The sequence below is a fragment of the Macaca fascicularis genome, chromosome 9 (genome assembly GCF_037993035.2).
Source record: "Macaca fascicularis isolate 582-1 chromosome 9, T2T-MFA8v1.1".
In the NCBI taxonomy this organism is placed as follows: domain Eukaryota; kingdom Metazoa; phylum Chordata; class Mammalia; order Primates; family Cercopithecidae; genus Macaca; species Macaca fascicularis.
Window position 1 is genome coordinate 118,995,809 of NC_088383.1, and position 281,192 is coordinate 119,277,000.

The 281,192-nt window shown below is 41.7% G+C and overlaps 2 protein-coding genes and 1 non-coding gene across 27 annotated transcripts; 2 read left to right on the forward strand and 1 right to left on the reverse strand.

Annotated features, from left to right (window-relative positions):
- Positions 1–5,405: 5,405 nt before the first annotated feature.
- On the forward strand, positions 5,406–5,522 carry LOC123567001 (small nucleolar RNA SNORA18). The gene has a single exon (XR_006689712.2). It is a non-coding gene; the product is annotated as a small nucleolar RNA SNORA18 (small nucleolar RNA).
- A 73,090-nt stretch (positions 5,523–78,612) lies between these two features.
- On the forward strand, positions 78,613–207,788 carry ADD3 (adducin 3). Of its 25 annotated transcripts, none has more exons than XM_045361502.2 (16): positions 78,613–78,833; positions 160,056–160,155; positions 173,297–173,520; positions 185,472–185,610; positions 188,958–189,109; positions 190,046–190,126; positions 191,253–191,402; positions 191,901–192,044; positions 192,156–192,254; positions 194,270–194,452; positions 196,360–196,617; positions 198,842–198,961; positions 199,432–199,518; positions 202,971–203,094; positions 204,846–204,941; positions 205,549–207,788. In XM_045361502.2, the coding sequence occupies exons 3-16, from the start codon at positions 173,326–173,328 to the stop codon at positions 205,839–205,841; spliced, it is 2,121 nt and encodes a 706-aa protein (XP_045217437.2). In that variant the 5' UTR covers positions 78,613–78,833; positions 160,056–160,155; positions 173,297–173,325; the 3' UTR covers positions 205,842–207,788. The 25 variants fall into 25 exon arrangements, with proteins under 25 accessions (XP_045217437.2, XP_073858784.1, XP_073858778.1 ...); XM_045361500.3 differs by lacking the exons at positions 78,613–78,833; positions 160,056–160,155 and adding exons at positions 80,920–80,988; positions 89,553–89,649; XM_045361503.3 differs by lacking the exon at positions 78,613–78,833 and adding an exon at positions 80,920–80,988.
- Positions 207,789–220,674: 12,886 nt separating this feature from the next.
- LOC123566860 (uncharacterized) lies at positions 220,675–226,222 on the reverse strand. The gene is made up of 4 exons (XM_045361508.2): positions 225,889–226,222; positions 223,393–223,535; positions 222,461–222,580; positions 220,675–220,936 (listed from the first exon to the last, which is right to left on the reverse strand). Exons 2-4 carry the CDS (start codon positions 223,434–223,436, stop codon positions 220,780–220,782), a joined length of 321 nt encoding a protein of 106 aa, XP_045217443.2. The 5' UTR covers positions 223,437–223,535; positions 225,889–226,222; the 3' UTR covers positions 220,675–220,779.
- Between the last annotated feature and the right edge of the window lie 54,970 nt (positions 226,223–281,192).

Genomic DNA, 281,192 nt, shown 5'->3' on the forward strand with positions numbered 1-281,192 from the left:
GGGGAGGGGATGGTGTGAAGTCTCTTCATTTTTATGAGTTAGCAACTATTTTCTAAAAAATCTTAATCTTCCTGCCCCCTGCCATAACCACCATTTAATTCTGTTTCTATGTATTTGACTTTTTCTTTTTTTTTTTTTTTTTTTTTTTTTTTTTTTTTTTTTTTTTTTTGAGGCGGAGTCTCGCTCTGTCGCCCAGGCTGGAGTGCAGTGGCGCGATCTCGGCTCACTGCAAGCTCCGCCTCCCGGGTTCCCGCCATTCTCCTGCCTCAGCCTCCCCAGTAGCTGGGACTACAGGCGCCGCCACCACGCCCGGCTAATTTTTTTGTATTTTTAGTGGAGACGGGGTTTCATTGTGTTAGCCAGGATGGTCTCGATCTCCTGACCTCGTGATCCGCCCGTCTCGGCCTCCCAAAGTGCTGGGATTACAGGCTTGAGCCACCGCGCCCGGCCGACTTTTTCTTTTTTTCTAGGTTCCACAAATAAAATGAGGGGCAATGCAGTATTTTTCTTTCTGCGTCTGGCTTATTTTACTTAGCACAATGTTCTGCAGGTTCATCCATGTTGACACAAATAGCAGGACCTCCTTCTTTTTTTTAAGGCTGAATAATATCCCCTTATGCAATTTCCCAAAATTGAACTGACTGAGAAAAGCAGAGAATGAAGTATGTGAGAAAGACTGGATTGGGCAATATTTATCAAGCACCTATTATGTTCCAGGCACTAGCTCAGTGGCACCACAAGGGAGTCAACGATGACCGAGCCCTGCCTCTACCTGGCAGCAGAACACTCAGTGGATGTCAGACTTGCGGGCTGTTTTGTTCCAGCTTCAGCCAAAGTTGACCTACTGTTCAGCTGAAGTGTCCTCTTCCATGCAACTCACATGCCAGACCTTGTGTTGCAATAAAAAAGGAGAAATGTCCCCCCTCGTCAAATAAAAATCACTTACCAGCAAATCTTTTATGTGGCAAATGTCTAGGTAATGTCATGTAGCCTTAGAAAGAGGGTAAAATCGGCCGGGCGCGGTGGCTCAAGCCTGTAATCCCAGCACTTTGGGAGGCCGAGACGGGCGGATCACGAGGTCAGGAGATCGAGACCATCCTGGCTAACATGGTGAAACCCCGTCTCTACTAAAAAATACAAAAAAACTAGCCGGGCGAGGTGGCGGGCGCCTGTAGTCCCAGCTACTCGGGAGGCTGAGGCAGGAGAATGGCCTGAACCCGGGAGGCGGAGCTTGCAGTGAGCTGAGATCCGGCCACTGCACTCCAGCAAGGGGGACAGAGTGAGACTCCGTCTCAAAAAAAAAAAAAAAAAAAAAAAAGAAAGAGGGTAAAATCAATGCTTTAGAGTTTGAAGACCTAAAAAGGATGGTAAGCAGGACCGAGACACCCATTCTAGATAACTTCTGAATTTATTCACGTATTTAGCAAATTTTTTTTAGTCCTCCGATATGCCAGGCACCAGTCTAAGTGGCAGCAATAGAGTAAAAAACAAAATCAACCAAAATCTTGGCCTATATGGAATTTACATTCTAGTTGGAAAAGACAAGCAATAAAATAAAAATAGAGTATGTAAGGCAGTGATAAGTGGTGTTTTTTTTTTTTTTTTTTTTTTTGAGATGGAGTCTCGCTCTGTGGCCCAGGCTGGAGTGCAGTGGCCAGATCTCAGCTCACTGCAAGCTCCGCCTCCCGGGTCTATGCCATTCTCCTGCCTCAGCCTCCCGAGTAGCTGGGACTACAGGCACCCGCCACCTTGCCCGGCTAGTTTTTTGTATTTTTTAGTAGAGACAGGGTTTCACTGGGTTAGCCAGGATAGTCTCGATCTCCTGACCTTGTGATCCGCCCGTCTCGGCCTCCCAAAGTGCTGGGATTACAGGTTTGAGCCACCGCGCCCGGCCGGTAAGTGTTAAAGAGAAATAAAAGGGAAGGGAAGGGAAATTGGGTTGCTGGAAGTGGAGTGGTGTGTAATCTATCTAGGAGTGTCAGGAAAGGCCTCTTTGAAAGCCTGACATTTAAAGGAGGTAAAGGAGTGGGCCCTCACAGTAATGTCTTGATGGTTCAGCAGCACCAAAGTTGACAAAGTCACTGAACAGAAGAAAGAGCTGCCCTGGGTGGAATATGCCAGTGCCCCGTAGCAGTGCCTGGCCGAGGGGACGCAGCCCGGCCTAGGCAGGTCGCTTCTACAGCTAGGTTTGCAGCATCTCGTCTCTTTCCATGCTGCCTCCCACACCCTAGGATTATAGCAATACAGTTGGACATTACAAATCCAAGGAGGTCCAGGATAGCCAATGGAAGGAGCCATGGTTGGTGGGTCATACATGCATTATCACCAGCTGTCAGAGAAGACCATGGAGGACAATAGCTACAGCAGACTTGGAACAAAGAGGCATGGAGGTATTCTGGGCTTTTAGGGAATGTTTGACCAAAAAGGAGGGAAAATTGAAGCTGAGTTGAGAAAGCAGTATTAAGCTGGGTGTGACGGCTCACACCTGTACTCCCAGTGCTTTGGGAAGCCCACGTGAAAGAATTGCTTGAGGCCAGGAGTTCAAGACCAACCTGGGCAACATAGCGAAACCACATATCTTTTTTTTTTTTTAATTAGCCAGGTATGGCGGCACATGTCTGTAGTCTCAACTACTCAGGAGGCTGAAGTGGGAGGACCACTTGAGCCCAGGAGTTTGAGGCTGCAGTGAGCTGTGATTGTGCCACTGCACTCCAGCTGGGGCAGCAGAGTGAGGCCATGTCTCTAAAAAAGGAAAAGAAAAAGGAAAGCAGTATTGTAAATGCCCTACGGGGCTGCAGTTTCCTTAATTGGAGCTCCTAGTTTGAGGAGTTGGAGGAGGTGAGCAGGGGTGTAGAAAAGCAGGACAAATTAGGGTTCTGGCTCTTAGGATACCCAGTTCTGCCACATGTGAGCTGCAGGACCTCAGCAGATCACTGTCCGCACTGGGCCGTATTCCCCTTCTCTGCAACAGGGCAGACTGGATGTACCCCAAGCCTTCTTCCTGCTGTAACATTTGGAGACTATGATAACAACTGAGGAATGATCCTCTCCTGGGCCTGCACACCCAACAGAAATATGTACGTATGTTCACCAAAAGGCACATACAATTGCAGCACTGTGCATTGTAGTCAAAAATTGGAAATTACTCAAACGTCTAAAAACAGTGAAATGGATAAATAAATTGTGGTCTATCCACACAGTTGAAAAGTGTAAAGCCATAAGAATGAAAAAGCTATGGCTGTATGCACAGTGTGAATGAATCGCACAAATAGGACCCAGACACCTAAGAGTATATGCTGCATCTGTAGGCCTTTATAAAGTTCAAAACAGGAAAAACTAAAGTGTCACATTAGAAGTCAGATTAATACTTACCCTGGCTAGGGGGCTTGTGACTAAAGGAGGCCCAAGTGAGGCTCCCTGGCTTCTGATGATGCTCTTTCTTAATCTGGATCTGCTTACATAGATGTGTGGACTTTATGAAAATTCCTGGAACTATACTTTTATCATCCATGCACCTTTTAAGTATATTATTCTATAATTAAAAATATACTTAAAAACACTTTTAGAAGAAAATATGCCGGGCGCGGTGGCTCAAGCCTGTAATCCTAGCACTTTGGGAGGCCGAGACGGGCGGATCACGAGGTCAGGAGATCGAGACCATCCTGGCTAACACGGTGAAACCCCGTCTCTACTAAAAATACAAGAAAATTAGCCGGGCGAGGTGGCAGGCGCCTGTAGTCCCAGCTACTCGGGAGGCTGAGGCAGGAGAATGGCGTGAACCCGGGGGGGCGGAGCTTGCAGTGAGCCGAGATCGCGCCACTGCACTCCAGCCTGGGGCACAGAGCAAGACTCCGTCTCAAAAAAAAAAAAAAAAAAAAAAAAAGAAAATATATGTAACAATCTTTAAGATCTTGAGGTAGGAAACATTTTTTATATAAGACACAAAGAACACAAATCATTAGAGAAAAAAATTGATGGATTCAATCATATTTTTTAAAATTTTAATTCTGAAGGAAGCAGATACAATAACAGCAGTGAACCTGCAAACAGCTTCAGTGTGGTAGCGGAATAACATAATGAATAGATTATTCATTTCATTTGGCTGTGAACTAGGCCAAGCCCCTTGCAACTGTTATCCCATTGAACCATCGTAACTATCCTATGAGGCCAGTGCTATTTTGTAGATGGGTAAACTGAGGTTTGGAGGAGTTAAATTATTTGCCTACAAGCACTTGGTTGGTGAGTAGAAGTGCCAGTAATTGAATTCAAGTGGGGCTGACTTCCGGGCTTTTCATCATTTCTCAGTGACAAAGCAGGTTCAAAGGTCAGCTTAAGTGGGGAGGAAGGTCACAGGTTGCAAGTTCGGGTCCCCAACACAGTCCATTCCCAGCAGTGTTTTCAAATAGAGCAGATAACTAGTTATGACTCCAAGCTGCCACCCTCCAAGATCAGAAGCCCAAGGTTGAGTCAGAACCCTCTCCTCTTGTGGGGTGGAGTAAATGTGAAGGGTGGGATTATAGGAATCCCATCAATCTCAATTTCAATTGAGAATTGAGAGGAGGAGGTTGGGCTTCTCCGTTGCATTCTCTGTGCCTGTTACCATCAGTGATGATGCCTTTCCCAGTTCCTCAAAAGGAATGTTCTACTCCAGCTGGTCCTCTTCTGCTGAGTGTTGGCCCAGTATGCCAGGTTCATTCCAATCTCTTAACACCATTTGTCCCACCCGGAAGACCCTTTCCCTCGTCTTCTAATTCTGCTATACTTCCAGGCCCAGGTGGAGCCACACCTACACTGTGAAATTGGCCTCTATTACTGCAGGCCAACACTGTCCAATAGGACTTTCTCTAGTGAGAAGGTTAATGTTGCATTCTCCCATATAATGGCCACTAGGTACATGTGGCTCTTGAGCCCCTACTATGCCTAGTATGACTGAGAAACTACATTTTTAATTCATTTAATTTTCTTTAATTTACATTTAAATAGCTTGTGGCTAGTGGCTACCATATTGAACACACAACTTTACCTTATACTGATTCCCTGTATTGCCTTGATTATATTCCTTCAGGAACTGAATATGAAGTTAATAGGTCTTCTGCGGCTGGGCGCGGTGGCTCACGTCTATAATCCCAGCACTTTGGGAGGCCGAGATAGACGGATCACGAGGTCAGGAGATCGAGACCATCGTGGTTAACACGGTGAAACCCCGTCTCGACTAAAAATACGAAAAAAAAAAAAAATAGCCAGGCGTGGTGGCGGGCGTCTGTAGTCCCAGCTACGAGGAAGGCTGCGAAAGGAGAATGGCATGAACCCGGCAGGCGGAGCTTGCAGCGGGCGGAGATCGCACCACGGCACTCTGGCCTGGGGGACAGGGCAAGACTCCGTCTCAAAAAAAAAAAAAAAAACCCGATGGGGCTTTTCCTGTAGCTTGCACGTCGTTGGAAACGCCTCATAGAGTAACTCTGTCGTTTTACTTTACTCACAGGACTATTGTTAGATCTGTGGGAAGGAACTACAAGACAGTTGCTAAAAGTTTGAAAAAGACAGTTACTAAATGTTATGAAAAACCAGATAATCTACTTTTTTACCTTAGGTATTGGCATATTCCACACATCTGTACCATTTTTGAGTGATCGCTTAGGAATGAATGAGACTTGAACTCATTCATATTGAGAGGGTGTCAAATTGAGAACCAGGCAGATCCCCACCACCGGCAGTCAAAAGGACCCTAAAGTAAATTGGTTGAAGAAATTAGATCCCAAAGATTCTTGGTGTATTTTGAAGTCTTCATCAGTATACCCATATTAAAAGGAGATGACAGAAGCCAAAGTAATTTTGGGCTGACAGGACAGCTGGATCAGTTTCATTAAAAAGGATAAACTTGAAGATCTTTTGACTCCAGCTTTTTAGGGGATCTAAAGTGACCTTGATGGACAGTGGAAGAAATCACAACATGGAATTCCTTGAATAAAAATGTATTGACTTTAAAAAAAAAAAAAAAAGGTCTTCTGCTTCTTTTTTTTTCTTTTTTTTTGAGACGGAGTCTCACGCTGTTGCCCAGGCTGGAGTGCAGTGGCGCGATCTCGGCTCACTGCAAGCTCCGCCTCCTGGGTTCACGCCATTCTCCTGCCTCAGCCTCCTGAGTAGCTAGGACTACAGGCGCCCGCCACCGCGCCCGGCTAATTTTTTTTTGTATTTTTAGTAGAGACGGGGTTTCACTGTGGTCTCGATCTCCTGACCTTGTGATCCGCCCGCCTCGGCCTCCCAAAGTGCTGGGATTACAGGCTTGAGCCACCGCGCCCGGCCGGTCTTCTGCTTCTTTTACTTACTTAAGTCTTATCTTTAGAGCTGAACCATTAGCATAAGAAAAGAGAGACAGGAAAAATCTACTTGTGTGGCCATACTATTGGCACACGGTGCTGAGCACAGAGGACGTCAGTCTCAGTGAATTCCTGCTGAAATCAGTTGCTGGTTCAAAATAGGCAGAGGTGGAATACAAGGCCTGGAGCACTTGGAGGCCTAAGTGGATGGTGCTCTGCTTTTGGGTGTGGGGTAGAAGGTGGATTCCCAGGAAGAAGCTGACAGCTCCCCTGTTACAGAAGTCAGCACCTAGAGCCTAGATGAAGACAGACTTTAGTCCTGGCCAAGTACATACTGAAACTCCTCTGAGGCCTTCCTGCCCTTTCCTGGAATCCTCCTGCACCTCCCAGATGGCTCACAGTTCCAGAGCGCATGTCTGAGGCAGAGTGGAGAGAGATGATTACAAAGCAGCAGCGCAGTGCAGCGAAAGCGCCTGGGGTGTTAATTAGAGGCATTAACTGTAGCATTCCTGAGAACCCACGAACTCTCTCCTCCCTTCGCCAAGCCACAGAAACACCCTCTTTGGGATTTTCTCTCTGAAGTAGTAAGGAACAGCAGAGTGGGAGAGAGAAGCAGCTGAGCAGCAAATTTTTGACATGCCCTGACCCTGCAGCTTGTCCTTAGGCCCTGCCCTCCAGTCTCGGGTGTTTCCCACTGGGACAGGCAGTGAGGGACAGGGTCAGCAGGGACACTCAATGAAATGAAAGGGGCAGGCCTTTAATTACCCCTGTAATCCCAGCATTTGGGGAGGCTGAGGCAGGCAGATCATCTGAGGTCAGGAGATCAAGACCAGCCTGGCCAACATGGTGAAACCCCGTCTCTACAAAAGACACAAAAATTAGCCGGGCATGGCGGCGGGCACCTGTAGTCCCAGCTACTCGGGAAGCTGAGGCAGGAGAATTGCTTGAACCCAGGAGGCGGAGGCTGCAGTAAGCTGAGATCGCACCACTGCACTCCAGCCTGGGCAACAGAGCAAGATACCATCAAGAAAAAGAAAGAAGGAAAGAAAGAAAGAGGGAAAGAGGGAAAGAGAGTGTCATGCGAGTATTTGGGTAGGTAAAAGGAAAATTACAGTCAAAGGGGGGTTGTTCTCTGGCGGGCAGGAGTGGGGGTCACAAGGTGCTCAGTGGGGGAGCTTTTTGAGCCAGGATGAGCCAGGAAAAGGAATTTCACAAGATAATGTCATTGCTTAAGGCAAGGACTGGCCATTTTCACTTCTTTTGTGGTGGAATGTCATCAGTTAAGGCGGGGCAGGGTATTTGCAGTTCTTTTGTGACTCTTCAGTTACTTCAGGCCATCTGGGCATATACGTGCAAGTCACAGGGGATGTGATGGCTTGGCTTGGGCTCAGACGCCTGACGAAGAGAAAAGAAAAGAAAAGAGAGGAGAAGAGAAAAGAAAGAAGGAAAGAAAGAAAGAAAGAAAGAAAGAAAGAAAGAAAGAAAGAAAGAAAGAAAGAAAGAAAGAAAGAAAGAAAGAAAGAAAGAAAGAAGGAAAGAAGGGGGAGGGAGGGAGGGAGGGACAGAGGGAGGGAGGGAAGGAAGGAAGGAAGGGGCAATAGGGCCATTGAGGCAAGAAGACAGAAGAAGACATAAAGGGGCTAAGGCCTATTAAAGAATGTTTGTGGCAGGGGTGAGTGAGAAAATAAAAAGAATGTTCATCAGATCCTTCCAAGGCCCATGCCCACCCAGGTCAATTAGGGATTTCAAAACTGGTGAAGGTCAAGTTGCAAGAGAAAGATAGAGGTGAAGATTGAGGGGCTGGGGAGGCTGGACATTGTACCAGGCAATCTGCACAGTGGGCACTCTGGAAGGTCTTTGTATGGAGTTTGAAGGGGCCCTTGTACCTTCCTTCAGGGTTAGGTGGCAGATAGAGTGCAATGGAGATACCTGCTACCACCCAGGATGCCCAAGCAGCCACTGGAAGATGTCCTTGGGTTGGCTCTGGGTCAATGAGAACAGTGGGAAGGTACATAGATACCTGAGTGCATTACAGATGGGCACCCCAAGGTGACATAGTCCTTATCCAGTCTAGGAGGGGTGTGTTAGGCCATTATTGCATTGCTATGAAGAAATACTTCAGACTGGGTAATTTATCAGAAAAGAGGTTTAATTGGCTCATGGTTCTGCATGCTGTGCAGGAAATAGTGCTGGCATGTGCTCCTTGGGAGGCCTGGGGAAACTTCCAATCATGGTGGAAGGTAAAGCAGGAATGAACACTTCACATGGCAAAAGCAAAAGAGAGAGAGAGAGAGCGCTGGGTGTGGGGTAGGGAGATGCCACACGCTTTTAAATGACCAGATCTCACGTGAAGTCAGAGCCAGAGCTCACTTATCACCAAGGGGTTGGCCCAAGCCACTCATGAGGGATCGGCCCCCATGATCCAAACACCTCCCACCAGTCCTCACCTCCAACATTGGGGATTACACTTCAACATGAGATTTGGGCAGGGGAAAATATCCTAACTGTATCAGAAAGGAAGTATTTGGGGTCTGTATACTGTAGTCCACCACCTGTAGCAGATCTCAGTCCCCACCTTCTCTGTCCACATCTGCTCCCCTGTCCAGGGAGAGGAGCATCATCAGTTTAGGTGGCCTGGCACAAAAAGTACTCAACCTCTTCAAAGCCCTTTCAGGAAAAAAAAAAAAAAAAAAAAGTGTCTTCCCTCTTCTCTGAGTTTTGCCCTCTCTTCCTCTCCCCTGGGCCTTCAGAGACAGGCTCTGCAGGGTGAGATCCTCAGCCTCATCACTTCCCATCCTCCCCTCACTGACTCCTCCTCCACCACTCCACATCCCTCCACAGAGACCACCAGGGACCTAACTGTGGCCAAACTGAACAGAAACAGCTAAGGCCTCATCTTACCTCTAAGACAATGCCTCCCCACTTCATGAACTGCTTTTCTCCGTACGTCTTCTTTTGCGTGTGTATGTGTGTGAGACGAAGTCTTGCTCTATTGCCCAGGCTGGAGCGCAGTGGCACGATATTGGCTCGCTGCAACCTCCACCTCCCGGGTTCAAGTGATTCTCCTGCCTCAGCCTCCCGAGCAGCTGGGACTACAGGTGCCCGCCACCACACCCAGCTAATTTTTTGTATTTTTAACAGAGACAGAGTTTCACTGTGTTAGCCAGGATGGTCTTGATCTCCTGACCTCATGATCCGCCTGCCTCGGCTTCCCAAAGTGCTGGGATTACAGGCCACCGCGCCCGGCCTCTCCCTACGCCTTCTTAATACAGTGTTCTCCTCACTTTTCCAATCCCGTGGGGCCCCGTTCCTTTTCCCTCATAAGCCCAGATCATGCGGTGTCAGGGCTCCACCCACTCTCCCTGCGCCACCCAGGGGGGCTTGCCCTGCACCTGCTGGCCTCTCCTGTCATGGCTTTAACCACTCTATCAACAGCACCAGCGCAAAGCTGAGTCCTGGGTCCTTATTTCCAACTTACTCCTCAACAGCATTGTCCACATATTCTGCAGATACTTCAAACTCGACATGTCTAAAATTAAAATTATTCTCCCTTTCTGCCCTTGAAACTTGATTTTCTTTGTTCTATTTACAAATACTCATTACTGTTGTACTCTTTGACAAAGAGATTCGGCTCCTAATGAGGGGTGGTTTTGCATTTATTTCCCTTCCTCCTGTTAACAGTACCCAGGTTTTCATTCAGGCAAGACCCGTCTCCCCACAGCCCATATGCCGCTACAGAAGGTGGTGCCAGGCATGATCCTTGCTTTTCAGCACATCCCCTCCTCCTAGCCACCAAGTTTGGTTTAGGAATAGGCAGCACGTGGCCCAGTTTGAACTAGAGAGATGTGAGCAGATACTGCCTGGGAAGGAACTGTCTCACACTTACAAACTCCTTGGACAGCTGCTTTCTCATCCCGGGTATAAATGAGGAAGCACGTAATTCTCAGAACATTCTGGCAGCCACCCTGTGATCATCAGGCAGCCAGTCTTAGGATGAGGCAGATACCTGGGAGCCTGAGAAGAAAAGGAGAAAAAACTAGGTCTTTGGTATTATGATATTGTTGAACTTCTGGATCAAGCCTCACCTGAAGGTCACCTTATCACTGGGTTGTCAATAAATTCCTTTTATATGTTAAGTCTGTTGAAATGGGGTTTGCTATTGCAGGCATACCTCGTTTCATTGCACTTTGCAGATATTGAATTTTTCACAAATTGAAGGTTTGTGACAACTCTGTGTCCAGCAAGTCTATCGGCACCATTTTTCCAACAGCATGTACTCACTTTGTGTCTCTGTGTCAGCATTTTTTAGCAATAAAATATTTTTAAATTAAGATATGTACATTTTTATACATCATACTATTGTACATTTAACAGACTACAGTATAGTGTAAACATAACTTTTATATGCACTGGGAAAACAAAAAATTCATGTGACTAGCTTTATTGTAACATTCACTTTATTGTGGTGATCTGGAGCTGAACCTGCAATATATTCAGGATACGCCTGTGCTTGTAACCAAAACATCCTCAGTGATAGAACTAGTAGTAGATCCTCAATAACTATTTGTTGAATTGAACCAACTTGCAAAAACACATTAATTGTACATTGTCCTTCAAGTGATCCAATGCCTTGGTCCCATTAAACTACACACATCTCATTAAGAAGCACTTCAGTGGCAGAGACTTATTTATTTATTTATTTTATTTTATTTTATTTATTTATTTATTTATTTTTTGAGACGAAGTCTCGCTCTACCGCCCAGGCTGGAGTGCAGTGGACGGATCTCAGCTCACTGCAAGCTCCGCCTTCTGGGTTCACGCCATTCTCCTGCCTCAGCCTCCCGAGTAGCTAGGACCACAGGCGCCCGCCACCTCGCCTGGCTAGCTTTTTGTATTTTTTTTTTAGTAGAGACGGAGTTTCACCGTGTTAGCCAGGATGGACTTGATCTCCTGACCTCGTGATCCGCCCATCTCGGCCTCCCAAAGTGCTGGAATTACAGGCTTGAGCCACTGCACCCGGCCATTTATTTATTATTTTAGAGGTTTACAGTAATAATAGGCCTCACGGGGTGTCTCAGATCACACTATGGAGGCAGCTAGACATGCTGCCTGCACGTGAGCCCAATTCTCTCTCCATTTCAATTTCCTTGTCTCTAAATCCAGGTGATAAAACTTGCATTTCCTTCTACCACCCCAGGGTCAAGAAAAAGTTAGGAAACCAAACGTATTACATTTTATAAGGTTTGTTTTCGAATGCAAGAAATGTGGATGCTATCTATATAAAGTGGGACTCCTCACATTTGGAGGGGCAATTTCTCTCCCGGGAAACTTGTGAGAAGAGCTCCTAGGTTGGCTTCTTACACTGATGAAACCTCTAATGAGGTGTCAAAACCACAAACAAAACTGTAACTCATTATGGCCAAAACAAACTTATTAAATGCTGATAAAATCGTTCAGATGAGCAGGTTGAATTGGATCAGAGGTTTTTGACCATATTGTGCTAACACACTGGTGAGTCACAGCCCCGTGCGCCACATGTGTTACAAGTACTTGCTCACTAATAATTTGCCAAGTTTTTTATCTGCTGTAGTGAACATCTGTTGGTTTTGCCCACTCTGCTTCCATTCTCCCATTTTTTTTTTTTTTTTTTTTTTTTTTTTTTGAGACGGAGTCTCACTCTGTGGCCCAGGCTGGAGTGCAGTGGCCGGATCTCAGCTCACTGCAAGCTCCGCCTCCCGGGTTCACGCCATTCTCCTGCCTCAGCCTCCCGAGTAGCTGGGACTACAGGCGCCCGCCACCTCGCCCGGCTAGTTTTTTGTACTTTTTAGTAGAGACGGGGTTTCACCGTGTTAGCCAGGATGGTCTCGATCTCCCGACCTCGTGATCCACCCGTCTCGGCCTCCCAAAGTGCTGGGATTACAGGCTTGAGCCACCGCGCCCGGCCCATTCTCCCATTTTCTAGTAATGCCCCTCAGTCTTCCTTTGGGGAATACCCCCACAGCCCCTCTTAGTTCATGTGGGTTCAAATGAGGCTGATGCCACCTCCATCCCCACTTCCATCCTGGAGAGAAAGGAAGAGAGAGAGGATGTAGTCCTAGGCAGTCTGCGTATCCCACTGCCCTAGAAACAGTGGCTGATTGAAGGACAGGGACAGTGACTCCAAGTCAGTCCAATGAGTCTTAATCCTAGAACTTAACACTGAAACTACTGGGAGAAGAAAGCTCTCTTTTCACAGGGGTGCTAAGCTTTGAGGATACAAACGGAAGCCTGCCAACAGCCATTTATCACTCATGAAAAGACTCTGTCTGACAGTGTCGATACAAAGAAAAGCAGAACCTAGAGATGAATAAATAGTCTAAGTTCTGACAAAACCATTTGATCCCCTGGATCTAGCCAGGACTAAAGCATCTACTGCTGGATATTCTTTTATTTCACAAGTCAATAAATATCAACTCTTGCTTAAGTCGGCTTGGGTCAGGGTTTTGTTCCATGTAAGAATCCTGAGTTTGCATTTTTGAAAAATAAATTAGAGGGAAATCAAGGTTGCTCTTATAATAACCTCTTTCACTAGCATTCTGGTATGCTTTCTTGAGTGAGTGAGAGAGTGGGGTGGAGAAGGGGCCAATGCCAGCAATGGCATTTTGCTTACAGTTTAGGTGCCTCTTAAAGTGAGAGACCAAAAATCTGAGCCACCAAAGTAATGTGTCCTGCTCCTGCCCACGCTTCATCTGTGCATCTTCACAAGATAGAATACTGAAACCTCTTTACTATTATTTCTGAAGTTCCTTCCAGCTCTACCACTTCCAGAGTGTCTAAATGACTTTTATCATCACAGTGCGTTTCTGTCTATGGCTTTTTGTATTTCTTTAGGCATTCGCCGCCCAACCCACAGCAGCATTTGCACTTACACAACCCTAAGCAGTCAACAGCCCTTATGATACCACTTCACAGATGGAGAAACTGAACCTGAGAATGGTGAAGTGACTTGCTCAGCCACAGAGCAGGGGAAACTCAAGTTTGCTTCCTAACCAGCTCTCTTTCTTCCTCCTGCAAGGGCAAAATGAGATCATAAATAGGAAAGCACTTTGAAAAGAAAGAATCTCTATTGATGCCAGATGTATTATTATAAAGCCAAACCGAAGTATAGGGTGACCTTGTTATCACCCCCAGAGGTGGAGACGCTTACAGATCTGGCCGGCTGAATCTCCGGGTACCCTGGGGAGAGTATCTAGGGCTTTCTCCAGCAGGGTTAAATTTTGCATGTTCCTGACATCACTTTCTCCAGAGGGGACCCATCAGAAAGAAAAGAGTGACATCCCCTAATTCCTTAAAGACATCATCCCCTCAGTTTTGCACAACTCAGGCCAATCCGCACGTCAAAGGGTAATAGTGTTGATGTCAGGATTCAAAATTTATAGACAGTGTGGACATATGTGATGGTTTGTTTGGGGAAATGGATTTGTCATGTGCAGGATATATGGCACCAGATAAAACATCCTGACAATATTACACGATTGGGGAGGAGGGGGTGCGCAAGGATACTATTTTGAAAGTACACTGTTATGACATTTAAAACATTCCAGAGTGAATGCTGAGAAGATCCAGAGGTTAATGTGATGCTGGGACATGCAGCTGTGCAGGACCATAAAGAATCATCCATTTTGTATCACAAAGTACAGTTTTCATCTTCTTCTCCCTCAAATCATGGAATTGGGGGCAGCGGCATTTTAAGCAAATTTGATTTAAATACATTTAAAAGAGACTAATACACAAGTAATAATAAAGGTTCATCGTTTTGAAATTTTGAAAATAATCCAAACCAGGCGTGGTGGCTCACGCCTGTAATCCCAGCACTTTGGGAGGCCGAGGCGGGCGGATCACGAGGTCAGGAGATCGAGACCATCCTGGCTAACAAGGGTGAAACCCCCCTCTACTAAAAATACAAAAAAAAAAAATTAAACGGGCGAGGTGGTGGGCGCCTGTAGTTCTAGCTACTGGGAGGCTGAGGCAGGAGAATGGAGTGAACCTGGGAGGCGGAGCTTGCAATGAGCCAAGATAGTGCCACTGCACTCTAGCCTGGGCGACAGAGAGAGACTCTGTCTCAAAAAAGAAAAAACAAAAGAAAAGAAAAGAATCCAATCCAAATAATCTAAAAATGAAAATTTGTCCCAAATTGCAAGATTTTCGACCTGCAATCCCAGTGAACTATAAACGCTGTTTCTTCTCTTGCCAGCTAGCCAACATAAATGGTTGCCATCCTTTGCCAAGAGGAATCTTATATCATGAGATTTGTGTGTTTGTTTGTTTGTTTGTTTTTCTACTCATCTGAAGCCTCATAAAGTGCAACCCTAATAAAATGCAGCTTCCTTATACTTCGATGCAGTAAAGTTTTTCCCAGGGCTTATTATATATAGGCTTTCACACATCTGCTATTTTAAACCTCACAATAGCGTAGATAACACCATCCTCATTTCACAGAGGAGAAAATGGAGGCTTAAAGGATTTGAGTAGCTTGCCCGTGGTTATGTAGCGAGGAAGTTGCAGAGCCAGAACTCACATTCAGAACTTCTGTCTCCTCTCCACCACAACCACTCAAGCCAAAAGAGATGAATTTGACTGCATTTGTGCATGTAGTCCTTGTTCTCCAGGCATGTGTCAGACACTGTGCTAGGCACTAGGTCAGTGAGGACAGGAAGATTCCAGAACCAAGATTTCATAGGGGCAGGCAGTGCTACAAGGCCTAGGGTCGGAAGTTCCAGCTCAGTTCCAGCAGGTATCAGTATCTGGAGATTTGCATGGCAGTGAGAGATGGACAGAGGTGGGGTAGGTCCCCTTCACCTGGATGGTGTGTTGAACAGCACAAACAGAGCAAAGAGTGCTTCCCTTCTAGGTCAGGTTAACTCCACACCAGAAATTATGGAGATTCATTTTAAGGATAGAAATAGAAATGAGAAAGGTCAGTCAAGTTGGTAGGACTCTTGTGTGAACCAAGCTAAATCACCGGACTGCACAGAAAGAAAAAGAACCATGGCCCAGCCTAGGGAGTTTGGGAGTCTTAGGGAGTTTTGTTCTTGGTTTGGAGTCTGGAAGTTGGGAGTCTAATCAGCAGGTTATCTCATGGACTTTCAGATCTGGTGCTCACTGGTCCCTGGCATCCTACCATTACCATGATTCGGCTGTTTCCTTTCTCTCTCCTACTTCAGCTGCTCCTGTTGCAACTGACCAAGTCCTTTCCACCCTTCTTCCCTCCCCATAGAGCTGCTTGTTCAGCACTTCTACGATTTCATGAATTCTATTTACTGCTTTTTTCTCTCTATGTGTCTTTTGGCTTTTGTTCTTCCTACCAACTGATTCTCTCACTCTCTCTTACTAATTATTCTCTTACTCTCTTACTCCTGAGGGAGAACAGTTCACTTAAACACTATTTCCCTTTGGTGCAAAGGTCTTGCACCAGGCTACTTTTTAGACTGTGGGCCAACCTATGCACTAGCTGACCTTGGGTCAAGTACTCACTCCTGATCCAATTAGCTATGATGTTGGGGATGGGGTAGGGGTGGGGTCCTATGGGACACAGCATGACCGCCTACCTGTGCATAAAGAGCTTAAGGCCATTTCCTCAGCGAGGAACTGTAGGTGTAGGGTTGCCAGATAAATGCCATCTATGGGATGTACTTCTATTAGGAAATTATTCACTGTTTATCTGAAATTCAGATTTAATTGTGTATCCTGTTTTTTATCTGGCAACCAGGATACACAATTAAATCTGAATTTCAGATAAACAGTGAATAATTTCCTAAGAGAAGTATGTCCCATAGATGGCATAGGACATGCAAATATTATTTGTTGCTAAGCTGAAATGTAAATTTGTTGCTAAGCTGAAATGTAAATTTAACAAGGTGTCCTGTATTCTTATTTGTTAAATCCAGCACCCCTATATAAGGGGAATTATTAGAAGAACTTGTAACTGTCCCTCGAAGGCTTGGCCAGTTCAAAAGAGAAAGGAGGTAGGAAAGCTAAGGCCGTGGATGCAGAGAAGGACATCCAAACTAGTCGCCAAAATCAAGGGACAGGAAGCAGGTATAGGAAGCCACAGACGATAAACCCAGAGATCCGGAGAAGGAATCCATGGGTGGGAGAAGTAGGCAGAAGGTGGTCCTATGTACATGCCTGATGCAGAAAACTGTTGTTCCCAGCTAGCTTGTAGGTGATCTCCATGGGCAACATGCGGGAGGGAGTCCTGGAAGACAGGCAGGCAGCAGGATTCTACTCATGGGTTCATCCAGACAAGGGATATAACCTGTGCCTATCAACTGGAAGAGGGAGATGTTAACGACATTGTCCAGTCTCCAGGACAACTTGGCTTACAAAACCATAGCACAGAGAATACAGAGCAGAAAATTTAAGCAAAACTCAATTGTTTCAATTAGGCAAAGGTAGCCATAGGCTGTAGTTCAGGAAGCAAGCAAGTCTCTGGGACATACCCCATGCCACTGGGATACTGGGCTCAAATGAGCACAACTAAATTGAGGTCCTACTTCTGCAGGCTGGAGACTCCAACCAACCATCTGCCAAGATAAGGGTGGGCTCAGGAACCAAAGAAGGGTTTGATTTCCTAGCAAGGAAATAAGGCAAGATCACAGGAGTAGTGAGGGAGACAAGGCCTAGAAAGATCCTCTCAGATAAATGTCCCTAGGGTGCCTGCATCAAACCTATGGGCAGGCAGAGAGGAGTGAAATGGTTTGGGCTTTGGTTTGGTTTTTGATCATGTTGCACCACAATCCACACTTTATATACTAGTTTAACTTTACTAGGTGGGTTGCATGCTAATTATTTCCTAATCTCTAATCTCTTTTATTTCATTTCTATGTTGTTTAGAAATATGACTCACTACATTGATTTCATAACCCATTAATGGGTCATACCTCATAGTTTGAAAAACATCAGCTTAGATTATATTCGACATACCTTTGGACTATTCATTTTTCTTATCACTGGCCCTTGGTAATGCCATGTTTTGAGATGTCTGTACTTCTCATACAACCCCTCCTCTGAGAACAGTTTCCCACTTCCCCCAGATGGGCTCCCCAAAGGCAGTGAGGCTCTGCACCTATGTGCCTACAACATGATGTTTCCAATCTGAGCATATCTGATTGGAGAAGAGTGGACAGCTGGCCCAAAATGGACCACCAAATGTTTTCTTCCAGAAATTTGGAATTCGGCCATTGAGTTTAATAGTTAGTTGGATGGTGGGTGGTCCTTGAGACAGGACTATACAAGATACGGTTGTACAGGTTGTGGACCACACAACTCTAGAAATTACCAGTGATATAGACTATAGGTAAAAGGTGCTCCCTAGGGAGGCTTAGTGTACAACCTATACAACTGTACATGACAACCCTGCTGGAGTTGAAAGTTAATTTAGTTCCAGGGCTAAAATGACTGAATTCTATCAAGTACATATGAAACAAGGTTTTAAAAAAAAAAAAGCTTTTATGATATTACCAGCTAGAACCTAAATTTATTTTAGGGAAAGAATTATCTTTGTATGGGAAAGTAACATGATAAGCTGCTCAGGAAATCCTTCAATAACAAACATAAGTTGGTACCAAGACATCAGAGAAGGACAAAAAACACTCCACTGGACATAAAGAAGAAATCTTCTTGGTTTTTCTCCTAAAAAGTAGAGAAAGAGTTGAGCAATCCTATATTAGGAGGAAGATGGTAGACCTGCCTGGAATGCCCATCTATCAGCAGCAGTGAAATCTCACTGGGATAATTCAAATGTCACTAAAAATGCAAAGAAAATTGGAAAATTTAGGCTAACAAAACTCAGAAAGAGAAAGGTACATTTTTAATGAACACTTTGATAAGCCATATGGGGTTGGGGTGAGTCCCCAGGGACATGATTGCATAAAAACAGACAGTTGTCTTTTAAAAAAATAATAATAATAATAACACTTCTAAAAAGGATAGGTTGAGCAAAATCTATTTATTCTATTTTATTCTATACATTTCTTCTATTTTAGTAAGTTGTGCATATTGGGGCGAGAGCTGAATTGCTCAGGATGACAGAGTAGAGGCTGAGTGTGGTCCTCCTACTTTGCTTTGTACCCCAGGCACGATTCTGCCTCCCCTCCAAGTAGCGATTTGAAAAATCATCCAATTGTTAGATTTCCCATCTACCAACTTGTTAGTCTTTCCAGAGCATCCAAGGGCTTTTGTCTGGCTCTTGGTACAAGTAAAGGAAAAAAAGACAAATAGAGGGAGAGAGAAGAATGAAAACATAGAGACAAGTTGGGGCCAGGTGAAGTGAAGGGCCAGGGATACTCACCAGTGGTGGGTGACTTAAGGGTGGTGACATGTCTGTTTCATTTGAGGTTTGCACCCCTGTGAGTGTAAGCCCTTCCTCTACTTATTCATCACCAATTTCTCACTACAACCTCTTACACTCACAAATAATTTGTGTGAGTGAGAAGTATATATGTATGTGTGTGTAGCTAAAAAAAAAAAAAAAAAAAAAGTATAAAGGGTGGAACAGAACAGAGACCAGCCAGGTATGGTGACTTACACCTGTAATCCCAGCATTTTGAGAGGCCAAGGCAGGAGGATTACTTGAGCCCAGGAGTTCCAAGCTGCAGTGAGCTGTAATTGTGCCACTGCACTCCAGCCCAGGCAATAAAGAAAGACTCTGTCTCTAAAAAATGAAGGAAAAAAAAAAAAAAGGGAGAGAGTGAGAGAGACCATTTGAGCTAAAGACTTCAAAAGGGAAAGGAATCTTTAAAAACAGAAAACAGAAGCTCCATTGGGAATTCAGGAATATCTTGGCAAAGCTTTAGATACCCATATGATAAGGCGATCTTTCCAATTTCACCTAGACCTCAGGGGAAAGGGAAGCTCCAGCTAACAACTGAGTTACATGCAGAATTGCAACAAAAGCCAGTCTGCAGAGAGAGAATGTGTTAAGCACACACAGAGAAAAAGAGATCATGTTGCTTCTTATATTAATTAAATAAACTAAGCTGTGGTAACGAGCATACAAAATCTTATAATTGCTCAAAAACAATAGGAGTTTATTTTTCACTCACCCAGTATCCAACTGAAGACAGCTCTCCCAGCTGAAGACAGCTCCCCTCCATGTGATGATTCAGAAACCCAGGCTCCTTCCGACTCCCAGCTGCACTGTTCCTTAGGGTCTTGGGCCTCATCACTATCTGTATTCAACCAGCAGGAAGGAAGTGAGAGCAAGGAGAGGACACACCGGCTTCTTGGCCTGGAAACGACCCACACCACTTCCACTCATATTCTGTTGGCTAGAACTCAATCATGTAGCCACACCTAACTGTTTGTACAGCCAGGAACGTGTGGTGTAGCTGTGTTCAGGATGAAAAGGAAATGGATTTTTAGTAAACAGTTATCAGTCTATCACAGTCCACCCTCCTGTAGGCCAACTGTCCATTTGTATCCTTCTTCCCGCATGGAGACTACACCCATGCCCTCCTCAAGAAAGAAAACTCAAAGTCCCATTCAGTCACTACATCCACCTCAAAGTCCAGGATGCTTGAGGACACAATGTCTTCTTAATCAAGTCTGGCCGGGCGCGGTGGCTCAAGCCTGTAATCCCAGCACTTTGGGAGGCTGAGGTGGGTGGATCACGAGGTCAGGAGATCGAGACCATCCTAGCTAACATGGTGAAACCCCGTCTCTACTAAAAATACAAAAAACTAGCCAGGCGTGGTAGCGGGCGCCTGTAGTCCCAGCTACTTGGGAGGCTGAGGCGGGAGAATGGCGTGAACCCGGGAGGCAGAGCTTGCAGTGAGCTGAGATCGCGCCACTGCACTCCAGCCTGGGAGACACAGCGAGACTCCGTCTCAAAAAACAAACAAACAAACAAACAAACAAAAAATCAGGTCTATATGCGGTTCCTCCTGGTCCAGCAATTGATGAACTCAAAGACCAGTTACCTGTCCCTCTAACACATGTCCACTATATTGTGGTGGACCCAAGACCTAATAACTGCAAAAAGACTCCCATTCAGAAAAAAAAAGAAAAATGAGAACACAGCACTTAGTTGATAGCATGATGGAATTCTGCTGGACCACCAGTGTAAAGACCCTCTGCCTGGCAGGGGAGATAAATTTCTTGCTTAGCCCTTAATCTGCTCTCTGGGAAGAATTTTTTGTCTATTTTTGTTTAGGGCCCCTTCCTCTACCTTGGGTATCCTTCCATGTCCATTATTATTTTTAGCCACTTCTGGAGTGCCCTCCTTGAAAACTGTACCTCCTTTATGGAGCTGTCAAAATACAAAATTACCATAAATTTAATCTAAAGGTGTTAATTGGCTTTATTTGCAATTCTAGAATCGAGCAGCACTTGAACCCATAAAACAGAGTGAGTGTTCTGATGAGCCAACAGAGGAGGTTGGTTTTATAGATAGAAAAGGGCCGAGGAAAACAGACACAGGAAACAAAATGTGGATTGGTTGTATCAAACTTACATTTCTGGTAAAGGGTAAAGATTAAAGCAAAGGGGGCTTTGTTTTTCTTTTTCTTCTCTTTTCTTTTCTTTTTTTTTTTTTTTTTTGAGACAGGGTTTTGCTCCATTGCCCAAGCTGGAGTGCTTTGGCACAATCACAGCTCACTGCAACCTCAAACTCCTGGGCACAGGCGATCCACTCACCTCAGCCTCACAAGTAGCTGGGACTACAAATGTGCACCACCATGCCTGGCTAATTTTTTATTTTTTGTAGAGACAGGGTCTCACTTTGTTGCCCAGGCTGGTGCAGAGGGGACTTTCTTACATTGGCTAAAACTGGCCTGCTTGGGGATTTAACTGTTATCCCTTTCTCCCTCCTGATTTTTTGGAAGTTCACATAAACAACTTAATTTCAGTTTGGTGATGTGGAACTTTAGCATGAGTGACTCCATTTAGATTTAATCTGCTGGGCCCAGTGCAGGAGCTCAGTCCAAGCCAACAGCCTCCTGTAAATTTTATTTAACACAGCTCACTTTCTGCTCATACAAATTTAGGATGGAAGGGTAAAGCTTAACCAGTCAAAGATTATTTCATCCAAGCTTGTGATTTTTTTTTTTGGTAATACAATTCCCTCAAAAATAGAAAGTTTCTCATTTATTTGTTTCCAGTAAATTCCAAGTGCCAGTAACCACACCCAAAGTTCTTTCCTAGACCTAGTTCTGAAGCCCAAATTATTTTCTTTCTTGTCTCCATAGATTTCTCTCAATTTAATGGCAGCCACCTTGAGACCATCTGAACAATAGGTTTGGGTGGAAAGGAGCCCTTTGCTCCACGATTGAGTTTTTACATTTAACTGAGATTTCTTAATGGGCTTTTCTCCCCTCAAAGTTTTTTTTTGTTTGTTTGTTTGTTTGTTTGTTTTTTGAGACGGGGTCTCGCTCTGTCACCCAGGCTGGAGTGCAGTGGCCGGATCTCAGCTCACTGCAAGCTCCGCCTCCCGGGTTCACGCCATTCTCCTGCCTCAGCCTCCCTAGTAGCTGGGACTACAGGCGCCCGCCACCTCGCCCGGCTAGTTTTTTGTATTTTTTAGTAGAGACGGGGTTTCACCGGGTTAGCCAGGATGGTCTCGATCTCCTGACCTTGTGATCCACCCGTCTCGGCCTCCCAAAGTGCTGGGATTATAGGCTTGAGCCACCGCGCCCGGCCACTTTTTTTTTTTTTTTTTTTTTTTTTTTTTTAGAGGAGGGCAATTGGGCTTGTGTTTTATTTCCAGTTGGGTGTCCAGAATCAATAGGCTTTTTCAAATTTGGGGACACTTTATTCTCTTTTGTTTCTGCTTATAAACTGGCGAATTATTGCCAGGGAATGTATTTTTCTAGTAATAACGTGTGATACGCAGCAAATAACTCAACTATAACACACACTAATGTTCTATCTCTTTATAATGACTTTCCCTAGAGTTACAGGGACAGCATATGTTTGCTTGGTCTTCCAAATAGTTTTTTGTTTTGTTTTGTTTTGTTTTTTGAGATGGAGTCTCTCTCTGTCGCCCAGGCTGGAGTGCAGTGGCTGGATCTCAGCTCACTGCAAGCTCCGCCTCCCGGGTTTACGCCATTCTCCTGCCTCAGCCTCCCGAGTAGCTGGGACTACATTAGCTGGGACTACAGGCGCCCGCCACCTCGCCCGGCTAGTTTTTTGTATTTTTTAGTAGAGACGGGGTTTCACCGTGCTAGCCAGGATGGTCTTGATCTCCTGACCTCATGATCCGCCCGTCTCGGCCTCCCAAAGTGCTGGGATTACAGGCTTGAGCCACTGCGCCCGGCCGCCAAATAGTTTTAAGAGCTATTTTACCATGGCATGACACAGGTCACCATTTTTGCAGCCTATTCTGTTTTCTTGCTTCCCATAGCACAACTACTGAGTGCCACATATTATGATTATTTCATACATCAGCACTCTTTCTGACACTGACTTCTTTACTACTTAAGGTAAGTAAACTGCTGTTGAAAATAAATCAAAAATGTATAGTGACTCAAACACAATAGAAATTTATTTCCTTCCCATGTAACAGTCTGAGGCAGTTGTTCTTGGTCATTAAATGGATCCACTCCACACAGTGATTCAGGAACCAGACTCCCTTATCTTGTGCCTCTGCCACTCTGAAAATTTCTTCATCATCTGCATTCAGCTGCAGAAGGTAAATAATGCGAACGGGCATACCTGTTTATTACAAGTTTTGACCTAGAAAGGGTCCACATAACTTCCACCTAGGTTCTTTCAGCAAGAACTCAGTCATATGGCCATACCCAATTACAAGAGAAGCCAGAAGGTACATCCCCAGCCGAGCAGCCATTTTCCAACAACAACTCCACATAGTTAACAGGGCTAGGCAAGCTACAGTTGGCAGACTGAATCCTGCCCACTGTCTGTTTTTGTAAATAAAGTTTTATTGAAACACAGCCATGCTCATTCATTTATGTATTATCTATGGCTGTTTTCACACTATAATAGCAGAGCTGAGTAGCTGCAACAGAAACCACATAGTCCACAAAGCCTAAAATCTTTCCTATCTGGCACTTTGATGGAAAAAAATGTGTTGACCCCTGCTTTATACTACGGAGGCTGGAACTGTTGCTGCCATCTTGCCACCACAAGGGGGAGTTTGGAACTACCGGGGCCCACCACGTGGAGGCTTAAAATGAAGCCAATCAAACAGAAGGCAGAGCCTAGAGATGGAGAGAGACCAAGGCCTGATGACCTCATTTGAGCCTTGAAGCCAGCCACTCCTGAAGCCAGCTAGCCTTGGGCTTTTTCGTTGATTGATTCAATACGGTTCATTCTTCACCTAAACCAATTTGAATTGGGTTTCCTGTCCCAACAGAAAGGGCCCTAATTGATAACTTCTCCTACTCTAGCAATAGCAGGCAATGTCAGAGGGAGTGATATTTGTCTTATACTCAAAGCATAGTGATGAAACTTCAGTCTGATTTAGTACACCGATGGGTCGGACACGGACCATGCGCAAGTGCTACTGAGGCGTAAAACCAACATGTGACACTTCCCCAGTTTAGCCCTGCAAGCTCTTGAGACACTGCTCACTGGGAACTTCTAATGAATATTTCATGTTTCTGTCTGAGTCGATCAAATTTCTGAAAGCAGGTGAGGTGAGAGTGAAAGGCAGGGGTTCAATGAGGCAGCTGCTTAATGATTCCCTAAGTCTTGGGAGACCCTGGATAAAATTTGGCCAAGAAACAAAGGCAGAGATTTTTTCAGTCCGGCCTGTCTTGGAAAGGCACTGTGTCATCTCATGCAATGAAACATAATAACTAGTCTCTCTTCCAGGCCGAGCTCTCGGAGCTCTCTGCAGGTGCACTGGCAGAGCCTGGAGAGGTTGGCAAAGGCCAGGTGGCTTTGTTCCCCCTGCTGCCTCCTCCTTAGAAGTTGCTCATTACAGAGTGGGACGGTGGTGTTATATAACACAAGCTCAGCCTGATTCCACTAGAGTACAACGGAGAGGAAAATGTCTAAATGTCTTAAACACACTGCAGACTGAGACCATATATAGGACTCTTTAGACATTGACAGACAGGCAATGCATTGAAGTCATAATACACCCTAGACTTCCTGTACAGTGCCCCTTATAAATGCAAGCACTTGTTTATGATAAGAGTCTTCTAGAGTACAGCCAACAACAGCAAAGTCTGTATTTCTAATAATTCTTGGAGTTGGCCAAGCAACCTCTTTCCGTGGATCTCCAAGAGCTTTGCGAACATTTGCTGTGAAGAAACCACACACACACACACACACCCGTATTTTTAAAAATCACCCTTGTGAATAAGGGTGATTATACACACTCCCGTTTAATTAACAAACATGTCCTCTTGTAACCACATGTCTCCTGTGACATGAATAAGAAATTCAACATCCAGGAGGTAGAAATGAGTCCTGCTGTTTTTTAACCCTTTGTGAAAGTATAGGAATGCTGTATAGAGGAAGTGGTTTCTGAGCAGAGGTATGTAGGACAAGAATGCTGTAAGCCATGGAAGCACCGAAACACAGAAGCCCTGGAGGCTGTGAGCATGTAAACAGTCATGCCCGCACCAAGCTGAGCTCAATCATACTCACTCATACCTATCCAGGTCCCTCTGGGTCGATCTGTGAAGTCTCGGAGTTGGAGGAAGATCAGAGGAAGTTTTATTCAGGGAAATAAATGGTAGCCAAGGCCAAAGAGAAAGTTTAAATAATGGTCATCTAGGTGAAAAGCACAAGGTTGAAGCTAGAAATATAGAGCTGAGGGGTGAGGCAAACACAGAAAAATAAACCAGAACTGAGAAGGTCAGGTAGGGAGGTCAAGTGCAAGGTGAGTGAGGGCAAATGGCTGTAGCAGAGAGAAAAAGAGAGATTTATTTTATTTTATTTTGAGACAGAATCTCGCTCTGTTGCCCAAGCTGGAGTGCAGTGGCCGGATCTCAGCTCACTGCAAGCTCCACCTCCTGGGCTTATGCCATTCTCCTGCCTCAGCCTCCCGAGTAGCTGGGACTACAGGCGCCCGCCACCTCGCCCGGCTAGTTTTTTGTATTTTTTTTTAGTAGAGACGGGGTTTCACCGGGTTAGCCAGCGTGGTCTCGATCTCCTGACCTCGTGATCCGCCCGTCTCGGCCTCCCAAAGTGCTGGGATTACAGGCTTGAGCCACCGCGCCCGGCCGATTTATTTTTTTTTTAAATTGGCTCATGCAATTGTGGAGGCTGGCAAGTCTGAAATTCATAGAGCATGCTAGCAGACTGGAAATTCAAATGAGAGTGGTACTGCAGGCTTCTGCCTAAAATTTTAGAGCAGGCCAACAGAATTTCAACACAGGCAGGATTTCTATGTTGCAGCCTAGAGGCAGAATTTCTTCTTCCCCAGGATCCCTCAGTTGTTACTCTGAAAGCCTTCAACTGGATTGGATGAGGCTCCCCTGCATTATGCAGGGTCATCCACTTTACTTTACTTACAGTCAACTGATTATGAATGTTAACCACATCTACAAAATACCTTCACAGCAACATCTAGAGTAGTGTCTGACCAAACAACTGAGACCATAGCCTAGACAGCTGAAACATAAAATTAACCATCGTGGGGTGTTTAAAGATGCCCAACAGACTGAACTGTTTACAAAATTCCTTACTCATAGAGATGTAGGGCTAGGAGATACTCTATAGGTAAGGAATCTAAGAACTGGTCCTTAGATTCCTTATCTATAGAGTATAGATGAAAAGAGTATGGTGAAAAGTGATACCTGAATCACCCAAAAGATGGCAAGGACTTAGGCCTCCTAAACCCAGTCCTGTGCTTTTTCAAACTCTGGATCTAGATATCCTAAGCCCCAGTGTGCCAACTCCCACGCAGTTTCTTTTTTGATCAAACTTGGTTGGGTGCAAAAACAGCCATGTGTCTTTAAATCTGTGCCAGCTAGATCACATTCGAGTCATCCAAATATCTATTTCTTCAATAACCTTGGGAGGAAGTTAGGGATAGCAGAAGGCTAAGGACAACAACAAAATGCAAAAGTTTCCAAGAGACTGGAAAACATATGTGGAGTTGGAGCCTTGCCCTTGTGGGTTTTATTTCGGAGCCATCTACATCTAGCCAGCAGTTACTTTGGGAATTCTCATTTGCACCTATATTCATCTATTTGCAAAACTGAGTTACATCAAGATGGGCCTGCCTATCAAGAAAGCGTTGTTCACTTTTCCGTTCGTTAGGCCTAAAATGGTGAAATCAGCTTGTTTTTGACTTTTCTGTGAATGAAATAACAGTGTTTGCTGTGTGGAACCATCTGGCCCATGCACAGCATGGATTGTTTGCATCAAACCCCGCCTGGCATCCCCCTCTGAGGTCAGAATCCTCCTATGGCTGGGGTGGCTCCAGGAAGTGCTTAGAGCAACAAAAAACTTGGCAAAAATAATCCACAAGAGCATCATGAATGCAAAACCTCTTCCCATAACAGAACAATCACCAGAGGAGCCAGACGCTTTTCTGTGGGAACCAGGGTGTACTTGAAAAACTCACCCAGAGACCAAGGCAGAGAGGAACGATCTGTTACCATCCTCCCAATTTGGCCTGCTTTTATTTCTCTAAAATCATGGTTTGCAATATGTGGGTGTTACTGTGCTGTTTTTTTCCCCAGTAGAATGACAACCAGGAAAACCTCCACACTTCAACTGAGCAAGTATTTGTCGATTTGAGTGGGATATAGTGAATAATAACAATAGCTAATTAAGCACTTACTATGTTCCAAGGAATGTTCTGAGCATTTTACATGAACCGACTCTTGAATCCTCACAATAACCCTGAGGTAGGTACATTATTGTTCCCTTTTTTGTTTTTTGTTTTTTTTTGAGACCGAGTCTTGCTCTGTGGCCCAGGCTGGAGTGCAGTGGCGCCATCTTGGCTCACTGCAAGCTCCGCCTCCGCGTTCACTCCATTCTCCTGCCTCAGCCTCCTGAGTAGCTGGGACTACAGGCGCCCGCCACCGCGCCCGGCTAATTTTTTGTATTTTTAGTAGAGAGAGGGTTTCACCGTGTTAGCCACGATGGTCTCGATCTCCTGATCTTGTGACCTGCCCACCTCGGCCTCCCAAAGTGCTGGGATTACAGGTGTGAGCCACCGCGTCCTGCGCTTATTATTCCCATGTTTTAAATGAAAAGATGAAATAGAGAGATGTTAAGTTAGGGAAAGATTAAATTTCCTAAACAAATACCATAGTTCATCAATTCTAAAATAATTTTTGTCACATTTTAACATCATTGAAATTAGAATGTGTCCTGCAATTGATGGCATGTTAGCATTGTGTCATAATTTAATTAACCACATTTTTTCTTTTTTGATGATGCTTAAAATAATATTTCATCTTACAGCAACAGTATCTTAAATTGATGAGAAATGGCAGGGAGAGAGAGCCAGGGTAAAACCCAGGCAGTTTGACTGTGGAGTCTGTGTTCTCAGGTCATGGAATGAGAGATTCCCAGCTGCCCAGGGAGAAGGCGAGGGGGAAAAAAAATAGACTTTGATTTCAAGTAGGAGTTCAGAAAATGCTATAAGTAGGATTTCTGAGAAGACCTCGCCATTCACCTAGTTCTTAAATTAGTCATCACAAAACAAAACAAAACAAAACAAAAACTGTACTTGGTTTTGAAATGGATAAAAAGCTAAGGCAGCCTAAGCAGTTTCCCAGTCTTTTAAAAAAGAAATCTTAATTGCTTTTTGATAAACAGAGACCTCATACTGGCCCCCTCCCTATGACACCCCCAGGAATTCTGATATTATATGCTGACCCTACCATCACCCCACTCTGTGAGAATATTTGGCCTAAAAAATACTCAAAACCTGTCTTGTTCTGTGTACAATTCTGCATGGGATTTCATCCACCTTTCTCTTATCTTCTCAAGCATGATAATATTTAGATAGGAATAAACTTAATTTTTTTTTTTAAAGAGTGAAGGTGAGTGAAAGGGTAAAGAGGGAGCGTGTGTGTGTGTGTGTGTGTGTGTGTGTGTGTGTTGGAATTGTTTTGTTTTGTTTTATATTTGGGTTAGTAAGGAAGAAGTCTGTATTTTTTTTTTTTAAACGAAATCTGTAATTTTAACCAATTTATTATTCCCAGTTTTTCTTGCAACACCACATTGATTTTGTTGCCCAGGAAACTGGTGAGAGTTTCTGGAGAATTAATTACCTCATTCCAAACCAGGAGGTCACCAACCACTCTCTTTTCAACTCTGTTTTTATATGAAACAAAGGCCATTCCTTGTAGCTCACCTGAGTCCCTCTAGAGTCTGAAACCTGAGTCTCTACTCATTCCTGGGATTTCACACTTCCTGCTGCAAACCATATGTCAGGTTATGACGGGAAAACCCTATAGTTACATTTGGGGAGGGTGGGGGAGGAAGGATGAGGTCACAAATCCCTGCAGGAGGCAATCACAGCTCCAACTCAAAGCTGCTAGAAAAACATGTTCCAATAAATTAGATAGATTGTTTTCATAGCCCTTTAACAACATTTTGCTTTTTACAGTTTTAAGTGTCTTTCCCTCTACTCTGTGCCATAAGTGGGCTCCTTCTAGACTTTTGCAAAAGCTAGTGGGTAGCCTGCCCTGAGCAGTAATCTGCCTGGATTTTGTTCCCTCCACCTGGAAAGTTATTTTAATTAGATGGTTTTTTTGTTCCTTTCCTTTCTTTGGTGGAGACACCAAACACAGAGGGCCGGCCAGGCGCGGTGGCTCAAGCCTGTAATCCCAGCACTTTGGGAGGCCGAGGCGGGCGGATCACAAGGTCAGGAGATCGAGACCACAGTGAAACCCCGTCTCTACTAAAAAAAATACAAAAAATTAGCCGGGCGAGGTGGCGGGCGCCTGTAGTCCCAGCTACTCAGGAGGCTGAGGCAGGAGAATGGCGGGAACCCGGGAGGCGGAGCTTGCAGTGAGCCGAGATCGCGCCACTGCACTCCAGCCTGGGCAACAGCGTGAGACTCCGTCTCAAAAAAAAAAAAAAAAAAAAAAAAAACCACAGAGGGCCTGGGGGAAAATGGGGCCTCTCGAGTCACAAAGAGACTGCAGTGTCTTAGGGGGCTTTGGTGGTACTGAGGACTCACCTAGCAGTCCAGTAAAAGACGCCTAGGGATCTAGGAGGCATGTCTCAGGGGAGAATTTGCCCTCCTAAGGACAGGAGGATGAAAAAGAAGGCTTGCTGACATGCCCCGCTATTGATAGGAAACCCTGAGTACCCAGGAGTAATCTGGTTACCAATCTGAACCACAAGAAATCTATCACTGGGGATGAGAACATAGTCCTTGTCCCTTAAGCGGAGGACAAGAAGAATGTTTCTTTAAAGGTGACTGGCAGAAAACGGGCTCATGTCAGGGTGGTGAAGGAGTGAAGGAACAGGATCTGAAATCTGGCAGACCTAAATTTGAATCCTGGCTCTGCCACTTGCTAGCTGGGTGACCAACAGTGAATGAACCGCTCTTTGAGCCTCTGTTTCCATTTTTACAAAATAAGGATAACAATATAAAATATGAGTACTATGAGAATTAAATTATATCAAGTATTTACAGTGCCTAACACATAAAGGCATGGGATGGCTGCTCTATCCATGCAATGCATTATGCCGATCTCTCTGACTTCACATCTCCACGTGAGACGATTAGGGCAGCACCTTGACAGCAGATATGTCCCATTTTCTTTTCTCTAACAAAGCTCAGACTTATCCTATTCCTCAGCACACCTCAACTGCTTCTCCCTGGGGCCTGGTGGGCTTCAGAAGTTAAATCTGTGCTTATTCCACTTCTGCTAACAAGAGACCAGGAATGACGAAGCCTCTAGCCTTGTAGCAACTGTGTTGCTTGGGCCAATTTAGGTTAATGTCACGGACAGCTCATTGTCTTATGCACTTTCTTTCTTTTTTTTTTTTTTTTTTTTGAGATGGATTTTCTTTTGAGACAGAGTTTCGCTCTTGTTTCCCAGGCTGGAGTGCAATGGCACGATCTCGGCTCACTGCAATCTGCACCTCCTGGGTTCAAGTGATTCTCCTGCCTCAGCCTCCCGAGTAGCTAGAATTACAAGCAGGCATCACCACGCCAGGCTAATTTTGTATTTTTAGTAGAGACGGGGTTTCCTCATTTTGGTCAGACTGGTCTTGAACTCCCGACCTCAGGTAATCCACTTGTCTTGGCCTCCCAAAGTTCTGAGATTACAGGCGTGTGCCACCGCACCCAGCCAAGATGGATTTTCAATCTTGTTGCCCAGGCTGGAGTGCAATGGCACGATCTCGGCTCACTGCAATCTCTGCCTCCTGGGTTCAAGCAATTCTTCTGCCTCAGCCTCCCAAGTAGCTGAGATTACAGGCATGCACCACCATGCCCAGCTAATTTTTTTTTTCTTTTTCCCGTAGAGATGAGGCTTCACCATGTTGGTCAGGCTGCTCTCGAACTTCTGACCTCAGGTGATCCGCCCTCCTCAAACTCCCAAAGTGCTAGGATTACAGGCCTGGCCTTATGTACTTTCAATACCAACTTACATCAAAGCAAGACCCAGATGTTAAAAAAAAAAAAAAAAAAAACCACGTATAGGGGTATCATCCCTTTCTTTCAGCTTTGTTCCTATGAATTTATTTCCATAATAAGCACATTTTAGAAATCACTTAGTCTATTGCTGTTTCCACTAACCCTTTCTATAGCCCAGAAACCTTTAAAATCCCACTCTACTAGACTGGGAATCCCACCTCCTTTATGAAGCCTTCTCTGGTTGCCCAGTTCGCATTGTGCCCTCCCTTCTCAGAAATCCTGCAACACTGCTAATCAGCACCATATGGCTTAGCAGGGAACGTTGTTCTTGCTCCATAGTGCTGTGCTCATCTCTCTTGATTGCTATTAAGATTCTCGACGATGGTTGCCAGATAAAATACAGGATGCCTAGTTAACACTGAATTTCAGATAAACAACAAAAAAATATTAGTATAAATACATCTCAAGTATTGCATCCTATATTTTTATTTGCCAAATCTGGCAGCAGTAAGGCCAGATTCTTATGCTTCTGCAACTGCAACAGTATTGCGGAGGTGAGACTGTCCTGGGCCACACCACCAATAATTACTGATACCAACAACAACAATAATGGCCAACATTTATCAAGCACCAAGCACTTACTGCCAGACACTAGGCTAAATACCTTATGTCTACCATGTCAAGGAGAGGGTCCAAAAACATGTACATAAATATGTCACTGACGATGCAAGGTCAAATTTTTTTTTAAGGCAATGTAGCTTCAAGATTGAGGGGAGACACTCTAAGCCACATAGCCCAGCACTGTCATTTACCGTCCTTACCCCTTGGGTGTTTACCTAATCTCTCCTTATTCTCCTCACTTATAAAATAATGGTGCTAGTAGCGCTTTCCTCCCGGAACTGTGGTAAGGATTAAAGTAGGTAATACATGGCTGGGTGTGGTGGCTTATGCCTATAAATCCAGCACTTTGGGAGACTGAGGCAGGTGGATCTCTTGAGCTCAGGAGTTCAAAACCAGCCTGGGCAACATGGTGAAACCCCATCTCAACAACAACAACAACAACAACAACAACAAAAATACAAAAATTAGCCAGGCATGGTGGGATGCGCGTGTAGTCCCAGCTACTTGGGAGGTGGATGTGGGAGGATCGCTTGAGCCCAGGAGGTCAAGGCTGCAGTGAGCTGAAATCACACCACTGCATTCCAGCCTGGGCAACAGAGTGAGACCTGTCGCCAAAAATTAAAAAAAATAAAGTAGGTTATACGTTAAGGGAGTGGCAAGGTGCCCAGCACATGGTAAGTTCTCAGGAAATGGTAGACATTGTTGTGGTGGTAGTGGAGGTTGTATCGTTCTGATGGAACTTTGAGGGGGAGCTCTTTGGCCTGAGTGTTCAGTAGGCCTTCAAGGACTGATAAATGTGACCAGTCAGGGAAGATTCCCAGGACAGCAAGAAAGTGGAAGGCCTTTTTGGGATGTGGTAGGTAGACTTACCTAGCTGCTTCAGTTTGCTTGGGATTAATGCAAAATCTTGTTTACAATAAAAATGCTCTGTTAATCGAAATTAACTTGTCGTCCTCATAGCTTAAACATTTGCTCTTGTGGCTAGAGCAACTGACAGGTCTTGGGATACAAGTTGAATATTCGGTGACATGATTCTTTTTTTTAATTTATTTTATTTTTATTTTTTCTGCGTGTGTGACGGAGTCTCGCTCTGTCACCAGGCTGGAGTGCAGTGGCGTGATCTCAGCTCACTGCAACCTCTGCCTCTCGGGTTCAAGTGATTCTCCTGCCTCAGCCTCCGGAGCAGCTGGGACTACAGGCACCCGCCACCACGCTGGCTAATTTTTGTATTTTTAGTAGAGACGGGGTTTCACCATGTTGTCCAGGATGGTCTCGATCTCTTGACCTCATGATCCACCTGCCTCGGCCTCCCAAAGTGCTGGGATTACAGGCATGAGCCACCGCGCCCGGCCCGACATGATTCTTTTTTAAGGGAAACAGCAGGGATAGTTCTGACAATTAATATCCATCATTGCACCTCATTTCTAAGCTTATCACAACGAGATAACATTCACCAAGGCACTAAGATATTTATTGACTATGTATCGATTGGCAATAAAGAGAGTTGTACTCTCTTGGTAATGAACCTTGAGGATCCCCTCCAAAAGTTCCTTTTGCCCCTTCTCTCCTGCGGGAGGACTTGGGCACAGAAGCATGGACCCAGCGCTCAGGACCTTTTGCTGGATCTGTTTCCGCTGAGGCTTCTGCTCGGAGCTGAGGCTGTGGGAATGAAACCAGAGAGGGTGCCAGATGGCAGGGTGTGGGAAGTCTCAGGCTGGAAAGGGATGGCCAAAATAAACAAGCGACTGGAGGTCTGAAAAATGAATGGATAAACATCCAGACCAAAGTCAACAGTGCTGGAGAGTCCAACCCTGTCTCCGCAGCCGGGGAGGTTTCGACACGTGAGTTCAGTCTCAAGTCCTTGAAAGAACTTTTGTGCATCTGATTCTTAAGCATCCCTGCCTTGGAGGGGGTTTTTGGGGAGAGATCACACAGTTCCTGTAGCAATTCAGGAATCCTTGGATTTTCATCAACATGATTTTCTGTAAGGTTTCTGCTTAAAAATCAGTAGATGACTGGATACTTGTTGATATTAAAGAAGTAATGTTACTTTTTTTAGTGTAAGAATAGTATATATATATATATATATTTTTTTTTTTTTTGAGACGGAGTCTCGCTCTGTCACCCGGGCTGGAGTGCAGTGGCCGGATATCAGCTCACTGCAAGCTCCTCCTCCCGGGTTCACGCCATTCTCCTGCCTCAGCCTCCCGAGTAGCTGGGACTACAGGCGCCCGCCACCTCGCCCAGCTAGCTTTTTGTATTTTTTAGTAGAGACGGGGTTTTACCGTGTTAGCCAGGATGGTCTCGATCTCCTGACCTTGTGATCCGCCCGTCTCAGCCTCCCAAAGTGCTGGGATTACAGGCTTGAGCCACCGCGCCCGGCTAAGAATAGTATATATTTTTTAAATAATTTTTCTTTGAGATGGAGTCTTGCTCTGTTGCCCAGGCTAGAGTGCAGTGGCACCATCTCAGCTCACTGCAACCTCCGCCTCCCAGGTTCAAGCGATTCTCTTGCATCAGCCTCCCAGGTGGCTGGGATTACAGGCATGCACCACCACGCCCAGCTAATTTTTTTAATTTTTAGTAGAGGAGAGGTTTCGCCATGTTAGCCAGGCTGGTCTGAAACTCCTGGCCTCAAGTGATCCACCCACCTCAGCCTCCCAAAGTGCTGGGATAACAGGCTTGAGCCACCGCAGCCAGCCGTTAAAAGAATCTTTATCTTTTAGAGCTACATATTGAACATTTGCAGATGAAGTGATACGATGCTGTGCATTTTCTTAAAAATAATCTGGGAATGGAGGCTGGGGATTGGCCAAAAAATTGGCAACTTTGAGCTTGGAGAGCATTATAATATTTCCTGTACTTTCATATATGATGCTTAAAATTTTTCATAGTACAAAGGCTTAAATAAAAGTTGTCAAAGATGCATTTATTTTTATCTCAGAGAAAGAACCAAAGTAGGATCTAACCGAATATTAAGGGTTTTGTTAAAGTATAAAAGATCCCTGTTTTAGGTCTACATAAAACACAATGAAATGGAAAAGAAGCAGAATTAAGCCATTTGGAGATAAAGCATAAATAAGCGTTTTACACATGTGAATATTTTATGACAGAATATCTGTGCTTTCTTATAAAGTCACAGATAATATGTGTATAGCACATTTGGTATTCTCACTTCTCCAGATAACTGGATTGCGTTCACCTCAGTTTGGAAACAGTAAATTCAGAGAGTTAAATTTATGATGTACGTCTAAGAGATGGTTCAGAGTAGCAGTTAATTACTTTGCTGGTTGGGGGCCCATTTGCAGTTCAGTGGGGTCTTGACTTAGACTGGGGCAAAAAGAGGAAACAACTCCATGAAAGAAAGGAGTCTAGCACGCTGACCAAAAAGTCCCTACTGGAATTCTTCTCTGACTCAATTCATTTCCTCCCAGCCTTCTGGTATGATGGGTTTTTTGTTTATTTGGTTTGTCTTTTCAATCCCTGATAAATTTGAATTACAGTCACTCTATGATGTGTGCTATGGAGAAGAGCAAAAAAGCAAACTGTTTAGAATCCTTGTTTAAACTGGAATCACTGATTCAGCTTTGAAAGTAATACATGATCATTTCCTGGCCAGCAAAAGACCCCAAATCCTGTGTGACCAGTACGTATTTATGCAACTAAAATGTCTCCAGTTTGTTTGCTGTTGTTGGGGGCTGGGTAGAAATGTCCTGCTGTTTCTCTAAAGTATGGTTGGTACAGGCATTGACTCTATAATCTTACTGAGTTTGCAAATGTTGTTAGGAGACCAGCACATGTCATATCACATTGTTTTTAATGCAGTAAAGAGTCAGATGATGCCGCACAGCCTGCTCAGTGCGGGAAGGTGCCTGGCTGCTCTGCTAGCGGAGTCCAAACCAATTATGCTCTAATCAGGACTGTTTCCGGAACTGCTCAGAGTGAGGCTCAGAGTGAAAAGGAAAAATTGCTATTTCTCTCCAGATCCTGTTTGCATCAGCGGACTCCATCTGAGACACATCCTGTTTGACCTCTGGTGTGGCGGGGGAGGGGAAATGGTCTGTTTGACTTTTGACTGTCACTGATCTGAGGGCCTCTTTTTCTCCAGGAAATTCTAGGATTAGTATTAAAACTTAGTCATCATCCTCAGTCTGACAGGATATACAGCCCGAGCTATTCAGGTTTCTCAGAATAGTCTGTGGGACACTTGTTCAAAATGCAGAGTTTGACACAGTCTCTAGGAAGATGCTATTTAAACAAACTACCAGGTGATTCTGAAGCACAGCCAAGCTCAAGAACTTGCATTGGGATGAGAACTGCTCAAATCCAGGCCGCTGGCTCCGGCCAGGCCCAACTCTTTTATTTATACTCTAATACTGGGAAACTTGTTTAGAGTTTTGGGTGCCTAGAAGGTACCACAAAAAGAGATGCCTCTGTTTATGCGCACAGGAATGCTTTAGGACACCACCACCTTCATATATTCCTAGGGGGCAGATAGTGAGAACCTGGCTTAACGCAGGGTCAGCCTGCAGGCTACAGTCAGGCCCTGAGCAGCTTCCCACCAAAGCATGTCAAAATGGGAAAAACAAGGACAAAGTTAATTCACTCAAATGATTTTGTGATTATTTTAGCCATATATTCCTTGAGGTCCTAAAATAGCTCTTCTTTTAGAGATGTATTCCCAATTTATGTGTTTATTTTTTCAATTGTTAGTACCTGATACCCCTTGCACAAAATTTAGAATGTTCAAAAGCCTCCTACCTTGACTATGTGGGAAGCCTCCTTCCCATCCCAAAACAGTTACTGATTTCTTTTTCTTCAAAAAATGCTTATTCAAGGAGATAAATCTGTAGAACTCATTTCTAATTAAGCAGGTAGCATCTTCCTTAACAATATATTGTGGAGGTACTTCTATATCAGTCCATTTGGGGAATTTTATAAAATTAAATGACAGTGATGATATATTATAGTTGAGTTTTTTTTTTTTTTTTTTTGAGACAGAGTCTCGCTCTGTCGCCCAGGCTGGAGTGCAGTGGCCAGATCTCAGCTCACTGCAAGCTCCACCTCCCGGGTTCACGCCATTCTCCTGCCTCAGCCTCCCAAGTAGCTGGGACTACAGGCGCCCGCCACCTTGCCCGGCTAGTTTTTTGTACTTTTTAGTAGAGACGGGGTTTCACCGTATTAACCAGGATGGTCTCGATCTCCTGACCTCGTGATCCGCCCGTCTCGGCCTCCCAAAGTGCTGGGATTATAGGCTTGAGCCACCGCGCCCGGCCTATAGTTGAGTATTTTTAAAAATGCCTTAACGACTGCACACACACACACACACACCCCCCCCCACAAAATCACACACATACACGCATATTTGGCAGCCCCAAACCAGAGCCCCAAAAATGTTTTTACCTTTTTTTTCTAGTCCATGAAATCTGAAAGCTAAAGCCAGTGTCATAATACCAATGAATAATAATAATTTTAAGATTATATTATTGTGATATAATGTAGTATCATAATAATACATAATTACTTATTAAAAAATAGTAAAAGGGTTTCGGACTCAAATGGGTTTGAGCTTAAGTTCTAGTTCTGTTATTTTCTAGTTCCAAGAATTCAGATAAGTTGCTGGTTTCTCTGAGCCAGTTTCCTCATTTAGCAAAACTGAAGGTGGGGTGAGAAATAAAATCTCCTTCCTGAAGTTGTGAGGAGTGAATAAATAATGAATAGAAAGCACCTGGAACCTTGAACTTGATGGATTATCAGTACGTGGGGTGCGGCTAAGACAGCTGGCAACAGAAAAGAGCTGCAGAGAGGTGACTTTAGATAAGGACTGGAAGTGCTCATTGACTTTGGCAGTTGGAAGATTCAGCCACAGAGCTCAGCGGAGTGTTACGGGCAGAGATCAGAGCCGGCAGCAGGGCTGGCGCAGCGGCTGGCGAGGAGAGGAGGCGTTTGGTGCTGAACACGTGCATCCTTGTTGAAGCTCTGCACTGTGTGCTTCAGTCTCGGAGCAGGCAGGCGTTCTTAGTCAAAGAAATACTGTGTGGCAAGCAAAAAGAAGATCTTTCTGTTCCTTTATCTGCATTTTCTGAACACCGTGGAGGGATTCTACTGGGAAGAGGGATATTTCTTTAAGTCCTACTTCTTTCTCAAGGACTCCACTCATATTCTGCGGTTGTTCTTGTGCTTCTCTCACGAAAGCAGCCTCCCACCAATCTTCTCCAAAGACTCTTTCTCGCTAGTTCGTTCACGTCTTCCTCCTCTCCCCACTCCCTCTCTGATTCTATCCCAAGAAAGCCCAAAGAACCATTGGTCTAGAAGACAGAATCCTTCTCAGAGGGCAGAAACAATTCACAAATTCACAATCCTCTTTGGCTGTCAACAGCGGGGTGGAAAGGGTGGGAACCCTGCTGGGTAATAATTTTTGTCCCTTTACAAATGAATGAATGATGAGTTAAAGTGAGCCAGACCCCAGGTGGGCTGCAGAGACACGTGGAATGTGCTAAGAATGTATCTCAGCAAAACTTTGAGGAGCTGTGAACCCAGACTGTGTGCCCGTGACAAACGGTGTGCTGCATTTAACACAAATTAGGTGATCACAGGAGCCTTGCTGCACCAGCAGGATAGAGAGCATTCCAGGACCTCTTCAGTCAAGGGATCCAGTTCTCTTTCTGCATAAAGAATTGGCTGTCTTGACCCTGAACCACGCACCGTGCTGTAGCATGCTACCTTTTTCCATTTCTGAGTAAGCCATCTACGGCCAAAGCCCAACTGGAAAGTTCTGGGAGAATCCTGGGCATCAGGCCCAGCATCCCAACACATGATGGGCAAAATAAGAGAAGCCAAGGGGAAAGGGCCAGTTGCTTAGCTCTGAGAGCATTCCTTGGAAGAGAGGTCTCTCCCTGCCCCCTCCTTCTGGAGAACTGAGGCCCAGTTTAACAAAGCAGAAATGTGAGGGATTTGCCCTTCTATTAAACTTCGTTATTTTAAAATCATGAAAGGTATAGTGCAGACAATTGGGTTCACATGTTTCACCAATTCAGAAGAAAGATGAGGGCCAATCTGCATAAGTAATGACTCTTTCTTACAGAGAAACTCAAGCTAGAAGAGGCAAGACAGTGTAGCTGTGGAACTGCTGAGAGCCCAGGCTGTAGGGTTAGACAGGCCTTGTCACATCCTAACTCTATCGATTAATTAGTATCTGTGTGTCTTGGGGCACTTTATCACTGTGAGCTATAGTTTCCTTATTTGCAAATTAAAGATAATAACCTTCCCGGCCAGGGCGGTGGCTCACGTCTGTAATCCCAGCACTTTGGGAGGCTGAGGCGGGAGAATCACTTGAGGTCAGGAGTTTGAGACCAGCCTGGCCAACATGGTGAAACCCCGTCTCTACTAAAAATACAAAAATTAGCTGGGCGTGGTGGTGCATGCCTGTAATCCCAGCTACTCACGAGGCTGAGGCAGGAAAATCCCTTGAACCTGGATGGCGGAGGTTGCGGTGACCTGAGATTGCGCCACTGCACTCCAGCCTGGGCAAAGAACGAGACTCCATCTCAAAAAAAAAACCATACATCCTACTTCATAATGTTGTTGTGAACAAATGTATAAGGCACTTGGCATTGTGCCAAGTAGGGTATCTTTCACTAAATAGCTTCTATTGTTGTTAGTAGGGATTCTTGGAGAATCACATTTTATGAATGTGTAAGAATTTTTAATAAACTTTTAAATTTTGGAATAATTTTACAGCTACAGAAAATTTGCATAGCTAGCCCAGAGAGTTAGCATATACCTTTCACCCAGATTTTTTTTTTAATGTTAGCATCTTAATATTACCATGGTATGTTTGCCAAAACTCAGAAGCCAACTTTGGTACATTACTACAGACTAAACTTGACATTTTATTTATTTATTTATTTTTTTTTTTTTTTTTTTTTTTTTTTTTTGAGACGGAGTCTCGCTCTGTCGCCCAGGCTGGAGTGCAGTGGCGCGATCTCGGCTCACTGCAAGCTCCGCCTCCCGGGTTCACGCCATTCTCCTGCCTCAGCCTCCCGAGTAGCTGGGACTAGAGGCGCCCACAACCGCGCCCGGCTAATTTTTTGTATTTTTAGTAGAGACGGGGTTTCACCATGGTCTCGATCTCCTGACCTTGTGATCCGCCCGCCTCGGCCTCCCAAAGTGCTGGGATTACAGGCGTGAGCCACCGCGCCCGGCCCGACATTTTATTTTTATCCATATTTCAGTTTCCTGTTCCAGGATGCAATCTGGAATATCACATTACATTTAGAAGAATGTTTTTTAATTAGCACAACAATCAACATTATTAATCAATCAACTAGTGTCTCCGTTCTCAAAACCTAAATGTGGGGCCAAATACGGTGGCTCATTCCTGTAATCCCAGAATGGGGTCTTGCTTTGTTGCCCAGGTTGGTCTTGAACTAGCCTCAAGGAAACCTCCTGCCTCAGCCTCCCAAGGGCCGGGATTAAAAAACAAAAAAAACAAAAAACCCTAAATGTACCTTTCAAGACCACTTGAGAGGTCTTGAAAATCATTTATTCTCTTAAGTAGATTTTTTTTTTTTTTGAGATGGAGTCTCGCTCTGTTGCCCAGGCTAGAGTGCAGTGGCCAGATCTCAGCTCACTGCAAGCTCTGCCTCCCGGGTTCACGCCATTCTCCTGCCTCAGCCTCCCGAGTAGCTGGGACTACAGGTGCCCGCCACGTTGCCTGGCAATTTTTGGTTTTTTTTGTATTTTTTAGTAGAGACGGGGTTTCACTGGATTAGCCAGGATGGTCTCGATCTCCTGACCTCGTGGTCTGCCCGTCTCGGCCTCCCAAAGTGCTGAGATTACAGGCTTGAGCCACCGCACCCAGCCGGTAAATCTTTTTTGCATGATTAGTGAAATAGTCAAATACAGGTCAGCATCTGCCTGAATTATCACAATATTCAGTATATTTACATTTGAAATTAATAACATTTTACTTTGTACATAATCATGTCCTACAAAGAGATGTAGTATCTGGCACTTAGTTTGTGTTCAAAAATCGTCTGTTGGTCCGCTAAACGTAAAAGGGAATTCAGATCTCCTGACAGCTTGATTTGCTTACAAGCACAGGTAGGTGGAGTTTGCCATGAACTGGGTCTTGTTTTGAATGATCCCTTGGAGTTTAACTTTGCCTTTGCACATAGAGCCTGTTTGTACAAGACTATACAGAATCTGAGTAAATACAGCTTACTATTTGGCAAGCCATGAATTTCTCTCCCGCCTTTCACTCAGCAAGGATTGTCCCTCAGGGGCAATCGATTCTGATGTTGAAAGTAATCAGTTTTGCTTTCACCTCTGAAGAAAAAAATACCTGTGTGTGTGAATTCAATTTCTAGGAAGTTAGATATGGTAGTTGCTGTTTTTAATAAACAGTATTAACTGAAAATGATGAGAATCACCAGGGTGGCTGTGCCAATGAGAAAAGCAAAGATACAGGTGTCCAAGCAGCTGTGAACTTTATGGTGTGACCAGGTGGGTCTGCTGCAGCCCTGTTGTGGACCTCAGGGGTAAGTTATTACAAGATAGGTGTGGCGTGAAGGTGTGGCTTCCTTCACCAGTATTGAATGCAGCATTGCATCGAAGGCATTCATTTAGCCATTCTTTAATTCAACTGAAAACACCTGTCCAGTGACAACTAGAGACCATCTACTAGATCACTCTTACCAGAAGTGTGACCTATGGAGCATCCGTTAGCCTGGGAGCTTGTTAGAAATGTAGAATTTCAGATCCCACCCCAGTCCTCTGAATAAGAATCTGGATATTAACAAGATCTGTAAGTGATTCTCATGTCCATTAATATTTGAGAAGCACTTGGCCAGATGAAAAGTGTTAAAAGCCAGGATTCTGTCAGGAGACAAATGATACATTTATTGAAGAGACTATTAATAAAAGTTCAGTTAGACTTACAGGAGGACACCAGTAAGGAATAGTGAAGTGCCCTGGAACTAGTACCAGCAGGAAGTTGTTTCCATACCAGCAAGAGCTGTAGCTGTAGGAGAGGGCTATGCAGTAGAACCAATGGTCTTAGGTAGAAGAAAGCATTACCGCCGGGCGTGGTGGCTCACGCTTGTAATCCCAGCACTTTGGGAGGCCGAGGCAGGTGGATCACCTGAGGTCGGTAGTTCAAGACCAGCCTGACCAACATGGAGAAACCCTGTCTCTACTAAAAATACAAAATTAGCCGGGGTGGTGGCACATGCCTGTAATCCCAGCTACTCGGGAGGCTGAGGCAGGAGAATCGCTTGAACCCGGGAGGCGGAGGTTGCGGTGAGCTGAAATCACGCCATTGCACTCCAGCCTGGGCAACAAGAGCGAAACTTTGTCTCAAAAAAAAAAAAAAAAAAAAAAAAAAAAGGCCGGGCGCGGTGGCTCAAGCCTGTAATCCCAGTACTTTGGGAGGCCGAGGCGGGTGGATCACGAAGTCAGGAGATCGAGACCATCCTGGCTAACATGGTGAAACCCCGTCTCTACTAAAAATACAAAAAACTAGCCGGGCGTGGTGGCGGGCGCCTGTAGTCCCAGCTACTCGGAGGCTGAGGCAGGAGAATGGCGTGAACCCGGGAGGCGGAGCTTGCAGTGAGCCGAGATCGCGCCACTGCACTCCAGCCTGGGTGACACAGCGAGACTCCGTCTCAAAAAAAAAAAAAAAAAAAAAAAAAAAAAAAGCATTACCAAACGGTGCCTTGGCAAACAGTGAGCTACAGGAATAAATAATCCAACCTTTCTCTCATTCTCCAGCCAGTGCCTCCCAACCCAATGCAAAGCCAGAAAGCAGGAAATTCCAGTTGGTAAAGGTCAGGTGCCCAGGGCAGAGGGCATAGTGGGGAAGGGTGGAAAGTGTCTCTGGGTTGGGCCGGGGTAGGGGGGTGCCAACAGAAAATATCCATCACACCACCAAACATGGCCTTTAACATCAACGAATTTGTTCCACAGAAGAACTTATATATGTGTGGTTTAGAGGTGAAGATAACCCCTTTCATTCCAACTTATACAAAACTAGATTTTTAAAAGTGGCTTTGAATTTGGTATTCTAGGATTCTCCCAGATCACTCTTTCACAAGCTGAGCGTATTTCTAAGCAACTATTACGTGAAAGGTACTCAAGTAGGTACTAAGAGAGAGATGGAAGTGTTAAAGACGGTCTCTGCCTTCAAGAAATTTGCAATTTTAGATAATCAATGCTTCCTGCATAAAACTTTGCAGACAGGCTCACACAATCAGCCAGAATCCAGTAAAGCAGTATTCTGAGTTGAGACTCTAGAACTAGGCTGCAGGGTTTGAAACTCAGTCCTTACTTATACTAGCTGTGGGACTGTGGATATGCTGCCTAACTTCTCTGTATCTTTGTTTCCTCCTCTGTGAAGCTGTGATGATAAAAATAATTACCTGCTTCAAAGGTTTGCTGTGATGTTTGTGAAGATTAAACGAGTTATACACAAAAAGTATTTTTAGTGGTCATCAGCTAGCACACTGACAACCCTATACATGTTAATTATTGAAAACTAAGAGAGAACTATGCCCCTAGGGGCAGAGGGTCCAAAAAGCAGAGTATCAGACCAATGATATAAAGTTCCCTCTCTAAATGTATTAAAACATGTCAATTAAAGGAGAAAAACAATGAGCAAATAATCACAGAGTTGGCACAAGGATAGGCAGGCATTGAAACACACAAGTTTGAGAAACCCTGAGCCCAGGTTACTTCAGCCCCTAGACTCCATGCAATCCCTGTTTGAATGTCCTTAGAAGATTAAGAGTCTTTCTTTTTTTTTTTTTTTTTTTTTTTGAGACGGAGTCTCCCTCTGTAGCCCAGGCTGGAGTGCAGTGGCCGGATCTCAGCTCACTGCAAGCTCCGCCTCCCGGGTTCACGCCATTCTCCAGCCTCAGCCTCCCGAGTAGCTGGGACTACAGGCGCTGCCACCTCGCCTGGCTATTTTTTGTATTTCTTAGTAGAGACAGGGTTTCACCGTGTTAGCCAGGATGGTCTCGATCTCCTGACTTTGTGATCCGCCCATCTCGGCCTCCCAAAGTGCTGGGATTACAGGCTTGAGCCACCGCGCCCGGCCGATTAAGAGTCTTTCAAAGGGACAGGTTCTTATAGAGCTTTCTGGTTTAGAGGAAAATGAAATGTAAATATAAAAATAGGAATGCTTTTAAGAAATAGAAGTTGGTTGTGTATTCAAAACTAAAGGAGTTCTAAATATGTACGGGGGAACAGCTACTCTGAGTATCAAATGTGCTATGCACAGGTGCCAATGGAAGTCATGTGCATATATCTGAGGGCAGAAGTCAGCTCTTGAGGCTTCATTTAGTTACCTCTTTGTCAGGATTTCCAAATTTTCAGGCTTCTTTTGTAAGATCCAGCACTGGTTCTCTTTGCTTTTTGATGAACTTTTGACCTATATTGCATTTCCAATCTCCAGTCTTTTAGTGGAAGGCCATTAGTGACTGGTTAAACACAGCGTGCACACACACACGCGCGCACGTTCATATATTACATTTCCAGACCAATTGAATTACAGAAGGAACCAATTTGAAAAGTTATTGAATTAAAACCCTAGAAGACAGAGATGGGTTTTATTGTTAGGGGTTGGCATGACAACTTGATATGCTAGAGAGTAGTATGTGCTGAGTTCACATCGTTGGAGACTCTGACAAGTTCAAGGCCAGGGCTTTGCCTCTAAATCTTGTTGCCAAGGTAATGCAGCATAAGGCCACAGTCCACTGAAATGAATACCTCTGACGGCTCATGCCAGCAGGAGCTATCTGATTAAAAGAGATTTTTTTTCTTTCAAAGAAGAAGAAGAAAAGAAAAAGAAAGAAACAGTATTTTAACAAGAGCAGGAGGAGAATGCAAAGGCAGGATATTGAAATATGGGCAACAGAAAGTCTGAAAGGGAAGCAGCCAGTGGATGCCAAGAAGTAACTAAATAATGGGGTCTGTTTTATTAGCAAGAAGTTGGTGATGTGTGAAGGTCTGCAGGCAGGGATTCCAGCCTGCTGGGCCATCTTGCATGCAAAATGATACTGCCCCAATTTGGTTCCCTGGCTCAAGTTCAGCAGAATGATTTCACTTGATTGGTGGCCACCCACCTCCCCATGACAGACTTTAACAGATTTTCTTCTCTGAAAATACATTAAGGAAAATGGCTTCTGAGGGACTTCATAGGTTGCACATATTTCCCAAATGAGAAGGGAATCCACAAAAATCTCAACCCAGTGTAGAGGCCACCAAAATGCCACTGCCTTCAGCCACTAGAATGGCTTTTTTGATATCCGTGTGATTCATGCCCCAGTGATTTATGAGTCAGTAATTTATAAGATAATATTCTTAGATTCATGATCTTATGCGATCCTCATTTTCCTGGATTTATGTACTAATTTATCTCAGATTTGATCATGATGAAGCTGTGGTCCTTATGCTACAAGAATGGGGAAGAACAATCCTTGAGCACATGATCTTATTTCCCACAGGGATTTGATCCAAGCACTGCATGAGCCATCTCTCCTTTACACTTCCAGGGATTTAATGGAGATAATCAGTAAATGGGGATATGTGGCTAAGAGGGCAAGAGGTAGAATCTGAAAGGAATTCAGAATCCCAGATCAGCAGTTCTGAAGTTCCTACATATTCAGATCAGAATATTATTTCATAAGCAAATGAAGGAGTAAAAATGTACTATGCTTAATCTACCCTATACAAAGAGCTTATACTGTATAAGCCATAATGGAAAGTACTAATATAGTGGCCCCTGGAATTACTGACAAAAATCCAACTCCAGCTGCTGCAAATGATTTGCTGAATGACATTGGGGCAAAGTATTTAACATGTTTTGTCTCTGTTTCTTCTGTTTTCAAGCAAGGTACATTATCCCAGCTTTCACCTGTAATGGTAGTTCTCTACCTGGAATGTACAGTCAAATCATGGAGAGAGCTTTTTAGAAATTCAGATTCCCTAGGCCCCACTCCAGTCTCTACTGAGTCAAAATTTGTTCTTTCCAGAAGTTCTACACACGATTCTGATTTGCATCTTTCAGAAGCACCAAATATTATGGATAACTTATAAAGATGAGCAAGCTGAGATATGTGAGTTGTCATAAGCTCCTTAATCAAAGAAAAGGAGTACTGCTAAGTTCAGCTTGCATATTTGTTCAGCTTATATTTTTAATATGTAAAACAGGGCAAAGAAATTTGGAATGTAGGAAACTTGGCATACATCAAGTGGCTACGTTTCCCTCTACCATTTGAGGTATTTAGAGATGTCCAAGCTTTAAATGAAAAGCTCTTTGAAGTTATCTTTCTTTGTTCATGGTTTGCAATATTTCCTTCAGTCTTTATTGATCTGGACAGAATAATAATGATGTTTATCTAATGCTTACTGGCAGTCACTCTGAGTGCTTTGTAAGTGTTAGCTCATTTGATCCTACTTCCTCTTACATACATGCTGTGAAGAGATTAAGTAACCTGTCTAAAGCCTCATGGATAATAAAAGGTATAGGTGGACTTTGAACCCAGGAACCCCACTCCAGAGCCCCACTGTTAATCACTGTGTTACTCAAACACTTGATAGGTCAGATGTTTCCAATGAATTAATTTTTCAACTATTTCAAGTGAAAACAAAAGCCTAGATGGTATATGAACTTTTCCAGGCCTCAGATCATCATATTTTAAAGTGTGAGCCTTAGACCTCCTGCATCAGAATCATCGGAGGTGCTTTTCTAAAATGGAATTTCCAGAAACTTCTCCCAGACTTATTACACTAGAATCTCAGAGTGCAAGTGAAGACTGGAAACTGACATTTAGAAAATACACTCCTTAGGTGATTCCTGAACCCAGTGAAGTTTAAGAACCACTGGCCTGTATCAACATTTGTAGGTTACCATCATAGGGAATGAGGGTAGGTAGAACATCTTGGGAGCTGCGGGAACCAAAGCTGTTTTCCAGAATCAGATATTGGGCACTGCCTGGGGCAGAACATTCAGTCAAGTGGTTAATAAATGATCTGTGCAAAGCACAGCTTCTGCCCAGGAACCGTGGTTGTTGTCCTTCACGGAGGAGAGCCAGCAAACTGACAGTATGAATTTGCCTTCAGGGCCCAGATCTCATTTCTCCTCAAGGGGCTTGTGCTTGTTGGTGGCAGGGCTAGCACTGGCCTGGAACTTTGATGTTTTCCTTTTCAGTATCCAAAGGCTACAGAGACTGTGTCACTGCATACGCCGTCTCTGGTATAATGGCAGAGGCGGGGAGCAGACTGTTTGGAATGCAGTCTGGCCCCATTGGGACTTTGATTTGGGCTGGAACTTGCAGATTCTAAGAGTTCAATCGTGGCGTCTTTTTCAGATAGGCAAAGAAAAGGAAGCCAGCCCAGAGGGGTTGGTGTTTAGCACTCTGGAAGAAATCCATGATAATTTTTTAAGGAACTGAAAGTTTTTATGAGGCTTACTGAGGTATCATTTACATACAGTGAATTTTACCCTTTTTCAGTGCACAATTCAATGAGTTTTGGAAAGCAGCTATACTCATCATTATACCACTATTGCCAGTTTGATAAGTTCTGACCAATGTATGTAGTCACCAACATCACGTAAGATAAAGAACATTTCCATCTCCCCGAAAAGTTCCCTAATACCCCTTTGCATCCCCCCATATTTCCCCCGCCCTGTGGCTGCTGCTGATCTGATACCTGTCTGATTCCAAAATGTCACATAAGTAGAACCTTATGATTTACAACCTTTTGTTGCTGCATATCAGTTAGTTCTTTCCCTTTTATTACTAAGTAGTATTCTATTGTATGGATGTGCCACAATTTGTTCATTGATTCCCCAGTGGGGCATTTGGGCTATTTTCACTTTTTGGCAGGAATTGACATTTAAATAAGCTCGAATTCAGCAAGCATTTATCGAGCATGCACAGAAACAGACTGTGGAAAATGAGATAGTTTATGTTTACAGCTTCTAATAAAAATTATAATCACACTGGAGATTCAAACTAACACCGAAAGAAGAAAGAAGTCTATTTGTGACCCTAGAAACAAACTTGGAGAAAAAGGACTCCGTTCAATAGCATTGGTCTAATGATTAGAAGAGTGTCTCTTGCCCTTGGAAAGCCCTAAAATGACACTACCATGCTGAGACACATGAGGGCGCTGTAACCAACCAGCATCACCAAACAATTCTAACAAAAGTTGTTTGTGTTTTTAATTTATTGGAATGCTTTGTTGAAAACTCTAGTGAATTCTGACTCCCACCTTTGGTCTCCTTGGCCACTCTTGAATGATAGAAAAAAACATTGGCATCGAGTGAATCTGTCTTTGACTAGTCATCAGGGGATTACTGTACCCGACCTCAGCTGTATGGTGAGGCTCCCATCGGCTTTCCTACTTAAACTCACAAAGGAACTCTAGATTAGAATACCTCATGATCACAAAGAAAGCTGGGATTGTCCCTACAGTTCCACTTTTATTGTTGTTTTCAGGCCTTCCCCGAACATAACACACAAATATTAAAACATAATTGCTGGACAACATTTTAGAAAGACTTGTAAAGTACTCCTTTCACATCTCAGCAATTTGGCTGGTTGAAAGTTGTTCATTCTTCAATGAGAACACATGGACACAGGGAGGGGAACAACACACACTGGGGCCTGTAGCAGGAGAGCATCAGGATAAATAGCTAACACATGCAGGGCTTAATACCTAGGTGATGGGTTGATAGGTGCAGCAAACCACCATGGCACACGTTTACCTGTGTAACAAACCTGCATGTACTGCACGTGTATCCTGGAACTTAAAATAAAATATAAAAAAATTTTTTAAAAAAAGAAAGTGGTTCGTTCTTGTCAAAGCAACCACTACGATCAATTCAGAGGAAAGCTATCTTTACAGCAAAGCAGCTAGAAGAACTTAGGGTTACTGGTTTTGGCTTCTGAATGGCTGTTCAAAACAAAAACGGGAAAAAAAAACCCTCTGGATACATTTAAAATTTTTTGAAAATCAATGACTCATTTGTTACAGAGTGAGCAAGTACAAAATAAAAGACACTTCATAAAAATTGCATTAGAATGTTCTGGTGGGATTCTAAATGAATTTAGCTGTGGGATGGTATATGATTTTTGTGCAAGATCCAGTAAGGCTTAGGGATTCCTCTCTTAGAGAAAGGGTTTGATTCTGTTATTTGAAAGGATGTCTTTCCAAGCCCTTTCTATAATTAATAAAATGCTCACTTGAAGAAAGATTTACTAAGTCAAACCTATCCAACCTAAAATATGACTAATTGTTTCAAGCAGAAAATTGTCTCTGGCTGTCATAACCAAATTATATAACAACATGGCCTTAAAATTGGGTGGAAAATAGTGAAGAGATGATTCTAAAGGCAGGGTGTGGCTCTGGTCTGGATTCTTTAAGCAGTTTCACCCATCTCTCACCCAAAGGGACCAACCTGATGCTTTCTTTCTTCCTATTTGAGTCAAACTCTGAACCACGTGATCAAACCTGGGCCCTTCACACAATCCCACTGTGGCCCTTTCAATTATCCCCTTCAAAAGGCATTTTCCCGTTCTCTCCTCACCTTATTCCTTGCATCCAAAGCTCACTGGCTCTGTGAGTGTGCTGGTAAAAGCATGGACAAATGAGTTGTTGCTGGCTACACGATCTTGACCTGGCTACGTGATTTAACCTCTCTAAGCCTCAGTTACCTCCACTGTAAAATAGAGATTGTAATAATATCTACTTCAGGTCCCCATAATAGTATCTATCTAAAGTTGTTAAGAAGACTAAATAAGATAATGAATATAAAGTAATATAATCCAGCATCTGACACACAGTAAGCCTTCAGTAGAGACTGACATTATTATCATCATCCACAACATTATTATTATTATTAATTTTATGGTCCCTCTCTCTATGATCTGACCTCCCCAGCCTGGTAATCCATCCTCAGAGCTCCCTGGAAAGAACTCTCCTAGTCAAACAAGCCCTTTACCACTCCTATCTCTGCATCTCCCCTGAGGGTTTTCCTCCCCTCCCACCAGGGTTCACAAACAAAATGCAGTCAATGCTAACAATCTTGTCCCATCACATATTAAGTTGTGCTAAGACTACCAGGAATGGCCATCCCTTTAGGTAAACATCAATTCGTGTGGCTTTACCTTGAAGGTGGCACACACCTCATCCTATTATAAATCTCTGCCCTATTCATGTTTCTCTCCCATAGGGGAGAAACATCACTTCAGTAGCATATTCTGCCCATCAACAATCTTCTTCTTATAAATGAGATGCAGAAAGAGTACGATGGGAGTGGACAGGGGTTCTGTTTAAGGAGGAGAAATGCTGTTTTACATCATTTCAATTATGTCCCCAGCAAGCAATAGAGACAAGGCACAAGTTGACAATTATAGCTTCAAGTTTTGCAAAAGAAATGGAACAGAGGAAAAGGAAATCCAAAGAGACTATCATCCCAGTTTTTTGAAACTGTCTCTGGTGATAATGTCCTGCAAATATGGATGAAGAGAAACAAAGTGCCTCAAAATAGATTTGTTAATATTTCCTTTGAATAATGGGGGAGAGGTGTCCTACAGACAATTCAGAATAACTTAGAGACAAGTTGTATTTTAAATCAGTTTTCTTGATTAGCTTCTGTGGTGTTTAGGAGGGTGGATTCTGGATCTGTCTGATTAGTTTGATATTCTGCCTCTTCCCTTTAGCCTCCTTAAGCCTCAGTTTCTCCATATGTAAAATGGGGATGACAGCATTGTCTACATTGTCTACTCCAGTGTTGTCATTAGAATTAAATAAGATAGTCCATTTATACCACAAGCACAGCACCTGGAAGTGGGAAAGGGGATGGGAGATGAAGGAGAAGAAAATAATATAGTAAAATTAGGCCAGGTCCAGTGTAAAATTAGGCCAGGTCAGCACTTTGGGAGGCCAAGGTGGATGGATCACGAGGTCAGGAGTTGGAGACAAGCCTGGCCAATAGAGTGAAACCCCATCTCTACTAAAAATACAAAAATTAGCTGGGCATGGTGGCACACACCCATAATCTCATCTACTCAGGAGGCTGAGGCAGGAGAATTGCTTGAACCCAGGAGGCAGAAGTTGCAATGAGCTGAGATTGTGCCATTGCACTCCAGCCTGAGCAACATAGTGAGACTCTGTTCCCCCCGCAAAAGAAAAAGAAAAGAAAAGAAAAGAATATAGTAAAATTAAACAGAGAGAGGCCTTATCCAGCCTAATGATGAAAGGATGCATGAACCCACAAGTATGATTTACTCAACCCCATGCTCCTGAGGTCGAAGAAAAGCAATAAGGAGAAGCAGCTTTAGCACATGGACTTTGCTATTGTGTTTGTCCATTAGCACATCTTGGCTTATTTCCTCCTTCTCCACTGTGTCTGATGTGGTGATTTTGCTCAGTAGCCAAGTTCTAGAGAAAATGAGTAATAAACAAAAAGGAGCCAAAACAATTATATACCCATAGAAGTAAACCCGCATACTAATGAGACTTTAGAGGCTCTTTAGATCAACCCTCTGAGACTGCAGAGGTTGAGTGGCCTGTCAAAGTCATGTAGCTAAGGAGAAGTCAAGTCAGGACCAGCCTCTAAAGGTGTCCTAGGGTCCCCCTCAGTCCATCAGGCAGCAGGAGGAATGGAGATAATAATAATAATGTTACCTTATATCATATTTTACGTCCAATGCAACATGAAAGAGAAACTTTTATACAAGTATCTTTTAAAGCTCAACTCACAATAGGCTTTATACTTTAATTGGGTCACTCTTCATCACCATGGTGATTCTTCCAAGTTTTCCTGGAATTATCAGCTGTTTTCTAATAAGGACACTCCCCAGAACTTGCAACTGCACCAAACAGATAAATATTTCCCAGCAGAAAATACTTAGCTCCTCACTCAGCTTAGTCAGCAATTGCTTTTTCTTCTCCACTTCCCAGGAGAACAGCCTAAAGCATGCTCCTACGTTTGCTTTAGATATCACAGAGTTCTTTTAAAAATCTCTTGATTCTACTGATGACAAGCTCACTTCCTTGGGTTTTATGTGATTTATATATTGAGAAACAGCCACCTTCTTGCTTTCTATCTTTCTAACTGAGCAATGAGTAGATCGCAATTTAAAAACATTGGAATAGTATGGCAGCTCTTCAAAAAATTACAAAAGAATTACCATATGATTCAGCAATCCTGTTTTTGGGTATTTATCCAAAAGAATTGAAAGCAGGATCTTGAAGATATATTTGTACAGCAATGTTCATAGCAGCATTATTCACAACAGCAACCCAAATGTCCTTTGACAGATGAGTGGATAAACAAAATGTGCATATTATTCAGCTTGAAAAAGAAAGGAAATTCTGACGCATGTTATAACATGGATGAACCTTGAGGACATTAAGCTGAGTGAAATAAACCAGTCACAAAAAGAGAGAAATATTGTATTATTATACTTATATGAGGTATCTAGACAAGCCAAATTCATAGAAATAGAAAGTACAATGGTTGTTGCCAGGGGCTGGAGGGAGAGGGAAATGGCGAGTTGGTGTTTAAGGAGAATCGAATTTCAGGTTTGCAAGATAATAAAGCTCTGGAGATTGGTTGCACAACAGTGTGAATATCCTTAGTAATACTGAACTCTACACTTAAAAAATAGGGTAAGATGATAAATTTTATGTTATGTCGATTTTTACCACAGTTAAACATTAAAAAAAATTTTTTTAATAAGAGGGAGAGAGAAAGAGAGATGGGGAGGCAGGGGAGAATGCATCCTGTACAGTTTGTGTTAAATAGTCTCACTGTTTTAAACAGTTTTGTTCTATTTTATTTTATTATTTATTGTATTTCGATTCAGGGTCTTACACTGTTGCCCAGGCAAGAGTGCGATGGCGCAATCGCAGCTCACTGCAGCCTTGATCTTTCAGGCTGAAGCAATCCTCCCTCCTTAGCCTGCTGAGTAGCTAGGACTACAGGCGTGTGCCACCACGCCTGGCTCATTTTTGTATTTTTAGTAGAGATGGTTTTGCCACATTGTGCAGGCTGGTCTGGAACTCCTGGGCTCAAGTAATCTGCCTGCCTTGGCCTCCCAAATTGCTGGATATAGGTGTGAGCCACCACACCCAGCCTAAATAGTTATTTAGAATAGTCTCATTAGTCTTAGCATGCTTCTCGGTCATAGTTGTGAAGGTTCACTGTTGAAATCTCAGGGCACTAAGTCTGCCAAAAGCACCAGCTTAAGGCAGTGTAAATAGACAGTGAACAACCGAGACAAAATATTTACCTGAATGTTCCCCTGAATTTGTCAAGTTTCCTCTTGGCTCATATTGATCTCCAGTCGGCTAGAGATATCTACCCTTCCAGTTTTGTCAATATCCCTAGAGTTCCTTTGCATAAGTTATGATTTTGACTAACACTTAGAAATGACTCTGTTGATTTCACAGGGAAAAAAATGGTTATCTTTTAAATGGACAAACCAAAATTCTAGAAGTTCAAATCCTTGCTTGTGACACAAGTTCCCCCAAATTTTTTTACCTACCTTTATGAGTTAAACTGTGTTCCTCTCCTAAAAAAATTTTACATGTTGAAGCCCTAACCCCTATAACTAAGAATGTGACCTTATTTGAAAGCAGGGTAATTGTGGATTTAAGTTACAATGAAGTCATAGTGGAGTAGGGTGAGCCTCCAATTCAAGATGACTGATGTCCTTACAAAAAGGGGAAATTTGGACACAGTCACATACACAGAGAGAACGCCATGAAGGCAGAGATCTACAAGCCAAGGAATGCCAAAGATGGGCAGCAATCCCTCAGAAGCTAGGGGAGAAGCATAGAACAGATTCTTCCCTACAGCCCTGAGAAAACCCTGCCCACACCTTGATCTCAGATTTCCAGCCTTCAGAACTGTGAAACAATACATTTCTATTGTTTAAGCCAAAAATAAATAACAATCATTGCCTTGATATGAGCTTCATTAACACCACCATTTCCCTTTCTCGATTCCTTTGCCTCTTAGCGCCTTCTGCTTTTTTTCAACTTAGAAGTAGCCAGCTCTCTTCCCTCCAAAGTTTCCCTGCCACTCTAGGCTCCCACCCCATGCACCATGGTGGATTTTTTGTTTGTTTGTTTGTTTGTTTGAGACAGAATTTTGCTCTGTTGCCCAGGCTGGAGTGCAGTGGCGCCATCTTGGCTCACTGCTACCTCCACCTGATGGGGTCAAGTGATTCTCCTACCTTAGCCCCCTGAGTAGCTGGGATTACAGGTATGAACCACCATGCCTGGCTAATTTTTGTGTTTTTAGCAGAGACGGGGTTTCGCCGGGTTGGTGAGGCTGGACTTGAACTCCTGATCTTGAGTGATCTGCCTGCCTCAGCCTCCCAAAATGCTGGAATTACAGGCATAAGCCACCGTGCCTGGCCCCATGGTGTGTTAAAATATGTGCAAGCTTTCTTTTCTTTCTTTCTTTTTTAAATTTTTTATTTCCAAAGTTTTTTGGGAACAGGTGACATTTGGTTACACGAGTAAGTTCTTTAGTGGTGATTTGTGAGATTTTGGTGCGCCCATCACCCAAGCAGTATACACCAAACCCGATTCATAGTATTTTATCCCTCACCCCCTTCCCACCCTTTCCCCCTGAGTCCTCAAAGTCTACTGTGTCATTCTTATGCTTTTGCAGCCTCATAGTTTAGCTCCCACTTATGAGTGAGAACATATGATGTTCAGTTTTTCATTCCTGAGTAACTTCACTTAGAATAATAGTCTCAGATCCCATCCAGGTTGCTTTGAAAGCCATTAATTCATTCCTTTATATGGCTGAGTAGTATTCCATCATATATCTATGATATTGATATGATATATATGTGATATATGATATATAGGATATATATTATATATGATATATAGGATATATATGATATATAGGATATATCTATATATGATATATATATCACAGTTTATATATCTTTGATATATATACCAAAGTTTCTTTATCCACTCATTGATTGATGGGTATCTGAATTGGTTCCATGATTTTGCAATTGTGAATTGTGCTATAAACATGCATGTGCAAGTATCTTTTTCGTATAATGACTTCTTTTCTCTGGTTAGATATCCAGTAGTGGGATTGCTGGATCAAATGGTAGTTCTACTTTTAGTTTTTTAAGGAATCTCCACTGTTTTTGATAGTGGTTATACTAGTTTACATTCCCACTAGCAGTGCAGAAGTATAGATTTTTTTATTATGGCCATTCTTGCAGAAGTAAGGTAGTATCACGTTGTGGTTTTGATTTGCATTTCCCTGATCATAAGTGATGAGCATTTTTTCAAATGCTTGTTGGTCATTTGTATATCTTCTTTTGTGAATTGTCTATTCATGTCCTTAGCCCACATTTTGATGGGATTGTTTTTCTTTTTTTCTCTTGTTAATTTGTTTGAGTTCATCATAGATTCCGGATATTAGTTCTTTGTCAGATGTATAGATTGCAAAGATTTTCTCCCACTCTGTGGGTTGTCTGTTTACTCTGTTGACTGCTCCTTTTGCCATGCAAAGCTCTTTAGTTTAATTAAGTCCCAGCTATTTATCTTTGTTTTTATTGCATTTGCTTTTGGGTTCTTGGTCATGAAGTCCTTGCCTAAGCCAATGTCTAGAAAGTTTTTTCTGATGTTATCTTCTAGAATTTGTATAGTTTCAGGCAACAGCAACCAAGCTGAGAAATCAAGATCTCAACTCCTTTTACAATAGCTGCAAAAAATTAAATACTTAGGAATATACCTAACCAAGGAGGTGAAAGACCTATACAAGGAAAACTACAAAATACTGCTGAAAGAAATCATAGATGACACAAACAAATGGATCAACATCTCATGCTCATGGATGGGTAAAATCAATATTGTGATAATGACCATACTGCCAAAAGCAATCTACAAATTCAGTGCAATTCTCATCAAAATACCACTATCATTCTTCACAGAACTAGATAAAACCATCTTAAAATTAATATGGAACCAGAAAAGAGCCCACATAGCCAAAGCAAAACTAAGCAAAAAGAACAAATCTGGAAGCATCACATTACCTGATTTCAAACTATATGATAAGGCCATAGTCACCAAAAACAGCATGGTACTGGTATAAAAATAGGCACATAGACCAATGGAACAGAATAGAGAACCAAGAAATAAAGTCAAATACCTACAGCCAACTGATCTTTGACAAAGCAAACAAAAACATAAAGTGGCGAAAGGACACGCTATTCAACAAATGATGCTGGGATAATTGGCAAGCCACCTGTAGGAGAATGAAACTGGATCCTTATCTCTTACCTTATATAAAAATCAACTCAAGATAGATCAAAGACTTAAATCTAAGTGCAGGCTTCATTTTCATTTAATTTTAGTAACTTGTTTGCTTTTATATTATAAAAGTAATACATACTCACATTTAAGTTTACTTTGGCTGGGAGTGGTGGCTCACTCCTGTAATCCCAGCACTTTGGGAGGCCAAATGGGGTGGATCACTTGAGGTCAGGCATTCGAGACAAGGCTGGTCAACATGGTGAAACCCTGTCACTACTAAAAACACAAAAATTAGCTGGGCGTGGTGGCACAATTAGCAATTAGCACCAAAATGAGCATCCTTGTGTTTGTATCTTTAACCCTTATTTGATCGTATTTAGAGGATAAAGTCCTAGAATTATTGGGTCAAAAGAGACATGCATTTTACATTTCTATAGATATTCTCCATGGACCTGAGTACCAGACAAAGCTGGGATTGAATCTGTACTCTGATACTAGTTGTGTTGCTTCAAATATGTTACTTTATTCATTCTCAGCCTGAGTTTCCTTGGCTGTAAAATGGATATAAATTATATCTCAGAGTTGTTCAAGGATTAAACAATATGTTTAGTTCATAATGGTTAGCAGTTCACGTATATTCATACTTTTCTCTCCTCTTTATTGTCACTCTCCTAATTCCTCTCTGAGTTTTTGCAAAGATTTGGCAAATATCCCATTTCATTTTATGTCAACAAACATTTATAAAACATTTAATATGTGCAAGTTTTGACAAATGTTGTAGGGATTCTAAATGTTTTCTTTTAAGGCAGAGTCCTTTCTGGAGCTTACAGTATTGTACAGGAGAAAACTGTGTCCCAGGTCCTACAATAGGGCAGGCCCTTACTTAACATGTTTGGAATGAGTGAGTAAAGAAAGGAAGGAATGTTGCTGAATGAGTAACATGACAGTCTGGAAAAGAGCTCAGTGTAGGTCCTAGCAGCATAGAGTAGAGCACGGAGTCAAAAGTGACGGAGATGAGATTTTGCAAAACTTTTCTTCTGGATTTTACCTAATCTCAAGGGAGGCATTGCGGCTGAAGGCCAAAAAAAGCATTTGCTAGAAATATACTTAAAGTCTTATGTTTTATCTTAAAACTTCACATGAAGTTTGCAATCTACTCCATAACATATTGTTTGTTTCCATATAAATCGAATCCTTCTCCTCAGTCCTAGGATGAAATGAACATTCCAACAAAATGTACTATATTATTGGGTGGCTCTAGTTCCTCCTGACATGCTTTCAGAGATATGTACACTCAAGTTTGAGATGCGTGAGATTAAGATAGATGCAGAATGAGTTCTCACTTCATGCTTCACCAGCCATCTCCCCTCTGTCTGTACTGCGTACCCACTCACAGCCTCATCCCTCTCAACTCTCTGCTAAAACTCTTCCCTACCCCTGTTTTCTCCTCAATCCTGGTTTTGTTTTCCTTACTAATCTAAATTTTATGTTGAAACTCTGCTACTCAAAATATATGTAAGAAAAAGAAATCTGCTGCAAAACTCTTCCAACATTTGAGGTCATTAAAGTCTCAAGGGACACCATCATTCATCCACATTGTGTTAGCTTTTTCTGTCACATCCCTGTCATTATGACAATAGACTCTCAGAGGGATGTAGCTTGTTTCATTTAAATCTTGAAAAGCACCCAAACTAATGCCGTGGTCAATTAATGTTGCTTGGGTTCTGAGCATTCAGCTGAGTGTTCTCCTCTGTGTCTGAAGGACACTGTAAATGGAACACATGTTTTGAATTGCTTCTCCAGAGCTCTGATCTGTCCACCCCTTCTCTACTCCCACTGCTTGGGCTCTGGTTCAGTCCTCATCATCTCTTGTGTGGATTATTTCTCTAACTCCTTCCATGGGTCTTCTTGTCTTTCTATTCTACCCTCCTCAAAGCTGCTAAAGGGGCTTTTCTAACCCAGAGGTCAGCCCATACTACTCCCTTGCTTAAAACTTAGGTGGTAACAATCTATAACCACAGGCAAGGACATTCCATTTCACTTATAAATATGAGTGAAAGAAGCCAGACACAAAAAAAGTACACACATTAAAGCTGTAAAATGGATATAAATTCCATCTCAGAGTTGTTCAAGGATTAAACAATATGTTTAGTTCATAATGGTTAGAAAACCAGTCTATGGGGTTAGAAGTCAGGATAGTGATTCCACTTGGCAGGGATGTGGAGCAGTAGTGATCGGCAGGGAGCACGAAAGGGGTTTCTGATAGGTTGTTAATGTCCCATTTCATGATCTGAGTACTAGAAAAATAGATAGGTTCAGTTTATGCAAATCCATCCAGCTGTACTCTTATGTTTGGGTCACTCTTCTCTATATCTATTCTGTCAATAAAAAAGTATAGACAAACAAAAAACAATGGCCAATTTCCCTTAGCATAATACACAGTCATTCTCATATCTCCTACTCATTCCCCCCAGCAATTATCTGCCCTATGAACCAGCCACACCAGATCACCTGATGTTCTCCAAACACAGCATGCTTCCCATTTTCTCCTGATGCTCACTTTGCCAGCAAGCTCTTCAAGTGAAAGTTGACTTATTCTTTGAGGCTCCACTCAAATATCACCTACTCCACGAGATTTCTTCCTGACTCCTCTTATTTTGTATTTCCTTTCCTATTTTTCCTACATATATAACAAGATGCATGCTCTGAAAAGTATGAGTTATACTTAATGGGCCAATAGGATTAGAATACAGGGATCAGGAATGGCCTGGAAAATCCAGGCTGTGTATAACACATTGTATTATAGTAATTTCTCTGGATTTATCTCTCTATCTGGATCAGAAGTTCATAATCATTTCCGTGCCATGAACCCCTTTGGCAGACTCGGGAAGTCTATGGATCTCCTTTATTTTTTTTGACACAGAGTTTCACTCTTGTTACCCCGGCTGGAGTGCAGTGGCCCGGTCTTGGCGCACTGCAACCTCCTCCTCCTGGGTTCAAGCGATTCTCCTGACTCAGCCTCCCTCCCAACCGCCACCACACTCGGTTAATTTTTGTATTTTTGGTAGAGACAGGGTTTCACCATGTTGGCCAGGCTGGTATCAAGCTCCTGACCTCAGGCAGTCAGCCTGCCTCGGCCTCCCAAAGTGCTGGGATTACAGGCAGGAGCCAATGTACCCGGCCTGGATCTCCTTTTAAAAGTAAGTTGTTTGTTTGTTTGTTGTTGTTGTTGTTTTGAGACAGAGTCTCACTCTCTCACCAGGCTGGAGTGCAGTGGCACAATCTTGGCTCACTGAAACCTCTTTCTCCCAGGTTCAAGTGATTCTCCTGCCCCAGCCTCCCAAGTCGCTGGGACTACAGGCACCTGCAACCACGCCCAGCTAAATTTTTTTTGTATTTTTAGTAGAGACGGGGTTTCACCATGTTGGCCAGGATGGTCTCCATCTCTTGACCTTGTGATTCACCCACCTCAGCCTCCCAAAGTGCTGGGATTACAGGCGTGAGCCACCGCGCCTGGTTTATTTGTTGTTTTTTGAGACGGAGTCTCACTCTGTCACCCAGGCTGGAGTGCAGTGGCACAATCTTGGCTCACTGCAACCTCCACCTCCCAGATTCAAGTGATTATCTAAAGTAAGTTTTTACAACTGTAAGTACATAAATCATGTACAGCTCAATGAACTTGTACAAACTGAATATATTCATATTACTAGCATTTGAATCAATAATTAGCTAACCCCAAAGCTCCCTTCTCCCAGCCACCACCCCACAAAAAAGTAAACTATTTTGAAATTAGTCTGTTTTCAAACTTTATGTAAATGGAAAAATATAGTATGTTCTCTTTTGTGTCTGGTTTCTTTTGCTTAAGCCTATGTTTGTGAGATTCATCCATGTTGCTGAATGTAGCAATTGTTTATTCATTCTCATCTCTGGGTGGTATTTCATTGCATGATTATACCACTGGTGATTTATTCATTCTTCTATTGATGGACATTTACTTTGTTTTCAGTTTTTTATCTAATGAATAGTGCTATTATAAACATCCTCATACATGTAATACAGTAAATATATGTACTCATTTCAGAACACTTTAAAATAAATACATAGGAACACAAAAGAAATGTACAGCTTTCAAAATACAAAAATGTTACAGATATAATTACATACGTGCTTCATTAACACAATTTCTACATCTAGCAGTGAGTCTAATAACTATTATAATTTCAAAGTTATGATGTGCATAAATGACATTTAAAAATTTCTGCCAAACTATCACATGCTATGAAAATATCTATGATTTCATGGGCCAGGTGCGGTGGCTCACGCCTGTAATCCTAGCACTTTGGGAGGCCGAAGTTGGTGGATCACAAGGTCAGGAGTTCGAGACCAGCCCGGCCAATATGGTGAAACCCTGTCTCTACTAAAAATATAAAAAATTAGCCAGGTGTGGTGGCACGTGCCTATTATCCTAGCTACTCGGGTGGCTGAGGCAGGAGAATCGCTTGAACTCAGGAGGTGGAGGTTGCAGTGAGCCGAGATCACGCCCCTGCACTCCAGCCTGGGTGACAGAGTGAAACTCCACCTCAAAAAAAAAAAAAAAAAAAAAAAGAAAATATCTATAATTTCTCTTGGTAACAAAGTCACACATATTGTGAGTATTTCTGTGCTTTGGTGAATACATTTACAATGGAAGGAAATGTAAAATTTTAGTTAGAGGTTAGTGGAAATAGACATGTGATTGTTTTTCCCCATCCAAATTCAAGAAGCCTCTGAATTCTATTAGGTTAATAACCTCTCACCTAGACTTAACCCCCTTAAAAGCAAGGATCATGTCTTAACCATATTAAAAATTCAGAATTTGGCACAAAACTTGGCACAGAGTAGGTGCTCAAATATTTTTTGAATGACAAACTCATGAATGACAATAGCTAACTTTTACCGAGCATGTAATATGTGCCAGGTTCTATGCTAGGTACTTTAAATGTTCTTAAATCCTCATGACAGCCTTTTGATTACTGCCTCCATTTTATTGATGAGAAAATAAAGACTCGGATAGGTTACATAGATTGCCATGATTTTATAGCCAGTAAGTGTCAGGGCAGGACTTTAAACTCAAATGTTTCTGACCCCTAAGCCCCCAGCTGACTGCTAACTTCTATGTTTACTGCTGACAATTGAATGAAGAGATAAATGAATAAATGAATGAACAAATGGATAAATGTAACCAACTACACGCTCTACTCCACTAATTTTTACAACTAGTGGAACAATTTCAAGAAGCAACTGACTGGAATTAGTGATGCAGGGAGGTTGTTGAATATTTCTTTGCATAAGACAATTTGGCTCCTTGAAAAAAATTAAGCTCAAGTGCTCATTAACACTGTTCTTTAATCAAATGAACTGGCATCTGGCAAATGTTAGATGATAGATGTTTGCAGTGCCCAGCTTTAGCAGGCAAGCTCCTGGGCCACAGAGCTTTATTCACTGTAACCAGTACTAACCTCCAAGTGCACACATCAGGTTTTTTGTGGGAAATTATGCGATGACCAAGTCTCACTTCCTTTCAAGAAAAACACTCACAATGGTCATAGGCCAGTTAGGGCATTTTGCCTTATCTGAGATCCAAAGGAAGATGTGGAGGGATATAAAGGAACCCTAGATGTCAGGGATTCCAGATTCCTTCCTTGTCTTGAGGGCTTAGATAGGTGAGGGTCTTTCTAGGGTATAAAACCAGATGGTCTTTCAGTTCTGACTTTTATCCAAAGGAAACATATTAACTTATTTATTTCCTTTAAAAAGGTATTCTCCAAGTGAGGACTCCTGAACTTTCTGAAAAAAGGTAACCAAGTGCTTAAACATATGTTTGTGAATTTACCTATTCTTATTTTACTGTTTTTTGAAATTACACAAATAATATTTGCACATGTAAAAGCACTCAAATATCCAAACATTTAAAGCAAAAAATGAAAATCTCTCTTTCTCCTAATCCCACCCTTCAGAATTAACTACTGTTAACAGTTTTACGTATAGATTTCCAAACTTTTTTCTAAATACATACACCATATATTTATATCTATATGCTCACATAAATGTATGCACACGCCCATGCATACATAGATACATAGTTACAAATATAGCTCATCGTATAGTGGTCTACAACCTACTTTTTTCCTCAACAATATATCGTGGACATCATACCAGGTTAACATCATGTTTCATCAAGGCTGTATAGTATTCCATTTTATGGATCCATTATCATTGTTTTTACTATTCTCCTATTGAAAGCTTTAGATTGTTGTTGTCACTGTTGTTTTCTTTGTTTGACATTGGAAACCACCTGGCAGTGAACATCCTTGTAACTATCTTGTTTAAATGTTCATACAAAAATTTCTGCACTGTAACTTCATTACCATGGAGTTTTTTAGTCAAAGAGTCACATGTTTTAATTTTTGATACTTATGGCCAAGTTCAAAAAGAGATGTTTAAAGCTTCTGTTCCTACGGAAACTTTCTGTGAAGTTTCAAATGACTGTGAGGTCCGCAGCTCTGGGTTATCTCACTCCTAAACTCATGGAATTCCTTTCACTTTAGTAAAGTTAGCATGTTTCCTGCATTACGACAATCTCTTATCCCAGAGCACATCTGAACTCCTTTCCAAACTATCCTTTATTTCAGAAGCCTCTCATGCTGCAAAGATCAAATTCTACTTCCACTATGGATTTTTTTCTAACTAGTTAGCATATACTTGCATACAGCTTCATTAAGTCCCTGTTTAAGCTTCCTTCTCAAAAGAACAGGTGGTTTTACTGAGAAGGAAAATCCAAGGCACTATACAGAAAGTGGTTATTTATTTGAAACAGGAACAAGGGGAAAGTTGAGAACATTTCAGAACAAATCATCATAACAGGAACCTGAAATCATGCCATAAACACCTCAGGCCCCAAGAAATACTGACTTTATTCTAAGAAAAGAATTCTTTTTTTTTTTTTTTTTTGTGACGGAGTCTCGCTCTGTCACCCAGGCTGGAGTGCAGTGGTGCAATTTCGGCATGTTCACGCCATTCTCCTGCCTCAGCCTCCCCAGTAGCTGGGACTACAGGCATGCGCCACCACACTCGGCTAATTTTTTTGTACTTTTAATAGAGATGGGGTTTCACCATGTTAGCCAGGATGGTCTTGATCTCCTGACCTCATGATCCGCCAGCCTTGGCCTCTCAAAGCGCTGGGATTACAGGCGTGAGCCACCGCGCCTGCCCAGAAAAGAATTCTTAATTGTAATTTTACCAAACACTCTCTATGTGAAGGCATTTTATAGACTTTATTTATTTATTTATTTATTTATTTATTTATTTATTTAGAGACGGAGTCTTTCTCTGTCACCCAGGCTGGAGTGCAGTGGCCCGATCTTGGCTCACTGCAAGCTCCACCTCCCGGGTTCACGCCATTCTCCTGCCTCAGCCTCCCGAGTAGCTGGAACTACAGGCACCTGCCACCATGCCCAGCTAATTTTTTGTATTTTTTAGTAGAGACGGGGTTTCCCCCTGTTAGCCAGGATGGTCTCGATCTCCTGACCTCGTGATCCGCCCGCCTTGGCCTCTCAAAGTGCTGGAATTACAGGCTGAGCCACCATGCCTGCCCTAGAAATTATTTCTAATCCTCCCAATAAACTTGTTGGGTAAGTTGCAATATCTCCATCAGATAGATGCCTTATAGAACTGATGCAATTTGGTCAAGATTTCAAATCCAGTAAAGTGCTCAAGATGGGGTCCAGACTCAGATTCACCTGATTTTCTTTCCATTGTACTCTGTTGTTTCTCTTGCCATCCAAGTTGCCAACTCAGAACTTCATAGAAAAGAATCAAGATCAATGAATGGAGGTGCTGAGATGCAGAACTTAGCTCAGCATAAGGAACATAAGAAGATGAATCACTTTTCATGGGAGATTGGATGATGGGTTATCTGGCAGGAATAATGTAAATTATATTTCTGCAGTGGGTCAGAGGCTAGATCAGTCCTCTTCCAAGTCTACATATGTATACTTTGACTCCTATATCCATTTTACAGATAGGGATACAGAAGTTTAGAATCATTAAGGGATTTGTTCAAGTCCACAACTAATTAGTGCAGACCCCAAGCATAGTAGTGACTCTTCTACTGACCTTTCCACAAGAAAACACCTACTTCTAAGTTTTTAGATTTTCTTCCATCTTGTCTGTATTATCTTGAATCCCTTTAGTCACTTGTTTGTTTTTGTAGGTTCTGCCTTGATACCTTAAATAAATACAGGATTAGGGCAGAGAGTGTCATGCTTTTATTTTCTCCTCCTATCTCTTCCAAGAACAAAGGCACAAGGGCAGTCTAGCACAGGACCATTTGGCGTCACCCTACATCACCCTACATTTTTTAATGCTTTGAATTTCTCATCTAGTAATAAAAGTACTGGTGCTATATAGAAAGAAAGCAATAGCATGGAGAAAGAGGACTAAAATATTCCTCAAAAATACAAAAGCCATCCCAACCACAGGTACGTCCAGTAAAAACTCTGGCAATCTTTTTAAAAGCAGTCAGGGCTGCCGGGCGTGGTGGCTCACACCTGTAATCCCAGCACTTTCGGAGGCCGAGGCAGGTGGATCACGAGGTCAGGAGATTGAGACCATCCTGGCTAACACGGTGAAACCCCGTCTCTACCAAAAAAAAAAAAAAAAAAAAAATTAGCTGGGCGTGGTGGTGGGTGCCTGTAGTCCCAGCTACTTGGGAGGCTGAGGCAGGAGAATGGTGTGAACCTGGGAGGCGGAGCTTGCAGTGAGCCGAGATAGCGCCACTGTACTCCAGCCTGAGCGTCAGAGCTAGACTCCGTCTCAAAAAAAAAAAAAAAAAAGCAGTCAGGGTTGTATGAATTCTATTATCCCATTTCATGGAAAAGAAAAAAAAAATGAAGGGTCTTCCAGAAACTACCTACCACCTTCTGGACTGAAGCATGTTGGGTCATGGCCAGACTTCAGGGAGACTGGCTCAGAAAATTTACACTGTATTTGAAGAGCCCCTGAATGTTGAAGAGTAAGCTGTTTGAATATATGTGGCACCTACACTCCATGCCAGGTCGCAGATACAAGTCCCGGTCTGGTTTCTCAGTTACTTCCCTGGCAGAGAAGTGAAATCAACTATCAGAAAAATAACTCACCTTTCTGAGAGAGAATGCCATCCACCTCCTCATCCCAAATTCACTGTAACAAAGTATAAACTGCTTTTGAAAACTGAAGGCCTTGCTCATGCATTTAGAGACTTTGATTGGATCCCTAAATCCTTACTATTTAACTTAATGTAAAGTCTGGATAAGTAAATTTTTGTAAAGGCTGCTAGAAAGACTTATCATTGAGTTAACAATTAACATCCAAGCATTTTGACTCCTGGAAAGCCTTTTAACTTTGATTACCTGGTTCAGGTAGTTTTCCGAATGTAATTTTTAAACATTCAAAGTGAGGATTAGAAGGGCCTCAAGTACAGGCAGAAGCAAAGACCAGGTGCTGTTTCACTAATTGGCCAAACAATGTTGGAAGGCGGTAAAGAGAAGGGGCTGATAGCCCAGACTCAAGCCGTTTTGTTGCCTGGTGTGCTGAACTCCTATAGACTGCAATGGGAATGGCACCATGTTCAAGAGGCCAAAGAAGAGACTCAGAGCCAGAACATGAGACATGGGGTTTTACAGAGGAGAGAGGCCAGTGGCAGTGGGCTGGGTATGAAAACCGCTTGAAAAAAAGCATGCAGTTTATATAGCATTTTCGCTTAACTCCCTGCGCCTAAAATCTCCACTTGGCAACCTTCATTTAACCCAAAACAAAGGGCCTCTATCCCCTGTACAGCCTTCATTCCACTGGACAGGATGGGGGCTCAGATGGTCCTTATAAGGAATAGATCCCTGATTTGGCCACTCTTGGATTTCTTAGCTCAGAATTCTGAACCCACATTCGGATGCATCTGCGATGTAGGATCATTCTCAGGGTATGCACAAGTCAAGTTATCACTGTCAGGTATGTCTAACATTACCTGGATTCAAAACCCAACCACTGCTATTTACCTGCTCTTTGATCTTGGGCAAATTACTTACCCTCTCAGTGCCTTAGTTCCAGTGTTTCTAAATAGGTATATTAGGGCAATACCTCATGGAGGTGTATTAAATGAAACAATCGACATTAAAAAGCACTTAACATTGTACCTGGCACATAGTGAGTGTTCAGCAAACGTTAGTAATACTATTATGTTTTAATAAGAAGAATGGTGATTTTTCTCCACCCCCATTTGAAATGAAAATGATTGGCCATGCAGAATCAATATTGTTTTTTTTTGTTTTGTTTTTTTTTTTTTGTTTTTTTTTTTTGAGACGGAGTCTTGCTCTGTTGCCCAGGCTGGACTGCAGTGGCCGGATCTCAGCTCACTGCAAGCTCCGCCTCCCAGGTTTACGCCATTCTCCTGCCTCAGCCTCCCGAGCAGCTGGGACTACAGGCGCCCGCCACCTCGCCCGGCTAGATTTTTGTATTTTTTAGTAGAGACGGGGTTTCACCGTGTTAGCCAGGATGGTCTCGATCTCCTGACCTCGTGATCCGCCCGTCTCGGCCTCCCAAAGTGCTGGGATTACAGGCTTGAGCCACCGCGCCCGGCCGAATCAATATTGTTTTATATCCGAATTTTGTTATGTTTAATTTTCACAAATACCAACCACTATTAAAAATAAAAAATATTAACTAGACTGGCTTTTACAACTTGATCTCTATTTATACTGTATATAATCTGCAAGTGATTAGATTTCATTTTTATTACTCTTGTTAAACTATAACATGCTTGTTATCTCTCCCTGGGTGTGGCTTACACCCAGAACTCCCGCTGGCTTTGTTCAGTATGCTTTCTGTTGTGACTTTAGTTTCAGTAATCTTGTGAATGAGACTGTGAGAAACTTGTCTTGTTAGGAAGATATTGTGCATAAGACATGAGGTAAGTCATTAATTTCTTAGTGTTTTAAAGAGTTATAAGTCTTTTTTAAAAATGGGGGAAAGGCCGGGCATGGTGGCTCATGCCTGTAGTCCCAGCACTTTGGGAGGCTGAGGTGGGTGGATCACCTGAGGTTGGGAGTTCAAGACCAGCCTGACCAACATGGAGAAACCCCGTCTTTACTAAAAATACAAAATTAGCTGGTCGTGGTGGCACATGCCTGTAATCCCAGCTACTAGGGAGGCTGAGGCAGGAGATTCACTTGAACCTAGGAGGTGGAGGTTGTGGTGAGCCGAGATCGTGCCATTGCACTCCAGCCTGGGCAACAAGAGTAAAACTCCATCTCAAAGAAAAAAAAAAATGGGGGAAGGAGGAAGGTCAACAAATGACTAGGATTTAATTCAAATGATTAAAAGGACAGGATGTTCCTCTTTTTCCCCTGGGGCCAGAGAAGGAAATGAGAACTAAATTTAATGTTATGAATTCTCATGTTCATAAATTAATGTCTTAGGTTTATGTGTCCTAGTAATTATGCCCTGCTTTGGAAAGCCTTGCTCTGAAAGTTTAGTCTGAAGGTAGAAATGCAGTATCTGGGAGGGCTTAGTAGAAACTATGAAATAAAAGTGTAGAGAGTTTGCAGCAAGGTATTTAAATCATGTGTAAACTTTCCTTCCTACCTCAGTGGTGGGACTGATGTCAAGCCATGGAACTCTTCACTCTCTTCTGCCTCAATGAATTGTGCTGTTCAGGCTCTGCGATCATACATTTACACTGTAGTGAGAATTTAGGTTAATGTGTTACTACTCCCAGGAAGGATTTGTTTTGAAAGCTTTGCCTCTAATTGTAGATCACAAGGTTTTTATTGCTATGCCATAGATTATATTTCAAACAACTGAGGTCACTCTAACTTAAGCAAAGCAGGAATTTATTGGAAGAATAAGGCACAGAGCTCACAGAATTGAAGAGAAAGCTGAAGAATCAGGTCTTGTAAAGACGGGAGCTAAGTGGGTTTTATGAGGTCTTTGTAGCAGTATCTAATCTCATTTTCTTCCAGGACCTCCTTTGAGTGGAATTCTGATCTTAAATCTTTGTGTTACTACTCAAGATTCAAATGCTAGGGAGAGATTATCTGTTTGGTTCAGCATGGGGTCAACCCTTATCTCAGAAAAGGGCGGGGTGCCAAGCTGCGGCAATGAGGTGAAAAAAGGCTCCAAAGGAATATTGGGGCACTCTTACTGGAAAAGGGAAGGAGTGCTGTGCAAACAAAAACATACATTGACTATAATCACCAAGTAAAGGAATTTCACAGAACTGTAAATAGGGATACTTTGGAGATATGGTCAGAGAAGGCTGTTGCTGCTCTTGAAATCCCTGCACTTAGGTAGCCATTTTTCTTCAATGGTGAATCCTTCTGAAGGACCCCTTCACAACGACAGTCTATAAGTCAAATGAGACAGAAGGGACTCAAGGATTCTTTCGCTGCTTTTCTCCCAAAAGCTTTTAAATCACACTGTATGATCTGACTATATTTGGGAACTCCATTGAATTCTTAAAGCCATGCTTTGTGGTCTTTTACACAGATACCACTGAAATGTAGTTTCTAAGGCAAATATTTGAATGAACACTGATACGTCTAAACCACTGCTTTAGCTTGTAGTCCACTGCATACCTACAGTGCTGGTTAAATATGCAGTTTCCAGAGTGCAACACCAGACCTACTACAGAACAGTTTTGATAGGGAGGGGTTAAGATGGGGGCTGATGCTAAACTTTTAATAATCATCTCAACCCAGGTGGTTTTCATGCACACTAAAATTTGAGAACTACTGAACCAGTCTCAACAAATCCCAATATTTATTGGGTATATACTCTGTGACAATCAATGTTCTAGACTCTAGACTGTACTAGGGAATACAACAATGAACAAGATAAAGTTCTTGCTCTTTTGAAGATTCCTATGGGGAGGAAATTAATGATAAATAAGTACAACAAAATTAATTAACAAAATAATTATAGAGTGGAGTTTGTACTCTGAAGAAAGAGGGTAATCTCAAACTTAGCGCAAGGGCTCACTTTTTTCTGTTATACTACTTCTTCTCAAGTCTTCTCTGTCTCAGATAATGGTACCACCATCCCCCAAGACACTAAGGTCAAAGGCTTTGGAGATCACTCTGGATTGAGTCCGCTCTTTCTCTCCTTTTCTGCACTCACCTCATGTACTCCATCAAGAAGTCTCTAAAATATACGCAAGACCTTTCACTTCTCTTCTCCACAGCTACCCCTACAACCAGACCCCATTTCCTCTTGTCGGGATGACTTTAATGTCTTCCTAACTAGCTTCCCAGTCCCTAGTCACATCTCTCTAGTGTTCATTCTGCACATAGCAGCCAGGAAATTTCAAAAATGCAAACGAGACTGTAACCTTCCTTTGCTTAAAACCTTTTGATAGTCAAACTCCTCACTGTAATCTGCCAGACCCACATGATCCGGCCCCCACCCAGCTCTCCTGTCTTGGGCCTCTCTCCCTCAGTCACCGTGTTGACCACCATGCCTTTCCCTCAATCCCTCAGTCATACCAAACTTGTTCCTGCCTCATGACCTTTGAACTTACCTGTCTCTCCAGCTGCCAACTACAGATCATTCAGGTCTCAGCTCAAATGTCATATCCTCAAAGACAACTTCTTCATCCATCCTAATTAAAGCAGTAACCCCCTGCCCCCCAGTCATTGTCAATGGCCTATTTTACTTTCTTCTTAGCATTTAGCATCTGAAATCACCTTATTTATTGATTTGTTTACATGTTAACATCTGTTGTTTTCTCAGTACAATCAAAGCTTCATGAATACAGGGATTTTTATCCAGTCCATTTTGTTCACTGCTTTGTCTCTACCACCCAGAAGAGTGCCTGGCACATAGCAGGAGTTCAACGAATACTATTGCCTTAATGAGTGAAAATAACTGAGGGAATTAATGGACAGTAACTGGAAGTGGGGCGACTTTAAACAAGCTCTCAGTAAATGAAGGCTGGGTGTTTCAGGGTTTGGGGACTACGTACATTCTAAATTTGCCCTACACAAACTCTCTACTCCAGGCAAACAGATTTGTTTGCTGTTCTACCAACACACTTTATATTTTGCTGTCCGTGTTCAATGAAGAGACCTAAGTTGTGCATTCATAATGAGCATGAGCCTGAGCAAAGCACTGTGGGACCTGTCTCAGAAAGCTCACATACATACACTTCCTCCTGCCACTGCCATCACCTAAAGGCCTCCTCCTCCTCTTTTCTCCATCAAAGTTCTGCTCTTCTGACTCACAGACATCCTCCCTGTTTTCTCCAGCAGGAATTGACCTCTATCTTCCGTGATTCCTTTTGGATTCTCTTATTCCCTGACTCTGGTATATTATACTTACAAAATATGTGCCTTGGGCAAATTATTTAACCTCTCTGAGCCTCAGTTTCCTCATTTGGAAAATAGGATAAATGATACTGATTTAGTGGGACTGATATCATGATTAAATGTATCATAAACTTCAAGCATAGTGCTTGGCACATAATCACTCTTTAAATCGTAGCTATAACAAATATTATTTCTCCTCATTATTGATAAAACTATCATTGTATCTTAATTATTAAAATAAAAATATTGATAAGAAGGCAGTTATTTATTGAACATTTAGCATTTCCTAGGAGCTTTACATTTGTTATATGAAATAATTCTGCAATCTAGTTGTTTCATATATTTGCGTTTCATTTCCCAGTTAGATATTGAGGCCATAAGCTATGTCCTAAGGTTTTTTTTTTTCTTTTTTTTTTTGAGACAGAGTCTCACTGTGACACCCAGGCTGGAGTACAATGGTGTGATCTCGGCTCACTGCAACCTCCGCCTCCTGGATTCAAGCAATTCCCCTTCCTCAGTCTCCCAAGTAGCTGGAATTACAGGCATGCACTATCATGCCCAGCTAATTTTTGTATTTTTAGTAGAGACGGGGTTTCACCATGTTGGCCAGGCTGGTCTTGAACTCCTGACCTCAGGTGATCTGCCCGCCTTGGCCTCCCAAAGTGTTGGGATTACAGGCGTGAGTCACCGCACCTGGCACCTTAAGGTTTTTTAAAATAATCCTTCCACTACCAGACTAGTGTGCTGTTCATAACACATGCTCAAGAACTATCTGCTGTAAATAATAAGATGATTTATAGCTCTGAGAGTTAGTGATTTGCATTATGTCAGAATATAAGCTGGTCTGAAAAATCAGATCAATTCAGTCTGCAATTTTTGTGTGAAAACTTGAGTTTGGATCTGTCAGCTGCTTAAATAGTGTGCTGATGCAACCTGTCCCTTCCATTCATTCATTCAGCAAGTACTTTTGAGCACCTACTATGTGCCACACTCTGTTACGAGCAACCAGTAAAGGCTTCTAAAATAGGGAAATTATGACATTCATTTGTCAATATTTCAGTTATGTTTATAAACTCCACTTTTGCAGTTGCTTACTCTTCCCAAGAAACTGGCTCATATTTTAGAATCTAAGCACTTAGAGAATGTACAGAACATACAGCATGATGAACTGTTAGGCTCTGGAGTCAGAAAGCCTGGGTTTGAACCCCAGCAGTGTTAATTCTATGCTTTGAGATCCTGGGCAAGTTACTTATCCTCACCAAGGCTCAGTTCCTTAGTCTGTACAATGAAGATAATAATACAGTAGTATCTACCTTTAAGGGTTATTGTAGGTATGAGATGAAATAACACATATAGCCGGGTGCGGTGGCTCACGCCTGTAATCCCAGTACTTTGGGAGGCCGAGATCGGCGGATCACGAGGTCAGGAGATTGAGACCATCCTGGCTAACACGGTGAAACCCCGTCTCTACTAAAAATACAAAAAAATTAGCCGGGTGTAGTGGCAGGCACCTGTAGTCCCAGCTACACGGGAGGCTAAGGCAGGAGAATGGCGTGAACCCGGGAGGCGGAGCTTGCAGTGAGCCGAGATTGCACCACTGCACTCCAGCCTGGGCCTGGGCGACAGAGGGAGACTCCGTCTCAAAAAAAAAAAAAAAAAAGAAGTAACACATACAAGACATTCAGTACTGGTATGTTTTAAGAACTCAAAATTTTAGCTATCATTAAATTACTAGTTCACATTACTCTACCAAACATACTAAGATCACTAGACAAGAAGAATGCACCTGGAAACTAATTTTTGAACAAGGAGTGAGAGAATAAACACATATTTAAATTCCATATGGTGTCAGGCATTAGAAGCTCTCCACATGTTACATCATTTAATCCTCACAACAATGTCAAACAGGTATTATATTACAGATTAAGATACCAGGGGCTGGGTATGTTGGCTCACACCTGTAGTCCCAGCACTTTGGGAGGCCAAGGTGGGTGGGTCACTTGAGCCCAGTAGTTCAAGACCAGCCTGGGTAACATGGCAAAACCCTGTTTCCACAAAAAACACAAAAGTTAGTCAGGCATAGTGATCCACACCTGTAGTCCCAGCTACCAGGAAGGCTGAGGTGGGAGGATCGCTTGAGCCTGGAAGATTGAAGTTGTGGTGAGCTGAAATCACACCACTGCACCCCAGCCTGGGAGACAGAGTAAGACTCTGTCTCAAAAAAAAAAAAAAAAAGAAAAAGAAAAAAGAAAAAAGATACTAGGACTCAGGTTAAATATTTTGCACACATTTATGCAGCAGAAAAGGTGTAGCCAGTTTTGTCCTTATCTGAATCTCTTTCACATAATGAAAAGGGGGCCATCCACATTTTACTCATGTCTCTGAAATTCTGTCTACACAGTGCATTGTTTCTATAGGATAGCTGTGATCAAACTGGTGGTACATGACAATCACTTGGGGTGCTTAAAAAGTCCTCAATCCTCTTCTTTATTCAGATTAAAAAAAGAAAAGTCTCAACCCAGGGACTCATCCTAAAATACTTAATTCAGTAAATTTGGAGTAGAGCCTATGAATCAGTATTTTAGGAAACACTCCAAATGGTTCTAGTGGAGGTAGTTCTTGATTACTTTCTAGAAATACTGTCAAAAGGAGTAAAACACCTGGTTTTAAGATCATGTAATATACCAGAGATTCGTAGCTAAAGTGTGAAGGCATATGACCGTGTGATGAAAAGATGTATATGCAACTAACGTATTTTAGGTTTCACATAGCAATTGCATTCTTTGCATTCATTTTAAAGTTTTTCTACATAGAAACCTAGTGATTCTTGGCTCGGTGTGGTGGCTCACCCCTATAATCCCAGCACTTTGGGAGGCTGAGGCAGGCAGATCGCCTGAGGCCAGGAGTTCAAGACCACCCTGGCCAACATGGTGAAACCTCGTCTCTACTAAAAATACAAAAATTAGCCAGGTATGGTGGCAGGCACCTGTAATCCCAGCTACTCAGGAGGCTGAGGCAGGAGAAACGCTTGAACCCAGGAGGCGGAGGTCACAGTAAGACTCTGTCTTAAACACAAACAAAAAGAAACTAGTGACTCTTTTTTTTTTCTGAGATGGAGTCTCGCTCTGTCACCCAGGCTGGAGTGCAATGGCACAATCTCGGCTCACTGCAAGCTCCGCCTCTGGGGTTCACGCCATTCTCCTGCCTCAGCCTCTTGAGTAGCTGGGACTACAGGTGCCGCCACCGCACCCGGCTAATTTTTTTGTATTTTTAGTACAGACGGGGTTTCACCGTGTTAGCCAGGATGGTCTTGATCTCCTGACCTTGTGATCCACCCACCTTGGCCTCCCAAAGTGCTGGGATTACAGGCGAGAGCCACCGCGCCCAGCCGGAAACTAGTGACTCTTAAGTTGAGTTCATGTGAGTTTTTATGTCCTATATATGAGTGGGCCTACCATTAGGAGTTTCTTATTTGTAGCAGTTGTTTGCATATTTATTTAGCCACGATGATTTTAAGTTACCAAATAGAAAATGAATAAATGAGAATAAACACTTAAAAAAAAGAGGAGCCTAAAGGGTGATATTTCATTAAAGTTTCAGAAATTTATCAGGCTTGATTACTTAAACAGTTGTATAAAGATCTTTCAGATATTTAGCTGAGGTTAATTCCTTTAAAATAAACCATATAGGTCACATAGTACCAACAAAATATGTTGATGAATCCTTGAATATTGCCCTGATTATATCTCCTTGGGGAATGAAGAACTCATTAGCATGAATTCCATGTCAGTCCTCCCTGCCTTGTTCCCCAAGTACTTTCCAGACTGGCTTGGCATAAAAGGGTGATCAAAATGTATGTAGCATGGCCAAGTTTCAAATGAATGGCTCATCTAACTCCACTGATTAAATACATAACATTACATAGTTTGAAAAGGCTGTTGTGCTTCATTAAGTTTACTTTTCTGTCTGAGAGCTTTAAAAAGGTAAATTCTGAGGGGTGGGATAGGGAGACGATTCTATAAATTCTTGGCTCTTCATATTCAAATGGCATATGCTTATTTCCCAACCCAAGGGAAAATCCTCAAAGCTGAGAAGTTGTTAAATTGGTAACAGTAAGGGGGTGTGTGTGTGTGTGTGTGTGTGTGTGTGTGTGTGTGTGTGTGTTTAGAAAGAGGAAGAAAGAAAGATAAACCTGTTTGCTTTCTGAAACAAGTAGTAAAACAGGTTGTTTAGGGTGAAGTCCCTTGAACTAGATAATTGATTTTAAATACATTTGCCTATAATAATACTTTATATTTACATAGTGCTTTGAAAAGTTCAAAGCATTTTTACATTTATTATCTCATTTGAACTTCACAACAACCCTATGAAGTAGGTACAGCAGGTCTTATAATCCACCACCGCCACCACTTAAAAGATAGCTAAACTGAGACACAAGCATGTCGAGAAACTTGTTTAAGGTCACATAACCAGTTGGTGTTACATCTAGAACTGGAACACCAGAATTTTGAAACTGAAGCCTGTGTTTTCTTGGCAGAAAGTGCCTCTGCTACTGCTTGATCTACGCAGAGTTCCTGTTGAGATTTGTGGCTACAATTTAATTGGAGAATACACATCAGGCATGTCTAAAGAGCTCTGCAGAAAAGAGATTGTTTCTGTTAGATCATGACTGTGTTAGGAAAGGGAGGTAGAGAATGGAGTCAGTTGTTTTGGACAATGCAAATTAAAAACAAACAAAAACACTTTGTAATCAGTTTCTGGATATGTTGGGAGCAATTCATTCATTAAATTGTGTATTCATTTTTTAAAGTATCTATTAAGTGCCTTTATATAAGAGACTGCTGAGCACTTTGGGAAGAGGTAAAGAAATGCATTCAATTTGTTGGGAGAGGGTGTGGAGGGATGCTTTGAATTATACAAATAATCACTGTTTTATTCGTTGTTCAATACCACCTGGTAGATGAAATAAAAAGCCCTCCTTGCAGAGAAGCAAGGAAAACAAAAACAGATGAAGGAAACTGGGCAACTAATTTCTTTTAATTCTCTCCCTGTCGGAGGCATTAAAAAAAAAAAAAAATTGAGGCTGAGTGCGGTGGCTCACACCTGTAATCCAGCACTTTGGGAGGCCGAGGCAGGTGGATCACAAGGTCAGGAGATCGGGACCATCCTGGCTTACACAGTGAAACCCTGTGTCTACTAAAAATACATAAAATTAGCTGGGCATGGTGGCATGTGCCTGTAGTCCCAGCTACACAGGAGGCTGAGGCAGGAGAATTGCTTGAACCCAGCAGGCAGAGATTGCAGTGAGCTGACATCGCGCCACTGCACTCCAGCCTGGGCAACAGAGCGAGACTAAAAAAAAAAAAAAAAAAACACCAAGGTGATAAAGTTCCTGCCAGGTACACAAAAAACCAAGTTTGCTGTGTCATACAACATAATACAGATTTTTAACTCTAATGCTTCCTTGAAACTAGGTAGACTGGGTTTAGGTTAGTACCAGGCTCTTTACCAGGCATACTGAGTGAAGATTTAAGGGAAAAACGTTAGTGTCTAGCCCAAAGTTTTCAATATCCAGAAAGCATCTCTAAAGGCCAGAAATAAGTCGCTACAATACTTTCCCCTGCCTGACTCCAAAATGAAGCATTCCTCTTGGCAGGCATGCTTGCAGATGTAGACAACGGAAACAGAGGCACCCATGGATGCAAGGAAACGACCACCAGAGTAGCTGAAGGCCCTGTCATTTGAATAGAAGACAAGCATGAGTTTGCTAATGGGTTATGGGTTTCCCCAAAGGTCATTTTTCTTTCTCTCAACATCCCCCTGGACAGGTTTCTTCACTTTCTAATACAAACATCTCCAAATTTGAAGGCAAAATTCGCTCATACTTACATTATAAGTAGTTGTTTGATATATTCCTTTAGTTTATACGTACATAAATAGTATCAGTGACTGCAACTACTTGTTGTTGTTTTGTCTTTTGAGACAGAGTCTTGCTCTGTTGCCCAGGCTGGAGTGCAGTGGTACAATCTCGGCTCACTGCAACCTCTGCCTCCCAGGTTCAAGTGATTCTCCTGCCTCAACCTCCCGAGTATCTGGGATTACAGGCACCTACCACTATGCCCAGCTAATTTTTGTATTTTTAATAGAGATGGGATTTCACCACGTTGGCCAGACTGGTCTCGAACTCCTGACCTCAAGTGATGGGTCTATGTCAGCCTCCCAAAATGCTGGGATTACAGGTGTGAGCCACCGCGCCTGGCCTGAAACTACTTGTTTTTGTTGTGACAGGTCCTGCTCAGCCCCCAGAGTGGGTATATGAAACTGTGTATGTTCATGCATAGTTTATTTGCCTTCTGTGTGTGAAGAGTGGAGACTCATAATTAATCCTAGTTCTGTCCCTAACACTGTCCCCATTTTGTTTCTCCAGGTTTCCATGTTTTCTACATGTAAAACAACAGGGTTGGAGTAGGTAAGCTCTAAAATCTGTTTTACCTCTACCATCCTACAAATGCTACAGTTTTAAAATATGTTTTAGTTATTACTGAACATACATTATAGTACTTCAGTCACTTGGTATCCTTAACAATATATTAGGGTCCTACTTCAGGGAAATTGGTCATAGTTGGATACAAAATCATAATCAGATAAAATTAAGTTTATTTACTTTACAAAATAAATTGCCAAAATATTTCAGAATAGTGGCAACTAACATACTCTGGTTAAGCATTTAAAATAAAGATTTACTTTTAATCCAAATTTTCAGAAAAAGTAATTTAGAGTGAGACATACTTACATTCAGTGACAAAAATATAAACATATGAATGTCATAAAATCATACTATTTTGGAATGCTAAAGGACCCTGGGAAATTCTTTTGTATTTTTTTTTTTTTCGAGATGGTGTCTTGCTCTGTTGCCAGGCTGGAGTGCAGTGGTATGATCTTGGCTTACTGCAACCTCCACCTCCCGGGTTCAAGCGATTCTCCTGCTTCAGCCTCCCAAGTAGCTGGGACTACAGGCACACATCACCATGTCCGGCTAATTTTTGTATTTTTAGTAGAGACAGGGTTTCACTATGTTGGCCAGGATGGTCTCAATCTCTTGACCTCGTGACCCACCTGCCTCAGCCTCCCAAAGTGCTGGGATTATAGGCGTGAGCCACCATGCCCAGCCAGACCCTGGAAAATTTCAATCCAACTTCCTCACTTTACAAAACAGAGAACTAAGAACCAAATAAGGTTACTTACTTGTTCAAGATTACACGGGTCCATAATTAACAAAAGCTGTGCAAAGAAAATCAATGGCAGAATATTTTCTGTATTTTTTTCTATTCATATTTTGAGATCACACCTCTTCCTTTACTTAGAAAAAAACATAGCTGGTCAGTGCTTAAATCAAATAATATTATAAAGAAAAAATGTAAGGTTATAATGCAGATTCTCATATGGACACGACACATTTTAATAGTGTAAATAGTAGATTCATATGCGCTTAGATTCAGTTAATCCACTTGTGTTTCTTAATTTTGCTGACTTTTGAATTGCCACTGAAATAGCACAATACTGTGCTATTATCCAAAAATTATTTTAAATATATTTTGTTTTTTCAATATGTAATATTGTAATTTTTATAACACATGAGCACACATTGAAATCTGTCAATAATATATTTTCTAATACTGGTATTCACTGAAGTTCCAAGTATGCTTATAGGTAGGACTTGAATCCATTGCTTCTAGTCACATAAATGAGTTTTACTTCATTTTTCTTTTTATTTTTTTTTTTTTATTTTATTTTTATTTTTTGAGACGGAGTCTCACGCTGTTGCCCAGGCTGGAGTGCAGTGGCGCGATCTCGGCTCACTGCAAGCTCCGCCTCCCGGGTTCCCGCCATTCTCCTGCCTCAGCCTCCTGAGTAGCTGGGACTACAGGCGCCCGCCACCGCGCCCGGCTAATTTTTTGTATTTTTTTAGTAGAGACGGGGTTTCACTGTGGTCTCGATCTCCTGACCTTGTGATCCGCCCGCCTCGGCCTCCCAAAGTGCTGGGATTACAGGCTTGAGCCACCGCGCCCGGCCCTTTATTCTTGTATTAAATACTAAATAACTTTCCTTTACATAGTTATTATTTTAGTACAATTATTGAAAATTAAATATTTGCACAAATTACTAATCAGTTTCAAGGCATACAACTTTATTTTGCCACTAACCCCAATATTTGAAATTAGCAGGGCTCTTTAAAACTGGTGCTTCTAACATTTCATTGACTTACACTAAAATCACTGCCTCCATTCCTCAATCACCCAGTTATTTTTAACCTTGACCTCCCACAGCTGTACTGATTTACTCAGTCCACAAAACTCTCTGATTCCACCCTCTCTGCCTCTTATGAAGCAATACTAGAGAGGAAAAACAAAACCCATTCCTTTAAGAAAGATTCCGCCTCCTCTCTTATAAGCAAGCGCCTAATGGTAATTGTAGAGTCTACTAAGTCAAACACTTTACTACTCAGCATTGAGAGAAGCTGCTGCTGCTAATGCTGCTGTTGCTGCTGCTGCCGCCGCCGCCGCTGCTGCTGCTGTTGGTCTGAGGCTGCAGTGGGTTTCTGTGCAGCATTGCAGAATCCACACCTAGAGAACAGAAGACACAGACACGTACGTCTACTACCCTGGTTAGAAGGAAGCTTTGGATCTTCGGTGGGTAAGGAGATCTATCTATTTTGTCCAGAAACTGTTAGAAAAGGAATGATCATGGAAAAGACTGTTCACCAGACATGCTTAAAATGGATTTTGTTAATTTGTCTTCCTTTGGTGGTGGTGGGGGTGTCTAGATTTGTGACTAGCAAAATATAGTGGGGACTATATTCTGATAGGTGCCCTTAGGATACTTTTTTTGCTATTCATAAAAAGGCTAACCTTGATGCATGCAAAGCTTTTCATTTTTTTTTTTTTTGCTTTTTAAATGCAAGAAAATATCCAGCCACTCCCAATATCTCTCTCAAATACTGCAGATATTTTTAAATGCCAAATAATATGTCAGGCTGAGCATCTTCTAAACAATTTTCTCCCCCAAACTAGGAAGACTTCCCCACGATTCGTTAAGATTATTTAAAAATAATATGGCATGGTTGGATTTTTGAGCAAATGGGAGATGGTGGTAGACTAAAATTTCTACAGCCTTAGTCCAGTGGAGAGAGAAAACGATAAATACATCACAGTTTGTGCCAAGACAAGATTCATTTTCCACACTTCATATGTGGGAAGAGGAAACTACATTTTAATTAGCACATTTTTAGGGAGGAGGGAGGGGATGAAGATGAGGGGGATGGCGTGAGGTATTTGAGGGGGACGAGTCTGCAGATGAGGAAAGGAAATGAAGTGGATTGTCGCCAGTGCCTTGGAAACGAAGGGAGATAAGGGTGGGGAATGAAGTTTGCTGTGTGTGTTAGGGTGGGGTTGGCCCAAGGGACCGTGAATCACTAGAATGGCGCTCGGAGGGGTGTGCTTGCAAGTGTACTGGTGCAGGAGGGACGTGGAAGTTGTGGGTGGCAGAGAAAAGTGTGCACCGCTGGGAGGTCTATTTCGAGAATAGGTTGAGGTGAGAAACATGTCTGGGCGACGGGGGTGGGCGGCCCGGTGTCACCTGTGGATGGATCCACAGCCCTGCAATTGCGTGTTGCAAAGTTTGCCCGGCCCCGCATTCATTTTGAAGGTTCTTGGCGATGCCTCGACTTCTCGCCTCAAAGAAGTGAGCTCTCATAAGGTTCAGAGGCCGGGAGCCAAAGTGGGAGTGAAGACTCTCGAGGGGTCCAAATGGAGCAGAAGCGAGAGCCCCTGCCCTCCCCCCGTGTGTAGGTGAAGCAGGGGCTGTGGGGACTAGGCGCCCGCGAAGGCAGCTGTGCTGAGAGCAAAGTCCAGGCCCCACGGGGGGCGTGCGGAGGTTGAACCTTTGCAGTGGCTTTCCCCTAAAGCCCCAGCAGCCAGTGTGGGCGGCCGAGGCTGACTCAAAGCGGCGGCTCAGCCTCGGGAGTAGGAGTGGGGGGCTCGCTCATTTAAGGCGGGAGGCATTTCCGAGGCGCCCCTCCTCCCCTTCGCGGTCGGATTTCTGTCGGGGTCGTTTCCCCCTCTGGCCCTCCGGGGACGCTGTGGATTCGAGCTGCACAGCCGGAGGAGGACGTTGAAGAGGCGCCAGGCAGCCGCCCCGAACCAGGCCCTCCCGACTGCCGGGCCTGCAGGCCCCCACCGCCGCGGCTTCACGGACTTAGCGCTTGAGGGAGCGGAGGGAGCTGCGGGGGCGGGGCCAGGGCTCTCGAGGGGCGCTCGGGGCGGGGCCAGAGAGAGCTCGGGGCTGCCAGAGGAGAAGCCTTGAGGAGGCGGGGCCGGGACGCTACGGAGTCTGAGAGGCGGGGCCAGAGGCGTCGGGGGCTGCGAGGGGCGGACCTTGGGGGCGTGACCGGGGAGGGTGCTTGGGGAACTAGGGGCGGGGCATTAGGGGGCGGGACCAAGGGACGCTCGAGGGGCGCTCGGCTAGTCCCGCCAGAGCGCCAGCCGCCAGCCCGTAACGGTCGCCCGTGTGAGGGGCGGGAGGGAAAGAAGAGGGGTTTAAATTAGATTTTTTTAAAAACACAGAGCAAGAGCTAGAGGCGTCGGCATCCCAGGTGTCGCCGCTTCCTGCTGCACAGGGCTAGGCGTCCAGGTCCCTCCCTCCTCAAGCCCCCTCCCCTTCTCCCGCCCTACCCTTTGGGGCTCTGCGGCGCTTAAGAGGCGGCGGCAGCGGTGGATCCGGCGGCTGCTGCAGCCCGGGCGGCTGCGGAGAAGGAGGGAGGGGAAACACAAAGCCGGCTGCGCGCTGCGAGGTAATCCTGCGGGGAGAGGAGGCGCCGTCGTCCTGCCTCTCCTCCAGGCCGGGACGCGGGCACCCGCGCGGGGGCTGGCAGCGGGGACGCTACCGGGGGTCGCGCGGGGGTGGGGAGCGGCGGCTGGCGGGGCCGAGGGGACTTCTCATTGGCTGTCTCTGCGGCCTCAGGTGAACCCTTTTCCGGGGTGGGAGTGGGGACCTCCGACAGGCCGGCGGGGAGCGTACCTGCGGGGGAGGGTCTGGGGGCGGCGGTGCGCGGCCTGCGGCGCCGCTGTGTGGGCCCGACGCTTTGCGCGTCCTCTGGTTTTTCCTAGGAAGGCGAGGAGTGCTAAAATCAGATGCTAGCTGATAGCTTAGGTGACCCCGGGGACCTTAAGCCCTGAAGGTGCACTCCAGGGGAGTAGGAGGTTCCTGCACTTGGAAAAAAGGTGGAGGAAAGAGAGAATGTTGGTTTTAGTTTTTTTCTCCTCATTAAAAACAAACACAACTTCTGTTACAAGTTGAAAGTGTTCAGTCACCTTTCTCCTGTAATCCGCTTCCCCACCCCCCGACACAGACATACATACACACAAACACGCCACCCCTACAAACGTATACATGTTAGGTTGAGCTTCCTGCTAGGGGTGACAAGCAAAGTTGGCAGCAGGTCTGGTGTGCCGGTGTTTGGGGCACGTCCAGCCTCTTTGGAGGTATGCTATTATAGCTCAGGCAAGACCACAGACAGGTAGCATAATCTGGGCCTCTTTTAAAATGGCAAGAACGGCCTCAGGTGAACTTTTTTGTTGCAGAGATTTAATTGCAAGTAGGTGCCCGTTGAAAATGGGAGCGCAAGGAAAACCACTAATTTCCTTGGCACATGTGCTGTTGCAATTAACCTGGTAGAGTGTTAAGGAATTTAACTTAACCAAGAGGCTTTGAGGGAGGATTATATGCAAGTTTGGGGAAGGAATTGATAAGATTCTGGGGTATGGGACTAGCTACACACACGTGCGTGCACGTTTACGTTGAATTATGTAGCATTTTAGATTTAGCAGTGTTAAATGGTAGCTTTTCTTGGAATGGCTTCTGACTGCATAGTGCCGGGTACGTTCCTAATTTTGGCTTCAGAAGACTCCTAGTGAGAGTGTTTTTAGAGATTAAAAAAAATAAGAGTACAGTGCAATTTGGCGTTTTTAAGTTAAATATTTGACTGTTAAAAATATTTGTGTAATTAAGTTATGCGACCAACCCATTAACTTAACCCTATAAATACTTGCTCCCATGGCTGTTTGTTGGTTACCTGCTAGAGGTGGAACTCGAACAATGTAAAATTTATAGGGTTAAGTTACCTATCCCTATAAATAACTGGAACATTATAAATGGAGCATTTGTAGAAAGTTTTTATATCGAAGTCTCCATTATATTGTCCTTGCATTATAACTCATTTTCCTTTGCTTAAATGGAGCAGATTAACTTTATGGAAGGAGGACCAGGATAAAATAAAGGCCGCTACATTTAACTCTTCATCTTTCTGGAGAGTTCAGTCTGTGCTAACACTTAAGGTGCTCAGAAGTGCTGGCATGTTGGTAATAGTTTTTAAAGAAGAAACGGGTGTATCTATTTTGAATGTTAAACATAATTTGAAGGCGTTTTTAGTTGGTTATGAGACATTCAATGTATTGCTACATTTTACGTATATGATGTCAGGAAATGTTTGGTAAACATTTGACATAGTTGATCATATGACACTTGGGAAATAGTTTGCATTGATAGAAGGATTGTATTTTCGGAATGTAAGTTTCAAGCATTGACTGAAAGGGAGAAAATTATACACTTTGCTGTCTCCTTTTTTCAATATTATGCTGGGATGAATGTGAATTCTGCTCAATTATGTTTAAAGTGTAGATCTGGTCTTTGTAAAAGCAGAATGTCTTTTGAGACCAAGAGAACATAACATCAGCAACAGCCCGACTCCTAAACACAATCCTAAAACCTAGATACAGGGTGGTGCCCAACTTCTGAGGTTTTGAGACTTCCTGGAGTAGTGCTATCATGTCTGAGTGTTTTTGTCACATGTAAGCCTACAGGTGGTTAGCTGATTGATCTTTCCCGTTTCAAAGCAGTTGGTTAGCAGTACTGGGCGGCATGTATGCATGTCATCAGAGTATAAGAAGTGTTTGAGGGAAGAAATCACATAAAAGCATAGAAACCCGGCTCTGAACAAACTGTGTAGTGTGTTGGGGAACAGTCACATCAGAACTTTAGCTTAACTGAGTTATGTGTAAAGTGCTTAGAATAAGGTTTGTACTCAGTGCTTTATGTGTTTATCATTATCAGTATATAAAGTGACATATCTTTTTGAAGGCTGTTATATCATGCTACCCAGCATGTGAAGACTCAGCAGATGTTTGTGATAGCCAATATTTGTGTGCCTAACCTCTGTGCCAGGCACTAAGAGTTTTATATGATTTAATTTACTTAGTCCTTCCAGCAACCCAGTGACTAAACAGAGGGATGGAGAGGATAAGTATCTCCCCAAGGTGTAGTGATATTAGGTGACACAGGTTGGTTCTGAACCCAGAGTGAGCCCATGTAACCACTGCCACTTGTTGCTATTGAGCTCATGGAAATGATTGCAAACCAATGAGAAGTCTTCATGGTATTCCCAAGACTATCAGGTGCTCTTGTCTTGTTTAACCACATCCTCTGGTATTAATACCACCAAGTTGTGCTTAAATCTAAAGAGTGATGGTTAACCTGCATTAAATACAGTCACCTTTTGACGTTGAAAGAGTATTCTCTTTTGATATATGACATGTGTTTAGGGTACTGGAGTTTGTGCTAGAGCATGCTGTCTTTCTAATTACTAAAGATACTAAAGTCTTTTTTTTTTTTAAGCTTACCAGCTATGTAGGGCCCCAGGTGGCCCAGAGGGCACTAATTTCCATTGGAGATTCCAGTTCTGCAGTAAATCAGTAAACCTTATCACCCTTCTGATTACCAACATCATATCAACCTGAGATAAATTTTTAACTTGTTTGTTCTAAATACCACCTGAGTTGCTTCCTAAAATGAACCGTAAATGGAAAAATTTAACTTGTGGCTTATACTTTGTCATTCACATTCCTCAAGGAACTGTGTGTTGCTGCTTCACCATTGTAGTTGATATGTCAAACAAATTAATTATAAACTAAATTAGGAGCTGTTTTAAGTAATGTTTAGAATCATTGTAGATAGATGATATGTCCTTTGACAACTTAGTGCAATGTAATGTTAGGAAAAAAATGCCGGGCGTGGTGGCTCACGCCTGTAATCCCAGCACTTTGGGAGGCCGAGGCGGGCGGATCATGAGGTCAGGAGATGGAGACCATCCTGGCTAACACGGTGAAACCTCGTCTCTACTAAAAATACAAAAAATTAGCTGGGTGTGGTGGCGGGCGCCTGTAGTCCCAGCTACTCGGGAGACTGAGGCAGGAGAATGGCGTGAACCCGGGAGGCGGAGCTTGCAGTGAGCCGAGATCGCGCCACTGCACTCCAGCCTGGGCGACAGAGCAAGACTCCGTCTCAAAAAAAAACAAACAAAAAAACAAGCATGCGTTGAATTGACAAAGTGCAAGCTTTATTGAAGACACAGGTTACTAATCTGTTTCTCAAACTAAACACTGTTTTTGTTATAATTAGTGCTTTTCAGAGTCCTTTGAAAATATTAAATATGTAGAGCTTGAATTTTTAAAAAAACTTTAAATATCTAATCGAGTGCTGTTCTTCCTTTTAAACATAGACCTATTTGAAATTATTTAAACCCAATTTAAAATTAATTGGACAGTCATAGATTGTCATGTCATTGAGATTCAAAATGAGTACCTTAGTACATTGTGTCTTTGTTAATACTCTATAGTTTGAACTCGGGGTCCATGCCAGAGTATTTATAGGTGAGATTGTTATGAGGTCTTTCAGGTTCTGCCGGAGATTCAGTTCTCTTGGCCAAATGCCAAGATAGTCTCAAATTTTTACTGTTAATTTTTTTTACTGTAATGGATTGTATATATCAAAAATCCTCTCTAAAACGTACAGGTTAGAAGTCTTTCCTTGGCTGTTGCTTGAAAGAAAAAGTCTGTTATCCCTTAGATTAATATAATTATTTTTTATTCTAGCAGTTGCTAATTATGGACGTGTGTGTGTATGTATGTGTATGTCAAACCATGCTACTTGAGGGATTCTCTTCCTTTTAGGTAAAGTTAGAAATTATTCACCTAGTGTATTAATATTTATTGAGTACCAACAGTATGCATAGAGTAATACCTTTATATGGGAAAAAAAGTGTTGGAGAAAAACGGTTTGTAGATCTTTTATTTATTTCATGTGTATTTTAATGTTGCTGAATATCTGGACCAGTTTTAAAGTTCAAAATTGAATTAATTGCACAGTTGAAAACATGTTAAATATTTAAAAAGTACTATTCAACTTAAAGTATTAGATGGTAGCACAGATAATGAGAATCAGAGCCTCTTGTTTCCTTAAACTGTTTTTGGTTGAGTATGTTTGAAAAGCTGCATTAAAAATCCCTTTCAGGCTTCTAGGACATTACTTAACTGCACTGAAGGAATAAATTTAGAGTATCCTAGAAACCTTAAAGAATGAATGTGGCTTTCAGAGTTGTCTAGCATAATCCAAATAATAGTAGCATGATCACCAAAAGGTATAAAATGGATGAAACCTATCTTTGATTTTAAAAGGCTTACTGTTCTTGTAAGTTTATTTCTTGAAGATAATATTGCTTAGTTTAACTCTGCTAAAAGCTGAACCGTTATTGTACAAGATGTATAGGCTTTGGCATATGTTTATCTTTTTTTCTTTTCTTTTTTTGTATTTTTGAGACAGCTCTCACTTTGTTGCCCAGGCTGGTCTCGAACTCCTGGGCTCAAGCCATCCTCCCACCTCAGCCTCCCAGGTAGCTGGGACTACAGGCGTGAGCCACAGGCCTTGTTTATATCTTTAAGATAAGGTTAGATCTAAATTGAGCCTTTATTTGATGTCAGACTGATCTGCATCAGCACCATATGTTATGTTTACTTTTTTTTTTCTTTCAATGAAAATGGGCCTGAGGAGATAGGTTTGTACGCAGTACATTAACTGGCATTTAAGATGACTGTCTCTTCAAGGCTATGGTTTTTTTTTGTTTTGTTTTGTTTTGTTTTGAGATGGAGTCTCTCTCTGTCATCCAGGCAGGAGGGCAGTGGTGTGATCTCGGCTCACTGCAGCCTCTACCTTCTGGGTTCAAGTGATTGTTCTGCCTCAGCCTCCTGAGTAGCTGGGATTACAGGTGCCTGCCACCACGCCCAGCTCATTTTTTTATTTTTAGTAGAGATGGGGTTTCGTCATGTTGGCCAGGCTGGTCTTGAACTCCTGACCCTCAGGTGATCCTCCCCAGTTGGCCACCCGAAGTGCTGGGACTACAGGTGTGAGCCACTGCACCCGGCCAAGGCTATGGTTTTAATCTAGGGTTATGAAACTCATTTTTTCTGCAGTGGGCATATGCGATTTCCATAGGATAAACATTTCCCTCAACCAGCTAGGGGGTAAAAACACTTCTGAGAAATTTAAGGACAGTAACATAATGTCTTTAAAACCAGTGTCTCAAGAAGTATACTATATTAATGAAACAATAAAATAACAGTAATCACAGATATGTTAATGCAAGCAATGGATTAAGCAGGATAACCTAACTCCAGGTAATATACATGAAATTATTGTTTTAAGCTCCCATACCTCTTTAAATTTATTCTTGTGATTTCTTTCCCCTCCCTCACCAAGGGAAGTGCTCACCTTTTTAGATGTAATGGAAGAGGAGAGTGCTGATGTGAGTGACTCAGTCTGTTTAACTCTGCTCCCATGGCTGTTTGTTGGTTACCTGCTAGAGGAGGTGGAACTCAAACAATGTAAAAGCAATCAGGTTGGAGAGGTACTGAGTTTTTAGTATCATGGGAACTCGGTGTATGTCTTCATCACCATCAGCAGTGTTTCTGTGCAGTTCTTCCACAATGGCTCAGCTCATCCCTAGCAAGGACAGCATTTCCGTTTTCCTTTTCCATACAGTATCCTCATCTATCATCTTTTGATTTGCTAGAATGACTAAATGCTATAGCAGAAAGATGGGTTTACTCATCCTGCTGGAGAAGATAGTTAGGCTTACTTGCTATATCTAAGGAAGCATATTTGGAAGTCAGGGCCTCCCCAGGAACTTTTAAGAACACTCCACTTTTACGCCCTAAGAAGTTAGAGTGAGCAATTGTTAGCTACATTGTGACTTCTCTTCTCATTTATCTTAATACATGACAAAAAAAATTCTAAAAGATCAGCCTTTTAATATCTAAGGAAGTGATTGGAAAAGGGCAATGGTCAGAACTCAAATGGAGTTGTGATTGGGCATAAGTGCCTTGGATGAGTGGAATGCTTCATTGCCTGAGCTGCACAAATGGGAGGTAGAAAGGGATTTGCAATGAAGTTGATGCATTGTTCGTATTCCTTATTTCCACAGCCAACTTTTTTTTCTTTTTCTTTTTGAGGTGGAGTCTCGCTCTGTCTCCCAGGCTGGAGTGCAGTGGCGCAATCTCCGCTCACTGCAAGCTCCACCTCCTGGGTTCACGCCATTCTCCTGCTTCAGCTTCCCAAGTAGCTGAGACTACAGGTGCCCGCCACCACGCCCGGCTAATTTTTTTGTATTTTTAGTAGAGATGGGGTTTCACCATGTTAGTCAGGATGGTCTTGATCTCCTGACCTCGTGATGTGCCTGCCTTGGCCTCCCAAAGTGCTGGAATTACAGGCATGAGCCACTGTGCCTGGCCTTCCACAGCCAACTTTTTAAAGGTAAAAACAGTATACCTCTTACTTTGCCTGTCTTTTATTGTTTTTTTTTTTTTTCTTTTGAGACAGAGTTTTTTTACTATTGTTGCCCAGGCTGAAGTGCAATGGCGCGATTCTCAGCTCACCACAACCTCTGCCTCCCGGGTTCAAGCTATTCTCCTGCTTCAGCCTTTCCTATCTGGGATTACAGGCATACGCCACCACGCCTGACTCATTTTGTATTTTTAGTAGAGATGGGGGTTTCTCCATGTTGGTCAGGCTGGTCTCGATCTCCCGACCTTAGTTGATCCACCTGCCTCGGCCTCCCAAAGTGCTGGGATTACAGGCGTGAGCCATCGCACGTGGCCTTTTACAGTTTTTATTGTCAGAGTTGAGTTCACTTTCCTAAGGGAAGGTAGAATTTTTTTTGAAACGGAGTCTCGCATTGTCGCCAGGCTAGAGTGCAGTGGCATGATCTCTGCTCAGTGCAACCTCCGACTCCCTGGTTCAAGTGATTCTCCTGCCTCAACTTCCCGAGTAGCTGGGATTACAGGCATGTGCCACCATGCCCAGCTAATTTTTTGTATTTTTAGTAGAGATGGGGTTTCACCATGTTGGCCAGGATGGGAAGGTAGAATTTTTAAGGTGAATTCTATCTGATTGCTTAAAATTTTAGCTTTCAACTGGAGGTTGCACTAAAAGGAATTTTTTTCTTTCTCCACAACTGTCTGCTTCTTAAATTTCAAATAAAGATTTTCAAAATAGAAGTGTGACAAACCTTACTCAACATTTAATAATTGGAAGCTATTATTTATTAAAGTACACGTTATCAATGAATTAGAAATTCATTACTTTAAAAATACTTGTTGCAAAACTAGATCAGTGATTTTCGTATTAGAATGTTTGATTTTTTTTTTTAAGTGGGCATCACATTTATTTCAGTTAAAAACGCTGAAAGTAATACATCCTTTACTTCATCTGTCATGGTGAATGTTGATAATGATAAAATCGTAGTTCTCTAAGCACTTTGCCATCACTAAATACCTTAGTAAAACATGTGATAGACCGAGGGTCTGGTCACTAGCCACAAAAAGGCTGTCATAGCAGAATATAATAGGGAAGGAACATTTTATGCCTGAATAAGAACGGTGTATTTGCTTGAGATAGTAATAACCTCTGAGAAGCTGATTAATTGGTAATCACTTAAGTTAGATGATTTTATATTGTTTGATGTCTTATAATCTAAACGTCCCTGTGCTCTTTTAGAGTGTCTGCCTTGACCAATCAGCATTTCAGGAGGGATTGTGACTATCAGTTAAGTGCTTTGAAGAGAGAACCCCTGCTTTGTGTCACACCTGAATGTAACAGAACATACTTCTTGGGGCTGTTTAATTTGGGCTCAAAGGGAAGAGTGCCATCTACTGAATGGCCAGCATCAAGTTGAGCAGCTCCTGTTTTCCTTATAGAACTCTCAGCCAGTTCCTGGAGAAACCAGGCCCAGCTTCATTTGGAGGATTTGACAGGATCTTAATACCAAGTGGAATTGTTGCCTGCTTAATTTTAATTATGCTTCCCAGCAGGAGGCCTAAACACATGATGATGAACTAATTCAGTACTTGTTGGAATGCATGGGAAAAGAGAAACCTTAAGAAGTTGTTGGGTCTTATATTAAAAACAGCCGAGTAGTGGTGAAATTAAGTGGTAAAGAAAATTATTTTAATGAGAGAAGTCTTTCAATAGCAGGTCTGGTTGGTTATTGATGGCTCCTGCAGACAATAATGATGTTCAAATCTGCTTGGACTTAGAATCAGCAAACAAACCATTTGCCTAACTGGAGGTAAGGATTTTAAGAATACTTGAATACTTCGATTTTTTTTCTCCTGCGCTTTTTGTCTCATTTTCTAAGGCAATGATTCCTACTTGAGTAAATTCACTGTTTCAAAGTAGATTTTGTTGTTTTGGTGTATGGTAGTGGTTTCCTGGTTTTTGTTTTTTCTTTCCCTGTTTTCCAAAATCTTTCTGTAGTAGCAGCCATGGGTAGAACTGGAGGTAGTATGGCTGGGCGTGGTGGCTCACGCCTCTAATCCCAGCACTTTGGGAGGCCGAGGCTGGTGGATCACGAGGTCAAGAGATCGAGACCATCCTGGGCAACATGGTGAAACCGTCTCTACTAAAAATACAAAAATTAGCTGGGCGTTGTGGCGCACATATGTAGTGCCAGCTACTTGGGAGGCTGAGGCAGGAGAATCACTTGAACCACGGAGGTTTTAGTGAGCCGAGATCGCGCCACTGTGCTCCAGCCTGGCGACAGAGCCAGTCTCTGTCTCAAAAAAAAAAAAAAAAAAAAGAACTAGAGGTAGTAGAACTAGTTATAGGTCAGTTGGAGGTTTAAGGTATCTGGAATAGGCTTGTCAAAGCCAGACAAGAAAGAACTTTGAAAATATGAATTGAAAGGAAGCTTCGAAATTGTTGCCATAAAAATACACTTCATTGTTATATATTTGTATCTATTATATATAATTACTTAATTAGTAACTATTTTTATTAGCCTTTAAAACCTGCCAAGGATCATTTTAAGCACTCCACGTAAATTATCCAAAGTTTAGTGAAGTAACTTGCCCAAGATCATACTGTTAATAAAGGACAGAGCCAAGATTTGAGGTCAGGGCTAATACCCTTAAGCACTGTGCTATACTGCTGATTTATTTATGTTTATTTTTGTTGGCGGCTGCACAGAAGAGTTGAACCAAGATTAGAATGATATTTTTGCCTTGGCTGGAAAATACTGATGCTGGGGTTCTTGGTTTTTTTGTTATTGTTGTTGTTTTTAAGAGAGTGGTAAAATGGGTAAATAGGATTGAGATTTCACTAGAATCAGGACGTATACATGAGATGAACTTCCAAATGTTTTCTATTTGATTTTGTCTATGTTAACTTTTGTTCCTTCTGCTATATTTAAAACCACAAGAAAAGTTTATTAGTGAAACATGAAGTGAATTGTTTCACATTGGGGCATGTGCTTAAAATATACCCTTCATGGGAGGAGTTACTGAAGAGTTTTTTGGCTGGGTTTATTTTTTGTAGGAGAGTGGGGATTTGTTTTTTATATATATAATATATGCATATTACTTCCTCCTAAATATTTTTTTCAATATGGCAATAATAATCCATGTCCACAGTACAATAAAATTAAACCATGTGCCAGCCTGAGGTCCTGGGGAAACCTCAACTTTTTGTACATACCAAGTACGTTCTGTATACTGAATAAGTACCATACCTTACATGTATGTACTAAAACTTCATTGAATCCATGTATTCTTTAAATTAAGGGATATTTAATACCTGACTATTATTATGAGTAATGGTCTAGTTTGTTAACACGTTTTGACCATAAAAGGTATCTTGTTTAAAAAGGTTGGGGATCATTGTTTTGGTATAACCAAAAGCTTCTAAAATTGCAGTTCAGTGATGATTGTGCTGTGTATTCTTAACCCAGTCACCCTTAGGGCTTCTGCCCTTCTCCTTTATCTGTAAGGAATTATACTTTAATATGTGTCTTCCAGAAAATCCCCATAGGCTGAGATACATCACTCGTTGAGACTGCGACTTTCCAGTCAAACATAGGAATGGTCAGCAATAACTAAGACAATGCAAAAGATGTTACTTGCCACTGTGTGATGAATGCCAGATGACAGATACAGAAAACAAATGCTACAGGTCAACTGGTCAAGAAAAGAGATGGAGTGGGCTGGGCGCGGTGGCTCACACCTGTAATCCCAGCACTTTGGGAGGCCGAGGTGGGCGAATCCCTCGAGGTCAGGAGTTCAAGACTAGCATGGCCAACATGGTGAAACCCCATCTCTACTAAAAATACAAAAATTAGCCAGGCGTGGTGGCAGGTGCCTGTAATCCCAGCTACTTGGGAGGAGGCTGAGGCAGGAGAATTGCTTGAACCTGGGAGGTGGAGGTTGCAGTGAGCTGAGATCATGCCATTGCACTCCAGCCTGGGTGACAAGAGTGAGGCTTCATCTCAAAAAAAAGAAAAAGAAGAAGAAAAGAGATGGAGTGGTCAGAAAAGGCCTCACAGGAAAGAACAAGGATGGACCTTTAAGGAGTTAAGATTTCATTAAGTGGAGAAGATGGAAAGGATTTTGGCCAAAAATTACGTCCATGAAAATGATTCTTTTTTCTGTAGCACAATGGGAGATAGTTTATAATAGTGGTTCACAGTAGCTTGCCACTATAAGGCATTTAATGGCTACGGCGAAGACTTATTTGTAATGGTGCCAAGGACTGGCCTCCCTAGGAAATACATTAGAATATGGCAGGAGTGAGGGGAGGGGATGGAGTGGCGGTGGTGGTCACATGTAGTCTTTTAACAGTGCTCCCTCTTAACTCAATATGAAAATTACTGGTTTTATAGGAATATCCGTATACTTCTGTTTTGAAGGCAGTAATGCTTAGGAAAGTTAGTATTAACAGAAAGACTTTAGGAATTCTCATCATTCCCAACACTAGACAAGGAAGGCCTCATTTTGGGGAAGAGGTGTACATTTTAAAAAATCTGTATTTGTCTATCATTTACTTTGTTTGCCTAATGCTAGAGCATATTCTGTCAATGTCTGTTAAGATAACTTTTAAATCTAATATGTGGATGATGGATGGATTGAGTTGATATGAGATATGACCATTTCACTTAAAATTTTTGTAAAATAACATTGTCTGTTTTCAGATTTTAGAAGGTTTGTTCCAAAGTGTCTCAGTTCTCTCACTCAGACTTGTCATGTTTATCCCTCACTATTTGAAAAATACTTAGTGTAACTCTATTCAAGACATTTTGAACAAGTAACTTTGTTTTCTTTAGTTTTCTTTTATATAAAATACGGATTCATCTGTGCTTGAAGGTGCTGTGATTATGTTTCTGAAGAAGCTGAGTTCACCAGTTTGTAGGTTTACTTGGAGAGTGGCCAAGAAACCTGATTGTACTGTGTGAAGATCCTGGGAATGGGGCTAATAGAAGATTGAAGACCATGAAAGTCCTTGGCTCTATGTATATGTGGCACTTAAGAGAAGGACATCATTACCCCAGGAGCTTGTCAACTCCCAGCGTTTGTTTCAGCTGTCCGGAAGCTAAGAGGCTTTGGCAAAGGACAGATTCTTTCCAAAATACATGAAATGAGCAGGAATAGCAACTTTTCCTAAAGCAAACTGTAGAAACATTGTGGTATCTTTTTCCATAAATGCTTTCCACTCTCATCTGAAAGTTGGATGTAGTAATACTAGTTCCTCATAAATATTTGTTTGTGACCTGTTTAGCCCTTATTTTTTTGAGCAACTCAGTGCATCCTTTATTCATTTATTCATTCAAATATTTATTGAGCAATTATTATGTGTCAGGTTCTGTTCTAAGTGCTGGGAATTTGACAGTACGCAAAACAGACAAAACCTCCTGCCCTAATGGAGTTTATATTCTTGGGAGTAAATAGAAATAAAGTATATGTCATGTTAGTGATAAATGTTATGGAGCAATATAGAGCAGGGAAGGAAGACTAAGGGAGTGTTTGGGGGTAATTGCAGACTTAAATAGCAGCCAGGAAAGGTCCTCACAGAGAAGGTGACCTGTGGGCAAAAACTTGAAGAAGGTGAGAGAGCATGCATGTGGATGGATGTCTGGGGGGAAGAACATTGCAGGCAGAGAAAGCAAGAAACCAAAGGCCCTGAGGCCCAAGCATAACTGGCATGGATGAAGCAGAATTGAGGTGGGGGTAATGGGAATCCACTGGATAGCTTCAAACAGAGGTGTGGCACAATCTGACATATGTTTTAAAGGTTTTCTTTTGGCTGTGTTTTGAGACTAGACCATAGTGAGCAAGTGTAGATACAGGGAGACTACTTAGGAGGTCAATGGAATACTCTTGGTGAGAGATGTATCTGGTAGAGGTGGTGAGAATTTATTGGATTCTGGATATATTTTAAAGATAGAATCAATAGGATTTTCTAACTAGAATATGGGGGTATATGTTGAGAGAGAGGAATCAAACTTGACACCAAGGTTTTGGGCCTAGGCAAAACTAGGCAAAAAGGAGGAGCAGTTTGGAGAATGGGAGAGAGTAAGAGTTCAGTTTGAGTCATTCATTTGAAATGTCTATTAGACATCTATTTGGAAGTTGCTATGAGGAGAGATCAGTGCATAATTATAGGCTGACTATATAAACTTGGGAGTTGTCATTTTCCTTCTCTCTTTTTTTTTTTTTTTCTTGTTTTCTTGAGACGGAGTCTCGCTCTGTCGCCCAGGCTGGAGTGCAGTGGCACCATCTCAGCTCACTGCAAGCTCTGCCTCCCAGGTTCACGCCATTATCCTGCCTCAGCCTCCCGAGTAGCTGCAACTACAGGCACCCGCCGCCACGCCCGGCTAATTTTTTTTTTCTTGTATTTTTAGTAGAGACGGGGTTTCACTGTGTTGGCCAGGATGGTCTCGATCTCCTGACCTCGTGATCTGCCCACCTCGGCCTCGCAAAGTGCTGGGATTACAGGTGTGAGCCACTGTGCCCGGCCCCTTCTCCATTTTTTAAATGGATGCATATTTAGTCCCTTTGATGACTAGAATAAGCTTTGCTCTAATATGGGTTTGAGGTATTTCTATATATCTTTATGCTTTGAAGGGATTTAATTTATCTTATAAAACCTTGAATTTACTTTAACTGCTAAGGACACTTAGTCCTAAAGGAAACCGTTTTCTCTAGGGATTGAACAATTTTATTTTAATCAAAATGTGAAAATAAAAATAGTGTTGTTACTGCCCTTTAAAAATGGAACAATCTGGCTGTTCCTCAGAGTTAACGTGGTTAAAAATGGTAACAGTTTATGATCCAGCACTTCTTATAGGTATATACCCAAGAGAATTGGAAACGTGTTCCCACAAAAAACTTGTACACCAGTGACCATAGCAACATTATTCATAATAGCCAAAAAATGGAAGCAACCCATATGCCTATCAACTGACAAATGCATAGACAAATGCGGTATCCGTACAGTGGGATATTATGCAGTCATAAAAAGGAATGAAGTACTGATGCATTTTATATTATAAATGAACCTTGAAAACATGCTAAGTAAAAAAGCCAGATACACAAGGCCGCATATTATATGGTTCCACTTACATGAAATGTCTAGAGTAGACATTTATAGAGACAGAAAGGAGATGAGTGGTTGTCAGGAGCTGCAGGAAGGGGGAAATGGGGGGTGGAAGCTTAATGGGTACTAGGTTTCCTTTTGAAAAGGAAAGGTGATGAAAAAGTTCTGGAACTACATAGTGGTGATGGTTGTGCAACATTGTGAATATACTGAAAACCACTGAAATGTACAATTATTAGTAAATTTCATGGTATGTGAATTATGTCTCAAGTTTTTAAAAATACCAGGAAAAAATCTGTATGAGCACATTCAGATGTATAGAAGAATAACTAAAATAACTTATGTGGACCTTATTTCTGAAACAGAACTGTTTTCCCAGTAGAAAGTTGGGTGAAACAAGAATTACCGCACTCAACCTAATTCAGCCTGCTTTGCTTAAAGAGGCCAGGTTAAGATGCTTTTCTTGTCCAGGTAGAAATCAGGAGGTGGTTTGTGATCCTATACTTGATAACTAATGGGTGAGTCTAATTTTTTTGTTTGTTTGTTTTTTTGTTTTTGTTTTTTTTTTTGAGACGGAGTCTCGCTCTGTCGCCCAGGTTGGAGTGCTGTGGCCGGATGTCAGCTCACTGCAAGCTCCGCTTCCGGGGTTCATGCCATTCTCCTGCCTCAGCCTCCCGAGTAGCTGGGACTACAGGTGCCCACCACCTCGCCCGGCTAGTTTTTTTTGTATTTTTTAGTAGAGAGGGGGTTTCACCGTGTTAGCCAGGATGGTCTCGATCTCCTGACCTCGTGATCCGCCCGTCTCGGCCTCCCAAAGTGCTAGGATTACAGGCTTGAGCCACCGCGCCCGGCCGAGTCTAATTTTTTTTAACACTTGATTTTGTGGAGGATGATCTAGAGAAGCTGAAGAAACCTCTATGATGATCCTTTCCTTGGGTTTCAGAGAGTAGGAACTGTCTTTTGAATAAGTTTATTAGGTGTTAAGCAATAAAGATGGTCTACTTTTTTCTCCATATCTATAATTTTAAAATATGGAATAATCAATTCCCAATTTTTTTTTTTTAGCTAATCCAAAGTTATATTTACCTTCATAAAAAAACAGAACCATCAAAGAGGATGGTACTGGGTTGGCTAAAAGAATTTCTAAATTACCTTTCATATACCACTTACTCTAGAGTTATTTTTTTGAGATATAATTCACATACCATAAAATTCACCTCCTAATTTTATTTTGGATATATATATATAATTTTCTTTATTAGAATGAAAACTTGTAGAAAAGAGTGGTCCATATTATTTGAATGGCTGCCATATTCATAGCTTGATAAGTTTTCAGTATTTTAAGGGAAGCATATGTGAACCAGACAAAAACCTTAGTGGTGAAGATAGACATTTTTGTAAGTTAACAGACTCCAACACAAACCTGAGAACTATACTATAGCAACAATTCAAAGGAAGTACAGGTGGGCACAGAGAAGGGAAATATCTCACTGGGGAGAAAACAATTCAGGGAGGAGAGTGGCATTTGACTTGAGCTTTAGAGGATCCAGTAGCATTTCAGCTGTTGGGGAGGAGGGTAAATTATAGGCCATAATACTAGAATATGCAAAGCCATGTAAGTCTGTGGGATGGATATGATGGGAGAGGAAGGAGGAATGGTGAGGTTGAGAGGACCAGATCATGCAGGCCCTGGGTGCTACTTTAAGAAATTTAAATTTTATTCTGTGGCACCTCTTTCAGTTGATAAGAAGCATAATCAAATGTGTCTGAGATTTGGTGGTGTGAAGAAGGTCACTACAGAGAAAGAGTGTGTTGGCAAAGAGGTTAGGAGGCATTTAGAGATAAGCAAATGAACTAAGGCCATGGCTTTGAGATTAGAAAGAGAATGGTATTTGATGTGTGATGGTATTTGGAGGTGGGGCCTTTGGGAAGTGATTATAAGGGATTAGTGCCCTTATAAAAGAGACCCCAGAGAGCACCCTCACTCCTTCCTCCATGTGATGACAAGCAGGATGACAACTATCTATGAACAAGGAAACTGGCCTTTACCAGACACTGAGTCTGCCAGTGTCTTGATCTTAGACTTCTCGGGCTTCCGAACTATGAGAAATAAATGTTTGTTGCTATAGTATAAGCTACCCAGTCCATAGTATTCTATTATAGCAGCCTGAATAGACGAAGACAGGAAGGAATGGGACATTTTGGAGGCAGAAATCTGTGCAACTTGCTGAACAATGGAGAGGCTCAAGAAATATTTAGTCACGAGGGTTGAAATCTAAATGTGGCATTTGACTCCATTTCCAATGCTCTGATTTATGACAGAGGAAAGATAACGCTTGTACTGCTTAGAAATGAAGTAGATTCAGCAAGTCTTGAAGGTATATTTTTCTTCCCAAACATAAACATTTTAGAAACTTGACTAGTTCTTAATCTGCTTTACTGCTCAAGTATTATCCAGTCGTCGAATCTTTGAATTTGTTTTCATTTGTGAATTTGGAAGTTGTTGAATAGTCATCATTTTGGCTAAAGAATAGTCTTTTTGTTTCCAAATGAAGGTGCTTCCCCTATGCTGTGTTTTTGCATTTAATTTTAAACTTTTGTGCATTGTATTATCCCATGCAAATTAACACAGGAACAGAAAACCAAATACCACATGTTCTCACTTAAAGTGGGAGCTAAACATTGGGTACACGTGGACATAAAGACAGAGCAGTCGACACTGGGGACTACTAGAGGCAGAAGAGAGGGAGGGGATAAGGGCTGAAAAACTGTCCGGCACAGGTGCAGTGGCTCACGCCTGTAATCCAAGCACTTTGGGAGGCCGAGGCGGGCGGATCACGAGGTCAGGAGATCGGATCCTGGCTAACATGGTGAAACCCCGTCTCTACTAAAAATACAAAAAATAGCCGGTTGTTATGGCAGGCGCCTGCAGTCCCAGCTACCCAGGAGACTGAGGCAGGAGAATGGCGTGAACCCGGGAGGTGGAGCTTGCAGTGAGCCGAGATGGCGCCACTGCACTCTAGCCTGGGCAACAGAGCAAGACTCCATCTTACACACACACACACACAAAAACCAGCCAGCACAATGCTCACTTCCTGGGTGATAGGATCATTCGTACCCTAAACCTCAGCATCCCACAATATACCCATGTAACAAACCTGCACAGGTACACCCTGAAACTAAAATAAAAGTTGAAATTGTAAACAGAACTGTTGTACAATGAAATAAAAGAATTGAAGGCATTGGGCTTTTCAGTATCAAATATTGCATGTTGTCATTACAGGAAGTCATTGTGTCATCTTGGCTTCCCCTTAATAACATGGTGGTTTATCTTGGAACTTCAAAAGTAAATATAGAGTAAGCACCTATAGTAAATTATTACCAAAAAAAAAATCACATGCAGAATTATTTTTGCTATGTGAATTTAGTGGAGAATCCAATCCAGTAAGACTTTTTGCACATTTGCATGGTGAAACAAGATGATTTGGCTCCTCCAGTAGCTTTGTTACAGGCAAAGTAGACCATTTTTGTTTGTAGTTCCTTGTGATGAGATATTTAATACAGGGCTTTATATTAGGACATAGTGATTTTATAAATGGGTGGGAGAAAATGCTGAATTTGACAGCACTTCTGGATTATTTCAATGTAAAATTTTCATGCTTAAAATTTTTAAGTGTTAGATGTTTAAAATAACTTACTCAAAAGTAATTCTTAGTAAAATGAAAATCAGTGAAAAGCACTGAGTTTTTTAAAAGCAAGAATGATTTTATTAACTTGGTTTCAAAGTTAAGCTTACTATTTGAATCAAATTTTTATAAAATCCATTTTATTTTTTAAATACTTGAAATTTTGATTAAGAAATATAAGGACATGGAACAAAATAAGGCACAAAAGAATATACAGTGAAAAGTAAGTTGTCACCCCCAAACCACTCAAGTTTCCTCCTCTTTTCTTTTCTTTGTTTTTTTGGAGACCGAGTCTCACTCCATCACCCAGTCAGGAGTGCAGTGGGTTCAAGGGGATTCTCGTGCCTCAGCCTCCTGAATAGCTGGAGTTACAGGCATGCACCACCATTCCTGGCTAATTTTTTTGTATTTTTAATAGAGTAGGGATTTCGCCATGTTGGCCAGGCTGCTTTTAAATTTCTGGCCTCAAGTGATCCACCCACCTCGGCCTCCCAGAGTGCTGGGATTACAGGTGTGAGCCACCGCACCCGGCTGTCTTTTCATGTACATTAGTTCAGAAATGTTTTTCATTGTTTATTTTAAAATTCCTGAACCAAGACTTGGCCAGCCTACACCTGGCAAATGAATTGCTGCATAAGAAATAGCTTTAGGCTCAGAAAAACCTGGGGAAAGAACCACCTGAGTTTTTCTCCTAGATGCGGTTTCTGGATCCATTGTCTGATTTTATTAAAACATTTCCTTTCTTAGCTTCCCTTCCACTAAGGCAGAGGTATGGAAAGTAGGAGGTGGTAGCTGTAATAATCTTTCACTCATACCATAATATAAATAATACTTTTTTAATTTAAAAAATTGTTTTAAGACTAAGGTTTTGGATAACAAAATTACTTATTATACCTAATCAAGATTAAATTTTAAACTCTCTGTATAGGTCTGTATTATTCAGCTACAGTTATCTGTTTGACATTCAAGCCCCTGGAGTTGAGACAGGAGCACAGCTCCCCAAGCTGTGCAAATTCTGTGACTTTGGCGGGGAGGAGAAGTTCGATATTTATGGGAGAGATGGGAATCCTCAGAGTGGTGGTAGCCAACTTCTGCCTCCATGGTTCAATTAAAAGCAAGTCCCCTAGTAATAGAAGGAAGGGGTCTCTAGACTTGCAAGTTTCTTCACGTGCTAAAATTATGCCTTTGTGTAAAATCAGACTTTCTGTCATATGAATAGAAGTAGAAATTCTCTGTAAACTTTAAAGGAGAAGCAAATAGGAATAAAGAGGGAGAGGGTGATAGAATCTAGATTCATAGAATTGTGGAAACCTTACCTCATTTTATGAATGAAGAACCAAGTCTGGTTAAAGGAAGTACTGTGTTTAAGGCAACATGTTGCTTGTGGCAGATCTAGACTCACAACTGAGATTCCTGCCTCTGTCCAGTGCTTTTTCACTTCATTACAAGCCATCTTATCTCCATTCATGAAATTCTGGGGTGAAGGGTTTTGTCAGAATTCCACCTGACCTTCCCTAGAGCAGGGTTTGGACACGATGAGAGACCCCAGTCTCTCAGATTTGAGACTTCTTTTCAAGGTATCTGTTTTTTCCTTTTCCTTAAAAAAGAAAAAAAAATTTATTGAATTTGGGAAACTTTTGTGAAGTTTTTTCCAAAATCTGTAATGTGTCAGGAACTTTCTTGTTTTCTTAGTAGAAGCCACACTGATCTTCTGTATATTGTTCCAATTTTAGTGTACTCACCACTGAAGCAAGTCATGTACATGGTAAATGTTTCTGACATGTTTAGGAACATTATATTGAAAATTCAGACTGGATGTATTTGGCTGCCTTGACATTCCATTTTCTTTTGGAAAGGAATGTATTTAAATGAGAAACAGTTCCACTTCTCCAGTGAAAAGGAATAGTTTTAGGTCATTTGAGTGAAATAGATTATAGAACTTATAACCCCAGTTTTCTTCTTTTGTTTTTGAAATGGAGTTTCACTCTTGTTGCCCAGGCTGGAGTGCAGTGGCGTGATCTCGGCTCACCGCAACCTCTGCCTCCCGGTTCAAGCAATTCTGCCTCAGCCTCCTGAGTTAGCTGGGATTATATGCGCCACCACGCCTGGCTAATTTTCTATTTTTAGAAGAGATGGGGTTTCTTCATTTTTGTCAGGCTGGTCTTGAACTCCCGACCTCAGGTGATCCGCCCACCTCGGCCTCCCAAAGTGCTGGGATTACAGACGTGAGCCATCGCACCTGGCCGATTGTACTTTAAAGTCAATTTTAATAGGACCAGGTACAAGGTCAAGGTACTTGAGAATTTTGGATTTAATGTTTTACATTAATTTAAACTGGTTGGGGTCTGGCTGTGTTTCCTGGTGACAATATTCATATTAAAAATCTTGTAGGTCGGTTTTTATAAAAACCATGTAATATTTCTTTTAAGTTAATGATTGATTTTTTTTTTAAACTTGTGGTGCCTTTGCCTGAGATTTTGGTTTATAGAGAATAAAATGTCAGTTAAGCTGAAACTTCAATTACCTGAAAGTTTGGGTTCTTCATTTTAATGAGAACCAAATCATTAAGAATACCATTGGATTTTGGTAATGTATTGGAAGTAGTAGTATCTTCTAGATGGTTCCTAAAATCAGCAGATGCTAACTATACCTTTTCTAGTCTTCTGTACTTAAAATCAGTATTTAGAATGAAGATCCTAATATCTTGCATAATTCTTAAGCAGTAAAATATGTTCATGAAAGTATATGAAACCAAAAATTGGAAAGATGGCTTTTAAGATGGGGGAATGAGGGAGAAGACTACATTAGTTTGGCTTATTACTGTAAGAATTTGTTTGTTATTTCTGATCAGAGTAATAACGTGGGTTCCTCCCAAAGTGTTTTTCTTTTAAGAGAAAATCTAGTGAGCTATCAAGAGTTGTAATCATAAGGATTAGGCCTTCTGTTCAGCAATGCCTTTTGTATAGGTTGAGTAGCTAGAACTACCTGCTTGGTATAATTTGAAGTCTCATAGGAAGGCCCTAAATAGTACTGTTCTCTCCACTCCAAAATATGAGCCACATATGTAATTTAAAATGTTCTAATAGCCACATTAAAAAAGTTTTAAAGAAACGGTGTGAAATTAGTTTCAATATATTTGATTTAACCTAATATATTTAAAATACAATTTCAACATGTAATCAGCATAAAAATTTTTTGCTCAATCCTGTCTGTATTTTACACTTAGCACATCTTAATTCAGACTAGCCACATTTCAGGTTCTCAGTAGTCACCTGTGACTAGTGGCTATCAAATTGGATAGCATATCCCTGGAACATCTTTGTCTTTTATGCCCCCTCGGGTGAGAACTCCTCCACTAGCAGTTTTTCTTGGGAGACTAAAGTCTTGCCATTTCTTTGTATACTCCCTCTGTAATTGAATGGAAAATGAGACACTTCAGAAAGGAAAAAAACACATTAAATCATTCTTGGGTGTGTTTTAACAATTTGTGCTTTATGTGATAGGCAAAAGCTAGTACTGAAAAAATGCAGCTTTTACTGAATGAAAACTTCAGAGGGCAGGTTCAGTTGGTTATGCTTAAGTGAGAGGAGAGCTTGGGTAGAAAAGGTTGTGGGGGAAGAAAAGTTGGGACAGGTTTTGACTTCAGATTTTAAAATCCTGCTGGCCTTAAACAAGTTAATTACCTTCTCTGAGCCTTTTTATTTTCTTCCTATATAGAATGGGGGTTAAATACTTCTCAAGTTGCTATGAGGGTTATATGAGATGACATACGTAAAGTGTGTAATATGGATAATATTTGGTACATAGTAGGTGCTCAATAAATATGTATTGAATAAATGCTTGCTGCTTATTTACATCCCTGACCCCCATCTCATCCCTTATGAGACAGGAAAAGAGAGGAGAAAAGCCTAAAATGAATGTAGAAGTATATTAAATAAACAGCTTGGCTGGGCGCAGTGGCTCACACCTGTAATCCTAGCACTTTGGGAGGCTGATGGATCACCTGAGGTCAGGAGTTCGAGACCAACCTGGCCAACATGGTGAAACCTCGTCTCTACTAAAAATACAAAAATTAGGTGGGTGTGGTGGCAGGCGCCTGTAATCCCAGCTACTCAGGAGGCTGAGGCAGGGAGGATTGCTTGAACCGGGAGGCGGAGATTGAAGTGAGCTGACATCGCACCATTGCGCCATTGCATTCCAGCCTGGGCGACAGAGTGAGATTCCGTCTCAAAAGAAAAAATAAATAGCCCATTTACAAAATTGGGACTCAGTGTTTGACCTGAGCAAATGAGTCTCTAAGCATTGTGGTTGAGATTTTAATTCAGTACTTTTATCTGAAAAGTTCAGAAATTAGTGATGTAGAATCATTCATACTCTGCATTGTTTAAATAGAAAGAAATGAGTTTTGCTAATTTTATTTCCATGTGCTTATACCATTAATAACATTAGTAAATGTTTCTGAATTTGTTTCAGTTAAGAGAAAAATCACAATTAACTTTTCATCCTTCCCTACGTATGATACAAATTCATCACTTTCCATTTCTTTTTTTTTTTTTTTTTGAAACGGGGTTTTGCGCTTGTTTCCCAGGCTGGAGTGCAATGGCACTATCTCGGCTCACTGCGACCTCCACCTCCCGGGTTCAAGCAATTCTCCTGCCTCAGCCTCCTGAGTAGCTGGGATTACAGGCATGCGCCACCATGCCCAACTAATTTTGGATTTTTAGTAGATATGGTGTTTCTACATGTTGGTCAGGCTAGTCTCGAACTCGCGACCTCAGGTGACCCACTCGCCTTGGCCTCCCAAAAGTGCTGGAATTACAGGCGTGAGCCACTGCTCCCGGCTCACTTTCCATTTCTTTAAAAATTTTATCACAGTGGTTATTGCAATTTGGAATTTAAACATTTTATGTCAACTTTGCAAGTTTAATATACGGAGTAATAGATTGTTGTGATGATTATAAACTTGTGTTAATTGGAACTAAGGAAAACGTCTCTAAATGGAAGAAAACAGCCACTTGGCGACTACATTTGTTATAATGCAAATGGCATATTGTTCTTGTTCCAGCGTTAACGTTAATTTGTACTTTCTGTGACATTAGCTATGTAACAGTGTGTTCTGAATCTGTTAAGGAGAAGTCCTCCTATATGTGTCATACTTATGATTTGCTATATATTTTGAGATATTTATTTGAAAATTTGAAATATTGAAAAGTGGGAAAGCATGGAGAGTTCTGAATGGATGATTAGACAAGGGCTTTCCAAAGCTTTAAGCTTACCAATGTGTAGGCCTCATCTGTTGTAATGTTCTTGGAAATTGGTCACATTTGAAAAATCCAGTTTTCTTGCCAGTAGCATCTGGTTGCACTTTATGTACTTTGAAAGTATTTTTTGAATTGCAAAAAAGCAAACCATACGACAAGACTTTTCTTACCTGATTGAAAGTTGCTTACAGTTTAGTTGAGTTTTTAACAAATTTAACTAAAGGTGTGATTGTCCAAATGCATGGAATATCCTGAAAAATCAGAGATAAAGAATTTTTAAAGTTATTATTGGCCTTTAAAAATTGCCCAGACTTGTACTTTATTTTAGTAACACTTTTGAGGAGTCTTATTTATTAAAAGTTCTTTCAGGTTTGTGGAATTTTGAAGATTGCTGACCTGATTGGAATATACTCTACTAATAGACAACCAAGAAAGTGTTGATTATTATGTGATTGGCATTGCTCCACCAATTTCTGAAACCTTCTGACAGCTATTACTAGTTATATACTTGTGTATATGTATGTCAAGCTGACTGTGAGCTTTTGATATACAGGTGTTTTATAGTAATTTAAGCAACTAGATTCTCTTGGTAACCTAGAGATTTGAGATTTTTAAGTGGCATGGATCTAGGCTAACCTGTGAAATGGGTATTAGGGTAGATTCTTTGGAATGGGCCCAGGCTTGGTGCCAGAATTATAGAGTTCCACTGTCATTATGGTAACCACTAGCTGTGTGTGGCTGTTTATCACTTGAAATATGGCTAGTCCTAATTGAGATGTGCTATAATTATAAAAATATACATATTTCAAAGACCTAGTACAAAAAAAGAACATGAAATAACTTTTTTAATATTGATTACATTAGCTACAGCTATTCCAGCTGACTTGGCTGGGCCAATTTGTATTACAGTGCTGGGTTTTTTTTTTTTGTTTTTTTTTTGTTTTTTGTTTTTGTTTTTTTTTTGAGACGGAGTCTCGCTCTGTCTCCCAGGCTGGAGTGCAGTGGCGCGATCTCGGCTCACTGCAAGCTCCGCCTCCCGGGTTCACGCCATTCTCCTGCCTCAGCCTCCCGAGTAGCTGGGACTACAGGCGCCCACAACCGCGCCCGGCTAATTTTTTGTATTTTTAGTAGAGACGGGGTTTCACCGTGGTCTCGATCTCCTGACCTTGTGATCCGCCCGCCTCGGCCTCCCAAAGTGCTGGGATTACAGGCGTGAGCCACCGCGCCCGGCTACAGTGCTGTTTTAAGAGCTATTGCCTACAAGCAACCTCTACTCCTTCTCTAACTCTCCCATTGATGAAGTTTAAAAAAAACCAAACCACTTGCTCCACCACTAGCTTTAATGGTTGCTAACTCCTGACTAGCTTCTTGAAAACAGGTGATAAAAATAAATTTGTAAGTCCAGCGGCGGTGGCTCACACCTATAATCCCAGCACTTTGGGAGACCGAGGCAGGCAGATCACCTGAGGTCGGGAGTTCGAGACCAGCTGACCAACCTGAAGAAACACTGTACTAAAAATACAAAATTAGCTGGGCATGATGGCACATGCCTGTAATCCCAGGTACTCAGGAGACTGAGGCAGGAGAATTGCTTGAACCCGGAGGTGGAGGTTGCAGTGAGCCGAGATCGTGCCATTGCACTCCAGCCTGGGCAACAAGAGCAAAACTCTGTCCTTCAAAAAATAAAAACAAAATAAAAAATAAATGTATGGCTACTATCCATTGGACAACCTGTCATGTACAAGGTACTGTGCTAGGTACTTTACGTAAAATCATGAATCCTCACATCAGTTCCACAGGATTTATATTATAAATTATGAAGAAACAGATTCAGATACATTGTGACTTTGCCCTGGGTAAGTGGCAGCTAGTAGGTGGCAGCATGGAATTCCAACCCAAGTCAGCCTTGTTCTAGAACCAGTGTTCTTTCAGCTGTATTATACTCCCCTATGTTTTCATTTCCTACGTGTGTCCTTTAGTATGAAGCAGAGTACTGTTTATAAAGGAGTTTCTTGGCAAATGGTGTTGACTGATCAATACTTAGGATTCTTAAGTTGTTTTCCTTTGTCTTGGTGGATGACTTTAATGTGCCACCCTCCTACCCTACCTAGTACCTAGTGAGTGGCCTAGATGTTAATGAAGAGACATAAGCTTTTTTTTTTTTAAGTAACTTTTTAAAACTGAGAAAAGTTACATGTATGTATTATCTAAAACATGATTTGGAATATGTATACATTTAGAACATAAGGTTTTGGAATGTGATTTTTGAGAATGCATAAATCAGTCTAACTGACATATGTATTACCTCAAAACTTATTATTTTTTTGTGTGTGGCAAGAACATTTAAAGTTTCCCCTCTTAACAACTTCCAAGCGATTTAATCTTATTGGCAGCCAGTTGAACAGTATAGATCAAACCTATGAAAGAGCATCTTTCCCACCTGGAAAATCAATCACAAAAAATGTTTCAGATGCCTTCAGGAAGAGATACAAGAAGAGTCTCCTTTGCTAAATGCCAGGACTATCAAATCTTGGACTTCAGAGACTGGCCATATAAGGAAAGGGATTTTTATAGACAAAGAGGGTTGAAGTAAAATAATGGGATAGAATAAGCATATTAAGCTGGATAAGTGTTATATAATCCTAGGTCATCTCTTAATGGCCATGTCCTTGACATTGTTGCGTTAAGAATGAGAGCTCGGGAAAATAGTCCATGTGTTGGCATGCTAGTCTCTAAGTTAGAATAGATGTGATCACAAATCATGAGTGCTCTTAAAGGGTGGCTCCTGCATTCACTCATCCACTTCTGCCTTCGTTCAGGCTCAAGCAAGTGGTGGTGACTTTGGAAAGATAAGGAGAGAAAAGGAAGGACAAAAAAGGAAAAAGGGAGTAAAACCAGACTGGGGAAGTGGGCAGCAGGGATACTTGGGCAAATTCAGAGTGCAAAGTATTTATACATGTACGTGCATATTATATTTATAATACTAAGAGCTATGTAAACTGTAAAATACTCTTTCAGGAAAGAGAGTATGGTATACCAGAAAGATAATTTCTAACTAGGTGGTGTGGATTCAGCTTTCTCAACTCTACCGTTACCCTAACTGTGTAACCTTAGGGAAGTGTAGAATCTGAAATAATCTCATTCTATTAATACTTCTCAGGCTTTCCTTCCTGATTAAGATCATGTTAAGTTTGAAAACACTTTGTGCGTGCTTATATGCTGTATACATGTTATTGTTTTTATACTGTTAATTATTTCTCTTCATCTAAAGTATTGCCTACCAACAACTTTATCGAGAGGAAAAAATTTGTACCCAAGAACACACACATTATGATTAAGAGAAGTTAGAGTTAAATAGCCAATTTAAATAGGGCCAATTTGGCTCTCATCCCTAGGCTTTATAAAAGAGACAGTGGCAGCCTTGTGGGTGAGGGGAATGTGGACCTAATTACTCATTTAATTTAATCATTCATCCCTTTAACTCCTTTAAAACCTGACTTTTGTAGGTCGATTATATAATGTGTGTGAGCACAGTGTTTCTCTTTGAATGAAAAACCCTGTTGAATGGCTTTACAAAAAGAAGATTTTGATATATTCATAGTAATAAACTTGGTTTGCATTTCTTTGAGGCTTATGGTCTTCAACTTCTGACCAAGTTAGTGAAGGGTTGCTATAACTACCAGATGGCAGTCTTTTCTGATCCAGTGTTAGATGCCAACAGACTAATAACAGAATAGATGTAAGCAGAAATCAAGCACAGCATTTGAAGTATTGTTTAAATTGGTCATCTAGCAAATTTAATATAAAGAGGATAAACTGAATATGTTCATGTTGCCATACAATTGTTTGGTTCTCAGGGCAGTCCCAGAATGCATCTTTAGTTTGTGTTCCATGTAAAATGCAGGGTACAGGAATATTTTGCCAAGTGCTGGTTTGAAATTTACTTGGGATCCATCCAGCTGGCAGATCAGCTGTACTAATCAGATGGGCCCGTTTCTGGGGAATGGGATTTCATAGAGGGAGCAGTGTTCTTGAAGTATAGTTACTTAAAAACCAGTTAATTTTTAATTTTAAAATTATCGTAAGTGCTATATTAAAATGTATATAGTACAAGTATTATGTATATAGTGCAAATACTTTGTGCATTCTTGTAAACAATAAATAGCAGGGACAATAAAGTCATTGTGCTATACTCAGCTGCTTTTAATTTCTATTTTGAGTCTCTGGGACTATAATTTGCTAGTTGCCTGCAGTGTTTATTAGGATTAACTCATCTGCATTTCCCGCTAATGTAGATCATCAGTTCTAAGAGATTTCTCAGGATAAATAGTGCCAAATGTGTTTGGGAAACTACTTTCTGTACCATCTCTTAAAGGTTCATATTGTACCTTAGCAGAGCAAAGACTGAGAAGTACTGCAATTAAGTACAGGGTTTACCTTGTTTTGTTAAAACTCAGTGTGTCTCAAGTATGTCACTAGACCACAGAAATCGGTCTCTCTAGTTACAGATATCTCAGCCTAGGGGATATAATGCTTTTGTTTTAAAAATCAGTATTCATAAGGTCATTTTACATAGAAATGTTAATTTCTATGGAGTATGTCTTTGAATGGATTTTGACATATATCTTGGGGCATTTTGATATTTTGTAAATATAATTTTCCTTTTGTTTCAAAAAATTACATTTTTTGATAAACCAGATAATTTCTTTAGCAAGTTATTTTATAATTTAAAATTATATTTTTTCATTAATAAAATAAAATATAATTATTTTAAATTCAACTGTAAGATAAATGTTTTAGTAGCAATTAAACTAGTCTATAATTCTCATTTGAACTAAAGGGAAAAACCAAAGATTTCAATAATCCAAGATACTGCCGTGTAATCAGTTATATTAAATGAGGTTTTGAGACTTTCAACCTAGACAATGATACTGTAAAGATAAGCAAATTACTTATGTATACCAGTCTACTATTTATATTCTCTAACCTGAATATATATCAAGGGTTTTAAACATTTCTTTGCTTTCCATGAATTCCTTAAAAATGACATCCGAGAATGTTTTTTAAAAAACGTTATATCTAAATGTGAATCCTGAATCATCCCCAGGTTGTAGAACTGGAAAGTTGTGTCATTTTGTGAGTAATAGGAAATACTAAGTATAGACAAGCTTCTAAATGTAAGCCAATGCATAAATTAAGTAAATTAAACCAAAAAGATTAACTAGCCATGTTTCAGATTTTGGAACATGTAACCTACCAGAAAAATAGTTCTTTGCCATTAACCCTCAAAGCAAATCATCAGTTTTTTCAGTTGCATTTGGGAGACCATTTTATTAGCTTTGGCTTACCATTTGCTGAATAAATAAAAATGGCATGTTTAATGCTAAGTAGTATTTATAACCAGACTATCAGACACCAAGTGGAATTCTGAGAGAGGGATTCTTTCATATTGAAATATAAAATAGGCCGGGCGCGGTGGCTCAAGCCTGTAATCCCAGCACTTTGGGAGGCCGAGACGGGCGGATCACGAGGTCAGGAGATCGAGACCATCCTGGCTGACACCGTGAAACCCCGTCTCTACTAAAAAATACAAAAAAAACTTAGCCGGGCGCGGTGGCGGGCGCCTGTAGTCCCAGCTACTCGGGAGGCTGAGGCAGGAGAATGGCGTAAACCCGGGAGGCGGAGCTTGCAGTGAGCTGAGATCCGGCCACTGCACTCCAGCCTGGGCGACAGAGCGAGACTCCGTCTCAAAAAAAAAAAAAAAAAGAAATATAAAATAAACTTTTTGTCCTTAGGGTTTCGTTAGATGGTACAAGATCTGTAAGGCAATTAGCTCATCCATTTCTTATCATCATCTCAGCGCCCCCTTGCTGCTGTAGCTTCATTGATATTCCCTTTCCACCCTCTGCTCTGTCTCCAACCCCACCTATCTGCATCCCATGTTTTAAAGAAATTACAGGTAAAGGGAGTAAACTCACTAGAACAGCCTTTATTCTGAAGGATATTGCTTGCTGAGGAAGCCTAATCATTAGAGTGATAACTGACTCCATCAGGAAGCAACTGCCCAGCAACAGAAGTGCCATTAAAAGCTCTAAATCCAAGCTAGACTTGCTGACTAAACAGAAATTGCACTTGTGGCGCTTTGTTAGCTGCCTGTAGTTTGACCCTCTCTCCAGTCTACTACCAGTAATAGTATAATTTCTTTTAGACTAGTGGTACTCAGACTTTAGCATGCATTGGAGTACCTGGAGGGCTTGTTAAACCATACATTGCTAGGCCACACCCCACATTTTGTCTTTAAGTCTGAAGTAAGGCCCAATAATTTGCATTCTAACAAGTTACCAGGTGATGCTATTGGTTTGAGACCAAGTTTGAGACTCAGTGTTTTTTTTTTTAGACTAAGAAGTCTCTTTGAATTTTCTCTTTTCTTGTCTCTTATGCCACCACTATCCCCATTGAAGCCTATCATTTGCCGGGCGCGGTGGCTCATGCCTGTAATCCCAATGCTTTGGGAGGCCGAGGCAGGCAGATCACCTGAGGTCAGTAGTTTGAGACCAGCCTGGTCAACATGATGAAACTCGTCTCTACTAAAAGTACAAAAAATGATCCGGTATGGTGGCTGATGCCTGTAATCCCAGCTACTTGGGAGGCTGAGGCAGGAGAATCGCTTGAACCCGGGAGGCAGGGGTTACAGTGAGCTGAGGTCATGCCATTGCACTCCAGCCTGGGCGACAGTACGAGACTCCGTCTCAAAAAACAAACAAAAAAACCTGTCATCTGTTGTGGACTGTCTCAAAAGCTCTTTTCTTATTAGCTTTTCCTACACTGGTTTCATCTACAGTGAGGCAGCATTTTACCATGGAGTCCAGTTTCATTATTATAACTTAGAATATCTTTACCAGTTTTGGAATTGTTCATACCTTCTCCAAGTTGTATTTCTCATGTGATAATCCCCTTAGATGGTTTAGAAAGTGTCTTTTTTTGTTTTTTCTTGAGACGGAGTCTTGCTCTGTCGCCCAGGCTGGAGTGCAGTGGCGTGATCTCAAGCTCCACCTCCCAGGTTCATGCCATTCTCCTGCCTCAGCCTCCCGAGTAGCTGGGACTACAGGCGCCTGCCACCACACCTGGCTAAGTTTTGTATTTTTAGTAGAGATGGGGTTTCACCATGGTAGCCAGGACAGTCTCGATCTCCTGTCTTCGTGATCCACCCGCCTCGGCCTCCGAAAGTGCTGGGATTGCAGGCATGAGCCACTGCGCCCGGCCGCCTTCTTCTGCTTCTTTTTTTTAAATGATCACATTTCAATATTTAAGTGGATGCTTTCACTCTCTGAGGTGTTGTCATATAGGTAATCTTCTAAATATATATTGGCTGTTTAAGGCATGGGGATAGCGTTTCATAGAGGAGTGTGCAGGTCATTTCCCCAGCAGTAGAAAGTAGTGTTAGAGTAGCCTTCTGGAGTTAGATGTTAGGTGAGGAGAAACATCTTTTGCATATTCCTCTTCAAGTAGCCACTGTTTTAGCCACAAAAAAATACAGCCTGTTTTTACCTGGGCCATGGTTAAGTAGACTAGTGCTTTTTGCTTCCCGTAAGTGGTCAGGTTCTAATTTCTGAGGGTAAGAGGTGGGTTTTCTAGGAGATGGAGCATTCTGGGAGCACTGGGTATATAATAAGAAAGAAAATACTAGTTGGAAAGAATTGACCATAGACCTCAGAGGTTTTCTAGTTCAGCTTTCTCATTTTATATGGTAGGAAATGGAACATTTCCTGGACTTGCCTGAAGTCTTACAGCCAGTTAAACACATATCAGTTGACCAGTGTTACAGTCTTACCATGGTTCCTGCTGTTCTTTAATGTTGGCATGAAATTTTGTGACACAGTCACGTAGTGACTAGCCACACAGTTCAGCTTCTTAAGTTGTATAGGCCAGGCAGGTGACTCATGCCTATAATCCCAGCACTTTGGGAGGCCGAGGCGGGCGGATCACTTGAGTTCAGGAATTTGAGACCAGCCTGGCCAACATGGTGAAACCCCATCTCTACTGAAAATATAAAAACTAGCCAGGCACGGTAGCATGCACCTGTAGTCATAGCTACTTGGAAAGCTGAGGCAGGAGAATCGCTTGAATCTGGGAGACGGAGGTTGCATTGAGCTGAGATCTCACTACTGAGCTCTTGCCTGGGCAACAGAGCGAGACTCAGTCTCAAAAAAAAAAAAATTAACTGTATATAATATTTATGCTAACTGTATATAATATTTATTTTAAAAGTCATGTTTTGGTGATTTAAAATTTGTATAAATTTAAAGAAAACACTGCCATATCATAACATACACTGCATTCAGCACTATTTTTATGTATGTTTGTTTCTGATTGTAAAAACAGCATAAACTCATAAGATATTTGGAAAATACAGGCTGGGTGCTGTGGCTCACGCCCATAATCCCAGCACTTTGGGAGGCTGAGGCAGGCAGATCACTTGAGGGTCGGGAGTTGGAGACCAGCCAGATCAACATGCAGAAACCCCGTCTCTACTAAAAAATACAAAATTAGCCGGGCGTGATGGCGCATGTCTGTAATCCCAGCTACTCGGGAGGCTGAGGCAGGAGAATTGCTTGAACCCGGGGGGCAGAGGTTGTGGTGAGCCGAGATGGTGCCATTGCACTGCAGCCTGCGCAACAAGAGCAAAACTCCATCTCAAAAAAAAAAAAAAAAAAAAGGAAAATACAGCAACAAATTGGTAGATAAAAATTAGCAGTAAACCACCACCCAGAGATAGCCTCTTATATTAAGGTAGGTTATCTATGCTTATTAACATCTCCAGAATTCAGTGACTTATTTTCCACTTATATATAGTTCAGTGTGGACTAGGTGGGGGTAGAAGAGGGTTTGTGGACCCAGGCTAATTCATCTGGTGGCTTCCATGCCCGAGAGCCTTTGAATTCTGCCTTGCATCTTGGATCTTTTGCAGCCAGCCTGTAAAAAAGGAGAGACCTTGGAAGAATCCATAGTAGGTTTTAAGAACTAGAGCTCAAATCTGGGACAGCAGTGTAAAAACAATTTTCTGTGCTGTTTTATTAAAACATTTGTTTAACATTTGTCCTTAATCATTAAGTATTATTAGAATATTATGCAGCCCTTACAGTCTGTCTTATTATTAACTGTTCTTTTTAAACAGATACGAAAGCCTGTCTACTATAAAAGCACTCTTTTAGCTGCTCTTTAAAAGCACATTGTCTTGATGCACTGTTTCTGAAGGGTCACACATATACATACATGTGTTAAAATGTATTCATTGACTCGATAATTCTACTCCAAAGAATTTACCTACAGAGTCCAAATGTGAAAAGTTACATGCATAAGGACGAAAATTATATTTGTAAACTAGTAAAGACTAGAAAAAACTGGACATGTTTGAAAGAGGCTGGTCAAATAAGTATTAATAACTACACACATTATACAACATTAGAATATAACACAGCCATTAACAATGATATTTATTTGCTTAGAAAGATGTTACAGTAAATGATAGGCTATAATATGTGTAATATGAAAAATTCATTACATGAATGTACATGTATACGTGAATAGATACCTTTATATGTGTTTGGAGGATATTACCACAGTGTTTCCTAGCAATTATCTCGGCATTGGCAGATTTGTGGTGATTTTTAACTTTTCAGAAACTCTTCAGAAATGTTTCTGTAGTTTTTAATGGTAACAATGAGTATGAATCATATTTAAGCCCACTCTCACCAGACCCTCTCTCTTATCTTACACATTGCTTCTGACTTTGAACTTCCTAACTCTTCTCCTTCCAGAGTAATCATGCTGTTGCTTGCCCCACTCAATTACTCCGCTACCACCTCCTCCCATCCTTCAAGACCTTCTGACTTAAAAGTTCTCCTACCCCAATTTAAGCACTCAGGAACTGATTGGAGAAGAGATTGATTTGGTGAAGTGAAAAAAAAAAAAGTGTTCAGGGCTGTAATTTAGGTGGAGGGACTAACCAGGAAGGAGTATGGCCCTGACCTTGAGGCATGATGCAGTGGCAGAGAGTCCCAGCCACCTGGATGTAATCTAGGAGAATTGCCTTTTGAAGTTAATGCTAATTATGCATATCAAAGTGAAGCTATTAGAAACTGTCGGCTGAAGTTATTTCCAGTAGGAAAGCATACAGTGAGCACCCTGTTTAAAGAAAAAAGCAAAACCATAAAATACTGTATTACTTATCTATTGCTACATAACAAATTACCCCCAAACTAAGCAGCTTTAGACAACAAATGTTTATTATCTCACAGTTTCTGTGGATCAGGAATCTAAGAGCAGCTTTGCTGGGTTCTGGCTCAGGATGTTTTATGATGTTGCAGTCAAGCTGCTGGCTTGGGGCTTCAGTCATTTCAAGGCTTGACTGGGGATGGAGAAGCTGCCTCTAACTTCGCTCTTGGTTGTTGGCATGCCATAGTTCCTCATGAGCTTATGGTGGAGAGCCTCAGTTCCTTTCTAAGCGAGCCTCATCACAGGGTCATCTGAGTGTTCTTAAGATGTGGCAGCAGGCTTCCCTTGGAACAAGTAGAAGGATGGGGAGGACCCAAGATGGAAGCCAGTTTTTTTTTTTTTTTTTGAGACGGAGTCTCGCTCTGTCGACCAGGCTGGAGCATGGTGGTGCGATCTCGGCTCACTGCAAACTCCACCTTCCAGGTTCACGCCATTCTTCTGCCTCAGCCTCCCGAGTAGCTGTGACTACAGGCGCCTGCCACCACGCCTGGCTAATTTTTTGTATTTTCAGTAGAGACGGGGTTTCACCGTGTTAGCCAGGATGGTCTCGATCTCCTGACCTCGTGATCCGCCCGCCTCGGCCTCCCAAAGTGCTGGGATTACAGGCGTGAGCCACCACGCCCGGCCGGAAGCCAGTTTTAAAAATAATCTCATCTTGTAAATATACCACCACTTCTGCCCCTATTGCTATTGCTCTCTCAGACCAACTGTGATACAACGCGAGAAGGGACTACACATGGTTGTGAATACCAGGAGGATAGGATGGTTAGGGACTTCTTCTTAGAGGTTGCCTGCTGCGAATACTAATGCTGTTGTTAGGTAAATCATTAAGAAAGTTAGGTTTTTTTTCAGATTTCCAATCTTTACCTCATAAAGATATGATAAGACATTGCTAGCTTGAATGAGGTTTGGGAGAGAATATACTTAGTGGAACATGTGATGCAGCTTTCTTATCAACCTAGTGGAGATAGATTATGTAAAACCTTTGCCAATACTGGAAGGTGATTAATAGGCCAGTTTACCTGAAACGTGATTGAACAGATTGACACTGGCAGGATCACACAGCACAAATTTAGTTTGGCCAATTAATATATGTACCCAGTAATTTTTGATGATTATCATCCATAATTAGGAGTACTTAATTGCATATGTAAGTACTCACTATTCCATTGCAGTATAAAGCAGATAGTTTTATAGCAGAGATTATAACATGGAGACATTTACATACCATGTTCTGGAATTTGGACTTTTTTCTGTGGGAAATAGGGAGCCAATGAAGGATGTATAGGAAGTGGAGTGCTGGGCGTGGTGGCTCAAGCCTGTAATCCCAGCACTTTGGGAGGCCGAGGCGGGTGGATCACGAGGTCAGGAGATCGAGATCATCCTGGCTAACATGATGAAACCCCGTCTCTACTAAAAATACAAAAAACTAGCCGGGCGTGGTGGCGGGCGCCTGTAGTCCCAGCTACTCGGAGGCTGAGGCGGGAGAATGGCGTGAACCCGGGAGGTGGAGCTTGCAGTGAGCCGATATCGCACCACTGCACTCCAGCCTGGGCGACAGAGCCAGACTCCGTCTCAAAAAAAAAAAAAAAAAAAAAAAAAGAAGTGGAGTGATGTGGTCAGATCTGTGTTTTAAAAATCCTCCTTTGGCAACAGTATTGAGTGGACTGAGAGAAGCAAGGTTGAAGGTAAAGAGATTACTAAAGTATTCCAGGAGAGAGAGAGAGAATGAGTGCCTGAAATGAATCAGTGGACTCAGGTAGAGAGGAAGAGACTTTTCCTGAAAGGAAAAATGGTAAAACAGAAGGAATGATGGAGTTGAAGGTCGGGTTAAAGAAGTGCCTAGTTTCTGGCACGGAGAAAGAAAACTGGAACAAAGAGCTCGCTCACTCGTGCTCTCTCTCGCTCGTGCTCTCTCTCGTGCTCTCTCTCGCTCGTGCTCTCTTTCTGCCTGTCTCTCTCTGTCTGTCTCTCTGTCCCTGTCTCGCTCACGCTGTATCTCTTGCTCATGCTGTGTCTCTCACTGTCTCCCTCGCTGTCTCTCTGTCTTTGGAAGAATATGTGGGTGATAAGAGTTCGATTTTTCAATATTTGAAGGTTGAGACTTGAACAGCAGACCACAGCAGGAGATTTTAAGTAGGCAGTTGGACATAGAGATCTGGAGCACACGCTAGAAGTTTGACTGGACTGTAAATAACAGATCTGCGAATTAATAACAGGAGAATTGACAGTTGAAGTTGTGGGAGGCAGATGAGGTTGTCCAAGGTGAATGTGCAGAGTGAGAGAAGTACCCCAGGGATAGAACTTTGTTGAATACCAGGATATAAAATCATCCTTTTTATAGCCACAATCCAGACTAAAAATGCCAGTGTAGGGATCCATTTCAATCTCAGCCCTGCTTGAGGTTACATTGAATAAAGTACCAGACCCCTTTGTGACTTCAAAGAAATGGTTTAACATCTTTGAGCCTGTTTCCTCATCTGTAAAATGAAAGGGTTGGTTCAAACCAGCAGTTCTCAAACTTTTTTCTTCTAGATTATGTGTGACATAGGATGTTCACAGTCACATTTCCACAGATGTGCTTAGAATTATGGGCAATTTCCACTGCTGTGGTTCTCTGTCATACAAGAAATGCCAGAAATTGAGAACTATGCTATTTTAACAGTAACCTTGGGTCTGCTCTGTTATATATTTAAAAAGCAACTAGTTCAGAAATTTTCATAATTAATCAACAAGTTACTTGCAATAGATAACATCACAGCTGATAGGCATGTAGCAACAAAACCAGTACTTAAAACTCCCAGGCTAGTTAGATTACTTTTAAAATTCTTTTGGGATCATAGACCCCCTGTAAGAACTAAGGAAGGCCACGGATTCTCCCCCCAAAAAATGTGTAGGTAATTTTTTATATTTGAGAGAATTCAAATAAAATATTCTAAAGTTTGTAGTGTCTCTTGGGATCCATGACCCTGTATTAAGAAATTCCTTTTCCAGATAAAAATCCCCTTCTGGAATATTTTATGACTTTATCTGTTGTAAAAGGAGAAGCATATTTCTTTAGAAATAAACTTTGTGATTAGGTCTTTGTAGGTAAATATTTCTATAGTTTTACTTTTTAAATAGTGTTATTTGAACTTGCTGTAATTCAGAAGACAGCCACCTATTCTCTGGATAAACTAGTGCCACATTAAGAAAGATAAGGTGATTTGGAGCACAATTTTATTAGAATAACTACTAGTTACTTTAAACATTCTATTCTATACTAGTTGGGTGAGGGGAGGGTGTCAGCGAGGGCAGTGGTGGTAAGGCAGCCAGGAGATGACAAAGAGCCCAGGCATTCAGGGGGCTTTCCTAGTGCAAGTAAAGCCTTTATTGTTCATGTTTGTCAGTCAGTCTTGCTCAAGTAACTTAGAGGTGTTTGGAAGTAAATGTTCAGTGAGCTGAGAAATAATCCTAAATCTTTTTACCAAAAAACCACTCACGATTTTTAAAATAAAATGTATTTCAATTAAAATAATGCTATCTTTAATCAAGAAATAGTCTAATAACATGGAATGTGGATTTTGGTGTTATCTAGAAAAAGAATTAGCACACTAATAAAATATTAGTAGTCTTATTGATAACTGAGTTTTGTCTGGTACTCTTTTTTTTTTTTTTTCCATCAGTTTTTTTTACTACTTAGGCTTGGGAACCAAATTGAATTCTCCTGATAAATATAAATAAGTACTGCTTCAATTTCTATTATCCAGTTATTTCATGAGGAAGTTTCCAGTAATGGTAAAGCAATTTGATTTTGTTCTTTGTCTAAAGTATACTCATACCAAGATAATTTAAATTAATTTTATTCATATAAATATTTAATAAAGTAGTTATTAAAACATTGAGGGGAAAACATAGAATGCATATTTTTCTACTTTAGAGTTTCACTGGGTCACATTTAATATTTTTAATTAATCATGTATTTCAGCTTTTCAGCAAATGGCATGCACTGGCTTAGTAATGATTAATCTTGGCTCAGTGATCAAGAATATTGACTTTAAAAACTTATTTGCAGGCTGTGGTGGAATAGCCTACAGAGGACATAGTAATTTTGAGGATCAAAAGCTTTGAAGGATATAAAATCTCATCTAAAGTGAAATTTTTATATAATGTACATAAATGTATAGGCTAAATGGAAAGCAAAGTTACAAGAGCAAGGGTATTCAAATTCTACCCACTGTTGTCACTTTAGGGAAGTTACTAAACTTTTCTAAGTCTTGTTTTCCTCATCTACAAGATGGAGGTAATAGTTGCCTCACTAAGGTAGTGGTGAGTATTAAATAAATCACTTAGCATGATGCCTTGTACATAATAAGTGCTTTAAAAATAGTAGCTGCTAAGCACGAAATACTGGTTTGGAAATATTTGGCTTGAAATCGAAAAAGGATAACACTTTACATAAATACTGTCATAATCCAGGATAGTTTTGTCCCTTTTTTTGGTTTTATGAAGTTTGTATTGAAGAAGTGCTGAAGTCCAGTGATTCTGGAGTGATGTCTACTATAAGCCCAAAGGGTCACAAGTGCTGACTACTGAGACGTAGTATTTTTCACCCCAAAGACAGTGGAATGGAATTTCCACCAGATCACTCTTTGTGCTAGGTATTTTAAAAGCGATGCTATTCTAATGTGCCCTGAACAATACAGATAGCTAGTAAACAGTAGCTAAATAAATATTATTAATTATCTTTCTATTTACCTTTAGGGCCGGTGTAAAAGTCATGCTATTAATAGATGATTTATATGTTTAAAACTCAATAATATAGGTAACTTACAATTTACAAAGTAGATTTACCGAATTAACACACTTTTAGCAACCATCTGAGTAATGTTAGGCTTAGACAGTTTTACGTAATGTACTTACAGTTGGAGACTTGGCTTCTAGTATATGACTTTGGGCAAGTTACTTGGCTCTCTCAGCCTCAGATTGCTCATCTGTAAATGCATACTATAACACAGAATTAGTACATAGAATTGTCATGATGATCAAATGAGTTCTGGTGGTTCTTAAGTGGGGAAATCTATTAAAATCAAGTGCTAGCATTTTCCAAATATATATGTCTGGGTCCCATTCCAGGTCTTCTAAATCAGAACCTCTGTAGGTTGAGGCCTAGATAATTTTTTAACATACCCTAAATAAGAACTATTTTATAAATGGAAATTTGTGCAAATACTATCTTGTAATATTCTTCTTTGAACCTTAAGTATTTGGGGACTAATATAGAGAGAAACTTGTCATGCTACTTATTATATATCTCAGGAAAATAAGACAGTTACAGGAAAAAGTCTGTGTTGCAAAATGAGAAGCGAGATAGTTTCACAGAAGCACAAATTTAAAAAATGTAAATTCTAGAGAATTATCTGTGGGAAAAAGAAATAGTTTAATATGTATCCTCAGAATATCTTGGGAGTGACTTCAGCTGGTAAGGTAAAAATGAGCATGTTTAAAATCCAACTCAACTGATGAGAACCACTATCCCATTAGAAACAGACATATTACTATACTTTGAAGAGATTTAGCTAAGTATAATAAGTAATGTATCCTTTCTCAAGTAATATGGTGTGGCTGTGTCCCCACCCAAATCTCATGTTGAATTGTAGCTCCCATAATTCCCATGTGTTGTGGGAGGGTCCCAGTGGGCGATAACTAAATCATGGGGGCAGTTTCCCTCATACTGTTCTTGTGGTAGTGAATAAGTCTCACGAGATCTGATGATTTTGTAAGGGGTTTCCCCTTTTGTTTGACTCTCATTCTCTCGTCTGCCACCTTGTAAGACATGCCTTTCCCCTTCCACCATGATTGTGAGGCCTCCCCACCCAAGTGGAACTGTGAGTCCATAAATCTTTTTCTTTATGAACTACCCAGCCTTGGGTATGTCTTTATCAGCAACATGAAATGGACTAATACAGTAAATTGTCACCAGGAATGGGGTGCTACTGTAAAGATACCCAAAACTGTGGAAGCTCCTTTGGAACTGGGTAACAGGCAGAGGTTGGAACCGTTTGGAGGGCTCGGATGAAGACAGGAAAATGTAGGAAAGTTTGGAACTTCCTAAAGACTTGTTGAATGACTTTCACCAAAATGCTGACAATGATATGGACAATGAAATTTAGGCTGAGGTGGTCTTAGATGGGGATTAGGAACTTGGTGGGAACTGGAGTAAAGATAACTCTTGCTGCGTTTTAGCAAAGAGACTGCCAGCATTTTGCTCCTGCCCAAGATCTGTGGAACTTTGAACTTGAGAAAGATGATTTAGGGTATCTGGCAGAAGAAATTTCTAAGCAGAAAAGCATTCAAGAGGTGACTTGGGTGCTGTTAGAAGCATTCAGTTTTGAAAGGGAAACAGCATAAAAGTTTGGAAAACTTGCAGCCTGATGATGTGATAGAAAAGGAAAACCCATTTTCTGAGGGAGAAATTCAGGCTGGCTGCAGAAATTTGCATAAGTGATGAGGAGCCAAAAGTTCATCGCCAAAACAATGTGGAAAATGTAATCACCAAAACAATGGGGAAAATGTTTCCAGGGCATGTCAGAAAACTTTGTGCCAGCCCCTCCCATCACAGGCCTGGAGGCATGGAGGAAAAAAATGGTTTCATGGACTGGGCTGAGAGTTCCCCTGCTGTGTGCAACCTTAGGGACCTGGTGCCTTGTGTCCCAATCACTCTAGCCATGGCTAAAAGGGGCCAAGTTACAGCTCAGGCCATGGCCTCAGAGGGTGCAAGCCCCAAGCCTTGGCAGCTGCAGCTTCCACATGGTTTTGAGCCTGTGGGTGCACAGAAGTCAAGAATTGAGGTTTGGGAACCTCCACTTAGATTTCAGAGAACGTATGGAAAGAGAAGTTTGCTGCAGGGCTGGGGACCTCATGGAGAACCTCTGCTAGAGCAGTGCAGAAGGGAAATATGGGGAAATGTGGGGTTGAAGCCCCCACATAGAGTTCCCACTGGGGTGCTGCCTAGTGGATCTGTGAGAAGAGAGCCACTGTCCTCCAGACCCCAGAATGGTAGATCCACTGACAGCTTGCACTGTGCGCCTGGAAAAGCCGCAGACACTCAATGCCAGCCTGTGAAAGCAGCCAGGGTGGTGCTGTACCCTGCAAAGCCACAGGGGTGGAGCTGCTCCAGATAATAGGAACCTTGCCTCTTGCATCAGCATGACCTGGTTGTGAGATTTGTAGTCAAAGGAGATCATTTTGGAACTTTAAGATTTTTTTTTTTTTTTTTTTGAGAAGGAGTCTCACTCTGTTGCCCGGGCTGGAGTGCAGTGGCCGGATCTCAGCTCACTGCAAGCTCCGCCTCCCGGGTTTACGCCATTCTCCTGCCTCAGCCTCCCGAGTAGCTGGGACTACAGGCGCCCGCCGCCTCACCCGGCTATTTTTTTGTATTTTTTAGTAGAGACGGGGTTTCACCATGTTAGCCAGGATGGTCTCCATCTCCTGACCTCGTGATCCGCCCGTCTCGGCCTCCCAAAGTGCTGGGATTACAGGCTTGAGCCACCGCGCCCGGTGGAACTTTAAGATTTGACTGCCCTGTTGGATTTTGGACTTACATGAGGTCTGTAGCCCCTTTGTTTTGGTCAGTTTCGCCCATTTGGAACAGCTATATTTACGCAATGCCTGGACCCCCACTGTATCTAGGAAGTAACTAACCTGCTTTTGATTTTGTAGGCTCATAGGCAGAAGGGACTGGCCTTGTCTCAGATGAGACTTTGGACTGTGGACTTTGAGTTAATGCTGAAATGAGTTAAGACTTTGGGGGACTGTTGGAAAGGCATGATAGGTTTTGAAATATTAGGACATGAGATTTGAAGGGGCCAGGGGTGGAATGATATGGCTTGGCTGTGTCCCCACCCACAACTCATCTTGAATTGTAACTCCCATAATTCCCATGTGCTGTAGGAGGGACCTGCTGGGAGATAATTGAATCATGGGAGCAGTTTCCCTCATACTGTTCTTGTGTAGTGACTTAAGTCTGAGATCTAATGATTTTATAAGGGATTTCAGAACCCCTTTGACTTGGCTCTCATTCTCTCTTGTCTGCCACCATATAAGACATGGCTTTCGCCTTCCACCATGGTTGTGAGTCTTCCCCAGCTATGTGGAACTGTGACTCCATTAAACTTCTATTTTTTTTTTTTTTTTCCTGAGGCGGAGTCTTGCTCTGTTGCCCAGGCTGGAGTATAGTGGCGCAATCTCAGCTCAATGCAACCTCCGCCTCCTGGGTTCAAGCAATTCTCCTGCCTCAGCCTCCCAAGTAGCTGGGATTACAGGTGTGCACCACCACACCAAGCTAATATTCCTATTTTAGTAGAGACAGGGTTTTACCCTGTTGGCTAGGCTGGTCTTGAACTCCCAACCTCAAGTGATCCGCCCACCTCAGCCTCCCAAAGTGCTGGGATTACAGGCATGAGCCACCATGCCTTTATAAATTACCCAGTCTCAGGTATGTTTTTATTAGCAGCGTGAAAATGTACTAATACATCAAGCCATATTATATTGCTCTCAAATGTGGTTGGATGATGTGGAAAGTGAACGCTCTCATATCAGTGGGAGTATAAGTTGGTGTTTGGAGGGCAATTTGCCATTATCAAAATTAATATTGTCCCAGAAAGTAGCTCTCACATATACAGTCAATTGATTTTTTGACAAGGGTGCCAACACCATTCAAGGGGGAGAAGATGGTCTTTTTCAAGAAATAGTGCTGGGAATACCAAATGTCCTCATGCAAAAAAATGAAGTAAGACCCTTGTACAACATACAAAAATAAAATGGATCAAAAACCTAAATAAAGAGCTAAAACCATGAGACTCTTAGAAGAAACCAGAGGGAAATCTTCATGACATCAGATTTGGGAATGATTTCTTGGATGTGACACCAAAAAACAGGCAACAACAGGAAAAATAGATAATTGAACTTTACCAAAATTTAAAATGTTAATGAGGATGTGGAGAAATTAGAAATTGCTGCTGGGAATGTAAAATGGTGCAATTGCTATGGAAAAACTATACAGTGGTTCCTCTAAAAGTTAAACATAATACAAAATTTATATAAATATTTGCAAAGAGGTATATACAAGTGCATGATTATAATAGTGAAATATTAGGGAAAAATCGATATGCCTGTTGTAGGGAATTTGCTAAATAGCGATATATCCCTACAACGGAATACTGTGCAACCATTTAAAAATAAGTTAGATGGCTCTCTAAGTCCTGAAATAGAACACATTCTAGGATATACCATTAAGTAAAACAAAGCAAGATATAGAGAAGTGTGCATTCTCCAATTTTTGTAAAAACAGGAAATGCATAGAAACAAGGAGTTCAAGGTCGAGAGGAAGACTAACTTAATTGTATAGATTCCTTTTTACAGTTGTGTATTTATTTACTTATTCTTGAGACAGAGTCTTGCTTTGTTGCCCAGGCTGAAGTGTAGTGGCACGAACATGGCTCACTGCAGCCTCAACCTCCTGGGTTCAAGCTATCCTCCAACCCAGCCTCCCAAGTAGCTGGGACTACAGGCCCATGCCATCATGCCTAAGTTAAAATTTTTTTTTTCTAGAGACAAGGTCTTGCCATGTTGCCCAGGCTAGTCTCAGGCTCCTAGGCTTCCCAAGATGCTGTCTCAGCTTCCCAAGGTGCTGAGATTACAGGTGTGAGCCTTCCTGCCCAGCCCAGTTTGGCTTTTTCTGTACTACTGAATTGTTTATTATGTACAGGTATTACTTATAAGTGAATTGAAAAAAAATTGTACCAATAATGTTCTTTTATAGAGAGATCTTTCATATCACCTCTGTCTACCTGGAAAGTAAGAAGTAGGTACCCCCTCCCTCTTGAGGAAAACACCAAAGAATCACTGCTCATAAGATATTTGCTTCAGCCTAATGGTCCCTGCCAGGGGTTCCCATTCCCTGGGCCCCAGACCAGTACCTGTTAGGAATGGGGCTATGCAGCAGGCGAGGGTAACCACCTGAGCTCCATCTGCTGTCAGATTAGTGGTAGCACTAGACTCTCATAGGGGCCTGAACCCTGTTGTGAACTGCACGTTCGAGGAATCTAAGTTGCGTACTCCTTATGAGAATATAGTGCCTGATAATCAGAGCCACAGTTTCATTGGGAAACCATCCCCCTTCTCCCCTATCCCCCACCCCCAGTCTGTGGAAAAATTGTCTTCCCTGGTGCCAAAAAAGTTGGGGACCGATGGTCTATGCTAACAAATGTTTAGGGTAAAACATTAGCTTTCTTAAACTGCAGGCTCCTTCTGTGCATGAAGATACGTGGTTATTTTGACAAATAGCTTATATAAAAAACGTAAATAAGTGAATAGTTTTATTTTTAAGCCTGAAAACCATTTTAGAGGTTATATTTGATAATAAGGAAAGTGAGTGACTCAAATGAAAGGAACTAAGGTCCATTCAAAGACAGGTTTGCAGAAGTTGAAGTAGAAAAGGTGAATTTCCTTAGAGCTTGAAGAAATCATTGTTCAAACGGAGTGCAGAACAACCATAAATATAGTATGTTCTGTTAAGATATAAATAATAATGAGGCCTTCAAGAGTTTGTCCTGAGGTGGGCAAAATACCTAGTTTAGAAAATGGAAAAAAACAAACACATGGGAATAACTATGCAAACACAATAGGAAAAATAGAGTTTTACTTTTGTTAGTGAGCAAATACAGCTTCCCAGTAGTACAGTAAATACAAGCCAGATGGCTGAGAGCATAAGATCATAGCAGAATGGGGAAAAATCAACTGAACAATTTACCATAGTGATCTGTCTATATTTTCACATTTAGTTCAATAGTAATAAAAAGAATACTCTTGGATTCACTTTCAAGTAGATGAATTTACATAATGCCAGTTTCTGCTTGGGTATAATGTGGATTTTGTTGTTGTTGTGGCAAATGATAATGGAATATAAAATAGCTTTTTACTTTTCATTGAACATTTCTCAGTGTATCTTCTTTTTGGTTGTAACTGTTAGAAACTGGATTCTATAAAGGTCACTGTGTTTAAATTTTATGTCTGCATTTCTAGTAATACTCATTAGGAATCTAGTATATATGCTGAAATACCCAAGACTATTATTTTTCTGTGAATAAACTTAAAGTAGGACATTTTCTCTCACAGGTTGTACTTGTGTTACGAACTTTTTATAGCTTGGTTTTGTTCATATTTTTAACTTTAAAAAAATAGTAATTGGAACCTTTAGTAACCATCCGCAGTCTTAATTTTCACTTTGAAGTTAATAGAATGACTGATTCATTTCCCTTGAGGATTATTGTTCTCATCAATAGGTAAAATAAGAGTAGGTAAAATTCCCCTAGAGGGCTGGGCCCGGTGGCTCACGCCTGTAATCCCAGCACTTTGGGAGGCCGAGACGGGCGGATCACGAGGTCAGGAGATCGAGACCATCCCGGCTAACACGGTGAAACCCCGTCTCTACTAAAAATACAAAAAATTAGCCTGGCACGGTGGCGGGCGCCTGTAGTCCCAGCTACACGGGAGGCTGAGGCAGGAGAATGGCGTGAACCTGGGAGGCAGAGCTTGCAGTGAGCGGAGATTGCACCACTGCACTCCAGCCTGGGCGACAGAGCGAGACTCTGTCTCAAAAAAAAAAAAAATTCCCCTAGAAAAGAAAACTCCAATTCTCATGTACACACTGGTGATAAAAGTATTAATAAATTTAATTTTTATGGAAAGCAATTTGTTAGAGGTTAAATGTACCTACCCCTTGACTTGTCAGTTATGTTTCTAGAAATTTACATTTTAGTTCCAAAAAATTCAAAGTTCTATGTACGAAGATGTTTATTATATATAGCAGAATTGGTAATGAAAAGAAAACAAACCGACAAGGAAACGGAAGATGTGCGTGCCATAATCATGCACAGCAACCATTGAAAGAATGAGGTCATTTGATGTGTGCTGACTAATGTCCACTATGAATTTCTGAAAACTAAGCTGTAGAACAGAATATGCAATATAATAGATTTTTAAAAGTATGAACAAGAAAGTTTCTGTTTATATATGCTGAGAAAATGTATGAAAGATGTACCTGACTTTGATTAAAATTTATTTTGGAGGAATGGCATGTAAATATTGAATATGTGTTACTTTTATAATACATTTGCAGAAATCAAGAATGTTGTATAAAGATTAAGAGCCATACGGGTGGAACATGAGGTCAGGATATTGAGACCATCCTGGCTAACACGGTGGAACCCCGTCTCTACTAAAAATGCAAAAAATTAGCCGGGTGTGGCGGCGGTAGTCCCAGCTACTTGGGAGGCTGAGGCAGGAGAATGACGTGAACCTGGGAGGCGGAGCTTGCAGTGAGCCGTGATTGCGCCACCGCACTCCAGCCTGGGCAACTGAGCGAGACTCCGTCTCAAAAAAAAAAAAAAAAAAAAAAGGATTAAGAGCCATAAATCTGAGTCACAAAATATTTTAGTGCTATCAGATAATCAGATAATACTGCTATTATTTGTGTGTAATACAGGGAGTCTCACGTTTAGAATTAGAAGCCCTAGATTGATAATCTGGGACTGTCACTTAACTAGCTGCAAGATCTTGGGAGAAAGCCAGTTTTCTCATTCCTGGTTTTTTTTTTTTTTTTTTTTTTTTGAGATGTCTCACCACATTGCCCAGGCTGGAGTGCAATGGCACGATCTCAGCTCACTGCAACCTCCACCTCCCGGGTTCAAGTGATTCTCCTGCCTCAGCCTCCCGAGTAGCTGGGATTACAGGCACGCACCACTATGCCTGGCAAATTTTTTGTTTCTTTACCACAGACAGGTTCTCCATGTTGGCCAGGCAGGTCTCAAACTCCTGACCTCATGATCCGCCTGCCAAAGTGCTGGGATTACAGGCGTGAGCCACCACACCCAGCAGTTTTCTCATTCTTAAGTGAAATTCATGTAAAGTGTTTACCTCTAGTAAGTGCCCAATAATATTAGCTGTTTTAATGCTGCTGAAATCTTTCTTGGTTGACATGTCAATCTGGAAAAATTATCAGACAAGAAACAGGAATAAGTTATGATAGAAACATATGGGCAGTTACTCAAAATATTTTATTGAACTGTTGAACTTCTTGCCCAGGTGTTCTGAATTATGGTATTGCATGACCTTAGAAAACAGTGGTAAACCAGTCTGTTTACATAAGCCACTCAGCTGCTTATCGCTATTACCCTTAATTTCAGAAATATTACATGTGGTACTTCCTGAACATTAATTTGCTGAGAAATAGGCATGTTTTTGGATAAGTACTGAGTTCAGTGTTCCATATTTGGCAGCTGATAAAAAACATGGGTTGCTGAGTTTCATAGCATAAGTTATTTGGTGATAGTGTTATCTCAGATTCAGCTTTTAATGAATATTTACAATATTAATATCTTATTTTTCCTTGATTTTTTTTTCTAAGAAAAGCCCAGATTAAAACAAAAATGAATAAAGTATAAGTGAGTAACTATGGCAGCTCAATTGTCTAACAGAGAGGCAGGCATCAGAGACTTTGATTACTGTCCTAACTCAGCAACTTAGTAACTCTGTGTCCTTGAGTAAATCCCTTAACTTCTCTAAGCCACAGTACGGATCTTAGTCTGTGTAATGGAGCTATGATTTTTAAAAGTTGTTTTGAGCATAAAATAAAGGATGTGAAAGTGCATTATGAACTTGAAGACATTATGCTGATAGAAAGAGATTACACAGCTCCTTCTAATCAAGACTTTCTTTGCGTAGTTTATTAAATGACATAAAGCTCATTATACAAATGTTCTCAATGGAGTAAGACAGTAATGGTCAAATGAAACATAAATCCATGCTAACCACTATGAAATCTTTTGGCTTAGCTAAATGTGCAGACTATTATATAATCCCTGTGGTAGCATATGTATGAGTTTGTGACCTAAAGGCTGTTGTATTGCAAGCAGATTTTTATAAGTCAGCAAAGACAACTGAAATCACATCACAATTCCAGTGTTCTTAATGAGATAACTAGCTGCATCACTGCTACCCTTCCTAGGCTCTTGGGTTTAGGGAAAGCCTTAATCCTCAAACTGACATAACTCACAACAGGTTCTGATGATGCTCAAATGTATATTATCTTTAGTTCCATGAATAAATTGCATACTAGAGTTACTTTCATTTTGCATTTGCAGACTTTCTGTTCTTACATTGCATGGCATGTTTTCTAATCAACTAATTCCTTTAATGATTAATTTTAGGCATAAACATAATATTTACAAAAGCAGGAAAGTGCAATTGAAAACTAGCAAAGATTAAGAGAATTAGTATCAACCCCCTTTTATATTGGGAATTAAAACTGTTTTGAAGATGACAGCACAGCCGAAGTAAGGGTTTTTTCTCCCTATCACAAATAGTAGTAGGCATTAATAATTTTTAGAAGTAGGAAAATACCTTTCCTTATGCTTGGGAAATAAATGGAATTTTTTACAAAATAATTACAGGACTTAGAGTAGAAAGTGAAAAATTAATTTTGTGGTTTAGAGTATTAATTTGCTCTAAGAGTTAATAGAAGGAAATGGGCAAATCAGATTTGTCTAGTCAACACTGAATGAATTCCTTAAAGTATTGAATTTGAAACAATTGGCACAAATTTAAATTCTAAGATCTCTATACCAAGTAAAACTTGAAGTTACTTTTTATCTCACCTTCCTCAAAAATACCCTTACCATGCACCTGGAGCAAAGGAAAAACTCCTTTCTTTTTATTGGTGTTCTTTAGCCATCACAGGGACTATTTGGGCAGTGGCTATACTAATGGGAAGATGGGATTATAATTAGATTAGTTTTGGTTCTTTCTGGACCCATGTCTTTATTAGAAAGTTCTTTGGATTCCTGTGGTCAGTGATATAGGGAAACTCTAGGTTCTTAAGAGTTTCCAATTATTTCCTCAAGAGTTCCTTAGGTTGCAAAATATTTTGATGCCTTGTGGATAAGAGATGGGCTGGGGTTAGTGACCCAGTGCATTTTTTCATACCCCCAATTCTCCCCCTATCAATGCTTTCTCTACCCCACTCTGCACTTTTATAATTGACTATTATATGACAACTAACTCTTCTCTGCATTGAATATATTATATTGTTAGTTATCTAAAAATAGTTGCCAGTAATTTTTCTTAGTAGTTCTGGAAAATTCTTCTTCCTTAAAGATGCAGGAAAACAGTTTAACTGACCAAGAGGTGTTTTTTCAAAAACCAAAGTTGAGAACTAATGCTTTCAAACTTCTGGCCTCAATCAGTCCTCCTGCCTGGGCCTCCCAAAGCGCTGGGATTATGGGCTAAGCTGCCACTCCTAGCCAGGAACTAATGCTTTAGATCTGCCTGTAATCAAACATTATTGTTCTTTGGAGTCACTTGGTGCTTCAAGATTTATTGATGTCTAGGTCTCACTGGTGAGATTTTGATTTAAATGGTGTGGGTGCAGTCTGGGTACTGGGATTTTCTTAAAGCTCTTCATCTGATTCTAATTTGCAGTAAAGTTTGAAAACCACTGCTCTAGTCAGTAAAACAAAACTAGGTAAAACTCCAGGAAGGCAGGGAGCTTGTTCTCCACTGAGCCCCCGGCATGTAAAATGGTAAACAGTAGGCACTCAACAAATATTTTTTGTTGCAGTGAAAGAATATACTTCTTAAGAAACACTATAAAGAATAAACTAAGCATTGATTCTCTGAAATAATCTATAGGAGCTAATGATAAGTTAGTGATGAAGTATGGATTCTTTTGTGTATGTATGCAGAAAAACTGATGCTAGATAATCATTTTCAAAAATTATAGATAAAAATCTTTGCATGAATATCAAGTGGGAATATGCTATCATTTCCCTTATGCATATTTGCATTTAAAATAACCCACAGGGACAAAATGATTTTCCCACTGAAGCTAACTGTTACCATGAAATATTTCTTTGATTTAGTTATTTTCTCCTTTATCTCCTGAAGATTTTTTTTTTTTTTTGAGACGGAGTCTCGCTCTGTCACCCAGGCTAGAGTACAGTGGCCGGATCTCAGCTCACTGCAAGCTCCGCCTCCCTGGTTTGCGCCGTTCTCCTGCCTCAGCCTCCTGAGTAGCTGGGACTACAGGCGCCCGCCACCTCGCCCAGCTAGTTGTTTTTTTTTTTTGTATTTTTCAGTAGAGATGGGGTTTCACCGTGTTAACCAGGATGGTCTCGGTCTCCTGACCTCGTGATCTGCTCGTCCTGGCCTCCCAAAGTGCTGGGATTACAGGCTTGAGCCACCGCGCCCGGCCAAGATTTTTTTTTTTTTTTTTTGGCTTGCCATATCCATGTTATTTTGCTTTTCCTTTGTACTTTGGGTTTGTGTGGTGTATTTTTTGAGGGGGCGATTTCTTTTGCAAAGAAAGGCAGCACTCTGCCTCTCCTTTTTTCAGGAAACACCTTTTTTCTGTGTGATGCGGTCAGTTTTTGTTGTTTCCACTTTAATGTGAACTAAGAAGTCATCTTTTTCCTGTGAACAGGAAATTTCCCAGCTGTTCATAAATTGTGGAGCTGCCTGTGAAAAAGGGCAAGATCTCAGAATTCCTCCCTCGATTCTACATGTTCTTTATTGCTTTCCCTATATTGCTGATCTTTCCATTTCTAATGTGTACCATCTGATTGACAAGATGGTGACTTCCTGTTTGAGAGTTAGCTCTGTTCTTTGTGTATCATACCCATGGTAATAGTACTTTTTGAGGACTGTGGCAACACTACTGTGCTCTCCTCTGATGTAAAGGGTAAGCTGGGAAATCAAGACATTGAAAGGAGTATTAATTTGAAAATAATTCTATAGCATTTTCTTGGGGAAAAAATGCTCACCACCTCCTCTCTTTTCTAAACACACCATTGGAGGATGTCACTATTTCCTTTGTATTGAGCCTTTTATGTATGTTGAACTGTCATTTGGAATATGATCTGCTGATGTACCTGGGCACCTCTAATCAGCATCTAAGTGTCTAGCTCATGATTCTTTTCAGTATCGCAAATCCATTTTAAAGTAGAACTATAGGAAGGATCTGCCATATTACTGTTAAATTATCATTGGTTGCAAAATTTTTCCCAGTGCCTACAATACTGTCTTCCTTCTTTCCTTGACTCTCATCTTTTAAAATTATAGTTTATAAGTGACATTTAATTTATAAATCACTTAAAAATTACATTAGATCCATTGTGAAGTGCTCTCTTTTCACCTTCATTGCCTTGGGCCTGGGTTAGGTGCCTTGTCTGTTAGCTGACGTGGTATCCTATGAAAGATAAAGGAAATTCTGTTTTTTTAGTTATATTTCGGTACCATGGAAACACTTTCAGAAATGGAAAACTAAAGATCACCTATATAGGCCGGGTGCAGTGGCTCATGCCTGTAATCCCAGCACTTGGGGAGGCTGAGGCAGGTGAATCACTTGAAGTTGGGAGTTTGAGACCAGCCTGGCCAAAATGGTGAAATCCTGTCTAAACTAAAAATACAAAAATTTGCTGGGCATGGTGGCACATGCTTGTAATCTCAGCTACTCGGGAGACTGAGGCAGGAGAATCGCTTGAACCCAGGAGGTGGAGGTTGCAGTGAGCTGAGTGTGCGCCGCTGCACTCCAGCCTGGGTGACAAAGTGAGCAAGACTCCATCTCAAAAATAATTAAATAGGCCGGGTGCGGTGGCTCACACCTGTAATCCCAGCACTTTGGGAGGCTGAGGCAGGTGGACCATGAGGTCAGGAGTTCGAGAACAGCCTGGCCTATATGGTGACACCCTGTCTCTATCAAAAATACAAAAATTAGCCGGGCGTGGTAGCTCGCACCTGTAGTCCCAGCTACTCAGGAGGCTGAGGCAGAAGAATTGCTTGAACCCAGCAGGCGGAGGTTGCAGTGAGCCAAGATGGTGCCACTGCACTCCAGCCTGGGTGACAGAGCGAAACTCCGTCTCAGAAAAAATAAAAAATAAAAATCATTCATACAACTACGGATTTCTTAAAGGCCAAAGCTGGTTTTGTCTTTCTGGATACAACCTGTTTATTCTGAAGAGTACAACCAAACACATTAGTCTCACATGGCTTTTAATTAGGGACATCATGATTAAAGGTTATTCTGTGGACTCTCAAAGTACTTCTCATCCATAGACTTGCTGACACCTCATCAAGGCTACTTGAATGGGTGTATTATACAGGCCTGGTCAAAGGGTGAATGTGTGCTAGAAATGTGAAGTGAAGGGAATAGAGTTGAGGCTTGGGAACATTTTTATTTTTTAGACTGCGACTTCCTGTTCAGCTGAGAGGATAGTCCTGTAGCTTTGCTGTTAGCTAAGGAGACAGTCTTGTAAGCTTGACAGATCACAGCTGTATCCTGTACTTTGTGTGAAAATGTATTTGCTTTCCCTCTTGTTCATTTCGTTTTTCTAATTTCCTAATATATTGACGTTTATTCCAGTGTTTGATGGAGTACGAGGTTGGATATATGCCCACATGAGAATGTGAATAATAGCCGGGCGCGGTGGCTCAAGCCTGTAATCCCAGCACTTTGGGAGGCTGAGACGGGCGGATCACAAGGTCAGGAGATCGAGACCATCCTGGCTAACACGGTGAAACCCCGTCTCTACTAAAAAATACAAAAAACTAGCCGGGCGAGGTGGCGGGCGCCTGTGGTCCCAGCTACTCAGGAGGCTGAGGCAGGAGAATGGCGTAAACCCGAGAGGCGGAGCTTGCAGTGAGCTGAGATCCGGCCACTGCACTCTAGCCTGGGCGACAGAGCCAGACTCAGTCTCAAAAAAAAAAAAAAAAAAAAAAAAGAGAATGTGAATAATAGCTAAATACTAGGTTGTAGGCAGATAGTAGATTAAATATGGGATGTGTGTGCTGCAAAAACTAAATGACAAGGAAAACCCTCCTCTGAATAAATTTTTACAAGAAGGTAAAGCACTTGGATATTTTAGCCTAGTGTCATAATTGAAGCAGTTGTCTTATTTCTTTGCAAATCACACAATTTCTTTATAAAGAATCCAATGCTTGCTCTGTGTTCTAACCATTCCACCATTTTATTCTCTCTCAAAGCCCGAGGACAACTTCAGGACATTTCTTTCATCTCACTATCCTAAAAATCTTTGCCACTGGAACAATATAAACTACTTCCTTCCTTGGGATTTTGCACTCTGTCTGAGCCTAATATACTAGTAGATTGTGTCTATTAGCACAGATTCAGTTTTTGACATTTGGACAGACAGAACTTGAAGAAGTTTTTGAGTATCTCATCTCATTTGAAGTGGGTGTTTCATTGTTGATACAGAGGAATGACAATTACCGTGTTCCATAGGAGGTGGATTCCAATGTAAGCCTTCTTTCCTGAGAGGCAACTTTAAATTTTATAAAGTAGAAAGAGTACTAGCACGAAGTTAGGATATGCACATTCTGTATGGCCTTAGATAGTGACGTTGGGCACCTCTGAATTCTCAAGTGAAAAGAAAGAATTGTACTAGATGACCTTTAAGGTCCTTTTGGCTGTATTTGACATTCACTGAGCCTGAGCTTTGTGCTACGACTCTGTTGTCCCTCTCATTGTATTAGTGCCTATTACTCTGAAAGACCCACCACTATATAATATGAAAGATGAGAAGGAGGTAAGCCAGCTGAGCTGTTTGATTTAGAAAGATGAAGCCATGGTGTTCCAGATGGTGAGGCTCATCCAGCAGAGCCTTAAATGACAGCCAAAGTAGACACAGGTAATGCTGATGGCTTCCTGACAATGTATGTACTAGAGAAGAGGGGCTTATGGATTGACTTACTCAATGACACTTTTATTGGTGTAGTGCAGCCTGGAAAAGGGTTGTCAGTCTTTTTTTTTTTTTTGGCAGCGGCGGGTGGGGGGTGGGGGAGGGTGGGGTGGTGGTTTCTGTGTGTGTCCCCTTAATGCTAATTGATGTTGAAAGTCTAAATGAGAGAGGATTGACTAGAGTCAGCTTTCCTTTGGGAAAGCAGAATGATAGCATCTTCAAGAAGTGCTTTTGCCAAGGTATAAAGCAAATAGGTACTGTACTTCATAAACATTTCTACAGTGCACATAAGTGCTGAAATAGATGAAATCCAGGTGCTTGTAGAGGAAGGAATGTCCATTTGCACGGAGACCTAACTTAACAAATGGACTGAATAATTAAGGGATATTTGCTTTTCTTTTGTATTGCTGTATGATCTTTATCTGGGTACCATAACCATCCTTGTAAATTTCTAGTCTGAGATACATTCTTCACTAGACCTGTTATAGGATATTAGAATTGTATGAAATCTTCAAAGGGCATCTAATTCAGTCCTCTCATTTTCACTTGAGCAAGGTGAGGCCTAGAAAGACTTGAGTAACTTAACCAAAATCATTGTGTGAGTTAAAATCAGAGCTAGAACTGGCACTAGAACCTAGTTCTGCTGACTATTAGATTTTTACTGTTAATGCAAATTGGCCAGGCATGGTGGCTCACACCTATAATCCCAACAATTTGGGGTTCCAAGGCAGGAGGATCACTTGGGCCCAGGAGTTCGAGGCTAGCCTGGGCAACAGGAGGAGACTCCATCTCTACAAAAAATAAAAAATTGAGACTGGGTGCAGTGGCTCACGCCTGTAATCCCAGCACTTTGGGAGGCCAAGGTGGGTGGATCACCTGAGGTCAGGAGTTCAAGACCAGCCTGATGAACATGGAGAGACCCTGTGTCTACTAAAAAAAAAATACAAAATTAGCTGGGTGTGGTGGCACATGCCTGTAATCCCAGCTACCCGGGAGACTGAGGCAGGAGAATTGCTTGAACCCGGAAGATGGAGGTTGTGGTCAGCCGAGATTGTGCCATTGCACTCCAGCCTAAGCAACAAGAGTGAAACTCCATCTCCAAAAAAAAAAAAAAATTAGCTTGCGTAAGGGTGTGTACCTGTGGTCCCAGCTACTTAGGTGGCTGAGATGGGAGGATTGCTTGAGCCCAGGAGGGTCAGGGCTGCAATGAGCTGTTATCGCACCACTGCACTCCCACCTGGGCAACAGAGCAAGACCCTGTCTATAAAATAATACAAACCTACCTTTATGTATTTGAAAGTATGAAATGTACCCCCAAAATTTTCAAAATGGTAACCGATTTTAATAAGTTAGTGAAGAATACAAAATTAGTTTTTTCTAGGGATCTTCCAGCCTTTGCTCTTAAATAACGTATCAGAAAGTAGCATTCTATCAGCAGATATGTTTCCATATCACATTCTCTATCAGATTCTTAAACTATGAGATAAAACAGTATTAGGCAAAAGTAGCATAACATGGATATAAAATTTCTATTACACTGAGAATTCAGAAAATTCTCTTAGGACAAGATTGGATAGGGCAAGATTGTGTAACCCTGAAATGTGTTAGTCTTGAACAGATATTTCAGGATCTGTTCTGATTATCTCTGCCCAGCAAAAAGATTGTGATTAAGGGAAAAAATACTTCTTAATTATTTGTTGTGGGTTAGTGGTTACATGCAGGTTTTTGTTTTCATTTTACATAATACAGTTTTGAACAATGTCTTCATTTAATGACTAGAAGGCCTAATTTAGATTTTAAGTGTTTTGTGAATGTGTTGTTAATGTTTCTTATCATTGAAAAATGGCATCAGGAGTTGAAGATGGGAGAAGCTGTTGAATTCAGACAACAGAATGCATTAATACTGTAACACTGCTGTTGGCCACAATGATTGAACATTGTGATAATTTATGCTGCACTATATATTTAAATCCATTGTATTGTTGAGGTGGAGAAGCAGAGTAAGTAGTATACTGATTTGAGACCTAAATTTTCTTGAATTTCTGTATTACGCCTCCATGCTAAGTAGTTGATATTATATGGATCATTTATATTTTGTATAGGAGTATGTATACAGCTCATATAGGAGAACTTAGATTACTTCTGATAAATTGGATATGAAAATGCTTTGGTTTTGTGAGAAAGAGGATTTAACAGTGTCTCCAGAGAGCTAAGCTAACCAACAGAAAAAATGGCATCAAGTTATAAGTTCTTGCTATAGAAAGAGAGGAAGCTTTTCGTTCTTTGAAATCACTTAATTTTTTTGGATAAACTTTTAAATGCAAGTTTAACATATATATAGAAAAGTACATAAATCATACAGTACATCTTGATGAGTACATCTTGATATATATATATAGTGAACACCATGTGTAACCCATCTGAATCAAGAACTAGAATGCTAGCAATACCCTGCTCTGGATTCTCAGGCATTTCCCTGCTCTCTGCAAGGTAGCCATAATCCTGACATAATTTAGTTTTGAACATACCATATTCTAAATTCAAAATTTAGTTTTGAATACCATAGAGTAGTGTTGCCTGTTTCAGGATTTTATATACATGGAATCATTCAATATCTACTCTTTCGTCTCCAGCTTCTTTTGCCTAGCATTTTTTTCCTGTGGGATTTGTCTATGTTGTTAAATGTAACAGTAATTCATTCTCTATGAACATAAAACAATTCATTTAAATGATGGTCATTCAGATTGTTTCCAGTTTGCATCTATTAAAAATAATTCTGCCATGAACATCCTTGTTGTATGGTTTTTGTGTTCATATCCATGCAACTCTTCTGAGTGTGTATTTCTGGGAGAGGAGTGGCTGGCTTACAGGGCATGTATGTCTCCCACTTTTGCAGATAAGGCCAGTTTCCCAAAGTATTTGTACTAATTGACACAACTTGAGTTTCAGATGTTCCACATCCTTGCCAATACTTGATATTAACAGTTTTTTGTTTCTGTTTTCATTTTAGCCATACTGGTAGGTAGATAGTGGTATCTCATTATGGCTTTAATTTTTATTTCCCTTATAACTAATGATGATGTGCACTTCTTAATGTACTTACTGGTTTTTTGGATGTTCTTTTGCAAAGTGCTGCTCACGTCTTTTACTAATAGAAAAATTGGGTTATTTTTATTATTGATCTCAGTTTAAAAAGATATATTCTGGATTATCTTAAATGTTAACATCCATTCTTAAATCCGAAGTTAATAGCTATCTCTTCTTTTCTTCTGAACAATGCAAGGATCTTAAAACACTCTTATTTTCTATTCTTATCTTATATGCTATTAGTAACCGGGATATGAGTTCACCTTGTTTTTAACCACCTGCATTTGTTATTGCTATTGTTTTATATAGTATTTTTAAAATTACATGTTTCCCAGCCTGGGCAACATGGCAAAACCTTATCTCTACAAAAAATATAAAAATTAGCCAGGGGTGGTGGCGCAAACCTGTAGTCCCAGCTATGCGGGAGACTGAAGTGGAAGAATCGCTTGAACCTGGGAGGCAGAGGTTGCAGTGAGCTGAGATCTTGCCACTGCACCCTAACCTAGGCGACAGAGCAAGACCCTGTTTCAGAAAAAAAAAAAAAAAAATTACAGATTTCTTCACCCACTGTTGTTTCTTTCATCCCAGCCTGCCCTTCCAGTTTTAATTTCTTTCTTCCTGGAATTTGCCCTTTAAAAGTTCCTTTAGTAAGTTTATAAAATTTTTTAGTGAGACAGTGTTGCATTTTACTCTTATTCTCCAAAGATAGTTTTGTTAGATATACAATTCCTAGACTGACATCTTCTCCCAGCAATTTGAATATATTTCTTTGTCTCATTACTTTTATTTTGTTTTCTTTTGAAGTCTGTTGCAAGTTTAATTGTCAGTCCTTTGTAGCCAATCTGTCCCTGGACCACTCTACAAAAAGTCTCTAGCCATGATTTCCTTGAGTATCTCCCCTGATCTCTCTATTTTCGCTTCAGGAACTTTGGTATGTTGGACTTTACTAAAGTCTCTTAGTGTGTGTGTGTGTCTGTCTGTCTGTCTGTCTCTCTCTCTCTCTCATTTTTCTTAGCCTCTCTCTCTCTCTCTCTCTCTTTTTGAGAAAGAATCTTACTCTGTTGCCCAGGCTGGAGTGCAGTGGCTCAATCTCGGCTCACTGCACCCTCTGCCTCCCAGGTTCAAGTGATCCTCCTGCCTTAGCCTCCTGAGTAGCTAGAATTACAGGTGTGTGCCACCATGCCTGGCTAATTTTTGTGTTTTTAGTAGAGACGAGGTCTCACCGTTTTGGCCAGGCTGGTCTCGAACTCCTGACCTTAAATGATCCACCTGTCTCAGCCTCCCAAAGTGGTGGGATTACAGACGTGAGCCACCATGCCCGACTTCTTTTAGCCTCTCTTCTGTATATTCCGTTTCTTTGTCTCTGTGCTTCGTTCTGGCTGGTTTTTTCAAGTCTGTATTCCAGTTTACTCTCTTTCCAGTTGGGTCTCATGTACTGTTTAATCCATTAAGTTTTTTCAATTATTCAGTAGTCCTTAAAATCTGCCAGTCTTTATAGCATCTTCCTTTCTCATGCATCTAATTTTATCTTTAAAGGTTTTGAAACATGAAGAGCACTTCATGTTTCTTTCTTGACTTGGGGTTTTCTGGATCATGCTGGTGTGTAAACCCAAATCTCAAATCTTTGTGAGTGTAGGCCTGTTGTTACAGATTAGCAAGGGAGACTTTTTCCAGTCAGTGTTCTGGAAAAAACAGATAAAGATTTTTGATTTGGGTGTTGTTTGTTTTTGAGATGGAGTCTCTTTCTGTCACCCAGGCTGGAGGGCAATGGCACGATCTTGACGCACTGCAACCTCCACCTCCGAGGTTCAAGCGATTCTCCTGTCTCAGCCTCCCGAGTAGCTGGGACTACAGGTGTGTGCCACCACACCCAGCTAATTTTTGTATTTTTAGTAGAGACGGGGTTTCGCTGTGTTAGCCAGGATGGTCTCGATTTCCTGACCTCGTGATCCACCCTCCTCGGCCTCTCAAAGTGCTGGGATTACAACCACCATGCCCGGCCCTTGATTTGGGTTTTTAATTCTGTCTGTTAAGGGATAGATTTTTTTTTTTTTCTTTTTGGTCAACCTTTTAACTGAGAATGAACCCTTCAACATTCTGGTTTTTTTGTGTGTGTGTGGTTCTCTGTAACAACTCCCCATCTTATGGAAGTCTGTTACAGACTTCTGTAAGCCTAGTCCACAACTTGTGACTTGAAGAAAACCTGGTTTCTAGTTATTGACTATGACTCGAAATTCTTTTGTAAATTTTAAGCGGCTTATATTTCTTTGAGATATAATTGTCTAGAATTTTTTGAAAATTCTAAAATAAGAGTATTTCCATGAGCATTTCTTACTAATGGTGTGATCTATATAATGACATTATGTTGAGAGAGGTTTGTATATTTAGATCCCTCTTTGAACTCTAGCTACAAATTTTTGTTTATAAACTGATAAGCCAAAATGTTAAAGCTACACTTGGTTGCTCTGTTCTGATTGTGTTAAGAACACGGGTCGGCCGGGCGCGGTGGCTCAAGCCTGTAATCCCAGCACTTTGGGAGGCCGAGACGGGCGGATCACGAGGTCAGGAGATCGAGACCATCCTGGCTAACACGGTGAAACCCCGTCTCTATTAAGGAATACAAAAAAAACTAGCCGGGCGAGGTGGCGGGCGCCTGTAGTCCCAGCTACTCGGGAGGCTGAGGCCGGAGAATGGCGTGAACCCGGGAGGCGGAGCTTGCAGTGAGCTGAGATCCGGCCACTGCACTCCAGCCTGGGTGACAGAGCGAGACTCCGTCTCAAAAAAAAAAAAAAAGAACACGGGTCTAGGTGCACTGGTTGCTTTCTGGTTTAGCAAGCACACCTTGACTTTTGTATTATGGTGAAAGCAAACACTTTTTGAATGTATAGTGCCTTTTAAAAAAATTCCTGTAGGAAGATATTAATGCTTAGAAAATAGATTTGATTAATAAATCATCTATAAAAAAACTTGAAATACCTCACTTTTTTTTTCAATTTTCATTTCCTAGAGTGTAGTAAAGGCAGTAGCTGTTAAACGTGAAATCAAACAAAGTAATTTGCATCTGGAAGAAAGTCCCTCTAAAATTCTTTCTGTCGTTTCTAGCCACATGATTGAAAAATATAATAAATGTATATTATGTTATTACTTCTCATTTGCAGTTTTTTAAAACTTTAAAGCAACTTCAAAGGTGCTAACTTGGGCCTTCTTTCTTCCCTCCACCTCCCCTTTTTATTTAAAGCATCATATCATTTATTATATTGGACCAGCAGGAATGAGTTTAAAGGGGTTGAGAACTGTTTCAGATTAATAACTTGGAAATAGCCCACAGGAGTCACAGTATTGCTTATCTTGGAGTAAGTTTTAAGAATCCAGCCACTGAGAATTATTTCTGTAAGCTGCCAAATTTAAAGTTGGAGTGAGGAAGGACCTTACACTGATCTACGTACCCGAAAATTCCTGTCAGTGTACTTTATGGGGATCTTGTAGTTTGAAGGATGGCGTAGTCCACAGGATAAAAAGCTTCATTATGACTGTCAATAAGTAATGTTCTGGGTTTACACAGAGTTTATATATCTTTCCTCAAGGTTCTCAGTTTTTCATTTTCATGTATAAGGTATACATTACTTTTCTAAAATACTAACAATGCCAGATGATTTTTGCTTTGATTTGCTTTGTTTTTTCATATTCCTATGAATGATTTAGGTATTACTTATCTGTTTAATATTTTTTAAAGTGATAGCTATTTATCCTAACTTTCTCTAGACTGGAAAAACACCCCTTTTCCTTCCCCCATTTACAGGATTGTGCAACCTTTCAGTTAAACAAAACCAAAATTGTTCACTTGCTCAGTTTCCACCCCCTTGAAATAAGCCACATAGCTCTCTATGGGTGTGGCCCAGCCTCTTCCGGCTGCCACAGTTACTTGATCACCTTATCTCATGTCATCCTTGGCTTCCTATATTGTCTGTTCATCTGCTTTCTTAGCTCCTCCTTTTCCCCCTTCCACCCAGTTTTTGTACTCCTCTTGTCACTTTCCTTCTCAGAGATTCAGAAGCAATTGTCATGAGCTTTTCCACTCTCCTCCTCTTCTCTGAATATTCTGAGGAAGTTACAGTTGGCCCTCCATTTCTGAGGGTTTCACATTCTCAGATTCAACCAACCGCAGATTGAAAATATTAGAGTAAAAATACAGAATAACAACTACTTACATAGCATTTACATTGTATTAGGCATTATAAGTAATCTAGAGATGATTTAAAGTATACAGGAGGAAGTACAAAGGTTTTATGCAAATACCACTTCATTTTATATCAGAGACTTGAGCATCCTGGATTTTGGTGGCCATGGGAGGTCCTGGAACTAATCCCTGATGGATACCTAGGGATGGGTGTACATATATACTGTCCAAAGAATTCACTGAGGATTTCCTACTCCAGGATTAAACTCCTGAAGTGAATGTTCTGAAAGGCAAGAGGGTTTTTTTCTTTTTTGTTAAAGTTTTGATGTTGTAGGTGTGAATTCATTAGTATAAAGTACATAAATTATAGGCCTTGCTTTATATAAAGTATGTGCTTCTAGAAAGTTGGCTAGTGGCTGGGCATGGTGGCTCATTCCTATAATCCCAGCACTTTGGGAAGCTGAGGGAGCTGAATCGCTTGAGCTCAGGAGTTTGAGATCAGCCTGGGCAACATGATGAGACCTTGTCTCTGCAAAAAATAGAAAAATTAGCTGGGTGTGGTCATGTGAGCCTGTGATCCCAGCTACTTAGGAGGCTGAGCTGGGAGGATCATTTGAGCCCGGGGAGGTTGTGGCTGCAGTGAGCCATGATCATGCCACTGTACCCAGCCTGGGCAACAGAGTGGGACCCTGTCTTAAAAAAAAAAGTTGCCTGTATCTCAATATAACATGGTTAAATGCAGGCGCGATTACTACTTAAAAGAACCTGGCAAGGAATCTTTAAATAATTTACATAAATAATCCTACCTTAATTTCTCCGTTTTAAAGGGTTTTTCCTCTCAGTTTGTGATGATTGTATATGCTATAAATGATCTGCATATTCTTCATAAAAATGGAAGATTTGTTATTTGTTTGTACTTCGATGTGGAAGCATCTTAAACATTAACCCTGTGGCATTTTCTCATCAATAATAAGTTGATCAAGTGAGTGACCCAGTCTCAGCAATTTAACATATCATCCCTTTTAGCTTTAAGTATATTTAATCACCTTAGCCCATTTTTCAATCCACAAAAGTAACCTTTCTCATATATCAACAACTTTCTGGGCCAGTGAACCTCAGAACTTAAGTGCCTTACAAAACATAATGCTTATTAGTTGCTGTGTTCCCCTCCCCCTTCCCATCCTTTCCCGTTAAATCTACCTTGCTTATACTTGATGTCTTTAAGGATTTGAGCCCATAGGGTATAGTATACCATAGTGCCACGTTGACCATGGAATTTTACTGACCTTAGTATTAACCTAGAACATTCTTATGCCTCTTTTCATGGTGACGTGGTGTCAGATTACAGTTTGACTGGCTTTCAGGATAATTAGTCTTAATTATTTCTAAGTCATTGGTTAACTCAGTGTAAGAACAAGCATTGTTTAAAAAAGAATATAAATGGCTTTTGAGTTTCTTTTCTTAGCATGCAAGTCAGAAGAGTAGAGTGAAAGCAAAAGCACATGACACAAAACTGTGTGGTTGGCTAATAGATTGTAGGCTTCCTGTAGCTTAAATTTTACAAATCACTGTAAACTGTTAGCCAGTGGCAATTTTGATTTCCCTTTTGTATTAGTTGTAATCTGTGATACTTTTATTTAAAGTAAAGCTATGTGTTAAAAGTTTATTAAAACATATATTGTCTTTCTGTAATCTTTCTCCTCTTCACCCCATATATACTCATTCCTTTTAGACCAAGCTCCAGGGTAACTTGCCCTATAACCTTTCAAATAGGCTCCTTTCTCTGAATCTGTAGTATATCTATTACAAGATAGAGTGTGCTACAATTGTCTCTCCCTCTCCCCTGCCCCAACCCACTAAATTGCTAGTATTTTAGGGTCAGAGACGGTGTCGTATTCATTTCTTACATTTTCTAACGTGCTACCTGTTCAATTGTAGCATGTAATAGTTCGGGAATGAATCGTTAGTAGAATAAATGTGTTTAAGAAAAAAGTAGAAAAGAAATACTTGGTGAATTGATTTACCAACTTAGAATTTAAATATAAATTAAAAAAAATCTAAAATCAAAGTAGATCATGTGATCAGTACAGCTGTAGGTTGCAGAGAATAAATTGATACTCTACACTTCACTAATGTTTGGGAGCAGTATGTATGATTCTATAAATTGAAATCCCTCTAAAATGTACAGAAGAGATACATTTACAGACTAGTTTTGTTTTTGTTTTAATTACACCTATCATGCTACTGAGTATATAGCAAATCTATCAACCATCGAGTGGAAAAACACATTAAGATACTTTAAGGCAGGCAGAGTTATGCGGGGGGTTGAAGGACAAAGATTTGGGGGGTAGGGGTGCAGATATCCAAACCTGTCTCTTGGCCTGTCTTGGAAAAAGCTTACTTATCATATCTGAGAACCCTTAAAGCATTAATTTTTGAGGGTGGGATGTGGCTCTTGTCATATACAGGCAACACAAGCTCTAGAGCTAGATCTCAGAGAGGCTGAGATTGTTAGTAGGCCTACACATCATGTGTTTTTTTTGTTTTGTTTTTAGTTTTTTGTGATTTTTTTTTTTTGAGGGGGAGTAGGGGGCTGGGAGGAGCCAGCTGTGCCTCCTACCTATCCAACAGCAGTGTTTGAAGCTAAGTGCTTGAATTTGGTTTTGGAGGATAATTTTAGAAACATCATTGATAAATACTTAAATTTCCCAAGTTAAAAAAAAAAATTGGGGGAATGGCTTTTACTGGGTAAAGTATTTGAAACTTAAAACATATTTTTCCAAGTAAAGAGATGTCTCATAGTTGGAAAAAGCAATTTAAAAATGCCTACAGAGCCCCGTATCCTTGGATGGAACAGCTCAAAGCAAAAGTAACATTTTTAACAAATTGCAGGGGGGAGGGTTTCAGTCCAACAAAATAAAAAGGCTCTTTAGGTCTGCTGTAGAACATTGTACTTATAATCAACACTAATGTATACTTAAATTTAAGAGGGTAGATCTCATGTTATGTATTCTTACCACAGTTAAAAGTTATACCTCAAAGATTTAGAAAGTAAAAACAAATTGCATGTGTCATGAATATTTTGTATATTGTGGCTATATTTCATTTTGTTTTTACTTGTTTTCTGTTCCGTTGTAGAACTTTTTCCCAAAACAAATTATTCATGATTGCAGATTTAAGGCACAAATAGATTTATTCTTCACTTTTTATTCTGTGCTTTTTTCTTTTTCATGTAGTCTGTGTCTTCAGGAGGTGTTAATAAAATGCATAGTTTTCAGAACTCTTAGCCATCAGTAGAGTCAAAGCCATATTATGTCTTTCTACCTCTAGTTTGGCAACCTTGGAGATACAATACAACCTCACTAGTTTGGTTAATTTTTGTTTTAAATGGGGATCATGCCTAATCTTTAGACCTAATGACTTACTGAATTTCAACCTCAGCTTTAATAAGATGAACTTATCAATCATTGTAGGTTATGTCGTGTACATTTTTTATCCAGAAAAAGCCTATTTTGAACATTAACCATATTTCACTTATCCCCAACATTGCCTTTTCTATAATTCTTCCTTTTTAAGTCTTGGATTACCTGTTTTAACAAATAACCATCTATCAAATATTAAATAGGCAAGGGACATTATTTACCATGTATATTACTGATTTATTTTTATTTATTTATTTTGAGACGGAGTCTCGCTCTGTCGCCCAGAGCGAGAGATTGCAGTGGTGTGATCTTGGCTCACTGCAAGCTCCGCCTCCCAGGTTCACTCCATTCTCCTGCCTCAGCCTCCCCAGTAGCTGGGACTACAGGTGCCCGCCACCACGCCCAGCTAATTTTTTTGTATTTTTTTTTAGTAGAGACGGGGTTTCACTGCATTAGCCAGGATGATCTCGATCTCCTGACCTCGTGATCTGCCTGCCTCGGCCTCCCAAAGTGCTGGGATTACAGGCGTGAGCCACCGCGCCTGGCCCTAGTTTTCTTATCTGTAAAGGAGGCATCATAATAGTAACTACCGATAGGGTTGCTGTGGAAGTTCATGGAATAAGTATGTAAAGTGCACTGCGTAGCAGTCTGAATTATTCCAGTGGCATTTTAACTGCTTAGCAGCATTTAGATCTCTGAGGACACGCAAGTTTACACAGTTGGTTTTTAATCTTTTTAATATTTCATGCATTTTACTCTGATCATCTCCTTGCCCCCTATTTTTCTGTCATTTTGCTTTCCTTTTTGGAGAGTGTTCATCCTTAGTTGTTTTGTTTTTAATCATAACTAAATGCCTATTACTCAGGCATAACCATTCCACACTTACGGATGGTTTCAGTGGGCTAAGCTCTAAGCTCTGTGCTATCTTTTGGAATACAAAGGTGATCCCAGCTGAGTAGAGGAACCAATGGAAGCAGCCAGCTTCCCCACCCCAGACTAACATGAATTTAAGTAACCTGATTTAAACAGTTTAGACCTTTTTTTTCTTAGCCAGAGGTTACTTCCCATAGACATTTCAAGCTAGACTGAATGTCCCACAGAGCTGAAGCTTGCCAAGCAAAGCTCATCTCTGTGGCTGTTTTAAGTCACTAATAGTTATACCACGTTTCTAGAAGTTGGTGTCACCATCAGCCAAAAATTAAACTCCTCTCCTCCTTTCCCCTCCTCCCCTCCCCTCCCCCAACCCGATATATCCTTGACCAGATGATGTTTGTTCAAAAGGAAAAGCCCTTTTTTTGGTTTTGTGCTTTAATTTTAGTCTACCACATGTTTGAGATGCCTAGTAGTTCCTTAACAAATCAAACTTCATGACTTCAGGATTCATAGCACTTTAGTTGGAGACAGCTTCTCATTGTGCTGGTTTGATTTCTGGCACTTGAAAACATCTCCATTTGGAAACTTACGGAATGTTTCTTTTACTCCCCTATTTGGAGTAGACAGTTTGTCTTCTCTTCATTTATCAAGCCCTAGACCCTAGTGGTGCCCAGAGTGGGTGTCCTATCTATGTTGTATTTGAGAATGTACAGGTTTTAGGAGTGCGTGAACTCTTGTACAGCTGATGTTGATTGGAGGGCAAAAGGGGAAGGGGAAAGCCCTTAGGACAATGAATTCAGTCATGGAGCTACCTCATTTCCTCTTTTTTTTTTCTTAAACAAAGCTAAAATATGTTTTCAATTATTTTGTTTTTAAAATGCCATCTTTTTTCGCTGACTTTCATAACAATAATGGCAAGTCATGTATTGAAAATACAATATTAAAAAATGACGTTTTACACAATTTAAATCAAACAAATATTTGAAATAAAATTGGAATTGGAGGACAGGGAGAGAAGGGGGATAGCACACTTCATGAGTTGCATACAAGCCCGTACTTCAGTTGTTAAGCCTCTGGCACTCAGTATAGTATTTTTATTTAAAATCCACAAAACAGAGTTGGGGGGGGAGGGAAGGAGAAATTTCATTGCTTCAAAGTTACCCTAGAAGATTGGATCTGTAAATTTACATGAATCCCTGAAACAGGCATGTATGTGAGTGCCAAATAGTATCAGGACTAACCAAGAAAAACTTGCTTTTCTGCATGACTGTGGTGAAAGCATTGGTTCCCAACAACTTTCACATTTATAAGGATTTTTTAAAGGGACTAACTACACATTGGGCAAGTAGCTGTGTAGTCCACAGTATTGGCTGGATTTAACATAGAGCATGTGGATTCCTAAGAATGTCACACCTTGTCTATGCCAATAAATCAGAGTGTCTATTCTTGATACTAAGTCTGATATTATTGGCAGATTTTCTCCTTTATTGGAAGGGTAATATTCAGAAGGGAGAATATTTTTTATGTGTTTTGCTCTGTGATTGGGGTGTGTGTGTGTGTGTGTGTGTGTGTGTGTGTGTGTGTGTGTGTGTGTGTGTGTGTTTTACTATGAAATAATACTGGCAAGTCCCAAGAAAACTAGTTCTGGATTTCATTTTGTCTCTTCAACTCTGTGTGATCTTGCGCACATTCCTGACATGTTACAAACAGCTTGTGTCTCTGAATGTGCAGTATCAATTTTCAGTGGTGAAAGCCCCGAAAGGAAACAGACTGATTCTTCCATGCACAAACAGCTGGGCAGTTGTGGATGGAATTAATTGCTGATATATATTGGCTGTGTTTTTCTTCTCTTGTCATTTCCTTTGCAGCTGTGAAAGTGAAGTTTGACTTGAAAACACCTTCTGCCAGTGCAAATCCAAAAAGTATCAAGACAGGATTCTTCTTCTATAATAACCAACTGGTAACTTTGAATTGTTAGTTTGAGGGGGAGATGAGGAAGAGCTAAGAGATGGCAGCAGGTGATTCATAATTACATTGATGGTTGAAAAAATAAATCAGGCAGTTGGACTATGAGAAGAGTATGTTGGAATGGTTAATTTGTCATGTGGCAAGAGTGACCTCATAATCCAACAAAGGCAAGATCAATCAACAGCCCCTCACTAGGGTCCTGAGAGAGGATGTTCTAAGCCATCTCTCAAAATATTGAAATGTTCAATACTCCAAACTGATTTATTGTTCCAATGTGAGAGAGTAGCTCTTGGCTAGAGTAACGTGACAACATGCATCATTAAAAATAATATTTTCCTGGTGTTCTCTCAAATCCTTTTCCATTGCTCATTTTAAATTCTATGTAAGCAATTATATACTTTTTTCATGTGCTTCTTTTACTCAAACTTTAATTTTATGATTATAGGAATTCAATTAAAAATAACTCTTGGTTGTGTTTCTGAATATGCATATACAGAAAATAGTATTGGTTAAAATCACTTTGACTAATTATCAGATGTTTGATAATAGTTTCAGTAACTGATAAATTATTTTAGATACTGTTGAAGATATTTATACAGTATTTATACATACTGTGGAAAACTTTTAAAAATAAAATTCCTACAAAATTATTGAAAAAGGGGGTATTAAAAATATGGTATGCATAATAAATAATTTTCTTCTTTACATGTACATTTCAATATTCTACCAAAGCAACTCCATAAATGACATCTTATTTTGAAGGGACCTATTGCTAGTTGATAATAAAATGTTTTTATTATTTGTGCATTGTTAGGAGAACTAGAGCACTGGTGAGGAGAGAAAGAGGTAATTTGTGTTAATATTCAGGACCTCTGGTAACTGGCTGAAGTAATGTTTTAGAATGAGCAAAGCTTCTGACACCTTGAGATATGTAAAAGCTGCTGTTGCTAAACTTAGAAGTTGGCATGGTTGGACTTCCTTTATAGTACTCCACTTCCATCTAACATTCTGTTGGTTGAACTGTGTGATCTGTCTTGCATTTTATTTTATCTTTACTTTCTTCACAAACAAGAAATGAGAATATATTTTACTTCAAGGCAGGAAAGCTGATCTTCAAACATGAACTCCCCCCAACTTTTTTAGGAGGACTAATCAATTAATTGTGACTCTGAGGCTCTGAAAATGTGTGACAATATTAATGTGCAGTTTGCTCTCACTGAAGTTGGCCTGGGTGTGTTGTTTCCCCCAGAGTGAGCTCCACCCTTGCTGTAACCACATCGACTGTGGATATCTTGCTCTTTAAAACAAAGTTCATTTTTAGGGCAGTATTGCAACAGAATTGCCACACAAAAACCAGCTTAAGAAATGTACAGCACTTCAATTTTTTTGTAAGTAATGGATTGTCTATTGTAATACTGATTGCTCACAGCTTCAGGGGAAACACAGATAAGATAGATGGTTAAGCTTTGTGCCAGCCACTAGTAACATGCAATATTCTTTGGGAGGAGCTTCTGGCTTTATCATTCAACTAAGGTTTTTTTCTTTTAGTTCACTTGTCTGCTTTTTTTTTCCCCCTTTCTTAAACAGTTTACTGAATTGTTAGTTTTAACGATTTTGGGGATGACATTTACTGTTCAAATGAAGGAAAATAGTATTCTCCCAAATGTGCTAGTTATTTAACTTAAAAATGCTTGAAGTGGTGTTCTATACTGAATTTATTGGACCCATTAATAGCATAATCTGGCAATACTGTGTTTCGAGACATCGTGACATGAACTTTGTGTGTAAGAGTGGGTTCATTGAATTAAAAAAAAAGGCAGCATCTAAAGAGCCTTTTATTTCTGTCATAATGATGCTTTGTCCTGTTGCTGTTGGGTATTTGTCAGAAGAGTTGGGGCAGGCTGTAGCCCAAAGTTCTGTTCCATGCCTCATCAGTTCCATGCCTCTGTGTTCTTTCTAGAGTTTGTGACGTGAATGGTGAGTTGAACTATAGGAGAATTATTGTTGTTCATTGAGGTCCATGTTCAGCAGTTTTTTTCTTTGCAACTGGGGTCTGTCTGACCTTTTTTTCCCCTCACACACTGAATTTCTGTTTGTACCTGAGTTTTAAATGCCTTTGGAGTATTCAATTATTCACTGACTGAAGTGGGCATGTGGAGGGAGAGGCTGTGTTTTGTGTTATCTATACACTCTGGTGTGTGGTCATGTGTACACTTTGGGTAGACACTCATTTGGTGCAAGCAAATTGAACAACTGCCTCCCTTGAAATCAAAGCTGAATGTTGAAAATGACTAATTTCTGTAAAGCTTGCAGAGGTGACATTGTGTCATCCTTTTTGAACTAAGACTTCTTAGCATCTCCTTGCTTCAGCTTCCTCTTTTTTACTTCCTCTTTTTTACTACTAAATCCGGTAGTAATCGGATTTAGCTGTCTTCTAACTTCATAAGGATGTAAGAATAAAGCACAGGTATGGTATCATAGCAAAAAGCACTAACCTGGGATTCAAGAGACTGATTTACCTCTTTGGATATTAGTTTCTTCACCTATACAATTAGGAATTTGGGTTAGCCTCTTGTAAGATCTTTTCTAGCTTTGAGTACTCTTAATTTTCTTTGTAAAGACACCAGATTATTCCAGAAATGCTAAAGGGAATATACTAGAATTGAGAGAAAAATGGTTGGATGTTAACTCAGTCATTCTTATAAATGACATGAAAACTAAAGCTTTACTGTAAGAAGTTGTGTCTTTCAGAAATTTTGAAATTTACTTTTTCATATCTGAGTAGTAGAACTAGCTATATAAAACATCTCATCAGCATTTTCAAGTTGAAATTAGGCCAACCTCCTGCCACAAGTGTTTTCGTGGACCTTTCCTTGAACATTGGCTATTTAGTGTACAGCTATTAGTTGTGTAGCCTTGGGTAAAAATGGCTTTCAAACTTTTTTCAGTATATTTTGCATCATGAGCCAACCATGACACATACGAACCACTTTAAATCTCTGAAATAAATTTCTCTTACAACACAGAAAACACTGTTATCTGTTATGTTTCATTTCAAAAAATATTGGTTACAACGTACTGTCCCTTTGAACTCTGGAGGAATACAGTTAAACTTCGACTCTTACAGTTGTGCTGGAGCAAAGCTTGCCAGTGAATTTGCTGTTAAATATTGAAATTAGAAGATTTTTAAATAGATTTTTATTTGGAACTTTAATAGAAAATCTTAGTTAATATCTCCAGTAATACTTTGTCTTTTCCTAGGTACATAATATAAAGAAAATGGAATATTTTTTACCAAGCCCTGTGCATCTGCCCCCTCAGTCTCCCTCTCGTTTACTCCAGTCTGCTATACAAGCTTTGTCTTATTTATGCATACCCTATTAGTGAGAACTAATACACATACCATGACATGAAAAGCATTGAGAAGGCTTTTCTAGAGAACTAGATATAATGTGTCATGTACATTAGATACCGAGTGTCAAATTACCATTGATAAACCCTGTCTTTATCTTCATCACCAGAGTTGTCTCCCAGAGCTCCACGGAATTTCCTTTCTCTGCTTTAATGTACTTTTAAAAGGTAATTTTACTAAAAAATGAATATGGTAAAAAGATGCAATAATATAAAAGGGCATGTGACAAAATGTTTTTCCCAGCCTAATCCCTCAGCACCACTCCCCAGAGGGGAATTTATTTTTCAAAAAAATGTCGATGGGAGAGAGAGAGAGAGACAGAGGAGAGTGTGTGTGTGTGTGAGTGATCTACCTGAACAGCTTTTTAATCCATATAAAATTATACCATGCATACCATTATGTATCTACTTTTTTCCTTTTTTTTTTTTTTTTTGAGACAGAGTCTTGCTCTGTCGCCTAGGTTGGAGTGTAATGGCACAATCTTGGCTCACTGCAACCTCTGCCTCCTGGGTTCAAGCAATTCTCCTGCCTCAGCCTCCCGAGTAGCTGGGATTACAGCTCGGCTAATTTTTGTACTTTTAGTAGAGTTGGGGTTTCACCATGTTGGCCGGGCTGGTCTTGAACTCCTGACCTCAAGTGATCCCCCTGCCTCAGCCTCCCAAAGTGCTAGGATTGCAGGCATGAGCCACTGCACCCAACCTACTTCATTCTTTTTAATGGCTTTATAGTACTTTATTGTGTGGATGGATGTAATGTAACTCAGTTATTCCTCCTTCCATGGATATCTGGATCATTTCCAAGTTTGTTCCCATCCCCTCTCCAACACAGGTACTTATGCTATGAGTCTTCTCCTACCTCCGTTTTGGGACAGAACCCAGAACTTGGGTACTATAGAGAAGGTATAATAGTGATGTGTGGAAAGGGAAAATGCCCTCACTAACTTCTGTTTATCAGACTAGGGCTCCAAAAGTAGGCGGCACTATCCCAGGCATTCTTGGGTGGGGGTGGGTGAGAACTGCCCTAGGAGGAAGTCATTTCTCAGCAGAATAGTGAAAGAACATTGGGTTCAAAGTCGGGTAACTTGGATGTGGGATTGGGTCACCTGACCTCCTTGAATCCTCAGTTTTACCATCTATAAAATGAGAGGTTTGAAGTAGATGAGTTTTAATGTCCCTTTCAACTTCAATATTTGTGTAGTATTTTTGTTGGAATATTGATTTAAACTGGATAACCCAAATTATATGAAGTTTCTCATATTTAAATTAAAAACATCTTTTATATATATTGTGTGGTCTGTAATTTATTTGACCTTCCATATGGTCTAAGCCAGTTTAAAGTTTAAGAATGTAAAAAAGGAAAGTTGAATATCATTCTATATTTTATATAAACTATTCTTTTCTAAAAAGTCAATTTCAAAAGTATCAAACCCATTCCAGAATTAAAAGCAAATCCTTTTTATCAAACTTGAATACTTGAGGAAGAAGATTGTGAGGTTATGTTTGTTTTTAAAATGGATCCTTATAATTTTCAGTGAGTCCGACCATTCAGAAGTAATCCTAGAGCTTTGAAACTCGGCTTCAGGTTTCTTGTTTAAACTGTTTGCACATTCTAGCCCTTTAATCCATCTCCTTGTTTCCTTAAATGCCAAAACTGATATTACTTAACTAAAGTTTTCAAATTTGATGCTGAGGAAGCTGCTTTAGAGGTGAAATATATCCTGCCAGCAAAGTTACAAAGTTACATGGCAAAGTTATAAAGTAACAAAAGCAGTCATTTTTGCTGCATCACACATACGATGTTTACCATTGCCTAGCATTGCCTTTTTCACAGTTTTAGTCTCATAATTCAATCAAATGACAGCTGTTCTAATGATAAAATGATGTAAGAACTTCATTTGATTTGTGTAATTACAACTGGAAGATAAAGACATTTTCTTGGCTAGAAGGTAGGAGAGTTTGTATGTTTGTTTGGTGGTTACCTTAACTTCTTGGCAGAAGGCTTAATATACCTTGAATATACTTTTCTATAATCTGAGGTATTATTCATTATTCAAAAAATGCTAGATAATTATTAGTATTCCTTGTTAATTTTCATACACATTTTTTGACATACAGTTCCACTTAGCAAAATGTATCGAAGACCTTCTAGCAGCTAAGCACTGAATTAAATGCTGGGAATACCTGGGTAACTTGGACAGTCTTGCTTAGAATCCACTAAAATGACAACTGCTCCTGTTTTTTGCATTGTTGAAGCTTTCTAATATCCACTGGTGATTGGAACTTGGCAACAACAACAAAAATATTTAAATTCATATCTGTGAAAATAGATGAAAAGTATGTTTTCAGTGTTTAAAAAGGAGGTCTTAATGTCTTAGTACAGTGTCAGTTACTTTGGAGGCACTTCTCCACTTCTGTATGAGGGTCTGCTGGTGACATCAGTTTCTCACTAATTGAACTCTTAAATAATGCTGTGGTGCTTGGACTAATTAATTGAGCCTAAATTTTTGTCTACTAAAACATATCTGATGTGTGAAATGCGAAAATCTGTTGCAATTGTTGTGCTTCATATGTTATGATTTTTTTAACAATTGCTTATATGAAACCACGCTTGAAAATGGTCACATACTGTTTTGAAGATGCATCCTGATGGCTTGTTTGTCAAATTACCCCATCCATTGTGGCATGTATAACTAAGGAAATTCTTCATAGTTAGAAATATACAGGATGCTGCTGTCTACAGGATGTTGAACAAACGTTGTCTAAAGCATTTGAAGCCGTTTTAGGAAAACAGTCCTATGGTAGCAAAATCAGTCAGATTGTAGTTTGAGCTGAAACAGACATTTTAAACTAGCGTGGGGGAAGTCTCTACACAGTCCCAGAAGGCACTGCTATTTCTCCTTTGGAGCCCAGCATTTGGCTAGGGTCCTGTGACACACAGTGGGAATTCACTTCCTATCAGGAAATGCTGTTTTTCAATGTATTATCTTGTTGAGACAACCACAGTGAACAATAGGCTATTAACGTTTTAGAACAACAAGTGTCATGACTAAGCCAATATTTGCTTTGTTTTGAGTATCACTCTAAAAAAAAAAAAAAAAAAGCTTTGGCTGAGCTTCAGAATACATTTGACCATCAGTAACTGTTGGGCATAAAAGTCATGACAGTTAAAAAGATCAGAAAAAAAAAATGCTTTAATAGTGGTGATGACCTTTTGCAGCCTTACTCTACACACTTCCTGTCCTTAGATAAGAATGAATTATTTTAAACATACCTTTTGGGTATGAAAAATGTCTATTTAAAGGCCTATTTTGAGTTTTGGAAGCCACGAATTCAAGTTCTCCTATAAAACATTAAACTGTCTTACGAGATAGCTTACTCGGTTTACTTCTCTCCACAATTATTAATAAACTGCAAAGTCCTTAAGGGCAGGAATCAGAGCTGTGCCTTATGTAGTCTTCACAACCTTTTCCTAACACCTGAATTAGGGTTTGCTGATTGATTGGATCAGTAGTTTCTTTGGTGTTTGAAGATAACGTTTTTGTATCATTATTTGTACCTGGTCTCAAAACATGGCGGTAAATATATATTTTTAGAAATTGCTGTTTTATGTATGTATTTACTTATTTTAAATATTTCCAGATACCAATAATGCTCTTCTCATACTTTCACACTTTTTTGTGTAATTACTTTTCAGTCAGCTTAAGACATTTCATATTCAGGTCACAATATTCATTACCTTAACCATCTTGGATACTTGGCCAGTCTTATCAAACCACAAATAACCCAGTTTTCAAAGTTTGCTCTAGATTCCCTGCCCTGGTTTATTCTAAGACAAGTAGAGAATGGGGGTTTTATGAGTTAATAGCCTTACTCACCTCACTGAGTTAATAAACCCTTATTGAGTAACTCTAAGTGGACAGTAAAGAAAAGAAAAAATGTTGACCCAGTTACTTGGAGCCGACAGACATACTCAAATAATTAAAAGACAGTACAGACTATGACAAAGTGCTTTGAGCACTAAGGTTGCAGGGAGAGCTAAGATGGAGGAACTTAGGAAAGTCACCATGGAAGGGGTTGGCTTTTGAATAAGAATTCAAAGTATGGACAAATATTGGATGGAGGGATGGATGGATGGAGATGAGAGGGGAAAACAGTCCAAATGTGTAAGAAATATGGTGAGCAAAGCAACAATCAGGGGGATGGATGGCTTTTATTAGGAAGAGTCATTTCCCTCTAAACCTAATAGGGATAGACTTTGAGGTCTTTCCTATCCTTTTTTCAGGGCCTGAATTTTAGAAGCCCCAGGCTGATAGCTAAGTATTTTTTTTAAAGATGGGACTTCCTGGATGCTCTTTTATTTCCTTGGGGGAGGGTCTGAGGAAATGGTGGTTTTGGAAAACTTATAGTAGTTGACTTTGTGCTGCTTTGTTGCAACCAAGGATCCCAGAGTTGTAGTACTCTTACTACCTTTTAAAAGTTTAAAACAACACTTTCTAGCACTTTACAACTTGACAGAACCTTTCCTAGACAATAGAGATCAAAAGTAGACACAAAATATTTACCAAACTCTGGAGAGCTACTTAAGTTACTAAGCTCCTCATAGATAGCTTTTTATTTGACAATAAAGTACTTGATGTAGGCTTTAAGTCCAGCTAAATAGACACTATAGAACTAAGTTGTGAGTCTAGTCTTTGTGAGCCTCAGAAAAACAAAGAGTCCTACTTCAAGCTGGAATTTAAAATATAGCAAGCAATTTCAGTGGACCTTTTAGGCATGTGTGAGTGGGCACAAAAAGCTGAGTCATGAAGTTTTACTCTTCTTAGTGAATTACCATGAAAGCTTGAAAGAAAAGCACTCTCATTATTTTAAAATAGTAAAAATTGCTTTAGATTGTTATGGAAATAACACCAACAAAATGTTTTGTGTTTTAATCATGAACACATACCTACAAACCCCTTAAAATCAAGTAACAGGACATTACCTGGCTTTAAAAATTAAAAGTTAATAGTTTATGTAATGTACAGTAGCACCTGAAATGTGTTTTCTTAACAAAATCTTCAGTTAAATAAATTTCTAAGTGCAGTTCATGTTTTTAATTTTTCTTATATCAACAGATCATAAGGTCTACAGTCTTACGTATCTCATTCTAATCTAGATAAAGTGAAAAGTATTGGGTAAGATAAATTGAGGAGCTTGGGACACACCACTCTCTCTTAGGACCTGTTCTGCCTTTCTCCATGTAAGAAATGAGGAGAATAAGATTTGGTAATATCTTACATCCTTTTAAGCTCTAACACCTTTAGAGTCTAAGGATACTCTTCCTCTTTTGGCTCTCATTAGGTAATATCAGGGAAAACTCTTGTTGGAAGAGTTCCTATTTGTATTTACAAAGCAGTGTTTTGTTTCTCTACAGTCCTAACAAAGGTATGAAAGTTATTCTTCGTTCTTTTAAAATCTGCATTTCTGTTGTTTTTGATAAACTTTCCTCCATAAATTAAATAGTGAATGAATTTAATGTTTTCTCTTTTTCCGAATTTGATATTGGACTTCTCAGGTCTTTTTCCAGATTTTCTCTTTGTATTGAGAGTTCAGTTTCCAGCAGTGGACTGGAGACTTGGGTTGTTGTCTCTTTATCTTCTCGTTATTTCCAGTTTCTTCATGTTAGAAATAATTTTAATTCCCCTCCTTTTTTTGATATGAATTAGTTTGTGTCATAAAATATCAATGTATGCATACATTTTTAGAATTCTTACTCATATCATCTAGGCCTACTTTTCAAAGCTAAATCCTGTTTTATCAGGACAGAGCTGAGACCTCTTTAAATGCACACACAAGCTTGCATGGCAGTTAATGTCCAACACAGTTCAAAATGAAATAATGGGGCATATATAATCTGGATACCAGGATCTAGAGGGGCCCTCCCTTTTTCTAAAGTTCATTATTATAGTTTGGATTACAGTTTGTTGAAGATTTAATTTGGCGAATACCGAGGGGATTTTACTGAGTATTGATTTAATAAGCAAAATCCTAAGTGCCAGGATTTTTAGGTTTATTGTTTATGTATTTATGTTCATATAAACTTCATTTTAAGAAAATTCAATCTCTGAAAATACATGTTTTGTTAAAGGGTTTGCATTAGAGGTGGGAACTTAGATTTGAGGCTGGGGTTGGGGAGGAGTTAAAAATATTTAGCCAAAGAATCTTAACAGATGTAGGTTTGAAATGACTCAAAATTTGAAAACATCTTTGGGAGTGAGGGTAGTAGAGTTGTAATAGAGTGTGCTCATTAAGAACGCGGATTATGGAACTAGTCTACTTGAATTTATATCTAAGCTCCACAATACAGTTCTTGTGTGACCTTGGACAAGTAACCTGTGTGCTTGCTTCCTTGCCTGTAAAATGGAGATATTAACACCTACCTCTAACAGGGTTTTGTGAGGGTGAAATGAGTTAAAACATGCTACTTTTTAAAACAATATCAGACAATAGTAGGTGTTCAAGAAATATTGGATATTTTACTGATTATGTCCACTCTTTCCACATAAAAGTGTATTTATTCCAATGTAGTTTAATGAAAAAACACACACGTTCAAATAGTAAGAAGGAGACCAGGCGGAGCGGTTCACGCTTGTAATGCTAGTGCTTTGGGAAGCTGAGGTGGGTGGACCATCTGAGGTCAGGAGTTCGAAACCAGCCTACCCAACATGGCAAAACCCTGTCTCTACTAAAAATACAAAAATTAGCTGGGCATGGTGGTGGGCACCTGTAATCCCAGCTACTTGGGAGTTTGAGGCAGGGAGAATCACTTGAAGCTGGGAGGCGGAGGTTGCAGTGAGCTGAGATCATGCCATTGCACTCCAGCCTGGGTGACAGAGTGAGACTCAGTCTCAAAAAAACAAACTAAAAAGGATGGTCTCTGTAATGGAGTTGGACTGGCTGAATACACCTGACAAAGAACCTAGAATCCAGGTAAGCAGTCGGGAGCAGATCCCCAGAAATGGGCAATAGGAATGAGTCCAGGTATGTCAACAGTCAATATGAGTGAGATTTAGTAGGTGTCAAACTGTAGCACATAGGCAGAGTTTAGGGACAGGAAATTTTTGGCAAAGGGCAGCGCTTGGTAGAAGTCCAGATCCAGTCAGTACCAGGGAGATCTGCATGGCTTCAGAGATCTACTGCCATATGCAAAGATGTGAGCTATCAGGTGACCTCAGGGAACAGTGGCAAATGATAGAAGGGTCTAAGACTGAGATGTGGGCCCCAGGGTTCAGGCATAGACCTTCAATTGTAAAAGTATTTGAAGTTACCTGATAGAGAAACAAGAAAGTAAATTAGGCTGCTTGAGAGTGAGTGGAGTGGCTCAGAGTTTAATGATTAAGAAACAGACTTGGGCCGGGCATGGTGGCTCACGCCTGTAATCCCAGCACTTTGGGAGGCCAAAGTGGGTGGATCACCTGAGGTCGGGAGTTAGAGACCAGACTGACCAACATGGAGAAACCCCTTCTCTACTAAAAATACAAAATTAGCTGGGCATGGTGGTGCAAGCCCGTAATCCCAGCTACTCGAGAGGCTGAAGCATGAGAATCGCTTGAACCTGGGCGGTGGAAGTTGTCGTAAGCCGAGATCACACCATTGCACTCCAGCCTCGGTGACAAAGAGTGAAACTCTGTCCCAAAAAAAAAGCTGGGCACAGTAGCTCACATCTGTAATCCTAGCACTTTCGGAGGCCAAGGCAGGTGGATCACAAGGTCAGGAGATTGAGACCATCCTGGCCAACAGTGTGAAACCTCATCTCTACTAAATATACAAAAATTAGCTGGGCATGGTGTCACGTGCCTGTAGTCCCAGCTACTTGGGAGGCAGAGGCAGGAGAATCGCTTGAACCCAGAAAGTGGAGATCACAGCCAAGATCACGCCACTGCACTCCAGCCTGGGGACAGAGTGAGACTCTGTCAGAGTCTCACTCTGTCCCCAAAACAGCAACAAAAAACAGGCTTAGTATGGTTTGGCTTTGTGTCTCCATCCAAATCTCATATTAAATTGTGATCTCAAGTGTTGGAGGTGGGGTCTGGCAGGAGTTGATTGGATCATGAGGGTGGTTTCTAATAGTTTAGTCCCATCCCCCTAGTGCTGTCTCATGATAGGGTTCTCACAAGATCTTGTTGGTCAAGTGTATATGTAGCACCTCCTCCTTCACTCACTTGCTCTCCTGCCACCATGTGAAGATGTGCTTGCTTCCCCTTCACCCTTCTGCCATGATTGTAAGTTTCCTGAGGCCTCTCCAGCCAAGCTTCCTGTACAGCCTGTGGAACTGTGGTAAATTAAACCGATTTTCTTTATAAAATATGTAGTCTCAGGTAGTTCTTTACATCAGTGTCAGAACAAACTAGTACACAAGATTCAAATGAAAGTCAAACATCAGAGTGGGAACAACAGCAAGACTGACTTGATGCTGAAATACTAAACTAATTTATTAGGGTTTCTCATAATCCAAGGGTCCCAGAGCCTGGCATGAACCTGCAAGGTGTGGGTTCGGTGGTCTCCAATGTGAGTAGAATAGCAGAAATGCAGCATATATGTACACATGGCAAGAAACCCACTCACCTGAGAAGTGGCTTTTTTTTTTTTTTTTTTTTTTTTCATTTTTTTGAGACTGAGTCTGGCTCTGTTTGCCCAGGCTGGAGTGCAGTGGCACGCCGTCTCAGCTCACTGCAACCTCTGCCTCCCAGGTTCCAGCAATTCTCCTGCCTTAGCCTTCCAAGTAGCTGGGATTACAGGCACCCACCACCACGCCTGGCTAAGTTTTGTATTTTTAGTAGGGATGGGGTTTAGTTAGGGATGTTGGCCAGGCTGGTCTTGAACTCCTGTCCTCAGGTGATCCACCTGCTTTGGCCTTTCAAATTGCTAGGATTACAGGTGTGAGCTACCACACTTGGCCCTGAGCAAGTGGCTTTTAAGTCCATCTTTGCTTAAGTAAAAATATATTCTATAGTATTTTGCTTTAGTAACTGCTTTAACAGTGTTTCCGCTATGATGGAAGCAGTAGACCCACTGCATATTTAATTTGTCATTGTCCTTCATTATGATTCTTCAGTTTTACAAAGAAATTTTTGTTCATCTGATGTGATAAGAATGTTCATATTTTTCTTGCTTTAGATTTCCTTGGAAACACTGACAGGGTATTTGGCAAAGGACCTGCCGTTGTGGAAAACCAGAATTTTGCATTGTACTTGTGTATATCAGATGTCTTGTTCAGGTTAGTGTTTTGACAATTTGTTATTTCTGAAGAGCTGACATGGATTCTACAAAGGTGTGCTATCTATTCACACTGTTGATGGTAAAATGCTTTCAAAAATAGATATTAGGATGGAAATTCCATTGGAACAGTATATGTGTTAGTTTCCTAGAACTGCTGTAACAAAGTACTGCAATTCCAGTGGCTAAAAACAACAGATCTGTTCTCTTACAGTTCTGGAGGCCAGAGGTCCAAAATCAAGGTGTTGGCAGGATTGGTTCTTTCTGAGGGGTCTGAGGGAAAAATCTGTTCCATGCCCCTCCCCAGGCTTCTTGTGGTTCCCAGCTTGCAGCTTGGTCCCTAGGCTTGTGCTGCATCAGTTCAATCTCTACCCTGTCATCACAGGTCTTTTTTCTTCCTGTGTGTCTTCTCTGTTACTCTGTGTCCACATCTCTCTCACTTTCCTCTTACAAAGATACCCATCATTGGATTTAGTACTAACCCTAACCCAGTATGATCTCATCTTAATTTGATCTACAAACCTTATTTTCAAATAGGCCACATTCTGAGCTTGTGGGGACATGAATTTTTAGGGAAGACACTATTCAACCAGTGTAGTATGGTAGTATGGCTGAATGTCAATCTCTAGATCTAAAAGATGATTCATTTGAAAAAGCTGGTTTTCGACAAATCCGTTTTAAGAAACAGATATCTGAGATTGATAAAAATCTCTTTTTGTGAACTTCCACTTAAAACCATTAACCAGTTGCTAACGTGGCAGGTTATAACCAAAAAGTATTTTTGAAAGTAATTTTCTGCACTTAATAAGATGCATTTTTGTGGCACAATATTAGGCATTTCATAAAGAAAACAGATCAAGTTTTTTTTGTTTTTTTTTTTGTTTTTTTTTTGAGGCGGAGTCTCGCTCTGTCGCCCAGGCTGGAGTGCAGTGGCGCGATCTCGGCTCACTGCAAGCTCCGCCTCCCGGGTTCCCGCCATTCTCCTGCCTCAGCCTCCCCAGTAGCTGGGACTACAGGCGCCGCCACCACGCCCAGCTAATTTTTTTGTATTTTTAGTGGAGACGGGGTTTCATTGTGTTAGCCAGGATGGTCTCGATCTCCTGACCTCGTGATCCGCCCGCCTCGGCCTCCCAAAGTGCTGGAATTACAGGCTTGAGCCACCGTGCCCGGCCGAGATCAAGTTTTGATGATCTTGAAATGTTCCTTAGCAGCCAAAATCTGAAGGCAGAAACGCCTCCTTCAAATCAGACTGCTTTGCAGTTACAGTGTGTTGAGTTACCTACAGCTTTTGGATTGACTTTTGCAGCTGTATTTTATAAGTTATGAAAGCCAAAAATCTTTAGCTTGAATATCTGAAATAGTATATCAAAATGAACTCTTGGTACTTACACCCTGTGGTTCTTTAATATTTTTTTGTGTATTTTCCTCCAATTTTTAAAATAAGGAACTTTGTCTCATTTTTTTTGTGCCTTTCCGTCCCTCCCTTTCCCCCACCATGGCATGTCACAATGACTGTATTAGGAATGGAACCCAGAAATATGGTCCATGGTAACGAATCGATTTCCTAGACTAGAGTTTTCAGTGCATATTTATTTTGCAGACTCAGCTCATTTTTAATAATAAGCTTTGTTGGATTATTTGCATTTCTTCAGTTAAAATCTAATTTCATCTTGTGAAATAGGTAGATGTAAGATTAAAATTTGGGGAAGTTAAATTTCCTGTATTATTTGATTTGAATATTCATTTTACAAAAGATTCACTGAGATTTGTAGAGTTGGGTATGCAGTAAAGTACAAAGTATGTGAGAGTTGATGTTTCTTTTAAAAAAAAATACTTTTTGCCTGGAAAGACTACCAAATAAGAGTGAAAGACTTAAGATATCTCCTGAAATTGAGAGCAATGACTGTTTATTTAAAAATAATAATTTCTGGTGATTCCTCTTTTTAAAACCTCTCATTTATCATGAGCTGTCAAGTTTTGGATAGTTTCCTGGATCTCAATTTTAAAATTTTCTCTAATAGCAGGGAACCCAACAGAAACTAAATGTCTGAGACGCACATCCAAGTAATCAGTCCACTAGTCTCTGTCAGCTTTCTCTAAGGAGGGGGTGGGGCTGTGGGGTGGGGAACCCTTCTTTTGTTTTCTCAACCATTTTTCAAAACTCCGTGTTGAAGACAAATGGTGACTAAGGGAATGTATATAGAATGTTCATCATATTTTGTAGAAAGGAGAGTAAAGGTGCACCAAGGCCATGTGTCTTTGGATTCTGTAAGATACTTGAGGGATTGCCTTTCTGTGGTTGATTGTTTTACGCATTTTATAGGAATACATATATATATATGTATGTACACACACACAATGTATATATGATATATGTTTATAATATATGAGATATATGTATAAAATCAGTTTCATATTTACTTTTCCAAATGGTTTATGTTGGGAACAAGTCAAGTTAATGTTAGATACTGATTAATGATTGAGGTTGGACTTGAAGAAATACTTTCTCTGAACTTTCTATACATGTTTTCAGCTTTGTAACCCTGCCCCTTGTATGGCCATTGTAATTGGTAAATTTGACCTCATTTTAATAAAGATTTTTGTTTCAAGTTGCCAATGAATGTTATTTTCACCTCTACCAATGTCTAAGCAAGTAACTATCTCTCTCCCTCTCCCAAACCCTACCATGACCTCAAGTACAGAAATCTGTTTGCCTAGGCTGGGCACGGTGGCTCACGCCTGTGATCCCAGCACTTTGGGAGGCTGAGGCGGGCGGATTATAAGGTCAGGAGATCGAGACCATCCTGGCTAACATGGTGAAACCCCGTCTCTACTAAAAATACAAAAAATGAGGTGGTGGCAGGTGCCTGTAATCCCAGATACTCGGGAGGCTGAGGCAGAAGAATGGCGTAAACCTGGGAGGTGGAGCTTGCAGTGAGCCGAGATGGCGCCACTGCACTCCAGCCTGGGTGACGGTGTGAGACTCTGTCTCAAAAAAAAAAAAAAAAAATCTGTTTGCCTCACTGTTCCTTGTAACAGGTAATGTAGATCAATAAAATATCCTTCATCAAGTATTGGTACTTGAGTGATACAGAGGTTAGATTGATCCTCAGCATTGTCCAACTCTGTCTTTAGTCTTTGAGTCACCCTGTTGAATGATTATGTTGACATAACAAGCACCTACTTGACTTTTTTGGCAGACAGAGTCTCGCTCTGTCGCCCAGGCTGGAGTGCAGTGGCGTGATCTCAGCTCACGGCACCCTTCGCCTCCTGGGTTCAAGCGATTCTCATGCTTCGGCCTCCGAGTAGCTGGGACTATAAGCATGTATGACCACGCCCTGCTAATGTTTTGTATTTTTAGTAGAGATGGGGTTTCACCATGTTGCCAAGGCTTATCTTGAACTCCTGAGCTCAGGCAGTCCGCCTACTTTGACCTTCCAAAGTGCTGGGATTACAGGCGTGAGCCACCGTGCCCAACCCCTACTCAACGTTTTTTTACTTACTGTTCTGCATTTACATTATGAACAATGTATGTGTTATGACTACATCTAACTGCTTTGTTTCAATTGTACAATCACAGGGAAACTCATGTTTGCTAAGAGTTTATATTAATTAGTATCATATTTTTATTTATAAAACATTAAGTACAGAACATTTAGTACCACAGTGGGTTGCTGTTACTATTTTGTTATTGTTGTGGGGTTTTTTTCTCTTGACTTTAAGTTGGATTTTAAACTAAGGCTCAGTCCTAACTTTTACTAAACAACTACAGATTTATTGTTTCCTGGACTTTATGTTGAGGTTTAGAATTTAGTCTCATTTTAAAGATAACAGAAGTCATTTCAAAAGAACTAAAAGGAGGTTCAGAAATTTAAGAATGATATGGATCAATCTGACAATTCTGGCAATAGGCCAGAGAGGTAGGTAGGTTTCCGCATGTGTAGGTTTGATAGCCATGGAAGACTTTGTGCAAATTTTATTGCTACTTTTAGAATATTTACTATTTCCACTTTGTGTTGAATATTGCGATATAATATTTTCAGCCCCCTTCCCCCAAATAAAGGCAGTGATCTAATGGCTAGATATATCTCTAGGATATGATAGTCCTTTGAGCCATCTCATCTTTTTTGGCTAACTCCACCATGCCTGTCAAGATCTATAACCATGAGGAATTTCCTTATTTGTGAAGAACCTTTGGTAATCTGAGACAAATTATTAAACCTCAATTTTTATACTACAAGACTGCAGAAACTAAAACAGCATGGTACTGGTACAAAAACAGACACATAGACCAATGGAACAGGTTAGAGAACCCAGAAATAAAGCCGCACACCTACAACCGTCTGATCTTTGACAGAGTCAACAATAACAAGCAATGGGGAAAGAATTCCCTATTCAATAAATGGTGCTGGGATAATTGACTAGCCATCATATGCAGAAGATTGAAACTGGACCCCTTCCTTTCACCATATACAAAATTCAACTCAAGATGGATCAAAGACTTACATGTGAGACCTAAAACTATAAACTCTAGGAGAAAACCTGGATTTCACAATGAAGTCTCCAAAAGCAATTGCGAAGAAACAAAAACTAGTACGACGTAATTAGACTTCTGCACGGCAAAGTAAACTGTCAACATAGAAAACAGACAACCTGCAGAATGGTAGAAAATATTTACAAACTGTACATCCAAAACTATACATCTGGATATAATATCCAGAGTTTATAAAGAACTTAACCCAACAGGTAAACAACCCCGTAAAAAAATAGTCAAAGGCCATGAACCTCCACTTCTCAGAAGACATACACACAGCCAACACGCATATGGAAAAATACTCAACATTGCTAATCATCAGGGAAGTGCAAATCAAAACCACAGGGAGATACCTTCTCATACCAGTCAGGATGACTGTTACTAAAATGTCAGAAAATAACAGATGTTGGCGAGGTTGTGGAGAAAAGGGAACACTTATACACTGCTGTGCAGCCAGCGTGAAGGTTTCTCACAGAATTTAAAACAGAACTACCATTTGACCCAGCAGTCCCATTACTCAATATATACCCAAAGGAATATAAATTATTCTACCAAAAAGACGCAAGTACGAGTACGTTCATTGCAGCATTATCCACAATAGCAAAGACATGGAATCAACTACCTAGATATCCATAACAGTAGTCTGGATGAAGAAAATTTGGTACATATATACCATGGAATAATATGCAGCAGTAAAAAAAAAAAAAAAAAGGAATCTTGTCCTTTGCAGCCACATTGATGCAGCTGGAGGCCATTACCCTAAGCATTATTAACACAGGAACAGAAAACCAAATACTGCATGTTCTCACCTGTAATGGTAACTAAACATTGAATACACATGGACACAAAGGTGGGAACAATAGACACTGGGCCTACTTGAATGGGGAGGGTAGGAAGAAGGTGAAGGTGAAGGTGGAAAAACTACCTGTCGGGTCCTTTGCTCACTTACTTGGCTTATGAAATCATTTGTACACCAAACCCCAATGACATAGAATTTGCCCATGTAACAGAGCTGCTCATGTACCCCCTGAACCTAACATAAAAGGTGTGGGGAAACATTATGTTGTATACTTTAAATAACTACAATTTATTTTTAAAACTGGAAAAAAAAATCCTCAGTTTTCTTATCTATAAAGTTGGGGATACTGGTCACCTTTTCATAGAGTTGTGAAGGATTTTTCTTCGAGGTTGGGGGCACAGAGTCTCACTCTGTCACCCATGCTGGTGTGTAGTGGTGCAATCTTGGCTTATTGCAACCTCCACCTCCTGGGTTCAAGCAATTCTCCTGCTCCAGCCTCTGGGTAGCTGGGATTGCAGATGCATGCCACCATGCCCGGCTAATTTTTGCATTTTTAGTAGAGATGGGGTTTCACCATATTTGCCAGGCTGGTCTCCAACTCCTGACCTCAAGTGATCCGCCCACCTTGACCTCCCAAAGTGCTGGGATTACAGGCATGAGCCACCACACCTGGCCAGAGTTGTAAAGGATATTAAATGAGATAATCTGTGTAGAGCATAGTACCTGAAATTCTGTGATTGCTTTAAAACATTTCATTAAATTACTGATTTTGTAGTTTAGATATGTTTATGTATACATGCATTTCTATTTAGTATCTATCTTAGAACAATTTCAATTACCCCTCATTCAGTTGATGTTTTATACTTGTCTTAACTCTTTAGGTCCCAACAGAATCTTTTTCTGTTTTCTTTGTTTCATAATAAAGCCCTCAATTATTTTAATATGATGCTAAATTAGCTTTAGAAACAAAAGTAAAACTTAAATACAATTTATTATTACCCAGAGCACAGTCAATGTCATTTTGTCAATAGCTTCTAATTAAGACATAGCGGTCATCTGTCAGGTAAAGAGTTAGGACTTCCTAGATACTGATCAATAGCCAACATAGTCTCCTTTTCAGATGGACTTGAGCCAATTTAACGGTCCTTACCTTGCGTGTAGTTACTTTTTGTTTGGAACTCAAAGTTGTGTGGAATGTTCCATGATATTTTATTATACCATTTATCTGCCTGCCTCATCGACTTCTTGGTCTGCCCATCTCTTAATAGTCTTTGTCTTTATGCATCTTATTTATATGTTTTGGCAAAGATACCAAGTGTCTTTATGGTGTGTGGGTGTGTGTATGTATGTATGAAAAATATAAAGTTATATGAATGTGGTCTTTCCCTCTATCTCAAAATCTTATTGTACTGTACTCGCCTATTTTTGAACAGTGGTTGACCACAGGTAACTGAAACTGCAGTTGAGGGGAATACCGTATTGATAAAATGTTAATGGGTACTTTTTAATATTTAATGATGTAGTTACTTAAAACTTGTCCCTTTGGTATTTAGGTCAAATAAACCGCCATTATACAACTACCCCACTTGTACATCTATTTTTCTGTGCATGCTAGGCAAATGGACCATTAAGTCTATGACAAGCACTAGAGTTTTAGCCCTTCTTACATACATAAACATGGTGTGATAGGCCTGTTTTCTTTCTTAAATTTCATTGAAGGAGTAAATTTTGATTATGGGGCAATCTGGATGACATGGTAATGCTAATAAACATTATTATTATGATTTTATAATATGATATTTGAACAATGTAACTTTAGAAAAGTCACTCAACACCACTGAGTATAGTTTCCTCTCTGTAAAAAGTAATCGTTGAATCTAGTCTGAAATATTTCAAGAGAAGCTCATATAAAATCAATAGCCTTTAGGAATAAGATCCTAGTACTTTGTGGGATAATTAAATTTTTCTCCATTTGCGCACTTAGTGCCATCTGTATTACTCAGTGCTGCTCAATGCCATGTTCATTTGAGTTTTTTCCTCCCATTTTTCTTCATTTTTATCTATGTCTGCTTCAAGTTTTCAGATCTGTCGATTTCCATGTCAGTTGTGTATAAAATTTTGGCTAGCATTTAAAAGTAGCTCATGTCTTTTGAACTTAAAATGAAGAAAATTTCACTAGTTGATCTAAGGATGGTAGCTTGTCATAGTTTGTGTAGGGTCTAAGTTGTTTTCTAGAATTTCAACTAACTTTACAATTTCATAGTAACTTTCATCAAGAAAAACTAAAATAGCATTTGTTGTTTTGTTTTTTAACCAAATATGCTGCTTTGAGGTCTTGGCATATCTTTGATTATTCTTTTAAGTGTGAAACAATAGGTCTAGTACTTGAAAGTACAACCATCTCTTTGCTTATTCTAGAGAAAGCTGTTCAAACTGCCAAGAATTTTAAGTTTGGAAAGATTTTTTTATAAGTAGTAACTTCTTTTCAAAAGATTGTTTTTACTATTCCCAGCTTAGAAATAATGCAAACCAGATTTATTTGGAAGGAGTTGTGATATAGTAAAGTAACTTAATTCAGCCCCCATTTATGGAGTTCTCTTCCACTGTGAGGACTTACAAGATAGTCCCCATTCCCAAGCTTACAAGGTGGTCAGTGGCTTCTCAGGTTGGATTTTTAAAATAACCATTTTATGGAGATAATTCACATACCATGCAATTTGCCCATATAAAGTATATAATTCAGTAGTTTTTAATATAGTCACAGAGTTGTACAGCTATCACCACAATAATTTTAGAACATGTTCATTTTCCTATAGCGCTAGGCAGCTACTAATCTGTTTTCTACCTCTATAGGTTTGCCTCTTCTAAACATTTCATATAAATGGAGTCATACAATATGTGGTCCTTGGTGACTAGCTTCTTTCACTTACAATGTTTCAAGGTTCATACATGTCGAAGCACATATCAGTATTCCATTTCCTTTTATTGCTATGTAATATTCCACTTTCTGGATTACCATATGACAGAATATTTTGTGTTTATCAGTTGATGTTTGGGTTGTTTCTACTTTTTGCTAGTAATGAAAAAATATGCTATAATTATATAATAGTCAAATACTGGAAATAACTAACCAGTCGTCTTTCAGTGGGCAAATGATTAAACAAATGATACAGCCATACCATAGAATAGCATTCAACAGTGAAAAGGAACAAATTATTGATACGACAGCCTCTGTAAATCTTCAGTAAGTGATGCTGAGTGAAAAAAGCCAATCCCCAAAGGTTTTCTATATTGCATATTTTCATTTGTATAATATTCTTTTTTTTTTTTTTTTTGACAGTCTCTGGCTCTGTCGTCCAGGCTGGAGTGCAGTGGTGCGATCTGGGCTCACTGCAACCTCCGCCTCCCGGGTCCACGCCATTCTCCTGCCTCAGCCTCCCAAATAGCTGGGACTACAGGCTATAATCCCAGTCAGTAATCGCTGGGAGGCCGAGACGGGCGGATCACGAGGTCAGGAGATCGAGACCATCCTGGCTAACACAGTGAAACCCCATCTCTACTAAAAAATACAAAAAACTAGCCGGGCAAGGTGGCGGGTGCCTGTAGTCCCAGCTACTAGGGAGACTGAGGCAGGAGAATGGCGTAAACCCGGGCGGCGGAGCTTGCAGTGAACTGAGATCCGGCCACTGCACTTCAGCCTGGACGACAGAGCGAGACTCCGTCTCCAAAAAAAAAAAACAAAAAAAATTCTTTGGTGAGGAAAGAACATGCTGTACTATAAAATTCAGGAGGGCCCTGAAAATTGTGGTATTAATATTTTCCTTTGTGTTGAGATTCGATTTGTTTTATATTGGATTAATGTTTATGTATATGTTTTTGATTTTTTTTTGCTTTGTTTTGAAATCATTTCGGACTTACAAAAGAGTTGGCAAAAATAGTGAAAGAATTCCTGTTTGTCCTTTACCCAGATTCCCTAAATGATAATATCTTCCATAACCACGTTGTAATTATCAGGTTCAGGAAATTAACATTGATGTAAATACTATTATCAAATTTACAGATTCTATTTAAATTTCACCAATTGTCTACTAATGTCCTTTTCCTGGTCTAGGATCTGATCCAAGATTACATGTTGCCTTTAATTGTCACGTCTTAGTCTCCTTTGTCTTTTTTAATCTGGAGCAGTTCCTTAGTCTTTATTTTTCTTTTTTTTTCTTTTCTTTTTTTTTTTTTTTTTTTGAGACAGAGTCTCACTCTGTCGCCCAGGCTGGAGTGCAGTGGCACGATCTCGGCTCACTGCAAGCTCCGCCTCCTGGGTTCACGCCCTTCTCCTGCCTCAGCCTCCCGAGTAGCTGGGACTACAGGCGCCCGCCACCACGCCCAGCTAATTTTTTTTGTATTTTTAGTAGAGATGGGGTTTCACTGTGTTAGCCAGGATGGTCTCAATCTCCTGACCTCGTGATTCGCCCGCCTTGGCCTCCCAAAGTGCTGGGATTACAGGCGTGAGCCACCGCGCCCAGCCTTGACATGATTGAAGAGTACTGGCCAGTTTTGTAGAATGATCCTCAATTTAAGGCGCAGTCAATTGATTTGATTCAGAGTAACATAGTCTTCTGCAGTTCTGCTTTGAAATGGTTGAATATACTGAAACATTGCAGAAATATTCTTACCTGTGAATAATAATCCTAGGGGTTGGATGGTTGAGGGACTGGATAGAAATGTAATCATTGGCAGTATCTTTAAGTGGCTCTGTGTTTAGAGTATCTGTTTAATAGGTGCTTATTTTCAAAAATCCTCCCCAAAAAATGTGCTTTTAGGTATGTAATTCATAGAGTCATAAACAGTCCTTTGTAATATCCTCAGAGAGTTTGAAAATGTTTTTATCTTTCTGCAGTGCTGACATTGATGTGTTTTAAATGGGTAGACATTGTGCTATTTGCAAAGCCTTCTATCTAAACTAAGCAGATAATTGTAACATTTTATCTGTGACTGGCTAAAGTTCTTTTAACACCCATATTTCTTAAAGCAAATTGTAAACTATTTTTGCATGAATACAGAATTTTTTTTGTTTTGTTTTGTTTTGAGATGGAGTCTCACTCTGTCACCCAGGCTGGAGTGCAATGGCATGATCTCAGCTCACTGCAACTTCCGCCTCCCGGGTTCAAGCGATTCTCCTGCCTCAGCCTCCCAAGTAGCTGGGATTACAGGCACCTGCCACCACGCCCGACTAATTTTTTGTATTTTTAGTAAATGCGGTCTTTCACTATGTTGGCCAGGCTAGTCTCGAACTCCTGACCTTGTGATCTGCCCGCCCTGGCCTCCCACAGTGCTGGGATTATGGGCATGAGCCACTGTGCCCGACCTGAATACAGAAACTTTTTTGCCTCACCCATCGCCCAGATTGGAATGCAGTGGTGTGATCATGGCTCACTGCAGCCTCAACCTCCTGGGCTCAAGGAATCCTCCCACCTCCACCTCCTGAGTAGCTAGGACTATAGGACTACAGGTGCCTGCCAACACATACGGCTTTTTTTTTTTTTTAATTTATTTTGTAGAGACAGGGTTTCACTATGTTGCCCAGGCTGATCTGGAACTCCTGGGCTCAAGTGATCCTCCCACCTCAGTCTCCCAAAATGCTGGGATTATAAGCATGAGCCACCATGCCCAGCCTAAACTCTATTTAAAAAAAAAAAATGGGCCGGGCGCAGTGGCTCAAACCTGTAATCCCAGCACTTTGGGAGGCCGAGACGGGCGAATCACGAGGTCAGGAGATCGAGACCATCCTGGCTAACACGGTGAAACCCCGTCTCTACTAAAAAAAATACAAAAAACTAGCCGGGCGAGGTGGCGGGCGCCTGTAGTCCCAGCTACTCGGGAGGCTGAGGCAGGAGGATGGCGTAAACCCGGGAGGCGGAGCTTGCAGTGAGCTGAGATCGGGCCACTGCACTCCAGCCTGGGCGACAGAGCGACACTCCGTCTCAAAAAAAAAAAAAAAAAAAAATGCAAAAATGTGATTTACTGTAAGAGTACTATTTTAAAAATATTAACACGTAAAGAAATATGTAATAAGCTACAATATTTCTTCAAAAAAATCAGTCTTACTCTCCTCTCTGGCATATATTCATTCTCAATTAGCATTTCCTACCCCTTCTCCCTTCCGTTTCCTACCTGACCATAACTTCTAGGGCATTGTTTTTCAAGCTGTGGGTCACAACCCATTAGTGGATCATGAATCCATTTAACTAGCGTTTATTAAAATGAAATAGATTAAAATAGAAAATACCGGAATGTACCACGTAGTAAGGGGAAGTATGTCATTAATTTATTTCAGTTATGTATCTTATATGTTTGTATGTGAATACAATATCAAATGTTTGAAAGCCACCATTCTAGAGTATTTCATCTATTTGTATCTTGAACCTAATGTTTTTTAAATATGCATGTTGAATAGTTGTTGCATAAATATTTGCATAAAATTTTTAAAACTAGAATTTTATATATACATGATACTTTGTTTCTTTTTTTTTAATCAGTGTTGACCAGGTTGGCTTCAAATGTGTAGCCTCGCCTCCCAGAGTGCCAGGGCAACCGGCCTGGGCCACCACAGCTCCCAACATGATACTTTGTTTCTAATCTGCATGGCCAAAGGCTACATCAGAGGGAAACCCTTAGTGTTCACAAGTTTTATAACTACTTTTTAAAAATTTGTTCTTTCAAGCATTTTCAAAGACTGTTATTGAAGACTATTTTTTTCCCAATGTAATTCATACTGGTTTGTACTAATTCCTATTACTCTGAAATACTTAGAAAGTATGCCTTTGCATATGTGGTATTAAAAATAAGAGTTGGGGGCTAGGCACAGAAGCTCATGCCCTGTAATCTTACCGCTTTGGGAGGCCAAGGCAGGAGGATCACTTCAGCGCAGCTGGGCACAGTGGCTCATGCCTGTAATCCCAACACTTTGGGAGGCTGAGGTGGGCAGATCACGAGGTCAGGAGTTCGAGAGCAGCATGGTCAATATGGTGAAACCCCGTCTCTACTAAAAACAATTCAAAAATTAGCTGGGCGTGGTGGCACATGCCTATAGCCCCAACTACTCGGGAGGCTGAGGCAGGAGAATCTCTTGAACCCGGGAGGCACAGGTTGCAGTGAGCAGAGATCACATCACTGCACTCCAGCTTGGGTGACAGAGTGAGACTCCATCTCAAAAAAGAAAAAAAAAAAAAAAAAAAAACCACACAGTTGGTGACATTAACATGATTGAACCATAAGTTTCTGTTAGCTCTGAAAGTATCAATTTCCAATCAAGCGTTATAATCTAAGATCTTTTTTGTTGTTGTTTTTTTTTTTTTTTTTGAGACGTAGTCTCGCTCTGCCGCCCAGGCTGGAGTGCAGTGGCCGGATGTCAGCTCACTGCAAGCTCCGCCTCCCAGGTTCACTCCATTCTCCTGCCTCAGCCTCCCGAGTAGCTGGGACTACAGGTGCCCGCCACCTCGCCCGGCTAGTTTTTTGTATTTTTTTAGTAGAGACGGGGTTTCACCATGTTAGCCAGGATGGTCTCGATCTCCTGACCTCGTGATCCACCCGTCTCAGCCTCCCAAAGTGCTGGGATTACAGGCTTGAGCCACCGCGCCTGGCCCTAAGATCTTTTTATAAGAATAAAAAATTGTTCTAATATTTTTGAGAAGCTACTTTTCAAAGTTGCACCTGTTACTCTGAGGGCAAAATGTAAAAGTTCTGCTTCACCCATGTAAATTTTGAATTTAATGAATTTATCATGAATGTCCTTCTTTGTGTTTATTAATGCAGATAACAAGAGTAATCCACAGACTTAAAACATGAGCTCAGATGCCAGCCAAGGCGTGATTACCACTCCCCCTCCTCCCAGCATTCCTCACAAAGAGAGATATTTTGACCGCATCAATGAAAATGACCCAGAATACATTAGGGAGAGGAATATGTCTCCTGATCTACGACAAGACTTCAACATGATGGAGCAGAGGAAGCGAGTTACTCAGATCCTGCAAAGTCCTGTGAGTTGAATTAGAAGGCTGTAATTTTTCTCCCTCTTTAGAAATATTAGTATAATAAGGTAGAAGGTTTCTGAAACTACCCTCAGGTTAAAAGAGGGGTGGAGGAGAGTGGCGACTGGTTGCTTCCAGTCTTAACAACAGAGCCTTAACAACAAACTAGTATTGTGTTTGGTGGTTTAAATTTTGTGTTTTCTGGGTATAGCACTTTATTAAAGGAGGATAAACGATTTTACTTAATTCAGGGACACCCAATTCAGACTGAATATGTAAAGAGAAGAAAGGCATGACTCAAGTCATAGGGACCAATAAATAAGTTAGGTATATCCCATGCACTATTTTCTTCTTCCTTTGGGTACCTTGACACTCAGAGCAGCATAAGACTTAAGGTTTTTGAGGAAGTCTGTGATTTGGCAGCCTAATATTACATATGCCTACTGCAGGCACATGTGCATACACACTAAATTAACTAAATTAAAAGTGGATTATAGGCCAGGCTCAGTGGCTCACATGTGTAATCCCAGCATTTTGGGAAGCCAAGGCAGGAGGATCACTTGAGCACAGGAGTTTGAAACCAGCCTAGGCAGTATAGTGAATCCTTCTCTTTACAAAAAAATTTAAAAATTAACTGGGTGTAGTGGTGTGCACATGTAGTCCCAGCTACTCCTGGGAGGCTGAGGCAGGAAGATCACTTGAGCCCAAAAGGTCAAGGCTGCAGTGAGCCATGATCATGCCACTGCATTCCACCCTGGACCACAGAGTGAGACCTTGTCTCAAAAAAAAAAAAAAATTCAACTCAAGCCGAAAATCCTGTCTGCACAGCAATACTCAGACTTTGTGAATCATATTCAAGTGATCTGTTTTCTTACAAAACCTTAGTGGAAATGTATTAATACATTATGGAAAATGAGAGAACAGCTTGATTTAAAATGCAAAGTGAATTCGTAACTTTATGCATAATGAAGATCATGCACCCCTAAGACAGAGTTCAACACACAGATACATGATGCCTAGGTTAGGGCTATATTAGGTTTCCAACTTGGGTGTCAAAGTTAGCACCAAGGCATAGAGCTGCCTAAAGTAGCCCTGGTAAATCATTTTTGTTATGTCCTTGTGAATTTAATCATAGAGGTGAGCCCAGAACCAAAGGGGAAATCAACTGTGAGTAATTAATTCTCCCATATCAGTGGCCTTGGTGAAAGCATAGAAGTACAAGTTATAAGAACAATGTAAGCTTTGTGTAATTTTATTTTTTTTTTATAGTGCCCACTTTAAAGAAACTCTTTCCAAATGGGAAGATTCATCAGAAAAGTCATGATGAGAGAGTAAATGTTCAGTGCCTTACTTTATGCAAACTTGAGCTTCTAGGTTTATAAAGACTTGAAGAGCACATTAATTATTTAGATCAAAATAGATTTGTTTCCTTCTCTGAAGAAACCCCATTTTTAAGAACTACCTTACTAGACTGGAAATGGTGGCTCATGCCTGTTGTAATCCCAGCACTTTAGGATGCCAAGGTGAGAGGATTGCTTGAGCCCAGGAGTTTGAGACGAGCCTGGGCAACATAGTGAGACCCGGTCTCTGCAAGAAATTAAAAAATTAGTAGAGTGTGGTGGTGTGAGTCTGTGTCTCATACTTAGGAGGTGAAAGGATTACTTGAGCCCAGTAAATCAAGGCTACAATGAGCTGTGATCACACCACGGCACTCCAGCCTGGATGACAGAGCAAGACTCTGTCTCAAAAAAATTTTTTAAAGAACTTATGAACCAAATGATTGTAAAATGATTGTAGTAACAGATAGCATATAGTAACTGAAAGAATGAAATGAAGTTTCAGTTTTGGTTAAAGTTGTTAAATATTGAGATTTCTTTAGGAAGTATCTCAAAGAAGACCACTGAATTCTAACTGTAGAGTTTAAATGAAAAAAAGTACTAAACTCCATTTTTATGCCAGAGTTTTTGTCTTATAGTTTACCCATTACACTAAAGGCGCATAATGTTAAGTAGAATAATTTTTTATACTTAGTATTTCTATCTGTAAATTGACCTAAAAGTAACAATTTTACTTATGCCTTGGGGAACTTGATGAAATACTGTGAAAGGGCAAACACATAGTTTATCATTTCCTTATTCACTTAACAAGAGTGATCATTTTCTGCCCAGAGAGGTACAAAGAAGGCTGAGATTTAAAATAATTAAAAGTTGATATTTTTTTTCCTAGATCTTGGCTAATGAATTTAAAATCTTCTTTGTGAAAGACTTAGGAAAGTGTATACATTTTGTCTTCCTGCCATATTTTAGGACAGTGATTTTTAAGTTTCTTTTAATGCAACAGAAACTTCACCAAGGGAAGTGATGCTTGGTGGCTTGTGTTAGTTATCTACTGCTAAAATAACAGATTATTCCAGAATTTAGCAGCTTAAAACAAGTATTCATTATCTCACCATTTCTGTGGGTCAGAAGTTTAGGAGCAGTTTAGCTGGCTCAAGTTCTCTGATGAAGTTGCAGTCAATATGTTAGCCAGGGCTGCTGTCATTTGAAGGCTTTACTGGGGCTGGAGTATCCACTCTGAAGATGGATCACTCACATGCTGTTGGCAAAAGACCACCATTCCTTGCCATGTGGACCTTTTCTAAAGCTGCTTGAGTGTTCTTCCCCAGAGCAAGGATCCAAGAGAGAGCAGCCTGCAGTGCTGCTTTAGAACTAATCTCAGACATCACACACTATCACTTCTACCATATTTATTAGTTAGAAGTGAGTCATTTAATTCTCCCTATGCTCCAGGGGAGAGAAATTAAGCTCCATCTTTTGAGGAGAGAATTGTCTACTCTCTGGTTACTATTTAGAGACAGGGTCTTACTCTGTTGCTCAGGCTAGTGCACAGTGGCTGTTAACAGGCACAATCATAGCACACAAAATCCTGTGCTCAAGCAATCCTCTTGCCTCACTCAGCCTCTTGAGTAGCTGGGACTACAGGTATGTGCCACCATGCCTGGCAGGTCACAATTTATTTTAAAGGAGCTGCAGTCCTTCCGCTACAATTTATTTTTCTTCCTCCTACATGCAAAATACACTCATCTTCTTCTAGCACCTCCTAAAAAGTCTTGTCCCACTCCAACATTAGCTTGAATCTAGAATCTCATCTAAATGTGGTCCAGCTGCAGATGATCCTCCTCAGGGTGTAGAACCTTAAGTACAGGTCCTGTCAATCTATTGATCTGTGAAATAAAGATTCATGTTATCTGCTCCCCAGTGGCAGGAGAGGGCATAAGATAGCTGCTATAGACATTCCTCTTCAAAAAGGAGAAAATTGGGAGATACAAAGGAGTCACTGGTCGAAAGCAATTGTAAATCCATCTGGACAAATGTTTGGAAGTTTTTTGATTAGGACTCAGTCCTGCTGTTTACCAGGACTGAACCTCCCTGGTGCTTGGCTCTGATCACTAGGTTCTTGGTTGCACTGTCTAAATCATCCTCCTTTTTCTTGAAAGGTAACCTGTGTTTGCCACTTTGTGTTTTTCTTAATCTGCTTTCTTCTTACAGAAGTTTTAGGGGTCCAAAGGCCCCTTTTCCTTTTATACTGTCTTTGTTCCTTTCAGCCCAAGCTTACAGTGTTTCTGCTGATATAATTCTTTTAAAAATTTTGTGAGTCTTCTGTAAATATTGGGATTCACTCTGTTAGACAAAATCCATAACCAATAAAGATTAAAATCAGATTTTACTAATTCATGTTTGTAAGCGACAAATTTGTACACCTTCTATTTAAAATTCTCAGTTAATTAGGTAGAAGGGAAATCAGGAGAGAAATTAATAAAAGCAAAATATAATACTTTTTTATTAAACACTTACTATGTGCCAAGCACCTATTATGTGTCTTTAATCCTCAAAGCAATTCAGTTAAAGAAGTATTAAGATGCCTAGGTTACAGATGCGTAAACTGAAACTTAGAGACATTAAATAACTTGCTGAAGTTTTACAGCTTAGTTAAATGATGTGGTCAGAATTTAAACTCCAAAGCTCACACCTGTAATCACTAGGCTGTACAACTTATAGCATTCAATGACAACAAATTCTGCCTATATGTTTTTCTATCATCTTATCTTCAAAGCCTGATGCTCAAGTTAATTCAACACAGCCTAGAAGAGTTTATAATCACAAGACATTTTGGTGTAAATGTAAATTTGGATGACAAAAATCACCCCTTTTTGCCTTGAGCTGAGAAAATAACAATTTTTCTTATTCTGGCCCTCAGGTATTACTTATTTCTAGGAATTTCACAACCTTTTTATCATATTTAAATTTTTAAATAAAATATTTATCTTAGAAATCAAATACCACTTGGTAAATTAATTTGGCTTGAAATTTTGTTGCAGTAGAGAAAATCCACAAGTTCTCTGTGTCCGCTGTACTCGTATATAACGTCTGTGGAGACCTTAAGTTGTAATTTATCCCCTTTTCTCAAAATGAAGTGTCCAGGACAAACTCTTGGAATTAAGTGATGCCTTTTCAAAGTTAAAGAAGCATATAAGTTGAAAAACTAAGCAATAGCACATTGAACACAAGAGATAGTTATTAAATTCTGAATGCATGGATAAACGGATAGTGAATAGCTGGGTGGGCTTTGAAACATTAAACATTTGAATATTGTCCAACAGTCTCCTACTGAACTTGACTGCTTAATAAGGAAAACAGTTGCTGGGCTTCGTAAGCCTTACCACCATGAGAAGCAGTTTAGACTGGTTGACACAAATGTGCAGTGTTACTCTGAAAAATAACAGGAGTGTATGTGGTGGTAGCCTGGGCACATGACATACTAATAGCTTTTAATAACAGGGCAATGCATACTGCTGCAAGCTTATTTTGATGCAAGGAGAAACGTCAAAGCCATATACATTTTAGGATATCACTGGAAGTAAGGCCTGAGTGTTAACAGTGTTCCTTAATTCAAATAATTGGTCAAAAGTCACCATGATCTGTGGTCAGTTGAGAAGTTTAAGATGCAAATATTCTTTATTTACATTTCTGTTGTACACAGCTTCAAGAAAAATATTCTAACCTTTAACTTCATGTTAATTAAGACTTAGATATAGGAGAAAGACCATCCAGAAGAAAATATGGTTTATTTGTTTTTTCTCCTTTCAGCAGGGCCAGTGGTATTCTAGTTCCAAATGAGTACATTTCTTAATGGAGGAATTCTAACTAAGTTTGTTATGCTCCTAATTCTGCTTTAGGAGAGCTCTAATAACATAGGGTGCCTTGGGAGCAGCAAATCTGTAAATCTTTATTTTTTTTATTTTTTTTTTATTTTTTGCCCCAATTTTCCTCTCTAGTAATTTTGAGGTAAAACATCCAGATGTGGATATTTAAAATTCATCTCTGATGTCTCCAATATTTATCAGTGTTATTATCTGAGTGTAAGTTAGACATTACTGATAAATCAGCCAACATGGAGTTTTTTTGTTTTTTTTAGCATTAATTGAAATAATTTTATCAGGTGAGGTTTTCTTACAAACTCAAATTGGTTCTCTTTTCTGTGACTTAAATATTTTATCTCCTGCCACTTTCTCCTGAAAGTTCTGACCGGATACAGAGCCTTAAAATGTGACACCTCAAGTGAATTCTACTTTTGGATTATAGTATTCTGGAATATATGAGTACTTAAAGTGTATTCTTAGCCTACATGAATCTTAAATCTCTGAATATTTGACATTTTTAGAAGTTCATTTTTGTCCATACTTTATTAATTCAAAGTTTATAGCCTCACTCCCTCAACATTGATAGATATATAAAATAAAAGGGTGTGACGGCCGGGCGCGGTGGCTCAAGCCTGTAATCCCAGCACTTTGGGAGGCCGAGACGGGCGGATCACGAGGTCGGGAGATCGAGACCATCCTGGCTAACACGGTGAAACCCCGTCTCTACTAAAAAAATACAAAAAACTAGCCGGGCGAGGTGGTGGGCGCCTGTAGTCCCAGCTACTCGGGAGGCTGAGGCAGGAGAATGGCGTGAACCCGGGAGGCGGAGCTTGCAGTGAGCTGAGATCCGGTCACTGCACTCCAGCCTGGGCGACAGAGCGAGACTCCGTCTCAAAAAAAAAAAAAAAAAAAAAAAAAGGGTGTGAGATTCAGATAAGGCTTTTAAGGCACCCTGTCTCTAACTTAAACGTTTTGCTTTTCACCTAGTGATTTTTTTCCCATACTTTTTGGACCTGTGTTTGAAGAGCTGTTCAAACTATAATGTTCTGGGGGCAAATTAAGTTTTCGAGTAGAATTTTGTTTGAGTTGAAGAATTAAATGGCTTTTTAAAAGTTTATAACATTCAATGATGATGAATTTCTTATTTAAAGAAAATAAATCTTACCTAGTAGATTATGGGCAGGCCTAATTACACAGGAAGGATTTCTCATTCAAGTAATAGACTGATAAGACTGTTTTCTAGCTAATAATCTATGAAATGGATCTTTGCTACCTTAACTGAGTCCAGATTGAGATCAAATTCTTCACTTTCTTTGTATCTAGGAAAATGAAAAGAAATTCTAACTTAGTATTAATTGAGCACTGAACTACACACTCAGGGAGAATCTAGAAATGTGACAGATACAGTTTCAGTCCTCAGATAATATGGTATAGCAGAGTAGGAAAATAGTTAAACAATCACAGTCATACAATAGGTACCCTAAGTATAGTATGGGGAAACATTCACAGTGAAGTGCAGAAGAGAAGAAATACAGAGATTCCTCCTAACTTGGATGATTAGGTAACTTCAAGGAGAAGGTAGCATTTATGATGTGTTGAATAAAGGAAAGAATTCATTAGGAAGAAGAACAGTGGAAGTCAATACTTCCATTGGACGAAGGAGATCCAGCAGGGCTCGAGAAGTGCAAGTTGTGATCAGAGAATGCTGCATGAACCTCATAGGCTAAAGCATGAGGTAGTAATGGCGAAAAAATTACATAGCAGCAGACTATGGAAATTTTGCAGTACCAAGCCATTTCGATCTAGGTTAGGAGTCGGTACATTTTCTCGTCATTGCCCATTTTGTTTACACAATTTTTTAATGAAAGTGTTTGTTTTGGATCTGGGTTCAAATTTTGCTTTGCCTACCACTTACTAGCTATGTGACATTAGGAAGCTCATTGAATTTCAGCTTCAGTTTCCTTGTTGGTAAAATGGGGAAAATACCTTACACGGTTGTGACAATTAAAATAAGAGCATGCAGTACAGCATGTAGCACGTAGGAGGCAACTATTTTTTGGAAATTATGTATTTATTGCTAATTTGAAGTACGTTATGCTTTTGTGGCAACACTTTGAAGATTTTAATTCCTTAGACTATATTTTGGTTTTTGAAGGTCTTGAATCTGTCACCCTGATGGCATTCTGGTTTATTCATCTTCACAAAATTTAACAACTACCACTGCCTCCTCTTCTATGCTCTTCTGTATCTGAGAAAGAAGACATAGTTTATGCCATGGTTTTGTGTATATGTTGTTTGATCTTCTAACCCAACTCTTCTTTAGTGGAAACTCCAGGGAACCGTTGGCTAATCTGACAAGCACAGTATGTGGCCTCACCACTGTGATTAGAAATTAAGTTTCTCATTATGCTTTGATGATTACTTAGCTACAAGAGGGCAAGTACTTAACCTGGTATTCCAGGATCACCATAATCTGCCACTCTATATATGTATTTTTGCTTTATCTACCATTGCAATCTAATGCTCTAATCTAGCCTAAGAGGTTTACTCAACATTTCAGATCACAACATTCCTGCTACTTTGGTTTCAGAGATACAACCCAACTCTGCTTAAAATTAGGAAAAGATCCTGTGCCCAGTTGAGGGTTCCAGATTTGAATCTTTATTCCATTTACTTATTAGCTTTGTAACCTCAAGCAAGTCATTGCCTATCTCAGGGCTTTGTGGTGAGACTCAAATGAATCAACTATAAAGGATTACTAACATTGAACTTTAGTAAAAATATGATTACCCATCTCAAAGATAAATAAAATTTTTATCTTAATATTTTAATGAAAGCTCAATAAATTTACTGATAAATTTTAAAAATCAGCTGAAATTAGTAATTATATTAGTCATTTTTTATATTAGTCTTATATTAGTAATTTTTACACTTACTGTTGTAAGACTTAGGTAATTATCTGAACAATATTTCAGAAACATTTGAAACATGTAAAAATGAGTTATAAATGTTCATGACAACATATTAAACCTTTTTTGCACTGGAAGAATTCTTATCTGTTGAAGCACTGTGAACTGTAAAAAAGGCTGGGGAGATTTCATATACTTTGAAAACTGTTGTTTTTTTTTAACCTGTACTGCGTAGAAGCTATTCGTCAGCTTTGAAGGAGACATTCGTATTTTCCCTCTTATTTTTAATTTGATTTCAGAAGGGCTTATACGTGCCTCTATGACACCATAGCTATCCCAAAGGTTTTAGAATGGTACTCACATATTGTGGGATATATGGTAATGAAGAAAGCATTTCACTAATGTAAAAAGAGCATTGGACCTGTGTCCATGCCTCTCTCATTTACTAGCTGTATGTCCATGAACAAGTTTTCAACCTTTCTTTTTTAACTTTCTCATACTACCCAGTAGAAATTTCTCACCAGTTTTATAAATAGTTGTGATTGTCTTGAGCACTTGGTTGTTTTTTTTTTTTTTAATCTAAAAACCATTGTGAATCAGTACACTGAGCAGGCTGTCTTAATTTGTGTTGGCTGCCAGAGTTGAGATAAAATTTGTTCCATCTCTAGCAAATGCATACAATTTTATGGCATTCACTTTGTATCTTAACCTCATTCCTGGCTCCATCTACCCTCCTTATGCTTATTCTCTCTTCAGCTTTATTTTTCTTACCTATATGTATTTTTGTAGCATTTTAATCTATAGAAGTTCCCTTAAATTTTTCCTGGAAGAAAGGTGCAAGACATTTAATAAAATAGATAATGCCTACTTTTCAAAGCTATTGTAATATATGTAATGAGTGATACACATAGTAGGTATCATTAATTTTGGGTTTTTAAAACTGAATCAAAGAATATTGGTTATAACTACTTTGAACTGAGAAAAATTTAAATAGTTTAGTTCTGAAGGGAAGATAGAGTTCCAGAAGAGCAGACTGGCCTGTTGCCATGTTTCCAGAAGTTTTCTGTACTTAAAAGATAAATGAGGATATCTGGAAGATTTTTTTCCTTTCAGCCTTAAGCATGGTAAAATAGTTACGTTACTTATCTGTATGAAGGTGTCCATCTATCTTGTATACAGCTCTTAGCCATCTTATCTTCACAGAGTCTTGGATGAACAAGAAAACTCCCTAATGGAGTTTTCTGATAAATGAAGTATGTCTTTGTAGAGGATATTTTACAGGACAGTTTTTCTGATTTAAATTGTATATTTAAATGAACTAGATACAGTCAGTAGAACCAGATGTTTTTCAACTTATATTATGTGAATGATTTATACTTAACAAGCTTTGAATTTGTAAAAAGAAAAGCCATATTTAACTTGCGTAAACTGCTCCATGAACTTAGGATTCAAATGTGGTCACAATGAGTATTTTTAAAAATTAATCACTCAAATATCCACTTGCCTTATTAGCAGAAAGTACACCATCTTTCTCTTGGAATTTCTGCTTTTCTTTGAATTCTTCCAGAACTTTAGTGACTTACACTGACTAGGTTCATCAGTGGCCTCCATATCCAAGATGGGTGTGGGTCGTGTAATCATGCATCTGTATATATGTATGTGAGGGAGACACACTAGAGTCTGTTCAGCCCACCACTGCTATTGTACTTCCCTTCCCCATGATAGAATGTTGAAAACCAGTCTTAAACTGTTCAATAGGAGCTATAGGTTCACTGTTGACCCAGATGCTTGTGCAGGCCACCACAGTGCATCAGGGAAGGATCTTCCTGTCCTAAGCTCAGTTAGGATGTTCCATGGTCCCTTATGGTTGAGCACCCAATATTACAACTATTAGCACCCAGTTCTTAGAGTTCACATCATGGAAACCTCTCAATTATTGTTCTAAGTGCACTGCAAACACTGAATCAGAACTGGTCCTAACATCTACCACCTCATACCTTTAGAGCCACATTTCCCCTTACCACCATGTGTTCCTATGCTATTATTTTTTTTTAAAAAGTTCCTGGCGGAACATGGTGGCTCACATCTGTAATCCCACCACTTTGGGCAGCCAAGACGGGTGGATCACTTGAGGACAGGAGTTTGAGACCAACCTCACCAACATGGTGAAACCCCATCTCTACTAAAAATACAAAAATTAGCCAGGCATGGTGGTGCACACCTATAATCCCAGCTACTTGGGAGGCTGAGATAGAAGAATCACTTGAACCCAGGAGGTGGAGGTTGCAGTGAGCTAAGATTATGCCACTGCACTCCAATCTGGGCAACAGAGCGAGGAAAAAAAAAAAGTTTCCTAGACCTCTGGGAAACTCTCTCAGAAAGGCTCCATCTAAGCAGAGACTCCAGGAGATTTTATTCCTACCCTCATGAGGCAGACCACTGTCAGTGACTCAAAAGAGATTCACTCTTCTAAAGGAGGTTTTTTCATTTATCTCCCAGGTATTCATACCTACCCTTCTTGGAGGTAGCGATTCCAGAATAATTTTCTGCCTTCTCCCTCTTAGGCAAAGTGGGGGAAATGGAACTTAATTTCTGGCAGGGCATCCTGCTACATAAGTAGCTGATCTCAAATGGAAGAGCAAGGGTTAAGTGACTTACGTTGCAAGAGCCTTCATCTTTAAAATGAAATAGACATGAGCAAGAGAACAAATGACAAACTTATTAAAATAAGTGTCAGTTGGGTTTGATGGAAAGTCAGAACCAACTATTTGTGATGCAAAGGACTGGGAGAAGTTTCAGATGATGAACCATATTAGTAACTTGAGGATTACTGGAATAGGGGCGTTCTCTTAATATTCAGGATTTTGATCCATATAAATACTGGTTCTGCCACTACCTCACCCCAACCCACCCACAAAAAGATACAGAACTCCAGAATAGGAACATATGGAACCCAAAGTTCCATTAAAAAACTGCCATGTATCACAGTGTTGCAGAAGAGTAATTAGAACTCAACTCTTATTAATTTGTTTTCAGAGTTTATGGAGCTAAGGAATTGCCATGGAAATAATAAAATAGAAATGATGATTTAGTATGTCTCAGTGAAAACTTTTGCCATTGAGTCACTCTGTATTCAAAGTTGTGCCCCATTCACATGGGGACTCTGTCTTTTTGTTTTGTTTTGTTTTGTTTTTTTGTTTTTTTTGAGACGGAGTTTCACTCATTGCCCAGGCTGGAGTGCAATGGCACGATCTTGGCTCACTGCATGCCTCCTCCTTCCAAGTTCAAGCTATTCTCCTGCCTCAGCCTCCCAAGTAGCTGGGATTACAGGCATGCACCAGCATGCCTGGCTAATTTTGTATTTTTAGTAGAGATGGGTTTCTCCATGTTGGTCAGGCTGGTCTCCAACTCCCGACCTCAGGTGATCCGCCCGCCTCGGTCTCCCAAAGTGCTGGGATTACAGGCGTGAGCCACCGTGCCCGGCGGGGGACTCTGTCTCAGGTAAGCAAGGAGTGGGTCACCGTTTTTTACAGCAGTTTCTTGGTGCTTGAATTGTATATTAATAAGAGGAGTTGTATCTGTGCCTGTCTAGTATAGATACTACAATATCTCATTTTCATTGACATTAAGAATGCCTAGTGGTTCCTCCCCCTTAAAGCAAGCTTCTTGCTGCTGCCTCCAGTGCTTTGGTTTTATTGTTTTGTGTTTTATATTTGTTTTTAAATAGTACAGGTAAAAGCTATTCAGAAGAGGGATGGGGGAAAGATTGATTGTATCGGAGCAAGTTACTTTTGGGCCATTCTGCTGCAAGTGAGATATGCTTGCTCAGTCGTTATTTTTGTGTATTACAGGCCTTTCGGGAAGACTTGGAATGCCTTATTCAAGAACAGATGAAGAAAGGCCACAACCCAACTGGATTACTAGCATTACAACAGATTGCAGATTACATCATGGCCAATTCTTTCTCGGGTTTTTCTTCACCTCCCCTCAGTATGTCAGTTTTGCAGAGTTTTAAACATTATAATTTTACTTCCACTTTGGAACAGTGTACATCTCTAGCAACATATTCTGCTCAGGTTCAGTTCTTAAGTTTATAACATCTAATACTTAGCGTAACATAGTGTTAGAACCTCCTACCTTTTCATATCAACCAGGCATTTACTACACTTTATACAGATTATAAGATGATATAAGACATGGTCTGCGCTGGGACCTGTGGCATGTGTCAGTAGTCCCAGCCACATGGGAGGCTGAGGTGGGAGAAATGCTTGAGCCCAGGAGTTCGAGACCAGCCTAGCAACAAAGTGAAAACTTTGTCTCTATTTTTGTTGTTGTTGTTGTTCGTGTTTGTTTGTTTGTTTTGAGACAAGAGTCTTGCTCTGTCACCTAGGTTGGAATACAGTGGCCTGATCTCGGCTCACTGCAACCTCTGCCTCCCAGGCTCAAGTGATTCTCCTGCCTCAGCCTCCTGAATAGCTGGGATTACAGGTGCATGCCACCATGCCTGGCTAATTTTTTGTATTTTTAGTAGAGACGGGGTTTCACCATGTTGGTCAGGCTGGTCTCGAACTCCTGACCTTGTGATCCGCCCACCTCAGCCTCCCAAAGTGCTGGGATTACAGGCATGAGCCTCTGCACCAGGCCGAGCTTGTCTCTATTTTCTAAAATAATCTGATTTTAATGTGGCTGGATATAAATCATATCACAGTTGGATTTGGAAGTTTGGGTTTTATTCCTAACTTTGATGGGAAGCCATTTTAAGCAGAAGGATGATTTTAAAAGACCACTATATTTTCTGTGTGAAGAATGAACTGGGAGATTTCATAGTACTATTAACAAAAATAGAATAGTCCAGAGTTGGAGATCTAGTTTGGCTTGGGAAATGGAGGAAGTTCAACTTTGGGCATGCTCCATTTGCATTGCCAAGACATTGCAGCAATTGGAAATGCAGTCAGCTTAAGAGAAACATTTGGCAAATAGACATAGAGAAATATAGTACTCAAAGCGTGGACATTGATTAAATAATCATACAAGAGGGTATGGGCTGACAAAAGATTCCAAAGAGAAAACCTCAAAAGCTCAAAGAGGAAGACTAGTCAGAGAAGACAGAAATAGTAAAAGAAGCTGCCCTGCAAGTGTCCTGGATTCCATGGCGGGAACAAGGAGCTACAGGAGACCTTGGCCTGCTGACTGGAATGTGCAAAGGCACGGCAGGAGGAAAGCCGTGTGCCACTGTTCGGAGGTCAGGAAATAGCAACCAGTTGCCTGAAATACTTAACGTTGTGTTGTGAAAAGCGGAAGTTAAAGTTGGAAAGTTACGGGGAGAGTAGGAGACAGGTTAATGACTGACTCTAAAATTTTGTCAGAAATTATACTATTTTGTGTGGCTTATATATTAAAACTATTCAAATTACTTCAAAACATCTCAAAATTAAAAGGTTTTACATTGAAATATTCTCTTTAAAAGTTCTTGCTCATATTCTCAGGTTAAAAGCAGTGCTTTGGAAAACTCAATGGCTTTATGCATAATGAATTTACAAAGAAAGGGGCTACAGCCAAGGACAAGAATGAGGCTTATTGCAGGGCATGAGTTAAGGGCTGAACTCAAGTGTGGACAACGAGGGACCTTATGAAGAAAACAGTCATGGAATGTGGTGGCAAATTATATATGGTAACCCGGGAGAGGTTAAGAGGTAGAGGTTACTTACAGTTTGAGCCTACAGGAATGGTAATATCAATATTAGAAGCAAAGTAAAGAGAAGAGAGAAGGTAAGAAAAACCAGGAGAGAGAAGATAAAATCACCTTTAGACCCTTTTAATTTTGATGTTATTGTGTTGTAGGCAGTAAGAAATGGCAGGCTAGGCTGGGCACAGTGGCTTATGCCTATAATCCTAGCACTTTGGGAGGCCAAGGCAGGAGGATCACTGGAGGCCAGGAGTTCAAGACCAGCCTGGGCAACATAGTGAGACCCTGTCTCCACTAAAAAATTAAAAAATTAGCCAGGTGTGGCAGCGTGCCCTGTAGTCATAGCTACTCAGGAGGCTGAGGTGGAAGGATTGCTTGAGCCTAGGAGTTCAAGGCTGCAGTGAACCATGATCACACCACTGCACTGCAGCCCGGGGGACAGAGTGAGACCCTGCCTCTTAAAAAAAAAAAAAAAAAAAAAAAGGCTGGGGCCAGGCACAGTGGCCTAGGCCTATAATCCCACCACTTTGGGAGGCCAAGGCGGGTGGATCATCTATCATCTGAGATCAGGAGTTCGAGACCACCCTGACCAACAAGGAAAAACCCCATCTCTACTAAAACTACTAAATTAGCTGGGCATGGTGACATATGCCTGTAATCCCAGCTACTCAGGAGGCTGAGGCAGGAGAATCGCTTTGAACCCGGGAGGCGGAGGTTGCGGTGAACTGAGATCACGCCATTGCACTCCAGCCTGGATAACAAGGGCAAAACTCCATCTCAAAAAAAAAAAAAAGAAAAGAAAAGAAGCAGGCTGGAAAATGGGGAGGAGGAGCTGATCAGAACTAAAGACCAGGGAGTGAGTCATCTACACAAAAATAACAGTAGGGAGGCTCAAGAGTCTGTAATGTTTTTGCAGGGAAATGTAAAATGAGAAAGAACATAGTGGAGGACTGAGCTTTGGGAAAGAGCCACAGTTGGGCAAAGGAAACAGATGAACTTGGAGAAAAGCAGGTGGACAAGGAACAAGAGATCTGAGATAGTATCGCATGGGCCTGGAGAAGAGTTCTAGGAATGAGGCAGTGTAAATTGTGTTAAGCTGTAAAAAGGTCAAGGAGAATGAAGACTGAGCAAAAGTTGAACTTGTTAACAGTTGAACTTGGCAATTAGATCATCAGAGACCTTCAAGATCTTCAGTAGGACAGAAATCATACTACTATTTGCATGCATTATTTTCCATCTCAAATTTTTTTGTGTGTTTGAATAAAAGTCAAGAGAGATAATAGAAAAGTAGCTTTCTGTTGAGGTCTTTTCATCATAAAACTAGCAATAACCTCAGTATTTAACAGTTTTACCCTTGGAGATATATGTAACAATTTTCCCCAGTGGTGTGAGCCTTTGATATAGTCACTCCTTAGCAAGCACTAGATGAAGCAACTTTTACTAAGCAATCAAAGATAGCTGATACTTATTTTACTCTCAGTGTACCTCTCTGAAGGAGAATAAGCTAATAAAATACTGTATGGGCTGATAAATTTCAGATTATTATATACAAGGCTGGGATACTCCCAGATGCAGGCTACTTCCTGGCAACTAATTTCCAGGTAAGGGATTGCATGACTTGTATCTCTCTCCACATTTTTTGTTCTTTTAGGTCTTGGCATGGTCACACCTATCAATGACCTTCCTGGTGCAGATACATCCTCATATGTGAAGGGAGAAAAACTTACTCGCTGTAAACTTGCCAGCCTGTACAGACTTGTAGACTTGTTTGGATGGGCACACCTGGCAAATACCTATATCTCAGTGAGTTCTTCAGCTTTCAATTCCTTTTTGAAAAAATTCCAACTAGCAGGCAACTATACTTTTCTTACCTTTACCTGGAAGTCCAGTTTTCAGACTTATTCTCTAAACCTAGTATGCTAGATCGCAGCCAAATACTGATTTAAACCTTATTCCCAAGGGAGAGGCTACAGTTCCCCCACCTTTCTTCTCCCCTTACTATCTGTGTTGTTCCTTTGGTTCAGACCAAGTGTAGAATCTATCCAGGAAGAAATCCTTCTGTCAAAATTGTCCCTCTCCATGATAATTACGTCTGAGCATCAGTGGATCAGTGGCTTTATAAGCATTTGAGGCAAGGAAGATAGAGGAGGTCAGGGAAATTTCCTCCCTGGTCTTTATTTTTTAAATATATTCTTGCCATTCACCATCATATTTTTATTTTGCCACACTTGGAAAAAGATGCTATTTGGAAGCAAAAGAGTATTAAAATACTGTACAATGGAAATGGTATAGATGCAGTCCACAGAGAACCTTTCTTCCTTTCCACCTTCCATCTGTATTTTAATTCCTTCCTAGGAAGAGATACTGTTTGCTTTCCTTTGCCCATTTTGTGTTAACTTCCAAGTTATAAATTAAGGTTATAATCATTGCCATATTGGCTTGAATAATATTAGCATTTATTTTCCATGAACATAGCTGACCCTAAATAATCTTAGAGGCCCAAAATAGCACTTTTATAAGTCCAGTAAATAAGAAATTAAAGTCAGAATTTTTAAGCAAGTACTTGAGGGAAACTTTAGGAGTTTCATGTTGTAGACCTTTAATTTTTGCTTTGTTGGGTTTTTTTTTTTTTCCTGATCTCTCACAATTAGTCATTGTAAATATATTTGTAGTCATGTTTCCACTGCAAAATATAGACCACTTCATAGTAATTCCCTGTTGTTGGTTTTTTTTTTCCAGGTAAGAATAAGTAAGGAGCAAGACCACATTATAATAATTCCCAGAGGCCTATCTTTTTCTGAAGCTACAGCCTCCAATTTGGTATAATTTTCCATTCCTGTGTTGCTTTTTCTGAGCTTTCTTCTGCTTTTCTGACAGTTTTTAGCTTTTAGTACAGGACAGAATAAGAAGGTATGGATGGAAAAACATTTACTAGTGAACAGTGAAGGGAATTTGAATTATGTTGTTGTTTTAAAGAAAAGTTTTAGAGAGTAGTGTAATTAAAGAGACTAATAAATGAGTTGGTCTTACCAGTTTTCTATGTTTTGAAGGGAATCTTGATTTTTTTTTCCACCCTATACACTCAGAAATTTGTCTTAAAAAACACACACACACACATGGCCAGGCGCGGTGGCTCACGCCTGTAATCCCAGCACTTGGGAGGCTGAGGCAGGTGGATCACAAGGTGAGGAGTTCAAGACCAGTCTGGCCAACATGGTGAAACCCCATTTCTACTAAAGATAGAAAAAATTAGCTGGGTGTGGTGGCACACGCCTGTAATCCCAGCTACTCGGGAGGCTGAGGCAGGAGAATCGCTTGAACCCACGAGGCAGAGGATGCAGTGAGCCAAGAACACACCGTTGCACTCCAGCCTGGGCGACAGGGCAAGACTCCATCTTACACACACACACACACACACACACACACACACACAATGTTCATAGCTAGATTTAAACAAAGTTCAGTTGGTAAGAATATAGGATCTGACCTTCTTAGTATTTTATCTTTTCCATGATTGTACTCCTAGCCACTGTCACCAGCTTACAGAGTGACAGGAGCTACTTTGGTTCTGGGTGCTTGCTGTAATGTTAGCAAATAGAAGTTTTCTAGCCAATTCTATACATGCCGGACTTGTTCAGACCTCCAATGAAGAGCTTAAGTTCTCAGTTTCTTGGAAACTACTTCTTGCCAAGTACTAAGTTTTGTTGCACCTGTTTTATAAATAAAGTTTTATGGGAACAAAGCTGTACCTGCTAACTTACAGATTGTTTATGGCTGCTTTTGTACTGCAGCTGCAGATTTGAATAATTGCAGCAGAGGCCCACGAAGTCCAAAATGTTTACTATCTGGCCTTTTACAAAAAGGTTTGCTACCCCCGGTTTAGCTTGTGAAACACAAACTTTGATACATATGTACCAGTTAAATATGTTTTTCTGATTTTTTCCAGGTAAAAGTCAATATAATAGGAGAAGTGGTTGACCAGGGAAGTACCAATTTGAAAATTGACCATACAGGATTCAGTCCCCATGCTGCAATCTATTCAACACGTCCTGATGTTAAGTGTGTGATACACATCCATACCCTTGCAACAGCAGCTGTAAGTCAATGAAAGGCCAAAACTGACAGTGACTCTGGAAGATGTATTATTTTTGTGGCTTTCTCAACAGGATGCTTTACTATCTGCTTTTCAGAATCATATTTGATATAATAATCTGCATAACCAGAAAGTGAAAGGCCCTTGGAACCAAATGCTACCATTCTAGGAAACAACTGGAGAAATAGCATTTGGATTTCAAAACTAACCAGTTTGAAAATTGGGTCATTGAGTTTTTTAGAGCAAAACTTCTTTCATAATATTTGACACAGCATTTAAGTTGAGTTGTATTCCCTAAGTCCTTTGTGTGTGTGTGTGTGTGTGTGTGTGTGTGTGTGTGTGTAAGAAACAAAGTGGGAAGTGAATAAAGTGGAAAGTGGGCTGCAATGGTGAACACAGTGAATAGGCCAGTGCTTTCCTGACCTGACCAGACAATCAGGTTCCTATGAAAATGTATGTAGTAACGAAATGTGTTATCTTGGTATGGGCCAAACCAAATAGGTATCCTCCATGAAATGTGGGATCCTTCCCATTTCTCAAGAGTCTCTTATTCTGGGAGATGTTGCCTATTATGACTACCAAGGGTCGCTTGAAGAACAGGAGGAGAGAATTCAGCTGCAGAAAGTTCTGGGGCCAAGTTGTAAGGTATGTCATAGAGTTTGTCTAAAGAGCTATTTTTGTTGCTGCTGCTGTTGATGAAAACAGTGTGAGCTATGCCAGTTATTTCAAGTGATTGCTGTGGGCATTCTATTTTAGGTGCTGGTACTCAGGAATCATGGTGTGGTTGCACTTGGAGAAACAATTGAGGAGGCTTTTCATTATATTTTTAATGTGCAGCTAGCCTGTGAGATTCAGGTAGGAAACATTATTCCCCCTTTTTAATTCTTTGTTGTTTGCTTGTTTAGTTGGATTTTGTGTACTTATTTCCAAATATGTATTAGTTAGTGGCTTTTTGTCTTTTAAGAGAAGTTCTGCTCTACTTATGTAGAGAGGGTTGTCAACTCAGTTATCTCTTGAATTGAAAATAGAAGTAAAGGAAATTAAAATTTTCTCACACTCAATCTAAGGGTCTCATAAACATCATTATCCCTACAATCCTGCTTTTTAAGTTAGTACAATTGTGGGCCGGGCGCGGTGGCTCAAGCCTGTAATCCCAGCACTTTGGGAGGCCGAGACGGGCGGATCACGAGGTCAGGAGATCGAGACCATCCTGGCTAACACGGTGAAACCCTGTCTCTACTAAAAAATACAAAAAACTAGCCGGGCGAGGTGGCGGGCGTCTGTAGTCCCAGCTACTCGGGAGGCTGAGTCAGGAGAATGGCGTAAACCTGGGAGGCGGAGCTTGCAGTGAGCTGAGATCCAGCCACAGCACTCCAGCCTGGGCGACAGAGCAAGACTCCGTCTCAAAAAAAAAAAAGAAAAAAAAGTTAGTACAATTGTATATTTCTCTGTTTTCACCCTCTAGTGATGGTGCTAATTAAGAAAGAAAAACAGCTGCAAATCAAGAATCAAATGTGCTGTGGTCACTTTTGTAAAAAGTTTAACTAGGGCCAGAAGTTTTATGAAATTGCAGTTTTCAACACTTCCACAACCTCATTATGATGAGAGGTTGGATATTTATTAACCACTTTTTTCATCAGAGATGCTGAATGTATTTAAAGGCCCTAATTTTCTCTAAATCAAGCAGATTTGGCCGGGCATGGTGGCTCACACCTGTAATCCCGGCACTTTGGGAGGCCGAGGCGGGTGGATCACCTTAGGTCAGTAGTTCGAGACCAGCCTGACCAACATGGAGAAACCCCATCTCTACTAAAATACAAAATTAGCAGGTGCCTGTAATCCCAGCCACTCGGGAGGCAGAGGTTGCAGTGAGCTGAGATCGTGCTATTGTACTCCAGCCTGGGCAACAAGAGCGAGTCTCTGTCTCAATAAATAAACAAATAAATAAAGCAGATTCTCATGAAGCAAATGGTAATAATCTTAATTTATTGGAAGAGCCACAAGAAACGGGGAGAAAAAAACAACAAAACCTTTTTTTAGCAACATTAACTTGTCCTAACAATCAACTTCTTTTTTGCTTTGATGGCTCCTCCTCCTCTTGTCAAATGGGGCTATGAAAAACTTAATTAAATTAAGATAATGAGCCGATGGCTTCTGCCTAAATATCTTTAAATTCAAAGTACGGTGTTTTTGTATTCCCTTAAAATTATAACTTTTAGCAAAAGTATTAACTGGATAACCCTGGGGAAACTTCAAGAAAAGAAATTTAAAATTTGGCAACAGATTTCAGTTGCTTAAAATATATTAAGGCCGGGCGCGGTGGCTCAAGCCTGTAATCCCAGCACTTTGGAAGGCCGAGATGGGCGGATCACGAGGTCAGGAGATCGAGACCATCCTGGCTAACACGGTGAAACCCCGTCTCTACTAAGAAATACAAAAAATAGCCAGGCGAGGTGGCAGCGCCTGTAGTCCCAGCTACTCGGGAGGCTGAGGCCGGAGAATGGCGTGAACCCGGGAGGCAGAGCTTGCAGTGAGCTGAGATCCGGCCACTGCACTCCAGCCTGGGCTACAGAGCGAGACTCTGTCTCAAAAAAAAAAAATATATATATATATATATATATTAAGAGGTATGGCTCTAAATGTGTTTTCCATCAGGGAGGATCAGAGTCTTGGAAAGTTTCTTTTTCAGATAGGTGGAAAAGATACTTCAGCTGTCTGCTGGCACAAGAGTGTCATCTTGTCTTTGTTGTTAGTAGCCTGAGCAAGTATTATACGTATTTGTCAAATTGAAATTGTGCCTTTTTGAAAGTAAAATACTCATTACAGTCTTTATAGTTTTGTATCTCTGTATATTTTACCATTGATTACAGGTGCGGGCCCTAGCAGGAGCAGGTGGAGTGGACAATCTCCACATACTGGACTTTCAGAAGTATAAAGCTTTCACTTACACTATAGCAGCGTCTGGTGGAGGAGGTGTGAATATGGTTTCCCATCAAAAATGGAAGGTTGGCGAAATTGAGTTTGAAGGGCTTATGAGGACTCTGGACAACTTGGTACGTTGCACAATTGAAATAAAACTTGGATTTAATGTCTTCAGATTCAAGAGCAGATGCTTCCATTTTTGTAGAACATGCTCCATACTCCTCCAGAAGCTGAGTTTGGCCCTAGGAAAGCATTTCAGTGTGATTTAACCACACCTTTGAGAATTAAACAGAACTTAAAATGTCCTTTTTTTTTTTTTTTTGAGATGGAGTCTCGCTCTGCCGCCCAGGCTGGAGTGCAGTGGCCAGATCTCAGCTCACTGCAAGCTCCACCTCCCAGGTTCACGCCATTCTCCTGCCTCAGCCTCCCAAGTAGCTGGGACTACAGGTGCCCGCCACCTTGCCCGGCTAGTTTTTTGTATTTTTTTAGTAGAGACAGGGTTTCACCGTGTTAGCCAGGATGGTCTCGATCTCCTGACTTTGTGATCCGCCTGTCTCGGCCTCCCAAAGTGCTGGGATTACAGGCTTGAGCCACCGTGCCCGGCCTGGTTTTTTTTTTTTTTTTTTCAAGATTACAATATATTGTTATTAACCATAGTCACCATAGTATATAACTCTTGAACTTTTTCCTCCTGTCTAACTGACATTTTGTATCCTTTGATCAACATCTCCCCACCCCCACTTCCTAGGAACCACTATTCTCTACTTTTATGAGTTCAACTTTTGTTGTTGTTGTTGTGGTTGTGGTTGTTGGAGGCAGGATCTTGCTTGGAGTGCCGTGACACAATCAGGGCTCACTTGCAGCCTCAACCTGCTGGGCTCAAACCATTCTTACACCTCAGCCTCCTGTGTAGCTGGGACCATTGGTGTGTGCCACCATGCCTGGCTAATATTTTTTTAACTTTTTAAGATTCTGTATATAAGTGAGATCATGGGGGTATTTGTCTTTCTATGCCTGGTTTATTTCATTTAATATAATGTCCTCGAGGTTCATCCATGTTGTCACATTTGACAGAATTTCTTTTTTAAAGCTGAATAGTATTCCATTGTGTTATATGTACAACATTGATATCCCATCCATCAGTGGACACTTAGGATGATTCCATATCTGGGCTATTGTGAATAATGCTGTACCTAACATGAGAGTGCAGATACCTCTTTGGCATACTGCTTACATTTCCTTTGGATATATATCTGGTAGTGAGACTGCTGGGTCATATGGTAGTTTTATTTTTAATTGTATAAGGAACCTCCGTACTGTTTTCCCCAATGGCTGTACTAATTTATATTGCTACCAACAGTGTGCAAAGGGTCCCTTTCTTCCTACATTCTAATGCTTGTTGTCTTTCATCTTTTTTATAATAGCGATTCTAACAGATAGGACATGATATCTCATGCTTTAATTTGCATTTTCTTGATTAGTGATGTTCTAATATACTTGTTGACCATTTGTATGTCTTCTTTTGAGAAATGTTTATTCAGATCCTTTGCCCACTTTTTAATTGGGTTCTTTTCTTGCTATTTTTTGAGTTCCCTATATATTTTGGATAGTGACCCCTTAAAAGATGTATGGTTTGGCAAATGTTATCTTATATTTTACTCTCTTCCGTGAAGGCTCAGAAGGCTGACTGCCTTCAGACCTAGGAACAAAGACTTAAATGAGCACTGAGATTTGCTTCCCAAAAACAGGTTTATAGGCAGAAAAGCACTTCTGGTCAGCAACTTAAAACTGTTCCTTGTCAGGAACAGTTGTGTGAGTGGAAATTGCAATATCAGCTGTAATCAGCTTTAACTGGGTCTTGAAATTTGCGTAATTTCAACTCTAGTGTTACGTGAGAGTTATGTGGTGTTTGGAAGGATGCTTTTTTCTTTGTTTTTCAGCAAAGGAGTCTTTTAAATCATTTGTATAAGGAATTAGGATCCAAATGCTGTTGTTGATACACGTTTAATGCTTTAAATGTGGTTTTTCCCTCCCTTAGGGGTATAGAACAGGCTATGCTTACAGGCATCCTCTCATTCGAGAGAAGCCTAGGCACAAGAGTGATGTGGAAATCCCAGCAACTGTGACTGCCTTTTCCTTTGAAGACGATACGGTGCCACTCTCTCCTCTCAAATACATGGCACAGAGGCAACAGCGTGAAAAAACAAGATGGCTGAACTCACCAAATACTTACATGAAAGTGAATGTGCCAGAGGAGTCTCGGAACGGAGAAACCAGTCCCCGAACCAAAATCACGGTATGCCAGTATTTTACATAGTTTGCCTTTACTAAATATTTTGCCTAGTTACTCAAGAATTGAATGTTCTATATTGAAAATATTTGGAAAATAAAATAATATTAAAAATATTACTGTCACTTATCTGGCTTTAACTTTGTGCAAGGCACTCTTCTAAGTGCCATACACAGATCATATCATTTAATTCTCCTAATATGAATGATGCTGTTTTTCTGTCTGTTTTATAGATGAGAAAACCAAGGTAAAAAGGGTTAATTAATCATGTTTTAATGGTAAACTCGGGATTTGCATGAAGACAGTCTGACTCTTGAGCCCAGTTCTTGCTCACTACATGATACTGCTTTGTAGTTTCTGTTAAACTACACCAGTAGTTTAATTCACCAGTGAATTAAAACTATAAAAGTTATCAATACCTAATTGTACCAAAGCTGCATGAATCACTGCACATATAGCTACCCTTAGGCAAGATCTTGTAGGGTAGAGAAATGGGTTATTTTATCTTTTTCAGAAGTTTGCATTAGATTTGGTTTGGTTTGGTTTTGGAGTGCATACCACCAAACATTCTCTAGGTCAAGCTTGTCCAATCCATGGCCCAGGATGGCTTTGGATGCAGCTTAACACAAATTTGTAAACTTTATTAAAACATTATGAGAATTTTTTGTGATTTTTTTTTTTTAAGCTAATCAGCTGTCATTAGTGTTAGTGTATTTTATATGTGGCCCAAGACAGTTCTTCTTCCAGCGTGGCCCAGGGAAGTCAAAAGATTGGACACCACAGCTCTAGATATTCAGAATTAGTTCATCTTGTATAAACTAATGGCATTCAATACGAAAATACCTAGGCATCAGAATGTCTTTTCTGTAGTCTATAAGATTTCTTGCCTCCCAGTAAAAGAACATAAACTCATTGGTTTCTCAGAATTCATTTTGTTGACAGAGATTGATGGTTAGCCATCATTAATCTTGATCGAGATTTGCTTGCTTTTTTTTTTTTTTTTTTTTTTTGAGACAGAGTCTCGCTCTGTTGCCCAGGCTGGAGTACAGTGGCCGGATCTCAGCTCACTGCAAGTTCCGTCTCCCGGGTTCACGCCATTCTCCTGCCTCAGCCTCCCGAGTAGCTGGGACTACAGGCACCCGCCACCTCGCCCGGCTAGTTTTTTTTTGTGTGTTTTTTTGGTAGAGACGGGGTTTCACCGTGTTAGCCAGGATGGTCTTGATCTCCTGACCTCGTGATCTGCCCATCTCGGCCTCCCAAAGTGCTGGGATTACAGGCTTGAGCCACCGTGCCCGGCTGAGATTTGCTTTCTTTAAGGATTATAATATGGGGTAAATGAAAAAAATTATGTAAGCTCCTTCCAACCCTATGATTCTATTTTGCTATTATATACCAGATTATCCCCATTATAAAATGCTGATTAGGGCTTGGCCTTTTCTGTCAGCCAAAAATAAAAAGTGAAGTCTGATAAACTAAATCTTAAGGTATTTCTTAAGGGTTTTTTTTGTTTTTTTGTTTTTTTGTTTTGACTTCTTGGCCATATTCATCCAACTTCTGTCTTCAATGCAGAAGACAGAACACTGAATGTGAGTGAATGTGAGATCATGCTCTCTGTGCTTGAAGTAGCTTCAGCATCGTGTTTTCACTTGACAGGAGAAAGTTTAATTAGCAGTATAATTGAATATTTGTGTGAATCGTAATGGCATTTATTTTTTAAGTGAATGCTGATTTTTAGCCTTTTGTAACTAGTATAAGATGAAACTAATTCACCACTAAGATATTTCTTTTTTTTTTTTTTTTTTTTTTTTTTTTGAGACGGAGTCTCGCTCTGTCGCCCAGGCTGGAGTGCTGTGGCCGGATCTCAGCTCACTGCAAGCTCCGCCTCCCGGGTTTACGCCATTCTCCTGCCTCAGCCTCCCTTGTAGCTGGGATTACAGGCGCCCGCCACCTCGCCCGGCTAGTTTTTTGTATTTTTTTAGTAGAGACAGGGTTTCACCGTGTTAGCCAGGATGGTCTCGATCTCCTGACCTCGTGATCCGCCCGTCTCGGCCTCCCAAAGTGCTGGGATTACAGGCTTGAGCCACCGCGCCCGGCCCACCACTAAGATATTTCTGAGTGAAATTATTTAAACATTGGCAATGCCCCTCTTGAGACTATAAGCAGTTATCTAGCAATCTACTAATATTTTCTTAACACAAAGCTTCATTTTAGAAAATTTTTGATTCTTTAGTGGATGAAAGCAGAAGACTCATCTAAAGTTAGTGGTGGAACACCTATCAAAATTGAAGATCCAAATCAGTTTGTTCCTTTAAACACAAACCCGAATGAGGTACTAGAAAAGAGAAATAAGGTAAGACATGGTCTTCTATAGCCAGGGGAGACATTTTAATTGTTTTATGTTTAAATCACAAGTGATTGAATCTGGTTAATGTCAAACTTAGAAGTTTGAATACAGAAGTATTTGTAATTTAATTCAGTATAATTTTAGCTTATATTGAATGCCTCCAGCTCTGTGCTAGTAATTGGTGAACAGGCTACATGGGGAAGATGTATTAAACATATTTCTGCCTTAGAGAACCCTGCTATTAGGGGAAAATGCAGTTCTCTAACAACCTAAGACGAAAGGAAATCACTTACCAGGAAGAGTGGAGGAGACTAATACGAGCTGTTAGGATGGTAAAAGAGGTCTTCATGAAGGTGGGAATGGAAGAGACTCTCACTCTGGAAATGTCAAGTAGTAAGCTTTTATGAAAAGATAAAACAAAGGTCATCTGCCTAGTTGCCCTCAAGAAATTTGTATTGAATTGTTTTTCAATTCAGATTCGGGAACAAAATCGATATGACTTGAAAACAGCAGGACCACAATCTCAGTTGCTTGCTGGAATTGTTGTGGATAAGCCACCTCCTGTAAGTTTATGAAGCAATATGATCTTTGTTTTTGATCTACCACATTAATTTCATTGATTTTTAAACATGAATATTTATTTTTACTAAGGTTAATATAAGCACAAAAAGTCAACCCACAAGATTTAAAATGCCACCCATAATTCCCAGTTTCCAGATACAGCGACTTTCTGTTCTTTTCATTGCTTCTAATGTTTACTTTGATGTTTCTAGTAAGTTAGTTGAGATGAGGTCTCACTCTGTTGCCCAGGATAGTCGTGAACACCTGGCTTCAGGTGATCCTCCAGCCTTGACCTCCTGGAGTATCGGGATTACAGGTATAAACCACTGCTCCTGGTCCTACTTTGATGTTTCTAAAGAGCATCTTCTGCTTTTTCTTGATCTATCAGTTTTAGACCTGGACTATTTTTCACCAAATCTGTGTTACCCATTGTAAGAAATACCATTGTTATACATGTCACTAAAAGAGAAAAAACATGGCCAGTTATAATTGTAGGAAGCCATAAGATGATTCCCAATTTCACAGATGGAAAAAGTTCATCTTAGAATTAATGAAATATTTTTGAAAGATGGGGATTTATCCTGTTTATACAATGCTTCCCTTTTTCCCTCTCCCCATTCTCCCAGTAAGGACACATCAGTTTTTTTCGTGTGTGTGTGTGTGTTAGATCAGCTTTCATTATTTATATTACTACATGTTTGCTACTGAGCCAGGTAGTATTTCCTTTCTTACATAAGTTACCCCTCCCTACCCTCACCTTGCCTTTTTGTCATTGGCTTATTATTTGCGGTACATTGGCTTAGTTCTTCCCAAACTTTTTAACAGAATTATAAAGTCCAAGCTGGGCGTGGTGGCTCACGCCTGTAATCCCAGCACTTTGGGAGGCCGAGGCGGGCAGATCACGAGGTCAAGAGATCAAGACCATTCTAGCCAACATGGTGAAACCCTGTCTTTACTGAAAATAAAAAAATTAGCTGAGCGTGGTGGCATGCACCTGTAGTCTCAGATACTCAGGAGGCTGAGGCAGGAGAATCGCTCGAACCCGCGAGGCGGAGGTTGCAGTGAGCCAAGATTGCGCCACTGTACTCCAGCCTGGTGACAGAGCGAGACTCCGTCTCAAAAAAAATTAAAAATAACATAAAATCCGTCCTAGTATTATTTTCCATGTGGTGAAAGGCAACAGGTAATCTCTATGTTCCAGCCCCCCTTCATTCTGATCCAAATCTAAATTGGTTGCTCTCAGGCCAGCTGCACAGGTTCATCTGGAAGATTCCTGTGCTGCTGATCTACATTAAATTTAGTTTCCTGTACCTTGTGTCTCCTGCTTTCTTGATTTCCTCCTTTACCATAGAACACACCCTCAGCTTTCTGAGAAAAGGATACATAGGCGGTAACAGTCTGAAATGCCTTTATTCTACCTTCAAATGTGCATATAATGGATATAGAATAGTTTAGAAATAATTTTCCCTTGAAACATGAAAAGCATCATTCTGTCCCTTATTTTATTGTTGAAGTAGGAAGGCATTGGAATTCCTGAACTTTTGTTTAGGTGTTTTTGTTTTGTTTTGTTTTGTTTTGTTTTTGCTTTTAGACCTTTTCTGCATATCTGCTGTTCTGAAATTTTATGATTGTGTGCTTCATAGATCTCTTTTTAGTCTTTTTTCTAAGTAATTAGTAACCCTTTTCAGTCTACAGAGTCATGTCCTTCAGTTCTGGATGTTTTTATTAAGTGTTTCTTCAAGAGTGTTTTCTTCCCATTTCTTTTTCTGCCAGTATATTATGTTAGTTTGAATGTTGGGCCTCTTTGAGCTTCTGATTTTTTTCTTTTCACTCCTACTTGCTGTACCTTTATCTTTGTATCCTACTTTCTGGGAGACCTTCCTGATGTTTTCTAACCCTTTTAATTTTTTATTTTGATGTTAACTTTTTAAATTTATTTTATCTTATTTATTTATATTTATTTATTTTTTTGAGATGGAGTCTCGCACTGTCGCCCAGGCTGGAGTGCAGTGGTGCAGTCTTGGCTCACTGCAAGCTCCGCCTCCTGGGTTCACGCCACTCTCCTGCCTCAGCCTCCTGAGTAGCTGGGACTACAGGCGCCTGTCACCACACCCGGCTAATGTTTGTTTTATTTTCAGTAGAGACAGGGTTTCACTGTGTTAGCCAGGATGGTTTTGATATCCTGACCTAGTGATCCACCTGCCTCGGCCTCCCAAAGTGCTGGGATTACAGGCATGAGCCACCTCGCCCAGCCAACTTTTTTTATTTTTAGGAGTTCGTATTCCATGAATGTTCCTTTTTAACAACATCCTAATCTTTACACTTTCTCTTATTGCTCCAAGGGTATCAATTTTAAATTTTCTTTATTTGCCTTTCTTGTCTTTGTCTATTCTGAGTTGGCTATGTCTGTTTATATGGAAAAATGAGACATTAAAGCCTATCAGAAGCTCTGGATATATATACAGAGCTCGGGGATTGGTGAGCTTCATTGTAGGGTGATTGGATGTGGACCAGGTTGTTTCTCTGGGGAATCCCCAAACATTATTGTCTGTAATTCTTTTATCTGGGACTATTTCGTTTATCTGGAAAAGAACTCCAGTCTCCTGCCAGTTTCCAACCGTCATTCTAGGAGCCTGCAACTGTATTTTGTGTCCCCTAGTTAGTTTTTCTTTCTTAAGCCTCTGATATTCTGCAGAGATGAGAGAGAGGGAAATGTTTTGCTCTGTGGAATAGGGAAGGGAACCTGGGAATCTGTTTCTTATTCAGACTTTTAACTTGTTTCTCTCTTTTCACCTTTTCCTTACCACCACCTTCTATGGTACCTATTGCCTCTAGTTTCTGGGCCTTACCAGACCTCTTCAGGGCAAATAAGCATGCTTCTCATTTGCATCCTTTTTTTTTTTTTTTTTTTCTTTTTTCTATTCCTTTACTATCATTTTAGTGGGGTTTTGGGAGGGATGAAAAATAAATATATGGGTTCCATATGCCAAGTGCAACTGAAATTCTCATTATTTCCTTTCCTGGAGAAAACAGTTACAAGCTTATTTTCGTAACAAATTTAAAGAACTACTTTTGGTACAGTTTCATTTCTGTAAGCCTTTTTTACAAAGGTCTTTGAAATGGAGCAATTCTTTTTTTTTTTCAAGTTTTTTTTTTATGTGAAGCTTATTAAAACTTGGCATAATGGTTTTTTAAAATTATTATAAAATTTACTTATACAGGCTTATTGAGGAAATATCACTGGCAATTTTAGTCGATTGGATCAGTAGTTTAAGAGCATTAATCTTACAAGAACATTTTAAACAAAGCATGTTACCTTGCATTTCTTAGGATTGTTGTGAAATAAGGCTTCACAAACATCATATGTGAATTTGTGTGTATATAGGTGGATGGATGGATAGATACATAAATAAAACTCTTGGTAATGAATCTATTTTTATTTTTTCTCTGTAAGACTATGCAGTTTGAAGATGATGATCATGGCCCACCGGCTCCTCCTAACCCATTTAGTCATCTTACAGAAGGAGAACTTGAAGAGTATAAGAAGACAATCGAACGTAAACAACAAGGCTTAGAAGGTTAGTTAATCTTTATATTCAGTGTGGCTGGGCGCCATGGCTCGCGCCTGTAATCCCAGCACTTTGGGAGACCAAGGCAGGCAGATTGCTTGAGGTCAGGAGTTTGAGACCAGCCTGGCGAACATGGTGAAACTCCATCTCTATTAAGAAATACAAAAAATTAGCCAGGCATAGTAGCGCATGCCTGTAGTCCTAGCTACTCAGGAGGCTGAGGCAGGAGAATCACTTGAACCTGGAAGGCAGAGATTGCAGTGAGCTGAGATCGCACCACTGCATTCCAGCCTAGGCAGCAGAGAGAGACCCTGTCTCAAAAAAAAAAGAAAAAGAAAACAATCTGAATGCTACTATTTTATAATAAAATCTTCTAGAAAGTGAGATTCCCAGATGAGTAAAGAATTACTAGCCAAAGTAGACGTAGATAAATTAATGGATTTATACATTTCATAAGTATGTGGCTTTTTAACTCTCTTAATTTTAAATAATTATAGAGTGATAAGTATGTAGTTTTGATGCTTTGTAAAATCTCTATTTCTGGTTATCTCGAGGTGCTAACATTGTCACTTCAAAATTTAAAACTAACTGCTAAAATTTTCATGTGACTTTCCTTAAGCACACGGACACTCTAGTAGGTTGAGTTTTCTAGCTTCGGAACCCTTAGTAAGTAGATTGTTAGGATTATATTTAAGACTTGTTAATGAAAACATCTTAAACAATTGACTACTAGCTCCCTTTTTCTCTGGAATAAGAGATTCTTGCTAGTAGGAGTTCTCTATCTTGAGTCTTTGGATAAACTTCAGGCAGTCCATGAGCCACCTGAAAAATATATGCTTAATTGTTTAAGATACACATTTAGGGAGGGGAGGGTTCAGGGTCAGGAACAAGAAGCCTGTCACCCAAAAAGAGGGTTAAGAGCCTCTGCTTTAGAGCATCCACAACACATAGTTGAAATTTTTATGCAAAGCAAAACAAGCCAATAGTTAATGAATTTTTGTCCATGTTAGATACCATGTAGGAAGAACTAATGACATCTGGATCATCCGAGGAAGTTTTTTGTGCCTTTGTCACAAAAGGGAGTCATCCTGACTCATTAATGTAATTATACTAAATTTTCTAAGTGGTGTTATTGAATTTGTTTACTCTAACATAAAGTTGGGAACTTTCTCTGTTTTTCATATTTTGTAAAATGTCCCTCTTTAATCTCTTGTTTTTTGAAAGCCTAAAGATGCCAGGTAACAAATGTTGCACTCTAGAACCATCACCTTTTTTATATAACTTTCTAAGTAGTTTCTTCCACATTTATTATGACTTATGAATTAGCTCAGTAACATTGCTCTGACAAGAATCACAAATTAAATATTGTTCAAAAATTCCATGAAGCATTCTGCCTCATTAATGTAGCATCATTGGTGAGACTTTATAATTCTTTTCATCTGGCTGTGCAGTATGCTTTGGTTTTCTAATGCTAGCAAAAGCTACATGCAACATACCATTTGCCTGGGCTGCCAGTAGCTGTGCATCTTTTGTAACTTGTATATAAAATAACTATTAGCAGCCAGAAATGTTAACACATTAACCTCCTCTTAATATATAATTATGGATATATGGGATAGCTGTTAGCATGCTCAGCTCACTGCTGAAGAATTTATCATCTCTGTGTATGCGGGCATTTGATATATGCACTAACCTCCCTAAAATCATATGCTGCTTTGTTTTTGTTTTGCATGGCTTTTAACTAAACTCTTATCCAACAGATGCTGAGCAGGAATTACTCTCAGATGATGCTTCATCTGTTTCACAAATTCAGTCTCAAACTCAGTCACCGCAAAATGTCCCTGAAAAATTAGAAGGTACTCAATGTAATTTCCCTCATAGCATTCACTGAGTTAGTCTTGAGTCTGTGCCTCTGTGTTTTGTTTTCATGTGAGGATGTTGAACACCTCATCACAGTAAGTTTTCCGTATTTTACTTAAATCTCCCAATAATTGCATATTTTATATCATTAAAAATGGGGCACTACTTTTGTTCAACATTTATATTGATTTACCTTAATCTGAATTTTGGCAACTCATAGTTCTTAAGAATTTGTGGAATTAAAATAAACATGTCCCAATCAACAGCATGAAATATTTTTCAGTATTGATTGCCAAATGATCCCAAAACTAAAGAAAAATATGTTGTCTTCCTCATTTATGCTGATTTGATTTACAATGAAACTGTCATTTCATCTAACTGGGATTATCTAGCTTTTGCTCTTTGCTTTAACAACTTTGTTCGTTTCCCCTTTATATCATTAAAGAAAATTAGCTTCTTGCTAATTACAGTTTATTAAAATAATGATCTGTCTTCATTGGAATTAAAGTAATGCCTTACTACATTGCTTAAAATATTTCAGTTTTGTAAAGCAAAAATGTTAAGTATGTAAAATAACCCCCCAAAAACCCTCCCCTTTCATAGAAAACCATGAGCTGTTTTCCAAGAGCTTCATCTCCATGGAAGTGCCTGTTATGGTAGTAAATGGCAAGGATGATATGCATGATGTTGAAGATGAGCTTGCTAAGCGAGTAAGTAGGTTAACCACAAGTACAACCATAGAAAACGTCGAGATTACTATTAAGTCTCCAGAGAAAATCGAAGAAGTCCTGTCACCTGAAGGCTCCCCTTCAAAATCGCCGACCAAGAAAAAGAAGAAATTCCGCACTCCTTCTTTTCTGAAAAAGAACAAAAAAAAGGAGAAAGTTGAGGCCTAAATAAAGTCTTTTTATAATTATTATTATAACAATGTGACATTGCACATTTAAATACCACATTTAAGTTGATCATTAATATGCAATGGTAGATCAGATTGGGGGATATAGCAAACTGGACTTTAAGAACTGGAAAGAGGTTTTACAAAATAAAAACTTTCAGATTCATCTCTCATTTTATATGTCCAAAAATGGCTTTGAATTTTAAGCAATTACTAGTTTTAATTAGCTCTGCCCTCATGAAGTATTATTATAATTCACCGTAAACAGATATCTGTCTGAATTACTTCAGGCCTTCTCCATAATATCTGTTAGAAAGAAATTGCCAGTGAGCAAGTGAGAATTTTTATTTCTCAATACTTGCTTCACTTGGTTAATCAGATTATAATTTTTTATCATGATTATTGACTGTATTTTTGGAGTCCCATTGTTTCAATGGGCATTAACAGAATGCTTTAAAAGCTTCTAAGACAAGAATCTATAGCATTAGTATACACTGGCACATAATTTTTTAAAAAGTTTTAAGAAAAGATTCATTTGGAATTTTATTCACAGTATAAAATTTCCTCACCTGAAGTAACTTTGTTTGCCAAAAAAGTTGTTTTAATAAACTATAATTTTTGAAAACTTCCTTTTTTATTAGTTTAGAAAGCCCCTTATTTTTCAACAAAGGGGATTTTGTACACATAACATGGGTTATTTAGTTTACTCTGGCAAAAAACCCACAATTTTTGTATGTTGATGTTTGTATACCATTCAGTATAAAAGTGTCCTAAGCATATTAGCCAGTCTTTTCACAGTAGAGCATACTTAAGGCTGCTTGGTACTGAATATACTTAAATATAACTCAAGAATCCAGGGACCTGGTGTCAAAACAGGATTAGAGCATATAAAGGTACATCTAGATTCATATTTGAATCTTATACTGTATTTTTCTCTTAGTATTGCTAATGAGTAAAGAAAAGTCTCATAAGGTAGCCAAATGAAAAAGAATGAAGGGGAAAGTGAAAAATTAAGGGAACAAAAGATGGGATGTGAAAAGAAGAATTCTAGTTTGATAGTGACTCATATTCACGATAGGATACAAAGTGTGATTTGTTGGAAACATGTCCCAAATTTCTAAAATTCTGTTTCTCTGCCAAAAGCAATGTCTTTCTTGGTTGATATTTGAGTTTTAAAAGGATCAAATCTTTCTAACCTTGTGTATTTTTAGAGGGCAGCACTAGAAGAAATCAGCAGGTCTAATCCCACAAATAAGAAAAGTACCACTTCTTGATTTTTACAGATTTAAAAAAATCTTTTCAGTTAACTTTCTTTTTAATGTAAATACAAATTTAAACCTAGGCTTAATATAGGCTTTTTCCCTTTCACCCAAGTGATGTCAGTTCGATGCAAAATCAATGATCCAGAATGATGAGTGGGTAAAAATAATTCAAAGTGTTTCTTGAGGGTGAGTTGGCATGCAAAAAATTACATTGATTACAGTGTGTTTTGGAGCTGGCTCTGTTTGACTGCGTGCATATGATAATGCGGAGTTGAGCCAGAGCCTGGAAATGTCATTCTAGATCTCAATAACTACTGGAATCAGTGTTTTAATCTCTTGGTGGAAACTTTCAGTTGCTTAACTCTCTATTGGAAGATTTTTTTAATGTTCTACATCATTTATGTTGTATTACGATGTATGTAGAGACAGTAACCTGTGAACTATGCTTTTCCATAACTTTTTGAAAATATATATATCTAAATGAATGCAATGTGCATAAATATTTTTTAAACACAACAGTGAACTATTGCACCTTTTGCTAATGCCTCTATTTACTTGCTTTGGCATAAAGAATGAGCCAATGAACCTCTGTGTCCTGTGGAAAAATGTATAAATGTTATCTGATATTGCTCTTAGATGTAATGCTAATTAATGTTAAATCACAAATAAACAGTATTTTAAATATACAGACTTGTATCATGAGGTTTCCATTCACAGGTTAAGTTATTGATGCTTCTGAATAAAGAATATCGTGGTAAATATATTTTCAAATTAGTTGAAAATTATATATATACAAAACCTGTCTTGTTTCAGCGTATGTTGGAGGAGATATTCCCTAAAAGACCTATTTTTGGTCTTGATAATAGGGTATGGTGGCCTGTATTAATGTAGAATACATGTTGCAAGATATGTACCTCTGTCTTTGATTTTTAATGTATTTGTTGTACAAATAACGATGTAACAGAAAAACAGCAGAAAGAGTAAAAAATAGTTTACAATTTCACCACATTCACTTTTTTTTTTTTTTTTGGAGACAGTCTCACTCTTGTCCAGTCTTGTGTGCAGTGGCACAAACTTGGTTCACTGCAACCTCCTCCGCCTCCCAGGTTCAAGCAATTCTCCTGCCTCAGCCTGTCGAGTAGCTGGGATTGCAGGTGTGTGCCAGCATGCCCAGCTAATTTTTGTATTTTTAGTAGAGACAGAGTTTTGTCATGTTGGTCAGGCTGGTCCTGAACTCCTGACTTCAAACAATCCACCCGCCTCGGCCTCCCAAAGTGCTGGGATTACAGGCAATAAGCCACCGCGCCCAGCCTTCTTTCCTTTTTGAGATGGTTGCCCAGGCTGGAGTGCAGTGGTGTGATCATAGCTCACTGCAACCTCAAACTCCTGGGCTCAAGTGGTCTTCCTTCCTTAGCCTCCCAAGTAGCTTGGACTACAGGCATGCACCACCACACCCAGCTATTTGCTTTTTGTTTAGACAGGAACTCACCGTGTTGTCCTGGATTCAAGTGATAATCTTGCCTCAGCCTTTCAAATCATTAGGATTATAGACGTGAGCCACCACGCCTGGCCCATATTTACATTTTTAAAAATTATATTCCCTTCCAGCTGTTATCTAGTTGTGTGTATATATGTATAGATAGATAGATATAGATATATAGTTATATATATCATTTACATATAGGTGTTTTTTATATATTATGGTGTGAATGTGATTTTTCTGTTTTCTTCCTTAGATAACCCATCTAGAAGATTTTCAAACTAAATCTGTCATATGAATAATTTCTTGTGATTATTTTTCTACTTTGTTCTAAAAATACAGTACAAGAGGAGGATAACATGTTAATTGAGGGCTGTGGTTAATTGAAGTTTTTACTGTAATTACCCATTATAAAAATGAAGGGTTTGGTCAGAGAAAAATAGTCATAGTCTTGGGCATATTTAATTATTACCTTGGCTTGTAAATAACCCTGTGGTAAAAACTTGCTATTTTAGAAAGATGCTCATTTCAAAATTCCTTTTCATAAAGCAACAAAGACGATTATCTTCAGTTCTCACTTGAGAGTCAATATAGCACAAAAGTTAGCATGTACCTTTTCTTCCATTGATTAGTATTTTCATTCAGCAGGGAATAAAAAGAACCAAACTGATAAAATTTGTGACACCATTGGCTTCTCTTAACATCAGGCCCCTTTTTTCCCCCACATAGGCAGAAAATACAAACTGGTTATTTTTTTTCAAACTCAAGTGTGGTACATACACATATCCAAGTTGCAATCTTGGCCAAAATGGGATTTTGAAAAAAAGCAGTCTTGTTTGTGGCCACTAGAGGGAGTAATAGATCTAACAATCCAATGTTTCCAGTCCTCGCACTCAACTTCCCTATTTAGTCTGTAGGCACCATGTTTGTTGTGAAATATCCAGAACTTGAAAGAGAAGGCATTTCCTCTGTTGCTTCTTTGCCTCAGATTGTTCTCGACTTTGTTTCCTTAGCAGGTCCCATTACAGATATCACCCACAGTGGAGAGAACACATAGAAAGTTGTTGTGTGCTCTCAGAGGCTGTGATAGGATGTGACACCTCAGAGTTTTCATACCTGTGAGTGGCAAGATAATGCCTCCTTCAATAATTGACATTTTTTTTTTTACCAAGGAGTTAACTGATAATTTTTTTTGTTGATGCCTTCTGTGTACCAAACGTTAGGCTAAATGCTTTTCATATGACTTCATTTGGCCTTCCCAGTATCCCAACAAAGTAGATGATAATATCCCCATTTTGTAGGTAATGAAACTAAGGCTTGTAGAAGATGAAAAGTAGGTGATAGGATTCCACCCACAGAGATTCAGACTTCTGTAATTATGCCATCTGTGTGCCAGACCCTGTGTGGCTGCAGTACATCTTTGTAGAGGAAGAGGCAGTTATCTTTAGTTTGGACTGTAAGTCAAGCCATGGTGAACTTGTATTTTGATATAAGTAGATTTGGGATCAAACATTGACTTTTGCTTTGGAAGACTTTTTTCCCTAACAAATCACCTCAAGAGTGAAGAAATTAGTGGATACCTGAGAAGCAGGAATGACCTGTGGTGGTGAGAGCATCCTTTAGGATGAAGAACCAGCTCTTTAATTTTCACCATGACACCTGGAAGACAAGGTATCATACATTTGCTTAAGGTGCAGCAGAGACTTGAGAAGAAGCCCTTTTTCTTTTCTTGATTTCCATTATTGGAAACAGGAGAGACATTCTAAGGCAAATGGTTTTAAAACCAGAAAAGGTAGCTTAATCTAGTTACAGAAGTCAATTTAAAGATCAGAAATATCCTGTATTTACAATTTTATTTAAATGAATGTAATTGAAGATGGTCTGTCTTGGAGAAAAATCTAATGTACAAGCCTTTTGGGGAAACGTGATAGAAAAAAACCCTGAATTTGCATACTCTTACTTTCTTTTTTTTTTTTTTTTTTTTTTTTTTTTGAGACGGAGTCTCGCTCTGTCGTCCAGGCTGGAGTGCAGTGGCGCGATCTCGGCTCACTGCAAGCTCCGCCTCCCGGGTTCACGCCATTCTCCTGCCTCAGCCTCCCGAGTAGCTGGGACTACAGGCACCCACAACCGCGCCCGGCTAATTTTTTGTATTTTTAGTAGAGACGGGGTTTCACCGTGGTCTCGATCTCCTGACCTTGTGATCCGCCCGCCTCGGCCTCCCAAAGTGCTGGGATTACAGGAATGAGCCACCGCGCCCGGCCTGCATACTCTTACTTTCAAAGGGGTTTCATTTCTAAGAGCTGACCATTAGGGGGCAATACTGGATCCAAATTTAGTTTTAGTTCATTGAGGGAACTCCTTTAAGTATCTGGGCTTGATTTAGAACTCTTTTGATTATGCATTGCTAGGTGCAGTCTAAGGTTGAGGAAAGTTTATAGATACCAGATTATTTGTTCCTTACAGCCTGGTTATCTTGTTCTGACTTTCTAAGAATTATCCTTCTGAGAGCTGGTGCTTACCTAATGTCATACATTTCATGGAGGGGGCTAAGCCCGGATGCAAGAAAAGGTCTTCAAGTCTGTATTTCATGCTTTTCATACCACAGTTTTCCTTGGAAACCCATCAGGGAATAACCTAGGAATAGATAAAATAGATACATTTTCTAAAGTTTACTGCAAATTGTGATGTTTAAAACTTTATTACAGGAACAGTTTAGAGAAACACATTACAAGACCAAGCCTAATTAATATTTCTCAATAATTCCTAAAATTTCAAGTTTTTAGATGCTCCGTAAGTCTTTATAGTATTGTCTCAAGTTGCTAATTTCTTTACTGTTGGAACCTCTAATTTAAATGCCATTTACACTTAAAGTGACAAACGGGCACATTTTGATACTCCTTCTGTAGCAAAAAAAAAAGTTTTTTTTATCCAGCAGAAAAATAGATGGATATATATCCAGTCCACAATTCTTTTTTATTTAACAAAAAGTTTAATATAAAAATACACATGACCCAATTTTTACATCATGGTAAAATAGGCCCTTTGGGGAGAGGTTGTGGATTTATCTGCAAAACAGCCTTGATTTATACTCATCCCAAGGCTTCTAACATGATACAATTTCCTCATATCACCATGAGGAATATCATTTTGTTACCCACTAGTTGCCATCTCCACACATCCATCAATCAAAAGATTCATAAAGGGATCAAATCCCTGCAATATTCCTTGGACATGTCTGCCACCAGTTAAATCCAACAATAATTCTTGTCTGTAAATTTTTTCAACTCGGGAAGGAGATCCTTGTTCGTGATGTCGACTCCACGGACTCAGAGCTGCCATGATACACAATTTTCACCCTCCCAAAGTAGGCCTGGCCCACAATTATTTTTAAGGCCTGTATAATTTCTGGTTGGGTAAGTCTTTGTACTGAAGCTATGGTGAAGGGGTTTTTCTTGTTGTTGTTTTGTTTGTTTGTTTTCTGAGATGGAGTCTCACTCTGTGCCTGGGCTGGAACGCAGTGGTACAATCTCGACTCACTGCAACCTCCGCCTTCTGGGTTCAAGCAATTCTCCCGCCTCAGCCTCCCAAGTAGCTGGGATTACAGGTGCCCACCACCACACCTGGCTAATTTTTGTATTTTTAGTAGAGATGGGGTTTCACCATGTTGTCCAGGCTGGTCTTGAACTCCTGACCTCAGGCGATCCACCTGCCTTGGCCTCCCAAAATGCTGGGATTACAGGTGTGAGCCACCATGTCCAGCCTTTGAAAGTTATTAACTTGCCTTTTTGTTTCTAGATTTTGTTTTTACACAAACAGTTTTGTCATTCTCCAGAGCCAGTCCTGACCTTGCTTCTGATGGTAAGAAAACCTCTCCAGTGGTATATGACTGCTGTCACTAGGCAAAATACTTGTTTCTTGCTAACCAACATGCTTTAATAGCATTGATTGTATTCATCTAATTTGAATGTGTATTGAAGAATACTAAATTTCTAAGAAACTCTAGGATTTTTTTTAAAGTGTTTATGAAATGGCAGAATCAATATGTAGTACAAACTTGCAGCACCAGATAAAAGGACTTATAGACAAGATTTTCCTCATTGTCTATATTAGACTCGCACTCAAAAAGCTGATAAATATGTGAGCCCTATAGAAAGATCGTGGCAGAGTGTTATTTGGACTTCTTAGACCAAACAATGTCCCTTCAGATTGATACTTAGACTTGAAATATTTTAGAAAAACTTGGATATCCCAAAGCAATATAACATATCCTAGTAGATGGGGATGGAAATGAGGAAGTAGTACAGTTATAAAATGCAGGCTTTATTATTTTTTTCTTTGAGACAGAGTCTCACCGTCGCGCCCAGGCTGAAGTGCAGTGGCATGATCTCGACTCACTGCATCCTCCGCTTCCCGGGTTCAAGCGATTCTCCCGCCTCAGTCTCCCAAGTAGCTGGGATTACAGATGCCCACCCCCACGCCCGGTTAATGTTTTGTATTTTTAGTAGAGACGAGTTTTCACCATATTGGCCAGGCTGGTCTCGAACTCCCGACAGGTGATCCACCTGCCTCGGCCCCCCAAAGTGCTGGAATTACAGGCGTGAGCCACTGCACCCAGCACAATGCAGGCCTTAAGAGGCAGACTCAGCCAGGTCCAAGTAATCCCAGCACATTGGGAGGCCGATGCGGGCGGATCACGAGGTCAGGGGATTGAGACCATCTTGGCCACCGTGGTGAAACCTCCTCTCTTCTAAAAATACAAAAATTAGCTAGGCATGGTGGTGCATGCCTGTAGTCCCAGCTACTCGGGAGGCTGAGGCATAAGAATTGCTTGAACCCAGGAGGCAGAGGTTGCAGTGAGCCGAGACTGCGCCACTGCACTCCAGCCTGGCAACAGAGCAAGACTCCATCTCAAAAAAAAAAAAAAAAAAGGCAGGCTCTTTTGGATTTCCTTCTGGTACTCCTGACTTATCTTTCCTGGGTTTATAGAACAAATATAGTGACAGTCCCCAGCCTGGACCTGGAGCTACAGTGCTGCTAGACTCTTCTCAATGGTTTTCCGGTTGTGTTCTGTCCTTCCTTTACTATTTTCTTTCATAGACAGTCAAGATCTAAACTAATGGTTTTTTTTTCCAAAAGCAATAGCTTCTGAAGATTTTCACCAAGCAGGAGCTAGGGAGGAAGTAGTTGTTGCATGCTATAACTCACCCCTTTCCTGTTGAGTAATGCTGTAGAGGTTGGATTCAGTGGCAACTGGCTTGCTAGACTTTGACTTCAGAGTAGATGAGCTCCTAGTTTTATGAGAGAACATGTAGATACAGCCAGCTTGTTGGCATGCACAGGCAATCTCTTCCAAAGGTGTTTGCTGGACTAAGGAGTTAAAGTTCAACATTTCTTCCTACCTGATTTCTGTTTTGGAAATGTTGGCTTCAATTGTTTCAACTGAAATAAAGGTCATTTGAGGCTATCAGGACAACCAAGACTGTATCCCGAATATTATCTACTGGTCCACATCGCAGGGAGGGGGTAAGACTCACTGCACCCAGACGTTTGGGTATCTTAAGCCTTGTAAATTATTTAGTTTAAAATATACTCTGTGATAATTGAGATGTTTTGTTTTTAAATTATTTTTAAAATAGTGTTTTACTTTAGAACATACTATGAAATGTTTTGGTATGTAAGTATGGTCGTGTGTCTCCATTTTGACCTTTAAATTAATATTGAGCAAGGGTATATGCACATGTACTTGCCAAAGCCAAGCTGAGCATGGCTCAATTAACTGCAGAGGAACAGGGCAGGCTGGGTGGGGCTAGCTCGGGAATTCTACCCACTCACTGAGCAAAATCAGGCACTGGGGGAAGAGCTTGAGCTGGAGAGCTAGTAGGAAGCCCAGCCCAGCCAGTGAAACATGGAGCCTGGAGAACACAGCCATCAGCCAAAAGCGTAGTCTGGTAAATGGTCTGCATCAGGGAAGAGGGAGTCCCAGTCAGGATTCCGGAGTAAGAAAGCAGGGCGGCAGAGGCCCAGTAGCATGTGTAAGAGTGCCAGCCGCAGGCTAAGCTCTAAGAGCAGCGCTTCCGCTACTTCCTGTGGGGTAATGGCAAGATCATGGCAGGACTTCAGGCTTAAGGGGCCTGGGTATAGTTAGCAGTTCTTCGAGACAAGAACTCGGATAGAAGGAAAATGACAGATGGGAATCCTGTTATCAGAACTGAGGTGCACAATACTGCTCAGAATCCCGGGAGCCAGGCAGTGCTCAGAGCCAAGACAAGGTCACGACTGGCCTGGGGACAGGCTTGGCTTGGTGCTGAGTGAGTCCCAGAGCCAGGAGCCAGAGCTACCTCAGTTCTGCTGGCCTCATTAGGACTAGTCCTGGACACCAAAGCCAGGTAAGCCGGTCAAGTGGCCCTAGTCATTGTGGGAGAGGCGCACTGCAGAGACAGGGACGGGCCCTGATCTGGCTTTTACAATGAAAGCAACCCTGTGTGATAACAAGACAGTCATGTAAGAGTGGCTGCAGGAATGAGTTAGTATTTCACACCAGAACCTACCTGAGGACTAGCAAAGATGAATAAGCAAAGGCCAAGTGCTACTGAAACGCTGTGAAGATGGCCCCATGTTTCCTGTGAACTAATTTTCCCATCTGGAGGCAGTTTCACTATAGGAAAATTTATCACCAGTGATGTCTGCCCTTCCCCACCCCCGACCCCACCACCCTCTTATCAGGAGTCACTATGAGATGCACCTCAAGAACACTAATTGGATAGAAGAGAATCAAAGACAGTGGTCTGTGTTTCCTCCTCCTCTAAAAAATGAGGGTATGATTTTATACTGGCAAAACACCTTCGATTCCACGCGGCATCCTCCATAACCCTCTGGTTGTGGCAATAGCCATTTGCCACTGAGTCAGAGGCCTCTGATTTGTCTTGCCACATCTGCCCAAATAATGACCTCTCAGTTCACTCCTCCAACCTGCTTCTGGAGAGAATGGCTTCCTTAGGACCGTACGTGTAGGAGCTGCGATCTGTCATCATCTAGGGGACTCAGGAGCCAGCTGTATGAGTCATCCAGTCATCTACTCCCACAGTTGTCCATAGAACACCTAGCCCTGTCACTTGGCAAGCAGGCCCTCTTTCCGTCCCCATCTTCCCCAACTTGGGTACCCGGCAGAAGGCATATACTCTCCCAGTGACCGCCTTAGCTCTCCAGGCACCCTTCTGCATCTGGGCACACTGATAAAGGATGTTTCCTTTCATCAAAATGACTTCTTCCCTTACCAAACTCCAGTAGCACTTTAGGATCATGCTTAGCCTGTCTTGTAAGCATTATTGATTATGCATCTGTCTCCCCTACAAGATGTAAGCTCTGGGAAAGCAGGGACTGTACATACCTTGTTCATCTTTTTGTCCTTCACCATCCTTGGCCAAAAATAGATTCTGCATTTCTGTTGCTCACAATGGACAACACTGTTCATGTTGGTGACATGTTAGTAACATGTACATAGCAGAAAGATAATCTCATATATCTTAAATAGTGAAAGTCAGGAAGTGGCTCGGTGAAAATCCTTGGAGCCATTAGTCTGATCTATAAAGCTAATAATAATAATAACTACAGTTTATCAAGTGCCTACCATGTAGGCTTTGTACTACATGTTTTAATTACATTATCTCATTTAATCCTCAATCCTGCACTGTATGGTTATCTCCACCAAAGGGGGAAACAGGTTTAGAGAGAGGCTAAGGAATTTTTCTCATTTCACCACTTAATAAGTGGATTCAGACTCAAGTCTGTTTCTGTTATGCCAGGTTATTCACTGAGTGCAGCCTTCTCTCCAGCTGGTAGGAAAATCAGGTATTAGAGCTTGTAGCAATGTCACAGAAGCCTTCCCCAACTTTCTGTCATGGCTAAAGTGGCTTCTAGGTGAGAAAGAGTTGGCACCCCCACTGGCATTCGCTAATCTAGGGTGCTGAGGGCCTTCCAGAGCACCACAGTGTTGCTTCTTTTAGGTAGCCAAGGATAACTTTGGGAATGTGAAAAGGATAAAAGACTGGGTGCTGGTCTTAGCAAATCCTACTACAAGTATGCTGATAAAATGAATAGTGATAGCACACTTTCACTATTCTGATCAGTAGTGTGGTTTTCTGATTCATGTCCATTGGATCTTCACTAATTGTTTATTTAACTGAGGGCTGCTGTCATCGATAGAGGTTGTTGGCACATTTTAACTCTGTGAGTAAAATGTAATAGCTAGAATTTACTGAGCACCAGGTACTTTAAGTTGATGCATTAATTTAATACAACAAACCTCTGAGGTAGATTGTTATCATCTCCATTTTACAGAGAAGAAAACTAAAGCTTAGAGAAGTTGCCCAAGATCACATAGTTAGTGTCAAAGCTGGGGTTCAAACCTAAGCAATCAAACTTGAGAGTTTATACTTCCTCTTTCTCTGATTCCCAAAAATACTTGCTGTCTTATTCATCATCTTAGTTTACTGTGGATCTCCAGGGACAGCAGGCATCAGTTAAATAAAACATTACATTATACTGGGCTTGTGTTTTCTTTCCCACTCCATTTGATGATAGAATAGCTATGACACATGATATTCACATGTTATCTCATTAAGCAATTATACCAATAATACCATGAAATTTCCACATTTGCAATTGTTGTAGCATTTCTTTTTCTTTGTCCAATAGTAGAGCATTATTGCTCTAGAGTCATAGAGACCCGAGTTTGATTCCTACCTCTTCACTTTTCTATGAAATGGGCATAATAATTATGCTAAACTCTTAGGGTTGTAATAAGAATTAAGCAAGATTATAATATACAAAAAAAAACTTAGCATGGACCCCAGAATCAGGAAGCCCTCAACTGATGTTGGTATTGTTTGTATTATCACTTTTCTCTATCTCAATCTGCTAGAAGAGAATGCATATTAGGAGACAGATTAAACAATCACTGGCTTATCTCTCACAGTTATCCACTTGAAATATTGTCATTCATATTCTTTATGGAATTCTTTGCTGAATTGTGACCAGTTTTCTAGCCTTTGAAAAAGGACAGAAGATGAGTAATGGACAGATAAGTTATGTAATTTACTCTTTTCCAGTGAGAAACCCTATTGTTGGGAAGTATGATTTGTGCCTTGAGAAGGTGATGGATGAAAATATTATGATGACTCCCCCCAGACAAGGATGGTCTAGAGCAGCAGCTTCAAGATCAATGGGAATACCTAGACCGCAAACAGCTTCCTGGAGAATCCTGGAGGAATATGGCAGACAAGTCATGGTTCTAAGATGTGTTCAGTGGAAGCAGCCGCCTTTCAGGCTGTTGTGGAAAGGACATTTTGTAGCTCTCATTGCCCTTGAAAGCTGAGGAGGCACAGGGGGCTGGTCATCTGCAGGCTGTGTGGCCCTGGCTATTTCATCTTGGAAATCTAGAAAAGTCTTGTATGAACAAGCTTAATGCTTCACAATTTCGGTTTTCTTGGTGTCTTACAGATACCAAGTTTTCCATCTTGGGGATGCTCTGGTCACAGGTTAGACCAAGCTGTTCTCAGCAGTCTGGAGCAGACACAGAAAAGGCAGGTTCATGTTGGTCCTGCGCGCTGGCAGAACACTAAGAAAACCCTGCATATGGCCGGGCATGGTGGCTCACGCCTGTAATCTCAGCACTTTGGGAGGTCAAGGCAGGTGGATCACCTGAGGTCGGGAGTTTGAGACCAGGCTGACCAACATGGAGAAACCCCATCTCTACTAAAAATACAAAATTAGCCGGGCGTGGTGGCGCATGCCTGTAATCCCAGCTGCTCAGGAGGCTGAGACAGGAGAATCACTTGAACCCGGGAGGCGGAAGTTGTGGTAAGCTGAGATCGCGCCACTGCACTCCAGCCTGGGCAACAAGAGTGAAACTCCGTCTCAAAAAAAAAAAAAAAGAAAGAAAACCCTATTTATACTCACAATATAATGGTTGGGGAGGGGGGAACGTATGTATAGTAAATGGGGGGAAAAAGCCAGATTATAAAATTATTTCTACACTTTGGTGCCAATTTTACTTTGAAAATTAAACGCAGTACACAAATTCATATTTATAAGGGGAAGACAGGAAAGAACACACTTGAACAGCATAGATTTAACAGTCATTTCTTGGTGGAATTACAAGTGCCTTTATTGTCTTAAGTCTATTTTTAAAAATTTTAAAAATATTTATATATTTTTTTGAGATGTAGTCTCGCTCTGTCGCCCAGGCTGGAGTGCAGTGGCACGTTCTCGGCTCACTGCAAGCTCCACCTCCCGGGTTCACGCCATTCTCCTGCCTCAGCCTCCCAAGTAGCTGGGACTACAGCCACCCACCACCACGCTCGGCTAATTTTTTTGTATTTTTAGTAGAGACGGGGTTTCACCATGTTAACCAGGATGGTCTCAATCTCCTGACCTCGTGATCCGCCCACCTCGGCCTCCCAAAGTGCTGGGATTACAGGCATGAGCCACCGCGCCTGGCCTATTCTCTTAACTCTTACATGTGTGTGTATATGTATATATTAACTCATGTATGTATATGAGTGTGTGCATGTATATATATATATATAAATTTTTTAAGAGACAGGAACTCCCTGTCACCCAGGCTGGGGTGCATCGGCACAGTCATAGCTCACAGCAGCTTCGAACTCCTGGGCTCAAGCAGTCCTCCCGCCTCAGCCTCCTGAGTAGCTAGGACTACAGACACATGCCACCTTGCCCAGCTAATTTTTTAATGTTTTTGGTAGAGACGGGATCTGGCTATGTTTCCCAGGCTTGTCTCAAACTCCTTGCCTCAAATGATCCTCCTGCCTCAGCCTCACAAAGTGCTGGGATTACAGGCATGAGCCACACCATCAACTTTTTTATATTTCTCAATGTTGAACAATGAAACAGTAGAAACTCAGAAAATCAAAAATTGTGATAATTAGGGGAAGATGTTACTTGGAGTCATGTCAATATGGAGTAATAAAAAGCTCGCAGTGCAGAACAATGCCTGTGGTATGCTGCTATTAGTATAATAGTTAGTATAATGAAGGGGGTAACAATTTACATGACTTGCTTGTATGTGTATAAAATATCCCTGGAAGTCTAAGTCAGAAATCACACAGGGTTGGCCATGGGAAAGGAAACTGACCTGTAAGGGATGGGTGGAATGGAGACTTTCTTTCCACTAGCAACCCTTTTATGCCTTTTAAAAAATCTAGTACCTATGGGCTGGGAGCGGTGGCTCACGCCTGTAACCCCAGCACTTTGAGAGGCTGAGGCGGGCGGATCACCTGAGGTCAAGAGTTTGAGACCAGCCTGGCCGACATGGTAAAATCCCATCTCTACTAAAAATACAAAAATTAGTTGGGCATGGTAGTGGGCAGCTGTAATCCCAGCTACTCAGGCAGCTGAGGCAGGAGAATCGCTTGAACCTGGGAGGCAAATGTTGCAGTGAGCTGAGATCGTGCCGCTGCACTCCAGCCTGGGCAACAGAGCAAGACTCTGTCTCAAAAAAACAAAAAACAAAAACTAGTACCTATGTTAAAAGTTATATTTTTTGAATATGTATGTATATATTAATATATTTTTTTCTATTTTTATGATGCCAGGAGTTCCTGAAAACTGGCAGAAGGTGCACGGTTATACGTGAACTGTATGCACTACTGTATTTACCATTTCAAACACGCAGTCTGATCTACAGTAGGCGGAGTGTCTGCACGTTACCACCCACCAGACCGTGTGATGCTATTTACCTAAAGGCCCGCATGTCAAATGCACATCCTCATTCAGAGTCACCACCACCACCACAAAAAGTTTTACTGTGGCCCATCAAGCTTCCATTTTTGCCCTGGCTTGCAAGGAGCCTAGAGCTATGTTTTGTCTTTAGCCAGGTTTTCTAGTACAGCCAGACTCCTCCCTATACCTACCCTATTTGTTATTTCTCTGTCTTCTTTTAAATCCTGTTCTAATAGCTTTTCATTTAGTTAAAGCTATGATTTTACCTATATGCAGTTTCAAAACCGTTTTGGAAGGCAATAGGATATATGTTAGTTATCTATTGCTATGTAACAAATCACTCCAAAACTTAGAAACTTAAAACAGCAATATACATTTAATATATCTCACAGTCTTGGGGGGTCAGAAATTCAGGAACGTTCTGGCTTGGAGTCTTTCAAGAGGTTGCAGTTAAGGCATCAGCCAGAGCCACAGCCATTTGCAAGCTTGACTGGGACTGGAGGGTCTTCTTCCCAGATGGTTGGCAAGTTGGTGCCAGCTGTTGGTGGGACCTTCGATGCTCCCCGTATGGGCCTCTCCGCAGGCAGCTTGAGTGCCCTCGCGACAGGGCAGCCCCTGCAGCAGACGATCCAAGGCAGAACAAAGCAGAAACCACAGTAACACACACTCGCACTTCAGCCACATTCTCATCATTAGAAGCAAGTCACTGAGTTCAGCTAAATCCAAGGGGAGGGACACTAGTTTCTACCTTTCGAAGAAAGGAATGTCAAAAACATGAACATGTTTTAAAACCACCATGGGTTATGATAATCCATTATTCAATATCAGATTAGTCAACTGGAAAGTGATGGGAAGGTACTTTCAGCAGGAGGAACAATGACTGAGTACCTTCTGTGTCCTAGGCTGTGTACTTCACACACATTATTGTGTTTATTATTATTATTTTTTTGACAGGATCTCACTCTGTCCCCCCAGGCTGGAGTGCAGCGGTGCGATCTCAGCTCACTGCAACCTCTGCCTCCCGGGTTCAAGCGATTCTCATGTCTCAGCCTCCTGAGTAGCTGGGGACTACAGGCACGCGCCACGACTCCCAGCTAATTTTTGTATTTTTAGTAGAGTCAGGATTTCACCACGTTGGCCAGGCTGGTCTCCAACTCCTGACCTCAAGTGATCTGCCCACCTTGGCTTCCCAAAGTGCTGGAATTAAACGGTGAGCCACCATGCCTGGCCTGGGTTTAATTTCATGAAAACTTTTCCTCAGTTTTACAGATGAGGAAGGTGAGACTAAGTGGAGATACGGTTTGCCTGAGGTCACGTCGCTAGTGTCAGAGTATGTCGAGCACATAGCCTGAAGCCACAGCTGTGCCATCACCTACCTCAGTGGAAAATGGAAAGCATTCCCAAGTACGTGCTACCTTGACTTATCTAAGCCATGTCCATTTTGCCACCAGGGAGAAATGTGATCAATACCCCCAGCTGAGTGAATTCTATAAGAGCTGTTTAATTTGTCTCTAAATGTTCTGGATCTTAACTCCCCTTCGACGCACCTCTCCTGCTTTCTGCCGTTGCCAGTATTTGCCCAGTCCAGGCAGCGCCATGCCTGTCCTCACCCCTGACTTTGAGAGTCAGCCCACTCCTCTTCCCACTACAGCTGGCTGCGGCCTGGAGGCCAGTGGGGTCAACGAAGCAGGGTGGCATGGAGTGCAGGGGTGACAGGGCAAAGCCCTCCGTCTAGTGGGGACCGAGCCAAGCCCAGCAGGGCAGAGATAGGACGGCCCATCTCTCCCAGTGCCATGCTGGACTGCAGAGGCCTGATAAGGCCAGGGAACCACCCACCCAACTATGTCTCCTCTTCCAAATAGAGATTTCTCCCCACACTGCTCTCCCTGCCATCGGTGGCCACATGGACGCTTTCCTCTGAGGGTGGCTGGCTGCCTTTCCCCACTGGGAGATGGAACGTGATCCGGGGCATGACCAGCTCTTTGGGGTGACAGGTGGAGTGGCTGGGGTCTGTGCTGGGAGTTCCTGCCTCTCCTACTCCCCTCCCTTCTCAGCATCAGCCAGTCCTGTCCTTCCAGAAAACAAACTTTTCTGATGGCTTCTCTAGTCAACACTGTCCCTTCTGCTGGGAGCTCATACCTGGGGAACTGCTGGAATTCTGGTCCCCTGGTAGTCTCAGCTCCTAAGGCACATTGTCTTGGCAGAAACCGTTCCCTGGGTTGGAGGTTCGAGGAGCCAGTGTTATTGTTGGAACCAGAGCTGGAGTAAGAAGCAGGTCAACAGCTGTTAGCCAGCATGCCAGTCTGTAAGGGACTTAAAATCCATTCTGATAAAGGTGGAGAGGATGAAAAACATCAACTTCCTGGAATTCCTCATAGGAAGTCTACTGTCTGTGGTTGAAAGAATACTATGGTTGGCCGCAGTGGCTCATGCCTATTATCCCAGCACTTTGGAAGGCCAAAGCGGATGGATCACTTGAGGCCAGGATTTCCACCAGCCTGCTCAACATAGCGAGACCTCGTCTCTATTAAAAAAAAAAATTATTTTCTAAAAAAGAAGACTCTGATGAAACACTCTGAGGTGGAGGAAGGCATTAAGACCTCTAGCATCCATTGGTTGCCAAAGATGACAATCTGGTTTACAGCAGGGCCTTTCTCTCTGGGTGTGGTTGTGTGTTGGAAGCCCATCGCCGCTCCCACCCCACCCCACTTGGCCCTCCACCCCTCTCTCTGTGCTCAACCCCTCTCTAGAAAAAGAAGTAACAGATATTGAGAGGGTATCAGCAGGCCGGGACACCAAGTTGTTAGTTCAAATAGAAGGACCAGGTCTCGGCCCGCCCTGGCTGGAGTAGCGCACGTGTGGGGCAGGCTGCCCTCTGAGTAGGGGCTTTATGGGATGGATCAGAGCCACCACTGACTGGGATAAAGGGAGACTCTGCGGGGACCAAGACTATAAACTAGCTGCCCTGCCAGCTGTCCGCCTTCCCCTCAGACCTGCATGCTGGCTGTAAGGCCAGCAATTTGACCGGAATTTTTCCTGTCCTCTTAGATGGGGTTTATCCCTCACTTGACCTGGGACATTTGACATTGATGAACAAAGCAGGGGGAGTCCACATCCTGCCTGGAGGGCAGCTGGGAGTCAGTGCCAGTCCGTGTTGTGTGCAGATGAAAAAAGTCTTGCCTGGTGTGATGCGTGGGCCCTGGGAGAGGTCAGCCTAGGGGGAGAAAGTACAAAAGTGGTCAATTCCACCAGCACGTGTGGGACACCCTCAAGTCTAAGGCATGGCTCTGGAGGCTTTACCTGGACTATCACCCTCCCAGGACAGCCCCACGGGGTAGGCACCATTACCACCTACCCTGCCTTAAGGGGGGAGGAACTGCAGGCACGGGGAGGCTAACATCTTGCTCCAACTGGTGGCCAGTAAGTGGGGTTCAGGACTCAAAGGCTGGTGTCTCTGACTCCTGAGCCCTTTGAGCTACTGTGTCTCTCCTGAGAAAAGTCACCTTTCAGAGTTTGTGACCACCAATCCGTGGCTCTTCTGTTTCTCTGCCGTGCTCCACCCCCTCCCTGGGGATGGACGGAGCCTGGGCCCTCTCGCCCTGGGAAGCTGTTAGGGCAGCTCATGTGATTCCTGCAGCAAGACAGGCTTTGCCAGAACAAATCAGGAGCCTGAAATCAGACTGCCTGTGTCCCGCAAGAAGGTGGATTCCCCACCTGGTAGGGGAGGCACTGGGCTGTGATGGAGGCTGAGGGGGAGGAAGAACCATGGAGCCAGAAGCTTTGCCAAGCACCAGCCGAGTGTTTTCCCTGAGCTCAGTGTTCTCAGCTGCAAGGATGAGCCCCTCCTCTTCTTGGAGCTGAGGCTGGGATGAAGGGAGTGTGGGTCAGTGCCTAGGGCTGGAGGGCTCCACGGCAGGCATCCAGATGCTGTCCCTGGAGGGCACAGAGGCCCCTCCTGGGACACGTCCTCTGTCCCCAGTCCCCCTGCAGCACCTCTCTCCCTGTCTCCTTCCTCTTCCACTTTCATTCTTTCTTTCCCTCTTCCTTCTACGAGGATGAAGGTCTCCGAGTGGCCAGAGAGATGTGCTGAGCCTGGCCCTCCCTTGGGGAGGAGCCGCTAGACACACCTGTCCATGGCCTGGAACACTTCCAGCTGGAAAGGCGAACCGAGCCAGCCCCTGAGGCAGTCAGGAGCCTGCGTCTCACGGCAGCCTCACCCCATGCCTCTGCCCCTGCCCACCCCTCACTCACAGGTACCTGCTTGCTGCCGTCCCTCCTCACCCCGACCTCCCCCAACTCCAGCTGTGGCCTGGGAGGGGTCTGCAGGGGGGGAGAAAACGCTGACCAGAGAGACCATGCCACGGTCACTTTTCACTGGAGGAGAAACTGCAAACTGCCTTCCTCCTCCTGCCCTCTCCCCCAACCCAGAGGGAAAGAGGCGTGGGGAGGGGGCTGAGGGATTACCACGCTTGGTTGACTGGCTTTCCATGTGCAGGGTATTGAGGCCGCCTAATTGACAGATAGTAAACACGGATAAAGACTTTGGGAGAGAGAAGCAGGGGGTCGTCGGGACAAGGCAGGCTGAGGCATTGGGAGGGTGGGGGGCTGAAAGTCTTGGGAGAAGACCAGATGGCTCCCTGCCATGTCCCCATCTGGGCCTCTGCTAACTTTAAGCCAAGTGAGCAGGGCCTGGTGGACAAAGGCCAATGTGCACATGAAGGGGGCCATGAGAGGTGTGGCCTGGGGGAGAGGAGAAGCCAGGGGCTCCCCCTTCTGTGTGAGGCCTGGCAGCTTGAGAGTCTGGGCCTGGCGCCCCTCCCCCAGGCACCAGGAGAGGAATCCAAGCTCCCAACTTGTTCAGAGGGATCTCGCACCCTCTCCACACCGGCTCTCAGCTCGCCTGTGCCGGCGGCCCCGGGACAGCTCCTTGCAGTGTGACTGTTGAGTTTTCCTGCAAGGAGCTGTGGTCTCTAACAGCCCCACTGGTGGCAGAGCTCAGGGACAGGCTCAAGGCTGCTTGGGAGAGCCTGGTTGTGGCCACCAGCCCTGTGAACACCCTCCACTCCCTTCCAGCATGGTCCCAAACCCAGAGGATCCAGACTCCCAGCACGGGATGGGGTTCTGAATGGGGAAGGAGGAAGGAAACTGCCTGCTCTCTGCCTGGGCCCCTGTACCACCCTCACGCCAGCATGGTCACTCCATTCAACCCACTTCTGTTCCCAAGGCGTCTTACTGTGCCCAGCACCCTGAGGAAGAGAGATGATCGGAGACATCCCAACCTCCTGTCGGACAAATGATCTTGCTTCCACATTTCTGCCTTGGCTCCTCACAGAACTCTTCCAGGCCTCAGCTGGATCCCCTGAGCTCTGACCTGCCAATCACACCAAGGCTGCTCACCATGAAAAATAACTGACTTTGCCTCCTCTCCCTCCCTGTCCAAATCCATCCCAGACTTTCCTGTGCAGCTAAGTCCTTCCCAGAGAGACACCAAGATGAAAGAAAGCAGACAAACCTGGATTCAAACTTCATCCCTGCTCTTTATGACTTTGGACAAGTTGCTTACTTACTTTGAGCCTCGGTTTCTTGATCTGTCACTGGGAAAGTGGGTGCCTCCTTGCCGAGGTGTTGTGAGGATTTAATAAGGTGTGACTTGGAGAGCACCCTGCCCTCCCTCCCTGGCAGGTGTACAGAGAGCTTGTCAGACCGTCACTCACAGGCCACGTGGCCACCATTGCCCATTGACACCACCTCCGAAACCTCTCTCCCATTCAGCTCCTTTTTCTATCGCCATTGTCACAGCCCCAGTCTAATCCCCTGGTTTCCCACCTGAATTCATTTAAACAATGAATTCATTGACCCCCTTATTGGTCTTACTGCTCCCTGTCTCAACCCTCAGTCCAGCCTCCCACTGCTGGAGAGCGAGCTCTTTAAAATGCAAATCACGGTCTGTCACTCACCACCTAGTTGCCTATGACTTGTGAGAGATGAGATCCAACTTCCTTTGCAGGGAGAGAGTCCATTGGTGCCCTGGCCTTATCTGCCTCCTGGCTTGGTTGCTACCCTCCCACCAGTCGCCTCATTCTGCCACTTGCTTTCACACTACCAGGCCATTGCACATGCTCTTTTCTCCGCTTGACAGGTTCTTACCCAGCTCATCTGAAAGCCAACTTCTCATCCTCCGGGGAGGAAGGAGACCTGCTATGTGGCGGTCACTGTGCTAAGCATTTTATTTGCATTATTTCTTAAGATGGATACTATTATCCCCACTTAGTAGGTGGTAAAACCAAGTCTCAAGTGGTTAAACAGAATTCAATCCTAGATCAATTATGATCCTAAATCTATGTTTTCCTGTTACATCTATTTCCCAGCTCAAATGCCTCCTCCTTCATGAAACCTTCCCCCACTACAAGTGTGGAGGCTGGATCTGCCTTGGCGTTTTAGGGGACAGAGTACGTAAATGAATTTCAGAGATGCAAAAAGTTTCTGTTTAGGGGAAGTGCATGATAAATCCAGCAAACACAGATTCAGCAGTTCCTGTATTCAACAAACGTGTCTGGGTGCTGTACAGAATGAAAAGTTAATTGCTGGGCAATAACATGTTGGCAAAGATGTGCAGAAACCAGAGTCTTCATACATTGCTAATGGGAATGTAAAATGGTACAACCATATTTGAAAAACAGTTTGGCAGTTCCTCAAAAACTTAAACATAGAGTTACCATATGACCCAGCAATTCTACTACTCAGTATATACCCAGGAGAAATGAAAACATATGTCCGTGTAAAAATGTTCACACAAGTGTTCATAGCAGCATTATTCATAATAGCCAAAATCTGGAAGCAACTCACATGTCCATCAACTGATGAATGAATAAACAAAACGTGGCATATGCATGCAAGGAATATTATTTAGCCATGGAAAGGAATGAAGTACTGATACATGCTACAACATGGTGAACTGTGAAAACATTGTGCTAAGTGAAAGAAGACGCCTATTGTAACATTTCACTTATATGTGAATATCTTGAGATGTCAAGAATAGTAAAAATCAGCCAGGTGCTATGGCTCATGCCTGTTATCCCAGCAGTTTGGGAGGCTGAGGCAGGTGGATCACTTGAGGTCAGGAGTTTGAGACGAGACAAGCCTGGCCAACAGGGTAAAACAGTGTCTCTACTAAAAATACAAAAAATTAGTTGGACGTGGTGGCAGGTGCCCATAATCCCAGCTACTTGGGAGGCTGAGGCAGGAGAATTGCTGGAACCCAGGAGGCAGAGGTTGCAGTGAGCCGAGATCGCGCCACTGCACCTCCAGCCTGGGAGACAGAGCAAGACTCTGTCTCAAAAAAAAAAAAAAAAAAAAAAAAAAAAGTGAAAATCCATAAACACAGAAAGAAGATTAAGGATTCCCATGGCCTCAGGGTGTGGGGTAAATGCAGTGACAGAAATGACTGTGGGGTTTCTTTTGGGTGTGATGAAAATGTTCTAAAATCAAATAATGGTAACGGTTTCAGAACTCTGTAAATATAGTAAAAACCTCTGAATTGTTCACCCTAAAATGGTGAATTTTATGGTATGCGAATTACATCCCAACAAAGCTGTTTTTAAAAAATTGGGCCGGGAATTCAAGACCAGCCTGGGCAACATAGTGAGACTTCCTTTCCATAAAATAAAAAAATAATAAAAAAAAATAAAAAAATAGCCAGGCGTGGTGGTATATGGCTGTAGCCCCAGTTACTTGGGAGGCTGAGGTGGGAGAATCGCTTGAGCCCAAGATGTCAAGGCTGCAGTGAGCCATGTTTGTACCACTGCACTCCAGCCTCAGTGAGATCCTGTCTCAAAAAAATGACTATAACCTAAATGTCCAACAATAGGGGCTTATTGAGAAAACTGTGATACAACTGATAGACAACTCTGCAGTGATTTTCAATGATACAAAATGTTGGTATGAAAATGTTTTAAGATCATTGAAGAGTTAAAAAAGGAGTAGGCCGGGCGCGGTGGCTCAAGCCTGTAATCCCAGCACTTTGGGAGGCCGAGGCGGGCGGATCACAAGGTCAGGAGATCGAGACCACAGTGAAACCCCGTCTCTACTAAAAATACAAAAAATTAGCCGGGCGCGGTGGCGGGCGCCTGTAGTCCCAGCTACTCAGGAGGCTGAGGCAGGAGAATGGCGGGAACCCGGGAGGCGGAGCTTGCAGTGAGCCGAGATCGCGCCACTGCACTCCAGTCTGGGCAACAGCGTGAGACTCCGTCTCAAAAAAAAAAAAAAAAAAAAAAAAAAAAAAAAAAAAAAAGGAGTAATAGACTCCAAATAGAGTATTGATTTCCATTCTGTTATGTGTGTGCGTGTGTGTGTGCATGCGAGTGTGTGTGCATGCATGTGTGTGCGTGTGTGCGTGGGTGTATGCATGCGTGTGTGCATGTGTGTGCAAGTGTGTGAGCATCTATGTGGGTGCATGTGCGTGTGTGCGTGCGCACGTGTGCGTGCGTGTGTGTGCATGCGCATGTGCGCACGTGTGTGTGCATGCCTTGTGTGTGTGTGCACGCATGCGTGTGCGTGCGTGTGTATGCGTGTGCATGTGTGTGCGTGCGTGTGTGTGCGTGCACGTGTGTGTGCGCACGTGTGTGCGTCTGCATAAGAAAATGGACAGATCGGCCGGGCGCCGTGGCTCAAACCTGTAATCCCAGCACTTTGGGAGGCCGAGATGGGCGGATCACGAGGTCAGGAGATCGAGACCATCCTGGCTAACACGGTGAAACCCCGTCTCTACTAAAAAAATACAAAAAAACTAGCCGGGCGAAGTGGTGGGCGCCTATAGTCCCAGCTACTTGGGAGGCTGAGGCAGGAGAATGGCGTAAACCCTGGAGGCGGAGCTTGCAGTGAGCCAAGATCCAGCCACTGCACTCTAGCCTGGGGGACAGAGTGAGACTCCGTCTCCAAAAAAAAAAAAAAAAAAAAAAAAAAAAAGAAAGAAAAGCAAAATGGACAGATCACCAAAATGTTACAGGTCCCAGCTGGGCATCAGGGTACATTTTATCCTTTTTCTGGGGAGGTGGTGGGGAAGCCATCTGAATTTTCTAATATTTCCACATAGTAAACATCTATTAGTTGTGAAATTTCTAAAAAGAGTGATTAAGAGATCATTCTTGCCCCTCCAAGGGTTCACAATCTAGCAAAGAAGACGAATACAAACATTGCAGAGGGCAGCCAGGAGACTGGGAGAGGGTGGAGTTCGGTTTTACTGAAGGGCTCCAGGGACCTCTCCTGTGAGGGATGGAGTCTGAAATTATGGCTGAGGCCAGCCATGGTGCCTCACACCTGTAATCCCAGGACTTTGGGAGGTCAAGGCGGGCAGATCACCCAAGCCCACGAGTTCAAGACCAGCCTGGGCAAAATGGCGAAACCCCGTCTCTACCAAAGAAATACAAAAATTAGCCAGGTGTGGTGGCACACGCCTGTAGTCCCAGCTACTAGGGAGGCTGAGGTGGGAGGATCACTTGAACCTGGGAGGTCAAGGCTGCCTCGAGCTGTGATCACACCACTGCACTTTAGCCTGGGCGACAGAGAGAGACTCTGTCGGGGGGGGTGGGGAAAGGATGGCTGGAAGAAGCATTTGGGGGCAACATCAGAAAACTGAGCCTATGACCCTCAATGTCCAGGAGACAAATGGGAAGGGGCAAATGGCATTTCTCATCAACTGCTTCCAGAGATTTTGTGTCCTGTGTGGCCCAGTCCTCGCCTCATGTGATTGAATAATTCTGGATAGAGATTGTGCCTTCCATACCCCTACAACCATTGGTGGGAGATTGAGTACATTTGTCAAAAACCTATGACCAGGCAGTCATCAAACTCGCCTGGCAGCATTTGAATGGGCTCTGGACCAGAGTCCCCTGGGGCAGCCACTGGGTGGAGGGTGCAAGTGTGGATGCAGAGAGTCAGGACATGGACCCTCAGTCCCCTGCGGCTTCCCACCTCCACCTTCCCCTTTTCTTTCTGGTTAAACACTGTTTCCGCTCATGCTGGGGAGATGCCTGGTGGGCTGTGAGCAGAAGTCAGAGGCTGTGAAATAAAACAACCTGAAAGATCAACAGGAAGCAGGCAGCTAAATCATGAGGAGAACGACCTCGAGAGGGCGTGGGCTGGGTTTGGTCTTATTTTTAGTGGTCATGGTGGTGACAGCGGTGGGGAATTGAGGCCAGAAGCAGGAAGCTGGGTTTCCCAGCCTCAGCTTTTGATGGTTTCCGGGTCCCCGGGGGCCAGCGAAGAAGCAGCCCACCCCTGTGATAAACCAGTACGTTAAGTTGCCTTTGTCTTTGAGAGATTCTCATATGTTTTTTGTGGAACTGCTACTGCCGCGAGGGGTCCCTCAAATCACGAATAAAGCAGAGCATGTTAACCAGTGTGTGAACACGGCCCTGCGCATGCTCTGTGAGTGAGCCCCACACACGCACAGAGGTGTGCTCACAACACGGGGAAGGGAGCTTTTGACAGGATCCAAAAGGCCCCACAATTTACCCCAAATTAAGAATCACTAATAAGGCTGGGTGCGGTGGCTCACGCCTGTAATCCCAGCACTTTGGGAGGCTGAGGTGGAGAATCGCTTGAGCCAGGATGGGCAACATAGCAAGAACCCCATCTCTGCAAAAAATACAAAAACGAGCTGGTCATGATGGTGCATGCCTGTAGTCCCAGCTACTTGGGAGGCTGAGGTGGGAGAATCATCCGTGCCCCAGAGGTCAAGGCTGTAGTGAGCCAAGATCGTGCCACTGCACTCCAGCCTGGCTGCTTCCTGGTTAATAGTTTCCATGTCTGGTAGTGACCCATTTCCTGGCTAATAGATGGCCATCTTTTCACTGTGTCCTCACATCATGGAAGGGGCAAGGACTCTCTCTCTGGCCTCTTTTATAATAAGGGTCATAATCCCACCATGAGGCTTCTGCCCTCATGACCCACATCACCTCCCAAAGGCCTCGCCTCCTAATACTTCCACATTGGGGATTAGGCTTCAACACAAAAACTGGGGGCAGGAGCACACACTGAAACCATATCAGGTTGTCAAAAATAAAGTTTGAATCTCAGTATTGCAACTGATTTGCTGTGGCATTTTAGGCAAGTGACTTAATGTCTCTGAGCCTTAGTTTCCTCATCTGAAAGTGCATCTAAGTGAGATATGACACCTGAAAGCATCTAAGGGATATTTGCTGTATCTGAGTCTCTCTGGTGAGGGTGGGTGGAAAGGCATTCTGGAGCAAGCAAGGCCAGCGTGCAAATTAGCACCCAGACTGGTGGAAGGCACAGGGGACAGAGGAAGCTCGTGATGCAGCAGGAGCTGGGTCAGCTGGGGGACAATTGGCAACAATTGTCCAAAGGCCCTGCCACAAAGAACCACTTCTTTTTCCTCTGTTTGAGCTCCCACCCCTCCTCCTTCCTAATACTTCACCCGTAACCTGTCTGCACACCCCACCAGGCATCTTGTTCTTACCTGGTTGACCTTTCCAGCTACTGCGTACTTTCATTTGTGTCCTGACTCCTCCAGAATCCCAGGAGTGCCTCAAGGCTAGTGAAATGGCCAGGAAGGAAAAACGGCCGAGGGGAGCCAGACAGACCTTGCTGCAAGCCTAACTCGACTGAGCTGTGAGACCTTGGGCAACTTAATTCCTCTGAGACTGAGTGTTTTCATCTGCAAAGAAGGAATCATTAAGAGTACCTTTCTCATAGGGTGGTGTTTTGAAGATTAAAGGAGGTATTGCATGTAGAGACTTAGATGGAAGGAAGTAAGCTCTCAACCAGTCTTACTTGTTATTTTTCTTCTTGCCCCCATCATGTGGAATGCAGCACTGAGCAGGGCCTCGGCTTCCAAAACTCAGCCAGGTGTCACTGCAGTTCTTCCCACAGACTTATTTTTCTGGCAGACACTTACATGACTGGCTTATTGCAAATACAGGAACTGTACTCCAAAATGCCCTTTTAGGTGACTGATCCCAAACCTGGTGGCATGTCAGAATCATCTGAGGACGCTTTCTTTAAAAAAACAAAACAAAACAAAAAAACAGATTCCCAGACACCACCTTACCTACCAAATCAATCTCTGGGAATGGGGCCTGGGAATCTGTACATTTAAAATGCCCCTCAGGCGGCTCAGATCCAGCCAGCAGATCACCATTTTAAAGGAAAACACCCTGCTCTTCTGTTAAAGCTTCTTGTTGGCAAGTTTTGAGCCATCTTGTTCCATTATTCAGAATGCCCCACAAGGGACAATGACAAGATGTGTTTATTCTTTCATTCATTCAACACATGTTCATTAAGTGCTTCCGGTCTAGAATAACAGCTGAAAGTTTAAGCTCTGGGCCAGTTCATACCCACTGGGATGGCTATAAACAAAAAGACAATAACAAGTGTTGACAAGGGTGTGGAGAAACTGGAGGCCCATACACTGCTGGTGGGAAGGTAACATAGCGCAGCCACTTTGGAAAACAGTCTAGCAGTTCCTCTAACTATTAAAAACATACGTTCTAATTTCCCCTATCATCCAGCAGTTCCACTCCCAGGTGTATATCCAAGAGAGATGAATATGTATGTCCATCCAAAAACTTGCTCATGCTTGGTCATAGCAGCAGTATTCATAATACTGAAAAAGTGAAAACAACCCAGTTCATCAGCTGACGAATGGATCAACAAGGTTGATCTATCCATACAATGGACTATTTTTTGACAATGAAAGGTAATGGAAGTGCTGACAGATGCTACAACAGGGACGAACCTTGCAATCATTATGCTAAATGAAACCAGCCAGCCACAAAGGACCACAAATCATATAACCCCATTTATATGAAATGCCCAGAAGAGGCGAATCTATAGAGATGGAAGTAGATGGGACTGAGGGGTTGGGGGGAAATGGGGAGTAACTGCTAACAGGTATGGGCTCTCTTTCTGGGATGATGAAATGTTCTAAGATTGATTGTGGTGATGGTTGCAGGACTCTGTTAATGCACTAAAAACTGTCTGATTGTATATTTTAAATGAATGAATTATATGGTATGTGAATTAGATCTCCATAAATTTATTAAAAGTAGAAAGTTCAGGCTCTGAAGTCTGACTTCCCAGGTTGGAATCCTAGCTCTGCTATTTCACTAGTTGGGCAATTTTAGGCAAGTAATATAATCTCTCCATGCCTTAGCTTCCTCATTGTAAGATTAATTTAGTTGATACATGAAAAAGTTTAGAAGAGTCCCTAGCCCATGAGAAGTGTTCAGTAAACATTAGCTCCTCTTGTTTTGAGCCAGCCACGTTCCAGATCTGTGTTGTCCAATACAGCAGAGAATAGCATTTAAAATGTAGCTACTCCCCAGCGCTCCCCCTCCAAAAAGGTAGCTACTCTGAATGAAGATATGCTAAAAGGACCAGGCACAGTGGCTTAGCACTTTGAGAGGCTGAGGTGGGTGGATCAATTGAGGTCAGGAGTTCGAGATATGCTGAAAGTATAAAACACACATCAGATTTCAAAGGCTTAGTATGCAAAGTAGAATATCTCATTAATTTTTTTTTTTTTTTTTTTTTTTTTTTTTTTTTGAGAGGGAGTCTCGCGCTGTCGCCCAGGCTGGAGTGCTGTGGCCGGATCTCAGCTCACTGCAAGCTCCGCCTCCCGGGTTTGCGCCATTCTCCTGCCTCAGCCTCCCAAGTAGCTGGGACTACAGGCGCCCGCCACCTCACCCGGCTATTTTTTTGTATTTTTTAGTAGAGACGGGGTTTCACTGTGTTAGCCAGGATGGTCTCGATCTCCTGACCTCGTGATCCACCCGCCTCGGCCTCCCAAAGTGCTGGGATTACAGGCTTGAGCCACCGCGCCCGGCCAATATTTTTATAATAATTACATGTTGAAATATTTTTGATATATTGGGTTAAATACAGTTTATCTGTAAAATTAATTTTACCATTTACTCTTACATTTTAAAATTGTGAGCACTAGAAAACTTAAAATTGCGTAGTTAACAACTAACATCATAATTAATGGTAAAAGACTGAACGCTTTCCCCTAAGATCATGAAAAAGACAAGGGTATCTGCTCTTGTCACTTCATTCAACATTGTGCTGGAGAGGCTAGCCAGGGAAATTAGGCAAGAAAGTGAAATAAAAGGCCAGTTTGGAAAAGAAGAAGTAAAACTATCTCTGTTGACAAATAATCTTTTTATAGAAAACACTAAGCTATCTACCCGCAAACACCAGGCTGTTAGAGCTAATAAACAAGTTCAGTAAGATTTCAAAATATAAGATCTGCATATAAAAAGTAATTGTATATCCATACACTAGCAACTAAAGATTCAAAAATAGAGTTTAGAAAACAATTTCACATCTAGTAGTATCAAAAGGAATAAAGTACATAAGCATAAATTTAACAGAAGTACAAGATGTGTACATTCAAAACTGTAAAATATTGTTGAAGGAAATTGAAGAAGACCTAAATAAATAGAACAACATCCCATAGTTGTGAATTGGAAGCCTTAATATTGCTAAGATGGCAATATTCCCCAAATTGATGTAGCAGATTCAATGCAATCCCTATCAAAATTCCAACTGACTTCTTTGCAGAAGTTGATAAGCTGGTCAAATGAATGTGGAATGCTTGTAAAATGCATGTGGAAATGCAAGGAACCCAGAATAGCCAAAACAATTTTGAATAGAAAAATAGAGGATTCACACTTCTCAACTTTAAAACTTACTACAAAGCTACAGTAATTAAGACAGTGTGGTACTTGTCTAAAGACAAAGACATAGAGATTAATGGGATAGAAATGAGGAACCAGAAATAACTCTCACAGTTATAGTCAATTGATTTTCTTTTTTTTTTTTTTCTTAAAAATAAAAACAGAGTCTCACTATGTTGTCCAGGCTGGTCTTGATCTTCTGGGCTCAAGCAATCCTCCCACTTCGACCTCCCAAAGTGCTGGGATTTATAGGCGTGAGCCACCATGCCCAGCTGTCAATCAATTATCAACCAGGATGCCAGGACCATTCAATGGTGAAAATAAGAGTCTTTTCAACAAACGGTGCTGGTGCAAATGGAGATCCACATGCAAAGACAGGGCAGGACTAAACCTCATGTTTCCTGTGTCCAGTATCAATGTGTGAAACTGGCTGGGATTAAACATCCAACGAGAAAGGAAAAACCCTCGTCTCTTCCTGGGATCCCAGCCGCCGGAGCAGGGGCACCAGGCAGTACACAGCATCACCTAAAGAAGTGCCTGTGCTTTGACCCAGCAATTCCACTTCTAGAACTTTACATACACACGCACACATGTGCCCCTTGACTTAGGGGTGTGGTTATCTGCCGCAGCATTGTTCATAACAAAAAGCCCTGGAGATAATCTCTCTTCATCAGTGGGGGCCTAGTTATGCTGCATTCATAAAGGGCCATAATATATATAACAATTAAAAAAAAAAAAAGGATGAGAAAGCTCTGTATGTACTAAGGAGGAATGATCTCTAAGATCCATCACTAAGTTAAAAAATAAGGTGCAGAGGCCAGGCACAGTGGCTCACACCTGTAATCCCAGTACTTTGGGAGGCCAAGATGGGTGGATCATGAGGTCAGGAGTTCGAGACCAGCCTGGCCAATATGGTGAAACCCCGTCTCCACTAAAAAATACAAAAATTAGCCAGGCGTGGTGGCGGGCGCCTGTAGTCCAGCTGCTCGGGAGGCTGAGGCAGGAGAATCACTGGAATCCAGGAGGCGGAGCTTGCAGTGAGCCAACATAGGGCCACTGCACTCCAGCCTGGGCAACGGAGTGAGACTCCGTCTCAAAAAAATAAATAAATAAAAATAAGGTGCAGACAGTGTTCAAAGTATGTTAATTTGTTTATCGTGTGTGTGTGTGTGTGTGTGTGTGTAGGGAAAAGGAGTGTTTGCATAGATACTAGATACTAGTGCATTTGGTTGACTCCAGGGAGAAACTGGGTGATTTGGCAAGGGATAGGAGAGAAATGTTTATCGTACATCCCCATGTCTCTTTTGTATCCAGAGAAATAAATGCATATTCCAAAAATTAACAAAAGAAAGCAGCAGAGGCCGGGCGCAGTGGCTCACACCTGTAATCCCAGCACTTTGGGAGGCCGAGGTGGGCGGACCACCTGAGGTTGGCAGTTCGAGACCAGCCTGACCAACATAGAGAAACCCTGTCTCCACTAAAAATACAAAATTAGCCGGGTGTGGTGGCGCATGCCTGTAATCCCAGCTACTCGGGAGGCTGAGGCAGGAGAATTGCTTGAACCGGGGAGGCAGAGGTTACAGTGAGCTGAGATCATGCCATTGCACTGCAGCCTGGGCAACAAGAGTGAAACTCCATCTCAAAAAAAAAAAGAGGCCGGGCGCGGTGGCTCATGCCTGTAATCCCAACACTTTGGGAGGCTGAGGCGGGTGGATCATGAGGTCAGGAGAGCAAGACCATCCTGGCTAACACAGTGAAACCCCATCTCTACTAAAAATACAAAAAAATTAGCAGGGCGTAGTGGCGGGCGCCTGTAATCCCAGCTACTCGGGAGGCTGAGGCAGGAGAATGGCGTGAACCCAGGAGGCGAAGCTTGCAGTGAGCCGAGATGGCGCCACTGCACTGCAGCCTGAGCAACAGAGTGAGACTCCGCCTCAAAAAAAAAAGAAGAAAGGAAGGAAGGAAGGAAGGAAGGAAGGAAGGAAGGAAGGAAGGAAGGAAGGAAGGAAGGAAGAAAGAAAGAAAGAAAGAAAGAAAGAAAGAAAGAAAGAAAGAAAGAAAGAAAGAAAGAAAGAGAAAGAAAGAGAGAGAAAGAAATCAGGTACCTTCACTGCAGACCTTCTCAGAGCCTTAAATATGCTAAAAGCACCGGGACATGCCAGATGTGGCTATCCCATGCATCCTTTCCCAAACTTGTTTGACCTCAGAAGCACTTTGGAGGAAAACACCTATTAAACTCTCCTGGAATAAAGACAACCCATGGAGCACAGTTTGAGAAGTGCTTATTAGGTGAAAGTAGGGTAAACACAAACCACTATTCAAAGGCACAATGGTAGAGATAATGACTGCAATATAAATTCCTGTCATTCTAACCTCCTATTCAGTTTCCCTGGCCCTGCTCACAATGCTAGGTGTTTTTAAAACTACAGACTATAAATCATTTGTGGGTAATGAAATCAATGTAGTAGGTTACAACTAGCTTTAAAACAAATGAATTGGGATAGAACAGAACATAACAGACGGTATGGCATTTAACACGGGTAAGTTTTGCTTTGTGAAGCACACATGCACACATGTATGCCCTGGTTTGTGGTGAAAAATGTATTTCTTACTGTGGATTATAGTCAAAACATTCAAAAAGAGATTGCTCTAGTGCTCCTCTTTCAGTGCTAGGGAAATTACCATGTGAGGGCTTCCCTACTTTCCCAGCTGAACCTGTGGGACCGCCTGCTGAGGGCTTTGGGGACAGGGGCCTCTCTCTGGCTGTGTGATTGCAGGACAGATTTTAGGATTAGCAGTGTCACCTCACTGGACCCAGAGAATGACAGAGGCCCCCTTTGTTACCCAATGTGCCCCAGAAATGCAACTGATCTTTCATTCTTTTTTCAAATGCTGCTCAGCCTTCCCGACCAGAAGCACCTTTCCAAAACCCTGGGAAAAACAGGATTGTTTTTGGGGCTTAAGCTTCTAGGTTCAACTTAGACATCCAGAATGCAACTCCCATGCCTTCCCTTCTGAAAACTCATTTTGACTTTGACTCTTGGACATTTCTCTTTAGCCGTTGTGTTTTTCTTTCTTAAAACATTGTGCCTGGGTATAAGTCCTTTCCTTGCCCTGATTCTCATTCTCCGTGATGGGTGAGTATTGTTTAAAACTTCAGGGAGTGGCTGGGCACACTTCTGTAATCCCAGCACTTGAGGAGGCTGAGGTGGGAGGATCACTTGAGCCCAGGAGTTTGAGACCAGCCTGGGCAACAGGGTGGGACCCATCTCTACAAAAATATTTAAAAATTAATAGGTGTAATAGCATGCACCTGTGGTCCCAGCTACCTGGGAGGCCAAGGTGGGAAGATCGCTTGAGCCTGGGACTTCAAGGTTGCAGTGAGCTCTGATCACACCACTGCACTCCAGCCTAGGCAGTACAGCAAGACCCTGTCTCTAAATAAGTAAATAAATAACTTTGAGGAGTTTCATATTGACCAGTTGGAGCAAATATCCTGTGAAGCTTTATTTATTTATTCTCTATTAGTGATTGATTGATTCTCTATTAAGGGGTGCTTTGTCAAAGTTCCAGCACAGCCACTGCCAGCTGTTTGACTCTGGGCAAGTGGGCTTCTCCCTCTGTGCCTCTGTTTTCTCATCTGTTCAGTGGGGGTAATAAAATCTGCCTCCCAGGGAGGTTATGAGGATTAAATAACACAGTTTCTCCAAGACATTTATCACAGTCCTGGCACATAGTAAGGGCTCAATTAAGAATTTTTTTTTTTTCAAGGCAGGGTTTTGCTCTGTCACCCAGGCTGGAATACAGTGGTACACAATCACGGCTCACTGCAGCCTCGACCTTCTGGGCTCGAGCAATCCTCCCACCTCAGCCTCCCAAGCAACCGGGACTCCAGGTGCGTGCCACCACGCCCTGCTAATGAGAACTAATTGAGTCACTGCTCCTCGCACTGCTTCTTTGTAGTGTAACTCATCTGTTTCCTTGAAGCTTGAAGTGATCTGATCCACCCTTCTGTGTCTTTCAACGGGCCCATCGAGGTTTGTAAAATAGCTTTGAGCGTTTGGAAGCAGTCCCCAAACCTGCAGAGGTCTCTGCCCAGACTCCCAAGCTTCCTGTCACCTCCTCCTTCGGTAGAAAGAGAGAGTCTAGTGTCATGAAGAGTTCAGGGAGGCTCTTCTGTGCCTTGGGAGAGCACACAGGGCCCTCTGAAGGGACCTCAACTTACCTTCCCTGTAGGTTTTGCTTAAGATTTTCTCCTGATTTTTGCACTGAATGGCCCCGATCCCAGGAAACTCCTCCATCCCGGGCAAACCAGGTCAGTTAGTCACCCTACTTTCCAGGCCCCCCTCTGGTGGCCTTTATCCCCCACCCAGGACTCCCTGCAGCCTCTCACTTGGAATCCCCCACCCTCGCGCACATGTACACTCTCTGCTTTCCTGCTGCCTGGGCCCTGGCTCCCTCATTCCCTGGCTTCAAAGGCCCCAGCTTCACTGGCATTTCTCAGTTGACTCATCCACCTTCGCAACTAATCTCTGTGTCCCTTGAGGCCAGGGACTCTGTCTTGTCATAAATTCAGCCTTGCGCCCCTCAGCAGATCCCACCACTTGAAGGGGAGGACTGGCGCCTGACTGAGCGCTGGGCAGTTGGCTCAAAATCAGGAGAGAGCAGCTCCAGGGATCACCTCCTCCTCTCCTCCCTGCTCATTTCACAAACCCAGGATGCCCCCCGCCCCTCTGGAATTCTACATGGATGCCATGGCCCCAGACATGAGTAGAATTAACTGAGAGTCCTTTTGACTAGAACCATCAACAGAGATGACAATGTGGACTCTGAGCCAGTCTTGCTCAATGGGCCATGTTATCAGGAACGGTAGTGACCTTTATTTGAAAACACTAATTCTTGCTGGGCGTGGTGGCTCACGCCTGTAATCCCAGCACTTTGGGAGGCTGAGGCGGGTGGATCACCTGAGGTCAGGAGTCCGAGACCTGCCTGGCCAACATGGAGAAACCCCGTCTCTACTAAAAGTACAAAAATTAGCTGGGCGTGGTGGCGCATGCCTGTAATCCCAGCTACTTGGGAGGCTGAGGCATGAGAATCCCTTGAACCCGGGAGGCACAGGTTGCAGTGAGCTGAGATCGCACCACTGCACTCCAGCCTGGGTGACAGAGTGAGACTTCATCTCAATAAAATAAAATAAAATAAAATAAATCATCAATTCCTGAATTCCACCTTGGTTGTAATCAATCAGAATCCTCAGGATGGGGCCCAGGAATCTGCGTTTGAACAGGTAATTCTGACGTCAACTAAAATCTAGAAACCATGATCTAGTTGTAGAACTTCCTTCACCTGCTCCACTCCCAGGTACCCTTCCTGGACTCAATCCCTGGCTCACACTCTACTGGAGAAGCAAATGTCGGCCCACCCAGTAATTTCAGAGCAGGGGGTCAGGTGGGGGGCGAGTGGCCCAACAGCATGGTCATTTCAAACGGATGATGCGGACAGGCCAGCCCCTTCCCTAGCCTGGGACAGACCCTAGAATCTGGAATTAGTGAAGGGGAAAAGTTGGCTCCAGAGCAGCCTGGCCAAAGACCCCCTGGCCTGGGGCTTCCCTCTTCCAGCATGTGGTCTTTGCAGAAGTGTAAACCCCAATATTAGTCTTGAGTTTTTATTTTATTCTTTCATTTTTATTGTGAGACAGGTCCTTGCTCTGTTGCCCACGCTGAAGTGCAGTGGCACAATCTCGGCTCACTGTAGCTTTGACCTCCCGGACTCAAGCGACCCTCCCACCTCAGCCACCTGAATAACTGGGACTACAGGTGCATGCCACCATGTGAAGCTAATTTTTAAATTTTTGGTAGAGATGGGGTCTTGCTGTGTTGCCCAGGCTGTTCTTGAACTCCTGGGCTCAAGCAATACTCCCCCCCTCAACCTCCCAAAGTCCTGGGATTACAGGTGTGGTCTACTATACCTGGCCTGTTTTGAGGTGTTTTTTTTTTTTTCTTTCTGAAGTGTTGCTCACCTGGAACTGGACCCCAAAATAGGATTTTAGGAGAGTCACACAACCCTTGAAATTGACTACACAGTTGTGCCTCTGTGTGTGTAAATGCACATGTACGCTCATGTGCTTAATAATGGTTAATGGCGTGGACTGTGGAGTCACACTCACCACGTTTGAAACCTGGCTATACCAGTTTACAACCAGGGACACAAGTAACTCAACCTCTCTGAGGCTCTGCTCTCTCATCTGCAAAATGGGGATAATGAGAATATTTACCATATGGGTTGTTGCTAGGGTTAAATGAATCAGTACATGTAAAGCACCTAGAACAGCACTTGCCCTGCAGTAGATATTACTGATCATTAGCTGACAAAATAATAGCTTTTGGCACATCTTCAAAAGTCAATGTTCCAAAAGGAGGTTAAGAAACATTGACGTTCTCTTGGGGCCCAAGAGGCAGGATCGTGGGGTGGTTAAGAGTCTAGTAGTCCCATCCACGAGCTCTGAAAGCTCTGTCAGTTTCAGCCAGGCTGGGGACAAATAACTAACTGTACCCCTCTAAGCCTATTAACACGTCCTTAAACTGACAGCAACCATGGCACTCATTTCATGAGACTTCTGTGAGGGTTAACTAGGGGGCTGGATTTAGGGTGCTCAGCACAGCGTCCGGCAAGCATCAGTGAAGGCTCAGCAGCCATCACCATCATTTTGCTGCAGCAGGGGTTCCCAAAAGACAAGACTTCTCTATAATATCTCCTTTGCCAGCTTCCCAAAACACCATCCACCAAAGCAGTCGGGAGAATGGTCCACGAAAACCTCTCTCCATCCATCCACACTGTCTCCAAACGGGTAACTTCTCCTCTGCAAGGGAGAGTTTTAACCAGGACAGGCTCCCTCCTCTCAGCCTCGGTGTGGAGAGAATCACTGAATACCCTCCGAGCTTCACCTCCTCCCCTTCAGCTGGCAAATGTGGCTTTCCTCTGCTTTTTCCTGGCTCCCAGGGCTCCTCCCAGCCCTGCTCTAGGTATCTCTGGGGCATCAGGGCGGCTCTGAAGACAGCTCAGGTGCCCTGGAGCCGTCAGAAGGTGCCAGAAAGTCTGACACAGTGGCTCAGGAAGGACCTGCCTAAAAATAGAATCTCCAAATCTCAGGCCACACAGGAGTCGGAAGCCCTGATAGAGTATCGGGTGGAGCTTCCTCTCAGTGGGGGCTCCCTAAGGCCATGCCTCCCACACCTACTTAGCGCTTGCTAAAAGCAAACTCTGGGGACCACCCCGCCTGCCCGCCCCCGGAGGTTCAGCTGTGGTTCTGGAGGGGGAGGCCTGGAATCTGGAGGTGGAGAAGCATCTAAGCAATTCATGTGTCAAATAAGTTATAGCATCTCTTGAATACCTCTGGGAATGAGGAACTCACCTTTGGCTGCCCAAGGTTGTGAGGATGGAGTTAATGGTTAAGAGTGTGGACTTTGGAACCAGCAGCGGGTAGGGACCTCCGCTCTCCCAGGTGCTAGCTCAGCCACATTCAACCAGTTACTTAACTTCACTGAACTTAATTTCTCATCTGTGATCTAGGGACAGTAATTAATTGCAGGCATCTACTTCCCAGGTGGTCAAGAGGTTTACTTAAGCCAGTGTAGATAAAAGTGCTTAGCATACAACTTGACGTTGTCCTCCAGAAATGGCTGTTGCTAGAATAACAATGACAACAACAACAACAGCGAGAAAGTAGTTCTTTCTTATGTTAAAAGAACATCTCCCTCTCTAAGATGTATATCCAAGGGGATTCTCTCTGCCCTCTGAAGCCCCACTTCCTAATCTCTTTTTTGTGGCAGCCCTGCAGGTATCTGAAGGCAGGCACCACATCCCACTTGCTCTCCTCTCCCCAATATTTTTTTTTCTTCCCTTTGAATATGAGAATTCTTAAGGCTGGGTGGCAACCTCCCAGGTACAATTTGAGGACGCAGTAGAACTCTCCCCCTCAGACCCTCCAGGCACCACAAATCACCCAAAGTGTCACATCTTTATTTCTAGAAGGCCCCTAGTAAAAATGTTTGTGATGGTGACTTAATGGCAGTCAATAGCCACTAGCACAAAACAGCTTTTGGAATGTGTTAGAAACGGGGAGCAAGATACTCAGGAAGAGGGTCACAGGGCAGCCAAGGTGGCTGGATCCCAAGCATCCTCCTTGCACTGAGCATCTGCTTCTCTCACCCACCCCCTCCTCAGCTCCCTTCTCTCTCCTGGTGTTGAACCTGTACCTTAAAGCCTCTGGAATAACTGCCCCCACTCCACATTTTTCAGAAGGAAGGGAGAGAGAGAGGGCTGAAAATGTCCCATTGGATGGCCTTCAGGGGATGGAGGACATTGTGCATTTTTTGCAACTCTGAGAGGAGCCCAGTATCTTCCCGTGATGTAGAGGTTAAGTGCTCAGGCTTTGCAGAGACTGCCTTGGCACTGATCTCCCATCTACCACTTAACCTCTCTAAGCCTCTGTTTATTCATCTGTTAAAAAAAGAAAGAAAGAAAGAAAAAAAAAACCCACGAATATCCACTTCACATGGTTACATTGAGGAATAAATAAGATAATCCATATGAAAGTATCCTGCAAGCCTTTGCTACTGTGATCTCCTGCGCTACAAATGGGAAGGTTTCACCAGCCCCAGCGGGTCTCCACAGCCGTGACAGATTTGGTTTAATGTCCTGGGCGTCAGAGCTTCGCACGATGTCCCCTAGAGCCTAAAGCCTGGTGGGGGGACTGGAGCAGCTGTTTGTCAATGAGGAGAGATCAATGTTTCTGGACCAGGGGCTGGGCTCTGCCACATCCCCAACCCAGAGCAGCTGCTCACATGGTACAGTTGAAGTGACGACCCTGGAGCTGCCCTTGAGCCCTTTATGACCCTGGGCTCGGCCATGGCGGCTGCCCCCCCGGAAGGAGATGGTCAGTTTCCTTGTCCTTTTCTCTCAACTTGTAGCAGGAGGACACCCTGGAGGCAGGAATGGGTGTGGCTTTGCCGAAGAAGAAGTTTTCTAGCAGCCTGGGGGTTGCAGGAGGGGATCCTTCCTCTCCCTAACAGCCTTGAGCCAGGGACTTTAAACAACCCAGGGTGGATTTTCTTTCTGTTTGCATTTGGGCTCCGGGAAATTAAGCCTGATGTGTGGTCCTCCCAGGCCTTCCTGGAGAGGATCCCCGCCTTTCTCTCTTCCTCCCCAGCCCATTTATTGTGTAGCCCTTGTGGGCTGCTGGGTCCATCAGTGGCCAAAAACATTTTTTAAAATCTGCTAACAAAGAATACTTCCTCTATCTCACACTGCACTGAGGAACTATACACTTTCTAACAGAAATGGGAGATCAGGAGTCAAAATATGAAACCAGAAAAAAAACCACTAAAAACCCAGACTGTTTTCCTGGAGGGCTTGCTGTAATTTGCACAAAGGGCTGGGCTCTGTCTCGCAATGACTGCTTGTTGGAAGGCAGCTGCCCCTGGTCGGGGGCAGACCATCCTTTTCTTTCAGGTCCAGCGACTCCCTGAGGCTCTGAGCTGAGAACCCCAGTCGTCCGCTGGGAGCCCAACCTTGCCTTTATAGATGCAGTATCTGAAGGGAAATGACTCACCTAAGATCATGGCTGAGTGAACCTTACCTTTCCTCTCCCCGGAGGAGGATGTCACACCTCATGTTTCAGAGTTAGAACTGTGCGCAAATTGCCACTATGTGATGTTGGAAGCAACAACGGATCTATATGTATGTATTAGACATTACAAAATAAAAGGAAAGAATGAAGATGAGTGTGCATCCAGTTTGCTTCATAGAAGCCGTTTTATTATCAGAAAGGTCAACGTAGGATGTTTTGGGGATCAAAGGGAAGCCAGCACATCCATCCTCTCGACAAACCATCTTTACCCTAAACCGCACAGCTTGAAACTCAACCCATCTAATAAATCTACTTTTAGTCTGAGAGTACACACACACACACATACACGCTCACATACACACACATATAAATATATATACACACACATACACGCACACACACATATAAATATATATACACACACACACATATATATATTTTTTGAGATGAAGTCTTGCTCTGTCACCTAGGCGGGAGTGCAGTGGCACAATCTTGGCTCACTGCAACCTCTTTCTCCTGGGTTCAAGCAATTCTCCCTCCTCAGCCTCCCAAGTAGCTGGAATTACAGACACCCACCATCATGCCTGGCTAATTTTTGTATTTTTGTAGAGAGGGGGTTACACCATGTTGGCCAGGCTGGTATTGAACTCCTGACCTCAAGTGATCCGCCCCCCTCGGCTTCCCAAAGTGCTGGTATTACAGGAGTGAGCCACCATGTCCGGCCTTATTTATAGTTTTTAAACATCGCAGAATGACTTGACCACAGTTTAAGGACCTGTCTTTCATGTGATTAGTGGGCATCCAAGTTCCTGATGTGATTTGAAAGACATGGAAGAGGCCGCCCTGCACCCTAAAACTCTCCCCCAGCATGCTGGCTCTGTGTCTGAAGTTCTGTCATAGGTTCTGCTGCACATTCTTTGGTTTGACTTTGTATTTCTGGGGTCCCCAGAAATAGTTCCAGGGTGCCAGCTGAGCATTTGTCTACCATGAAGTCATTCAAGTTCCAACTCAAATGACCACAACTTTTCCTGATTTTTCCCATTACCGTGCACTTGTTTTCTTCCAATCTGCACTGTTGCTGTTTTGCAGTGCTCTGACAGCCAGATGTCACGCGTCTCTCTCTTGCTACCTTCAAGATTTCTCATGCATATTAAGCAAACATGACTAAAAATGACAGTAATGCCCATTTACTTTAAAACAACTGTTATTTTTATGTTATGATGTCCCCCTACTGTCATTGTCACTATGCTTATACGATTTTACACAGGTGTAATCAAGGCTTGGAAACTGTTTTGTATTCTTTATTTATCTGAAATTGTTTCATATGTACTTTTCCACAGATCTACTTAAACTTCTGTATTATCTTTCCTTTTTATTTAATATTATTTTACCTCTTTTATTTTTCTTTGGAGAAGGCATCATAACTCAAAAACTTCCTTATTTTCTTTCTTTCTTTCTTTTTCTCTTTCTTTCTTTTTTCTTTCTTTCTTTCTCTTTCTGTCTCTTTCTCTTTCTTTCTTTCTTTTCAGATAGAGTCTTGCTCTATCGTCTAGGCTGGAGTGTAGTGGCACAATCTTGGCTCACTGCAACCTCCGCCTCCCAGGTTCAAGTGATTCTCCTGCCTCAGCCTCCCAAGTAGCTGGGATTACAGGCACCCGCCACTACTCCCAGCTAATTTTTGTAGTTTTAGTAGAGACAGGGTTTCACTGTGTTGGCCAGGCTGGTCTCGAACTCCCGACCTCATGATCCACCAGCCCCGGCCTCCCAAAGTGCTGGGATTACAAGCGTGAGCCACTGCGCCTGGCCCCTTATTATCTTTCATAACAGTAATGTGCTATTCCATCAATTTAATAAAACAAGTGTACTTAACTATTTTCTTTTGTTGGACATTTGGGCAATTTCCAAGTTTTTATCACTGTGGATCTTGCTGTTATAGCTTTATATAAACAGCTTTTTAACTTTTGACCAACATCCTGGGGATGGCTTCCCCAAAACCCCTTTGGATTTTGAGTTCATGGGAGAAAGGGATTGCACTTGCTGTTTCTTTGACATTGCATACTTCTATTCTTTCTTTCTTTCTTTCTTTCTTTCTTTCTTTCTTTCTTTCTTTCTTTCTTTCTTTCTTTCTTTCTTTCTTTCTTTTTAATTACAGGCAGGGCCTCCTCCCTATGTTGCCCAGGCTGGTCTCAAATTCCTGAACTCAAGTGATCCTCCTGCCTCAGCCTCCCAAAGTCCTGGGATTATAAGTGTGAGCCACTGTGGCCGGCCATGACATGTCATACTTCTTATGTGCACCTCTCAACCCCTGACCTCACCCAGGAAAGAAATCTGCTCATCCCGAGCGCTCTATGCTTTTGCTGACTGATATTGCAGAGGGATAGACCTGTCTTTCTTACTGTCCTTAAAGAAAGAGATAGAAGATCTCTCTTTAGGAAATACCCTAATCCTTAACAGATTTGGCTGCCAGAACACATTGTCCAATGGTGGTTGGAGAAAGACCCTCCCAGGAATTATGGAAAGAAGGACTGCCCAGTACACGAGGCCGGCTGCCCACACATCAGCTGCAGAGTTTCACGTGAAGAGCGCTCCTTTAGAACTGAGCGGGTCTGGTTATTTCTGACCTGTGAGTGATGAAGACAAGGAGTGGTTCTTCACCCCAGCACAAAGGGTCCTGGACCGAAAAAGTCAAAGGCCTCGGTGCTGAGCCAAGGTCAAGTCTGATTGTGTTTCCAGGAGATCAAGAACATTTGATGTTAAGCTATATGTATTCAATAAACAGAAAAAGAGAGATTATGTCCCATTAGTGGGACTCCTCACAGGCCCTCAACACTGTAACAACTGGTCTGTGGGGGCAGGATGGGCTCTTAGAGTCTCTGCCCTGGCACTTATCAGCTGTGCATCAATGGGCAAACCACTTGACCCCAGTGATTTCCTTGGAGGCTACACAATGGAGACAATGCTGATGCTAAGGGACTCCACAGAGTCATTGTGAAATTAAACAATGTAATATATGAAAAGTGCTTTGTAAATAAGAAGCAGATGCCAAGGATTTCTGTTACTGGTATTTGGATGATCATCGTTGGCTAATTGGAGAACACGTCCATTGTGCTTTTGAATGGAGGCTGTGACCTATGGCTTCTCTTTTGAATATCAGGTAACTGAGCTTAACAGCTCAACCTAGTCATAAAACAATATGATTTCAATCATCATGATTGAATGTCAGTTTTTTTTTTTCTTTTTGAAACAGAGTCTTGCTCTGTCACCGAGGCTGGAGTGTGGTGGCATGATCGCCGCTCACTGCAACCTCTGCTTCCCAGGTTCAAGCAATTCTCTTGCCTCAGCCCCCTGAGTAGCTGGGACTACAGGCGTCTGCCACCACGACCAGCTAATTTTTATATTTTTTAGTAAAGACTGGGTTTCACCATGTTGACCAGGCTGGTCTCAAACTCCTGACCTCAAGTGATCCACCCACCTTGGCCTCTCAACAGGCGTGAGCCACCATCCCTGGCCAATTGAATGCTATTTTATGTGTAAGACTCTGAGCTTCTGTGGAAAGAGAAGAGAGAGTTACTCACTGTGTGGGAGACTCTTCCCTGTCCATTATGTTATTCAATCCTTACCACGACTTTGCCTGATAGATACTATTATTCCCCTATAATGGAACAGAAATTACTTGGGAAAAGTCACATCTCTGTACATGCCACAGCCTGGGACCTGAACTCTGTCTGACTCCAGGGCCTATGTTTTCGCCTTGATATTTTGCTACCTCTTTGTCCCTAGGACTTCAGTGTAGATGGGCAGTAGGTCAAGAGACATAGACAGGAGGTACTAGAGGAGGGAGAAAGGACAATAATAGCTTCCTATATGCATCAGTTAGCTATTGTACATAACAAACCACAGCAAAATGTAGTGGCTTAAAATAATTCACTTGTCTTTAGCTCTTGAGTCTGTGGGTTGATGTGGTGGTTCTTCTGGTCTAGAACAACTTTGTGTGTGCACCTGTGTTCAGCTATTGGTCATCTGTAGGTTGATTTGTTGACCTTGGCTGTGCTTTCTCACATATCTAGGGCCTCAGCTGGGACAATGAGGCTGATTCAGTTCTGCCTCACTTAGTCTCTTATCATCCTGCAGGCTAGCCTGGGCATGTTCCCAAGGCAGAGACAGAGTTCCAGGAGAGAGCAGAGTGGGTAAGACCTCTTGGGGCCTAAGCTCACAACTGGCCCACCTGTCACTGCTGGCCGAAGGCGGGGGGCAAGGGTCAGGGGAGCAGGCGAGGCAATGTTTCCTGCTGGCCAAAGGGGAAAAAAACTAATATTTATGTTTAACATAAATTAAAATATTTAATCCTAATAATAACGTTTTTGAGATGGAAACTGCTAGTAGTCCCACTTTACAGGTGGGGCTATTGAGTTACAAAGGGACAAAGCAAATTTTCCCTAAGAAGCACTCTCTGTGAAGTGGCAGAAAGTTGAGATTACAGCCCAGAAGTCACTCTCTTAGCCACTTGTGCCTACAGTATTTGCAACATGATGCTCCCCTGGGGAGGGGCGGAAACCAAGGCTGCTGAGGGAGATGGGGTAGGTTACACAGCACTGAATGCCTGCCTGTGCCACCCTGATAGGCACCCAAGTTGCCCAGCTTCTGTGACCTCCTTCTCCTGAGAAGATGCCGAGGGAAGAGAGGGAAGGGGCCCTGGAGGATGGCATAGCCCAGCTCGGGCCACTGGCCCTTATATCACTGGAAATGCTTGTTTTGGTGCATTTAATTTTTTAAAAACGTCCCCTGGCTGGGACTTTCCATGTCTGGCTCAGTCAGAGAGCTGTTTGTCTGGGACGAGCTGGGAAGCCCTTGGACCTCGGAGGCCCCGATTGCCGCGTCAGCTCAGCATTGTAACAAAAATAGCCCTTCTGGGGAAGGTAGGTACTTCCTCTGGCTGCATTTCCCCTCTCAGCCCCGCCTGGCCCTCAGAAGAAAAGAGACACAGAAGCCACTGCACACAGGACTGGGACGTGGCTGGGGAGAGGGCTTTATGGGGACTCAACAGTAACAAAGGGAGGAAATGAATATGCAGTATTAGTAATTATACTGTACGCGTCCCAATTTGTATTTCAATATGTCATTTCCATAATAAAACTGCTGAAGCGAGTAACTAATGACACGGACTCATGTCAGGGAGTTGGGAGAGGAAAGGGGTGACAGGGGCTTTTTTTTTTTTTTTTTTCCTAATGACAAAATTGCCTTCAGTGAGAAACTCTTTCATGGCAGACTGGCTGTTCACAAGGCAGATGTATTTCAGGAGATGAAGCTGCAGCCCAAATCCTTTATGGAAAAGGAGTCAAGGTTGACTGGCCAACTGTTGGAGCTCCCTGGCTTCCGCTACGTGTGTGGAGTTATGCTCCGGGGCAGGGACACAGACTATAGGACCTCGAGGCTGGATAAGAACAAACTGAGATGTAATCTGAGCTTTTGAGTATGAGCTGGCCGGTCTTGCGAATTTCGCTGTCCCATTCAAGGTCCCGAACCTATCATATTTCTTTTCTTTTCTTTTTTTTCTGTGAGACAGAGTTTCACTCTTCTTGCCCATGCTGGAGTTTCTTTTTTTTTTTTTTTTTGAGACGGAGTCTCGCTGTGTCGCCCAGGCTGGAGTGCAGTGGCGCGATCTCGGCTCACTGCAAGCTCCGCCTCCCGGGTTTACGCCATTCTCCTGCCTCAGCCTCCGAGTAGCTGGGACTACAGGCGCCCGCCACCACGTCCGGCTAGTTTTTTGTATTTTTAGTAGAGACGGGGGTTTCACCATGTTAGCCAGGGATGGTCTCGATCTCCTGACCTCGTGATCCACCCGCCTCGGCCTCCCAAAGTGCTGGGATTACAGGCTTGAGCCACCGCACCCGGCCCATGCTGGAGTTTCTATGGCGCGATCGCAGCTCACTGCAACCTCCACCTCCCAGGTTCAAGGGATTCTCCTGCCTCAGCCTCCTGCCTAGCTGGGATTACAGGCATGCGCCACCATGCCTGGCTGATTTTGTATTTTTAGTAGAGACAGGGTTTCTCCACGTTGGTCAGGCTGTTCTCGAACTCTCGACCTCAGGTGATCCGCCCGCCTCGGCCTTGCAAAGTGCTGGGATTACAGGCGTGAGCCACCGCGCCCAGCCCCGAACCTATTATATGTCTAAAAACCTCCTTGCCTTTGCATTTGCTGTTCCTTCCACTTGGAGTGCCTTCTCTCCTTTCTTTTTCTTTCTACTTGTTCATTTGTTTGAACTCAGCATTATGGTCACCTTCCTAAAATCCAGCCCTGGCCACCAGTCCCCAGATTCAGATTCCCTATATTGGAGAAATGTGCTCTGTGCAGGCCCTGGGCTGACATCTGCAACACTGACCGCATCACTTCACTTCTCCCCTCCCACCTGGGGCAGAGAACCCAGCACAGTAGGTCAGAAACTCCAGGCCAGAGCCCTTCTGAGGAAGGGGAGGAGGAGCAATCGCCAGAACCTTCTCCACCTCCCGATGATCGGGTCAGATTTACCTGGCTTTGCCCAAAGCACCTTTCTCCACTTACAGATGGAAGAGAGTACAGGAAAAATCACAGAGTAAGTGTCTGGTTATGAAAAAATAATAATAACACCCCCATAATCGTATGGTGCTCTATCAATTACACAGCCCTTTGGGAACCCTGTTCCAACGGATTCTCTCTTAACAACACTGCAAGGTAAGCAAACAGGAATTATAGTTATTTTCATGTCACAGAGAAGAAAGCCAAGACTCCAAGAGTGAGTGACCTGCTCAAGGTCACATAGTGCAGATGTGTGTTTAGAGCTGAGACTTGAACTCTGGTCTCCAATTCCAACTCCAGGGCTTTTCCTACTGAAATGGAAGGTGTCGTGATGGTTTCATAAAGCATATCAGTCATCAGGTTGAGATGTTATTTTTTTTTAATTATTTTTATTTTTATTTTGAGACAGAGTCTTGCTTTATCACCCAGGCTGGAGCGCAGTGGTGCGATCTCGGTTCACTGCAACCTCTGCCTCCCAGGTTCAAGTGATTCTTGTGCCTCAGCCTCCTGAGTAGCTGGGACTACAGGCGTGTACCACCGCACCTGGCTAAGTTTTGTATTTTTAGTAGAGATGGGGTTTCACCATATTGGCCACGCTGGTCTCAAACTCCTGACCTTGTGATCTGCCTGCCTTGGCCTCCCAAAGTGCTGGGATTACAGGTGTGAGCCACCGTTCCTGGCCAGGCTGAGATGTTATTGTGGCTCCGCAACTAGCGGGCTTGGGTTACCTTTAGCTCAGATTTTTGTCTTTTCTTGTTTTTTTTTTTTTTTTTTTTTTTTTTGAGATGGTATCTTGCTCTGTTGCCCAGGTTGGAGTGCAGTGGCCTGATCTTGGCTCACAGTGTCCCCCACCTCCTGGGTTCAAGCAACTCTCCTGCCTCAGCCTCCCACATAGCTGGGATTACAGGTGCTCACCACCTTGCCCAGCTATTTTTTTGTATTTTTAGTAGAGACTGGGTTTTGCCGTGTTGACCAGGCTGGTCTCGAACTGGCTTCAAGTGATCTGCGTGCCTCAGCCTCCCAAAGTGCTGGTATTACAGGCTTGAACCACTGCACCTGGCCCTTTAGCTCAGATTTTTGAAGAAGCCAATAAAAAAGATTACGAATTTTATATATATGTACACACACACACATCTATATACAATATATAAACTCGCCTTTCCTGAAACTGATATCAGATGAATATTCTTTAGAATTATCCTCCAGTGAATTTTAATCTTAGAACAGGAAGTTTTGAGCAAAATGAAAGAAAATGAGGATATTCTCTAGCTGAGGGACCCTGGAAACACAAGCCTTTTGAGTTGAAGAATTACATAATACAGCTCAATCTTTTATTTCCTCAAAATCTCCTTTTTCGTCCACTGTCTTGTTCCCTCAGCCGAAAATTGCGCTTACACTTCACCATCCAAAGAAATAAAACAAGATCAACCAACAAGCAAATAAGAAAACTCTTGGCCAGGTGTGGTGGTTCGTATCTGTAATCCCAACACTTTGGGAGGCCAAAGCGGGAGGATTGCTTGAGTTCAGGAGTTTGAGACTAGGCTGGGCAACGTAGCATGACCTCTTCTCTATTTAAAAAAAAAAAAAAAAGCCAGGTGTGGTGTGCACCTGTAGTCACAGCTACATGGGAGGCTGAGGTGGGAGGATCACTTGAGCCCAGGAGTTCCAGGCTGGAGTGAGCTATGATTGCCACTCCACTCCAGCCTGGGTAACAGGGGGCGACCCCGGCTCAAAACAAACAAATCAACAAACAAATAACAACAAACTCTTCCCTCAGCTCCGTCTTTTCTTCTGTTCTGCAGTAGGTTTTTAGAAAGAGCATTTTCAACGTCTCCACATCTTCTTCCAAAACAACTTGCCTGCTCCATCTCCAAAACCACCAGCTTTATTGGGACCCTCCTTTTCTTGCCCCTGAACAGTTGCATCAGCCTTCTGAAGGGTTTCCCATCTATCTTCTGGCTGGGCCCATCCTCTTCACAGCTCACCAAGAGGAGCTCTCCAAAGCCCCCAGGTCCCCATTCCTGACTCAGCCAGGATTCTTCAGACTTGATTCTACTGCTTGTGGGATGACCAGCAGAGGAGTTCCTGAGTGGGCTGTTGTCTCCCACTCTCAAAGCGTGGTCGATCCTCATGGGGATAGGAGGAGAGAGGGAGGTGGTAAAGGGCTGTATCTAAATCACAGACGGTACTGGAGATATGCTTGTGCGTGCAGAGAATATCTCCGGAAGGATACCCAGGAAACCAGGTGGCGGGGTGCTGGGAGTCCAGGAGTGAGAGAGAGACACCTTTTGTTCATTGAGTCAATAAACAAAAGGTATCTCATTGTTATTGAGCTACAATTTGTCAGGTACTGTTTTAGGCACCCCTCTGTATAGCTCACATCTTCCCATGTGTGCGTTCTCTTTACAAAAAATAAGTAATAGCCTTACCAACATGGTGAAACCCCATCTCCACTAAAAATAAAAAAATTAGGCCAGGCACAGTGGCTCATGCCTGTAATCCCAGAACTTTGGGAGGCTGAGGTGGGTGGATCAGAAGGTCAGGAGTTCAAGACCAGCCTGACCAATATGGTGAAACCCCGTCTCTACTAAAGATACAAAAATTTGCTGGGTGTGGTGGCACACGCCTGTAATCCCAGCTACTGGGGAGGCTGTGGCAGGAGAATCATTTGAAACCTGGAGGCGGAGGTTGCGGTGATCTGAGATCGCACCACTGCATTCTAGCCTGGGTGACAGGGAGAGACTCTGTCTCAAAAGAAAAAAAAAAAAAATTAGCCGGATGTGGTGGCACACGCCTGTAATTCCAGCTACTTAGGAGGCTGAGGCAGGAGAATCGCTTGAACCTAGGAGGCAGAGCTTGCAGTGAGCCAAGATCATGCCACTGCACTCTAGCCTGGGCGACAGAGCGAGACTTATCTCAAATAAATAAATAAATAAATAATGATTTTAGGCTGAACATGGTGGCTTACGCCTGTAATCCCAGCACTTTGGGAGGCCGAGGTGGGCGGATCACTTGAGGTCAGCAGTTAGAGACCAGCGTGGCCAACATGGAAACCCCGTATCTACTAAAAATACAAAAATTAGCTGGGCGTGGTAGTGCATGCCTATAATCCCAGTTACCAGGGAGGCTGAGGCAGGAGAATTCCTTGAACCTGGGGGACAGAGGTTGCTGTGAGCTAAGATCACGCCACTGCCCTCCAGCCTGGGCAACAGAGCAAGAATCTGTTTTTTTTAAAAAAATAAACTATTTTAATAAATAAAATAGAGGGGGAAAAGTCACATCCATACTACTGAACACTATGTGCCTATTCAAAAGGATGGGAAGAATACAAAGATATATACATATATAAATACATTCGAAAATGTATTTTTATGTAGGGAAACAAATCATAATGTATACTGTATTATTTTCTGCATGTAAAAAAGTGTACATCTATAAAATCCTATATGTCTATGTTTGCATAGATGAAAACATTAATTAATTAAGTAAGGTTAAAATGATTAAAATCCCAGAGATGGTGGTGAGTGCCTGTAATCCCAGCTACCCAAAAGGCTGAGGCAGGAAGATTGTTTGAGCCCAAGAGTTTGAGGCTCGCCTGAGCAATATAGTGAGACCCTATCTCTAAAAAAAAATTTTTTTAAAATGTTTGCATAGCTAAATGCAAACATAGAAGGAAAAATCTGAAAGGACTGTAGTGCGTGTATGGGGGTATAACAGAATGAATGAGAATTACACTTTTTACACTATCTTATATATTTCTGTGTTATTTCAAATGTTTTTATGTGTAAAAATTAACTTGAATCTTGAAAAAGAAGCCAGAGACCATGGCTGGTCTCAGAGCCCCTCTTCCGGCAGGGTGAAGTTCCATGGCCTTTGAAGGCTACTTCTGGCCCTGGTTAAGACAGACACTCCAAATCTAGTCAGGGCCTAAAAGCTTCTCTTTTGTGGAAATAAAGCAAGCCTGTCGGCTTTGAAAACTGATAACACTGTACCTGAAGATAAGTCCAAAGTCCCCAGGAAGGCTGGAGTGAGTGGGAGGGCTGGGGGCGCTGCAAGAAACCACCTTGTTGATGGTGTCGTCCGGGTCCTGGCTCCAGGAAGCAACAATGAAAAGATATTGGCAACTTTGACATGGGGGAAATTGCTCTTTTCTGTAGGAAAGAGGATTCTGCTTTGAGGACAAAAAGCCACTTGCCCTGACAAAATGCTTAATTAGGAGATAAGCCAGGGAGCAGTGGGAGGGGTGTCGTTTGCCAGGGGTCCTGGGGAGAGTGTACACAGATGCTGTCCTCCGTGTCCTGTGGTCAGGGCTGATCAGGGCTTCGCAGGCTGCTGGAGAAGCAGTGTATAAGCTATTACCGCCAGGGCTCTCCTAGCCCCTGGACAAGCCATCGAATCTGTCAGGACCTTAGTTTACTCATCTGTAAACTGGCGACGGTAATCCCCACCTCACCAGGGGTGGAGAGGATTAAGCGAGACTCTGCATTTCAAGTTCTCAGCACAGTGCCAGGCACCTAGTCCCTGCTCAGTGACTAGTGGCAGATGTCACTGTGATTATTACAAAGGCAATTCCACACATTGGTAAGGACATGGGCTCTAGGCTCAGACCACCCTGGTAAGATTCTCAGCTCCCTCACTGACTAGCTATGGAATTCGGGCAATCTCTTGACCGCTACATGCCTTCGTTTACTTATCAGTAAAATGGGGACAATGCTAGTACTTACCTGGTAGAGTTGTTGCTAAGATTAAATGAGCTAATGTTTGTTAAGTGACATATGTCTGGCCCAAAGCGGTCAGGGCTTGGTACATGTTAGCTGCTACTATTGATAACAATGGTGGTAACCACAAGGTAAGTACGTCCTGAGGGTTTGAACTCTTCTTTCCCACACGCATTCTCTCACTGTCCAATCCTGTTAGGTTGAAAGAGATATGCAACAGGATTCCCTTCTTCCTCCTGCCCAGACAGATAAAATAAAGAGGGAAGAGGTTTCATTCCATGTCCCAGATGCCCCTGCTGGAAAGTTGAGGCCCAAGATTCTCATCTCCCTTGTTTCAAGACCCATGCTGTTTTCTCTCAATGTGGCTCCAGGCACTGGCCTGATAGTCAGTGATATGGACTGAGTGCCACTTGCCTGCAGCTTTGGATAAGTCTCACAAGAGGGAAGGTGGCAAGTGCAGGGATTCCTAATTGGAATTTGAAACCTGAGATGGTCTAGTGGGCACTGCCACCACTGAAGGTGGAGAACCTGGAAGTCTGAGAAGAGATGACCTGGGTCTGTCCCTAGGGGTTGGCACTGCTCAGATTTGGGCTCAGCAGTTTTTAGTGGAATCATTTCTTCCCGAAGGGGTGAGGGAGTAAAGTACTCCCTGCAAATCATCTACTGAGGCAGTGGTCGCTGAGGGACACCCGATCTCTTAGTGCCAGATGCAGATGTTACAGAGGGATAGTCCACTAAAGAGGCCACATGACCCTTCTCAGACACCCATGTTTAAAGTACCAATTGCTGGCCAGGCATGGTGGCTCACGCCTATAATCCCAACACTTTGGGAGGCCAAGGTGGGTGGATCATTTGAGGTCAGGAGTTTGAGACCAGCCTGGCCAACATGGTGAAACTCCATCTCTACTAAAAATACGAAAATTAGCCAGTTATGGTGGTGGGCGCCTGTAATCCCAGCTCCTCGGAAGGCTGAGGCACAAGAATTGCTTGAACCCAGGAGGTGGAGATTGCAGTGAGCCAAGATCATGCCACTGCACTCCAGCCTGGACAATAGAGCGAGACTCAGTCTCAAAAAATAAAACATAAAACAATTAAAAATAAAGTGCCAATTGTCACGGGAGAGTCATCAGCATAAACCTTTATGCATATGTTAAGAGCAAATCACAAATTAATTGGCAGCTTCTTGAAAATTAGAATGACACTGAAGTGATGAAGACACTGTGTGTTGGGGAGAAGGGATAGGAAGTAGACATCTTCATACACAGCTGATGGGAGCAAATAAACTCCAGGACAATTGGATAAAACCTTTCTCTAACCTCAACAATGTACAAATGTCTATCCAGCTATTCTCTTTCAGGGAGGATTCCTAAGGAAATAATTAAGGATGAGGGCAAAGATTTTGCTATAGAACATTTATTGGAACATTGTTTACAGCAGCAAAAAATATCTGGAAACAATTTAATTGTCCACCATTGGGAGACTAGTTAAATAGTTAAATTAATTATGGTGCCGCCATACAATGGAATATTGTACAGCCATTAAGATATCATAAAAGCATACTTATTGACCTGGAAAGATGTTCATGATTCATTATTGAGTGAAAAAAAAAGAGGTTACAAAACTGTCTGTATGGTATATAATTTTCAAGAAAAAAATATACATACATGCACACTTTGTAGGTAGGGAGAGCATTTTTTTACAGAGGACTTTGCTAGGAGAACATGTAATACAGGGCCTTATGTGGAATGTTTCTGCATTATGGCAACACAGCTTTTTCACATAACATGTTTTTACTTTACCCAGAAGGTTTGGGGAGGTACAAACCAAGGAGTCTAAGTGGGAAAATAGGTGTTTGTGTGTATATATCCACCAAAAATGTTATCACTAGCAACTGGGATTTTGATAATTTTTATCATCTTCTTTTTTCTTTTCTTTTCTTTTTTTTTTTTTTTGAGATGGAGTCTTGCCTTATTGCCCAGGCTGGAGTGCAGTGGCGCCATCTCGGCTCACTGCAACCTCTGCCTCCTGGGTTCAAGTGATTCTCCTGCCTCAGCCTCCTGAGTAGCTGGGATTACAGGCATCTGCCACCACGTCTGGCTAATTTTTTCTATTTTTAGTAGAAACGGGGTTTCGCCATGTTGGCCAGGCTGGTCTTGAACTCCTGACCCCAGGTGATCCACCCACCTCCGCTTTCCAAAGTGCTGAGATTACAAGTGTAAGCCACCACGCCTGGCCTATATCTAATTTTTTCATCTTTGTATTTCTGTAATGATTATTTACTTATTTTGAAATTTTTTAAGTCTTTTTCTTTTTTTTTTTTTTTTTTGAGACGGAGTCTCACTCTGTCGCCCAGGCTGGAGTGCAGTGGCCGGATCTCGGCTCACTGCAAGCTCCGCCTCCCGGGTTCCCGCCATTCTCCTGCCTCAACCTCCCGAGTAGCTGGGACTACAGGCGCCTACCACCTCGCCTGGCTAGTTTTTTGTATTTTTTAGTGGAGACGGGGTTTCACCATGTTAGCCCATGTTGGGATGGTCTCGATCTCCTGACCTCGTGATCCGCCCGTCTCGGCCTCCCAAAGTGCTGGGATTACAGGCTTGAGCCACCGCGCCCGGCCTTTTTTTTTTTTTTCTTTAAAGACTAATGGAAATCTAGATGGCCAGAGTTCTACAAGACTTGAAAGGGACGGGAGGGGAGTGGAGAGGAGAGAGCAATAAACTCCAGTTGCCTCAGAATCTCATCTGCAGCCCCTCAGGGACCGATGCCCCTGACATTTCCAGAGACTCTCTTAAAGAGACACATGCCACCAATTGCCAGGCCTTCTTTTCCCTGGTCACATCTCCTTGGGGTGATGGTGCGGACAAGTACCACGTGCTAGATTCTGTTTCTGAGCAGGCACTGGGTCTCTGCCACGTGGCCACCTCATTTTGGTTAGGCTTGGAAAAGAGAAAAAAACAAGGGAAACCAAAACCACTGCTGCACCGGAAAAACGTGAATGGGAACCGGGGGGACACATGAAAAAGAGAACTTCAACCCAAGACAACAGTGCGCAGAAAAGACAGCTCCTGCCTTGTGCGTGTGTGCGTGTGTGCGTGTGTTTTAGCTGCAGCCAATATTTTATGAAAATGCCATTAAAGTGAATATAAGCATATATAAAAATAAGTAAATAAAACATACAGTGACAACTATTAGAATATAAGAACGTTATACTGAATAAGTATATTATACCAAACATTTGTGTTAGAGGAACTCTAAACAACACTAATGAATTTTTTTTTCTTTTTAAAATTTTATATCACAGTAAGATAACTGTAGTTTGTTTCTAGGCAAGAGGCTACCCATGTTGAAGTGGAATAAGGTATATTTTGACAAATATATATATATTCGGCACCTATGAGTGGAGGACATAGTTATATCTTCCAAGGGTAATTCTGATTCCTTCTTTCTGTTTATTTCTTGCCCTATTTTTAATTAATCTTTTTATTTTTTATTTTTATTTTTATTTTTTTTATTTTTTTTTTTGAGACGGAGTCTCGCTCTGTCGCCCAGACTGGAGTGCAGTGGCGCGATCTCGGCTCACTGCAAGCTCCGCCTCCCGGGTTCACGCCATTCTCCTGCCTCAGCCTCCGGAGTAGCTGGGACTACAGGCGCCCGCCACCACGCCCGGCTAATTTCTTTTTGTATTTTTAGTAGAGACGGGGTTTCACCGTGTTAGCCAGGATGGTCTTGATCTCCTGACCTCGTGATCCGCCCGCCTCGGCCTCCCAAAGTGCTGGGATTACAGGCTTGAGCCACCGCGCCCGGCCTAATCTTTTTATTTTGATATAATTATAGATCTTGTCTACCCTTTACCCAGTTCTCTAATCCTGCAAAGCTATCATACAATACCACAACCAGGATATTGACACTTCGTACAGTTAAGCTACAGAATATTTCCATCACAAGGATTCCTCATGTTGACCTTTTATAGCCACACCTACTTCTTCTCTTCTGCATCCATCCCCTCTTTAATCCCTGGCAGCCACTAATCTGTTCTTAATCTCTTTAATTTTATCATGTCTTGTTTTTTTTTTTTTTTTAATTTTAAGTTCTGAGATACATGTGCAGAGCGTGCAGGTTTGTTACATAGGTATACATGTGCCATGGTGGTTTGCTGCACCTATCAACCCGTCATCTAGGTTTTAAGCCCCGCATGCATTAGGTATTTGTCCTAATGCTCTCCCTCCCCTTGCCCCCAACCCCTGACAGGCCCCAATATGTGTTGTTCCCCTCCCCGTGTCCATGTGTTCTCATTGTTCAACTCCCACTTATGCGTGAGAACATGCGGTGTTTGGTTTTCTGTTCCTGTGTTCGTTTGCTGAGAATGCTGGCTTCCAGCTTCACCCATGCCCCTGCAAAGGACATGAACTCATTCTGTTTTATGGCTGCATAGTATTACAGGGTGTGTATGTGCCACATTTTCTTGAGCCAGTCTATCATTGATGGGCATTTGGGTGGGTTCCAAGTCTTTGGAATTGTAAATAGTGCTGCAATAAACATACGTGTGTATGTGTCTTTATAGTAGAATGATTCATAACGCTTTGGGTATATACCCTGTAATGGGATTGCTGGGTCGGATGGTATTTCTGATGATATAGAAATGGAATCATGTAGTGTGTAACCTTTTGGGATTAGCTTTTTCTTTTCAGTGCAATTCCTTTGAGATTCATCCAGAAGGTTGTTTGTTTCAGAATTTCATTCCTTTTCAATGCTGACTAGCATCTCATGCTATGGATGTACCAGTTTGTTTAACCACTCACCTGTTGAAGGACATCTGGGTTGTTTCCAGTTTTTGGCGATTACAGATAAAGCCACTGTAAACGTTCATTTACAGATTTTTGTATGAACACAAGTTTTTCTTCCTCTTGGTTAAATGGCCAAAACTACAATTGCCAGGTCATATGATTGTTGGATATTTAGTTTTGAAAGAAACTGCCGGCCGGGCGCGGTGGCTCACTCCTGTAATCCCAGCACTTTGGGAGGTCGAGGCGGGTGGATCACGAGGTCAGGAGATCGAGACCATCCTGGCTAACATGGTGAAACCCCCTCTCTACTAAAAATGCAAAACAACCCAAAAATTAGTGGGAGGCTGAGGCAGGAAAATGGCGTGAACCTGGGAGGCGGAGCTTGCAGTGAGCTGAGACCACACCACCGCACTCTGGCCTGGGCGACACAGCAACACTCCGCCACTCCGCTACAAAAAAAAAAAAGAAAAAGAAACTGCCAAACTGTTTTACCATGTGACTGTACCATTTTACATTCCTACCAGCAGTGTGTGAAGGATTCTATTTCCCCACATCCTCATCAGATGTCACTTTGTTTTATTTTAGCTGTTTTGATAGGCGTATGATGGCTATCTCATTGTGGTTTTAATTTGTGTTGAACATCTTTCCGTGTGTTTATTTGCCATCTGTATACCTTCTTTTGTGAAATGTTTCTTCACATCTTTTGCCTATATGCTAGTTGGATTGTTTGCTTTTTTTTAACCGTTGAGGTTAGAGAGATTTTTATACACTCCAGATACTAGTCCTTTGTCAGATATGTGGTTTGCGAATATTTTCTCCCAGTCTGTAGCTGGTCTTTTCATCCTCTTAACAGGGTCTTTCATACAGGAAATACTTTTAATTTTGATGGAACTCAATTTATCAGTTTTTCCTTTTAGGAATCATGCTTTTTATGTCGTCTGTGAACTCTTTGCCTAGCCCTAGACCCTAAAAGTTTTCTCCTATGTTTGTTTCCAGAAGTTTTATATTTTTATGTTTTACCTATAAGTCAGTGATCCATTTATCCATTTGAGTTAATTTTTATAGAAAGTATGAGACTTAAGTTGAGGTTCTCTCTCTTTTTTTTTTTCCTATAATGCTCAATTACTCCAGCACCATTTATTGAAAAAGCTATCCTGGGAGGGTCAGTTTCATTTTAATAATTATTTTTATACTTTTGGAGAACGACTAGAATTTCTGTATATATACAGAAGTTTAAAAGAAAAGTCTGTCTTTCCTCCGTTGAATTGCATTTGCACCTTTGTCAAAAATCAGCTGAGCATATTTGTGTTGGTCTATTTCTAGATTCTTTACTGTCTTATTAATCTACATGTCTATTCATATGCCACTACCACACAGTTTTGATTACTCTGTGTGTGTGCATAAATCTACTTGATTTTCTTCCTTCTTTCCTTCCTTCCTTCCTTCCTTCCTTCCTTCCTTCCTTCCTTCCTTCCTTCCTTCCTTCCTTCCTTCCTTCCTTCCTTCCTTCCTTCCTTCCTTCCCTCCCTCCCTCCCTCCCTCCCTCTCTCCCTCCCTCCCTCCTTCCCTCCCTCTCTCTTTCTCTCTCTCTCTCTTTGTCTTTCTTTCTCTCTTTCTCTCTTTCTCTCTTTCTGTCTTTCTGTCTTTCTTTCGAGGCAGAGTCTCATTCTGTTGCCCAGGCTGGAGTGAAGTGGTGCAAAGTGCCGCAATCTCGCCTCATTGCAACCTCTGCCTCCCGGGTTCAAGCGATTCTCCTGCCTCCGCCTCCGAAGAAGCTGGGACTACAGGCACGTGCCAGCACCTTCGGCTAATTTTTGTATTTTTAGTAGGGACAAGATTTCACCCTTTTGGCTAGGCTGGTCTGCAACTCCTGAAGTCAAGTGATCTGCCTAACTCAGGCTCCCGAAGTGCTGGGATTATAGGCATGAGCTGCCGCGCCCGGCCAATTCTCAAGATTTTCTTTTCTTTACTTTTTCTTTTTCTTTTCTTTTTTTTTTTGAGACGGAGTCTCGCTCTGTCGCCCAGGCTGGAGTGCAGTGGCGCGACCTCGGCTCACTGCAAGCTCCGCCTGCCGGGTTCACGCCCTTCTCCTGCCTCAGCCTCCGGAGCGGCTGGGACTACAGGCGCCCGCCACCAGGCCCCGCTAATTTTTTGTATTTTTAGTACAGACGGGGTTTCACCGTGTTAGCCAATATAGTCTCGATTTCCTGACCTTGTGATCCACCCGCCTCGGCCTCCCAAAGTGCTGGAATTACAGGCTTGAGCCACCTAGCCCAGCCAAGATTTTCAAGATTTACTATACATAACAAAGGAAACCAAAACTGTTGCTGTGCAGGAGAGCTGTAGCTGCGAAACATAGCGGGTGGCTACTGGCTCCAGTATGCATGTGTATATGTGTGTCTATATACATACATAAATAAATGTGCATATTCATGTACCATATAACATTTTGGTCAACCATGGACTGCATATATGATGGTGGTGTAAGATTATAATATTGTGTTTTTACAGTAACTTTTCTATGTTTAGATACACAAATATTTACTATTATGTTACAATTACCTATAATATTCAGTACGGTAACAGTCTGTACAGGTCTGTAGCCCAGGAGCAATAGGCTGTACCAGATAGCCTAGGTGTGTAGTAGGCTATAATATCTAGGATTGTGTACGTGCACTCTATGATGTTCACATAGTTATGAAATTGCCCAATGACTCATTTCTCAGGAAGTATTTCTGTCATTAAGTGACACATGACTATATATATTATATACACACAAAGTCTTAAAATCTGGTTTGAAATCAAATAGATTGATATCTACCACTTTATACTTTTTAATTCAAAATTGTTTTAGCTATTCTAACTCATTTACTTTTCCATATACATTTTAGAATAATTTTGTTCATATCTACAAAAAATCTTTCCAGGATTTTGATAGAAAATGTATTAAATCTGTGTCTCCTTTTAGGAAGAATTGACATTTTTACTATGTTGAGTCTTCCAATCCATTCACATGGTATGTTTCTCATTTATTTAGCTTATCTTTGATATCTTTCATCAGCATTGTGTCATATTCACCATATTAGTCCAGAGCTATTTGTTGTTTTGTACCTAAGCATTTCTCTAAAGAAAAAATTTGTCAATTTTATTGATTTTTTTCAAAGAAACAACTCTTTATTTTGTAGATTTTCTCTATATTTTGTATTCTAAATTTTATTTCTACCCTATATTATTTTCTTCCTACTGCTTGCTTTGGGATATTTTGTTCTTCTTTTTCTAGGTTTGTGAAGTGAGAGCTTGTTGATCTCAGACTTTCCTCTTTCCTGATGTATTCATTTAGAGCTATAAACTTCCTTCAGTACTGTTTTAGCTTCTCCTCACAAATTTTGATATATTGCATTTGAATTTTCATTCAGTTCAATGTATTTTTACTTTTCCCTTGTGTCTTCCTCTTTGATTCATGGATTATATGGAAGTGTGTTGTTTAGTTTGCAAGTGTTTGAAGATTTTATTGTTATCTTTCTATTATTAATTTCTAGTTTGATTCTATAATAGTTGAAGAACATGCTTTGTAGGATCTTATGATTTTATATTTGTTGAACTTTTTTTGCAGCCCAGAATGTGATCTAGCTTGGTATCTCTCATGGCCACTTGAAAAGAATGTGTGGCTTTTCAAGAATGAGCGGTGGCTCACGCCTGTAATCCCAGCACTTTGGGAGGCCGAGACGGGCGGATCACGAGGTCAGGAGATCGAGACCACCCTGGCCACCAAGGTGAAACCCCATCTCTACTAAAAATACAAAAAAAAAAAAAAAAGAAAAGAAAAGAAATTAGTCGGGCATAGTGGCGGAGTGGCGGGCGTCTGTAGTCCCAGCTACTAGGGAGGCTGAGGCAGGAGAATGGCGTGAACCCGGGAGGCGGAGCTTGCAGTGAGACGAGATCGCCCTACTGCACTCCAGCCTGGGCGACTGAGCAAGGCTCTGTCTCAAAAAAAAAAAAAAAAAAAAAAAAGGCCGGGCGCGGTGGCTCAAGCCTGTAATCCCAGCACTTTGGGAGGCCGAGACGGGCGGATCACGAGGTCAGGAGATCGAGACCATCCTGGCTAACACAATGAAACCCCGTCTCCACTAAAAATACAAAAAAATTAGCCGGGCGTGGTGGCGGCGCCTGTAGTCCCAGCTACTCGGGAGGCTGAGGCAGGAGAATGGCGGGAACCCGGGAGGCGGAGCTTGCAGTGAGCCGAGATCGCGCCATTGCACTCCAGCCTGGGCGACAGAGCGAGACTCCGCCTCAAAAAAAAAAAAAAAAAAAAAAAAAAAAAGAAAGAAAAGAATGTGTATCCTGCTAAGAGTTGGGTCAAGTGTTGAGTAAATGTTGATTAGATCATATTTGTTGAAGACGCTACTGAATTCTTCTATATATCCTGATTTTCTGTCTAGCTGTTCCATCAATTATTGAGATAAGATTACTGAGATCTACAAGTATAATATTGAATTTATCTATATCTCTTTTCAGTTTTAGCTTTATGTGTTTTGCAGCTCTGTTGTTTGGTGCATGTGCATTTAGGACTGATACATCTTCCTTATGTATTGACTCCTTTATTATTATATTCTGTTCTGTCTCTTGTGTTTTTTATCCTCTGAAGTATACTTTATCTGATATTCAAATAGCCATATCTGCTTTTCTTTGATTAATACTTGCACGATATATCTTTTTTCATCTTTTTACTGCCAAACTGCTTATAGTGTTACATTTGAAGTGAGGTGGTTTGTTTTTTGTTTTATGGTTTTTTTGAGACAGGATTTCACTCTACCACTGAGGCTGGAGTGCAGTGGCATGATCTCAGCTCACTGCAGCCTCTACCTTCTAGGTTCAAGCAATTCTTCCACCTCAGTCTCCCAAGTAGCTGGGACTACAGGCGTGCACCACCATACCTGTCTAATTTTTGTATTTTTTGTAGAGACTGGGTTTAACCATGTTGCCCCGGCTGGTCTCAAACTTCTGAGCTCAAGCAATTGGCCTGCTTAGGTCTCTTAAAGTGCTGGGATTACAGGCATGAGCCACCATGCCCAGCCTCAAGTGTTTCTTGTAGACAGCAAGTTTGGTCATGTTTTTAAATCCATTCTGTCAATCTCTATCTTTTAATTAGTGTATTTTACAATTTATATCTAATGTAATTCATGATATGTTAGACTTAATTCTGCCATTTTATATCTTGTTTTTTGTTTGTTCCGTTTTCTGTTTTTCATCTTTTAGAATTTTATTTTGATTTCTCTACAGTATTTTTGAGCGTATCTCTTTGTGTAGCTTTTTATGGAGTTTTATTACAGTCTACTTATATCATCACGTTACCAGTTCATATGAAGCACAGTATCCTTACCTCTGTTTACTTATCTTTATCCTCCTCCATTCTTTGCCATCTTCCATATATACCATATAGTTAAGAGGATTATATATCCTGTGATATAATTATCTTAACTATTTCCTCTACATACATTTAGAGCAATGTCAGACAGCTGTATTTTCTTTCACCATCAACATATAATTTTAAAAATTCAAGAGGAGAAGGAAAACTTAGTATATCTACATATATTTTCGCTTACATATTCTTTCTTCCTGATGTTTCAAAGTTCCTTTTTTTTTTTTTTTTTTTTAAATCATTTACTTTCTTGTTTAGAGAACTTTTTAAGCCATTCATTTAGGGTATGTCTGCTGGTGACAAATTCTCTTAGCTTTCCTCATCTGATGTGTTCTGATACTCTCTTCATCTCTGAAGGATATTTTCAGTAGCCATAGGATTTTCAAGTGACAGCTGTTTCAGCACTTGAAAAAGATTGTGCCACTTCCTTATGGCTTCCATGGTTTTTGATGAGAAACGTACTCTCACTTGAATTGTTTTTCCCTACAGATAAAGTATAATTTTTCTTTAGTTACTTTCAAGAGTTTGTCATTAGTTTTCAGAAGCTTAGTTTATGGTGTATCTTGGAATCAGAAGCTTAGTTCAATTATGGTGTATCTTGGAATGAATTTATTTGGATTAACTCTGTTTGGGGTTCACTAGGCTACTTTATATCTCTTGACAAATTTGGGAAGTTCTCAATCATTATTTCTTCAAATACTTTTCCAGCCTTGCTGTCTTTCTCCTCTCATTCTGAAAGTCCAATGATAAGAATGTTAAATCATTTGTTATAGTCCCATAAGGCTCTGCTCATTTTTTTCAGTCTATTTTTGTCTCAATTATTCAGTTGAGTAATTTCATTGTTCCATCTTCCAGCTCCATTTTTCTTTCTTCTGCCTCCTCCATTCTGCTGTTAAACCTATCTACTGAGCTTTTTACTTTTGTTATCATACTTTTTAGTTCTATAGTTTCCATTTGGTTCTTTTTTATATCTTCCTTTTTTGCTGAGACTTTCTATTTATTCATATATATATATATATATATATATGTATTTTTTTTTTTTTTTTGAGATGGAGTCTCGCTTTGTTGCCCAGGCTGGAGTGCAGTGGTGCGATCTTGGCTCACTGCAAGCCGGTGAACCGGCTCACCCGGGTTCACGCCATTCTCCTGCCTCAGCCTCCGAGTAGCTGGGACTACAGGAGTGCACCACCACGTCCGGCTAATTTTTTTGTATTTTTAGTAGAGATGGGGTTTCACCGTATTAGCCAGGATGGTCTCGATCTCCTGACCTCGTGATCTGCCCGCCTCGGCCTCCCAAAGTGCTGGGATTACAGGCGTGAGCCACCACGCCTGGCCTTATTCATATATTTCAAGTATGTTTGTAATTATTCATTGAAGCATTTTATTGTAGCTATTTCTCTTTCATCTAAGCACTGTCATCTATTTTTAAATTATTTTTAAAATTGACAAACACAAGTTGTATACATATATAATGTGCAACATGTTCTGTATATATGTATATATACACAATATGTATACATTGTGGAATGACCAAATCAAGTGAACTAACATATTCATTATCTCATATATTTATCATCTTTTGTGGTGAGAACACATAAAATCTACTCTCTTAGCAATTTTCAAGTATGCAGTATGTTGCTATTAACTATAAGCACCATGTTATAAATCGATTTCTTGAATTTATTCTAACTGTCTAAATGAAATTTTTTTTTTTTTGAGACAGAGTCTTGCTCTGTTGCCTGGGCTGGAATGCAGTGGCACGATCTTGGCTCATTGCAACTTCCGCCTCCCCTGTTCAAGCGATTCTTGTGCCTCAGCCTCCCGAGAAGCTGGGATTACAGGTGTGCACCACCATGCCCTGCTAATTCTTGTATTTTTGGTAGAGACAGCGTTTCACCATGTTGTCCAGGCTAGTCTTGAACTCCTAACCTAAGGTGATCTGCCTGCCTTGGCCTCCCAAAATGCTGGGATTACAGAGATGAACCACTATGCCCAGCCCTAACAGAAGTTTTATCCTTTAGCCAACATCTCCTCAATTCTCTCTCCTGCTCCCATCATCTTTTGAGTGTCTTTTTCATTTGGTTCGAGATCTTGCTGGTTCTTAGAATGATGAATGATTTTTTTTTTATGGAAACCTGGAAATTTTCCTCTTATGTTATAAGGCTCTGCATTTTATTTAGACCTTCTGTTTCATGTGGCTTTCTCTAACACCACCATGGCAGGGGAAGAAAAGGTACTGCCTTGTTACTGCTAGGTGGAGATAGAAATCCAAGTTCCTTTGTTGGTCTCCAAGGACACCTGAGGGGGCACTTTGTTAAATTGTGCAGGAATGGGAGCGCCCCTGTGGTCTCCACTAATCACAGGGGGGAGGGCCCTTATTACCAGCTGGTAAGATTGAAGGTCATAGCCGCCTATTCTGCCTTCTCTGACATCATTCTGGTGGAGGAGTGGGGAAGGCATATTACAGCCTGGCTAGGGTGAAAGTTGAGGCTCCCCACTTGGCCTTTGCTGGTGAGAGCGTGGGTGGGGTCACAGTTTCTCTGTGGTACTTGGCTGGAGTAGAGTGGTTATTATCTAAAAGTTTTTGTCTTGCTAGGCTGTCCCTTTCCTGGTCCTTTGGCTAGAGAGAATAGGCTTTTGTTGAGATTGTTTTAACCTCTGCACTTTTTAGAGTGTCCAGGTTACTGACTTCTTCAGCTCTAAGCCTGGAACATATAAGGCAAACATAAAATCCAGAGAATTAATCACTGTGTTGTTACTAGGCTTCTGAGATCTCTGGGCAGTCTTCCTTTCTCTCTCCACCTTTTAGAGTTGTCTTATGCTTGTTTTATATATAATGTCTAAGGTTTGGGGTTGTGCTTAGGAGGAATAGAGAAAACTATGTCTACCCCTTCTTTTTGAAAGTAGAAATTCTTTCTGCCCCGTTTTTATTTACACCTCTTAACCGAAGCAAAACCTCACTAAAATTTCAGTATCATTCCAACTTTCAGTGTAACTCATCAACATTTTCAAGCGATCAAAATCCTTTGCTAATAGAAAGTCTCCATGAGATATTTTGGGCCCATCTTTCCAGAGAGCTAATCAGGCCTGAGTTATTCAAGCATCCTCTCTGGGTAAATCTGTTATCACAGTAAAATTAACCCCATCAAAGGTTGTTAAATCTCCATAGTTCAAAAAGGGAAGATAGTTTTACACTCCGAGTGGCTGTCCCAAAAACACCAAAATGCCCAGCTGTTGGGTCTTGCTTTACCATGTCAAAACTCCGACTGGTGGCTGGTGATGTCCCCAAATTAAGTATCTGCAGCCCACATCCCACTTTTTAGATTTGATCTCCTGGAGATGTGGCCTAAATTCCTATTATGTTTCTTTCAGCAAAGCAAGTGACCAAAGTCGAATCAGAAACAAATCTCTGAATATTATGAATAAAGAAGTTTCCTTTGAACTGAATCTTTTTAACTGTGTTTCCCAGAGATTTCCTGTGCAGCTTCAAAAGGAGTTCACGACCACTTTGATTAAGACTTTATCTCAAATCCTAATGGAGACGGGCGTTTTCTCAGAATACCCGTGTATGAATGTTAGCCAGTTATATAGCCTTGTTAAAAAAAAAAAAAAAGCAACATAACCTCTCCTTGGGTTACACACTAATAAAATGATTTTCTTCATTAGAGGTGAGAGGCAGCTATTTATCCAGCTCTGAACCCTGTGGCAGGAAAACTTCTGGAAACCCAGAGAACTTTTCTGTTGGTACCATGTTTGCTCTTAGGTTCGTCCTGATACTGATCAAACATGGACAAAATGCTGTGTGTTGCAACCAGATAATATATTGTCTTTTATTTCACTATTATTTTAGTTATTTGGGGATTTGGAGAAAGAGGATGGGGTGGGGGATGGTTAATGGAGACAGATGGCCAATGCAGTTATCACTTGAAAAACAGCTTTGTCCTTCAAAAATGACAACAGTGGACTCTCAATGGCAGGTGAAATTTGAAAAAGGATTAGGAACGGATTACCTAAGAGAAAAAAAACAGGTGCATCCAGGGTGCTCCAGTGAGCAGGGAGGGGCTTCAGCGTTTGAATGACACCCTCAAAATAGTCCTTTTGCATTTCAGTTCTATTTGTACTCTGGACTTCAACAATGGTCAGTGCTGGGTGAGTTTGGGCTCATCTTAAAGATGGGCAAAAGACAGAATGAGCTAAGAAGTTTCTCTCCATTCTTTGACGGGAAAACAGAACTTAAAGATCATATGTTGTACTTTTCAGTGAAACAGATGTACAGATGTACCTGAAGAAAAGGCAGGAAACCCACAATTCTGCGTGAGCCCCAGTTCTCCTCTTCGCAACCCTGGGAATAGGTAGGGAAAGAATATTAATTATCTGGGGAAGGTGGCGGTAAAGTCAAGGCAAGAATTTCCATAAGGGAGCTTATCAAGGAGTATTATGGATGGAAGTGATCATCTGGCCCATACTCATTAAACAGATGAAGAGACTGAACCCTAAGTGATGCAATGACCTGCCTAAGGTCATGACAAGTTATTGGCAAAGTCACAGCTGGAAATCAGGGAGTCAGGTCCCTTTTATCCACCCCAGCCCTTTTCTTTATGCTATGAGTAATGCTATTTTGGCTAGGCATGGTGGCTCAAGCTTATAATCCCGCCACTTTAGGAGGATGAGGAAGGAGGATTGCTTGAGCCCAGGAATTTGAGACCAGCCTGGGCAACAACATAGTGAGACCCTGTCTCTACAATAAATAAATAAATATGTGTGTGTGTATATATATATGTATCTCCAGGAAGCGTGGTGGCTGCATCTGTAGTTCCAGCTACTTAGGAGGCTGAGGCAGGAGGATTACTTGAGCCCAGGAGTTTGAGGCTGCAGTGAAATATAATTGTGCCATTGCATTCTAGCCTGGGCCACAGAGTGAGACCCTGTCTCAAAAAAAAACTTTTTTTAAAGAGTGATAGTATCTTAACAGGCTTGGACTATGTGTTTCCCTCAAAAGCTGAAAGATGGGAACAGGGCGTTCTGAGCCTACATTCTGTTCAGCAGAGGGACTCCTTGAGGAGCTCCAGGTTTTATAGTACTGCACTCCCACCTGCATGGACCAATGTCCCCTGCTCTCCTGCTGCTGCCAAACGTTGGGAGAGGAGGATCTGTAGGGGACCTCTGGGAAAGATAACAGCAATAAAATAATAACAACTACTTATTGAGCGCTTTGTCCATGCCAGACGCTGGACCAAGTAGGCATTTTATAGGCATTATCTCATTTGATTCTCATGATAATCTTGTGAGGGAAGTATAATTATCATTCCCATTTTGCAGACGAAAAACTGAGGTTCAGAGGAATTATGTAATTTGCCCAAGCTTATATACCCCCTAAGTAAATGACAGAAATATAATTTTCACCCATCTCTGTCTGGCTCCAAACTTCAAGCTTTGGACCCTGTGTTGTGTGACTTGTCAAGACGGACTTCACTCTGAGCTCCTCAAGTCACAGGAGACATTTGGGTGGCTGCTTAACTCACATACACAAAGGAAATGAAATTTGACATATACCGGCTTTGCTGTTTCTGGATAGAGGTGGTTAGTGGGAGGGTTGATGTCTTTGGAGGGCACTGAGCTCCCTCGAGATGGTACTGGGCACTCTGGTGTGACCTTGAAAACATGATGGCTGCACAGTCCAGCTCCACTCTGACTGTGGCTGACTTCGTCTCTGGGATGTGGCCCAGCAGAGCTCCCTGAAGGCAGAACTTTGGGTAGGCGACATTTGTCACATGTCTCCACTCCCTTCCTACGTAGGGGTTGCCCACTCTGGGCCAAACCCCATTTTCCGTCCTATGATCTCCAAGATTTTAGCTCTCTTCTATCAGTGATTCCCAAGCACAACTGCCCACTAGAATAACCTAGGAAGCCTTTTAAAATTGTTAGTATCTGGACCGCATTTCAAGAGATTCCGATTTAATTATTCTCAGTTGTTTCCCAATTAAGGTTGCCAGATAATATATAGGACGCTCAGTTAAATTTCAATTCCAAATGACAATGAGTACTTTTTAGCATAAATATGTCACAAATATTACATGGGCCATATTTATACTAAAACATGATTTGTTGTTTATTTCAGATTTAAATGAACTAGGCATCCTGTATTTTCGCTAGAAAAATTTGGCAATCCTATCCCCAAGTGATTCTGATGTACAGGCACAGGCTGAGAATCTGCCATATGCGATCCACAGTCCTTGCAAATGCACTTATGCATTACTCTCCGCTTCACAACCTCTGTCCAGGGCAGCAAATGCATGCATTTTCTTAGGGTCTTCTGTGGATAATGGCTTAGTGTCTGCCCTCTAACTCAGCAGTGGGGCTGATCATGTGAAGGGGAAGACAGACACCGTGAGAGGTCACTGTTGGTGCTCATGGGAGGTTGGTAATGTCTGATAAATAACTGGAGGTGCTATCTACTCCCTGGGCTGGCCCTGTATCGAGTTCCTAGTAATTGAACAATGCTTATTGGGTAGCTACTGTATGCATGATGCTTGCTAGGCCACGCAGGGGATGCCATGGATGCTCTAGAAGAACTCACAAACTGGGAAGGGAGAATCCGAGTTTCCTTTACTAGAAATTGTAATCTACAATCTAATGAGGATTAGATTGGAACCAGTAACCCTTTATGCACATAAACCCAATTAGTAAGATTGCATACACTTATACCCAACCAATGGGTACCTGTACAGAACTGAATGAAGATATGTGCCTTGTAAGCAGGAAGAAGGAACGTCTTGCCATTTCAGGCTGGAGACCAAGAAGAGCTCCAGCTCTACCACTTACTAGCTATGCCATCTGGGTCATGGTATTTAATTTTCTTCAGTCTCCATTTCTTCATCTGTAAAATGGGAATGATATAGGCCGGGTGTGGTGGCTCACGCCTGTAATCGCAGCACTTTGGGAAGGCCGAGGCGGGCGGATCACGAGGTCAGGAAATTGAGACCATCCTGGCTAACACGGTGAAACTCTGTCTCTACTAAATATACAAAAAAAATTAGCCAGGCGAGGTGGTAGGCTCCTGTGGTCCCAGCTACTCGGAAGGCTGAGGCAGGAGAATGGTGTGAACCCGGGAGGCAGAGCTTGCAGTGAGCCGAGATCACGCCACTGCACTCCAGCCTGGGCAACAGAGTGAGACTCTGTCTCAAAAAAAAAAAAAAAAAAAAAAGGAAATGATGATAATAGGTCATGGAGAGAGTATGACGGTGAAATGAAACTGTGCATGGAGTATGGGTGCTGGAATACCAACACACCTTAGAGATACTGCAACTTTGGAGTTTTGATTCCAGACCACCTTCATAAAACAAATGTCACAATAAAGCCGCTTACATGAATTTTTTGGTTTCCCAGTGTATATAGAAGTTATGTTTACATTATACTGTATTTTATTAAGTGTACAATAGCATTATGTCTAAAACATAAATGCACAAACCTTAATTAAAAATACTTTATTGTGGCCAGGCACAGTGGCTCACTCCTCTAATCCCAGCACTTCAGGAGGTCGAGGTGGGCGAATCACCTGAGGTCAGGAGTTCAAGACCAGCCTGGCCAACATGGCAAAGCCCCGTCTTTCCTAAAAAAAAAAAAAATTAGCCAGGCTTGGTGGTGTACACCTGTAGTCCCAGCTCCTCATGAGACTGAAGCAGGAGAATCACTTAAACCCAGGAGGAGGAGGTTGCAGTGAGCTGAGATCATGACCCTGTATTCCAGCCTGGGCAATAGAATGAGAATTCTGCCTCAAATAAATAAATAAATAAAATAAAATAAAAAAGAAAGAAACTTTATTGCTCAAAAATTCTAACAATCATCTAAGCCTTCAGGGAGTCATAATGTTTTTGCTGGTGGAGGGCCTTCCCTCGATGTTGATGGTTGCTGAGTGATCAGCGTGGAGTGACTGTGGCAATTCCTTAAAATAAGACAACAGCAAAGTTTGTTGCATTGATTGACTCTTCCTTTCACAAAAGATTTTTCTGTAGTATGTGCTACTGCTTGATTTCACCTTACCCTCAGTAGAACTTCTTTCAAAATTGGAGTCACCTCTTAAACCCTGCCATAGCTTTTTGAACTAAGTTTATGTAATATTCTAAATTCTTTGTTGTGATTTCATTAATGTTCACAGCATCTTCACCAGCAGTAGTTTCACTCTCAAGAAACCACTTTCTTTGCTTATCCAGAAGAAGCAACTCCTGATCTGTTCAAGTTTGATCATGAGATTGCAGCAGTTCAGTCACATCTTCAGGCTCCACTTCTAATTCTAGTTCCCTTGCTATTTCCACCACATCTACAGTTACTTCTTTCACTGAAGTCTTGAACCCCTCAAAGTCATTCATGAGGATTAGAATCAACTTCTTCCAAACTCCTGGTCATGTTGATATTTTGACCTCTTTTTATGAATCACAAATACTCTTAATGGAGTCTAGAATGGTGAAAACTTTACAGCAGGTTTTCAATTTACTTTGCCCAGATCCATCAGAAGAATCATGATCAGTGGCAGATACAGGCTTATGAATTATATTTCTGAAATAATGATTCGAAAGTTGAAATTACTCCTTGATCCATGAACTGAAGAGTAGATGTTGTATTAGCAGACATGAAAATAATATTAATCTCCTTGTACATCTCCATCAGAGCTCTTGGATAACCAGGTGTATTGTCAATGATTAGCAATATTTTGAAAGGAATGTTTTTTTTTTTTTTTTTTCCTGAGCAATAGGTCTCAACAGTGGGCTCAAAAACAGTAAACAGACGTGCTGTTATCCAGGCTTTATTGTTTCATTTATAGAGCACAGATGTAGAGATTTAGCATAATTCTTAAGGTCCCTAGACTTTTCAGAATAGTAAATGAGCACTGAATTCAACTTAAAGTTACCAACTGCATTAGCTCATCAGTCTCTATCAAGACAGTCAGCCCGGCCTTCGAAGCTTTGAAGCCAGGTATTGACTTGTTCTTTCTATGACTTCTTTAGCTATGGAAGTCCTAGATGGCATCTTCTTCCAATAGATGGCTGTTTCATTCACATTGAAAATCTGTTGTTTTGCCGGGCGCGGTGGCTCAAGCCTGTAATCCCAGCACTTTGGGAGGCCGAGATGGGCGGATCACAAGGTCAGGAGATCGAGACCATCCTGGCTAACACGGCGAAACCCCGTCTCTACTAAAAACACAAAAAATTAGCCGGGCGAGGTGGCGGCGCCTGTGGTCCCAGCTACTCGGGAGGCTGAGGCAGGAGAATGGCGGGAACCCGGGAGGTGGAGCTTGCAGTGAGCTGAGATCTGGCCACTGCACTCCAGCCTGGGCGACAGAGCGAGACTCCGTCTCAAAAAAAAAAAAAAGAGAAAATCTGTTGTTTCATGTAGCCATCTTTATCCATTATTTTAGCTGGATCTTCTCAATAACTTGCTGCAGCTTCCACATGTTATGGAGATGGCTATGTTATTATGGAGATGGCTTCTTTCCTTAAATTCGTGAACCAGTCTCTGCTAGCTTCCAACTTTTCTTCTGTAGTTTTGTCACTACTGTTAGCCTTTATAGAATCAAATAGAGTTAGGGCTCTGGATTAGGCTTTGGCTTAAGGAAATGTTCTGGCTGGTTTGATCTTCTATCCAGACCACTAAAAACTTTCTCCATAGCACCCATAAAGCTGTTTCACTTTCTTATTATTGACATGTTCACTGGAGTAGCACCTTTAATTTCCTTCAATAACTTTTCATTTGCATTTACAACTTGGCTAACTGGTGCAAGAGGCCTAGCTTTCAACCTATCTTGGCTTTGTCTCTAAGGTTAATCATTTCTAGCTTTTAATTTAAAATGAGATACATGTGACTCTTCCTTTCACTTGAACACTTTCTGGCCATTGTAGGGTTATTAATTGGTCTAATTTTAATATTGTTGTGTCTCAGGTAATAGGGAGGCCCCAGCAGAAGGAAAGAAATGGGGGACTAGCTGGTCCGTGGAGCAGTCAGAATACACACAACATTTATTGATTAAGTTTGCCATCTTTTGTGGGTGTGGTTCATGGTGCCCCAAACATTACAATAGTAAAATCAAAGATCACTGACCACAGATCACCATAACAGATACAATAATTATTTGAAAGTTTGAAATATTTTGAGAATTATCAAAATGTGACACAGAAACACAAAGCAAGCACATGCTGTTGGAAAAATGGCGCCAATAGTCTTGCTCGATGCAGGACTGGCACCCATTTTCAATTTGTGAAAAATGCAGCATCTTGGGAATGCAATAAAGCAAAGCACGATAAAATGAGATGTGCCTGTACTAAGCATGCTATAAATATTAGCTCTTATAATGACAGCATCTCTAAGACAATATGGGACCATATTACCCATGTTTATAATGCACTCAAAAGTGTCCATGTCCAAAGAATTTAAGAATAAAGCTACCAAGAGAAGACCTTTCCTTTAACACCAGTTTAGTCTAGGATTTGATAGAGCCTAAATCTTTGAAGACTGTGAAACATGACACAGGAAATGGAGAAGAATTTCCCAATTCTAGTCTCCCTGTTTGGTATTTTCTACTAAATTTTACTTTCACAGTGATGCAATAAGTATCCCAAGTCTAGAGCAGGTTCTTGCAACTGTATGCCAACATGTTATTCTCATGTGCCTGCCTGTCTGGGATGGGTGTTTTTAGGGTGTAGTTATATGGAAATAGCCTCTGATTATGTTTCTGACTTTTCCAGGTAGGTTATAATTTCAGACAGTTGTTTTGACGTGACTCTTTGGCGAGGCACACATATCTGTGAGATCTTCAGAATTCTGAATTAGAATGACATGAAAAATTTTAAACTATACATGAGGTAGTGTGTCTTGATACTGTTTTGTTTTGTCTGAGATAGAGTTTCACTCTTGTCACCCATGCTGGAGTGCAACGGCACGATCTTGGCTCACTGCAACCTCTGCCTCAGCCTCCTGAGTAGCTGGGATTACAGGCATGCACCACCATGCCTGGCTGATTTTATATTTTTAGTAGAGATGGGGTTTCACCATGTTGGCCAGACTGGTCTCGAACTCCTGACCTCAGGTGATCCTCCCGCCTCAGCCTCCCAAAGTGCTGGGATTATAGGCTTGAAGTCACCGTGCCCAGCCTTGGTACTGTGGTAACATGCAAAGGGTCAGCTGTATGCAAACAAAAGTTAATTTCCTGAATAAGGAAGGAGAAAGAAAAGGAAAACATGAAAACAAACCATTCCTCACTTTTATGACTATTTCTGTGGTGTGTGGAGAGGATATATAGTCGTCCTTCTGTATAAATCCTGCTACTCTGGTCCTAATTTTGAGTTTACATTTCATTATCTGAAAGACACAGCAGTTAAGGGGCCTGCTTTTGTATATGCATCTGCATGTGTATACCTGGGTATGAAATAAGTCCTATGAGGTTGGAAGGTTTTGGCTGTTTGCTCACTGCTGTGTCCCTGCACCTAGAACAAGCCTGGCACACAGGAGACTCTCAATATCCTCTGATGGAATGAATTAATGTATATGTAGAGTATGTGCTCCTGGATCTGTTATCCCTGATAAACATACTCACTTCAGTGCTCATCAACTTTTTCACCCATGAAAATTGTGCTTTGGATAAGGAAAGGGAGAGGGACAACTTATAGGCTACTGGTAGGAGAGACAGAAAAAAGAGAAAGAGAACATAGACTTCAGAGGTGAGGACAGGGTGGGTGGTAGGCAGGTGTCCAGGCAGAAGGTCAGGAACTAGAAGCAGCAGATTTTGTATATCCTCCAAAGTTGGGTGGGGGGCTGTCTTCCAGATTATTCAGTCCAGGCGTCCTGGGCCCCTAGACTAGGAATGAGGCTACTTCAACTTTCCTTTCTTTCTTTTTTTTCTTTCCAAAAAAGAACCAATGGGAAGCAGTCTTTTCCAGAGATAAGGCAGATTGGGTGACCTAAAATGCCAATCTTTTTGCCTTGGGCTAGAATTTTACCAGCTCGGTGTGGTCACAATGGTTCTCCCATGCTGTTCCAAATACTTCTGGGCAGTGACATCCCAGTCTGTGATTCATGAACATAGGAGAGATGAATTAATGAAGCTTTCCGGAATAGTGGAGAGAGGCAGACTCTGTGGCAATGGAATACCCTCTTCATCAGCAAGGACACTGAGGCACCAGATGATGAGATTGTTTATTCAAAATTACACAGTAGTTCAGTAGAAGAGTTGGCCCAAAGCCCTGGTCTTCTAATTTCTTCTCCCATCTTCTTGTCATTTTTAGTTTTGTTTTCCCTAAAAATCCTCCAGGACTTTTGTAGCCTGATTCTATCCTGACATGCGAACCTTTGTGTTTTTGTTTTTTGTTTTTTGAGACAGAGTCTAGCTCTGTTGCCCAGGCTGGAGTGCGGTGGTGTGATCTCGGCTTACTGCAACCTCTGCTTCCCGGGTTCAAGCAATTCTCCTGCCTCAGCCTCCCGAGTAGCTGCGATTATAGGTGCATGCCACTATACCTGGCTAATTTTTTTTGCATTTTTAGTAGAGATGGGGTTTCACCATCTTGGCCAAGCTGGTCTCAAACTCCTGACCTTGTGATCTGCCCCCCTCAGCCTCCCAAAGTGCTGGGATTACAGGCATGAGCCACCACGCCCAGCCACGCACACTACTCTTTACAGTTTCAAAAGTTTCTTCATGTATACCCCTTCAGCAAGGCAAGCATTGTTCTTCCCACTTCGTCGATGATAACACGGATTATCTGAGAGGTTAAGTGACTTATACAAGTTCAGCTAGCTAATAATCAGGAGGAAAACCCTTTGCCACTTGCAAACTACCTTGCCCTTTCATCTCTTGATGCCTAATATTTTGCCATTAGAACGTTATTCCTTAAAGCTTAAGGCACTGGTCATCTTTAATTCCAAATGCCTCCAGGGAAAGTCATATTTAAGCTAGTCTGTCACTGATACCTGCCACTTTAATGTACACAAATTTAGAAACTTTTGCTGAATTAATTAAAAAATAAGGAGATGTTAAAGGAACCGGGTCCTGAAAGACTGAGAAGACACCCTAGAATGGGGGAGGTGTGAGAAAAGCTCCATCTGACTTCTAATTTAGTCTCAGGCCACTGCCTTCACCGCCTGGTGATTCCTGAAAATTCTCCATTAGAGGCATCTTATAACACAGGAGACCCATGTTGTCACCAGATCTGTCACCAGCAGTAAGGACAGGGGAAAGGGCAGCTGAGTCTCTGCACTTTTTTGTAATGGAACCTCAACCATCTGGCTCAATGGGTTTCTGGCTTCTCCACGGAGACAGCATTTAGATATTTAAACTTTAATGTGAGTGACTCAGGAATAGTTTTGCAGACAGCATCAAATGCCTCTTCTCACCACTGGAGCAAGAAGCCATGAACGGCCAGCACCGAGGCTCTGACCAGGCAGGGAAGGGCATTCAAGCCTTTGACTTGTGACCTAAGCCCCAGTATTGTGCCATGCATGTGCTAGGCGCCAGGGCCTGGGGATTCTAGGAGGAGCAAGGCGTGCTTCCTGCCCTTGATGAGCTCATAGTCTAATGAGCCCTCTAAGTACTGGGTGTTGGACAGGAGAAGCCCAGGAGTCTGCTGAACCAGGAAGAGACTGCCAGACTCACAGTTCTAGAAGAAAGGAGGGCAGAGTCCAGGAGAGCTGAGATAATGCCTCCAGGAGCAGGTGACACCCAGTGAACACCACTGTAGGGTGGAGGCTACTTATTGCCTGCCCATGTCTATACCCACTGGTGAGTGTGTGGGTGGTGGTGGGGGGTATGGGGAGTGGTTAGAGGAGGCCTGGTCAGCACTTTTAGGCCAGTGGGAGAGAGTCTCACTTGCTCCTGCCATTCTGCTTGTGTCTTACAGTTCCTAACCCTCTATTCTTGGGCTTTCTACAGGGCCACTCCTTTCTAACAAATGAAGGCAAGAGTCAGACCTCCAAGGAGAAGGAGCTGTGAGCCAGTTCCTCATCTAACTGCTGGATGTTTCCTTTCCAAAGGGGAAAGGTACCCTGGAAAACTGTGACTGGGAAAGCTGTGAGAATTAGGACTCAAGTGACAAGGGAGGGGACAGAAGAGCTCTTCATGGTGTTTGCCAAGTCTGAGTACAAAGACCACAGGGCAGAGAGCAAGAAAGAACCTGACTAGGACATTTTGGCAAGGTCCAAAGGAAAACTAGAGGGTGGAAGAGTGATAGATTTAGGCAGAAAAGGCTGGTGAGCGGGGAATAAATGAGGCAGGAAGAGCAACACTAACGAACCCAAGAGAGCCAAAATGGTCCATGACAGAGGGAAGAGCATCCCATCCCAACGCAAGGTGGGGAGGTCTCAATGGCAACGCATCCATCACCTTCTCAGTAATTAACCAGCCTCTGTGTACATAAAGACATAATTATAGGCAAAACAACTCCTTTGATGTAAGAGTATAGAATGTCTGGGGGGAAAGGGGCAAATAAAAGAATGAACAATCTTGCTTTAATATACAAACAAGGTCCACGGAAAGGTATTACCAAACAAGCAAATAAGCCAAACAAACAAATGAACAGAATGTTGGGAAAGGAGGACCCAGGCTGACTGGGCACCCAAGATATCCTGGGCCCTCTGAGAGCATTCTAGCTGACCTCATTGGGCATTTCTGCTTTTCTTTCAAAGAGTTCATGTCTTTTCATTAGAGTGGCTGTATTCGCATCCCCTACCTGTTCTATGCAGAAATTATCAGCATTTCCAAAGGGGCTGGTTTCCTTCTGGAATGAAAGCCCCAAAGAAAGGGGGGTTGCAAAGGGTTTGAATGGCTCCTCCTGGGAAGCAAATCTAATCGGGAATGGAGCTGAGCTTGTAACCCAGCATCCTGGATGCCTGTCCTGTGATATAACCCCTGAAACACCACTCTTTCTGTTGTGGCCAACTTTATTAGAGAAATCTGTTAATTGGGGAACGGAGGGGGAGAAGGGAGAGAGCAATGGGGCGTTAATATGATTTAACACTTGATGGGCTCTGAAAACAAATAAGGAGGGGGCTTGGCACATTCGTCATTCCACATATGTGTTACCAAAATGAATATATG

Bases quoted from the DNA above. Each gene is read 5' to 3' on its own strand.
- ADD3 (XM_045361502.2), top strand. From the start codon at position 173,326: ATGAGCTCAGATGCCAGCCAAGGCGTGATTACCACTCCCCCTCCTCCC. The intron at 185,611-188,957 runs GTATGTCAGTTT...TTGTTCTTTTAG, and splicing joins TTTTTCTTCACCTCCCCTCA to GTCTTGGCATGGTCACACCT. The intron at 199,519-202,970 runs GTAAGTTTATGA...TTTCTCTGTAAG, and splicing joins TTGTGGATAAGCCACCTCCT to ACTATGCAGTTTGAAGATGA.
- LOC123566860 (XM_045361508.2), bottom strand. From the start codon at position 223,436: ATGTGGACTCCCCCTGCTTTGTTCATCAATGTCAAATGTCCCAG. The intron at 222,581-223,392 runs GTCAAGTGAGGG...TTCTTACTCCAG, and splicing joins ATCAATGTCAAATGTCCCAG to CTCTGGTTCCAACAATAACA. The intron at 220,937-222,460 runs GTATGAGCTCCC...CGTCTGCTGCAG, and splicing joins GAATTCCAGCAGTTCCCCAG to GGGCTGCCCTGTCGCGAGGG.